Here is a 288,358-nt window from a genome sequence, read left to right as displayed (position 1 = left end):
CCAGAGGAACCAAAGGTTATCAGTGTGCAAATCAAAAGAATCATTAGTTGGGAAACTATAGTGGTGGTGACGCTAGCATATTAGGTGATTTTAATTTGAAATTTTATCCAAGAATTCCCAATAAATTTGTTCCTGAATAGATGTCTGTTCTCTGTGGTCGTATTTCTCAGTTGCAATCGAGATATACAAACCAAATGGTTTACTGGGAGCTATCATCCGTAGCCACCTCTGCCATTTTTCGTACACTAACTCAGCAACTTTCTCATCCCACTCAATTTCTTCTCGCCACAAGTTCTGAATTAACACCTTGCCATGGATAATAAATGGCGAGAGAAGACCCAATGGATCGAATAGGGTCATGACACATCGCAGTACTTGTCTCTTCGTCGGTCGCGTGTCAGTCCGAGTCAGCGTCTGTACTTCTTCGCTCATTTGTGTTGTGATGCTCAATTCATCAGTCGACGGACTCCATAGCATTTCGAGTACCCGTTAGGTTTTCCCGCCTTCCACCAACTTCAACTGTTTATCTGTTACGGGTTGTGTCTCACCTAAACGTTCCAGCACCGCGTTGCTATTGGACCGCCAGTTGTGTAGCCTAAATCCTCCGTTCCCGTGAACAAACCGGACGTCAACTGCTACCTTCGCTGCTTCTTCCTCGGTGCCGAAACTGGCCAAGCAATTGTCGACATAATGGTCGTGGGTGATCGCCCTCGCCGCCTCCGGGTAGAGCTGTGCATGTTGTTCTGCATTTCGATTTTTAACGAATTGCGCAGGCTGGGGAGCATGTGCTCCCAAACGTGGCAACATCCATCACATATGTGAAAGGTTGTTCAGAGGCATCGAATCGCCATAAGAAGCGTTGGGAATGTTTGTCCTCTTCTCTTATTCGGATTTGGTGAAACATCTCTTGAATGTCGGATGTCACCGCCACTCCATATTGACGGAAGCGATACAGCACACCAGGAAGAGATGTCAGTTGATCTGGGCCTTTCACCAGTGCACTGTTAAGAGATACGCCATCGACCTTGGCCGCGGCGTCCCAGATGACGCGGACCTTTCCCGGTTTCTTGGGATTCATCACTACACCGATCGGGAGATACCACACCTTCATTAGATTCGCCGTTTCCAATTCCCTCTTGGTAGGTTTGTGTGCGTAGCCCTTAGCCTCATGTTCGCACATTTGTCTATGCAGATTCTCCTTTAGAACTCGCGATTCATTCGGCGCTCGAGACACTCCAGACGACGTACAGCCATGGCATAACTATTCGGGAATTCCACTTACTCTCCCTTCCACAGTAATCCCGTTTCAAACCGGTTCGCCACACGCCGGGTTGTGGTTTCCAATATGTCTAAGGCACGTTGATCCTCTTTTGACAGCGGAGTATCCCTCGGACTCACTCCGGTTGCCTCAATGTCAAAAAACTGCTTCATCGATGTATTCAATTCGTCATCGCAAGTGCATCTGCATATGTGAAAGCTGTACCACAGAGAACATACATCCAAGCAAAAGGTCCCCACTTGGATAAAACTTATGTCAAATTAGTTGGGAAACTATAGTGATGATGTCGCTAAAATTCTACACTAAACTCACAACAGCTAGCATCTGACGCTAGCATAACGCTTATAGTCCATATATACTAGCGCCAGAGGAACCAAAGGTTGTCAGTGTGCAAATCAAAAGAATCATTAGTTGGGAAACTATAGTGGTGGTGACGCTAGCATATTAGGTGATTTTAATTTGAAATTTTATCCAAGAATTCCCAATAAATTTGTTCCTGAATGGATGTCTGTTCTCTGTGGCTGTACGATTCATTACTACTGCCTTGACGCGGTCCATAAACAAACCAACCCAGCCTGGTTTTCACCACTACTAGGCCGGTTCCACTACCTTCTCTAATTTGTAAGGGTAGCGCCAGATGCAGGTTATCGATCCCGATCAAAATCCGAGGTTTAACCACTGACGAACTGATATGACACATAGAAGAAAATCCTTTAAAAACCATCGTCCTCAAGATCGTCCTACACATTTTGCTTGCACACTAGCACCCTCTGTTATGCATGTCGCGGAGTAGCTTGCATTTGCTCGGTTTTATGCTGTGGGGTTTTTACATTTGTATGGTTTTATACTCAAATCTTGAAGCAACACTCGCGCGCCGCAATGTGGTCATGTTGCGAAACATACTCGAAATACATATGAAATGAGTGGTTTTTAATTGCACGATGGAATTTACGCGAGTGTCTCGTCTGTTTGTCTGTGGTGTTAATTTGCGTAGTTCGGCAAAATTACAACCAAAACAGGCCGGTAAAAAGATGATTTTTGATGTGAGAACGATAAGCGTTGTGTTCCCTATCACCGTGTTCAGCGAGCGTATAGTTCGGGATTTATAAATACATAATGCATAGTGTGTACTATAAACAACCGTATAAAAAGTAGTGAAATTCATAAGAAAATCCTTCCGTTATTTATATCTCTTTCGTATGAAAATTATTTGTCTTTTTATGAAAATTATACGAGGCCGCTATAATTTCCATACGACATATAAATATTAACATTTCATATCGTAATCCCATGGTTTGCATTTGAGAAAACGTTAATTTTCATTAGAAATCGGTATGTTTATCGATACACCATGTATGAAAATCATAAGTGTGGTTCGATTGATTTTCATTATAAAGTCGTATGATTAACATAGTAGGGTAACCACCGTATTTTGGACCCCTTCAGCAGCTGTACATAATTTGGTCACTTACAGTGATTTTAATTTGAAATTTTATCCAAGAATTCCCAATAAATTTGTTCCTGAATGGATGTCTGTTCTCTGTGGTAGTTCTTTGCTTGGTTCTACATTAGTTTTGTTTGTACACGAATTTTATTTTCAAAATGAAATGCAAAACATGATTTTGGTCGCATGAACTGTGGCGTATTCGGGGGCTGTTGTTCGGCAAACGAAGTTATTCTTAAAATAATATGTGCAGGCAACAGTGGTGCAGAGTGTAACAAAGAATATTCAATCGGGATGGCGGTAATAATAATAAGAAGAATAGGAAGCCAGTTGGCACGTCCTGTCCTAGGTATTTCCCCCTATGAAAATCTTATGTGAATTTCGCTGAGTGTAGATTGGAACTCTTGACTACACTGAAACAAGAATCATGGTAATTGTTACCATATTAGAGGGTAAAATTAAGAGGACGCACCAGTGAATTTTTGCAGAAAAGATTTCTGTTTAGCTTAAGCAGTGTTCTGGCTAAATTTACTATACGTTACTTTCGGCGCATACATAACAAAAATAACAGAATCGTAGTCAAAATTACTAGACATGACCATGAAAGGTGGTAAAATTATCTGAGTACATATTACTTGTACAAGTATCATGGTAAATTTGAATAGCTTTTTCATGGTACTTACAAAAAGCATGCGTTTTCTGCAAAATTGTAGGAGATACCATGGTTTTTGTTTCAGAGTAGAAATACTCAGAGGTGAGGGATACGTAGAAATACTCACCTCTTACGCGGAAATTAAAGCCAACGATTTGGCATCAGTGTACAAAAACTGCCAGCACTTGCTGCGGAGCAAATAGTGATGTCCGATTTTTTCAGTTAATCGATTAGTTAACAATCGATTACTTTTTAGGCGGCTAATAATCGACATCGATTAATCGGCGCTGCATAATCGATTAATCGAAATAATCGATTGGTTATAACCTTTACGTCCTGTAACGGGGCGGGATGGGTTTTGGGGCAGGGAGCAGTGACAACCTTCACTTAAGCGCCAGGCAAGGATTAACTTGCCGTGAAGGAGCGTGTTTAGCGATACAATCCCGGACCGGCTAGAATACCTCAGAGCAGGTCCATCAAACGCTCTAATCTAATCTAATCTAATCTCACACTAACGCAGCCAATTCTTGAAGGCATCCTGGAAAATGACGATTACTTGAATCAATCATTTTTCTTTTTAACGGCCAGGCCAACTGCGCAGCATGTACCGCAGAGAGAATTCCAAGGAATCAAGTGGAACCAGAAAAAATATCTAATTTTATTTAACTCCTTGAAATCAAGGGGAAGGAAGAAAGCGTGGACCTCCCGTACCAAACGCTTCCCGTACACATAGATAATGATTTATTTACAATCGTTGGGAGTATCTTTGCTAATAACGGTTAAGTGATACTCCGGACCCTCAGGGATGAACTAATGGTATTTAGACCAGAAGCCAGGCTGCAATTGGCCAAGGATATAGCGCCTTATTTCGCTCTCTGAAAATAGATTAGTTTGCCAAAAATATTAGTTTAAATCATATAATACTTGAAAATAAAGTCGTGTGGTTTAATGGTTGCCTAAAACTACATTTGTAAGGTTAGGGACTGAAAACCGCACCTCCTAGCTTGGCTACTCAATTATACAAATTGAAGTATTTCCAGGTATGGCCACGTGGAGGCGCTAGGTAGGGGCTTGGGATGGCTAGAGCTATGTTGGGCGCTTCTTCCTAGTTGCCTTCCCCATTTCATACCCTCAGAGCAGGTCCATCAAACGCTCAACTATAAACTTACGAACGAAATTCCGACTAACCTAACATCGGTTGAATCCGTTCGGCCGACTCAACAGGGGGACAAGAGCAACCATCGGCTAGTGCAGTGTCCCCTAGGCATCCTACACTAACCTACCGGAGGCTAACTCGTGAACCGATCTGGGGGTGGCACATTCGGGGACTCACACTTTCAGAGGACACATATCGTAGCAAACACCATTTCGAGGGTTAACAGATCTTCATTTACACGTTTCGCTTAATCTAGTGGTTAGTTTTCTTCAGTTTTTCTTACGGCCTACTGCTTCTTGTCGACGAAGGGTCTCTGATGTTCCGATGAAAAAACTACTGTACTGACTGTGCTAGACTAGCGGTTTCGTAGACCGCTTACAGATAGCCTGTACCAAATACGTGGTGCTGGGTCCGACATCCGGTAGCCGGTACGAACGGTGATGCATCCACGGACAGTAACAATTGGTTATGTGGTGGGTATAGCATACGGTTGGCTCTTCGGCGATCGGTTCCTACGATCGATGGTGTATAGGGCCACGGATGGTAGCGACTGCCTGCTCGCTCGGTGTGTTGCTCGGAGAATCGGATCACGCATTCATGGTCGACACGTGTGGAGGCCGACTGACGACGCACAGTGGGACCATTCTGGAAAAAGGCGGTCAAAAGTCTTTTCTCGCTTTTCCTGACGTTTTCGAGCTTAGGTGTCTTAGGAGAAGTTTCATAAAAAAGTATTCTGCATCTAATGACATTTTCATATAATTGGATATTAAAGTGATAACAAATTTGAAAAAATTAATTTTTTATAGAAACTAGATAGCATGGTCATGTGTTCGGCAAAGTTGTAGAACTTTGAATTTCATTAAACTTGGCCGAAGATACTAAGTATCTGTATCATATGGTTTGCGAGATATAATTGACTTTCTGTCGTGACCCCCTTAAAATCAGTTTGTTAAACTTCTTGTACACAAAACCTCATCTAACAGGTTCGACATGTTCTACAAACTTTTGGATACTATCAAAATACGTAACTTTCTAGAAGGTGTATATATCATATGTTGCTTTATTTGTTTTAAAAATGGATTTGAAGCATAAATTTTACCGTTTTTACAAGTAATTTTTTCCGTAAATAGGCACCTACTGGCAGCTAAAGCACAGACAAACAGACATAACTCTTGGAAGAAAAATCAACAAAAATTATCGTTCCTCACATTTAGCCTGAACACTAGCACCATCTATGATTGACATTCCCAAATATCAAATAGCAATATGGGTGTCCCTCGAAGTGGCAAGTATTTTTTATGGGGAATTCCCCTTCTTTCGTCAAAAAGCGCCACTTTGACCAAAACGGAGACATTCCCAACTAAGCCCAAATTTGAAATGACGGTTTTATCGGTACGATGAATGGAAAACGAGTGTTTCGTCTGTTTGTCTGTGGCTAAAGTTAGCCACAGAGAACAGACATCCAAGCGAAAGGTCCCCACTTGGATAAAACTTATGTCACATTAGTTGGGAAACTATAGTGATGGTGTCGCTAAAGGCGCATAAAATTCTACAGTAAACTCACAACAGCTAGCTTCTGGCGCTAGCATAACGCATATAGTCCATATATACTAGCGCCAGAAGAGCCAAAGGTTGTCAGTGTGCAAATCAAAAAAATCATTTAGTTGGGAAACTATAGTGGTGGTGTCGCTAGCATATTAGGTGATTTTAATTTGAAATTTTATCCAAGAATTCGCGAAAAATTTGTTCCTGAATGGATGTCTGTTCTCTGTGAGTTAGCATCGCTTGAACCACCATAGAATGTAGTATAAGTGTGCCAAATAATTTTGGCCGGGTCTGGCCGGGCATTTTGGTTGTTTCAATTATGAATTACATACATACCATAAGGTCGCCATTCACCGCTCAGCTCCATTTACCGCTCATTTCAAACAAAAAAATGCTTATATCTTTTTAAAATGGTTCATTATTGCAAAAACTATTGACAAATAATAATTTTGTATATTTAATGATACGAATTAAACATAAATTTCCACTATATTCATAAAAGCTCATTTCCAAAATAAATAATCTTTATAGCGAGGGACGAAGAACGACATTTTGATCGCGTCTTTATTAAGACCGAGTGCAAATGGCTAAGTTCATTATCAGCTCAAGCGAACTTGTTGCTTTGGTTATTTAGAAACTATTCTACTAAAAACGTGAAATAAGTCAACAATATTTATATTAACGTTCTATTCTGCTATAAATGCCGCACCCAAAACAAAGGTCAAAACGCGGGTTTTATTTATTTGGTAACAGTAAAAAATATGAGCGGTAAATGGCACCCATATGGGCGGTGAATGGATCATTATATTTCAAGTGAGCGGTAAAAGGGGTTATGAGATTGCATTACTTAAAAAAAAAGTCACTATTAATAAATATTTAGAAACCCAGTAAATTTTTCTTGTAAACACAATTGTTTTCTCTATCTTATGACGTAAATTGGGTTTCGATGGACCTGAATTTAGATTTGCTATGGACAAACTAACTTAGGATCGTTTTTAAATGAGCGGTGGATGGCGACCATACGGTATATGCTGGTTTTAGTAAGTTATCAGGGTTTTATTATTCGTACATGTTCATAATAGTTTCACAGGACCTCGTCCACGTCTGTTTCGCTATCTGTTGCAGAATTATTTTCGTTCTGGGATTTTTGTAAAAGTTTGTATACTGCTGGTAACAACTGCATTGATTTTTTTACTGTTGGTCTTCTTAAAGTTGAAATTAATGGATCCGACGTCATTAACAATCTTCTGAAAACAGCTTCGTTTGTCGATATTGTCGTTAATTCACGGTAATAGAAAAAATAATAGATGCAGCTGTTCTACCAGTCGGTCGTCTTTCGGAAGAACCGCAAGAGTGCCGTATCAAAGACATAAAACGTTTTAGAGAAAAACGTGCACGTAAATGTTCAAGCTATGTTAACAGTAATGAATCATGATTGTATGTAATTATTGAAATAATCTGATTTCTGAACAGAATATCGACAAACGAAAATGTTTTCAAAAAATTGTTAATGACGTCAGGTCCATTGATTTCAACTTTAAGAAGACCAACAGTAAAAAAATCAAGGCAGTTGTTACCAGCCGCATACAAACTTTTACAAAAATCCCAGAACGAAAATAATTCTGCAACAGATAGCGAAACAGACGTGGACGAGGTCCTGTGAAACTATTATGAACTTGTACGAATAATAAAACCCTGATAACTTACTAAAACCAGCATATATGTATGTAATTCATAATTGAAATAACCAAAATGCCCGGCCAGACCCGGCCAAAATTTTTTGGCACACTTATACTACATTCTATGGCGGTTCAAGCGATGCTAACTTTAGCTGCCAGTAGGTGCCTATTTGCGGAAAAAATTACTTGTAAAAACGGTAGAATTTATGCTTCAAATCCATTTTTAAAGCAAATAAAGCAACATATGATATATACACCTTCTAGAAAGTTACGTATTTTGATAGTACCCAAAAGTTTGTAGAACATGTCGAACCTGTTAGATGAGGTTTTATGTACAAGAAGTTTAAGAAACTGATTTTAAGGGGGTCACAACAGAAAGTCAATTATATCTCACAAACCATATGATGCAGATACTTAGTATCTTCGGCAAAGTTTAATGAAATTCAATGTTCTACAACTTTGCCGAACACATGACCATGCTATCTAGTTTCCATAAAAAATTAATATTTTCAAATTTGTTATCCCCTTAATATATAATTATATGAAAATGTCATTAGATGTAAAATACTTTTTTATGAAACTTCTCCTCAGACACCTAAGCACGAAAACGTCAGGAAAAGCGAGAAAAGACTTTTGACCGCCTTTTTACAGAATGGTCCCACTGTGCGACGGTCGCGCTCTCAAGATCTAAGGGAAGACCTCCGTTTGAAGGAGGGTGCTGGTGGTCTTTTGCTTCGTTCGACTAGGTAATCTAACCTTGCTTTAGCGCCTATATTTTCTACCCATGTTTTTCCACTTTACTTCTACTTATTGTATCTTTTCCGAATACTAGTTTACTTTGCTTTTCGTCTTCTCATGTATCACTTCGCGTCTTCTAACTTCTAGCCCTTTCCAATCTTGCGTGTCGTCTCTTAGGTGGTTATCTTTAAAATCGCTCATTCCCCAGACTGATTTGCCTGTCCTGTCAAGCACAGGACTGTACGACGGGACCGACGATTCAGCTTCGGCTAGTTTCGCCAGGTTTCATCCGGTGGGCATTAGCAGGGTTTGTTTATTGTCGCGGTACCCTAACCACCTTTTTTCGGGGATAACGGCAGGTAACGCGAACAGGCTTTTAGTGACGGTTGTGTGTGGGATTGGACAATAGGGTTTGTTACCTTATTTATTTTGTAACCTCGTTACAATCCCCGACACCAAAAAATAGTTTTGCGTCCCGTAGTACTGTCCACGAGTGTTTTGGAATGTGCAGTCAGACTTAGGCTAGTTACATAGAAATCGAGGAGACCGCATTTTTTGGTTTTTGTATAGAAAAAGACGAAGGGTATTACCCAGTTTTCTAAAAATTCACACTTAATTTTGATTTTTGCTCTCGGTAAAATTTCATGCCGAATTCAACGGTAAAAATTATTTTTAACGATATCTCGTTAAAAAATAACATTTTACATCATCTCGGCAATTTGGTTTCACGTACTTCAGTAATTATTTTCAAAATGCCGATAATCGTTAATAAAATGTGACGAATATTGCGGTTTACTTTATTTTACCGGATACAGCAATATCAAATACCATTTCTCGGTAAAACAGCATCTTGCTTTGCCATAAATCGGCAAATGCATGGGATATTTTTTTGTTCCACCAGTTTTTTTGGCGGCAACATGACAACGAGAAATGTCAAACATTTTTTTCGTTCGTCACTTCGTCAGCCAGCGCATTTCAATATTTTTGTTTGGCATTTCGCTAGCGATTTCGTTTTCGTCGTGTGAAGGTGCGTAAGAAATTTGGAAGTATATTAAGTTTTTTGTACTTATTGTAATAGACTTTTTCAGAATATTTGAAAACCAGCACCGTGTGAATCTGATCTATTTCCATTACCGTGCGAATCTGATCTTTCCTGTCTGCGGGAGGCCGCTCACAATATGGTTGTCTTAACACCGCCCGAAATTGTGATCAACTATAAGATTTCACCCCACCCTAATATGTACCTGTTCCGGCACACATTCGAATCGGGCGCAACGCAGCACGAACTGTACTCGACGGTGGCTCAACAGTTGATTGAAGCGCTGATCCGTATGAAGTCTTCACCTATGGAGTAACAGGCAATGGGAAAACGTATACCATGACCGGGGTTATTCAGTACATCCTGTCGGAAACGGATGCCATGCGGCAGGCCGAGCTGCACTCGCAAATGAATCGAATGAAGCGAGAGGACACCGATCCGGAGCTGGCGTCGAAGACATCGGTCGCATCGTTCGAGGTTAGCGGCTAAGCGATAATATTTATTCCGTTATTATTACATGCGTTGAGGTTTTTTGCTATTTTCAAAAAAGTGGTTTTAGTTTTTTCCGAATATCGGCAGTAAATAATACTGATCATTCAGCAAAATTAACTGACAAAATCGGCAAAGTCAATTTAAAAATACAACGGATCTCGGTAAAAAGCTACCGAGTGTGTCGGCATGTTTTACCAGATCTCGTCAAAAAACTACCGAACGCGTAGGTAAAGTTTGCCAGATCTCGTTGAAAAACTGCCGAATGAGTCAGCATATTTTGCCGAAGTTCTCAGTATATTTTGACAATTCGATATCATTTGCGTTTACCGAGTGATCAGTAAACGTAACTTTTGCCGAGAAGGTTACCGAGAGCTCAGCTGTTGAATTCTCGGCATTTTTTTTGCCGATTTCGGCGAAAAAAATTAAGTGTGTTCCTTACAAAATTCCGTGTCTGACAGACTGACAAATTTTCGAATTATGTTTTGACGGTGGCACGGTTAGTACACAGACAAACAGACATAACTCTTGGAAGAAAAATCAACAAAAATTATCGTTCCTCACATTTAGCCTGAACACTAGCACCATCTATGATTGACATTCCCAAATATCAAATAGCAATATGGGTGTCCCTCGAAGTGGCAAGTATTTTTTATGGGGAATTCCCCTTCTTTCGTCAAAAAGCGCCACTTTGACCAAAACGGAGACATTCCCAACTAAGCCCAAATTTGAAATGACGGTTTTATCGGTACGATGAATGGAAAACGAGTGTTTCGTCTGTTTGTCTGTGGTTAGTATCTAGATAAAGTTTAGTTTGGTTTTTAGGCTTCAGCGTGGTATTTAAACTGGCCTACTGCGTGCAAACTGGACGATTAAAAGCAAAGCCTTGGGGTTAAACATCCTTTCTAAGATTTGACCCATCTTTATCGACAGACTTCACAGCCAGATATTAAAGTACAAGACAGTTACGGGGCTATTGCAACAATCTTACTGACTCTATCTAGGAGTACTGCCTAGCTGAGATTTGAACATACGACTTCTGGTTTCTTAGATCAGCCACAGAGAACAGACATCCCAGCGAAAGGTCCCCACTTGGATAAAACTTATGTCAAATTAGTTGGGAAACTATAGTGATGGTGTCGCTAAAGGCGCATAAAATTCTACACTAAACTCACAACAGCTAGCTTCTGGCGCTAGCATAACGCATATAGTCCATATATACTAGCGCCAGAGGAGCCAAATGTTGCCAGTGTGCAAATCAAAAGAATCATTTAGTTGGGAAACTATAGTGGTAGTGTCGCTAGCATATTAGGTGATTTTAATTTGAAATTTTATCCAAGAATTCCCGAAAAATTTGTTCTTGAATGGATGTCTGTTCTCTGTAGATCAGCATCGTATCTCGAAACCAACGAACTGGCTGATTGCGTGTGGTTAATTTAGAAGGTAAGCGCCTGCCACTGTAATAATTAAATTTGTTAGAAATTGTCAAAGCATAAAATTTTAAATAATCCGGCATAATCGATCGGCCAGTTAATCGATTATCTAATAATCGGAACATAAAGCAATCGATTTAAAATTAATCGATTATTTTAGCGGATAATCGATTAGTTCGATTAATCGAGAAGTAATCGGACATCACTAGGAGCAAAATGCTATCCAGCTTTTTACGCGCTATAATGGCGGACGCTATAAATTGTGTTCGTAATATGCGAACAATCTTTTTGACAACTCTGCATACATCAAATCTGTCACTCTTCTCTTGCAACACTACCGTGCTCTTTCTTTCGTTTACACCAAAAAAGGAGAGCAAAAATGTGCGAAATGTAAACAGAACTATTGCTCTCCTTCTTGTGCGTCAACGAAAGAAAGAGACACTGCCGTATAGGATAAGAGTGCCCAGTTTTGATGTATGCAGAGTTGTCAAAAAGATTGTTCGCATATTACGAACACAATTTATAGCGTCCGCCATTATAGCGCGTAAAAAGCTGGAGTGTGACTTGATTGTTTTCAACATGATTCGCTTCTGTTTTTGTTTACATCAATTTTGCACAATAGAGCGATATATCAGTATAATCAATATATATAGAATGCCAGTGTCGCTGCAGTGCGCGTGGTAAACATCACACATGTTCAGATAATGTATTTACATTATATATGCAAATGTGTGTGTGTCTGAGATTAATCAAAAGGGGAATCTCATTGTCAAACTTTGACAACCAGTTTAAAATTTCAACTATGGCTGCCAAGTAATGTGATTGGAAACTTCGCTTGCTTCAAATTTCTGAAAAAATCGGTGCAAAACGGCGCAGTTTTGGGATTCTATTCCTCCGGACGAAAAGAAAAAGAACGTTTAAAAACATTTCACTGGCATAAAAACACAGCGGAGAGCGCACTGATGACAGCACCAACCAGCGCACAGATAAAGAACAGATAAATAACAATGAGCAACTTTGACAATGAAGTTCCCGATGCACAGACTTGATACAGATTGTTAGCATCATGTTTACCACAATGAGTCCTGTAGAAAAACAGCGACACTGGCATTCTATATATATTGATTCTACTGATATATCTTTCAATTTAATCAGTGTAAAATGCATTGCAAAGCTTTATACACACTGTGTCCGAGTATAATATTCAAGGTGCGTGACAATAACTTAAGTAGAGTTCATAACTATTTCAATACTTGTTAATCAAATATTTAAGCAAACAGTCTGCGTGTTCGATTGGCTCCCTTTTGACATTTCTCGCTGTTCGATTGGCTCCCAAGATGGCTGCTTCCGCGTATCTCTCACCTCTGAGTATTTCTAGGGATACGCGGAAACAGCCATCTTGGGAGCCAATCGAGCAGCGAGAATTGTCAAAAGGAAGCCAATCGAACACGCACACTGTTTGCTTAAATGTTTGATTGACAAGTATTGAAATAGTTATGAAATCTACTTAAGCTATTGTCACGCACCTTGAATATTATACTCAGACACAGCGTGTATAAAGCTTTGCAATGCATTTTACACTGATTAAGTTGAAAGATATATCGCTCTATTGTGCAAAATTGATGTAAACAAAACAGAAGCGGATAATGTTGAAAACAATCAAGTCACACTGCTACTGCATTTTGCTCCGCAGCAAGTGCTGGCAGTTTTTGTACACTGATGCCAAATCGATTAGAAATACTGTGAGTATTTCTAATAGCAGATAGCACCCCGCTGGTTGCCGTTGATGTTCGGTGATTGATGGTCAGCAGAGATGCCATATTTTCTAAAAAAATGTCTGCAACTGCTCGAAAACCGGAAAAATCGAGCAGTTTTCCGGCTACTCGAATTTTCTGGTTTGAAAATAATCTGCGAAAATCTGCACACTTTTTTAGGAAGTCTGTGAAAGTTTAAAGAGCTTCGAACAAAAATCTGCAACAAAACAATAAAAGTCATAAAAACTGCAAATATCTGCAAATTTATAATGATCTGCAAGACCGTTCCAAAAATCTGCAATTTGCAGACAAATCTGCAAATCTGGTATCCCTGATGGTCAGTGTGATTCTAGAAATACTCACAGTAAGAGATACGCGGAAACTAAAGCCAACGATTTGGCATCAGTGTACAAAAACTGATGTCAGCACTTGCTACGGAGCAAAATGCTGTAAGCAGTGTAACCACAGAGAACAGACATCCATTCAGGAACAAATTTTTCGCGAATTCTTGGATAAAATTTCAAATTAAAATCATCTAATATGCTAGCGACACCACCACTATAGTTTCCCAACTAAATGATTTTTTTGATTTGCACACTGACAACCTTTGGCTCTTCTGGCGCTAGTATATATGGACTATATGCGTTATGCTAGCGCCAGAAGCTAGCTGTTGTGAGTTTAGTGTAGAATTTTATGCGCCTTTAGCGACACCATCACTATAGTTTCCCAACTAATGTGACATAAGTTTTATCCAAGTGGGGACCTTTCGCTTGGATGTCTGTTCTCTGTGGTGTAACTTGATTGTTTTCAACATGATCCGCTTCAGTTTTATTTACATCAATTTTGCACAATAGAGCGATATATCTTTCAACTTATCAGTGTAAAATGCATTGCAAAGCTTTATACACACTGTGTCCGAGTATAATATTCAAGGTGCGTGACAATAGCTTAAGTAGATTTTATAACTATTTCAATACTTGTTAATCAAACACTTAAGCAAACAGTGTGCGTGTTCGATTGGCTCCCTTTTGACAATTCTCGCTGCTCGATTGGCTCCCAAGATGGCTGCTTCCGCGTATCTCTCACCTCTTTGAGTATTTCTATGTGATTCCAGCTTATCTCTTACTGGTTAGTATTTCTAATCTTGGCCATCTTGACTTGACAACAGTCGTCCAGACTTTACATTTATAGGGCTTTAGTCCGGGGTGGTTTTGTATATGTTGATTTTGATTCATTTTTTGTGGGGGGCATTCATAAAGTACGTCACGCTCATAGGGGGAGGGGGGGTTGAACTAATCGTGACGATTTGTGACGTAGGGGTGAGGGGGGTATGAGGTTATGTGACGTCACAAGAAAAAAAATCAAATAAAAAATTTATTCGGGAAATTTTAATTTAGCCTTCATTTTAAGATACAACTATTGAAGGCTTCTATAAAATGAACACTCTGATGGAATTTAAAACAAATAGTTAAATTTTTTGAATAAAAACCTTTTTTTAACATATATGTGTGAACAGGACTCATTTATTCTTCTATGTAGTATGAACTCTCAGGTACGGCTTTACATAATATGCAGTACACCGCTGGAGCAGCTTGAGTACCGTCCTGCCTAAAAGATTTTTGCAACCGCAAATAGCAGTCGCACAAACCTACCCCCTATTATAATGACAGTTCAGAGCTTGTTTCCCGTAACTGCTACCAGTGTTGTGAGCGGCGCTGCAATCGCATTTTCGGGCCATCCATAATAAGTGACGCATTATTTCTATAGGAAAACGTTCACTTTTGTAGCATCAATTATGGAAGCAAAAGCTCATCTTGCGTTACATTTGAAATGCGCGTATTACAAAATTGCACATTTATCTTGCTGATTGTAAATCGATAGCTTTTATTCTTTGTTGTATAATAATGTTTATAATTATGTAATTAAGATGAGTCGTAAGCAAATAAGATTTACTTAATCCATCACACGGCAAATATACAAACGTAAACAAACCGAGTGGAAATTTTTTGCCAGCATGTGTAGAAAAACAATCTTTCACCTGTTTTGGTTTTCGTTTGCACAAATGCTTGGCACAAATGCCTTTTTGTATAGGTTCATGCTTCAAACGTTAAGGCCCAGACACAATGCATACGGATTTTACTACGTTGCGGCAATTTGACAGTTTTTCCATGGATTTTATGTCAAATATCCGCAACGTAGTAAAATCCGTACGCATTGTGTCTGGGCTTTTATGTATCTGTTTATGCAGATTTCAACGAAAAAAGTAAAATGAAAAGGTAGATCAACTTTGTTGCAATTAGTATTTACGACGATGATTTTGGAATTGTCGGTCCATGCCATCAGTTTTTCACGGTCTTGAGTGAAACAATAGTTTCTAAATAGTACACTGAAAGACAAAATTTTCACGCGTATTGCATGAAAATTCATGCAATGTTATCATTTCGTCAACTAGATCAGACGAATTTGAGTGGATGGATGTAAAGGACGTTGATATGCGCGAAATATTAATCGGCGACACATCAGCGACTTCTGAAGCGTATCCAATCGCAGCAATTGGAGATCATCTTCAAAATCCGTGAATCGCTGACTTATAAGCTCGAAAATTTTCCTTTTTTTATTTGCTGAAATTCATTTGATAGTCACTAGACACAATCGCGGACAAGACACTTCTAATTCTTACAAAATGTTAAATTAAAACAAATTACTTTTAACTTACACCACAGAGAACAGACATCCATTCAGGAACAAATTTTCCGGGTATTCTTGGATAAAATTTCAAATTAAAATCATCTAATATGCTAGCGTCACCACCACTATAGTTTCCCTACTAAATGATTCTTTTGATTTGCACACTGAAAATCTTTGGCTCTTCTGGCGCCAGTACATATAGACTATAAGCGTTATGCTAACGCCAGAAGCTAGCTGTTGTGAGTTTAGTGTAGAATTTTATACGCCTTTAGCGACATCATCACTATAGTTTCCCAACTAATTTGACATAAGTTTTATTCAAGTGGGGACTTTTCGCTTGGATGTCTGTTCTCTGTGCTTACACCACAGAGAACAGACTACCAGGTAATTGACAAAAAGTGTGTAAAAGGTTTTTATGTAATCTACGAGTAATCCTTCAATAGAGCACCCCTCGAGCAGTAAGTGGCAAACTAAATCTTGATGTCGCTGCCATCGCTGCTATGTAACTCCAGCACAAAGAAATATTGATAAAGGTACATGAATATTCTTTGATGCGTTTGGCAAACTATTTCTGGAGGGCGCTGCCGACAGATTTTACACACAAAAAATCGATTACTTCCTTCGAGCCTGTTAATCTGTTCTCTGTGCTTACACGTCGACCGGTATCAGGCATCATATGCCGAGCTTTAAATAAAAAGGTTGAAATGAATATTAAATTTTTTTGTCGTGAAGGGGGGGGGGGGGTTGCCGTGACTTGACGTACTTTCTCAGGGGGGGGGGGGGGGGTCACGAGTATGCGATGAAATGTGACAAGGGGGAGAGGGGGGGGGGGGTAGATTTTGGTCAAAATTTGCGTGACGTACTAAATGGATGTCGCCTTGCATCTTTGTGAAGACTTTTCAAAAAATCACCTGGCATCCCTGGTTGCATGCAGCGTGCTTTATAAATATTGTATTGCGCTCTTCACACTCAATTGGACTGCACACTTATAAAGTGCAACCTTCAAAACTGTGATGAAAAGTGTGCTACTGATAATATCGCTAGTAATCTTATATCGATAATACCATCAAACTTTATCGTCACGGAAGAGTATCGAAAATTAGACGGTTTAAAGTGAAATCTTCTTCTTGGCTTGTTATTATTTTAACATTTTTGTTCTATTTCTTACGTATTTTCGCTTATACTTTCATATTATCGTTATTAATTATTAACGATAAGAAAATTTTATCAATAATCGTTATAGATTTTGATCGACATTTCCCATCATTACAACTCTCCCATCTGAGCTGACATTTGATTTAGCAGTGGCGCCAGTACCAGTTGTAGGAAAAGCAAATAGTATTTAATTTTTCATTTATTTCATACATGCTGCATATTTGTTCAAATTATGAATTATGCGCGGAATTATGTATTTAGAAACTATTTTTATATTATTCGTAGCGTCGATAACAACTCTACGTGAGCATTAGAATTGAAATAGGAATCAACCAAGATTCTTGGGTTTTTACCACGAAATTTTGGCAACTTTTCTCACCTACAAAATGTGTGACTGAACAAGTGTGCTCAAAATCCAACTTTCAATGCAAAGGGCAATATATATTGCCCTTTGCATTGAAAGTTGGATTTTGAGCACACTTGTTCAGTCACACATTTTGTAGGTGAGAAAAGTTGCCAAAATTTCGTGGTAAAAACCCAAGAATCTTGGTTGATTCCTATTTCAATTCTAATGCTCACGTAGAGTTGTTATCGACGCTACGAATAATATAAAAATAGTTTCTAAATACATAATTCCGCGCATAATTCATAATTTGAACAAATATGCAGCATGTATGAAATAAATGAAAAATTAAATACTATTTGCTTTTCCTACAACTGGTACTGGCGCCACTGCTAAATCAAATGTCAGCTCAGATGGGAGAGTTGTAATGATGGGAAATGTCGATCAAAATCTATAACGATTATTGATAAAATTTTCTTATCGTTAATAATTAATAACGATAATATGAAAGTATAAGCGAAAATACGTAAGAAATAGAACAAAAATGTTAAAATAATAACAAGCCAAGAAGAAGATTTCACTTTAAACCGTCTAATTTTCGATACTCTTCCGTGACGATAAAGTTTGATGGTATTATCGATATAAGATTACTAGCGATATTATCAGTAGCACACTTTTCATCACAGTTTTGAAGGTTGCACTTTATAAGTGTGCAGTCCAATTGAGTGTGAAGAGCGCAATAGTGTTTATCGAAAATTTCATCGTCTGAATTACTCTTTTATTATTTACGTGTGAGAGTTTAACAAACAAATTAAAACATTAAAGTTTATTTGCTTTTAAGTTGCGCAAAATAATTATGGATCAAATTCTATTACATGTTAATAAATATTTTCATTCGACAGGTAGGGTATAAATAAATAATTTAATGACTGACAGGTAGTAGCTTCACAGTATATATTGTAATTTGCAATAAATTGATGCAACTGTTTTACTGAAAAGCACTATCAATTTTTAAAAGCATATCTGGTTAAAACCGCGTTAGTAAAAGTAAAACTCGTCAATTGCAAAATATTTCTTCTTTTGTATTTTAGCGTATTACATCACTCGTCGATTGAGCATCAGTGCTACTGTATGCGCTAACAATAGTCAGAAACGTCAAGAAATCTTGTTTCCTAAAAATCCTAACAAGTCAAGCTCATTGACGCTTTTACCGGATTACACTTTTCTAGATGGAAGGATAACTCCTTTGGGTGTAAGCATTTATAATGATATAAAATATAATTGAATATTGCAACCATTGCATTGTAGGCAAATCAGAAGAAGCGTCTGCTGAAGCATCGCGAGCTGGCAAATAAAATTGTAATGCTTTCAAAAGAGATGGATTTTGCTTTGGATCGTTACAATCGAATACAAGAAGAGCAAAAGCAGGAAAAAGCCGTTTTACTGAATAGTAAACTTAAACCCAAGGGACATTTATTGCTGTCAATGAATAAACAGAGTTAAAAATTATGTTTTATGTTGAATGCTTTCGAAATTTATTTATTTCTTTCATTAACAAACGGACTCTTTCTTCATTCAATTCATTTCTCCAATTCCCATCTATTTTAAAATAAGATCCAACGATTGCAGCGTCAGCGATGTTCCAATATCTGCTGATGTTATCCAACGTTATACCAGAGCCGACGATGAGTGGTAAATTCACTTTGCCCTTTATTGATTGAATATCTTCAATAGCGGTTTCACGTCCAGTCGTACTGCCTGTTATAATGAGCCCATCAGACAAAAATAATTCTGCTGACTTAGCAGTATCACACAAAGAAACATCACTTGTAATTGCGTGGGAACTAAACGATAAAAGAGTAAGGCACTGTTTACCTTAAGCATTTTGGAAATTGATCTTTTTACCTATGCTTTTTCTTTATATCTGTGATTATACTGATATGCTGAGCATCTATGCGTTTTCTGTATCGTAAAATATGCCCCGCATTTGCATTGGTAAAGCCTTCGTCAGCCACATGCGAGAAAACAAATCCTTCTGCACGTATAAAATCTAGGTCACAGGCTTTTGCTGTAGCTAGCGCTTCCTTATTACCGCATGCTAAAATCTGCAATAAGTATTCATCTATATCATATACCTACAGTAATCCTATAATAAAAATGATCCATATATTGTAATACGATCACTAGTAAGGGTGATAAACACGATTGTATAACAATTCCCGGAAAACTATTCCCCAGAAAATAAAACGCCGAAGCTTTTTTCCTAGAAAACCAAACCCCGGAAAGCACCAATAACCAGAAAACCATTTACCGGAAAGTATTAATCCCCAGAAAATTAATATCCAGAAAGTACTAATTTCCAGAATACTATTCTCCAGAAGGAACTAATCGCCAGAATACTATTTTCCAGAAACAATTATATATTCCTGAAGATGAAATAACAGTTACCGTATGTGCGCCTAATTCTGCGCACCCCGCATTTCAGTTAAAATTTTCCAATTTCCGATGAATTTTATCTTATTGTCAATTACAAGAAAAATTGTCCAATCAATAAGTGCTATTTTAGCTTAAATCGTTTCGGTCTCTTCGGCGCACTTATTGCTTGGAAGATAACGAAAAAGTGCGCCGAAGATACAGAAACGATTTAATGCAAAATAGCACTTTTATGAGCGATATCGCACTTTGCGTGGTACAATTTTCCTTGCAATTGACAATATTTAACGCAAAATATGTATAGCTTTAGTTCTTAATTAGAGAATATTTCAATTTTTATTTAAAATATGCGATGGGCACAATTGGGAGCAAGGTGAAAGACTTCAACGTTCTTAGTTTTTATGAAACTCTGTTTTTCGAAAACAATTTCTTTATAAATGACTATTAATGACTATTACCAAATTCCCAAGAATTAGGTAAGTCGTAAAGTAGTATCTTATGAGTTATGGAATACAGTATCACCCCGCTAATCCGACAAATTCATGGCTGGATTATCGAATTTTGACTCGACTAATTGACTAATGTCAGGGTATTGAAATGTCGTGTTGTTTACATCCAGACTGGAAATTTCCGAAAAATTTTCTCAAATACGTAATAAAGTTGTGTTGTACTGAGAAATGCTCAGTTTATTCTATAAAATGCTTTTAAATTCTTGTTTAGCTTAGAATTGCGCAAGAACATTAATCCTTTGAGAAGAGAGATGAAAAATGGAGCTCCAGGCAAACGCAAAATTGAACGCAGTTATAAGGAGCACCATTTACCCTTTCCATTTAGTTGGAATAAGTAACATCTTGACTCAAATGAAAATCCCCAATGAAGGCAGTGTTCGGTTGAATGAAGCTAAGTACAATGCTTTTTAATTCGTCATCCGGATTAGCGAATCGTAGGATTGTTGGGTGTCAGATTAGAGGTATACTGTAGAGTAATACGGGTTATTGCATTTAACTATTACAGTTGGAAAATTTAAACAGTACCGTCATCCGGGGCGAGATTGTTTCAAAAAAGCATATGTTTTTGTTTTTTAGATCAGTATACACACAATTTAGGAACTAAGTTGATTTCAAACCTGTCAATATATACTAAATTGTTCAATTAACAACTACCGTAGAGATGGTTTAGTTACCATGAAACCTAATTTTACTGGAAGTGCATGAACTTTGGCACAATCTCACCCTTTCTAGGGGGCGACATTCTGCCAAAAACATAAAGTTAAAGTAAATACCTAAATAGTGAACATTAGCATGTTTATAAACAATACACGTAAATATCAGAATAAAGTACCGTGGACCCCCGTTCGTTTGACCATTTTTAATCTCAACACTTTAATTTGAACCCCCCTAGTTTGCACGACGTACAAATTAAAAATGGTTCAAATGTCATTCTCAACATGACATCATTTGTTTATGCAGACAATGCACATAAACACGATTTGTTTGTACTGACCTAGCGTGTTTAATCGGTTTCACATTTCGTTTTTCCAACGATTAAGATAGAAATCCGATCGGAGAATGCAATATTCGCGCTTGCAACTGCCAACTAAAACAAACCACCAAAACAATAACAAAAAGCAGGGCGGCCAGTTCACAGGTTTCAGCATATTTCGGGTTACCAGTTGTTCAAATTAAAAAGTAACCCCGTTAGTTTGCATGATGAATCGTTCAAACGAACGAGGGTCCACTGTAGTTCATATGGGGCCGTCCATGAACTAAGTGGACCATCCCATCGGCAGACAACCATGTTTTCGCCGCCAACATCTCGTGTGTGCAAAAATGAGATAGCATGTCAGCACTACGTTTCACTCAACTGCCAGCAGTCTGATTTGGGCCCGCTGTCAAATTTTGAGCCCCGGACATGATGTCGCTGACGTTTACTGCAGTTCGATATAGAGATGTCGATGGGGTGAAGTGGACTATTAGGGGCAGGGGGTCGGCCAAAAACAACGCATCATACAAAAAGTGTGAACGAAAATAACCCGGGGAGATCTGAAATAACTAAAAATGAGTTCGTAGTCAATGGACAGCTTTTAAATAGCCAGTAGCGTTTCTAGGGTTAACAAGGGGGAGATATATGGAGGGCGTGTATCCTAAGGGGGCATACCTATTCGTTCATTTAACAAAAGTAACTATTACTTCGTTCGAGAACCCGCGGTTGCAGAACGACCCATCCCACCCCGCTTCCCCTACCTAAAACTGACAGTCAGGCTTGGCATACACTTTTCGCTTTGATTTTGCTCTTTTGATTACTGCTCCTCAGCCAAGCAGAATTTGAAACAGTGGTGTATGGGGCATTTGTAGAGCTAGTAATTATCTATAATATTGCTGAAGAAAGTGAAGTTTTATCTTTAGTATTTACGGCGCTGTAGGGCAGCAATGCCGTTGGTAGCAAAAAGAGCGCTCTTTTTAGCGTAGTAAAGTAATAAAAGTAAAATAGTAAAGAATGTGAGTGTACTGGTGTATACTGACGTATTTTAGTTGTGTATGTAAAATCAACAAATTGGATCAAACATTATGGCTTGGCACAATCTCACCCCCGTGAAGCTCGAAAAGTACAAAATTTCGAATAATATTATTTTCATAATCAAAACTTATCCAACGCGTAATAACCTTTCAATACATTATAAATGATTAGTTTATTTACCTTCAAAATAGCAAGTTGATGCGATTTCTTGAGTTGGTTTAGCGGGACATTTTTTACAAGCGTTATTTCCGAGTATTTTTGATCGCAAACTTTGAAACCCTGTTTAGGCTAAATAGTTTGCTAATATTATCTGTGTTCCATTCTAAGTTCTGAATAAATATGTTATGTTCATGATCATTTTGAATTTAGATCCCCAGTTTCTAGATATAATAAATTTTCACAAATAAACATTTTTGGTTTTTGGCACAATCTCACCCCGGATGGCGGTATGTCATACACACTTAAAAAACTCAGCAAAATTTGCCGAGATTTGGACAGCCGAGTATTCGGTAAAAATTTCAGTTTTGCAAATCGACGTTTACGGATCTTTACTATCGTTTGGCATCATAAAAAATTTTACCGAACGCTCGGCTGTCCAAATCTCGGCAAAATTTTGCTGACTTCGGCACTTTTTTTTAAGTGTGTAGAAACCTCCCAGTTGGCTTCGAGGTATGATGCTGGCCTAATAAGCCAGTCATCGTAACAACTGGCCCTGCAATTGTCCTGCACTCTAATAGCTGGCTGCGAAGTCTGTCGTATAAAAAAACCGGCCGTCTCGCCCTGAATCATCTAGGAAACGTTTGCTACTAACACGATAAAATGGGTGCCACATCTTGTATAAGCGTAACTCATTTGCGAAAAAAAATATTTCTGGATATTGGTTCTTTCTTGTCAACCCAGAAGCAACCAGAAGTTCGAATATTACTTGACACGCGAACTCAAAAGTTCACAATTAGATCAAATTCAGTTCCGTGGAACTTTCTTGCTGATTAGTAGTGTATATTAAGTATACATGGAACTAAATGCTGTGTTGAATAAGTGCTGTGAGTACTTCATAGATACTTCAAAGCTATTAGGATGCTACATGGAGTTCTGAAGTAACTTTAGTTGCTAACAAGTTCTGCGTGCATGCTTCTGGCCACTTTTTTGTTTAAATTTCTGGTCATCAAAGCAGCAGAACCTAAAACTATTTGAGATTAATTATTTGTATTTCACTCGAATAAATTTAATCCTCGCACATTTTTAATCTTATATATAAAAATGGATTTCTGTCTGTCTGTCGGGATGTTCCTTATAGAATCAAAAACTACTGAACCAATCGGCGTGAAAATTTGCATGTAGAGGTTTTTGGGGCCAGGAAAGGTTTTAGTGATGGTTAGAGAACCCTCCCCCCACTAAGAGGGGGGGCTGTCATACAAATGAAATACAAATTTCCTCATAACTCGAGAACTAATCAAGCAAATGGAATCAAATTTGGCATGTGAAGGTTTTCGAGGACAAAAATATTTTCTATGGCGAATTAGGACCCCTCCTCACTTTAAGAGGGGGGGGGGGACTCCTGTACAAATGAAAAACAAATTTCCTCATAACTCGAGAACTAATCAAGCAAATAGAACCAAATTTGGCATGTGGAGGTTTCATTAGTCTATAACAAGACCATCCAAAACTATCTATAGTAACACTAGATCATTCAGGACGAGACGGCCGCGAGTGTTGCCGGCGACCCGCCGTCGGAAGCGTCGCCCACTGGGGGGAGGCAACTCCCGCAGAAATCACTACTGTCTAGGTTTGTTTTCCTAGGTCTACCTGGGTTTCCTGGAACGAGCGATAGCGAGTAAGGAGAGGATTGCGTAATGGTACTTTCCACAAAAAAGTTTTCCGTGAAATGGTACATTCCGCTTAAGGTTTTTCGCAAAATATTGTACAATCATGGCTAATCCGCTTTCTGGCTATGCAATGAGGGGACAGGGGAGTTTGTTTTCTACTTTACTGTGAGGAAAAATTGCAAATTTGTATATTAAACTACCCATTCATGGTAACTAATAAGCATTAACATAAGCAGCAAATCAGCGTATCTGGCATTTTATACTGCACGTTGTTGTATATTAGCTTTTTGACTGCATAGGTGTTGTAAATTGGCATCCAAAATTGTATTCAAATTCTTTGTGTCGGTAATTAGCTGTAAATTAGCATTGTCAGTACTATAAAAAGGTTATCAGTAAAGTAGCTGTATGTTTTGCCAAAATAGCATTTAAGGCGACTTAAATGCTTATTGGCCTGTATTTGAATAGCATTGGTGATGCTTATTGGTTACCTGGGATGCTTTCATAGTTACGTGACTGCCAAAATGAATCATCTAAGGTTGAACTCCTCAGAAACTTGCAAAACTCGAGATTGTGACAAAGATCATCCGAGATTCATGATTTATGTACAACAGAGGTTAATTTGTGGCAATACGAAGTTTGTCGGGTCAGCTAGTTACAAATATAAATTAGAATGCAATGCTCTGCATTATTGTGTTGCATATGCTGTCGGTATCTCACTACTAGTCAATTGCCTAGCTCCAAACTTTATGTTCTATAATTAACTCGCGCTGCATAAACCTGCTGCAAGTTCTAAAACGAACTTTCACTTTAGAACAGCTCATTGGCAAAATTCACATCGTTTGTATACGACAAAGGTGACGCAGTGGATCGGGATAGGTTTACAACGCGGAATACCTGGGATCAAACTCAATAGCAGCCAAATGCAACGCATATATAACTTAGGTAGAAGTATAAAAATAGAACATAAAAGTGCTGCTAAATTTTAGTTTTTTCTTAGTTTTGACGGTTTATTTCGAAGCTGCTTAGCGTTCTATGCAGCGAACCCAAGACAGCTTGAAAGTTCAGTTAATTACTTAAAAGTGACGCTGCTTAGCAAGTTATAGGTTAATATACATAAAGCTCTTTGACCCTCGTTAGACACCATTATTCGAACTCTTGGTTACTTGGGAATAGCTTTCTGGCAAATAGTACTTTCTGGGAATCGGTTTTCTGGAATTCAATACTTTCTGGGAATTGGTTTTCTGGAATTTGGTACTTTCTGGGTATTAGTTTTCTGGAGAAGGATTCTTTCTGGGGAAAATCCTTCGGTATTTTATTTTCTGGTGTTTAGTTTTCTAGAGAAAGTCGGACAACCATAAACACATTGCATATATCCTAGGTCCTCTGTCACAGAAATTAAGTTACCTGAATACCACATGGTAAAACATCTCTAATGATTTCCTTTACGGCCAGTGCAAGTCGACTCATGCATGCAACAGTTTCAGGTTCAAAATATTCATTTTGGATGTACGGTAAATCGTGCATATTTTCAATAAGTAACGCATCCTGAAAAATGTTTATATTATTGCTTAAAATTCTTGCATTTTTATTTCTGGTCATACCATTCCACTCCTTAAATATACTTCTGCTTCATGCTTAGCTTTTTTTATTATATCTTCAAATCGATTAGAATAGAGAGGTGTACCTGAAATAAAGAAATTTATATCAACTACAGTCAACTTTCGTTCATTGGGCTATCTTTAAGTGGGCTACGTTTTGATCGGGCTCCCGTTAATTGGGCTATAGCCCATCTAAAACGAAGTCAAACCACAGAGAACAGACTACCAGGTAATTTATAAAAAGTGTGTAAAAGGTTTTTATGTAATCTACGAGTAATCCTTTAATAGAGCACCCCTCGAGCAGTAAGTGGCAAACTAAATCTTGATGTCGCTGCCATCGCTGCTATGTAACTCCAGCACAAAGAAATATTGATAAAGGTACATGGATATTTTTTGATGCGTTTGGCAAACTATTTCTGGAGGGCGCCACCGACAGATTTTACCCACAAAAAAATCAGAGGGGTTGTGCACAAGACACTACCGCATATATAGGTGACGCAGGACTACGTTAGCCTCTTGGTAGTGATAGTAGCATGTATCCATGCTTGTTTGTAATCATTCATTTCTTCATGTATACATGCTGTATGCAACATATATACATGCTACACGCGTTGTATGTAACATTTATCAAAGTAGTAATATTGCATACGTTCAATCCCCAAAAGATTTCAGAGTTATTTCAATGTGCATGTGAAAACAATTTAACAAAATCAAGATCACAAACTATTGCTTTCTTGCTACCTTACAGAAATTGAAGATTGTTTTTATTACCCATGGTTACCCACGTTGAAGGGATTTTACCAATTCAATCCTATTTTATCAACAGCACATCTTTTCACTACACTTCTAATGAAACGGCAAGCATGCGTATTCATACAGAGTCATATTATTACCGAACACTACAGCTGTAGCACGTTTTTCCAACACAGATATCAAATTCGCCTAGGTTTAATCGTCTCGCAGTAAAGAATTTGCGATCTGTTGTGGCAACGAACTTGTATCGTTTTTTCTGGCACACTTCCCTAACACAGACATCAAATTGGACTAGGTTTAATCGCATTCGTAAGAAATCTGTTGGCACGAGGGGGTTTTGTCACTCTTTCTGGCGTACTTCCCAAGCAAGGACATCAAAATGGTCTAGGTTTAATAGCGGTGTTAAGAAATCTTGTTGAAATGAGTAAACTTTGTCACTTGTTTTGGCTTACTTCCCAAGCACAGATATCAAATTGGTATAGGTTTAGATCATCATAAAGAATCTTCCAACCAATCACGAAGCGTGAATTCTGGTAAAACATAGGTTCATCATTTTCAATTTTTCAATAGTTCAACATCAAGAATCCATACTTTTTTTCATTTGGGTCAATTCTTAGAAGATTTTCCAATCGATTGGTGTAAGAATATTGAAAATCGATCGGAAAACCGCTGAGCTATTGGCGCTCAAAACCTTTCATTTTTCGTGACGCTCGCATTTTTCGATTTTTTGGAATGACACCCTATATTAAAACTTGCCGTAAGACGTAGTCCTACGTCAAAATCGATTACTTCCTTCGAGCCTGTTAATCTGTTTTCTATGGTCAAACGTCATTTCTGACAGTGTATTTTTTCTTCCGTGGGGCTCTTGAATGCATTATTGCTGGTGCAGTTGAAAACCGTAATAATCGACGTGCGATATTCGGTTTTATTCTTGTTCTGTGTGTCGCAACTACGACGCACGTGGTGCGCTGTAATCGCACATTGATGCGCTATACAGCGCACCACGTGCGACGTAGTTGCAACACACAGAACATGAATAAAACTGAATGTCGCGAGTTGATTATTACGGTTTTCAACTGCTACAGCAATATTTCAAATGCAGATAATTATTTATTTAGAAAATATTAAAATTAATTAAATGGAACACAGTTGCATTATCACAGAGAACAGATTAACAGGCTCGAAGGAAGTAATCGATTTTTTGTGTGTAAAATCTGTCGGTAGCGCCCTCCAGAAATAGTTTGCCAAACGCATAAAATATATCCATGTACCTTTATCAATATTTCTTTGTGCTGGAGTTACATAGCAGCGATGGCAGCGACATCAAGATTTAGTTTGCCACTTGCTGCTCGAGGGGTGCTCTATTGAAGGATTGCTCGTAGATTACACGAAAACCTTTTACACACTTTTTGTCAATTACCTGTTAGTCTGTTCTCTGTGGTACAACCACAGAGAACAGACATCCATTCAGGAACAAATTTATCGGGAATTCTTGGATAAAATTTCAAATTAAAATCACAGAAAACAGATTAACAGGCTCGAAGGAAGTAATCGATTTTTTGTGTGTAAAGTCTGTCGGTGGCGCCCTCCAGAAATAGTTTGCCAAACGCATCAAAGATATCCATGTACCTTTATCAATATTTCTTTGTGCTGGAGTTACATAGCAGCGATGGCAGCGACATCAAGATTTAGTTTGCCACTTACTGCTCGAGGGGTGCTCTATTAAAGGATTACTCGTAGATTACATAAAAACCTTTTACACACTTTTTATAAATTACCTGGTAGTCTGTTCTCTGTGTTAAAATCACCTAATATGCTAGCGTCACCACCACTATAGTTTCCCAACTAAATGATTCTTTTGATTTGCACACTGACAACCTTTGGCTCTTCTGGCGCTGGTATATATGGACTATAAGCGTTATGCTAGCGCCAGAAGCCAGCTGTTGTGAGTTTAGTGTAGAATTTTAGCGACATCATCACTATAGTTTCCCAACTAATTTGACATAAGTTTTATCCAAGTGGGGACCTTTCGCTTGGATGTCTGTTCTCTGTGGTAGAATCACGGTAGCAAAGTGGCTCAACGGTGGTTTCTGTACCTACCTCTTTCACCGTTGTACGAAGCTACAACTGCTCGATTTTTACTGCGCGCAGCGCCAATGACTGGTAGTTGTGATAACAAAAACTAAGCAGAATTTTAAATTAATTATTATTTTGCAAGATTTTGGCAAAGATTTAACGCTAAACGCTCGGCATCTTGAAATTTGTGTTTACATTTCGTGAATAGGAATAAAAACGAACGCTTAGACCATGCAATTAGAGATTATCGGTGATGAGCACAACCACGTACAACGTACAGTAGTATGTCTGTCACCTTTCCGTTGTACATGTACAACGCTGGTACAATTGTATGTCTGTCTAGGGTATAAGGCTGATTTAGACTAACCGTGTAAACAGGTGGCTTAAGCGCCACTATTCGAGAAACGACCACCCACTAGGGATGGGCGATACTAAGCAAAGTATCGAATACCTTGGTATCGGCGATCTTACCAATATTCGATACCAAGTATCGAAGTATCGGCGATAAAGTATCGATACTATCGATACCACCGGTATCGAACCTTTTTTTTTAAAATGCAAGAAAAAAGATGAAAATGTTATTGTAAATTTTACACCTTATTGAACGCGATAAATTGTAACTGTCGCGAACGAAACTGTTGCCAAATTCGTTGCGAGCTGATCTCAGGTCGCGAGTGCAAAATTCATTTATTTAGCCAAGCGTTTTTGACGTAGGACTACGTCTTACGGCAAGTTTTGAGATAGGGTGTCATTCCAAAAAATCGAAAAATGCAAGCGTCACGAAAAATGAAAGGTTTTGAGCGCTAATAGCTCAGCGGGTTTCCGAACGATATTCAATATTCTTACACCAATCGATTGGAAAATCTTCTAAGAATTGACCCAAATGAAGAAAAGTATGGATTCTTGATGTTGAACTATTGAAAAATTGAAAATAATGAACCTATGTTTTACCAGAATTCACGCTTCGTGATTGGTTGGAAGATTCTTTACGATGATCTAAACCTATACCAATTTGATATCTGTGCTTGGGAAATAAGCCAAAACAAGTGGCAGAGCTCCCTCGTTTCAACAAGATTTCTTAACACAACGGTTCAACCTAGACCATTTTGATGTCCTTGCTTGGGAAGTACGCCAGAGAGAGTAACAAAGCCCCTCGTGGCAACAGATTTCTTACGAACGCTATTAAACCTAGTCCAATTTGATGTCTGTGTTAGGGAAGTGTGCCAGAAAAAATGACACAAGTTCGTTGTCGCAACAGATCGCAAATTCTTTACTGCGAGACGATTAAACCTCGGCGAACTTGATATCTGTGTTGGAAAAATGTGCTACAGCTGTACTGTTCGATTATAATACGACTCTGTATGAATACGCATGTTTGCCGTTTCATTAGAAGTGTAGTGAAAAGATGTACTGTTGATAAAATAGGATTGAATAGGTAAAATCCCTTCAACGTGGGAAACCATGGATAATAAAAACAATCTTTAATTTCAGTAAGGTAGCAGGAAAGCAATAGTTTGTGTTCTTGATTTTGTTAAATTGTTTTCAAATGCAATATCTTTTGAGAATTGAACGTATGCAATGTTACTACTTTGATAAATGTTATATACAACGCATGTAGCATGTATATAAGTTGCATATAGCATGTATACATGATGAATCGAATGATTACAAGCGTGAATACATGCCACTATCACTACAAAGAGACTTACGTAGTCCTGCGTCACCTATATATGCGGTCGTGTCTTGTACACAACCCCTCTGATATTTGCCTGCGACGATTTCAAGCTGCTAAAACATTGTGCAGCGCGTTGTACTGGAAATATTTTCTCCAAAACGACAATTGCCATTATGTCAGGTAAATTTGGATTTTGAGTTTTCCAATTGCGCGATAGACAAACAAACGAATAGATAACATCACATCACAACGAACCAGTGTGGATGCCGGTATTAAAATACTTGTGGAAGGATATTGATGGTAATTGCGTGAGTAAAGCTTTAGAATTAATTCAATATTTGTCGCGATTTCATTATTATTACAGTGGACCCCCGTTCGTTTGAACGATTCCTCACGCAAACTAACGGGGTTACTTTTTAATTTGAACAACTGGTAACCCGAAATATGCTGAATCCTGTGTGAACTGGCCGCCCTGCTCTTTGTTATTGTTTTGGTGGTTTGTTTTAGTTGGCAGTTGCAAGTGCGAATATTGCATTTTCCGATCGGATTTCTATCTTAATCGTTAGCAAAACGAAATGTGAAACCGATTAAACACGCCTGGCCAGTACAAACAAATCGTGTTTATGTGCATTGTCTGCATACATAAATGTTGTCATGTTAAGAATGACATTTGAACCATTTTTAATTTGCACGTCGTGCAAACCAACGGGGTTCAAATTAAAAAGTTTTCAGATTAAAAACGGTCAAACGAACGGGGGTCCAAGGTATTCGTAAATATAGATATTAGTTCATGCTTCATTTCTTTACCTAACCTTCCTACTGCATTGGGGTAATTTTTAACCAATACTTACAAAGTTTCTATTCAATAACGGAACGAGCTAGAGACTTGAATGTTTTCAACTTTTCCCAACTTTGTAAAACTAGCATTGTCAGGAAGTTTCAGCTTTCAGCGATATTTAGAAGAAGCGCAGCAAAAAAAGTTACACATTTGCATTGGGGTCCAAAAACGACCAATTTTGAGCTTAGGGCGTCTCGTGCTGAATGATCTAATGTTGCTATTGATAGTTTTTGGTGGTCTTGTTATTGATTAATGTTCTATGAAAGAGTCTAAAATTTCTCGAGTTCGATTAGTTTTTGAGTTAAGCAAAAATTTCTGTTATATTTGTATGATAAACCTTATCCCCCTATACCACAGGGGGGCTCCCTCCTAAAAAGGGAGAGGGGTCCTAATTCATCATAGAAAAAATTCATGCCTCCAAAAACACCCACATCATGCCAAATATGGTTCCATTTGATTAATTAGTTCTCGAGTTGAGGAAATTTGTATTTCATGTGCATAGGAAGTATAATCAATATATATAGAATGCCAGTGTCGCTGGTGTTTCATGGATATTTTGGTGGCAAACATGTTGCTGGTTCGTGTCTTGGATACGGGAACTACATTGTCAAATTGCCCAATAGAAAATTTTCCTGCCGACGAAATACCCCAAAACGACCAAATCGGGTGATTTATCCTACGTGATTTACGGAAAAGCAGGATTTTTTATTGAGTTGCCTTTTTAGTTTGACAATCAGATTCCCGTTTCGAATCGATCACTCACACATATGCGCATACAGTGTAAATACGTAATTTTCAAATGTGTGATGTTTACCACGAGCACTGCAGCGACACTGGCATTCTAAATATATTGATTCTACTGTATAGGAGCCCCCCTCCTAAAGTTAGGAGAGGTTTTAATGCACCATAGAAAAAATTCTTGTCTCCAAAAACACCAACATGTCAAATTTTGTTCCATTTGCTTGATTAATTCTCGAGTTATGCAGAAATTTGTGTTTCATTTGTATGGGAGGCCCCCCTCTTAGTGGGAGGAAGGGTCTCTAACCATCATAAAAACCTTCCCTGACCCCAAAAACCCCTATATGCAAATTTCACGCCGATCGGTTCAGTAGTTTTCGTTTCCATAAGAAACATTCGAGCAGGCAGACAGGAATCCATTTTTATAGGCATAGATTTGTATGGGAGCCCCCCTCTTAGTGGGGGGGGGGGATCTCTAACCATCATAAAAACCTTCCCTGGCAGACAGACATCCATTTTTATAGGCATAGATTTGTATGGGAGCCCCCCTTCTTAGTGGGGGGGGGGGTCTTTTGCCATCGAGAGAACCTTCCGTAGCCCCAAAAACCCCTACATGCAAATTTTCACGCCGATCGGTTCAGTTTTCGATTCTAAAAGAAACATAGGGACAGACAGACAGAAATCTTTTTTCGTAGGTATAGATAAGCGTTATGCTAGCGCCAGAAGCTAGCTGTTTCACCTGACTCACTGCGAATATACGTGATATTGAAATAAAACGTAACCATACCGTTTTATTCGTTTATAACGCATATGCAGCTAATATCGATAATGAACGATTTTTTTAAGTTGTGCTTTTGTTATTGCATTTAACTTGTAAAAAGTTGCATAAATAACAATTCAGTTTCACAATACAATTATTGCGTACTACTGGTACTTGAAATATAACGTTTAAGTGCGTTATTTTTAGTGATCAAAATTAACGATATTTTCCATACAAGGGCGATATTTTTCGAAACCTTTCGAACCAACACGATCCCGCGAACACAACGCATATTCGCAGTGAGTCAGGTAACACAGTAGCATAACGCATATACAGTCAACTTTCGTTCGTTGGGCTATCTTTAAGTGGGCTACGTTTTAATCGGGCTCCCGTTAATTGGGCTATAGCCCATCTAAAACGAAGTCAAACGTCATTTCTGACAGCGTATTTGTTGTTCTGAGGGGCCCTTGAATATAGTTCATTCAAGTGTGGAAAATATTTTATATAGAAAATATTAAAATTAATTAAATAGAATACAATTGCATCACATCGTTTTCCGATCAATTATGAACTTGACATTCCCATTTTTAGAATCACGGTGAAACAGTTAATAATACCAATATATATTAACATTGTCGCTTGAAATTCTACTATTTACTTGTTAAATAACCTAGAAATAAATTTCAACAACGAAAAGAATAGTTTCCACTTTGATTTAATATAAGTGCATATTTGTATAAACCTTTCTGCGACGATTTCGACAAAAACAACCGATACATCCCTCGGTTTTGACGTCTCAGCCCAATTAACGAAAGTCTTTCACAAGTGCAATTAGCGAAAGTTGACTGTAGTCCATATATACTAGCGCCAGAGGAGCCAAAGGTTGTCACTGTGCAAATCAAAAGAATCATTTAGTTGGGAAACTATAGTGATGGTGTCGCTGGCATATTAGGTGATTTAAATTTAAAATTTTGTCCAAGAATTCTCGAAAATTTTGTTCCTGAATGGATGTCTGTTCTCTGTGGTTTAAGCACAGACAAACAGACATAACACTTGGAAGAAAAATCAACAAAAATTATCGTACCTCACATTTTGCCTGAACACTAGCACCATCTATGATCGACATTCCCAAATATCAAATAGCAACAAGAGTATCCCTCGAAGTAGCAAGTATTTGAGGAATGCCCCTGCTTTCGTCAAAAAGGGCCACTTTGACCAAAACAGAGACATTCCCAATTACCCAAGTAACATTTTTGTTGTTAAATAGCTTATCAAAAACATGTTTTACGGGGTTTAGCTGTACAATAGTTTAATAAGCTATTATACAACAAAAATGTTAATGGGTAAGCCCAAATTTGAAATGACAGTTTAATCGGTACGAAGAATGGCAAACGAGTGTTAAGTCTGTTTGTCTGTGGTTTAAGTTTTAACATTTCGGGTATTTAGATTACAAAACTTAGTCCTCCCTGTCTATACGAAACACAAGTTTGTTTACTTTGCTCATTTGGAGCCTCGATTTCACGGTTCGATTGGTGTTTTATAACAGAGAACAGACATCCAAGCGAAAGGTCCCCACTTGGATAAAACTTATGTCACATTAGTTGGGAAACTATAGTGATGGTGTCGCTAAAGGCGCATAAAATTCTACAGTAAACTCACAACAGCTAGCTTCTGGCGCTAGCATAACGCATATAGTCCATATATACTAGCGCCAGAAGAGCCAAAGGTTGTCAGTGTGCAAATCAAAAAAATCATTTAGTTGGGAAACTATAGTGGTGGTGTCGCTAGCATATTAGGTGATTTTAATTTGAAATTTTATCCAAGAATTCGCGAAAAATTTGTTCCTGAATGGATGTCTGTTCTCTGTGGTGGTAGTGACGCTAGCATATTAGGTGATTTTAATTTGAAATTTTATCCAAGAATTGGGTCCTAAAGCCCTGTATCGTTTTTGGCTTGAATCGATCAGATTGGCATTAGGAACACCCTATTCGATACTCATTTTTATATTTTTGGCCTATTGCCGGTGAAAACGATTTTTTTTTTGTTTTCTAAAATTTTGAACAAAAATAAATTATTTGGACAACTTTATATAGGCACACTATATGCTATAACTATGCATGGTTGAGTCAAGACAACATTCATTCTGAAAAGAAACTATAGTCTGTCTTCAAATGTCACGGAAAACTTTCTATTTACCTATGCATTACTTGGTCACAGAGTGTATGTAATATATGCCATCGAGATGCAACGTCTTCAGTTAGAAGCCGTTCGCACTGCTGCTGATCATACCAATAAAGCAGAATGCAGAACATATCAACATGATTGGTAATATCCTACTAGTTTCGAGACGACCTGCGTTTTTAGATTATTCGGCTGGGTCGATCGTACCGTGATAATACCGTCAGTCATAAGTTTGACATCCTTTGGTCATTCCTGGCGCTAATTGAAGTTCGACAGCATTTCTGCAACCAGTCGATGAATCGGCGGATTTAAGTACAACGGACGAATCAGAATATTTATCTAAGATATAGCACAGAGATCTCTGTGGATATAGTACAATCGACTTTATCTGAGCTGATCAACGAAAATGCTCCAGTATGTTTACCGTTTACCTATATATTTTGCAAAATTCTGGGTCAAGACAATTTGATACCCGTCCTCAAAAATGCAGGCACAGCAAATAAATCTTCAGTGGTAAATCTCTGATAGGCCATCACGAAAAATGGAAGTTTTCGCTTTTCCACCATCGCGGATATCTTTACCCATTGTTCCGGGCGCAAATTAATTATCGTTAAATTATACGCGCATGCGTGCAGCAATACTATATGGAATGCTCAGGAATTTCTAAAACAAAACAAAATAAATACACTTGACCTTGTTTCAAACAAGCACCTAATGGGAATCGTCACTATTAAAACACCGCTTACCAATCTCTTTCAATGCTCGCTTGAAATCAAATTCCCAAGTTGTAGAATCGTAGTTCCGATAAGCCTTAACATTTAGTTCCAAACATTTAGTGCCGAAACATAGGACCATGGTTTCCTCAGAATGATTTCGGCAAATAGATATCCTTCGAACTGGGAAAGAAATTTGCCAAAAAAGCACCACCCACTTGCAGTGCACAGGTTTCACTAATACCTTGCACCGTTGCATTTTGTCTGTTTGCTACGTACGCGCTATCTCATCAGAGGGACAGCAAAATGCTCTGTTTGAAGAGTTCTGCTGTTGCGCTGATTGGCGAAAGCTTTGTCCTTGCGTTCCGGTAGCACTCTGGTTTTGAAGTTATACATACCATTTTCAATTTTGTATTGAACTTTGCTGATAGCTGACTTGAGGTGATCAGGATTACTGGATCAAAATGTTGAAAATTATTAGCTCAATTTAAAAAAATTGGTTAGATGTAAGAGCTGGTTTACCTTTTAATTTTCCACCTCACTAGTAAAAGTAAACAAGACAAGGCAAACTGTCAACACAATCAGCTGCTACACTGCTAACGTCAAACCAGGGTTGCCAGTAAAAAAAAAGTTATCAGTGTTCCCAGAAACATATTTTTTCGCTTACGTCAAGATAGCTCTCTAAAGGCCCAAACAGAATGCTGCGTCAACGAGTCCGTCAGCGTCAATTTGACAGTAAACCCAAGGGAAAACTGTCAGAATAACGCTGACGGACGCGTTGACGCAGCATTCTGTTTGGCCCTTAATGCCATGGTAGAAATTCTAAACAATTTTTGTTTTTAAGTTTTCAAATGAAATGCGTCTCTTTAAAAAAGAAAAAACTATGCCCTCGTGGTCATAACGTGAAGCTTTACCGTTCCCTCTAAAAAAATCGTTTTTTTATTACGTCTGTAGATTATCTACTTGAAGATAGAATTAACAAAAGGGCGAATGTCGCCAGCGTAAACAAACCGAGTGAGGGTTGATTTTCCTATGCTGGCCCAGCAAAAAATAACTCTCACCCGTTTTGTTTACATTTGCGACATTCGCCCTTTTGTTAATTCTATCTAGACTTGATTATCTATCGTCTGTAAGATAGTTACTATATATATTGACCTGTTCGACAGAAACTTATGCGCTGACGGTGGTGGTCTTTGGAACTAGCCGAACGATGAGAAAGTTGACAGTTTGCTTGAAGAATCGGAAAAAAGTTCACTTTTTTAATTTTCTTAATGTAGTGAAACAATGTACAAGTAAAATTTTTATTGCAAAATGTAAGAAAATTGAGTACTTTATTTTTGGTATATACTTTGTCAGTGGTTTATTTACAGTATATTCGAGAAAATAATGTTTTTGTATATTTATGCGACAACCAACAGGTTACATATCACGCTAAATTATAAAAATCCACGTGCTTGAGTGGTAAAAAACTTTGTTTTATATTATTTTTTTTGTGAAATTAATATAAACCAGGCTATTGCGAGCAAGATACAGGATAACTAAAGAGAACATTCATATTTTCATGTAGTGCCGGAGCAACATGGTTCGATAAGACTGAAAGCTATTAGAATCTCCAGAACTTTGACTTGAACCGATACAAAACAAGCATAAGGATCTTGTAAAGTAGAAAAACATTCCAATAATATGCAAAAACCGTTTTAGGATCACTGCTGTGTTCGATTAGTTAAGTCGCCACACTAACTTTTACAGTATTCTTCAAATTTATGCTCTTTCAATTCACTATTTTAAAAGTGTTTTTAAAGTAACTTGTAAAACAGCAAATTTCTTACAAAACCTGATAAAAATGTAGTAAAGTTTTCAATCGAAAACCAATTAAAAATTAAATTTACTTAAATTTTTTTATGAGATATACCGCATCTGACATTTGTTTTCGTTTTTCTCACCATCGCAGCAGGTAGCGACACGCCGGCAGTTTTTTTTTTTTTTTGATTTTTGAAATTTAATTTGAAATTATGGAGAAATGTGCAGGTTTTTACGGAAAATAATCGCTAGTGGGTGTTGGAAATGACTACTTCTATGAAAATAAAGATTGTTTATTAACATTAGTCCCACAATCCGAATTTTGAAAAACGTTTGGCTCCGCTTTTGACGTTTATTTGGCTCCCGATTTTTGTATCCGCCGAACTATATACACTCAACCCCCGCTAATATGAAAAACAGCTCTTTCAGATTGGGTGGGTTCATTTTTAATCTGAATATTTGGTAACTCTATTCATTTTCACATACGCACACGCTATGAACTTGTTTTGATTTGGCGAAAACAAACGTTTTGAAAACATTTCAAACATGCGCGAATTCTAAACGTTCGGTTTGTAGAAGACGAAAATGGCTCGGCAGTTTCGACTAAAATGATCTATTTTGAGTGCTGGAGAGAGGTAAGTTACATATGAGCTATATTGCCAAAGTTCCTGAGCAAGAGGAAATGCATTAAGATTTTTTGCTTTTTTTTAATTTACCGGTCAACTTTAACGTCAATTGTGTGTGACGCTTGATCGGTTTTTAATGTGAATGCATTCCACCGGGGTACAGATTAAAAGTCATACCAACGGGGGTACACGGTATATAGTAATTATAGTCTGTAGTGTGCACCAAAAGCCATATTTCATTACTTACCTGGCAACGGATCCACATGTATCATACCAATAATTGGAAACTTACGGTTTAACAGGGATCTAAATCGGGACATATTTGCCTAAACTAATTTGAGGTTCTAGAACTATTTCGCGAAATGCGATTACAAAACTGATGATATTTGTTTATATGCTTTTGTTTAAACCTAATACGTAAGTTTTTGACAGTTTGTAAAACCGGTAAAACCCCATAAAACCCCTCCTTCATTAAAGCCCTATAAAGGTATAACGTACCCACCTTTTCGCGTGCTAAATAGGTAAACAAAAGCTTCATTCGACAAGTAGTTGGCGCCGCGGTAAAAATGATGATATTTTTATTTCAAGCTGTCAAAACACATAGAAAACTAAAATCTTCAGAAGCGAATTTGAATTTTTTTTAAAATACGCGCTTTGGAATCAATCAAATGTTATGGTTGGGTTAGAAAATAACATATATACTTACTATAATTTTTATTTGTCCGCATTTTATATAAAACTATTAAAATTTTATTACACAATAAATACTATTTAAACAATAAGGACATTGATTCAGCAAGCCTTGGATGAAATATTGTTATAATTTTGCTGAAAACCATTAAAATTACCTTAAACAATTAAGTAGAACACTTTCATGAATATACCTGGATCTAAATTTTTCGGTCCCGTATCTATAGGCGAATTCGAGCAAAACTAATAGCAACCGTTCGCTACCTGGTTGTGATTATTGGAACTACAAAAAAAGTGCAATTCCCAAAATGCTTGCTGGTACTTATATGGAGCTCAACTTTAAAAGTAATATTTTACCGAATTAACAACAGTGGGAATGATGAAAATGAATAATAAAGGTAAGAAAATGCATTTCCGTTCATTTGATGTATATTGTTTCTGATTCCGGAGATTATTAGAGCTTCGCAAGTGTGTTTATGACTACGAACTGATAGGTTATATGTTTGGCTCTTGGCGCAGGTGGTGCTAATCACGAAAATAAATCCGTTAGCATTTGAAAACACATTGGAATGCACTGAAGACTGAAAATAATTGGTGATTCTCTATCCAGGATATGTAAACTTTGCAGCTGACTCTATGTACTTTTGTTTCATGCGGTACAAAATCAAATATTAACATTTTTCGGCCGTAAAGTTAATTAATTCGAATATTTTCACTTACTTTAACGTAGATAAACAAATTTCTTCCAATATTTCGCTATCTAAAATCCTGGACAATTGAAAGGGTTAATAAAAAAATGCATTTTATTTCAGCATTTTTCAAAAATGTATGGAGTTTGACAGCGATTTTACTTTTCATCACTTTTTTTATGCAGCGCCTCCAAGCGGGCGATAGCTTGTCAAAAACGCCTATAAACATAACCATACACACCTAAACTAAATCCGGATCTCAATTTACTTGTCCTAAGTACACATTTCATTTGCAACCACCAGTGCTCTAGCTAGTAAATAAGATTTCTAACCCGCTGCAGAAAATTTAATGTTCGCAATATTCATTTTACTGAGATTTAAATAAAAAATGTTTTTTGGATGTTTGGATATACAAATCCATCCAGCGAAAAATTGTAACTGATCATCATTTTCCTAGTTCGGACAGCTAAATGTAGGGGTCGCATATGCTTCATTAGTTTTGCGTTTATTCGCCTATGGCGGATAGTGGGCGCAACTTTTGGAAAATAGACCAAATCATTATACCGTCAATTGACAGATAGTGGCGCCCTTGTTTACATTTTGGAAAATTTTCCTTTTCGTTTATAGCGAATATAGCGTGTGTTTTAACATTTTACAGGCATAATGGCGTTTTAAATTCAGTCATAATGCTGTTTAAACAACAAACTTGCCGTTTAACAGCTGAAACTTTTTTATTCTCTGCGGTCTGTTTGTAAACAAGGGCGCCAGTATCTGCCAGATGACGTCACCTTGATTTGGTCTATACTTCAATGCTTTTGGCAACTTTGCTCTTTCTTTCGTTTACGTCAAAGGAGGAAAGCAAAACTGTGCGAAATGTAAACAAAACTATTGCCTTCCTTCTTTTGCGTAAACGAAAGAAAGAGCACGGTAGTGTTGCAAGAGAAGAGTGTCAGATTTGATGTATGCAGAGTTGTCAAAAAGATTGTCCGCATATTACGAACACAATTTATGGCGGCCACCATTATAGCGCGTAAAAAGCTGGATATTATTCCAGAGAAATATTTGAACATTTACAATGAAATGTAAGGAATATATTTTAAAGTCATTTGCACTTGTAGCTTTCTTTATTATGCGTAAAAAATTTGAGAACATGGGTGACTAACTATTTCGATGTGCAATTGAAAAATGAATTAATGTTTCTAATACTTCACGATCAATGCGTTATACGGTTGCTTAAATTAAAACACGTTCCATTCCATTTTGCTTGCATGATGCTCTTGAATATCTGCCTTTGATGCCTTCTTTTAAAAAATAGTTTTATTCGGATAGATGCTTGTGCTACTGCTTGAAAATCCTTAAGTTGAAGTCACTGTTCCAAGATGATGATTTTATCATAAATTTACCCGTCTCAACACTACGTAGAAAACCATAAAAAGTAATCTTAGATTGCTACAAAACGGTCTTAGAAGATAATTAACACTTTAAAAGCTTACCAGAAATCAGACGAAAAATATCGCGGGTGGATAACAATGTTGTTCATGCTGCTTATTGAACAATCATGTCCGAGCATTTTAAAAAAATTCTTTTTTGTTTTACTACTTGTAGGAAAGCGATATAACGACATTTCTTTGAGACTTCTTGATACCGTTTTGACGAAAAAATTTTCGCTTGCAATTTGGAATGTTGCACTTCATTGTATTCATGAAAATACATACTAGAAACACAGAGAACAGATTAACAGGCTCGAAGGAAGTAATCGATTTTTTGTGTGTAATATCTGTCGGTAGCGCCCTCCAGAAATAGTTTGCCAAACGCATCAAAAATATCCAAGTACCTTTATCAATATTTCTTTGTGCTGGAGTTACATAGCAGCGATGGCAGCGACATCAAGATTTAGTTTGCCACTTACTGCTCGAGGGGTGCGCTGTTGAAGGATTACTCGTAGATTACATAAAAACCTTTTACACACTTTTTGTCAATTACCTGGTAGTCTGTTCTCTGTGCTAGAAACACAGAGAACAGATTAACAGGCTCGAAGGAAGTAATCGATTTTTTGTGTGTAAAATCTGTCGGTAGCGCCCTCCAGAAATAGTTTGCCAAACGCATCAAAAAATATTCATGTACCTTTATCAATATTTCTTTGTGCTGGAGTTACATAGCAGCGACGGCAGCGACATCAAGATTTAGTTTGCCACTTACTGCTCGAGGGGTGCTCTATTGAAGGATTACTCGTAGATTACATCAAAACCTTTTACACACTTTTTGTCAATTACCTGGTAGTATGTTCTCTGTGCTAGAAATAATGTTCTAAGCATAAACATAAAAACTGTGAGAAAAAAATAGACAAATCTTGCGTAACCAACGATTTTTTTAAAAAATTAACTAATTTTCCATACAAAATGCTCGAAATCTCAGAACTACTGTTTTACCTGACTCACTGCGAATATGCGTATTATTGAAATAAAACGTAACCATACGTTTTATTCGTTTATAACGCATATGCAGTTAATATCGATAACAAAACGATTTTTTGTAAGTTGTGCTTTTGTCATCGCCCTTGTATCGAAAATATCGTTAATTTTGATCACTAAAAATAACGTACTTAAACATTATATTTCATGTGCCAGTAGTACGCAATAATTGTATTGTGAAACTGAATTGTTATTTATGCAACTTTTTACAAATTAAATGCAATAACAAAAGCACAACTTATTAAAAATCGTTTGTTATCGATATTAACTGAATATGCGTTATAAACGAATAAAACGTATGGTTACGTTTTATTTCAATAATACGCATATTCGCAGTGAGTCAGGTAAAACAGTAGTATTGATTGCTAAATGATTGAATAATTCCTTTTTAACCCTTTCCACAAACTGTTTCTGTGAATAAACAGTTTTCCGCATTTTTGGAAAATGAACATATAGATGGAGGAAGCGGAATAGCGTGCACACGATTCTCGCCAATGAATCGAATTTAAAACTTGTTGTTAGGCAAAAGGACAACGATAAATTACATACCCGTTCGTCTGCGCCAAGGGTGATTGCGGTTACGAACTTGGTGTTAAGTCATTTTGTATAGACTGACAAAATGCCGTGAATAAAGCGATTGCAGATCCGAGATATAAATGAATGGCATCGAAGAGGCAATACTGGATCTTTTCTGGCAGGTGCTCAGAGAAAGCTACAAGTTCTGCTGCGGTGGCGTTAGACGGTGTTAACGAAAAAATTATACGATCCAATGCGAAAAAACAGAATTATCACGTTATCACGTTCAAGTTATCAGATTCAGAATAGAGCACAAAAATAAAAACTTGAAATGCTATTCGCTATGACGGCACCGCACGACCTCTTTTCCACCTACAGAACTGCCCGTAGCTGAATGCGTGAAAATTATTTACGACTTATTCTGTCTTTTGCACTCTTTAACCAATCGCTATTCTGCTTCACGCAAACTCGAAACTAATTTAGGTGTCTCCACTGCGGCGCCGTCATAGCGAATCTGGCTTCTTTTAACAATGTTTAAGCGGGGTACGCTGCTGAAAAGAAAACAGCTCAAGAAAAAATCTTGCTATTTACCGAAGAAATTTTGACAACTCCAATGCAAGCAACCACCTGTCATTTTTTCTTGTGGTAATATTGCGCTCTTCGCACTCAATTGGACTGCACAGTTATAAAGTGCAACCTTCAAAACTGTGATGAAAAGTGTGCTACTGATAATGTCGCTAGTAATCTTATATCGATAATACCATCAAACTTTATCGTCACGGAAAAGTATCGAAAATTGGAGGGTTTAAAATGAAATCTTCTTCTTGGCTTGTTATTATTTTAACATTTATGTTCTATTTCTTACGTATTTTTGGTTATACTGTCATATAATCGTTATTAATTATTAACGATAAGAAAACTTTATTAATAATCGTTAGATTTTGATCGGCATTTCCCATCATTACAACTCTCCCATCTGAGCTGACATTTGATTTAGCAGTGGCGCCAGTACCAGTTGTAGGAAAAGCAAATAGTATTTAATTTTTCATTTATTTCATACATGCTGCATATTTGTTCAAATTATGAATTATGCGCGGAATTATGTATTTAGAAACTATTTTTATATTATTCGAAGCGTCGATAACAACTCTACGTAAGCATTAGAATTCAAATAGGCATCAACCAAGATTCATGGGTTTTTACCACGAAATTTTGGCAACTTTTCTCACCTACAAAATGTGTGACTGAACAAGTGTGCTCAAAATCCAACTTTCAATGCAAAGGGCAATAATTGCGCCGGTTATTATTCCGTATACGGAAAAGTGACGTTTTAATTCACCTGCATGTAAAACTGCGCCATCTGAACGTGAAATAATATTTCTTATGCAGTGCGTACTGCTTAAGAAATCGTAAACGAAATCGATTTCTTGAGCATTTCTTGTCCTTAGAGTGACTATATACAGAGTGGCGACAATGTCAAAATTGGAATGATAATTATTTGTCAGTGTCATTCCAATCGAGCAGACAACCTATCCAACGCGTATGCAGGAACGAGAAAGAAAAACCTAGGATAAACCGCATTGCATACATTTGGGATGACTTGGCGCCACTCTGTATATCCAGCTTTCCACGAGCGATAATGGCGGATATTGAGCACAAGTGGGCACAATCTTTTGACATTCATTGGAGGAGCTTCGAGTTCGCCCTGACGGAGTTACTATGGATACATTCATGATTGTTTGTTGTTCGAGTGTAAAAATGTAAACATTGTTTAATTTTGCAAATCAGCTGAAGTGGAACATAACTAAACGAATTCAAACTTTTATAGTGGTTTGCGGCCATAATTTTCTGAAGGCACTGGCTCAGAATACTTTTTCACAATCGTGCGAATTAAACATTCGAAACATTACACATTAACGCAAACTTCATGTTGGTCGAGCCGTTGTCAAGTTTGCTCTCGAACAGCGTCTCGACTTGATAAGAAAATTTCCGTTGCGTATTTGGACATTCTCCCTGAACTTTGCGAAAACTGCAAAGCCAAAATCCACAAAACTTGTTGTCCGTTCAATTATGTTCCTCTTTAGCTGATCTGCAAAATTGAACAATGTTTACATTTTTACATTCGAACAACAAACAATCATGAATGTATCCATAGCAACTCCGTCAGGGCGAACTCGAAGCTCCTCCAATGAATGTCAAAAGATTGTGCCCACTTGTGCTCAATATCCGCCATTATCGCTCGTGGAAAGCTGGATAGTCACTCTACTTGTCCTATCTTTTTACCCATTACTTTTCAGCAGCGTACCCCGCTTTAGACGAGTTCAACAAATAACATACACTCAAAAAAATCGACACGTCGCATCCACGTGAAAAATCATGTAAACTTCTGTACAGCAACTTACGTGAATTTCATGTACTAGTTAATGGGAAAATTAATAAAACTTACCGGGATCGCACGTAAACTGGTTAGTATGAGTGCGAGTTACTAACAATTCACGTAAATGTTACATGAAAAGTGTGATGGATGAGAATTACCTATGTTTTCACGTAAACTTGACGTGCCGATTTTTTTGAGTGTAAACAAAGTCGAGCAACGCAACAACCGTTACTACACACAGAAAAATTTCATGGTAAATTTTACCATTTTAAGCGGGGTACGCTGCTGAAAAGTAATGGGTAAAAAGATAGGACAAGAAATGCTCAAGAAATCGATTTCTTTAATGATTTCTTAAGCAGTACGCACCTCACAAGAAATGAAACATTGGTTCTCCGATTTGCGTTCAGATGGCGCACCTTTTTTATGTACTCGAGTTAAACGTCAGTTTTACTTTGGGAATATTACTCGGCTCAATTATTCCGCAAGAAAAAGTGACAAATGGGCAAGACGGACCGTCATCGGCAGCAGTCAGCAGAAGGCAAAACAAAAAAAAAGTGACAAGTGTACATGTAAAATACTGCAATGTACCATCGTGGTGCGGTAGCCGGTAGGATTGACTATTTATATTAAACGGTGTACACTTCTAGTTCTGGATGCCGGATTGTTTTAGGCAGATACCATAGAACTTACCCGTCTCGCCAGTCTAAATTGGTTATTCTAGCTCTCCTTGCGTTTTGCAGCCTCGCTGATGGCCAAGTGTATCCTGTTCCATCTGTTTTCGAAGCACAGAGGAAGGCGCATAGTACGCGCGTGTAGTTCGCGGCAACTCGCGGGTTGTTGATTGGCTAATATTACCCGAGGACGACTATCGCGAGGTAATGTTAGGAGATGGGATAGTTTTGAGCGCACATGTACTGCTACTAGGTAATGATCTGAGTCGATATCCGCACCCCGTAGGGAGCGTACGTTCTAAGCTTAATTAGAAGCGCTTTCCCGACCGTTTCTGAATGGAAAATAAGGGAATAGTTACATACTTTCGTCTGACAAAGCAGATGCAAGTTTTTGTGCACCGGATGCACCATAGTGTCAACTTTATTCCTGGCAAAACGGTTTGCAACTTCGATTGATTCTATTCTGAATAATTGTATACAATTTATGTTTCAGATTTCGATACGCCGGTGATGTCGATATATAAAATATAAACCCAACCCAAACTGTTGAGGCTCTCCCACATTTTCAAAGACAATTGGAGCACGCAGAGTTGAGCAACAAACGTCTGAAACAGCAGAATTTTTTATTAAAAACGAAAATGGCCACAACGATTGATCTAAGCGAGCTGAAAAAGTGTAAAATCGGTAAAATCATCTCTGGAAAAGGAGAATTATTTTACACGTGAAACAACTTTTTCTATGTGCTGTGAAAAACTGTGTTCTTAAAGATTTCAATATTTCTAAAATAGTAGTTACTACATTAGTATTATAGTTAGGATGTCTAATATATCTTATATATAAAAATGGATTTCTGTGTTTGTCTGTCTGTCGGGATGTTCCTTATAGAACATTGGCGGAACTAGCACTAATTCCTTGGGGGCCCCCGGAATTTTTTTCAACCGTTTTATTTTATCGGCATATTGAAATTTAATTAACAATAATGCCTGGAATCTTATAACAGTGTTGCAAATAAACTTTACTCTGAAGTTTTTCTTACCTATAGTTATCTAACTATTGGTTTTTTCAAACATTAAACAACTTAGTCAGTTTTTCTATGGGGGCTAAATTTTTTCTAGGGAGGGCTTTCCCCCCCCCCCGCTAGTTCCACCAATGTTATAGAATCGAAAACTACTGAACCGATCGGCGTGAAAATTTGCATGTAAGGGTTTTTGGGGCCGAGGAAGGTCTTATGATGGTTAGAGACCCCTCTCCCCAGTAGGAGAGCGGGCTCCCATACAAATGATACACAAATTTCTGCATAACTCGCGAACTAATCAAGCAAATGGAACAAAATTTGGCATGTGGGTGTTTATGTAGACAAGAATTTTTTCTATGGTGCATTGAGACCCCTCCTCCCTTTAGGAGGGGAAATATGAGCCTTCCCCCGTTGAGAGGGGAGGGGGTTCCTACACAAATAAAATACAAATTTCCCCATAACTTGAGAACTAAACAAGCAAATGGAACCAAAATTGGCATATGGGGGTTTTGGAGAGCAGAAATTTTTTCTATGGTGAATTATGACCCGTCCACCTTTTAGGATGGGGGACTCTCATACAAATGAAACACAAATTTCTGCATAACTAGAGAACTAATCAAGCAAATAGAACCAAATTTGGCATGTAGGTGTTTTAGGAGGCAAGAAATTTTTCTATGGTGAATTAAGACTCTTCCCCACTTTAGAAGAGAGGGCTCCTGTACAAATGAAATACTGTATGAATGCTGTATGAAGAGCTTTTCTCCATTGTACTCGTCCTGGGCTATTCGTCGCCAATTCCTTGAGCATCTCGACAGCCGCAAGTCGGCTGCAATCTGGCCTCTCTTTTTCTAGTGCCGCTGGTGTATTCTTGTGACATGGCTGGCCCACCGTAGCCTTCCGATTTTCAACACGTGCGATAGAAATCTCTTCAGTGCACGCAGATTATGATTCCTAGGCCTGCGCCAATCTCTGCTTTTTTGTACTCCGCCAAAAATAGTCCGCAACACCTTTTTTTCAAGTGCACATCTATCTTCCAAGGCTCACAAGCAGCGATGAAAAAAAAACGCTTCTAGCGATAAAAATCATATGAGGGATCAGATGCATTGACATCACTACTTGTAAGCGACGCGATCTGCACAGATTATGATCAACCTCGTGTCAGATCATGTTCATTCCTGGAAATTAAATAAAAATGAAAACTTATCCAATTTAATTCTACTGTGTAAATTTTATTTTTGACACAGTGACGTAGCCAGGACCTCGCGCTCGTTTTCGACTGGATCCCCTCCCTCGTCCCTACACTACTTACTTACTTACTTAGGTGGCTTGCCGTCCTAACACAGAGCCTGTTGAACAAAATTTCTCCATGTAACTCGGTTGAGGGCTACCGCCCAGATAACACAAAATCGTAATAGAAAGTTCACATTAAATCGTTTTCATGTCAATTTCACATTGGAATTGCATAATGATTAGAGTATGTCGAATCGAAGTGAACAATAAGTTGTTTTGCAGTCGTGCGTGCCTTCATATACAATTCATGACTGTGAATTATAAAGCAGTATAGACGATTGAAATATTTGATTATATCTTAATCATATATTCAGCAGTATTTAGTTGCGTGTTATAAAAACTACGCAAAATAGAATTACAAATAATTGTCAAAGCTTTCGCACGTATATCGCCTCCACTTTGGTACATATATGTTCTTATATGGCGTGAAATATAACTTTTTCGTTCTGATATGATTTCGTATATCTCAGTTGCAATCGAGATATACAAACCAAATGGTTTACTGGGCGCTCTCCAATTCCTCGGACACCGAGTACTCTCCGCCAGATCTCGCTCCACCTGGTCTAACCATCTTGCTCGCTGCGCTCCTGGTCGTCTGGTTCCTACCGAATTTGAGGCGAACACCATCTTTGCAGGGCAGTTGTCCGGCATTCTTGCAACATGCCCTGCCCATCGCATCCGTCCAGCTTTAGCCACCTTCTGGATACTGGGTTCGCCATAGAGCTGTGCGAGTTCATGATTCATCCTCCGCCTCCATACTCCGTTCTCCTGTACGCCGCCGAAGATCGTTCTTAGCACTCGTCGTTCAAAAACTCCGAGCACTCGCAGGTCCTCCTCGAGCATTGTCCATGTTTCATGCCCGTAGAGAACAACCGGTCTAATAAGCGTCTTGTACAGGGTGCACTTTGTACGGGGACTTAGTCTGCTCGACCGCAATTGCTTGTGGAGCCCATAGTAAGCACGACTTCCGCTGATAATACGCCTCCGAATCTCACGGCTGGTATCATTGTCCGCCGTTACCAGTGAGCCAAGGTAGATAAATTCATCGACTACCTCAAACTCATCGCCGTCGATCAATATACTACTGCCCAAGCGGTGTCGTTCGGCCTCGGTTCCGCTGGCCAGCATGTACTTTGTTTTAGACGTATTTACCTTTAACTCAATCTTTTCTGCTTCGCGCTTTAGTCTGGTGTACTGTTCAGCCACCGCCACAGATGTTCTGCCGATAATATCCATGTCATCGGCAAAGCAGACGAATTGACTAGATTTGTTGAATATCGTGCCCCGCGTGTTGATATCCGCTCGGTTCATAACACCTTGTAGCGCTATGTTGAACAGCAGGTATGAAAGACCATCACCTTGACGAAGCCCTCTGTGTGATTCGAATGAACTTGACAATCCACCCGAAATCCGAACACAGCACTGCGTACCATCCATCGTAGATTTAATCAGTTTGATGAGCTTCCTGGGGAAGCTGTTCTCGTCCATGATTTTCCATAGCTCTTTCCGGTCGATGGTATCATATGCGGCTTTGAAGTCAACGAATAAATGATGCGTGGGAACTCTGTATTCACGGCCCTTTTGGAGGATTTGCCGCAGTGTAAATATTTGATCCGTTGTAGACCGACCTTCGACGAAGCCGGCTTGATAAGTTCCCACAAATCTATTCGCAATTGGTGATAGACGGCGGAAAATGATTTGGGACAGCACTTTATAGGCGGCATTGAGAACGGTGATCGCTCGATAGTTCTCACAGTCCAACTTGTCGCCCTTTTTGTAGATCGGACAGATAACCCCATCTTTCCACTCCTCCGGTAGCTGTTCCGTATCCCAAATTCTAACAATTAGTCGGTGCAGACAAACGGCCAGCTTTTCTGGTCCCATTTTAATAAGCTCCGCTCCGATGCCATCTTTTCCAGCTGACTTGTTGTTCTTTAGCTGCATGATGGCCTCCTTAACTTCGCCTATCGTTGGGGCTGGCACCTCTTCCCCGTTTGCTGCACCGTCGAAATCGCTTTCCCCGCCGCCATGGTTTTCCGCCTGGGCGCCATTCAGGTGTTCGTCGAAGTGCTGCTTCCACCTATCCGTCACCTCACGATCGTCCGTCAGAATACTGCCAGTCTTATCCCGACACATTTCGGCTCGCGGCACAAAGCCTTTGCGGGATCCGTTCAGTTTCTGGTAGAACTTCCGCGTTTCCTGTGAACGATGCAGCCGCTCCAACTCCGCATATTCCTGCTCTTCCAGGTTGCGCTTTTTCTCCCGAAAGATTTGGTTTCGCTGCACCTTCTTCTGTTTGTGTCTTTCCACGTTCTGACGTGTGGCACTGCGCATCTTGGCCGCCCGCGCAGCGTTCTCCTCATCCATCACCCTCCTACATTCATCGTTAAACCAATCGTTCCGCTGATTCCGGGCCACATGCCCGATGGAGCTCTCCGCTACACTGCTGATGGCTGTTTTGATAGTGTTCCAACAGTTTTCGAGAGGGGCTTCGTCCAGCTCGTCCTCTTCCGGCAGTGCAGCTTCGAGTGAATGCGCGTAGTTTGCGGCGACGTCTGGCTGCTTCAGCCGCGCCAGATCTAACCGAGGCTGGCGTCGGTACCGAATGTTGTTCACAACGGAGAGTCTTGGGCGCATCTTAACCATCACTAGGTGGTCCGAGTCAACGTTAGCGCTTCGATAGGATCTGACGTCGATAATGTCTGAGAAGTGCCGACTGTCGATCAAAACGTGGTCGATCTGTGATTCTGTCTGATTTGGTGACCTCCAGGTGTACTTATGGTGGATTCTGTGCTGGAAAAAGGTACTACGTACGGCCATATTCTTGGAGGCGGCAAAGTCGATAAGTCTTAGGCCCATTTCATTGGTTCGCTGGTGTGCACTGAACCTTCCAATCACCGGTTTGTATTCCTCCTCCTGGCCGACCTGAGCATTGAAATCCCCGATGACGATCTTGATATCATGTTTTGGGCAGCGGTCGTATTCACTCTCCACCTGCGCGTAGAATTCATCCTTGTCGTCATCGGTACTTCTGAAGTGAGGGCTGTGCACGTTGATGATGCTTATGTTGAAGAATCGGCCCTTGATTCTCAACCTGCACATTCGAGGATTGATTGGCCACCACCCAATCACCCGTTTCCGCATCTCGCCCATCACTATGAAAGCTGTACCCAGCTCGTGTATGTTGCCGCAGCTCTGGTAGATGGTATGTCCATCTCTGAACGTACGTACCGTTAAGCTCTTCCAGCACACCTCCTGCAGCGCTACGACGTCGAACTTGCGGCTCTTCAATACGTCGGAGAGCACTCGAGTGCTCCCTTGGAAGTTGAGAGATCGGCAGTTCCACGTCCCGAGTTTCCAATCCATAGTCCTTTTTCGTCGCGTGGGTCTATTTCGATTGTTCCAGTAAGAATATATTTGTTCTTCGTTCCATGCTTTAATATTTTTCGTGGTGACGGCTTGCAAAGCCTGCTACACCAACCCCCTGTTTCGCCGGAGGGCCAACGAAGCTCGAAAGAGCCCACATTTCCTGTCAGCATACGACCTTGGCTTCCACCGGGGTTGGTTACCCGATCTCCACCAAAGTTGCTCGTAACCCGGCTGGTACCACGAGGCGGTAGGAATAGGAGTTGCTGAATAAGAGGCTACCGCTCTCCAATTCCTCGGACACCGAGTACTCTCCGCCAGATCTCGCTCCACCTGGTCTAACCATCTTGCTCGCTGCGCTCCTGGTCGTCTTGTTCCTACCGGATTTGAGGCGAACACCATCTTTGCAGGGTAGTTGTCCGGCATTCTTGCAACATGCCCTGCCCATCGCATCCGTCCAGCTTTAGCTACCTTCTGAATACTGGGTTCACCATAGAGCTGTGCGAGTTCATGGTTCATCCTCCGCCTCCATACTCCGTTCTCCTGTACGCCGCCGAAGATCGTTCTTAGCACTCGTCGTTCGAAAACTCCGAGCACCCGCAGGTCCTCCTCGAGCATTGTCCATGTTTCATGCCCGTAGAGAACAACCGGTCTAATAAGCGTCTTGTACAGGGTGCACTTTGTACGGGGACTTAATCTGCTCGACCGCAATTGCTTGTGGAGCCCATAGTAAGCACGACTTCCGCTGATAATACGCCTCCGAATCTCACGGCTGGTATCATTGTCCGCCGTTACCCAGTAAACCATTTGGTTTGTATATCTCGATTGCAACTGAGATATACGAAATCATATCTGAACGAAAAAGTTATATTTCACGCCATATAAGAACATATATGTACCAAAGTGGAGGCGATATACGTGCGAAAGCTTTGACAATTATTTGTAATTCTTTTTTGCGTAGTTTTTATAACACGCAACTAAATACTCCTGAATATATGATTAAGATATAATCAAATATTGCAATCGTCTATACTGCTTTATAATTGACAGTCATGAATTGTATATGAAGGCACGCACGACTGCAAAACAACTTATTGTTCACTTCGATTTGACATACTCTAATTATTATACAATTCCAATGTGAAATTGACATGAAAACGATTTATTATGAACTTTCTATTACGATTTTGTGTTATCTGGGTACCAGTGAGCCAAGGTAGACAAATTCATCGACTACCTCAAACTCATCGCCGTCGATCAATATACTACTGCCCAAGCGGTGTCGTTCGGCCTCGGTTCCGCTGGCCAGCATGTACTTTGTTTTAGACGTATTTACCTTTAACCCAATTCCTAAAGTGGGTAGGGGTCCCAATTCATCATAAAAAAAAATTTTGTCTCCAAAAACACCCACGCGCCAAATTTGGTTCCATTTGCTTGATTAGTTCTCGAGTTATGAGGAAATTTGTATTTCGTTTGTATAGGAGCCCCCCCTCTTAAAGTGGGGAGGGGTCCTTATTCACCATAGAAAATATTCTTGCCCTCGAAAACTTTCACATGCCAAATTTTGTTCCATTTGCTTGATTAGTTCTTCAGTTATGAGGAAATTTGTATTTCAAATGTATAGGATCCCCCCCTCCTAAAACGTGGAGGGGTCCCAATTCATCATAGAAAAAATTTTTGTCTCCAAAAACACCCACATGCCAAATTTGGTTCCATTTGCTTAATTACTTCTCGAGTTATGAGGAAAATTGTGTTTCTTTGGTACAGGAGCCCCCCTCTTAATGTGGGGAGGGGTCGTTATTTACTATAGAAAATATTCTTGCCCTCGAAAACCTTCACATGCCAAATTTGGTTCCATTTGCTTGATTAGTTCTCGAGTTATGAGGAAATTTGTATAGAAGCCCCCCCTTTTAAAGAGGAGAGGAGTTATAATTCCCTTTATAAAGAGGGGAGGGGTCTCAATTTACCATAGAATAAATTCTTGTCACCGAAAACACCCACATGCCAAATTTTGTTCTATTTGCTTGATTAGTTGTCGAGTTATGCAGAAATTTGTGTTTCATTTGTATAGGAGCCCCCCCTCTTAGTGGGGGGAGGGGTTTCTAACCATCACTAAAACCTTTCCTGGCCCCAAAGAACCTCCACATGCATATTTTCATGCCGATTGGTTCAGTAGTTTTCGATTCTATAAGGAACATACGGACAGACAGACAGACAGACAGACAGACAGACAGACAGACAGACAGACAGACAGACAGACAGACAGACAGACAGACAGACAGACAGACAGACAGACAGACAGACAGACAGACAGACAGACAGACAGACAGACAGACAGACAGACAGACAGACAGACAGACAGACAGACAGACAGACAGACAGACAGACAGACAGACAGACAGACAGACAGACAGACAGACAGACAGACAGACAGACAGACAGACAGACAGACAGACAGACAGACAGACAGACAGACAGACAGACAGACAGACAGACAGACAGACAGACAGACAGACAGACAGACAGACAGACAGACAGACAGACAGACAGACAGACAGACAGACAGACAGACAGACAGACAGACAGACAGACAGACAGACAGACAGACAGACAGACAGACAGACAGACAGACAGACAGACAGACAGACAGACAGACAGACAGACAGACAGACAGACAGACAGACAGACAGACAGACAGACAGACAGACAGACAGACAGACAGACAGACAGACAGACAGACAGACAGACAGACAGACAGACAGACAGACAGACAGACAGACAGACAGACAGACAGACAGACAGACAGACAGACAGACAGACAGACAGACAGACAGACAGACAGACAGACAGACAGACAGACAGACAGACAGACAGACAGACAGACAGACAGACAGACAGACAGACAGACAGACAGACAGACAGACAGACAGACAGACAGACAGACAGACAGACAGACAGACAGACAGACAGACAGACAGACAGACAGACAGACAGACAGACAGACAGACAGACAGACAGACAGACAGACAGACAGACAGACAGACAGACAGACAGACAGACAGACAGACAGACAGACAGACAGACAGACAGACAGACAGACAGACAGACAGACAGACAGACAGACAGACAGACAGACAGACAGACAGACAGACAGACAGACAGACAGACAGACAGACAGACAGACAGACAGACAGACAGACAGACAGACAGACAGACAGACAGACAGACAGACAGACAGACAGACAGACAGACAGACAGACAGACAGACAGACAGACAGACAGACAGACAGACAGACAGACAGACAGACAGACAGACAGACAGACAGACAGACAGACAGACAGACAGACAGACAGACAGACAGACAGACAGACAGACAGACAGACAGACAGACAGACAGACAGACAGACAGACAGACAGACAGACAGACAGACAGACAGACAGACAGACAGACAGACAGACAGACAGACAGACAGACAGACAGACAGACAGACAGACAGACAGACAGACAGACAGACAGACAGACAGACAGACAGACAGACAGACAGACAGACAGACAGACAGACAGACAGACAGACAGACAGACAGACAGACAGACAGACAGACAGACAGACAGACAGACAGACAGACAGACAGACAGACAGACAGACAGACAGACAGACAGACAGACAGACAGACAGACAGACAGACAGACAGACAGACAGACAGACAGACAGACAGACAGACAGACAGACAGACAGACAGACAGACAGACAGACAGACAGACAGACAGACAGACAGACAGACAGACAGACAGACAGACAGACAGACAGACAGACAGACAGACAGACAGACAGACAGACAGACAGACAGACAGACAGACAGACAGACAGACAGACAGACAGACAGACAGACAGACAGACAGACAGACAGACAGACAGACAGACAGACAGACAGACAGACAGACAGACAGACAGACAGACAGACAGACAGACAGACAGACAGACAGACAGACAGACAGACAGACAGACAGACAGACAGACAGACAGACAGACAGACAGACAGACAGACAGACAGACAGACAGACAGACAGACAGACAGACAGACAGACAGACAGACAGACAGACAGACAGACAGACAGACAGACAGACAGACAGACAGACAGACAGACAGACAGACAGACAGACAGACAGACAGACAGACAGACAGACAGACAGACAGACAGACAGACAGACAGACAGACAGACAGACAGACAGACAGACAGACAGACAGACAGACAGACAGACAGACAGACAGACAGACAGACAGACAGACAGACAGACAGACAGACAGACAGACAGACAGACAGACAGACAGACAGACAGACAGACAGACAGACAGACAGACAGACAGACAGACAGACAGACAGACAGACAGACAGACAGACAGACAGACAGACAGACAGACAGACAGACAGACAGACAGACAGACAGACAGACAGACAGACAGACAGACAGACAGACAGACAGACAGACAGACAGACAGACAGACAGACAGACAGACAGACAGACAGACAGACAGACAGACAGACAGACAGACAGACAGACAGACAGACAGACAGACAGACAGACAGACAGACAGACAGACAGACAGACAGACAGACAGACAGACAGACAGACAGACAGACAGACAGACAGACAGACAGACAGACAGACAGACAGACAGACAGACAGACAGACAGACAGACAGACAGACAGACAGACAGACAGACAGACAGACAGACAGACAGACAGACAGACAGACAGACAGACAGACAGACAGACAGACAGACAGACAGACAGACAGACAGACAGACAGACAGACAGACAGACAGACAGACAGACAGACAGACAGACAGACAGACAGACAGACAGACAGACAGACAGACAGACAGACAGACAGACAGACAGACAGACAGACAGACAGACAGACAGACAGACAGACAGACAGACAGACAGACAGACAGACAGACAGACAGACAGACAGACAGACAGACAGACAGACAGACAGACAGACAGACAGACAGACAGACAGACAGACAGACAGACAGACAGACAGACAGACAGACAGACAGACAGACAGACAGACAGACAGACAGACAGACAGACAGACAGACAGACAGACAGACAGACAGACAGACAGACAGACAGACAGACAGACAGACAGACAGACAGACAGACAGACAGACAGACAGACAGACAGACAGACAGACAGACAGACAGACAGACAGACAGACAGACAGACAGACAGACAGACAGACAGACAGACAGACAGACAGACAGACAGACAGACAGACAGACAGACAGACAGACAGACAGACAGACAGACAGACAGACAGACAGACAGACAGACAGACAGACAGACAGACAGACAGACAGACAGACAGACAGACAGACAGACAGACAGACAGACAGACAGACAGACAGACAGACAGACAGACAGACAGACAGACAGACAGACAGACAGACAGACAGACAGACAGACAGACAGACAGACAGACAGACAGACAGACAGACAGACAGACAGACAGACAGACAGACAGACAGACAGACAGACAGACAGACAGACAGACAGACAGACAGACAGACAGACAGACAGACAGACAGACAGACAGACAGACAGACAGACAGACAGACAGACAGACAGACAGACAGACAGACAGACAGACAGACAGACAGACAGACAGACAGACAGACAGACAGACAGACAGACAGACAGACAGACAGACAGACAGACAGACAGACAGACAGACAGACAGACAGACAGACAGACAGACAGACAGACAGACAGACAGACAGACAGACAGACAGACAGACAGACAGACAGACAGACAGACAGACAGACAGACAGACAGACAGACAGACAGACAGACAGACAGACAGACAGACAGACAGACAGACAGACAGACAGACAGACAGACAGACAGACAGACAGACAGACAGACAGACAGACAGACAGACAGACAGACAGACAGACAGACAGACAGACAGACAGACAGACAGACAGACAGACAGACAGACAGACAGACAGACAGACAGACAGACAGACAGACAGACAGACAGACAGACAGACAGACAGACAGACAGACAGACAGACAGACAGACAGACAGACAGACAGACAGACAGACAGACAGACAGACAGACAGACAGACAGACAGACAGACAGACAGACAGACAGACAGACAGACAGACAGACAGACAGACAGACAGACAGACAGACAGACAGACAGACAGACAGACAGACAGACAGACAGACAGACAGACAGACAGACAGACAGACAGACAGACAGACAGACAGACAGACAGACAGACAGACAGACAGACAGACAGACAGACAGACAGACAGACAGACAGACAGACAGACAGACAGACAGACAGACAGACAGACAGACAGACAGACAGACAGACAGACAGACAGACAGACAGACAGACAGACAGACAGACAGACAGACAGACAGACAGACAGACAGACAGACAGACAGACAGACAGACAGACAGACAGACAGACAGACAGACAGACAGACAGACAGACAGACAGACAGACAGACAGACAGACAGACAGACAGACAGACAGACAGACAGACAGACAGACAGACAGACAGACAGACAGACAGACAGACAGACAGACAGACAGACAGACAGACAGACAGACAGACAGACAGACAGACAGACAGACAGACAGACAGACAGACAGACAGACAGACAGACAGACAGACAGACAGACAGACAGACAGACAGACAGACAGACAGACAGACAGACAGACAGACAGACAGACAGACAGACAGACAGACAGACAGACAGACAGACAGACAGACAGACAGACAGACAGACAGACAGACAGACAGACAGACAGACAGACAGACAGACAGACAGACAGACAGACAGACAGACAGACAGACAGACAGACAGACAGACAGACAGACAGACAGACAGACAGACAGACAGACAGACAGACAGACAGACAGACAGACAGACAGACAGACAGACAGACAGACAGACAGACAGACAGACAGACAGACAGACAGACAGACAGACAGACAGACAGACAGACAGACAGACAGACAGACAGACAGACAGACAGACAGACAGACAGACAGACAGACAGACAGACAGACAGACAGACAGACAGACAGACAGACAGACAGACAGACAGACAGACAGACAGACAGACAGACAGACAGACAGACAGACAGACAGACAGACAGACAGACAGACAGACAGACAGACAGACAGACAGACAGACAGACAGACAGACAGACAGACAGACAGACAGACAGACAGACAGACAGACAGACAGACAGACAGACAGACAGACAGACAGACAGACAGACAGACAGACAGACAGACAGACAGACAGACAGACAGACAGACAGACAGACAGACAGACAGACAGACAGACAGACAGACAGACAGACAGACAGACAGACAGACAGACAGACAGACAGACAGACAGACAGACAGACAGACAGACAGACAGACAGACAGACAGACAGACAGACAGACAGACAGACAGACAGACAGACAGACAGACAGACAGACAGACAGACAGACAGACAGACAGACAGACAGACAGACAGACAGACAGACAGACAGACAGACAGACAGACAGACAGACAGACAGACAGACAGACAGACAGACAGACAGACAGACAGACAGACAGACAGACAGACAGACAGACAGACAGACAGACAGACAGACAGACAGACAGACAGACAGACAGACAGACAGACAGACAGACAGACAGACAGACAGACAGACAGACAGACAGACAGACAGACAGACAGACAGACAGACAGACAGACAGACAGACAGACAGACAGACAGACAGACAGACAGACAGACAGACAGACAGACAGACAGACAGACAGACAGACAGACAGACAGACAGACAGACAGACAGACAGACAGACAGACAGACAGACAGACAGACAGACAGACAGACAGACAGACAGACAGACAGACAGACAGACAGACAGACAGACAGACAGACAGACAGACAGACAGACAGACAGACAGACAGACAGACAGACAGACAGACAGACAGACAGACAGACAGACAGACAGACAGACAGACAGACAGACAGACAGACAGACAGACAGACAGACAGACAGACAGACAGACAGACAGACAGACAGACAGACAGACAGACAGACAGACAGACAGACAGACAGACAGACAGACAGACAGACAGACAGACAGACAGACAGACAGACAGACAGACAGACAGACAGACAGACAGACAGACAGACAGACAGACAGACAGACAGACAGACAGACAGACAGACAGACAGACAGACAGACAGACAGACAGACAGACAGACAGACAGACAGACAGACAGACAGACAGACAGACAGACAGACAGACAGACAGACAGACAGACAGACAGACAGACAGACAGACAGACAGACAGACAGACAGACAGACAGACAGACAGACAGACAGACAGACAGACAGACAGACAGACAGACAGACAGACAGACAGACAGACAGACAGACAGACAGACAGACAGACAGACAGACAGACAGACAGACAGACAGACAGACAGACAGACAGACAGACAGACAGACAGACAGACAGACAGACAGACAGACAGACAGACAGACAGACAGACAGACAGACAGACAGACAGACAGACCCTTCTTTATAGGTATAGATTTTATTCAACCTATGGCTGATCTATGGTTTTGGTTTAGAAATAAAAACCTTTTTTCAGCTCTTAAACATCTAAATCTGGTGATTTTATCAAGCTTCAGGCTGATTGATAGCTGCTTTCGAAGCTGCAATGAAGCTTAATAGAAACTGTTTTGCGCTTTTTAATAGCCAATTTGCACAATGCTGTCAATTCTATTTTTAGAACGAGAAATAGTTTTGCAATCTGCTTTGCCAGTCGCTTAATCAACGCTTCATCAACCTTTATGCAGCCAAAAAAAATCTATTTTTTAATTTAAAAAAAATGGAACGCGGTCTTTTTTTATTTTGCTGTAACATGTTTCGAACGCGATATTTTTACTTTCGAATAACTTTAATTCGTATAATTAGCTAGCTAATTAAAAATGCATGTCTTCTTTTTCCGGGAATTTGCATTTGCATCTGCAGAACAGTGAGAATGTCTTTACACCTGAAGCCTAGCCCGCCTAGCGTGAAGCAGTCGAAAATGTCGATAACTGCCAAACTTTTGCTGTCAGCCGAATTGCGAGATTATACGCTCTGACAGTATGTGTGCTGTGAGCCGAAAGAAAACTTGGAACAAGTTTGTAAAGCCACTTTAACACCTTTAAGCAACCTTAAAGTAGTTTGAAAGCTGTGAGCCTAATGAAAACTTCCACTCTACACTTTAACACCTTTAAGCAGCCGTAAAACGGTTTGATGTTTATGGCTGTTTAGAAGCAGATGTTTTAGGAGAAAAATCCGCTATTAAGCTTGTTTATCAACTTTTGGGAGAGAACTGGTTTGAAAAACTTAAAGTAGCTTAAACATCGCTTATTTAAACACCATTTAAGTGCTTATTTTATACAGCTTTGATCGCCTTAAACCAACCCGTAAACAGTCATTGCTCTTGCAATTCAGCTACCGTTGTTACTTGGGTTACTCTGAATGAATTAAACGAATCTTTTGCAATAAATGAATGTGGTGCACCTGCAGGTATACTTGCAGAAAAACTTTCAAGTATACTTGCAGATGCACCACATTCAATTATTGCAAAAGATTCATTTGATTCATTCGGAGTGAATGGTCATATATAAATAAATTGGGTCCTAAAGCCCTATGTCGTTTTTAGCTTGAATCGATGAGGTTAGGGTTAGAAACACATATTTTGATATTCAATTTTATATTTTTTGGCTATTGCCGTTAAAAACCTTTTTTTTAATTTTGTGAAATTTTGAACAAAAAATAAACATTTGGGCAACCTTATATAGACAAACTATAGTTGTGCATGGATGTGTCAAGCGGTGTCTAGACAACACGAATTATAAAAAGAAGCCATAGTATGTCTTGAAATGTCATATGTCACGGAAAACTTTTTGTTTACCTTCACGCTCATGTGATAGTGTGTCAAAAAGTCAAAAGCTGCAAAGTCAGGAAATGGCTTGGCAATCGCGACCTAAAACATTTTCTGAGTTTACAGCACATTTCCCGGTTCCGGTCATCTCAGTTTAATTAAGGCCTTTGTCAAAATCAGCAATAAGCGTAGTGACTGCACTTGGTCACAGCGTGGATGGCTTCAGTTTTTGGATGCAACACCCGCCATCGAGATGCGACCGTGTTTGGTTAGAAACGCAAAGAAATTTTTGGTCTGCCGTTCGCCCTACTGCTGATTCACATCGGAGTAGCAGAACATACCAATCTGATTGATAATACGGTGCCAGTTTCGGTTGGCGTTTTTTTTTCATACTGTTCTGCGGGGTCGATTGTACCGAGATTATACTGTTGGCCATCAGTTTGACATCGCTTATAGCGAATTCATAAATTAACCTGGGTTCGTGCTAACTCGAACCCGAAATTTATGAACGATACGGGCAGTTTGACAGATCGACCCGTAAACCGTAATGCTAGACAGTTTTAACCTGCGCTTCAAACTGAATGCTGTCAGTTTAACCGAAATGCAATCTCGGTTAATTTATGAACGCTTTGACAGCACTTCGATTAAAACTGAGTGCTAATCGACCTGAGCCAGGTTAATTTATGAATTCGCTATTAGTCATTCTTAGCGCAAACTAGATTTGGACAAAGTCTAGCACCGTGAATCGATGGATTGGAATACATTGCCCGAATCAAAACTTTTATCCGATAACTAGTACAAATTTGATGTTCCACTTCCTCACGACCAGCAAAACGCAGACAAGCACAAGAGACAACTGCGAAGCTGTAACTGTCAAAACAATCAGCTGCTCTAATGTCAAACCAGAGTTGCCAGTGAGAAAAAGTTATCATTGTTGCCAGAAACGTGTTATTTTCGTTATGTCAAGGAAGATCTCTAATGTCAAGGGAGAATAAATTACAATATTTTTGTTTTTTAATTTTTTAGTGCTCTGCATCTTTTTAAAAAAGAAAAAACTATACTCTGGTAGTCATAATGGGAAGCTTTATCGTTCCTTCTAAAAAAATCATCTTTTTATCACAAATTTTAGGACCCAATTAAGACGGATTTCTCATTATCTCACAATCCAAATAACAATCAATGTTTAAGTCAATATATATATTGTAGATTACCTATAATTTTAACATGAACTTTACTTACTTACTTAGGTGGCTTGCCGTCCTAAGACAAAGCCTGTTGAACAAAATTTCTCCATGTAACTCGGTTAAGGGCTACCACTCTCCAATTCCTCGGACACCGAGTACTCTCCGCCAGACCTCGCTCCACCTGGTCTAACCATCTTGCTCGCTGCGCTCCTGGTCGTCTTGTTCCTACCGGATTTGAGGCGAACACCATCTTTGCAGGGTAGTTGTCCGGCATTCTTGCAACATACCCTGCCCATCGCATCCGTCCAGCTTTAGCTACCTTCTGAATACTGGGTTCGCCATAGAGCTGTGCGAGTTCATGGTTCATCCTCCGCCTCCATACTCCGTTCTCCTGTACGCCGCCGAAGATCGTTCTTAGCACTCGTCGTTCGAAAACTCCGAGCACCCGCAGATCCTCCTCGAGCATTGTCCATGTTTCATGCCCGTAGAGAACAACCGGTCTAATAAGCGTCTTGTACAGGGTGCACTTTGTACGGGGACTTAATCTGCTCGACCGCAATTGCTTGTGGAGCCCATAGCAAGCACGACTTCCGTTGATAATACGCCTCCGAATCTCACGGCTGGTATCATTGTCCGCCGTTACCAGTGAGCCAAGGTAGACAAATTCATCGACTACCTCAAACTCATCGCCGTCGATCAATATACTACTGCCCAAGCGGTGTCGTTCGGCCTCGGTTCCGCTGGCCAGCATGTACTTTGTTTTAGACGTATTTACCTTTAACTCAATCTTTTCTGCTTCGCGCTTTAGTCTGGTGTACTGTTCAGCCACCGCCACAGATGTTCTGCCGATAATATCCATGTCATCGGCAAAGCAGACGAATTGACTAGATTTGTTGAATATCGTGCCCCGCGTGTTGATATCCGCTCGGTTCATAACACCTTGTAGCGCTATGTCGAACAGCAGGCATAAAAGACCATCACCTTGACGAATCCCTCTGTGTGATTCGAATGAACTTGACAATCCACCCGAAATCCGAACACAGCACTGTGTACCATCCAACGTAGATTTAATCAGTTTGATGAGCTTCCTGGGGAAGCTGTTCTCGTCCATGATTTTCCATAGCTCTTTCCGGTCGATGGTACCATATGCGGCTTTGAAGTCAACGAATAAATGATGCGTGGGAACTCTGTATTCACGGCCCTTTTGGAGGATTTGCCGCAGTGTAAATATTTGATTCGTTGTAGACCTAACTTCGACGAAGCCGGCTTGATAAGTTTCCACAAATCTATTCGCAATTGGTGATAGACGGCGGAAAATGATTTGGGACAGCACTTTATAAGCGGCATTGAGAACGGTGATCGCTCGATAGTTCTCACAGTCCAACTTGTCGCCCTTTTTGTAGATCGGGCAGATAACCCCATCTTTCCACTCCTCCGGTAGCTGTTCCGTATCCCAAATTCTAACAATTAGTCGGTGAAGACAAACGGCCAGCTTTTCTGGTCCCATTTTAATAAGCTCCGCTCCGATGCCATCTTTTCCAGCAGACTTGTTGCTCTTTAGCTGCATGATGGCCTCCTTAACTTCGCCTATCGTTGGGGCTGGCACCTCTTCCCCGTTTGCTGCACCGTCGAAATCGCTTTCCCCGCCGCCATGGTTTTCCGCCTGGGCGCCATTCAGGTGTTCGTCGAAGTGCTGCTTCCACCTATCCGTCACCTCACGATCGTCCGTCAGAATACTTGCCAGTCTTATCCCGACACATTTCGGCTCGCGGCACAAAGCCTTTGCGGGATCCGTTCAGTTTCTGGTAGAACTTTCGCGTTTCCTGAGAACGATGCAGCCGCTCCAACTCTGCATATTCCTGCTCTTCCAGGGTGCGCTTTTTCTCCCGAAAGATTTGGTTTCGCTGCATCTTCTTCTGTTTGTGTCTTTCCACGTTCTGACGTGTGGCACTGCGCATCTTGGCCGCCCGCGCAGCGTTCTCCTTATCCATCACCCTCCTACATTCATCGTCAAACCAATCGTTCCGCTGATTCCGGGCCACATGCCCGATGGAGCTCTCCGCTACACTGCTGATGGCTGTTTTGATAGTGTTCCAACAGTCCTCGAGAGGGGCTTCGTCCAGCTCGTCCTCTTCCGGCAGCGCAGCTTCGAGTGAATGCGCGTAGTTTGCGGCGACGTCTGGCTGCTTCAGCCGCGCGAGATCTAACCGAGGCTGGCGTCGGTACCGAATGTTGTTCACAACGGAGAGTCTTGGGCGCATCTTAACCATCACTAGGTAGTGGTCCGAGTCAACGTTAGCGCTTCGATAGGATCTGACGTCGATAATGTCTGAGAAGTGCCGACTGTCGATCAAAACGTGGTCGATCTGTGATTCTGTCCGATTTGGTGACCTCCAGGTGTACTTATGGTGGATTCTGTGCTGGAAAAAGGTACTACGTACGGCCATATTTTTGGAGGCGGCAAAGTCGATAAGTCTTAGGCCCATTTCATTGGTTCGCTGGTGTGCACTGAACCTTCCAATCACCGGTTTGTATTCCTCCTCCTGGCCGACCTAAGCATTGAAATCCCCGATGACGATCTTGATATCATGTTTTGGGCAGCGGTCGTATTCACTCTCCAACTGCGCGTAGAATTCATCCTTGTCCCCATCGGTACTTCTGAGGTGAGGGCTGTGCACGTTGATAATGCTTATGTTGAAGAATCGGCCCTTAATTCTCAACCTACACATTCGAGGATTGATTGGCCACCAGCCAATCACCCGTTTCCGCATCTCGCCCATCACTATGAAAGCTGTACCCAGCTCGTGTGTGTTGCCGCAGCTCTGGTAGATGGTATGTCCATCTCTGAACGTACGTACATGAACTTTACGTACGTTTTTGTTGTGACTCTGCAGTGTAGATTTGCAGACTGTGGTTACCTGCATTCCGAGTATAGGTTCATCCGCGGGTAAAACCACAATTTGCTATGTTCCGCCTGTAGCAGAGCCGGCCAGATCTGGCATATTCAGCAGCAACTTGGACACTAACAATATGACAGACTTCATAATACCCACTTCCTTCTTTCATTGGATATACCATAGTTTCTAAGAGAAAGTCTGCTATACGGCAACCTAATCATGCCGACTGTCTTTCGTTGTCTAATGCAGATAAAGAGTGCAATAGCTAGGCAATAGGTCTGAAGCCAGCAACAGCAACTCAAACTGCAGCGAATCGTAAATTCCCAGCTGAAGTACCGTTGTGGTCAAATCAATACGATTTCTGGAACCAGCATCGGAAGCCTTTTACGTACCATTCTAGTTCTTGAGTTATAGACTTTTTGCATAACAAATCCCGGATCAACCACATAATAAATACCATCGATCGTGAGCCTTGTTTTCGCTATGTCCGTTCGTATTGTGTCCGCAACTTGAACAATAGCACTGAAATGAATAAAATTGAATAAACACTGAAATACGACAAAAACTAAATACTCACTTCGTTCATTCATTGGATACCGTTGTTTCAGGGTAGTCTAAAGGCCGGCCAAAATCTTTCGATCGAGTAGGACGTCATTACTGCTGGTAGAAGTAGATTTTACGTTTGAAATATTTCAAAGTCTCGGACTTGCTAATTGTGACTGTGATCGGTTTTGGAACTCTATTTATTGTGGTCCAATGTCTGCTGATGGAAATAATTTGACGATGACCTAGCTGGTACATGAGGATGTCATTTTGAATTATTCGACTAGAAGTACCGAAAGTGTAATCTTCAATTCCCGACTCGAATGAGCCATTGTTGGCAGGTCCAGAACCTGCTTTTTGTTCATACGTGTGGCAGGATGATTGAACTGGCTTGTCTGATAATCACAACGCTACGCTTCTTCTGCTCCTGCCACTCTACCGGTCAGGAAAAACATGTACTAACAAATGGTGCTTCGTGTAGTCCGTACGACATGGAGTTACGATGGTTGCGGTTAAAGCTTTGGTTTCATTCTTTTTTTCATTGACACACTTAGACCGCCTAATAAAAAGCCACACCTGTACGTCACTGGCCTGTGGATTCAGATATAAAACATTTGTTGGTGAGCAAACCGTAAGTACTCAGTAGAGCATTCGGGATCTCTGGCATTATAAGCTGATTGTATTGTATTCACGACGAATCAAGGAGATCTAAGACGTAGATCTTGGACCTGGCAACAATAGCGTTCGCACAATGGAGGCTAAATGTTGTGATTGCTGGATGGAGTTGGCTCATTCCTAGTTTTTGTAAAGAGCTGAAGTCCGGTTATGTTCGATATTTCGGGAGCAAGTAACAGATGCCAACTTTCTTAAAAAATATGTTTCTGAAAATATAAAGAAAAAGAAAATATCTTACATATAAAAATGAGTGTCTGTTTGTCTGCATGTGCCTCATAGACTAGTAAATTGTTGAACCAATCGGCGTGAAAATTTGTATGCTGAGGTTTTTGGGACCGGGGAAAGTTCATAGGATGGTTTCAGACCCCTCTTTAGACGGGGGAAGGGGTGGGGCTCCTATACAATTGAAACAAATGGAACCAAATTTGGCATGTGGGGATTTTTGGAAGCAGGATTTTTTTCTATGGTGAATTGAGACCTCTCTAAGACGGGGGGGGGGGGGCTCTTATACAAATGAAATACAAATCCCTCCTATGATTACAAGCATGACTCTCCGAGAGCTGCTGTCTTGGTCAACGCAAACATTAATTGTTTTCCCATTACAGAGTTCATCAAACGAGACATCGTGGAGATCAGAGTTGAGGTACCAACCGCCAGAGAAAAATTCGATATTATCGTAGCATCGGCCTATTTTCCTGGTGACGTTCATGAGGGTTCCATTCAAGAGGTTGCGGTGTCTTAGAATTTCTCTAGTCAAACAACATCGACATTGCTAATAAAGGCAATGAACCTACGTTCATAAATGCTATGAGGCAGGAAGTCTTGGACCTGACTCTGTGAGAAGCTTAGAGGCAAAAGGCTTCGAAGTTGTTTGTTTTGTTGATGATTTTGTTGATATACGATAAGCTGTGCTTTAGAGTGTAACAACGGTGTACTTTAATCTATTATTATATTTCTCTGCTTTAGCGTGTAACGCTTGACATTTAACTCTGCTATTATTGATATTGATTATATATGTATCCTCTTCAGAGATGCCAGAAGTGAAGACATGTCTTCATTTTGAAGACATTTTGGTTACAAAAAAGTGAAATGTCTTCGCTTGAAGACATGTCTTCACCATGCAATTTAAATGAGCGGAAAGCCGAAAGAAGACAAATGAAGACATTTTTCCTTGATTCGTGAAGACTTTTCAAAAAATCACCTGGCATCCCTGATCCTCTTCTCGAATAAACGTTAAACTGTACGGACGTACTTTCAATCACTGCGCGCGTTTTCTCTGCAACCTCTTTCAGGTTATGTGCCCAGAGATAAAAATTAGTTTTTTCGTCATAAAAACGTGATTTTCTATCGGTACGCGAGTGACAAAATGCTTCGAGGTGAAAACTCTATCAGTAGGAGGAACCAGCGCGGTAGTCCATAATATTTCCAGTCTTCCGGCGATTGAAAGGCTCACTGGTCGCGACAACTGGCCCACTTGGAAGTTTGCGGTGCAAACGTATCTGGAGCTAGAGGACCTTTGGAATGCTGTTAAACCGGAGAGGAATGCGGACGGAACCGAGAAAGCTGTTGACACCGTTTCGAATCGTCGAGCGAGAGCAAAAATAATTTTGCTTCTTGATCCCGTAAACTACGTTCATGTGAAGGAGGCAACATCGGCAAAAGATGTTTGGGCGAATTTGGAAAGTGCATTCGAGGATAGAGGTTTGACCAGAAGGGTCGGATTACTGCATAAGCTGATAAAAACTGAACTGATTGCCTGCTCGTCGATGGATGATTACGTCAACCGAATCATCACTACCGCACACCAGCTAAACGGAATAAACTTTTCGATTTCTGAAGAATGGGTAGGAACGTTGCTACTGGCCGGTCTTCCTGACGATTATCGCCCGATGATAATGACCCTAGAGAACTCGGGAACACCGATTACCGGGGATGCAATAAAGACGAAACTGCTGCAGGAGGTAATTTTGTCGGTAGAGGATGCTGCACTACTTGCAAGTCGCCGGACGACACCAATAGGACGCAGTTCCGAAGGAAGTTTCAGGGCAAGAAACGAACCAAGGAGTAATCCCCCGAAAGGACCAAAGTGTCGAAAGTGCCATAAGTTCGGACACATCGCTCGAGAATGTAGGAGTAAAGGAAAAGAAAATGCTTTTTGTGCCGTGTTATCCACTTTTTCATCCACTAAGACATCTGACTGGCTCATCGATTCGGGTGCAAGCATGCATATGACGAACAACCCGGACAATCTAGTAAATCTACAACCGGTGATTGGATCTGTGCTTGCTGCGAATGGTAACGGGATGAAGGTAACGGCAACTGGTTTGGCAACATTGAACCCGGTATGTCAGCAAAATAGCATACCCGTTCACGATGTTCAACTGATTCCGGATCTTTCGGTGAATCTACTTTCCGTCAACCAGATCGTCAAAAAGGGATACACTGTCGTGTTTACAAATGCTGGATGTAAAATATTGAACAGCAACGGTAAAACAGTAGCAACAGGTAGGCATGATAACGAGCTGTTTTCTTTCGAACAGCGACCGGAAGGTGTGCAAAATGGTTTGGCTTGCTCAATTTCAACCAGCGCAAAGGTTTGGCACCAACGTTTAGGACATCTGAATCCGAAGAGTGTCCGTAAATTAGCTGAAGGATTAGCGGATGGAATCGCAATCAACAACGTTGATACCGGAGACTGTAAGGTGTGTTCAATGGGGAAACATTGTCGGCACCCCTTTAGTAAGGAAGGTTCTCGTGCAGCGGATATACTCGATGTGGTGCATACCGACATTTGCGGGCCTATGGAGGCAAAATCTATCGGAGGAAGCCGATATTATATTGTGTTCGTAGATGATAAGTCTCGCAAAATGTGGACTTACTTTCTAAAAACCAAGTCGGAAGCTGAGGTACTGAAAACGTTCCGTGAATTTCATGTGATGGTCGAAAGACAGTCCGAGCGGAAGATTAAGGTACTGCGCAGCGATAATGGAAAGGAATATGTGAACAGCGGATTCGAAAGCTACTTAAAGCGGCACGGCATCCAACATCAGAAGACTACAGCGTATACTCCGGAGCAAAACGGGATGGCAGAGCGCGCAAACCGTTCCATAGTTGAACGCGCTCGATGCTTACTGTTTGAAGCAGGACTACCGAAGAGATTCTGGGCTGAGGCCGTGCACACATCCGTTTATTTGCTTAACCGATCACCAATACAAGGTCATGATTCTACTCCTGAGGAAGTTTGGTCCAGAAAGAAACCTAACCTTTCGCATCTACGAATCTTCGGCACCAAGGCGATGGTGCAAATCCCCAAACAGCGTCGTCGGAAATGGGATCCCAAATCCCATGAATGTATTTTTGTTGGCTACGATAACTATACGAAAGGATATCGGCTCTACGATCCGCAGTCGTGTAAGGTGTTCGCCAGTCGTGAGGTCTGTTTCATCTACGAAGGAACTTCAAGCCCACCAGTCGACAAACGAAATAAAGTCTTGGTCCCGCTCGACTTTGAATTCGTTTCCGTTCCAACTACAAGTACATCGGACAATCGCTTGGTCGCAACATCCAACAACGACGAAGATATCTTCACAGATTGCGACAGTGGAGATGAGGAAGAGCTCGACAGTTTCGACGTGACTTCCGTGCTCCCTCCGCGCAAAACTTCAAATCCACCTCAGTCACAGGTGTTGAGGCGTAGCGGTCGGGAGCAAAAATTCCAGGCAAGTACAACGATTTCGAAATTTCGCACAAAGGTCTGCCGCAGGTAGCTGATACGAATGAGCTGGATACTCCGGTGCCGCTCACGTCCCAGGAGCAATTTTGTGGAATCGCAACCGCGATCGACATGGATTTTGCTAGGGATCCACTGGCAAATGGTGACCCGGTTACACATCAGGAGGCGCTATCGCGGGAAGACGCAAAACTCTGGGAGCATGCGATGCGTGAGGAGTATGAAGCGCTGATGGCAAATAACACCTGGACCTTGACCGAACTACCTGGAGGCAGGAAACCGATTAAATGCAAATGGGTCTTCAAAACCAAACACGACGCAAACGGCAACGTTGATAGACACAAAGCGCGTCTAGTCGTAAAAGGCTTCTCGCAGCGAGAGGGGGTGGACTATGATGAAACCTATTCACCTGTGGTGCGTCATAGCTCCCTGCGGTACCTTTTCGCCCTGTCTGCCCGGCATGGCCTGTCTATTGAGCAGATGGACGCAACAACGGCTTTTCTCCAAGGAGAATTATCGGAGGAGATCTATATGGAACAGCCACCATGTTTCCAAAGATCGGATAAACCAAAAATGGTCTGCCGTTTAAATAAGGCTCTCTACGGACTCAAGCAGTCCAGTCGCGTATGGAACGCTAAACTCGATGCGGCTCTACGCAGATTTGGGATGACCCCATCGAAGTTTGATCCATGCCTCTACTATCGCATTGAAGGCCATCGAATGATATTCGTTGCAATCTACGTTGATGACGTCATGATCTTTGCCAATGATGAAAGATTGACCAACGATATCAAGATTAAGCTGAGCAACGCTTTTCGTATGAAGGACTTAGGACCTGCTAGTTCGTGCCTCGGAATGAGAATCACTAAGAACACTGATAGTGTAGCACTCGACCAAGAGGCGTACATCGAGTCGATGCTTTCCCGATTCAACATGCAACATGCAAAGGCAGTGTCGACCCCGATGAATACCAGTTTGAAATTGACTAAGGAAATGGCCCCGCAAACCGCGGACGAAATTGCGAAGCTGAAAGGGATTCCGTACCAGGAAGCTGTAGGCAGTATAATGTATCTAGCACAGTGCACTAGACCCGACGTTCTCTTCGCAGTCAACCAACTAAGTCGCTTCAACACAAATCCCGGACCCAAGCATTGGGAAGCAGTGAAACATCTATTTCGATACCTGCGAGGTACTTCGAAACTGAAGCTGCGGTACACCAAGGGAAGTGATACCAATTTGACTGGATACTCGGACGCTAACTGGGCGTCTGACCTGGACGATCGGAAATCGATCAGCGGCTACATCTTCATGCTGCAAGGTGGTGCAGTCTCATGGTGTTGCAAGAGACAACCTACCGTCGCATTATCGACATGCGAGGCCGAGTACATGGCCCTATCTGCCGCTGTACAGGAAGCCATGTGGTGGCGTGGTTTAATAAAACAACTTGGACAGGAACAGACTATCCAACTTTGCTGTGACAACCAAAGCACTATATGCATTGCCAAAAATGGAGGCTATACGCCACGGACAAAGCATATAGATATACGTCATCACTTTATCCGCGAAGCGCTTGACCAGAACATCGTAAGGCTGAGCTATGTAGACACCAATCAACAGATTGCTGATGGCCTGACGAAGACTCTTGAACGGATCAAGCTAGAACGCAACCGTGCTGCTATGGGAGTTGACGCATCAGCTTAAGTGGGGGTGTTGATATACGATAAGCTGTGCTTTAGAGTGTAACAACGGTGTACTTTAATCTATTATTATATTTCTCTGTTTTAGCGTGTAACGCTTGACATTTAACTCTGCTATTATTGATATTGATTATATATGTATCCTCTTCTCGAATAAACGTTAAACTGTACGGACGTACTTTCAATCACTGCGCGCGTTTTCTCTGCAACCTCTTTCAGATTTGGTTATCGTGGTTCGTGGAAAATTCGACGACGAGGTATCGGATAGAATGCAGAGGCCTTAAATCTTACACTGTCTTGGTGATAGTAAAGAAGGCCTAGGCATCAATCCCTCAAAAACAATAACTGTTCCTGTCACTATGAAGAAAAAACTGAAGTTATAGTCTCTACACCTTGGGGAAGAAGAAATTAAATGTAGCGTCTCAGTTAAATATCTGGGAGTAATGTTATACACTAAACTATCTTGGAACGCACACTTAGATTCAATAATTAGCAAGGCAAGCACTGCCCTATGGGTATGTTCCAAAAATGGTGATGTGGGTCTAAACCGCCGTTGTGAGACCTAGGATAGCTTATGCCTCATTGGTATGGTGGCTCTGTAGTTATGGGAGACTGGCCAACAGTCGTCCAGGCAGAGATAACAGCTGTAATAGAATGTACAAACGTCGGTCTTAAAACATAATACAGACATGCTAATATCTGGATTTTCTCTGACAGCCAAGCGGACTAAAAGCCCTTAAAGCTTTTAGTGCTCCTTAAAAATTATCTGGGATTGCATTTACCGGTAACTAAACCAAGTGAAGTCGGTAAATTTGAACTGGATTCCTGGTCATTACGGTATAAAGGGGAATGAACTAGCCAGATGTGGCTCTAACTCTCCATTCACGGTTCCAGGTCCATTCTGCTGAATCCCTGACTGTGCCCTGAAAAATGAGCTGAAACAATGGCCGTACAATCGCTTGAACAATAAAAAAAATATAACGCCGAGTATTACTCAAAAGTTGCTGAGTCTCAATAAGAGATATCTCAGCACGCTTACCGCTTTTGTGACAGGACATTGTCCGAGTAAATATCATCATCAATCCATCTGTGTAATACCGAGTGCGAAGTATCGAAAAAGTAGTATTAGATACTATCGAAAAGAAGACATATTGAGCAGATGCAGTATAATGAGGGCAATCGTTAGGGTTGCCAAGTCTGAAAATTACAAAAACCGGCCGCCTTCAAAAAATGCAGGGGGCGGGGTTGTGGCAGCATATTAGAGAATTTTGCTTTCCCGTGTAAATGGGATGAGCAGTCAATTATGGACATAGCGAACGGCAGGACATCACAGTCATAACCACAACGGACATTGAACAGATTATTGAAGATAGCTAGTTTTAGAGAGACAACTATTTCCTTTGGCGCTAGTGGATAATTTAACGTATTTAAATTATAGCTAAAAGCAAGGTATTGTCACGGCAAAACTGGCTTTCTTCAATAATCCACTTTCTGCAATTTTACAAATCAAGCAAAAAGTACAAATCCGGCTTTATATGTCGGAAAACCGGCCTTTTTGCCGGATTGACGGGCCAGTAGCTTTGTAAGTGAAAAACCGGTCGGGCCGGCCAAAAACCGGCCCCTTGGCAAACCTAGCAATCATTCGAATTACCCCGATTATTCCCGGTGACGGTAATTGCCGCTTTTAAAAGTGGATAGTGGAGGAGGACGGATAAAATACAACGGACATACTTTATGAAGTGGGAACAGAAGTACACAAAAGGTAAATCATGCAATACTATATTTTACACATATAACTAAATTGGGCTATTAGTTTAGATGACATGCTATACACGAAACGAAAACTTAGGTGGTTGTCGAAGGAATCGACAAACCACCTACTCATGGAAAGGAAATTAATGTATCTATAGTTGCTCAGATAAAGCAGTGGTGCCCAGGCATAGGCATGGTGCGGGCCAAATCAGATCGCCCATGAATGCCGCGGGCCGCAATAATCTCTGGCCTTTTCTGTGCATAACAAAATGTAAAATATGCGACAACAAAAACCATTTTCTAGGAAACACCACAAAATCTAAACCGGAAAGCATTCAAATTCACATCATGTACGAGGCATTACAACTAAGCTGATTGACTACTATGTCATCAAAAAATTTTCTCATAAATCCACCATCTTTCAAATCAATCCGCGGGCCGCACGAATCATCTTGAAGGGCCACATGCGGCCCGCGGGCCGCAGTTTGGCCATCACTGAGATAAAGTAATGTTTATAAGAGAATTTGAAATCAAAACATATCAATAGCTGAAACAATAAAAACATTAAATGCATACCTGTTTGCAAGATTCTTGTGTTTCGCAACTTTTGATTCAATTTGCAATATATGTTTAATAATGATTCTCTGCTCAATCGCTTGCGATAAAGTGCTGCGCATTTCCACCCGCGCCTCACCACCTGTTGCGATCGCTCTAAGGCCTACCTCAATTGCATGTTTGTCGTTTAATGGTTACTCGATCTGCATAAAAAATTTCAATTAAACTATGGCTATTAAATTTTCAACCATTACTCACCAGGTCATTATTTTCACAAGGATATCGAGCTACTTGACTAATTCACAAGGGTATACTCCACCTTGTTTGTCAGCTTGGCGGTCATCACCAAGCAACCGATTCAAAATATTTACAAAACTACTGTGGCTCCAAGATTATCGATGTTAGACAGGAAACAATACTCTCGATCTTCCTCAATAAACTTTTTAAGTACCTAATACAGAATTTTGGAAAACTTGATAAAAGTCACCCGGTGGATACCACGCTCTCTATGTTGGAATCTCTTGCTACTGGCAGTTATGAATCACGACAGTATAATCAATATATACACGGTAAAAAAAGATCACGTTGAAGAAAAGTGATTTACCTTTGAATTCGCACTACTTGCCAAAGAGTTCAATCCGAAATGCAGATCTCTTGAATTGAATTAATACAAAACATGATGAAATCAACAGAAAAGCACTTCAATTGGAATGTTTTTATACATTTTTGTTCATCTGCTGTGGTTTGAAACTGAACAGTCAATAATGTCAATGATAGTTGTACTATTTATTATAATTTTTTTATTTACAATGCTTGCAAATTACAATTTTAACAATTTAAATGCCTTACATAAATACCATGTAATGTATAATGAAGAAGCGTCAGTTGCACTACACCCTCCGCAAAAACGTTTCCGAACGGTGAATACCGGTTGCATGTGACAATCTTCATTGTGTTTGGCCTGCCCGGTACTTGGAATCAGCTCCGTGACCTTAAAACCAAATGGTTATTAATAAATTTAAATCACAGTTATCATTCCTTTTATACTCACCCTGAAGAGCACATAAATGATTCTATTGGATAATATTCTTCTCACTTAAAATGCAGAATTTCACTGCTGCCGCGAGTTTGTGACTGTTTCTTACTGACATGCACATTTTTGACATTTGAGAAATGCAAACAATTTCGAATTCAATGGATAAAGACAGTGGTGATAATTACAAATTGAGAATCACCTGAAAATGAAAGGTAAATCACTTCAATTTATAGTGCAAAGTGTCAGACTGAATCAAGTGCAAACGCACTTGAAATAGACGTGACGATTTTTTACCGTGTATATATATATTGATTCAACTATCACGACTAATGCGAGGGTAGCAACTTTGATTGAAGGTATGAATTCGAACTTGAAAGCCTTTGTACTTGCGGATCACCTTTTCAGTATCCTCATTAGTGTTGAATTTATTAAAACAGGTAGAACATTAGCGTTGTACGTTTTGTTTAAATGTTAGATTTGCTGCACCGTTAAATCTAAAAACGTCAGATCACTGCGTACAGGAATAACGCTTTTTGGTCCGTGACAGCCCATGGACGTTTCAACACCACCATTCAGTTTAACAACCACTAACTTGTCCAGCATACCACTGTGAATACTCAATGGCATAACAGGTTTCATGCCAGACGCAATTATAAATCGCACTGTAGAAATCACTCGACGTGGAGAAGCGCTGTGTGAACAAAGTACGTCTTACCTGTCCAAGAGTCTGCTGGAAAAGAGGCCGATACGCGAGCAATGTTGCCAATGATAATCGCGCACTGTGACAGTTTCACATGACAGCGTTGCCAACACTTTCGTCGTTAAGGGGGAAGTAGAGTGATTATATATAGAGTCCTGCATGCACCTCACATACATGTATCTCACATCCTCCTCCTTCTCTAAAAAAAAGAATCCCGCTCTAATAAACCAATGTTCCTTTCAGTTCCTCTAAATATTGAGAAATTTGCAATTTCATATATTTGATCAAATTATTTGGCATATGAAAACTATTATCTCACATAAGTGGAAACTGCAAACAGATAGACGAAACACTAGCGTTAATTCCATCGTCTATACAAAATCCGTTCAAAAAAACTTGCTTCATAATTTCGCAGTTCATTGCTTCGACTCTTCGAGTATTGACTATTTAGTACGTTTAGTACTAAAAAACCCTACAGCACGAAAACCTACGAATATTAACTACTTCGCAGCATGCATAACAGAGGGTAGCAGCGTGCAAGCAAAATGTGTAGTATTTTGGAACATGAAAAGAAAACACCACTCTTTGCTATCGTTAATATGAAAGAGATTATATTCAAAATACTTCTAATATGAATAAATGATACCAAGCAGAGGAAGCGCAGACCTCTTGAATAAGGAACATTCGAACTGGATACCTATAATATACATCTGTGCACCCTACTAGTTGCCTTCAACTTATTAAACTTATTCAATTCAATTTAATTTTAAATTTGACAATCCGCTCGTAAATGAAGGGCAGCTTCTTAACCCTCTTGAGTGAATACACAATTCAGTGGATATTATAATATAAATACAGAACTTTTGCTAAAGTCGCCACCAATAAATTCTAATTTATAAATTAAGTCGACTCTGTCTTGATTTTAAAACGCTTTTACGGCATGCCCGCACATGAGAACTCACACAAGTGATTAGGAATTGAACAATATCGAAATAAAATATCGGCCAATTGGTACATCTGGAAGCATTTAAAGTGTCCGATAAACATTGTTTTTCTCTACATAACCGGAACTTTACTGTCAGTGTATACGCAAACAACATTATTTGCCATGTAAACTATAAAAAAAATTCTTTTGCACCCCTAACAGACACAAATTCTGAAATATTCGGAATAAATGGCAGTCAAACACATTCTGCATACAAATATGCCCGGCTTACAGATTTTGTGTGCCCCCCAGATCACTAACACACTTGCATTTAAGAAAAAAAAACCCAATAGTTTTTTTAACAGTTTAGGCGCCTATATATAGCGATTATTATCTAAAATTTTTCTTTCGTCGGTTTAGTTGTGCGCCTAACAGTTGCGCGCAGCTCTGTTCTGGTTGCTCGCAGTCAAAGTATCTCTTTTACACTCTTACGAAATCTCGTAAGAAACTGTCAACGCAAGAGTGATGAGAAAAACAACAATATTTCTCTCTCGCTCATCAGCTGAATGCTAGGGTAGCTTGCTTCGTGTTTACCCGTTCAAACATGGACAAATTTTTCACAAACGCAATCAGCATTTAAATTTTATCATTTTCGGTTAACGTAAGACATTGTAACTGTGTTGTTTGTAAGTCTGTACGTAATAGACCAAATCATCATACCGTCAATTGACAGATACTGGCGCCCTTGTTTACGTTTTGGAAAATTTTCCTTTTCGTTTATAGCGAATGTAGCGTGTGTTTTAACAGTTTACAGGCATATTGGCTTTTAAATTTAGTCCTAATGCTGGTTAAACTCGGTTTAAACAACAAACTTGCCGTTTAAACAGGTGAAACTTTTTGGGATTCTGCGGTCTGTTTGTAAACAAGGGCGCCAGTATCTGCCAGATGACGTCACCTTGATTTGGTCTATAGGACAAAACAAATGTTATCTAAGCAAAGAATAAGAGCATAAACATAAAAAACTTACACGTGCTTACACTGTCAATAATATATGATTTACCTTTGCGCACAACTATATTAAACTGGAAAACGAAATATTTTCTCGGGAAGCACAATAGTAGAATCAATATATATATCCAGCTTTTTACGCGCTATAATGATGGCCGCTATAAATTGTGTTCGTAATATGCGAACAATCTTTTTGACAACTCTGCATACATCAAATCTGGCACTTTTCTCTTGCGACACTACCGTGCTCTTTCTTTCGTTTACGCCAAAGGAGAGCAAAAATGTGCGAAATGTAAACAAAACTATTGCTCTCCTTCTTTTGCGTAAACGAAAGAAAGAGCAACACTGCCGTACATGAGAAGAGTGCCCAGTTTTGATGGATGCAGAGTTGTCAAAAAGATTGTTCGAATATTACGAACACAATTTATAGCGTCCGCCATTATAGCGCGTAAAAAGCCTGATAGAATGCCAGTGTCGCTGTTTTTCTACAGGACTCATTGTGGTAAACATGATGCTAACAATCTGTATCAAGTCTGTGAATCGGGAACTTCATTGTCAAACTTGCTCATTGTTATTTATCTGTTCATCATCTGTGCGCTGGTTGGTGCTGTCATCAGTGCGCTCACCGCTGTGTTTTCATGGCAATGAAATGTTTTTAAACGTTCTTTTTCTTTTCGTCCAGATGAATTGAATCCTACAACTGCGTCCTTTTGCAACGATTTTTCTCAGAAATTTGAAGCAAGCGAAGTTTCCAATCATATTACTTGGCAGCCATATTTGAAATTTAAAACTGGTTGTCAAAGTTTGACAATGAGATTCCTCTTTTGATGAATCTCAGGCACACACATATGCATATATAACGTAAATATATTAGCTGAGCATGTGTTATGTTTACCACGCGCACTGCAGCGACACTGGCATTCTATATATAATTATTAATTATACTGCCTATATTAGCGAACACGAAATACGCGTGTAATGCATGATTTTTGCTTAATTTTTGGAAACAACTGGAGCTGCACGATTGAATATGTACATAAACCAAAAAATATCAACTAATCATGTTGCTCCGTTTATTCCATTACTGTAGAATATATATCTCGGTCATATTGTCATCCTGTTCAAAATTCAAGCGAATAGTTTGATAATTTGCTGGCACTTGAGCTAGCGTAAAGATAAAATTTATTTCGTACCTTAGTGACAAAGGAATGCATCTCTTTTATTTACTGCATTGTTTGCCTCATTTTCAAGCACCAACATAATCATCACTGGAAAACTCTAACTATAGCGTAATGATAAAAAATGTGACGTCATATCTCCGCAATATTTCACCTTATATTTCGTTTGCATTGGAAGTCGTCACAACCAGGGATGCCAGGTGATTTTTTGAAAAGTCTTCACAAATCAAGGAAAAATGTCTTCATTTGTCTTCTTTCGGCTTTCCGCTCATTTAAATTGCATGGTGAAGACATGTCTTCACATGTCTTCAAGCGAAGACATTTCACTTTTTTGTAACTAAAATGTCTTCAAAATGAAGACATGTCTTCACTTGTGGCATCTCTGGTCACAACTGTTACTATCCCGTTACCGCTCGCACTGCTCGATTTTTTTTGACAACTCAATTATTTCGTTGGCTCGATAAGAATTTGGCAACTCTGTAAATTTCGACTGACAGCAACTCACTACTCACATATTGCTAGCCGTAATCATTACGACATACTAAACAGAAAACCAACATCTTTGATTGCTGATTTTTTGTTTGTTTTCAATCGTGGTGATATGTTTAGAAGTAACAATACTGACGTATAACTGGCGCTTATGACAACACATGTATTTTTTAGCGGCCGTCCCCAACACGCCATTTAATTAAGCCAGCCGGTTTATCTTACGCACCTGTTTTTTTGTGTTTTTTTTACTCACGCAATTGCTATTTTAGGTGGTTTGCCTCACACACCAGCGGCTGTCTCAGCTTGCCGATTTTCTTTCCGGGAGGGTTTTCCTTACCCACCAGCGGTTGTATCAACTCGTCGGTTTTTTTTTCAGGAGGGGTTTCCTTACCCGCCAGCGGTTGTCCCAACTCGCCGAGTTTTTCCAGGAGAGTTTTCCTTACCCACCCAGCGGTTATCTCAACTCGCCTTTTTTTTAGGTGGTTTTCATTACACACCTTCAAGTCTTGACGGTTTTCTTTACTCGTCATATTTCATGTGGTTTTCATTACACACACGGCGGTCGTCTCGGCACGCCATTTTATCTTTGGTCGTTTTCCTTACAGACCATATTTTAGACGGTTTTCGTTAGGGGCCATCCATATACCACGTGGACAGCTTAGAGGGGGGAGGGGGGTACGTGAATGTCCACGCTTGTCCAAGGATGGGGGGGAGGGGTATAGAAAATGTCCACGTGGACAAGCGACATTTTTTGCAATAAATAGAAGAATAGAATTTCATTTGTGCCTTTCACTTATTAAAATTAGGTCACGACGTGTATTGTATTTTGCCTTACAATCAAATGCAGCTCGCCACGTAAAAGAAAGTCCTTTGGCAACGTATTGGAAAACTAACTCGTCGTCCTAAAATTTCACGAACCACAACGGAGAGGTCTTGTGATGTGTTAAAGTCAGCGACCAAGTTAAGGTACTCTGGTTGAACAGGCGTTGAAGCAGATGAATTTTCAAGCGAAGATTAAGCTGGAACAGGCTTTCCTGGAGTCCATCATTTATTTGCAGTGGACAAGATCAGCATGGATAGAAGAACTAGATCTAGATAACATGCCTAGTTTAGCATGCTTTTACGTAAGCTTTTTTCTTAATTTTTTTATATTACAAAATAACGCTATTGAAAACAGAATTGAGCACAGAATTTCACATAAGAAAAAAAATGTCCACGTGGGCAAACAATCGAGGGGGGTGGGGGTCGAGTCGATGTCCACGCTTGTCCACGGAGGGGGAGGGGGTGTTGGAAATTGGCATTTTTGTGTCCACGTGGTATCTGAATGGCCCCTTACACGTCACTTGGATAATTATAACAGACCTCCACGTCGAGTGATTCTACGAGTAAAAAAAAACTATCAACTGTTCGAAATAGTAGGCAGGAATCGCCAATGTGAATACTCAATGGCATAACAGGTTTCATGCCAGACGCCATTATAAATCGCACTGTAGAAATCACTCGACGTGGAGAAGCGCTGTGTGAACAAAGTACGTCTTACCTGTCCAAGAGTCTGCTGGAAAAGAGGCCGATACGCGAGCAATGTTGCCAATGATAATCGCGCACTGTGACAGTTTCACATGACAGCGTTGCCAACACTTTCGTCGTTAAGGGGGAAGTAGAGTGACTATATATAGAGTCCTGCATGCACCTCACATACATGTATCTCACAACCACGAACTTGAATTTCCGATTCTTGTGGTGTTCGTAAGCTGGAATAATCGTTTACCGCTTCTTGGGGCAACTTCTGAATTAGATCCCGCTGTATGGATGGTCCATCTTCCAGTAGAAAACGACGATACAACGCTTCAAAGCCACACGTTTCCTTATGCAGGCTCTGCTTTCTGGAATCATCGGCTGTTGCCAACAGATTATCCAGATCTTTGCGCAACCGTATCAAGGCATCATGTAAAAAACAAAAGCGAGATGAGCTGTTATCGACATCAGCCAAAGCCTAACAGAAACAAAAGCAAAAAAAAACAAATAGATAAGATATTGAGTAAACAGTGCAAAATACAAATAAAAATATACGAACCGTAAATTTATCCTCACTTACTCCCGCCTCTACAGCTGCCTTCTGGAGTTCCGCGGTCGACTCCGCAAGGAACGAAGCAACGAAAATATCAATGAGCGATTCCATTGCATTGATTCTTGATTGCACAAAAATGCTGGTTCAATTCTTTACACTTTACTTGTAAACAAAACATAAAACTGGCAAAGCCGTGCGAATGCTGGCTTACCGATTAATCGACTAATCACTTTAACTAGTCGATTAATATAGCCACTGAAAGATATTTATAGTGGCGAATAAACGGAATAAACGCAAAACCAATTATAATTAGCAAAAGTAAACAAAACGAGTGAGGGTTATTTTTTGTTGAAGCAGCATAGGAAAATAAATAAATTAATGGATTTTAGTTTTGGGCTTACCAAGTCCAAGTTCACGTAAATATGTCCAAATTTGTTTTACTACCGCTACACGATCGAGCTCGGCAAATCCGAAAACAATTATACTATTGCGCCGTATGACTAAGACCCGATTGCAACTTCCAAGGACAGATAAGGACAATCGTCTTCGCCATCCTTTGAGCGCAACCGTAGTCATCTTTTACGCATAGTCTACCATTTAGAATTATTTCTGATGAAAGAAAACATCCAGTAGGTGATCCTCGGATAGATCCAACTCCTTCCTACAACGGAATAAAAGAATATTTTCGGCATGAAATTCTGAAGTTCTGGGTTGATTTGCTAATATTTTTTCACGTTCTTTGATGCTAAATAACACGAGCCAACATAACGTTTTTTCTTGATTAATGTACAAAAACTTACCTAGTTGTAAAAGAATATTTGGGAAAACTGAAATCTGTAAACACAACACGCGTATTCTATATTTTTTAAAATGGCGACTTCAATTGACAGAAAAAAGGGTAAGATAAATATAATATTGTCATCAAGAAACGCGTTTCCATAGTCGGTTGAAAACCACCAAACTTATACGGTAACGGTAACCCCTAAAAATGTTGAAACTACCATGATATTCTCACAGTTAGTAAATTTACCAATTTTATGGTCCTGTTGACAATTCAATATTGTTATATCAAGCTGCAGAAATATTGTTGTTAGAAGTATGAGAAAAAAGTCGATTTAACCACGGAAATAGTCAGCGATTTGCTTGTTGTCATAGTAGTTTTAACCACGAAACTTGTCAAGTTGACAAAAATCACGGTAGGCACAACAATATTGCAATATAGTTAAGATAACCATGGGTACATGTTTCGCGTTACCATGGTTTTTGACGTAGGACTACGTCTTACGGCAAGTTTTGGGATAGGGTGACATTCCAAAAAATCGAAAAATGCGAGCGTCACGAAAAATGAAAGGTTTTGAGCGCTAATAGCTCAGCGGTTTTCCGATCGATTTTCAATATTCTTACACCAATCGATTGGAAAATCTTCTAAGAATTGACCCAAATAAAGAAAAGTGTGGATTCTTGATGTTGAACTATTGAAAAATTGAAAATAATGAACCTATGTTTTACCAGAATTCGCGCTTCGTGATTGGGTGGAAGATTCTTTACGATGATCTAAACTTACTTACTTACTTACTTAATTGGCCTAACGTCTTATGACAAGGCCTGCGCAGTATAATTTCTCCATCTGTTTCGGTCCATGGCAACTGATCTCCAGTTCCGCGGGCACCCGGTGCTCGCCAGATCTCGCTCCACCTGGTCTTGCCACCTCACTCGCTGTGCCCCTCTTCGTCTTGTTCCTACCGGATTTGATGCGAAAACCATTTTTGCAGGATAGTTGTCCGGCATTCTAGCAACATGTCCTGCCCAACGTATCCGTCCAGCTTTAACCACTTTCTGAATACTTGGTTCGCCGTAGAGACGCGCGAGCTCGTGGTTCATTCTTCGCCTCCATACACCGTTCTCTTGCACTCCGCCAAAGATGGTTCTTAGCACCCGCCGTTCGAAAACTCCGAGTGCTCGTAGGTCCTTTTCTAGCAATGTCCACGTTTCGTGCCCGTAGAGGACAACCGGTCTAATTAGCGTTTTGTACAGTGTGCACTTTGTACGGGGGCTCAGATTGTTCGACCGCAAGTGTTTGTGGAGTCCGTAGTAGGCCCGACTTCCGCTGATAATACGTCTTTTAATCTCACGGCTGGTATTGTTGTCCTCTGTTGCCAGCGAGCCAAGGTATACGAACTCGTCGACTACCTCGAACTCATCCCCGTCGATTACCACGGTGCTGCCCAAGCGAGCCCTGTCGCGCTCGGTCCCGCCCGCCAGCATATACTTCGTTTTAGACGTATTTATCTGCAATCCAATCTTCTCTGCTTCGCGTTTCAGTCTGGTGTACTGATCTTCCACCGCCTCAAATGTTCTGCCGACAGCATCCACGTCGTCAGCAAAGCAGATAAATTGACTGGATTTGTTGAAAATCGTGCCCCGCATTTCGATCGCCGCTCGCCTTATAACACCTTCAAGCGCAATGTTGAATAGCAGGCAGGAAAGACCATCTCCTTGTCGAAGTCCCCTGCGAGATTCGAATGGGTCCGACAATCCACCCGAGATTCTCACACAGCACTGGATCCCGTCCATCGTAGCCATGATAAGTCTAGTAAGCTTACCCGGAAAGCCGTTTTCGTCCAAAATTTTCCATAGCTCTTGTCGGTTTACGCTATCATATGCGGCTTTGAAATCGATGAACAGGTGGTGCGTGGGGACTCGGAATTCGCGGCACTTCTGGAGGATTTGCCGCAGGGTGAAGATTTGGTCTGTTGTAGACCGACCCTCCATGAAGCCGGCCTGGTAACTTCCCACAAATCTATTGGCTATTGGCGATAGTCGATGAAAGAGGACTTGGGACAGCACTTTGTAGGCGGCATTCAGGATAGTGATGGCTCGGTAGTTCTCACAATCCAGCTTATCACCTTTCTTGTAGATAGGGCAGATAACCCCGTCTTTCCACTCCTCCGGTAGTCGTTCCGTATCCCAAATCTTGACAATCAATTGATGCAGACAGCCGGCCAACTTGTCCGGGCCCATTTTAATAAGTTCCGCTCCAATGCCATCCTTTCCCGCTGCTTTGTTGTTCTTCAGCCGCTGGATGGCTTCTTTAACTTCCCTTATCGATGGGGGTGGCACATCTTCGTCGCTTGCTGCACCGATGTGGTCACTTCCTCCGCTATCATGGTCTTCCGCCTGCACGCCATTCAGGTGTTCATCGTAGTGCTGCTTCCACCTTTCGATCACCGCACGGTCATCAGTCAAGATACCTCCATCTTTATCTCTGCACATTTCGGCCCGCGGCACGAAGCCTTTGCGAGATCCGTTGAGTTTCTGATAGAACTTCCGTGTGTCGTGAAAGCGGTACAGCTGTTCGAGTTCTTCGCACTCCTTCTCCTCTTGGTGGCGCTTCTTTTCCTTGAAGAGTCGGGTTTGCTGCCTCCGCTTCTGTTTGTATCGCTCCACATTCTGACGGGTGGCTCTACGCAGCATTTGTACCCGCGCTGCGTTCTTCTCATCCAATATCTGCTGGCATTCCTCGTCAAACCATTCGTTACGTCGATTCGGTGCCACACTGCCTAGGACGTTCTCCGCTACGCTGTTAATGGCTGTTTTCACGGCATTCCAACAGTCTTCAAGAGGGGCTTCATCCAGCTCTCCCTCTTCCGGCAGCGCGGTTTCGAGAGATAACGCGTAGTTTTCGGCGACCTCTGGTTGCTTCAGTCGCGCTAGATTATACCGTGGCGGGCGGCGGTATCGTATGTTGTTCACAACCGATAGTTTTTGACGTATCCTTACCATCACTAGGTAGTGGTCCGAATCAATGTTAGCGCCCGGATAGGTTCTGACGTCGATAATGTCTGAAAAGTGCCGACCATCTATCAGAACGTGGTCGATTTGTGATTCTGTTTGGTTGGGTGATCTCCAGGTGTACCGATGGTAGAGGTTATGCTGGAAGAAGGTACTACGTATGGCCATGTTCTTGGAGGCGGCGAAGTCGACAAGTCTTAGGCCGTTTTCGTTCGTTTGCGGGTGAGCGCTGAACCGTCCAATCACCGGTTTGAATTCCTCCTCCTGACCAACCTGAGCATTACAGTCCCCGATGATAATTTTGACATCATGTCTTGGGCAGCGGTCGTATTCACGCTCCAACTGCGCGTAGAATTCGTCTTTGTCATCATCGGTACTTCCGAGGTGAGGGCTGTGCACGTTAATTATGCTTATATTGAAGAATCGGCCCTTGATTCTTAATCTGCACATTCGGGGGTTGATCGGCCACCACCCGATCACCCGCTTCTGCATCTCGCCCATCACTATAAAAGCTGTGCCCAGCTCGTGTGTATTGCCGCAGCTCTGGTAGATGGTATGACCATCTCTATACGTACGTACCATCGTTCCTTTCCAGCATACCTCCTGCAGCGCTACGATGTCGAACTTGCGGCTCTTCACTTCTTTAGAAAGCACGTGGGTACTTCCGAGGAAATTTAGAGACCGACAGTTCCATGTTCCTAATTTCCAATCGTTAGTCCGTTTTCGTCGCCTGGGTCTTTGCCGATTGTTCCGATTAGAGTTATTATTATTACTTACGGAGTCCATTGCTTTGGTTTTTTTAGTGGTTCAGGCTTGCAAAGCCCGCAACCAACCCCACAGTATCGCCGGAGGGCCAACGTAGCTCGAAGGAGCCCTCCCCCCCTGTCAGCATACGACCTTGGTTTCCACCGGGGTTGGTTACCCGATCTCCACCCGAGGTTGCTCGTATCCCGGCTGGTACCACGAGGAGGTTGGGGTAGGAGTTGCTAGGTAAGAGGCTATGAACCACTGTGGGGTCTATTTTATGCCCAGTGCACAAGGCACCGATGGTACGCATTACCAAGCCATTTACCATGATCTAAACGTATACCAATTTGATAACTGTGCTTGGGAAGTAAGCCAAAACAAGTGACAAAGCTTCCTCATTTCAACAAGATTTCTTAACATTGTGGTTCAACCTAGACCATTTTGATGTCCTTGCTTGGGAAAGTATAATCAATATATATAGAATGCCAGTGTCGCTGGTGCTTCATGGATATTTTGGTGGCAAACATGTTGCTGGTTCGTGTCTTGGATACGGGAACTACATTGTCAAATTGCCCAATAGAAAATTTTCCTGCCGACGAAATACCCCAAAATTTTTTATTGGGTTACCTTTTTAGTTTGACAATCAGATTCCCGTTTCGAATCGATCACTCACACATATGCGCATACAGTGTAAATACGTATAATTTTCAAATGTGTGAAGTTTACCACGAGCACTGCAGCGACACTGGCATTCTATATATATTGATTCAACTCTTGGGAAGTACGCCAGAGAGAGTGACAAAGCCCCTTGTGCCAACAGATTTCTTACGAACGCGATTGAACCTAGTCCAATTTGATGTCTGTGTTAGGGAAGTGTGCCAGAAAAATGACACAAGTCCGTTGTCTCAACAGATCGCCAATTTTTTACTGCGAGACGATTAAACCTCGGCGAATTTGATATCTGTGTTGGAAAAATGTGTTACAGCTGTGGTGTTTGGTTATAATACGGCTCTGTATGATTACGCATGCTTGCATGCATGCCGTTTCATTAGAAGTGTAGTGAAAAGATGTGCTGTTGATAAAATAGGATTGAATTGGTAAAATCCCTTCAACGTGGGGAACCATGGGTAATAAAAACAATCTTTAATTTCAGTAAGGTAGCAGGAAAGGAATAGTTTGTGTTCTTGATTTTGTTAAATTGTTTTCAAATGCACAATCTTTTGAGAATTGAACGTATGCAATGTTACTAGTTTGATAAATGTTACATACAACGCATGTAGCATGTATGTATGTTGCATATAGCATGTATACATGAAGAATCGAATGATTACAAGCATGAATACATGCTACTATCACTACAAAATGACTTACGTAGTCCTGCGTCACCTATATATGCGGTCGTGTCTTGTACACAACCCCTCTGATTTTTGTGTTCAGTTGCTCCTATCTGACAGATAAAATTCATCCAGTTTCAACCCGGATTGAATATACAAATTCGACATTAGTTAAATTATTGCTAAGAGGCTGTGTTTAATTGCTTTCTAACTAGTTTCATTTGTTTTAAAATGAATCAACCTTTAAGTAGGCACCAGAACCAAGGGGTTTCTAACAGCAATGATTACTACGCACCTTCTAAACAAGTTACTTTTGATTACTTTACTGATTACCTCTGATTACCAGTAATCAATCTCTTGTGATTACTATAAATTAATCATGATTACCAATGATTATACTTAAGATTATCATTGATTACTCTACTGATTACCATTGATTACCTAATTAATTCGTGAATGATTACAAAAGTAATTTCTGATTACTACACACTTATACGCCTTACTGGAAACCCCTAGACCAGAACCAAGAGTACCAAAACCTAGAGTGACTATATATTTAGAGTGGCGACAATGTCAAAATTGGAATGATAATTATCTGTCAGTGTCATTCCAATCGAGCAGCGACCAATCCAGCGCGTAAGCAGGAAAGAGAAAAATAATAGGCATTGCTATAGAGCATTGCATACTTTTGTGATGACATGTCGCCACTATGTATATAGTCACTCTACCAAAACCAATGAGTGGGACATCTATAATGTATGTAGTTTGACAGCCACCACCACCCCGCTGGCCAAACCTTGCCGCTCGAATAAACAATCATGGATGTTTCCATAGTAACTCCGTCAGGGCGAACTCGACGCTCCCGCAATAAATGTCAAAAGATTGTGACCACTTGTCGACCAACATTTGAAAGGGGCGGAAGAGCCAACTGTCAAACAGACCGAGCGGAGAGTTATTTTTTGCTGGAGCAGCATAGAAAAAATGAACTCTCACTCGTTCTGTTTGACAGTTGGCTTATCCGCCCTTTTCAAATGTTGGTCGACACTTGTGCTCAATAGCCGCTTTTATCGCTCGTGGAAAGCTGATGGATTATCCAAGGGGTCGGTCACTCGGCACAGCTGTTTTTATGTTAGGCGACTTGAAACGAACCGAACTGTGCCGATGCTGTACCGAAAGTGCCGAACTGCAAGATTTGTTAAATTCGTTAAAATCTGATAGATCTGGCAACCGTGCGAGATGATTTTGACAACTGGCAGTGCTCCCATTTCATATGTATGTGCTGAGTGTCCGACCCCTTGGGATTATCTACAGACGGTAGATAATCTACAGACGCGCAAAGAGAAAAATTACCAATTCGGCAACACTTTTTTTGTTTATTTTATTTAAACAGTTTTGGCAACCAGTAAGAATTGGATCAATCTTCCTATAATCAGCAGTAAGTTGCGTGAATCGCGAGATACGTTTCGTGGAACGTGCGAGTTGCCATGCATATTTTGCAAATTGAACAAGCCAATCGAATTTTTTATAGCATTATATGATATATTAAGGGTGACTAATCCATATGTTGTTAGTAAATCAATAGTTTAAGTTTGAACATTTCAGGTAGATTACAAAACTTAGTCTTCCCTGCCTATACGAAACACAAGTTTGTTTACTTTGCTCATTTGGTGCCTCGATTTGACGGTTCGATTGGTGTTTTATGCCACGCTCTTTGCGCGTCTTTAGATTATCTACCGTCTGTAGGATTATCCATATATATAAAATATCCCTTTACTTGCTGATCGTATCGTTCAGACTTTACATTTATAGGGCTTTACTGTTCGACGGACGTCTTTTGGTGATAACGCCTTGAATAACGCGATTTGACAGATTTGACAAGCGAAATAAGATACACGCTCAACCTCGGCTACTCAAAATTGAGTAAAAAACTACTCAGTTTCGGAAAAACCGTGGGTACGCAAAAATGAGTAAAGGTGCAGTCACTCAAAAATGTGTAGGCATACATTTTCTCCAAAATGAGTAGTTTTTGCTCAGTTTTATTTACTTGGATAAATGGGTGGAAACTACTCATTTTTGAGTAACCGGGCATTTTGTCAAAACAGAGTAGTTTCTACTCAGTTTAATTAACTAGAATAATGGGTGGAAACTACTCATTTTATTGAAGGAAATGGTTAGAAAATACTCATTTCGAATATGTTATTTCAATTAAAATATCTAATTTAGTATGATGTATTATTATGAATATTTATTTGTAATTAACCTTCGTAATGCATCGGAAAAAGTTTCACATTATTTGAACTTAAGTTTTGAGTTTGCCCTCATTCTACCGTTTTCAATCCGAATTTCGTTTTCTTTATCTCGTTTCAAAGATATGACCCAAAACTGGCACCTAAAGTAAGTTGAGGAATATTTTGTTGACTAATGGCCACTTCAGCGTCGGTTTCGGAACATCCGGTAACTGTTTCGGGTGACATTTCTGACGTAGGACTACGTCTTTGTTTACATATACTGGGTAGCAATTTGTGAAAACGAAAATAGAAGTGTAACGTTTTAATGAATCTTTCAAATGATATTGTCAATTGCAAGGAAAATTGTCCAATCAATCAGTGCGCTATCGCTCATAAAAGTGCTATTTTAGCTTAAATCGTTTCAGTCTCTTAGGCGCACTTATTGCTTGGAAGATAACGAAAAAGTGCGCCGAAGACACCGAAACGATTTAAGCTAAAATAGCACTTTTATGAGCAATATCGCACTTTGGATGGTACAATTTTCCTTGCAATTGACAATAATAACTACTAAACTACTAGATGAAACCGAACCGGGATTTCTGTCTATCTGTCTGTCTGTTCGTATGTTCCTTATATACTCGGAAACTACTAAGCCGTCCGGCGTGAAAATTTGCATTTAGGGGTTCTTGGGGCCAAGAAAGGTTCTTATGATAATTAGAGAACCGTATCTCTCCTAATACGGGGTGCTCTCATACAAATGAAACACAAATTTTTGCATAACTAGAGAACTTATCAAGCAAATGGATCCAACTATGACATGTGCGGGGTTTTGGAGGCAAGAAATTTTTCTATGGTGAATTGAGACCCCTCATCTTTTTAAGAGGGGGCTCCCATACTAATAAAATACAAATTTCTTCTTAACACAGACATAACTCTTATAAGAAAAATCAACAAAAATTATCGTACCTAACATTTAGCCTGAACACTAGCACCATCTATGATCGACATTCCCAAATATCAAATAACAACATGGGTATCCATCGAAGTAGCAAGTATTTTTTATGGGGAATTCCACTTCTTTCGTCAAAAAGCACCAATTTGACCAAAACGGAGACATTCCCAATTAACCTAAATTTGAAATGACGGTTTAATCGGTACGAAGAATGGAAAACGAGTGTTATGTCTGTTTGTCTGTGCTCTTAACTTGAGGACTAATCAAGCAAATGGAAACAAATTTGTCCTGTGGGGGGTTTAGGAGGCAATACTTTTTGACGTAGGACTACGTCTTTGTTTACTATACTGGTAGCACTGGTAGTCAGATGCTATACATTAGTTGAATAAGCTACTTGTAAACAAAAATGTTTCTCGTGACGTGATTTTGCGGCTGCCGTGCGGGAATGGGATAAGCAATTGCAACAAAATATGTTGGAATGATAGCGTAAACCGAAGATATCAGATGGCTCTGCAACATGTAGGCTGACTGCCTTTTCCCTGAGAGGGCCAGGCTAAAATACTCAGCAGGTTGCTATAGGCATTTCCTTGCAGCATGAAGGATTTCGTCACTTCACAACTTAACTTATCAATTTAATAATTTTTGCAACAAGTATGAGTATGAGTTGCTATTAAAAAATGTGATGTGATTTCATTATTTTTTCGTGCATGAAAATCTTACGTAAGAAATGATTAAACTCCCTCCCCCCATCATGCCTGGAAACAAGCAGTTGTTTTACGATTCATTAATAAATTAAATAACTTATGTAGCCTAAAATCATCCCAAACTCGGGAACCGTATATTATACGACTCCAAAATGTTCCTATTGTACATCAGTCTCATTTCATCATTTGTTCCGGGATCGACGCTGAAGTCGCCATTAGTCAACATCAACAAAATATTCCCCAACTTACTTTAGGCGCCAGTTTTGGGTCATATATTTTAAACGAGGCAAAGAAAACAAAATTCGGATTGAAAATGGATGAATGAGAGCCAGCTCAAAACTTGGGTCGTTTTCACCCCAATGAATAATGCTCATGAACATGAGGACCACCACGGTAGTGTCGTATAAACATGGAGAAACGCTGGCAATGGCTATAGATTGGATAAATTCCAAGATTTGTGAGAAGGAGAAGCTACCAGAGGACTGGATGGAAGGAATGGTTTGTTCCATCTACAAAAAGGGCGATCGGTTCGACTGCTGCTGACCCTAGAAATGAGCGCAAATTCCGCCAATGATCAATTCCAAACAATTCCGGGGCAAAATTTGTGGCATTAACCAAGGTCAGGCTGCAATAGGCCAAGGATACAACATCTTATTCTGCTCCCTGAAAATAGAAAGACGTACCAACTACTAAAGATGTGTAAGAATAAAAAAACAAAAGTAGTAAAGTAGTTGCTTAATAAACCAATACATACATAAAGAAATGATGAGAGTGCATTCATTGCAAAGCTTGGTTAATAAATAATGCATATAAATTATTATTGATATTCGTGTGCAATAATTGATGTATTCGAAATTGATGCAAGATTACAGAGGTGGGCACTGCTAATCAGCTAACCGCGAACTAGCTAGCGCATAGTGCGTTCGTCAGGTTTCAAATGGGTTAGTAGTTTTGTTAGCTTGGTATAATAGGTTTTTATAATCTTATGAACGCATAAAGTAAATGGTAAAAGATGGTAAATGGTTGGATAAAGCGCAAAACAGATCCCATAGTTGTGCTAAGCCTCCTATCCCTACGTCCACGTGATACCAGCCGAAATACGAGCTACCTCAGCAGAGATCCGGTAACCAACCCCGGTAGAAACAGAGGTCGTATACCAACAGGGAAGGAGGCACAGTGTTGTCTCGACACTTTAAGATGGCAACCCCATCACGAGACTTGGTAGCGTAGGCCTTAGTACCGTCTAGTAGTGTCTAAATCTAAAAAACTAAGAGTCAAGAAAATTGTACTCAGAACATTCGGCATAGACAAAGGCGACGAAATAAGGACATGCAATGGAATCTTGGTACTGCAACTGCAACTGGAACTGCAGATCGCTAAATTTCGTTCGGTGGCGACAGAGTGCTACTCGATCAGTTAGAACCCCGAAATTTTAGCATCGTGGCACTGCAGGACTGTCGCAAAGGCGAAAAGGTATGCAGGGTCCGTGGCGGCAACGTGCAATTTTACCGGAGCGTCGGAGCGACCAACGAGCTGGGAACGGGCTTCGTAGTGATGGGCAAAATGGAGGATCATAAACATGTATTGTCCACACGAAGGTAGACCCGACGACGAGAAGGAAGCGCTCTATGCGCACCTCTAGGCAACGTACGAGAGCTGCTCACCATGGGACATCAAGATCGTCATCGGGGATATGAACGCCCAGGTCGGCAAGGAAGCAATGTTTAGACACAGAGAATAGACATTCAAGCAAAAGATCCCCACTAGGATAAAACTTATGTCAAATTAGTTGAGAAACTATAGAGATTTTGTCGCTAAAGAGGCATAAAATTCTACAATAAACTCACAACAACTAGCTTCTGGCGCTATTGTCACGCTTATATATACTAGCGCCTGAGGAGCCAAAGGTTATCAGTGTGCAAATCAAAAGAGTCATTTAGTTGGGAAACTATAGTCTCTGTGCTATAGTGGTGGTGACGCTAGCACACGCTATGTCCGAAGGTACTTATTATTTAATTTACATACACTTCAGATTTCTCTTCACAGGATTCACAATCCCCCTTGCAGTGACATGCAGTGAAAAATGAGTATTTTCGAAAATCTGAGAAAAATGGAGAAGCGCCACTGCAAGGGGGATTGATCAATCCGTACAAAACTTTGAGAAAATGAATGTGGGGTCGAAATGAGCAATTATCCCAAATTTGGTTGAAATCGGAGGTGGTGGAATACAACGAATATGATCACTAGAGAGGGGGTGACCCCTAAATGACCTTAAAAATTGAATTTTGCAAAAAACCTAAGATAAAATATTTTAAGACCTTCATTGAATTAATTGTTTTGACTAATACTAACATCCTGTGAAGAGAAATCTGTGGTGCATGCCGGTTAAATAATAAGTACCTTCGGACATAGCGTGTAGCATATTAGGTGTTTTATTTGAAATTTTGTCCGAGAATTCCCGAAAAATTTGAAAGAGTCTAAAATTACTCGAGTTCGATTAGTTGTTGAGTTACGCAAAAATTTCTGTTTTATTTGTATGAGAGTCCTTATCTCCCTACCACAGGGGTAAGGGGTCTCAAACTATCATAAAAAAATCCTGCCTCCAAAACCCCCCAAATGCCAAATTTGGTTCCATTTGCTTGATTAGTTCTTGAGTTATGAGGAAATTTGTATTTCATTTATATAGGAGCCCCACCCCTCCTCAAGTTGGGAGGGGTCCCAATTCACCATAGGAAAAATTCTTGCCTCCAAAAACCTTCACATGCCAAATTTGGTTCCATTTGCTTGATTAGCTCTCGAGTTATGAGCAAATTTGTATTTCATTTGTATGGAAGCCCCCCCTCTTAAAGGGGAGAGAGGTCATAATTCCCCTTCTAAAGAGGGGAGGGGTCTCAATTCACCATAGAAAATATTCTTGTCTCCAAAAACACCCACATGTCAAATTTTGTTCCATTTGCTTGATTAGTTCTCGAGTTATGCAGAAATTTGTGTTTCATTTGTCTGGGAGCAGATACCCCTCTTAATGGGGGGAGGGATCTCTAACCATCATAAGAATCTTCCCCGGCCCCAAAAAACCCTATATGCAAATTTTCACGTCGATCGATTCAGTAGTTTTCGATTCTATAAGGAACATACGGCCAGACAGACAGAAATCCATTTTTATAGGTATAGATTTGTATGGGAGCCAACCCCCCCTCTTAGTGGGGTAAGAGATCTCTAACCATCATAAGAACCTTCCCTGGCACCAAAAACCTTTACATGCAAATTTTCACTCCGATCGGTTCAGTAGTTTCCGATTTTATAAGGAACATACGGGCAGACAGAAACCCATTTTTATAGGTATAGATTACCAACAAATGCATATTTAATTTTTATCGTAGAAGCCACTCAAAAATCAAAGCGCAGCCTTCAGGGTTTAATTGGCTTTGTAAGCGAAAATCGTTTGCCAGACACCCAAATAAGTAAAACTGTTTTTAGTAATCATTATAAAATAGATACGATAATAAGAAAACCGCTTAAATAAACAAGAGATAATTTGACAAAACAGATCTTAAAACATTTAAATCAATCAAAAACTGAATTGCTTTCCATCTGGTTCCTCTCTGACGTCACTGTTCTGGGGCAAATTAAGCAGTGTCGTTTGGCCGACTGGCATATAGGCAACACCTCGCGATATCCTTTGCGGCCTCAATTCGTCGCATTTCTACAAAACCGTCATCGCCAATTTAGCCAAAAAAATTCGCTGCTTCAGCATTCCCCTCCGCCGATACGACAGCGGCTTTCTTCTTCTGTTCGGCCTTCTCGATTATGAAACGATCTTGTCAGTTTCCCGTTAGGCAACTTGTTACATTTATATCGCTTGGGTAAATTCATTGCCGAAAGTCAAATGAGTAACGGAAATGTGAATTGACCAGGCTGAAGCCGACTTGCGTGTGTCGAGACGCACAATTAATTGGCTACGAGTAGCGCAGGATTAAGTACAATGGAGAGGAATTCTTGATGCGGCAAGAGCCACCGCGGCTCTCGGCTGGTAAAGAAAGAAGAAAGTTCTGGAAGCCTCCGATAAATTAAATATTTTCAAAATAATAACAAAAATAAGCATGAGATGGAAAAAATGATAAAATTGACCATTGGCGGTCGCGATGCGAGTAAATATAATTGATATAAATAGATAGTTGCATTATTTCCAAAAAAATCCTATACTTATTTAACTAAAGTTTATTTAGTGGAAGCTAATTGGAAGCGTTAACCCATTTAAAACCTAGTGAACACACTATTCGTTAGCTAATTCGCGGTTAGCTGATTAGCGGTGCACACCTCTGCAAAATTAAATTAGTAAAACATAAAAAGTCAAATTTAAAACTATACAATTTACGATTCTGCGTTTAGCACGCAGAACATCGTAGTTATGTGAAATAATTAAGTTCAAAACAATCTCACCGGCACTTACAATATGTTCTCTTGTCCGTTTCATCAGCAGCAGCACATCTATGAATTTGCTGCAGTCCAAAGCAGGTCAAGGTCATCTCCAACAGTAATTAAACAGTCAGCTCTAACCGCTCCAACTCGCGATTTGCACCGAACATCCACCAGCAGTATTTAAAAAGTTTGATGACTCGTGCATCTTGCGTTCACTTTTTTTCACAAAAATAAACCAGTAACTACTTTAAAAAACTTAAAAAAAAAAACAAACGAGAGCGAACAAGCGTTAAATCAACAACAAATTTTCGCGAAAAAATCTGATTGCGGCAACACTCAATTTTGAGTAGTTTTTACACAGTGACAATATGCAATTCTACTCATTTTTTGACAGCCCCATACAACGATTAAAAAATGAGTAGTTTCAACTCAGTCACTGAGTAGCCCTGGCTAAGCGTGTATACCTTTAGTCTGACTTTCAATGATATTTTGACATTAATAAATATGCAAAATGGCCTTCAGACAAAAAAAGTTGAAAACAGATTTTGCATTTGCAGTTTAGATGCATTGTATTATGTTTCTAGTCTAAAAATTTGTGCCCGAATTTGCTGCTTGTTTAAAATTATAGAAAATGTGAAATAATTTTACAATAGGCATATTTCAAACGAGCAGTGATGTCGACCCGGTCTCAATTAACTAAAGATTTGAATGGTGAGTTTTTGGACAAAGTTGACCAGTGAACGTTCCAAGTTTTCAAATAATCGTGACAAATTAAGACAATGATTAAAATTTGGTTTTATGTGAGCTTGGTATTTAAATGCCATTGGCAGTTACAGTAGCAATTATTGATTTTTGCATTTGCTAGAAAATCTTACAGCGAGATTGCGATACAAGGCAGGCATAGTAACTTTGGCATAGTGGGTTAAGGGTGTTTTCTACACATAAACGGATTTTCTTATTCGTTGCATTTTTTTTCAAAATTTTTCTATCTGAATAAAAAGTTTACTAGCGGCAGCAATATCTACCAGCAGCTACAGTGATACAAACTCGAATTTGTGGACTAACATGCAGATTTCGTCTTTCTACATTTGAAAGTTTAATAAAAGTTTTGGGGACATCTTATTTATTAAGTCAATATTGTGGTATGATATCTGGTTTTGGAAAAATGATTTTTATGTATCAGAAAAAATATAAATTATCGCAAGAAAATATTCGCTCAAATTCATATTCGTACAGGATTCGTATTAACAGTTTAGATTTCGCGGATGTGGCTTAATTTCAAGGATTAGTATTTAATATGGTATCCCTTGGTCATTGCAACTACCTGCAGCCGTTTAGGCATGCTGTCTATAAGGTTTTTCGCGTATTCGGTTGGTATTTTGTCCCATTCGTTCATCAAGTGCTTTCTAAGAGATCGTTTCTGTTAGAAATTTGATAGTTCAAAACTTTTTTGTCGAGATATTCCCAAAGGTTTCCAATGGAATTGATGTCTGGAGATGGAGTATGGTTAATCATTGTTTATTGTTTATTTGAGAAGGGAAAAGCCCGCTGGAGTGGAACAGTTATAACGTTCCTTCTCCAGTAGGCACAAAACCTCCTATCTTTTAGTACCAACAGATTTACACCAAATGATACATTTTTTAACTTAAAACAAGGAGCACATAGCTTTCTTAACAAATAACTTACAAGAACTAGATGTATACAAGGAAGAAATAGGAGCTTGGGACTAACACGTTACTATTGATATTATAAAGGATAAACTACATTTGTTTTAGAGCCCAACGAAAACGAGTTTTTAGAACGGTCCGAGATACCGTGAAAGCACCAGTCGCCGCGGACTTAGTACGTTGGCTGGTACATAAACGCATGTATCAAAATATTTCTTTTATTATTATGCAATATACATTTTAGTATTTTTATTACGCTTTCAGACAAAACAATTAAAAACGTCGTTTTGTTCCCACTAACCAGCAAAACACGACTTCGAGTGCATCATGTACATGTACCAAACCCCGCGCACATAATTTTGCTCCGTTTCCATTGCAGTGCACCAATGGTTCAATCGCCGCGGACTTTTCGTACTCATTTATTTCAATAAACATTTATATTATATACAACTGGTAATATGTTATAAATTTTACTATCATAAACATGTTTTTCAATACTGCCCATAAATGAAGAATTGGCTAATATGCCACGAACATGAAGTTGAGAAAAACGTAATTCTATTACTTTTGTCTGTCAAAGAGGTTTTACGCAGTAATGGCAACCTGTTTAATGTGCATATTACGCGTCATACATGCCGGAATCATGCCGTGGAATTGAAACAGCGATACCTGTGGCCAAAAGTCTTCCGGGGCACGTTTTTAACGTAGTAGCCATTTGTTCATTTATTAACCCAAGGAGTGTTAACAATCCAGGGAAAAATTTGGCTTATGCTGACTTATGCTGACGGGTCTTCAAAATGGTTTTAAACTATTTCAAACAGTACGAAAGCATAAGTTACGACGAAATGGGTAATGAAACATCTAATCCGTGCACCCGAAGAAGTTGCCAACGAAGGTTCAAGCGCTTGAAACTAGAAGGTAGAAGCAGCTTCATCAGAGCATCGTTAATGGGAGCTGCGAATCCTGCAGTGTAGGCTGTCGTGGCAATGAAAAAAAAAAAAAAAATAACGAGATTCGACCCAAAAACTTAGCGATTGCTAGCCTTACGCACGAAACCACCACACCATATGATCGGCTTGAATGTGTGATGGAAAAATGCGAAATAAGAACACATCGGTTGCTGCGCATGCAGTTTGAAATCGTCACGGATATTAGCCAACTTCTCATTTATTTTGGATACTAGCTGACCCGATAAACTTCGTATTGCCACAAATTAACCTGTGTTGTACATAAATCATGAATCTCGGATGATCTTTGTCACAATCTCGAGTTTTGCAGGTTTCTGAGGAGTTCAACCTTAGATGATTCATTTTGGCAGTTACGTGACTATGAAAGCATCCCAGGTAACCAATAAGCCTCACCAATGTTATTCAAATATAGGCCAATAAGCATTTAAGTCGCCTTAAATGCTACTTAAATGCTATTTTGGCAAAATATACAGCTACTTTACTGATAACCTTCTTATAGTGCTGACAATGCTAATTTACAGCTCATTACCGACACGAAGAATTTGAATACAATTTTGGATGCCAATTTACAACCCCTGTGCAGTCAAAAAGCTAATATACAACAACGTGCAGTATAAAATACCAGATACGCTGATTTCCTGTTTATGTTATGCTCCCTTCATTGCATAGCCAGAAATCGGATAGTAATATTCGCCATGATTGTACAACATTTCGCCGAATATCATTTTGCGAAAAACCTTAAGCGGAATGGACCATTTCACGGAAAACTTTTTTGTGGAAAGTACCATTTCGCGATCCTCTCCTTACTCGCTGTCGCTCGTTCCAGAAAACCCAGGTAGACCTAGGAAAATAAATAAACCTAGACAGTAGTGATTTCTGCGGGAAGTTGCCTCCCCACAGTGGGCGGCGCTTCCGACGGCGGGTCGCCGGCAACACTCGCGGCCGTCTCGTCCTGAATGATCTAGTGTTACTACATATAGATAGTTTTTGTGGTCTTGTTATTGATTAATGTTTTATGGAAGAGACTCGAATTTCTCGAGTTCGATTAGTTTTTGAGTTTCGCAAAAATCTCAAAAATCTCCTACATGCTAAATTTGGTTCCATTGGCTTGATTAGTACTCAAATTATAAGGAAATCTGTATTTCATTTGTATGGGAGCTCCCCCTCTTAAAAGGGGAAGGGGTCGTAATACACCAGAGAAAAAAATTCTGCCATCTAAAACTCCCACATGCCAAATTTGGTTCCATTAGCTTGATTAGTACTCAAATTATAAGGAAATTAGTATTTCATTTGTATGGGAGCCCCCCCCTCTTCAAAGGGGAAGAGGTCGTAGTTCACCATAGAAAAAATTTTTGTCATCTAAAACTCCCATATGTCAAATTTGGTTCCATTTTCTTGATTAGTTCTCGAGATAAGAGGAAATTTGCATTTCATTTGTATGGAAGCCCACCCTCTTAAAGGGGAGATGGGTCATAACTCACTTTCTAAAGAGGAGAGGGGTCTCAATTCACCATAGTAAAAAACTTGCCTCCAAAACCACTTACATGTCAAATTTGGTTCCATTTGCTTGTTTAGTTCTCGAGTTATGAGGAAATTTGTTTTTTCATTTGTATAGGAGCCCCCCCCCCTCCTAAACTGGGGAGGGGTCCTAATTCACCATAGAAAATATTCTTGCCTACAAAAACACCCACATGCTAAATTTGGGTACATTTGCTTGATTAGTTCTAGAGTTATGCGGAAATTTGTATTTCGTTTGTATGGAAGCCCCCTCCTCCTAAAAAGGTAAGAAGTCCTAATTCATCATGGAAAAAATGGTTGCCTGCAAAAACATCCACATGCCAAATATGGTTCCATTTGCTTGATTAGTTCTCGAATTATGTGGAAATTTGTATTTCGTTTGTGTCGAAACCCTCCCTCTTAAAATGGAGAGAGGTCCTAATTCACCATAGAAAATATTTCTGCCTTTAAAAAACCTCCACATGCCAAATTTGGTTCTATTTGCTTGATTAGTTCTCGAGTTATGAGGAAATTTGTATATCATTTGTATAGGAGCGCCCCCCTCCTAAAGTGGGGAGAGGTCCTAATTCATCATAGAAAAAAATCTTGCCTCCTGTTGCCACCGGCAAATAGGAAAAGTCACCGTTCTGTCAGCTAAATGGTTTATTCCATAACGAGCTTTAAGGCTGTAAATTTATGTCTTTTAGTTTTAATGCGGAACACGTGTTATCAAAAAGGGCTTACAATTTTAGTGACTTTATTTGTCCTACGGTGCTCCTAACCTCACTTGCTAGGTCTGCCTACTCCGTGCAGCCGCGTATTAATAATGTTGGAACCTGGTCCGAATAACAAAATAAGTAATAATAGATACAAAATACCCTAAGCTACTCACGAAATTCGTTACTCTATTTTAATAATGTTGAAATTATAAGAAAATTAATTAGCACTTATCCAGAGATGACAATCTATTAACGGACTGAATGCAAATGATCTTGTCATTATGACTGTGTGCTGATCCCGGTCCCAGTTCTCATTTTACCAGCGTGCCCTTCGGTAACATACGACGCTAGCGTATTGGTCGTAACGCCTGCCGTAACATTCCCGGGCCCGTAAAGCTGCTCCGGGTTCGCAGCTTTACCAGTATCAGCAACGTCTAGAACCGCTATCTTAGCTACCGGCCTGCGCATAACTCCTAGAGCAGTTTTAACCTCTGCTTGCCTGATGCGCCCATCCTTTCCAGGTATCACCTTCTGTATTCTTCCTCGCATCCATCGGTTTCGTACTCCTTCGTCCAGTATCAATACAACATCACCTTCTTGCACCGATCGCACCTCAGCGAACCATTTTGTTCTACGCGTTATTGTCGGCAAATATTCACGCACCCACCTTACCCAAAGCCGGTCTAACATGTATTGGCATTGCTTCCATCCCTTTCGTAGACTATCTTGCATTACTGTTGGTGGCTGTTCAGGTTGTTTCACTCCGCTAGAACTGAGTAGAATAAAATGATTAGGCGTAAGAGCTTCATACTGCGGCGGTTCCAATGGCATATATGTCAACGGTCGCGAATTCACCATCGACTCAGCTTCACAAAGAATTGTCTGGAAAACTTCTTCAGAAGGCGTTCGCGACTGATTTAATGATCTCATTGCTGACTTAACAGATCTCACCATTCTCTCCCACGCTCCGCCCATGTGCGGAGAGGCTGGTGGAATGAATTTCCACTGCGTATCGGCATTTGTAAAAGTTGTCGCGAGCCCATTATTAATCCCTCTGATCTGATCTGCAAGCTCTCGACTAGCACCTACAAAGTTGGTCCCGTTATCCGTGAAGATCTGTAGAGGCGCACCTCGTCGTGTGACAAATCTTCTTATGGCCAGCTTGCAGGATTCCGTTGTCATAGAACTTACAGCCTCTAGATGTATTGCTCTGATCGTTAGGCACGTAAACAATGCCACCCAACGTTTGATCTGCTTACGGCCTATTTTAATCATAAATGGACCAAAGTAGTCAATCCCAACGTGGGTAAACGGTCGCACATTTGGAGTTACACGTTCCTCAGGGAGAGCTGCCATTCGTGGTACTAGTGGCTTAGCCTTTTGTATTGCACACCATTTGCATTGTTTCACGACGTTCTTAACCGCTAAGCGAAGTCCAGAAATGTGAAATTTTTGCCGCATTTCATTCACAACTGTTTCTGAGTTTTGATGGCCATACTTCCGATGATTCCAGTCGATGATCAACTTCGTAATGGTGTGATTCTTTGGAAGAATGATCGGATATTTCGCATCATACGTCGCGTACGGTGAATTTTCAATTCTTCCTGCCATTCGAACAATTTTATTATTGTCCAAAAAGGGTGAAAGCTTTCTTAAGGGACTGTTCGGGTCCAATTTAATTACAGTGCAATCGGTTGCATGCTGCAGTTTCTCCAGTACAACAATTTCATCCGCGTATTCCTCAGCTTGAGCATCTCGCCAAAGCATTCGCTCCGCACGTTCAAAATCTTCGCTCACCAACAAGGCTTTGTCAGGAAATGCTTGGTTATTCCTATCCCTTCTACACATATCGATAAAATGATACACGTAGGCCACTGAACGCAACAGTCGCTCCCACTTGGAAAATCTGGTACAATCAATTGTCCCTGACCGTATTACTTCCCGATGAACGTGAACTGGTCGAAGTTCTTCTGCAATCTCGATAGGATCTTGCGACTCTTCCGTGGGCCAGAACTCCTCCGATTGGTAGAGAAATGTTGGTGCCACGAACCATTGAGAAGTCGACTTTAACTCTGGGCCTTTATTCCATTTTGTGGCTTCATCTGCTACATTCTGTTTTCCTGGAACAAATTTCCATTCTCCTACGCTGGTTTCTTCTAATATTTCTCCAACTCTAACAGCAACATACTGACGATATTTCCTAGTATCCGAGCGAATCCATGACAGAACGGTACTGGAATCGCTCCATATGAATCGACGAGTTGCACGAAGCGTATGATTTTCTTCAATGGACTTTAGTAAGCGTACTCCCATTACTGCGGCTCGAAGTTCAAGACGGGGTACTGATAATGGTTTCACAGGAGCAACCTTAGCCTTTGAAGCCACCAGAATACAGCGGACTTGACCACGATCCACTATTCGAAAATATCCGGCACACGCAAACGCAGCCAAACTAGCATCGACAAACACATGTATTTCCAATGACTTGTAGCTGGCTGGGTCATATCCAGGAAAATAACAGCGAGGGATTCGAAGTTCATTTAAATGCTGTTGCTTGTCAATCCATTTTTCCCAGAGTTTCAGAATGGTTTCTGGTACCTCGTCATCCCAATCCGCACCAGATCGCCAGAGTTCTTGGATTATGATTTTACCGTGTATTAACAGATGGGAAATCAGACCGAGTGGATCAAATAGGGACATGACCAGGCGCAGTATGGTCCTCTTCGTGGGTGGAGCTTCTCCCAACAATAAACGCTGTAGTTCAGCCGGTAACACGAATGAAAACATGAATATGTCCTCGTCGGGTCTCCACGTCATACCTAAGACACGCTCTGTTTTGTTTTGTTTGTCCACCGATAAATCTTTCTGCGATTCCAAACTTTCTGCTCCAATCCTTTTAAGCACTTCCTTGGAATTCGACATCCAGTTTCGAATTTCGAACTTTGCTTTAGCGTGCACGGTTTTCACCTCGGTGGCTAACTGGATTATTTCTTCCTCCGTATCACGACTATCCAGATAATCGTCCACGTAGTGATTTTCGACGATAGCTACTGCTGCGTCGGGAAACTGCTTACTCCATTCTTCTGCATTTTTATTTTTCACATACTGTGCGGCGCATGGTGAACAAGTGGAACCGAAAATCGCCACGTCCATGATGTAGACCTCTGGAGGCATAGACCTATCCTTACGAAAGAGAAACATCTGAGCGAAACGGTCATCCCGACGCATGCTGAGCTGCATAAACATTTCCGTAATATCTCCGGCGACGGCCACACGGCGCTGTCGGAAGCGACATAGAACGGCATTTATAGCTGTCAGAAGATCTGGGCCCTTCAGCAGCATAGAGTTGAAGGAGATTCCATTTACTTCCGCTGCTGCATCCCAGATTATCCGCACTTTATCGGGCTTACGAGGATTGATAACGATGCCGATCGGTAAAAACCACGTTCGCTTTGGATCAGCCTCTTCTATTTCACAAGGGGTTGCTTTGTGGGCGTATCCTTTGATCTGGAACTCGTCTATAAGTTTCTCCACTTTAGCGCGTAATTCCGGTTGGCAATCCAAACGGCGTTCTAAACATCTTAATCTCCGCTCTGCCATAAAATAACTGCTCGGGAATTCTACTTTATCTGTCCTCCAGAGCAGGCCAGTTTCGAATCGACCATCGTCCAGTCGCACTGTTGTGTTTCGAAGAATATCCTTTGCGCGTTTCACTTCCTCACTTTCTGGCATCGGTGCAGCCGAAATTCCCAAATTATCGACTGCAAAAAAAGTTTTCACCAAGTCGTGAAGACGAAGTCCTTCGTTACACGCACATATATGAAACGAAGGTGAAGTAGTAGTATCTGCTGACTCGTTCATATTACCAAACACCGTCCAGCCAAGCCTAGTTTTTGCTGCCATAGGCTCATTAAATCGTCCCTCGCGCCTTTTGAGCGGTATCGCTAATTTTAGATTGTCCAAGCCAATTAGTAACTGAGGTACTGCGTCTTGATAACTTCTAACTGGTAGTCCCTGTAAATGAGGGAATCTCATAGAGAGATCGTCGTAACACATTGTTTGCACTGGCAAATTTAAACTTCCCACGGTTCGAACGTTATTCAGTGGAAAGACCTTTGTGCTTCCAAGTCCCGACACCTTCAGGTTAACTCTACGTGAATCGGTTTCCTGGCGAGTAACATTTGCTGTCCACGTCAGGCACAGAGGTTGGACTTTCCCTTCTGCCCCTAGCTGATCTGCAAGATTCTTGTCCATAAGAGTGATCGATGAACCCTCATCAAGGAACGCAAACGTTTTTATCTGACCCGTCTTCCCATACAACATTATCGGCACAATACGGAAAAGTGTATTACTTTGTATTTGCTGGTGTACAGAAACGACTGAAGGAAAATTATAATTTGTGTCTACTCTCTCACCTACTCTAGGTCGGCCTGGATGCAAAAGTGGATTATGATTCTGTCTACAACCGTTCACTTCACACAGTCGTGCAGACTTGCACGGCCATCTGCCGTGGGTAACCAAGCACCTACTACACATTTGATTCGCTTCTACTACTTTCCAACGATCTGCTAATGATTGAGACTTAAACCTAGTACAATCTCTAACCCTGTGGCTAGTACTCTGACACACAAAACATGGTTTTTCTTGATTTTTTGTTCGCTTACCAGTATCAACCTTCTTACTTGCGTCGTACTGCGAGTGAGTATTCATGAACACTTTCTCCCGAGGAATTGATTTATCATTTCGACCCGGTCTGGAGGGATCTGGACAGAACGTAGTGACCTCACAAGCTGCTGATATAAGCGACGTCATGTACTCGCAGAAAGTACCAAGATCGACTATAGTTTGGCGCCTCTTGAACATTGCCCATTCCAGACGAATGTTTGCTGGTAACTTTTCCACTAGCTCGTGTAATAACGTTGGATTAGTTAGATGTGCTTGTTGATTAGCCGCTCTCAAATGCCCGACGAGATTCTGAACCACTAAGCCGAAATTAATAAGAGTCTCCAGTTTATCAGACTTCGGTGGTGGTGCCTTTCGAACTTTGTTGAGTAATGACTGGACCAGTCGTTCAGGACCCCCGAACAATGTTTCTAATGTGTCCATCACCTGAGGAACGGAAGATGGCAATAATAAATTGCTCCGTACTGCTTCCATGGCTGCACCTTTCAGACATCTTTGTAGTCTCATTAAATTTTCCGCATTAGTATAACCGCACATGCTTGTCGAGTTTCGGTAGCTGCTCACAAACAATGGCCATTCTTCTGGATTTCCCGTGAACACCGGCAACTCCTTAGGGACCACCTGCCTGGCAGCTAATTGTTGTTGAAACTGTACGTTGGAATCAGATTGATTAATTGTATGATGTGGTACAAATGGTCTATCGACTGGCCTAGGGTGCGGTGCTACACTTTCGCGATTTAGATTTTCTGTTTGATATTTTTGCTGTTGGATTTGTTCTGGTTCAACATTTGAGCGTAACACTACTTGCGGTGCATCTGACCGATGCACTTGCACTGATCTTGCTGCTGGTTCTATCGCTTTCTTAATAACCGGCGTTGACGTGACCTTTGCTGGTGGAATTGGTACCTTCTTTATCGTCCCAGTATACTTCGGAATTTCCTCTGCCGAAGGTTTACTCTGCGTCAGCGCGTCAGCATGCTGTAATTGTTTCCCTTCATTTGCACCCTTCTGTTCGTTAGGCCCATTGGAGGGGATTGGATAGGTCACTGGAACTGGTTCGGCGTCGAATTTGGCCCCAGCCAACTGCTTTCTATGAGTGTCTATCCAGAGTCTCACTTTACTCGAACCGCTGATTTGGCTAAAACGACATTCACTTCCATTTTCTTCTGCTGCGGCTTTGATGAGTGCAGCATATTTTTCGTTCAAGTACTTTTTTCGAAGCTCATTTTTCTCCTTCAAGGCCGTCTCCTGCAGAATACGTTCCTGTTCCAGCTTCTCGGCTAGCAGCTTCTCCTTTTCCTTAAATGCTTGTTCGATACGAATACGTTCCTGTTCTTGACGAAGACGTTCGTGCTCTTGCTTTTCCTGCTCTTGCAAGGCGTTTTGCTGACGAACGCGTTCGCGTTCTTGTTTCTCCGCCAATAGTTCTTCTTGTACCTTTTTTTCCTCTTCAATATGCAGCAACTGTAGCTGAACCCGCGCAGATCGAGAGCTATTACCAGATTTTCCCGACACCGATATGACCTCGCTAATAGTAGTCGACAACACACATTCCTTGCATTGCCACTTACGGTGCTTGATTGTTGCATCAACCTTTGCACATGAGTAATGGTACCAACGATTACATCTATCGCAAGCTACCATATCCTCCTCATGATCCGCAGCCGTGCATCCTGCACAATTGTACTGGGTTTGATCAACTTCGTCCGTGTTTGTAGCCATCGCAGATCGGTTTGCCTGTCACCGTCTCCTACAGCGTTTAGCAAGTCCGGATAAAATTCTTTAAAGAATGTTGCCACCGGCAAATAGGAAAAGTCACCGTTCTGTCAGCTAAATGGTTTATTCCATAACGAGCTTTAAGGCTGTAAATTTATGTCTTTTAGTTTTAATGCGGAACACGTGTTATCAAAAAGGGCTTACAATTTTAGTGACTTTATTTGTCCTACGGTGCTCCTAACCTCACTTACTAGGTCTGCCTACTCCGTGCAGCCGCGTATTAATAATGTTGGAACCTGGTCCGAATAACAAAATAAGTAATAATAGATACAAAATACCCTAAGCTACTCACGAAATTCGTTACTCTATTTTAATAATGTTGAAATTATAAGAAAATTAATTAGCACTTATCCAGAGATGACAATCTATTAACGGACTGAATGCAAATGATCTTGTCATTATGACTGTGTGCTGATCCCGGTCCCAGTTCTCATTTTACCAGCGTGCCCTTCGGTAACATACGACGCTAGCGTATTGGTCGTAACGCCTGCCGTAACACCTCCAAAAACACCCGCATGCCAAATTTGGTTCCATTTGCTTCATTAGTTCTCGAGTTATGAGGAAATTTGTATTTCATTTGTATGAGAGCCCCCCCTCTTACGCCCTCCTTAAAATTGCTCTCTTACCCCTTCATAAAACTGCTGGTCATTTTATCTATCCAACGACATATAAATTGTTCAGTTTCATTTAGTAGTTTAGTAGTTATTAGCATTTGGCATTTGGCATGAGGGGATTTCAGAAGGCAAGAATTTTTTCTATCGTGAATTGAGACCCTTCTCTCTTCAGGAGGGGGCGGGGATCTCATACAAATAATATACAAATTTCTTCATAACTCGAGAACTAATCAAGTAAAAGGAACCAAATTTGGCATGTGGGTGTTTTTGGAGGTAAGAATTTTTTCTATGGTGTACTGAGACCCCTTCACCTTCTAAGAGGGGGGCTCCCATACAAATGAAATACATGATCTAATCAAGCAAAGGGAACCAAAATTTGGCATTAGGGCCTCTGCCTTCTTTAAGAAGGGGGGATCCCATACAAATGAAATACAAATCTCCTCATAACTAATCACTAAACAAGAAAATGGAACCAAATTTAGTATGTAGGTGTTTTTCGAGGCATGAAAGGCGCCGCTAACTTATGTTCCTGTTCCCATTCATGTCAAAAGAGAAGAACTTTCGAGTGGCACGTCATATTTGCGATGAACGTGCTTTAGCTCGAGTTTATTATTTGTAACGAATGGCCCTTTTAAAGGCCACAAGCGAGTTAAAGTAAAATTATTGAAACATGTCAAACTACGCATAATCATATTTAATACAATAAGCTGTGGGCTGGTCATTCATTACTATTTCAACCTTTAGGATGCACACAATTGATTTTAAAACAAATCTCTATGTCTTAAACTGCCGGTGGAAGTATAACTGTCCCATGTTACATATTGTCATTTTCGACATTTTGTTGTCTAACGTTATAATTATATATGTATTTTTATAATATGAATCGAAAACATGGTGTTTATACTAGAAAAACTCGAAAAAATTTGAGGCCAATTTGTCCCACTGGAAAAATGGACGCATATTTGTCTCGCTGCATACACCTTTTCATATAAAATGTTTTCAAGTTGTATACAAAATTTAGTGAAGTTTTTCAACATTATCTCGAAGAGGGACAAATAATTACATCAAAACTAAGTAATTTTAGAAAAATCAGTTTTTCAACTTTGGGTGCGATTTTCTCGTTTTCGTGTTTTGTAACATGGGACAGATATGCTTCCAGCGGCAGTAAAGATTGTAGGCGTTTCGAAGTGTCATTGCATTCAATGAAGAATTGAATGTGAATATTTCGCTAAAACAATGGCACTCAAAGATTCTTATAAACATACATTTGCCAGAAATGCAGGTTTACGTTAGTCTGTGATCTAATAACCAGACATAGTCCTACGTCACCCTTTCGTACAACCATTAGGGCTGTATACCTTGCAGTTTTTATCTTAATTTTATGTAATTAATGAAAATATTGCCGGGTGCGCGGCCACTGGAACTCCGCAGCGACTGGTGCTTTCACGGTACATTAAAATCAAAAACAACATTTAGGCTTATACAAATTTGAAAAAAAGTTTATGTCACCCCTCCCTTCAAAAATTTTCGAAATTTGAAGGAGCAAAAAAATAAAGTGCAATATGTAATGTTGCATTCTTTAATGGTAAGCAGATTTTTACAATTCAACGAGTTTACATTTCTAAATTACCCAATTCGTGCAAAGTTGAAGTAATATCCTACACCATCTAAGCTTTCTGATTCATGCTACAGGTCACAGGCGACTATTGTGCTTAACCTTTAAGCACTTCATCCGAAGTGCAGCACCGGACTGAACAAATGCTATTAGTCAAACAATGACAATCGTTGCTGATAGTGATGCGTTTGCATCCTTAATATATCAAAGATAAACACGTTATTGTTGAGAACCATCATCAGTTGAGGATTTATATTTATATTTATATGACTAAAAGGTTGACCAAGAAACAAGTGGTTTCAAACGTGAATGGTGTCAGAGATTTTTTAAAGAAATGTCGGCAGCAAAGCACATGCGTTCCATGTAAAAAAGTTGTAGGGACCTAAATTGCCATTTTAACGAGAAGATTAGATTCCGATACTATTTTGTGGCTACTGAACTAGTAAGTGACACAGATTTGGATTATTCTAAAATTCAAGGTAACTAACCGAGTGACATGCAAGTAAAAAGCAAAATTCAAATGAAGGTCAAGTTACACGTTTATGCCTCTCTAAAGAGATCCTGTAGCACTCCACTATTTTCAAGTTGATTCATCTCTGCCAGAATACTAACTTTATGTGCTTGAATGAAAAAATTTTGAAAGTTGTTTTGATTTGAACTAAAATTTAAGTACTGTACAACTATTTTGTATTAAACTTTTATTAATCTGGAAAAATAAACACTGGTTTCTTCTCCTTTGTCTAGTTATTGAAGGTTTGATTATTATTTTTTCTTGCCCCCCCCCCCCCCCCCCCCCTTGAATAATATTTCGAGACCAGGACATAAACTTTTTTCCAAATTTGTATAAGCCTTATTAAAAACGCGACACATGCTACTGAGTGGCTCATTACTACCATAATTAGTACGTGAGACGGGAAGGTAAAAAAGACATGGCATTGAAGATTTCTACGGCGAATGTTTATGTTTAGGAGTTGTAGAATATCGGAACAATCAACAAACGACGTTAAGATGTCGGAGATAAAGGTAGCTTTGGTAACTTCGCGCCGAAGTGCCAACGTATCAAGCCCGATCAGATTGCATCGATTTTGGTAACTTGGGAGGTTTAATGGATCATTCCAAGGTAGGAGTAGTAAAGCGAAACGCACAAATTTGCGTTGAATTGCCTCAATCCGTTGAATACTGTTCTGATAGTACGGTGCCAACACATTCGAGGCATATTCTAATACAGAGCGCACTAAGGAACAGTACAGAGTTTTCAAACATGGAATGCTAGTAAACTGCTTTGTGGCCCTGAATAAGAAGCCAAGATTTCTCGAGACTTTAGAACAGATGAACGCTATGTGATCCTTGAATGTCAGTTTGGAGTCCAGCAAAATTCCTTAGCCTTTTACAACTGTTTCCCGCTTTAGAACAACGTTAGATATTTTATAATCAAATGTTACAATTGATTTCTTACGTGTAAAGGGGATGCAGGAGCATTTGGAAGTATTTAATAGCATCCTGTTGGTATTACACCAGTCAGCAAGACTAGGGTAGCACGGGGCAAGATGCCCACCTTAACCCTTTAAGCCCGAGCCCTCACAATTGTGTAGGTGAGACATGACTATTTCGTATTTCGAAATTGCTTGGATAAAAAATTATTGGTAATAAGTATTTCTAGTTGATGTAATTAAAAATTTACGCGAAATAACTTTTACAACTTACTTATGCGCATTGTTTTTCATACCTACACAATTGTGTAGGTTCGGCCTTATTGCATACCTACTTTAACCTTTACGTTCCCGCCGGGACTTCAAAAATTAGTGTACTTGCCGTTACACTTTTGGCTCTATCTTTACTATTTTTTGATCGATTTTTATACAACTTGTCTTCAAAGAACCACCTTAGATTGACCTTCAATGAAAAAATATATTAGCAAATTTTGGATCCATTTTCCCAGAGATTCCATATCGCAGTGGGATTATTTTTTCACGTCATAAGTAATAGATGAAATAAAACGAAATTTGCTGCTGCCATCTCATTTTGAGTCAGTAAGAATGAATACAATATACTGTTAGAGCATTCGTTCATGCTCCACACTACGGAACTTCCGTTTAGAGTACTACCAGAACCTAAAACTGGTCATATATAAATTGTAAAATAATAAAGAAGTGTGGCAAATGATGTATTCAACTACGGGATTTTCTAAGACAAATTCTTGGATCAACATTTGAATGATTTTAAACCAATCTGGACGTTCCGGTATATCTGTTGTATTAAGGTTAGTAAAAACTTAACTTGCAAAAAGTTGCGCGTATTTCCATAGTTACGTATAGCGACCGTTCTGCTGCTTCAGAAGCTGAAGTCTATGAGCCTCGAAGCGATAATCTCGCTCTAAACTAAACGGGGTCAACCCTATTCAATTCTGTGGACTTCTTTACATAAAATAATTAGGTTTTTCATGTTTTATTTTTTCAAAGCCTGGCTTGATATAGTCCAAAAAGGGTAAAAAATATTAAAAATAGGGGAAAATGAGCAAAATGGGGCACTTCCCGATGACAAACAGGAAAGCGGTGGGCACCATGCGATTCTCCGGAAAATTTTACATAAGATCACCTACATTTCATAAGCCTGCAGGCTATATCTTAATTGCATCCGTTTTTTCGGTTCGTTTATGCCCATAGTGCAATGGTATAAGATAAGGCCGAACCCACACAAAGGCACCAAAGATATATATTTTTGGATAGAACTAAATGTAAACTCAACTATCTGAATAATTTTAGGTGAAATTAAAGCAAAATTGTAATTGTGTGGTACATACATATTGTACCGGGATGTTGAATCTAAACATACTGTCGATAATTGTAAGCGGTAGGCACCATATAATTGTCCTAGAGCTACCGAAACATCAGCATTCAGTCTAGATTTGAACCCTTTTGAACATCTTTTTAGATAATCTCATTTCTAAATGAGAAATCATTCGATTTCTTATTACAATGACTTAAACCGAGCTCTTGTAAAAAAATTGTCAGCAATTTACAGAGGGATATTTGAAAAATTGTTAATTTTATCCCAAACAGATAACAGGTCATCAAGAATGTAAATGGTCCTACAAGGTAGTAGTTGAGCGAGAAAAGACATTGGTTTCAACTAATAGTTAACTGTCCGAATACTTTTTTGGCTGCATTTTTAAGGAATTCAAACTGTATGTACCCTATCTTCAAAACGGAAAGCTTTTCCCCGAATTTTTGTTGTGCATATAAATATGCTTTAGTTAAACATTGTTTTAAAAAATATGTGTTACCATTCTTTGCAAAAATACTGTGCAAAATTTCTAAAAGAAAATTTTATGCGCTGCTGTCCGAATACTTTTTTGGTTGACTGTAGATGCGATTGCAGAAATTGGCAGTCAGACATATTATTAATTACGGAAAAGAGTTTGAAATCGTCGGCATACGATAATTTCATGCATTTAAGAGTAGGATGGATATGATTGAGGCACATCAGAAAAATATATGCGCCTAGATGGCTGCCATTTATGTTGTTTAAAAGATTGGATCGAGAAACTAAAATACTCCGAAAAAAAACGATAGGGTCCCAAATTTATGCATGCACAAATATCTGTATTTATGGCAGCTCTGCCTATACCACAGGTTTTGGCGCCATTTTGATTCAAGACAAATTTTTAAAAAGGGCGTATTTATTTTCATGTGTATTAAGGGCATCTTCTACGGTGGTCTATATTTAGATCAAAGGTATACCAAATTTGGACCAGCGAAATTGAAAATAGAACTGGCGAAATGGTTCAATTCAGATCAATCCGCAGCGGTGATGTAAATATTTCCTGTAGCAAATCGACAAAAGGGTGCATGATGTAAATGAACCAAAGTGTTCCGTAAGTAAATATAGTTGTTAATTTTATGAATTTATTCCACGTACGTATATATCTTATCTTATCTTATCTTATCTTACACTAACGCAGCCAATACTTGAAGGCATCCTGGAAAATGCCGATTGCTTAAATCGGTCATTTTTCTTGTCAACGGCCAGGCCAACTGCGCAGCATGTACCGCAGAGAGAATTCCAAAGAATTAAGTGGAATTAAAAATGATACTTAATTCCATTCAACTCATTGAAATCAAGGGGAAGGAAGAAAGCGTGGACCTCCCGTACCAAACGCTTCCCTTGAAGATATTGATTAATTTACAGATTACAAATTGTAGTCGTTGGGAGTATCTTTGCTAATAAAGGTTAAGTGATACTCCGGACCCTCGGGGATGAACTTATGGCATTAACCATAGTCTGGCTGCAATAGGCCAAGGTTATAGCGCCTTTTTTTCGCTCTCTGAAAATTGAAAAGTTCCGTCTACCTGGCATCATTTTAATTACTTAATAAAAGAATAAAATTTAGAAATAATAAAATATATGAATGCAGGAAAATCAAATAGATAAACGAGTGAAGTTATGAAACGACCTCACCGGCATTTGTTTCTTCGTCCATTCCATTAAATCCCGCCACTGAACAGCATTTTCGATTAAACTTGAAACAGTTTAAGGTCCTATTCGAAAGGTTTTGGGTGCCTCCGGGGCAGAACTTCATAAACCGCAAAAGTCACTACCGTATGCACAAGCGTAAATTCGGACCGCTTCCAATAACAGTTACCTCCATTAATTCCGACTGCATCCAAACATGTAACTTGTTTGTCACTATCTTCAAGGCACATGCTAATTCTATATCTGCTGCCGCTGGCCGAAAAACTAATCTGTTTGATTATTTTAACAACTAATCTGCTTGATTATTTCCAACTTCCCAATTCGTACGGAACCGATAATTCGTTTTATTAAATTTTGTTTTACAAACTGTAAGAAAAATTTTGACAGCGCAAAATTTTGCTGCCGTCCACACGCGCTGTTTACTCTTATTCCACGTACGTATATAAATTATAAAATTCCTGTAGCCGAGTAAATTGCATAAGAATGATAACAGAATAGTGATTATAGAGAAACTTTATGTTAAACGTACATTTAGTAATTTTAATTTAGGAACATTAATTTAAATCCGTGAACCTAATGCACTTTCTGCTTCTCGCTAGGTAGTTTTATGCTTCCTAAAACTATATTAAATGCTGTAAGCTGGCTTGATTTTTTATTATTCTCACCTTCTATCCTCGCTCAAGCTACTTTTAGTAAATATAAGTGCACTTTCCATAATTATTTAACTAGCTTTAAGTTTAAACTTTTGAATACATTTTAAGTAAATTTAAGAACAGAAATTTCTTAGTAGTAAGTTTTACAGCACTTTTTCGTTTCTATAGTTTCTTTGTTCTGGTTTGTTTACAGTCGAGCTGCCCTTTATTTACCCGTCACTTTCGAAACGATCCCTCGCATGGTCATGGGTGTAGTTACGTTGCTGGATCAATGTGTTGGACGATGGTTGATCGATACGTACATCTCGACAGGGCACACTCAACACAAAGGCTGGTTCGATTTCGCCTTTTCCATTGTTTATGCCAGATATGATAAAAGCAAGTCCATGCGATCGTTTCAAAAAAAAAAAATTAATTTATGAAAGTCATAAGTTACGTGTATAGAATGCGTATATCTTGTACATTAAATTTATAAAACAACCTATGAACTTTATACGCGTTTATATTTATTACATAAGAGCCTAATGAAATCAAAATTATGTGAGTTCATAAGTCGTAACTTATGAAATTCTCAAGTATTTTTGCCTCGGTGACTCCAGTTGCTCTACTTTTTCTATACAATATTTAAGCTGAAATTAGTCGTCATCGATTCTGCCAATTTCAAAAGCAGTTTTTTCGTTTGAAACAAAAATTCTGTTCAAGAAAATATATTCGCTGTGTTCAGATTGGCAAGAAAAATGCAGTATTTATATTTTTATAAACAGTATCCCGCTTTTGGACCCAAAAACGGCTTCCGAGACTGAGCTCTTCGACGAAAAGTTAAGGCGACATAAACGACTAAAAATTTAACTTGAAACTTTATGAAACTTTACTACTATTAAAAACTATTACTTTACTATTAAAAATGTTCACGATTCCAGAGCAATCAAACCACTGTGCACCGGCTTTTTCAACTAACACGACGCTTTTGGAACTAATGTTTAGTAATTAAGGCTTTACTAAAAACTAGGAACGTAACTTTAAGCAAAAAAAAATCATTTATTAAACAGGTGCCCATCTTGCCCCGTGGCCCGTGGGGGTGCTCGTCTTGCCCCAGTATGCTTCAGGCGGGTGACAAAAACAACTATTTTCTTATTACATTTTTTTCAATTTAGTTTCAAATATATCAAATCAGAATTGGATAGGAAAGTTAGACGGACAATAGAACAACTGTTTAGCAATGGTTAGCTGAAGAAAAATCGTGCTTTTTATAACCAAAACTGAAGCTGAGCTTAGGGTGCTCATCTTGTCCCGGGTCCCCCTAAATGAAGAATCGGCATAATTTAAAGATATGGTTGGTTTGTGTTTTCTACCGTTTCTACCGCCTGATTCAATTCGTCGAGTATCGATAATTACGATTTGGTTATTGAATTAATTTTAGAAAAATATGGGTTGTTTTGAGCCATATCTTTTCATGATTAAAAAAACATAATTGGAGTAACACGCATGTTAAATTATAGCTAACAATATCATGTACGTTATACCAGGCGGTATATAAAAACAAACTTCTACGCGAAAATTGTTTACATACATCTTTGATAAAACAAGTTGAGATCCAAAATTAGAAATAAACAGTATATAAACCTCGATACATACCTTGCTTCGTCATACATATACACATCTTATCAGCAAATTACAACTGATAACATTACTAGTGTAATTTTTTTTCATACGGATATTTTCACTGCATATTGCCAATGAATAAGCTGTATCTAATTTCATTCGATGAAATATCAAATTATGTATCCAAATAAAAGTAATCAAACTGAATTCAGTCTCGAGGTTGTCGAAAATTATTTATCTAAAGTGCTGACAATGGTGCATTTAGGAAATAATAAAAATATTACCGGTACTCAACTACTTTTTGTGATTACAACTTGTCAATTTCTACTGCTTTTTGTATTCTTTTATAGAAAGCGTGAGGGCTCTGCTGGGACGACACACCAAAATTCTGGTCAAGTATATGGTAAAATTGGAAACGAAAAGTGATAAAACTGAGAATAGAGTATTGGTACGTTTGTAACACACTTTTTGCAAGACTAGATCATATACCATTTTTAACTTTTCAGGTGTTTACTCCTGTTCGTATTTATTTGCTGACAGCGAAAGTACCTACACGGGTAAGAAAGTTTACAATGAGTCATTAATAGGATGTAAAATGTTTTATGAAAGATGTTTATATTTTCTAATCTTGCTTACAGATTGATGGAAATTTTCATTACCTCGATATACAATCAATCGACAGTAGAAAGCCAACACATTTTTCAATAACAACTAATGACAAGACTTACTCTTTTTCTACAATTGGGGATGCTGGCAATTTCAGTTCTGTATGTTACAAATATATATACGGTTATTTTTTTAATATTATAGATAATTTTCATCGAACATTTCAGAATGCGGACGTCATTCTCACAGATTTATCATCAGCCATCAAACAAATATTTCCCACAGTGCCATTGAAATACATTATTAGAAAGGTAAGTAAACATTTTGTGAACATAAAGAAAATAAATTATTCCATTTTGATTAGATCGATGTAAACCCTATCGAACGTGCGTCAATATTTTCCGATGAGTTTCATCCGTCTGATCCACGGAATGTAGGACCATGCGGCGGCTTCAGTATGCAATATGCATGTATGTGTGATTTCCATGCAGTGCAATATAGAGAAGAAGTTTCTTGGGATATTGACACAATCTATCTGTCGCACGACAATCGTATACTTAATTTACGAGATTTTGATCATCTTGAACAAAAAGACTTGATGGCTATTATTTCGGCATTGGAGTATAATACATTTTTTCGTGGGCTTAAGATTAGTAATACACGTTTGACGACCGAAACATTAGAACGGATTCTACATGTATTGAAACGGTCTATGTGGCTGGAAGAGCTGCATCTTGAAGGACTTGGATTAAGGTAAGTTTTTGCATTTGATTTAACAAGATTAAATGTAATAATTCCTTAATAATTTGCAGATCTGATTTTGTTCACAAACTTGCAGTGGCTGTGATATCCAATTCAAATCCAGCACTTCGATCAATCGATCTTAGTCATAACTTAATAGAAGATAAAGGTAAGCGCTGACGATTTTCAATACCGTGAGGTTCTCTAATTTTGTGCACCTGGCATTAAATCAGCAATCTCCCAACACAACATGCACATTTCAGTCAACAATGTTTGAAAACTTGAAAAAGTATTTTTTCTAACCCAGCTTTAGGCCTAGTACGGAGTATTAGCGTACCTCACGGTAACTAATATCTGAACATAATTCTGTATCAGAACTTAATTCTTGTTGATTTCCCATGTTTCCAATTTCCTCTTTTACTTTTCACATTCAAATGTAAATTTCAGTGTTGCTGTTAACTTATTGCCCCTTTTATGACTATATAGACTACTGTGATAATCATTTAATGCAACCTACCGCATTTTGCACTGTTAATCTGATACTAGAGCGGCTTTTAGTTTAATCAACTTACAAGTTTGACATCTTTTTCCTTCTTACCCTTCTTTTTCACTTCAATTCAATCAATCTTGAGCGAAATCGTGTGCGAGATTCGACTGTGATGTTGGCAAATGTTGCAATAAAATGACTATTCTTTAATTAAGTTTTTTGGGTTTTAATCTTGACTATAGAATAGGGTATAGGATTATTGCATTATTCTACAGGCTGTTAAGTTCGAATAGACCTTGTTCGCCTCTGAACGATCTTCTGTATGGTAGCGGCAGCAAAAGCAAAAGCAAAGGTCTCGGGTTATTTTCGGCTGGAGGTTGGTGTGGTCATGAAGCAGGACGATGTGGTTGGTTGGTTGGTGGTTGGTTTCGGTCATGAAGCAGGACGATCATGCCCTCGCGAACATTTGGCATCTCTCGTTGGTTCTTCTTTCGGGGTTACAGGGTGTTCAGATAATCTCTGCTCCAAGCACTCCAAAAATGTTCACGAAGGAGTTGAAGATGTTGCCAGCGCGCCAAACGGGAAACCTTGACGTCTTCTAAGGAGGGCTCAGCTGGAGCGGTGAGTGGTCGTCCGATGAGGTAGTCAGCCGGGGTGATAACTCGTAGATCCGCCGGGTCATTCGAGATGGCGAATAAAGGGCGGGAATTCAAGACGGCCTCGATTTGAGCCATGCCAGTTGAAAGCTCCTCAAATGTCAGCTTCACGTTGCCGACGACACGCTTCAGATGTGTTTTGCAGGATTTTACGGCCGCCTCCCAGAGGCCGCCGAACTCCGGTGCGTCTGGCGGAATGAAGTGCCACTCGATTTCACGGCTGCGACAAAAGGATTCGATGGCGTTCACAGCCTGCTGATTCTGGAACTGTTGATATAGGCTGTTCAATTCATGTTTCGCACCAGTTGGTGGCGTTGTCCGAGTGCAATTCATGAATCATTCCACGGCGAGCAATTAATCTTCTTAGGGATGCCAGGAAAGCATCGGTGCTCAAATCGGAGACGACTTCCAAGTGCACAGCCTTAGTTGCTATGCAGACGAAGACTGCTACGTACGCCTTGGTCAGCGTTGGACGACGTGACCCTTGTTTAATCCAGAAGGGGCCGGCGTAATCCACACCGGTTATGGCGAATGGGGGCGATGGCATCACTCTCGACGCTGGCAAGTTTCCCATTAGTTGATTGGGTGTCGTAGGATTGGTTCGGAAGCATTTAACGCATCGACGGGTGATGAAACGGATGATGGATCGACCTTTCGGGAGCCAGTACCTTTGGCGAAGAGCATTCAGCAAACCTGTTTGCCCAACGTGAAGAAGTTCGACGTGTATCTGCTGGATGAAACGATGAATCGCCGGATCCTTATCCGGTAAGATAATTTGATGGCGACTTTCAAATGGTAGTTGCGATCGGTCAAGTCGGCCACCAACACGGAGCAAACCATTGGACGAAGATTTCCTAACCTCTTACAGGGTTCGTTGTCGAGGACTCGTTTGATTTCGTCAGCAAAGTGTGCATGTTGTATGACGTGGATGATGGATTCTGTTGCACGGCGAAGTTCATGGACGGTCAGATGGGGTCTCAGTTCTCGGTCGGTTGGATTCTGCTTACGGCAATTATTAGCAAACCGACGAATGTACCCAACAATTCGATGTAGCTTGCAGAAATTGCTGTAATTGGAGAAGAATAAAGGCATATCCATTCTTACATCGGAGATGGCGACGGCAGCTTTCAGTTCCGGTAGCGCTTCCTCAGGTATCTCGTCCGGAACAACCACTTCGTAGCACACCATTTCAAGGTAACTCGGACCATGCCACCAGAGAGTGTTGGTAGCTAAATCTTCTGGAAGCTGTCCGTGGGAGATGACATCGGCTGGATTCTGATGGGATCGTACATGTTCCCAGCGGAACTTGTCTGTGTGCTGCTGGATCACAGCGACTCGATTTCGGACGAATAGCTGCAACTGGTTGAGGGGTTTCTTTAGCCAGGCTACGACAATCGTACTGTCGCTCCACAGCACAACTTCCTGAACCGGCATATCCAGGGCTGGCAGTACCTTCGCCAGTAAACGGGTCAACAGGAGGGCGGCACACAATTCTTTCCGTGGAATGGTGAGCTCACTCAAAGGCGCCAGTTTGGATTTACTGGTGAGAAGACGAAGCTTTGCCGAACCATCAGCAAAAGGGGACTGTAGGTAGATGCATGCTCCGTATGCCGTTGTGGAGGCATCCGAAAAACCATGCAACTCGTAGGCGACTGCATTGTCCAAAATAACACCCCGAGGGATCTCGATGTCGTGCAGATGCATTAGGGAAAGTTGAAGATTTTGCCACTGCTTGGCAATATTTTCATCCACCGGATCGTCCCAGTTGATTTTAAGCTGCCACAGCTTCTGCGCGAGGAGTTTCGCCAAGACGATCACCGGCGAAACCAGTCCAAGGGGGTCGAAGAATTTGGCGATCTCGGAGTACACCGTACGTTTCGTTGGTGGTTGTTTCACAGGTGGATTCGGATGATAGCGATCTTCAGCGTATCGGCGGTTGGGCTCCAACGCAAGCCTAACACCTTTATGGTTTCGTTCACTCCTTGCTCCCCCGGAGTCATCGTCTCACGTTCATCTATAGGAATGTTCTCCATCAGCTGCTGGGAGTTAGAACACCATTTTCGAATAGGAAAACCTCCTCGACTTAGGAGTTCCTTTAACTGCTGTTTAGCCACGATAGCATCTTCCACCGAGTCAGCTCCTGACAGTACGTCGTCCATGTAGGTCTCCTCCTTCACTATACGAGCGGCGATGGGAAAGTTCTCGCCATCTTCTTTGACGAGCTGTACCAAGCACCTGGTTGCTTGATAGGGGGCCGATGCGGTACTGTAGGTGACAGTGCACAACTCCAAGACACGCAAAGGCAACGACGGCTGCTCTCGCCAGAAAATGCGCAAGAATCGACGATTCGATGGGGCTTCGACTACTTGACGGTACATTTTACAGATATCTCCGGTAAATGCTACCTTGAATTTACGGAATCGTAGCATGATGTGATGTAGATCGTTTTGCACTACTGGACCGACGTGGAGTACCTCGTTCAGCGAAAGATGCGACGGCAAAGATTTGGCACTTGCGTCGAACACGACACGGCATTTCGTGCTCGAGCTGGAAGGTCGAAGTACGGCATGGTGAGGAAGGTAGTAGCTCTGCTGGTTGGGCGGGTCTTCAGATTCCATGATTTCCCGGCAGTGACCGAGAGCCTCGTACTCCCGAATGAAATCCACATACTGAATTCGAAGTTCTAGATTGCGGACGAGTCGTTTCTCCAACATCAGAAAACGCTTTAGGGCCAGAGCACGACAGTTGTCCAGGAGGGGAAGACCACTATTGAACGGGAGCTGAACCATGAATCTTCCAGATTCATCACGCTGGTAGGTAGACAGGAAGTGGGCTTCGCATGCTATCTCTTCGGTTGACAGGTTGGGGACGTCTGGTACTTCCTCGATTTGCCAAAACTGTTGCATGTTCCGCTCGATGTCTGCAACCGATGCGTGGACGTACATGGGAGAAACGTTGGATGCATGTGGTGGTTCGATGATGACGCCAGCTATTATCCACCCAAGCTGTGTGTCACGTAGCTGTGGTAATCCATCTGCTAGGCTGAGGTGACCTGGCTTCAGCAAGTCGAAGAATAATTCCCCACCAATCAGCAAGTCCACTTTGTCGGGAATGTGGAACTTGGGATCGGCAAGGACCAGTCCTTCTGGGATCATCCAATGGGCGATGTCGATCTTGGAAGTTGGAATTGTCCCAGTCACTCTTGGAGTTACCAGACACTCCAGGCTGGCGTGGAACGTTGATACACGGGATCGAAACTTGATGGTCACCTTATCACGAGCGTGGGTTCGTAGGGCGTTAATGCCAACAATCGGGATGTTGGCTGGCTTCTTTGGGATGCCAAGACGGTTGGCCATCTCTTCCGTGATAAAGTTGACCTGGGAGCCGCTATCCAACAGCACACGGCATGGATGTGCTTGATTTCTCCTGTCGTAGACCTGAACCACCGCAGTCAACAGCAGTACAGTCTTGGTGGATTGGGCGAAGTTTGCGAAACACGTTGTTGAAACCGGTTGGTTCACTGGTGCTGGCATCTGCGATGATGTTGCAGCTGGTATCGGTGGCGGGATCGCCATCGTCTCGGTGGGAAGTGATACGTTGGGCTTCGTATCTCGGCTGGATTCTTCATTTTCATGGAGCAACGTGTGATGTCGGCGTTGACACTTGTGGCATGTCTTATCGGAAGGGCAATCTTTGGAGCGATGGCCTTTGCGCAGGCAGTTGAAACAGACTCGAGCTGTTCGGATCTTCTCGTTCTTCTGGGCTGGGGTTAGGCTGGATAGGGCCGAACACTGGACGTTTCGATGGTGACCGCCACAAATTTCACAAGAGACTGGTGGTTGGGATGGGCCGGTCGATGCAGCATGGCTTCTTTGTGGTGGATGGGGCTTTGGATTCGACGGGGCTGGCTGGCCTGCTGCTTCACAATTCTCCAGAACTTGGCATCTGGATTTCAGGAAGTCTATGGTCTGCTGGTAATTCGGTAACTCACCCTTCTTCTGCGTTGCTTCCCAAGCCTGGCGTGCACTCTTGTCGAGAGCTGACACGATCAAGAAAACGAAGAAATGCTCTGCCGTTCCATTGATCTCCTGCTGGAGGTAGCGCAGGCTTTCGATGTGGTTGACTGCTTCATCAACAAGGGCACGAAGTTCTTTATTGGCGGTGGAAGACATCTTTTGAAGTAGGACTACTTCTTTGATTTCTATATTGGGGTGCACTTTAGAAAAACGAAAAGGGAACATGTAACGAAAAGTGGTTATGGTTTGCACGCCTATAACTCAGTCATCCGTCAACAGATTCTAGAGATATTGGTATCAATCGATTGGAAATTTTTCAAAAAATCCATAACAATACAATAGATTCCATGTTTCCCAAACAGACGTTTAATAATTGAGAAAATATTAGACTATATTCATTATTTCATTAATTTCATGTTTTTGCCTTCCCACGCCAATGCTTCCCTAGCACAGATGACAGAAATATATACGAGATGAGCTATGGGTTTTGATTGTATTTAATTTACGCTCTATAGCAGCGGTTCCCAAATGGGGGTTCGCGAACCCCCAGGGGTACGCCAAAACTTTAGTTCGCTTCAGAATAGTATAGGGAAATGCGTCAGGGGGTACGCGAACGGAAGAAAGGTTGGGAACCGCTGCTCTATAGAATCCGCCCGAAAATTGTTGAGCTTCAGTGGGTGTTGCTTGCTCGGAATAAGGCATCGAAGACATTCAAATTCACCAAGCAAGACGCCAACAATCCGAAGAAGCCACCGACTCGCCCGCCAGCGAACGATATGGTTTTTGCTGCTATCAATACCCAGTAAAATCAATGGATCCTCGCCGAAGCCGTTAGAAGTAAATCGCCGCTAGCCACAATTGTGACGTTCCAAGGTTGGACACATTCGTGAAAAAGGTTTTGAAATTAGCTGTCGAAAAGCTGGTCCAATGTTGCTATTCATCGATAAAAGTACTGATTCGGTTCGAAACACACTCAAAAGTGATTCCATAACGTCAAATTCTCTGGCAATGCTTTTCTAGCTGAGCATTATTTAATGAGAGTGAGAGAAAAACGAATTATCACTCACTCTTTTTCATTCATGATTTGATCGCTAGTGATCCCAATCAAACACGAATAGCTTACATTTTGACTCATCGCGATGAGTAGCGATGATTTATCAATTTTTGAAAACAGGCAAAAGCGCTATCAGATATTGAATTACACCGTCAAAAAACTTGTACCTAACACTTATGTTGACTTTTCAGTTTGACTATTAGCACCTGAGATACTTGGAATATACATTTTTGCGACATAATACATAAATGCACTTCAAAACATCAACGTTCTTCTACACCCAGAAGACTTTTAATCTCATTAAATTATTTTAACATGTTATTCATAATTTTTCAACATTCACGTTAAATCCAGCATAAATCTTTTTTCCGTGACAATGACAAGCACCAGCAACGTTTGCAATTGTTTAGAAGATACTAGCGATTTTTCAGACATGTTGGCAGGATTAAATTTTGAACAGTGACCGACGATATTTTTATTATCAGCCTTCATCGTTAGTCACACAAGAAGATGTATTATTTTTCATAGCTTCGAACCTTCGAGGCACCAATTAATAATAATAATAGTGCACCAGGTTTGCATTTCATTGAAACTAAATCTTGAAACCATTCTATTTGTCCGAGTGCCGCTTGAAGTTACTGGTTGTGTATGGCGTCGCAAGTATATGTGGACGTTTGACAAGTTCATAATTATATGTGATACGAATAACGTTTTATATTTGAACGAGCAATATTTTTTCTTTGTAATTTGCCAAAAAATATGCTTGTTTACGTTTCATCGCAAAGTACATTCTTGGTTGGATGACAGCGACTAACGATGATTAGCGATGAGTGTGAGACAGAGATACCGAGCGAGTATTTGCCAGCGTAATCAATTCATACTTTGCTCACCAGTTTTTGCGTCGGCGATTCATCGCGAGCAATCAGGATACGATAGAGTTGCCAGTTGATGAAATTCAAATCGCTGACGAGCAGATGATGAGCTTTCATCGTGATGAAAATTAGCAACATTGAGCTGGTCCAAACAAAAAGAACAGGCGCTTCCGATTTGTTCAAGGTTGATAAAACGGACGAAAACAATATCTTTGCTAGCTGCTGCAAAGGCGGCTCCGATTAAAGCTGTACTACTGGAGTAAATATGCGGGTGCCCCCGAACAAAAATCTACTAAGCCAATGAAAACCGTAGCAAAGGCACCAAAAGCCCCAGTCAAAGGAAGTCGTTTCAGCGGAGAAGGTGCCCGAAAAAAACTGTTGCCTAGATGTAAATTTCCTTGATTTGCATTACTAATATCTGGTAGAAAACAATCAGTTCTTTTAAGAACTACTGAATAAAAAGTATACGAAGCAGTTAAATTGATTTTTCTCACATTTTAAAGTGATGTTAGCAGTTTAGTATGAGCGTTCGAAGCATGAGCCCGTCAGAAATTACATGTTTAAACTGTATTAAGACAAACACAACTGTGAGCAGGGATGCCACATATAATTCTGTGTTTTTTTTTGAAAAAATCTGACAATCTGTACGACGAGGAAAAATATCTGTGCAAAAATCTGTCCAATGCAAAACAATGAGAGTGAAAGAGATAGAGAGTCATTTTGCTGACTATTTCCGTCTCTTTCACTCTCATGTAAAAGCTCAAAAATCTGTTTAATCTGCGTAATTTGGCGAAAATCTGTATTCTGTGCATACAGATTCTGTACAGGCGATTTCTTTCAAATATCTGTTAAACACAGAATAATCTGTGCATGTGGCAACCCTGACTGTGAGTGCACGTCTGCCATGCTCGTTGCCGTGCCATCCCTGTGTTCAAACAATGTACGGAGTACGGTTTCGTTGTACCGCCTTTCTTTCGTGTCTATGATTCTCTGCCCTACGTTGATCCGCCTTTGTTACAACTTGCTGCCATTTGCTTTGGTATATAATCAGAAGTAAGTCGGCGAACGGCATCATTTTTGCATTGGCATTGGTATGGTGCAGAAGCAGAACAGACAGCAGAGAGTTGCGATTTCCCTCACTGGACTCGGCAAACTGGTAAAACGCAGCGCAGCGGCAGCAGCAGTAGCGGATCATTGTTTGGTGTAGAGTGCGCTGAACGTGTTGGTACCGGAGCATCGATCTATTATCAGCTATATTAGAATATTTGGTTGCGGGAGCGGAAGAGCTTGAATCAATGGAAAATGCTCTGTCCGGTAACCATTGTCGCCATTGCCCTGGGAGGTGCTGTTTCAAACATTCAAGCCATTCTGCTGGCCGGATTTTCAACCACATAATTTACCACAACACGTCCTTTTTAGGACGAACGAATTTGTTTATGAAGAGATGAAAATTTTCTGCATACTAAATTTCTTTACTTAAATTTCCAAATGTCGCTGATTCTTTAAATCACGAAGAATTTCTTCTGATTTGATCTATAGAACGATAAATATGTGGTGACTCACCATGCGGTCTTCTAACTCATGACGTTGCTTTAATCTTATTTTTGCCTTCCCACGCCAATGCTTCCCTAACACGGGTGACAGAAATATATATAGGAGAAGAGCTGTGGATTAAATTCCCTTTGAATCAAGGTTTGATTGTATTTAATTTACGCTCTATAGAATCCGCTCGAAAATCGTTGAGCTTCAGCTGTTGCTACTTCCCCGGAATAAGGCAACGAAGACATCCAAATTCACTAAGCGAGACGCCAATAAACCGAAGAGTCAACGGATCTTCGTTGCAAGCCGTCTAGAAGTATATCGCCGCCAGCTACAATTGTGACGTTTCAAAGGCTTTGAAGTTAGTTTTCAACAAGAGAAAGCTGGTCCAAACAAAGAACTGGCGCTTCCGGTTCGTTCGCCTACCAAACTTGCTAGCGAGAAGCAAGATTACTAAGTCAATAAAGACCATAGCAACGGCTTCGAAAACTCCAAAGCCAAAAGAAGTTCTAACGGAGAATGCGGTCCGAAAAAAGCTGCTGCCAAGCAGTAAATTTCTTCGATTTGTTTTATTAACAGCTGGTAGAAAACAATCAGTTCTTTTAAGAACTACTGAATAAGTATAGAAGCAGTTGAATTGATTTTGCGAACGGCATCATTTTCGCGTTGTTTGGGTTACAAATAATAATGAGAGTTACGACTTTATCTTCCGGATCCGGACAGGGGATCCGGACGCGGCAAAGGTGGTAAAACTCGGCAGCAGCCGATTATTGTTTGGTGTGGAATGGAAATTACGCCGACCGTGTTGGATTCGAAACATCGATCGATTATTGTCAATTGCAAGGAAAATTGTCCAATCAATAAGTGCGCAATCGCTCATAAAAGTACTATTTTAGCTTAAATCGTTTCGGTCTCTTCGGCGCACTTATTGCTTGGAAGATAACGAAAAAGTGCGCCGAAGATCGAAACGATTTAATGCAAAATAGCACTTTATGAGCGATATCGCACTTTGGATGGTACAATTTTACTTGCAATTGACAATAAGCTGCTATAATAGAATATTCTATATACTAGAAAACCCAAAGTTTGGTCGCGGAAGCAAAGGGTTTAAACTGGTGGGAATAGTGATGTCCGAAATTTTCAATTATTCGATTACCGATTAATCGGTGAGCCTTGTCTGCACTAATCGATTAATGCAACTATTCGTGCTAGACAGCTTTCTGACAGCTCAAGCACCCACACTAGCGAACACGAAATACGCGTGTATATACATGATGTTTACCTCATTTTGGGGAATAGCTGATGCTGGAGGAACAAACCGAAAAATAGCGATTACTAGTTGTGTTTCTCCGTTTGCCACACTGCAGAGCACATATTTCGGTCAAATTTTTCATCCTGTTCCAAATTCAAGCACATATTTTGAAAATTTGCTGGTATTTAAGCCAGCGGAAGACGAAACTCATTCTGTACCTTGGTGACAAAGGAATGCATCTCTTTTGTTTACTGTTGTTTGCCTCATTTTCAAGCACCAATACACACATAACTGGAAAGGTCTAGTGGTCTTCGATTAGAAATATTCGCATATTTCTTTGCATAATTCGATTAATCGAACGATTATGAACGATTACCGAGCATTATTCGGGGATTATACGTACTGATTGAACTATTCGATTAATTCAACTACTCGTGCTGGCATTATTCGATTAAAAATTATTCGAATATTCCTTGTGTTATTCAATTAGTTGAATAAATCGAACGATTAACGGACATCACTAAGCCCATCTGAAGGACGAAAGTTGACAATGGACACTACGAGTCAGAAATTTGAGAATTAGAGATTAATGAACGGACCTTTTCAGGTCCACCATATAAATTAGCTGAAGAGTTGAAATTATGAATTTCTCACATGTAAGAACACAATTCTTTAATGCGCAACTTGAGCATCTATATATGAAATTCATACAAAAATCACCGGCTTTAGCATTGGGAGACGAATTGCGCTACATTCGTAGTCCTACTTCAAGCCTGCGCCCGTGCCACTAGGCATGGACCCTTATACTTTTTTTAATGTTAGCAGTCCTCGGAAATGGCTCTCCACTATGGCTCGTTTGTTGTCGTAGCGGTCCATTAAGACGTTCCAGGCCTGTTGGTAGTTCCCTTCACTCAGGATTTTGGGATCTAGTACACCTGCGGCATTTCCGATAAGCGCTTCGTCCAGATGATACAGTTTTATGGCGTCTTTATCACCGGAATTGGCCATCAGATCGGTAAAAATGGCCTTAAATTTCGGCCATTCAGTATAGCTTCCACTGAATGTTGGAATTGGCATCTTGAGGGCCTGTTGCTGGATAATCACTTGTTGAGATGACGGGTTAGGTGCAGATGTTGGTACTGCACGGTTCTTTGCTTCCAGCAGCAGCTCTTCCACGGCGTTGCTCACATTGTTGTAGATATCTTCGAAGGCATCATATTCATTTTCTTCATGGACCAGGTCTGCATCCGATACTAACGATAGCACCTTGCTATGGAATCCACTGTACTCCGTGTATACAGCAGAAAGCGTTTTGGATAGCACATTTAATTGTGCTAAACCAATTGTTGCACTGGTGATGAGCGTTCGTTGAATACGCACTAATTTCTGCTTTACTTGAGAGCGCTGGCGGCAGACCACATGGTATTCCTTTTCGGTAACAGGATCCATAGCAACAGCAACAGCACCAGCTTCTTCAAATCCGTGAAATGATGCTGAGTCCTCTTTTTCACCGTTTTCCGAACGCGACGGCGAATGCATTACGGGCATCGCTTAATCAAAAATATTTTTGACGAATTACGAATTACGACGGTTCGAACACGTCCAGCAGGAACGAACACGTTCAAAAAGTTCACTTTTCAATAATGGTGGAAGGTTTCGAACGCGAGTGCAAACGAACACAATTCGGTATGAACAAACACGTTCAAACAAGTTCACTTCAATAACGGTAGCGGTGTGGCACGTTTTGAACGCGAACACGATCGAACACGTTCAAACAAACTCTTGCGTGCACGCCGCAGCGGTAGCAATTCGGTTCGGTAACAAGTTGTTAGCACAGAGCCGAATGCTGCTTTTTCCACCAGGTTAAATCCTTTCCGGCACGCCTAGGTGCGGCGTCGGGATGGCTTCTAATCCGGTTCGGGTTGGACCAAGAAGATGTTCGTCTCTGAACGATTTTCTGGCAGTGGACTGTATGGTAGCGGCAGCGAAAGCAAAAGCAAAGGTCTCGGTGAGAAAATTAACTCTTCATATTATAGCGCTTATAAGGGCTGGGGGTTGACTTTGCTCGCTCTCCTTTCAGTGAAAAAATCCAGTGGGGAAGTGGACGGTGGACTAAACAAACACCGGCTGCTATGCTAACAAAACTTTATTCTACTCTTCTTCGACTTATTGCTACTGCTGCGAAGTGAACGGCTGGATGGTTGAAAATGGAATGGGGTGATTTTCTCTGGGTGGGCTGCTTTTATAGCTGCGGGATGATGACAGTGTGTGTTGCGCGATGCTAACAGTGTATGCTGCTGGGTGCGGGTTATTTTCGGCTGGAGACGGAACAGACCTAAAAAAAATTAAAAATGAAAACACAAGATATTCTTTTTTAAGTCAATTTTTATTGAGCAGTGTTTATTGAGAACCTTTACGACATATTTGGTGGAAGCACCCCCCCCCCCCCTTTTGTGCTTTATGACGAACTTGAGATGTTTCTCAAAACAGTGACTCGCGGTACGCACCTGGTCCATGGGCATATCGTCGCATATCTTGGAATGAGCTTCTTAAATTGCTCCATAGTGCTCATTTTATGTTCGCTTTGCTTGTTGGCCAGTATGTACGACCATACATAAAAGTCCAAGGGATTAGGATCCGGGGAGCTGGAAGGCCACAAAGTCTTATCGAAAAAATCAGTCAAATTCTCTCGACACCACGCTTGGATGATATTCGCCGTGTGGGTATATGTATGAATTCTTTGATTTTAAATCACCGCAAAGTCACTATCTTCTATATATGTATGAATGTCTTTCAAAAGAAGTGAACCATTATAACATTATTAATTTACTAGCTGAGCCCGAATCTTACGATCCCGTTCAGAATTCAGAAAACTGCGGATATATTCCATTGGCCAGTGTTTGCGAAAATGTTTAATCTTTGTATTAGTTCTTTGAGTTCAGTTCTTTGAATTGCTCATATATAGCTCTTATATCATAGTATATCTCTAAGATGTACATAAAAGATAGCCGGAAACTGAAACAAATGGGTTTTATGGTCGTATTGGATTTTATTTAACTGAAACAGAAGTCAAGCAGTTGAGTCGAGCAGTCAAATCGAGCAGTCTAGTCGAGTAGTTAAATCAAGCTGTTCAGTCAAGCAGTCCAGCCGAGCAGTGGAGTCGAGCAGCGAGTTGGGCAGTTGAACCGAGCAGCCGAGGCGAGCAGTTTAATCGAGCAGTCCAGTCGAGCAGTTTAATCGAGCAGTTAAGTCGAATAGCCCAGACGAGCAGTTGAATCGAGTAGTCTAGTTGAGCAGTTGAATCGAGCAATTGGGTTGAGCAGTTGAGTCGAGCAGCCGATTCGAATAGTCCAATCGAGTAGTTGAGTCAAGCAGTTCATTCGAGCAGTCGAATCGAGCAGTGGAATCAAGCAGTTGAATCGAGCAGTTGAGTCGAGCGTCGAATCGAACAGTTGAATCGAGCAGTTGAGTCGAGCAGCTAAGTCGAGCAGTTGAGTCGAACATCGAATCGAACAGTTGAATCGAGCAGTTGAGTCGAGCATCGAATCGAACAGTCCTGTCGAGCAGTTAAATCGTGCAGTTAAGTCGAGCAGTCGGGTCGAGTAGTAAGTCAAGCAAATGTGTCAAGCAGTCGAATCGAGTAGTCCACTCGAGCAGTTAAATCGATCTGTCCAATCAAGCAGTTGAATCGGACAGTCGAATCGAACAGTTCAGTCGAGCAGTTCACTTAAGCAGTCCAGACGAGCAATTCAATCGAGCAGTCTAATCGACCAGTCCAGTCGAGCGGTCTAGTCAACCAGTTGAGCAATCGAGCAGTCCAGCAGTCGACCAGTGAGGTGACTGAGAATACAGCCCATTGCTACGAAAGCATGACGTCCTGTCAGGAACCTGTTTTTAGTTACCGATAAGTTTCTTATGACGTCCTATCAGAGACCTGGTTTTCGGTACAGACGAGCCTCTTATATAAATAGATTGTTAATTTACTTCTTATTAGAATCCTTATAAAATTATGATTTTGCCTTAAATTGTGGAATTGTTGACGCATGAAAAACCAAAGGAATAAAGAAGACAACAATTATTAGGGAAATGTCGTCATGGTTGCGCCACCTTTTGGCATTCGCCCATAACTTCCGTTTCAAAAGAAATTTCGGAAATTTAAATACTTCGTTGCAAAGGTCAGGGCATCATCCTATGGTGATCCAAATCCTCGTTTTGGTCCAAATTTTTAAACTAAACAGAAAAACGTTTCCGCACCGGTGTCGTAAGTCTAATTTTATATCAGAGCGAAGTTGTAAATTTTTTACAACTCGTATATCTTTTGGTCTATTTCTGACTGGATTTGGAACAGCGCGAAGGTTGTTTTAAATCTTACAGGTACGGGGGAGTGGCATATGACACGAAAAAAAACAATGAATGTGGTGTAGTTTATAAAGCCAACGCCATTTCTTCAGTAGACTGATTGTGAAATACATTAATCAATTTATCTAAATTAAAATTGCTTTGATTTTATCGGTTGGAGTTGCATTTCTCATATCTGGCAACGAAAAGACGAAATCGAACCATCCTTTGGTTTATTTACATCATGCACCCCTTTTGTCGATTCGCAACAGGAAATATTTGCATCGCCGCTGTGGATTGATCTGAATTGAACCATTGCGTCAGTTATATTTTCAATTTCGTTGGTCCAAATTTGGTATAACTCTGATCTAAATATAGACCACCGTAGAAGATGCCCTAAGAATAAGTTATATTTCTGCAGTTACGTAAAGACAAATAATGTTGTAACAGTCGGGTTATATTATACAGTATATACACCTATCCCAGGTAATCAATAAGCATTTTCAATGCAATTTAAATGCAAGCCAATAAGCATTTAGGTTGCCCTAAATGCTATTTTGGCAAAATATGCGGCTAGTTTACTGCTAGCACTCTTATAGTGTTGACAATGCTTATTTGCAGCTAGTTACCGACAAGAAGAATTTAAATAGAATTGTGGATTCCAATTTACAACAGCTATGCAGTCAAAAGGCTGATAAAACGCCAGGGATGCTAATAAACGATTGATTTACTGCTTATACTAATGCTTATTGGTTACCTGGGATGTATTCGAACAAAAACAAAGTGATATATTTTTGTAAATAAAGGCTTTATTTCGAATTTTAGTTTTAAAAATTGTTTACCCATAGATACAGAACGCAACAAACAATCATTACTCTGTTGAATAGCCTGTTGCCTGGATAACATGCTTCAAATGCGTTTGCAGTGTGGGCTGCAGCTCCATCCTGTTGAAAGCAGTAGTATTCTTCATCATACATGCCCCGAACGTATGGCATCGAATTTTGTTCTAATACCATTTCTAGATAGTATTTTGCAGCAACTTTCACACCCTTCTCGATAAATTCAAGAGGAAGTTTCCCTTTCTTTGAAATGCCTCCCCATACCATGACCGCTGATAAATTTTGGTATCGTGGTACATTCCGTTTGTGTTTTGGAACGTCCATGATCCACCGACCACAACGGATCGTTTTGAGCATGATGCGGGGTTTGATGAACAAATAACTTCGGATGGAGCAGTAGTTTGCATGTTTCCTACCGTTTTAGTTTTAATGCTTCCGTTAATCAATGAATTTTACGTTTTACCTTTGTTATACTATAACAAAGGTTTAGAAATTGGTCGAAAAACATGAAAATGATGCAAGGCCCGGAGGGTGTGTGTGTGTGTGTGTGTGTGTGTGTGTGTGTGTGTGTGTGTGTGTGTGTGTGTGTGTGTGTGTGTGTGTGTGTGTGTGTGTGTGTGTGTGTGTGTGTGTGTGTGTGTGTGTGTGTGTGTGTGTGTGTGTGTGTGTGTGTGTGTGTGTGTGTGTGTGTGTGTGTGTGTGTGTGTGTGTGTGTGTGTGTGTGTGTGTGTGTGTGTGTGTGTGTGTGTGTGTGTGTGTGTGTGTGTGTGTGTGTGTGTGTGTGTGTGTGTGTGTGTGTGTGTGTGTGTGTGTGTGTGTGTGTGTGTGTGTGTGTGTGTGTGTGTGTGTGTGTGTGTGTGTGTGTGTGTGTTTTAGTCGCCTGTTTCTCGAAGATGGCCGAACCAATCAATACACTGTTACTCTCGTTTGAAAGGTGTCACTTCCTAGTAGATCACTATTGAATTTTTTTCGATCTGACGTTCCGTTTAAAAGTTATAAGCAAAAATGTGAAAACTACAAAACTCGATTATCTCTAGAACCGCTTGACCAATTTCAATAATCAAATGAAAGGTCTTTTCACTACTACATCTTGCGCAAGGTGTCGATAGAAAAGTATAAGTAGTTCAAAAGTTATGCTTAAAAATATGTTTTGATTAGGTCTCAATTAGTCGAACGTTTCTCAGAGATGACTAAACCGATTAAGGGGGGACCCTTCTCTGGAAGACCGAAAAATAATAGATTTTCGTAAATTTTTTTCAGATACTAGAATTATAGTTAAGAGGTGGGGTATTTTGGTTATTGATTAAGGTATATTTGAAGATATATTTTGTATTTTTTGGATACCAGAATAGTAATTATTATGCCGATGGCAAGTAGGCGCGTGAATGCCCTCTAGAAAATAGTTCCTTGCTGGCGGTACGTGCCGGGAACCAACGGAGTATCGTAGAACGGATTTCAAGGATGATTTTGAAGCTTTAGGTCAATACCGTGGACCCCCGTTCGTTTGACCGTTTTTAATCTGAACACTTTTTAATTTGCACCCCGTTGGTTTGCACGACGTGCAAATTAAAAATGGTTCAAATGTCATTCTCAACATGACATCATTTGCTTTGCAGACAATGCGCATAAACGCGATTTGTTTGTACTGATCTAGCGTGTTTAATCTGTTTCACATTGCCTTTTCCAAACGATTATGATAGAAATCCGATCGGAGAATGAAATATTCGCTGCTTCCAACTTCCAACTGAATCAAACCATCAAAACAATAACAAAGAGTAGGGCGACCAGTTCACACAAGTTCCAGCATGTTTAGGGTTGCCAGTTGTTCAAATTAAAAACTAACCCCGTTAGTTTGCATGAGGAATCGTTCAAACGAACGGGGGTCCACTGTACCTAAATTGTTACGTAGCGGTTTTTGAAAATTCGAAAAAATACCAAAATGGCGGCAATTTTTCCAAAAAAAAGTGTTTTTTTTATCAAAAATCGCCAATTAGGCGCTCATAAAAAATTGAAAAATTGAGATATCAAAAAACGTGTACGTAACAATTTAGATAATTTATTTTTACATGTTAAAAAAAATTTCAGTCAAATCGGTCCACTAGATTCTGAGATACACGTACCGCCAGCTAAAGAAACATGGTTTCGGGGAAAACGCGTAGGGTCCCCCCTTAATGCGCTATTAGTCGCATTTGGTAGGTAATATAGCCGGATGGATCACTATTCATTTGTTTTTTGATTGGATGTTTAATTTGAAAGTTATGAGCAACCGTGTACAACATAATAAAATTTACAATTATTTGTAACGATTTCAACCAGATAATTAATCAGATTTCAATTATTTTATTATCAAAGGCCTTATGGCTCTGAATATATCTGCTAAGTTTGATCAGTATTGGCCTTACGGGTCAAAAGTTACTTAATAAAACATTGATAAAATTATTTAAGAAAACTAAGAAGAGTACTAAGAAAATTCATAGCAGAATCAAAAACCCGAATTAATCCACCTAGCGGTGTGACCTAGCCTTTCTACTGCCGCAATAATTATTTTTTAATTTCCTAGGAACATCTATAATTAACTTGACTAGATTTTAAAATATCCGTTCCAGCCGTTCCTTATTATTCAAAATTCTTATATCTGAAAAAAAGGTAATATCTGAATTTGAAAAAATAACTGAGTAGAGCATTAGATATGAAAAACGAAAAAGTGAAATTGGACTTTTTCTTAGTTGGCGCTCTTTCAGTTAATTATTTTTGCATGAAAATCGAAACTAGAGCTTCTTTTGAATAAACTTTAATGAAAAAATAGTCATTAGTTTGATCGTATCGTTTATACGATATTGTCCTGTTTTAGGAAACGATGAGATCAAAGAAACAAAAGCAGCGCCATAAACATGCTTGAGGATGGCCATATGATCGACATAATTTTCGGCGCTTGTTATTTTTCCTGATATGAGTGGACCCATATTAATTTATGTATTAAAACAAGATACATGACATATGATATTATCTTTTAAAGTGTCACTAGCGAAAACAAATTGTACAAAATATTAGTATTTCTTCCTCTTTTTCATATAAAATTTCTAAGCTCTAGCATCTATTGATTATAAAAGCATCTATTGTTGCTCAAAATTTGTTTGAATTTGGTATAAATTTATTTGGGAAAATCAACTCATTAGTATTTTAAATACTGTACACCACTATACCTATATGATTAAATCAAATACTTTTCTTCGCTTTTTACTTTGCTCGTCCGATTGCGAGTAACAGCAAGTAAAGAAAATGACAATTGAAATGTTTCTCAATCTTCTTGTATTTCTATGCAAATTTTAAAATTGCAAATCGCATATACATACATACACACATACACGCATACATGCATACATACATACATACATACATACATACATACATACATACACACATACACGCATACATGCATACATACATACATACATACATACATACATACATACATACATACATACATACATACATACATACATACATACATACATACATACATACATACATACATACATACATACATACATACATACATACATACATACATACACGCATGCATACATACATACATATATACATACATACACGCATGCATACATACATAACACATACATTGAATACAATCGACCCTTGATTAATTTATTTCGATTTTATACATTACTAGCTGACCCAACAAACTTCGTATTGCCACAAATTAACCTGTGTTGTACATAAATCATGAATCTCGCATGATCTTTGTCACAATCTCGAGTTTTGCAAGCCCCCCAGTGGGCGGCGCTTCCGACGGCGGGTCACCGGCAACACTCGCGACCGTCTCGTCCTGAATGATCTAGTGTTACTATAGATAGTTTTTGTGGTCTTGTATTGACTAATGTTTTATGGAAGAGTCTCGAATTTCTCGAGTTCGATTAGTTTTTGAGTTTCGCAAAAATTTCTGTTTTATTTGTATGAGAGTCCATATTCTCCTACCACAGGGGTGAGAGGTCTCTAACTATCGTAAAATGAATTCAAGACTCCAAAATCTCCCACATGCCAAATTTGGTTCCATTTGCTTGATTAGTTCTCGAGTTATGAGGAAATTTGTTTTTCATTTGTATAGGAGCCCCCCCCCCTCTTAAAGTGGGGAAATCCATAGAAAATATTCTTGCCTACAAAAACACCCACATGATAAATTTGGTTCCATTTGCTTGATTAGTTCTAGAGTTATGAGGAAATTTGTATTTCGTTTGTATGAGAGCCCCCCCTCTTAAAAAGGTAAGGGGTCCTAATTCATCATAGAAAAAATGGTTGCCTCCAAAAACACCCACATGCCAAATATGGTTCCATTTGCTTGATTAGTTCTCGAATTATGAGGAAATTTGTATTTTATTTGTGTAGAAGCACCCCCTCTTAAAGTTGGGAGGGGTCCTAATTCACAATAGAAAATATTTTTGCCTCCAGAAACCTCCACATGCCAAATTTGGTTCTATTTGCTTGATTAGTTCTAGAGTTATGAGGAAATTTAAATTTCATTTGTATAGGAGCCTCCCCTCCTAAAGTGGGTAGGGGTCCCAATTCATCATAGAAAAAATGTTTGTCTCCAAAAACACCCACGTGCCAAATTTGGTTCCATTTGCTTGATTAGTTCTCGAGTTATGAGGAAATTTGTATTTCGTTTGTATAGGAGCCCCCCCTCCTAAAGTGGGTAGGGGTCTTAATTCATCATAGACAAAATTTTTGTCTCCAAAAACACCCACGTGCCAAATTTGGTTCCATTTGCTTGATTAGTTCTCGAGTTATGAGGAAATTTGTTTTTCATTTGTATAGGAGCCCCCCCCCCCCTCTTAAAGTGGGGAAATCCATAGAAAATATTCTTGCCTACAAAAACACCCACATGATAAATTTGGTTCCATTTGCTTGATTAGTTCTAGAGTTATGAGGAAATTTGTATTTCGTTTGTATGAGAGCCCCCCCTCTTAAAAAGGTAAGGGGTCCTAATTCATCATAGAAAAAATGGTTGCCTCCAAAAACACCCACATGCCAAATATGGTTCCATTTGCTTGATTAGTTCTCGAATTATGAGGAAATTTGTATTTTATTTGTGTAGAAGCACCCCCTCTTAAAGTTGGGAGGGGTCCTAATTCACAAAAGAAAATATTTTTGCCTCCAGAAACCTCCACATGCCAAATTTGGTTCTATTTGCTTGATTAGTTCTCGAGTTATGAGGAAATTTGAATTTCATTTGTATAGGAGCCTCCTCTCCTAAAGTGGATAGGGGTCCCAATTCATCATAGAAAAAATTTTTGTCTCCAAAAACACCCACGTGCCAAATTTGGTTCCATTTGCTTGATTAGTTCTCGAGTTATGAGGAAATTTGTATTTTGTTTGTATAGGAGCCCCCCCTCTTAAAGTTGGGAGGGGTCCTAATTCACCATAGAAAATATTCTTGCCCTCGAAAACTTTCACATGCCAAATTTGGTTTCCATGCCAAATTTGGTTTCATTTGCTTGATTAGCTCTCGAGTTATGAGGAAATTTGCATTTCATTTGTATAGGAGCCCCCCCTCCTAAAGTGGGTAGGGGTCTTAATTCATCATAGACAAAATTTTTGTCTCCAAAAACACCCACGTGCCAAATTTGGTTCCATTTGCTTGATTAGTTCTCGAGTTATGAGGAAATTTGTATTTCGTTTGTATAGGAGCCCCCCCTCTTAAAGTTGGGAGGGGTCCTAGTTCACCATAGAAAATATTCTTGCCCTCGAAAACTTTCACATGCCAAATTTGGTTTCATTTGCTTGATTAGCTCTCGAGTTATGAGGAAATTTGTATTTCATTTGTATAGGAGCCCCCCCTCCTAAAGTGGGTAGGGGTCTTAATTCATCATAGACAAAATTTTTGTCTCCAAAAACACCCACGTGCCAAATTTGGTTCCATTTGCTTGATTAGTTCTCGAGTTATGAGGAAATTTGTATTTCGTTTGTATAGGAGCCCCCCCTCTTAAAGTTGGGAGGGGTCCTAATTCACCATAGAAAATATTCTTGCCCTCGAAAACTTTCACATGCCAAATTTGGTTTCATTTGCTTGATTAGCTCTCGAGTTATGAGGAAATTTGTATTTCATTTGTATAGGAGCCCCCCCCCCCTCCTAAAGTGAGGAGGGGTCTCAGTTCATCATAGAAAAAATTTTTGTCTCCAAAAACACCCACGTGTCAAATTTGGTTCCATTTGCTTGATTAGTTCTCGAGTTATGAGGAAAATTGTGTTTCTTTGGTACAGGAGCCCCCCCTCTTAAAGTGGGGAGGGGTCCTAATTTACTATAGAAAATATTCTTGCCCTCGAAAACCTTCACATGCCAAATTTGGTTCCATTTGCTTGATTAGTTCTCGAGTTATGAGGAAATTTGTATGGAAGCCCCCCCTTTTAAAGAGGAGAGGAGTTATAATTCCCTTTATAAAGAGGGGAGGGATCTTAATTTACCATAGAATAAATTCTTGTCACCGGAAACACCCACATGCCAAATTTTGTTCTATTTGCTTGATTAGTTGTCGAGTTATGCAGAAATTTGTGTTTCATTTGTATGGTAGCCCCCCCTCTTAGTGGGGGGAGGGGTTTCTAACCATCACTAAAACCTTTCCAGGCCCCAAAAAACCTCTACATGCATATTTTCATGCCGATTGGTTCAGTAGTTTTCGATTCTATAAGGAACATACGGACAGACAGACAGACAGACAGACAGACAGAAATCCTTCTTTATAGGTATAGATAACGGTTTAATATACGGCGCTGAAGTGTTAAAGTTTGAATAACTTTTGAATCAATCGTCCGATTTTCAGTAACTTGGTTTCGTTTTATAGATCTCAACAGTAACTTTCAAATGAGAATAAATTGTAGGATGTTTCCTATTGAATTAATGCTTATATGCAACAAAAAGCAGTTTTAAATACATTTTTTTCACATTTCTTTATGTAACTTTCAAACCACAAGCCCATTCGTCATGAAATCTTGAAGTTAAGGTTTTAAAAGACTCCCCTTTCATATGCAATCAATTTTATTCAAATCGGTTAAGGTACCTATGAGATAATGAAGTCCCATATTTTTCATATTTTTATACATAACTTTTGAACTAAAAGTCCGATCAGTATGAAATTAAATAGCGAACAATGGGACACCTAGACCTTTCATTTGACACTAAGATCATAAAAATCGGTCCAGCCATCTCCGAGAAATGTTGGCTCAAACAAAAGCGTTCCACACACACACACACACACACACACACACACACACACACACACACACACACACACACACACACACACACACACACACACACACACACACACACACACACACACACACACACACACACACACACACACACACACACACACACACACACACACACACACACACACACACACACACACACACACACACACACACACACACACACACACACACACACACACACACACACACACACACACACATACACACACAGAAAATGCTCAGTTTTTGAAACTGAGTCGAATGGTATATGACATTCGTCCCACTAGGATTTCTTTCGATTTTCGGTTTTTCGAGTGATTCCTATACCTTTATACTATATTTTCATATAGTAGAAAGGCAAAACGCGATTATTTGCTCTAGTGTAAAAATGCGTAGTTTTCCAAATGGTGTGTCTTTGGAAAAGTTTATTTAAAAAAATATAGCGCAACTTTTTACGCTATTAGGGTGACCGAAGGTCCATCTATTAAGATGATACAAATTTTTGGATTGAACCGGGTTTTTTGAATGCTTTCAAAAAACTTGAATGCTGAATCAGGCCATTCGATGGCAAAGTGACTTTAGCATGGGTTTATTCCCAGGCCCCTCACCAGCACCACCCTTCCTTCGTGCTAAATTCTATGTTATCCCGTTATGGCCTATTGACAGTGCAAAAATGAGACCCTTATAGTCCAATGCACTGGTTAGCTGTTCCAGGGATGGCTATAATTGGGGACAGCGCTGTCATGTGGAACGAGGTGGGTAAAGTAGAGAAAAAGCATTGAAGGAAGGGTACTCAAATTACACACAAGCACGCATAAAATTCAATAAGCATATCGCTCACTCAATAGCGACTATAGCCAAAATAAATGCAGTGCGGGTTATACAACAAACACCCGGGCGATATCACAATAGATCTAACCATACTGGTCGCAGTGATGAGTCCATACAGGAAAAAAAAATCCAGATCCATTTTCAAAATTCTACGAAAAGATTCCCTGTTGATATTCAGCTCAACTGGCAATTTCCGTGTGGACCGGTCGCAACTGCGACGAATTCGTTCTCGAGCAACCTTTTTGACCTCTGCAGTTCTAACGCTTCATTTTCTTTCAGTTTTTTACGGTTTTCAACAGATCTCGTGTCGACAAATCTTTTTACTATATAGTGCACAGTCAGTCCAAAATCATGAGTCACACAGAATTGTGGGTCCATTTTAGCTTTAGCTCCCTTTAAATATCAACTAATGACTGATCAAATTGTTAGTGCTACTTATGAGTAACAATTTTATCAAACAATTAGTTGCTTTTCACGCTGTTTTTGACGTAGGACTACGTCTTTGTTTACTATACTGGGACTGGGTAGCACTTTGTAAAAACGAGAAATAGAAGTGTAACGTTTGAATGAAATATTTCAAACGCTAATAGCTACTATACTACTGAACGAAACATAACAGTTAATATGTCGTTGGATAGATAAAATGTCCAGTAATTTTATAGTAACATACTAATAATAATTTTTCATACCGTCATCCGGGGATACTTGCAACACTTTTGAACTTTGACTTAGTATAACTTTCGAAGTATACCGTTTAGGTCCAAGTGTAAATAGCCAAAACTTGTATAGTGGTGAGTACTTTTGATTTATGATTATGAGAAAAAATATAAACTAAATGAATCTGTAGAATGAATCGAAAATATGGGTGTTGCAAGTTACCCAGTAAACGGGGTTACTTGCAACACTTTTCTGATTTTGCATTTCTTATGATTTTATATCTGATTTCAAACCGCGAATGACTATTTTGAGATATTTTGAATGTATTTGTAGTAAAACAAGAGATACTGGAGGCGTTTTTTGTTTCCCAATTTCGTCTATCGCTTTTTTTAAAATATTCGGTGAAAATGCAGCATGTCGGCGAACTCCAAATTGCCGTTTCAAGGCACGTGGAATTTTTCACAATTTTAATTTTTCTGGAGATGGTGGTAGACAAAATAACATCGTACAGATTCAAACTAACTTTGTACATACTGTCTATTACGATAATTTTCATTTCTACAAGTGCTGCAAGCCGCGCCATATTGGAAGTAACAACACGAATTCATCGTTTCTTCTTCAAGTTCAAAATATAAACAAAACTCAAAGTTGCTATTTGTTAGCTTATATGATGCACTTATTGTGTACAGGAACCAAATAATAAAAATTAATTCCATGTCAATGAACTGACGCAACTTTGCACATCCATTTTTCCTACTCTGAAAGTGAAATTGCTTTCCAATCGTATAAAAACAAGCAAAACAATGATGTAATGGATTAAACTTAACTAAACAATAGGTAAACATCCCTTCTTTAAAATGGCATTGGGTACAAATGGTTATGTGAACAAACAAATGCGTTAGAGCTGTCAGAAGCGCGATGCGCCAAAGTGTTGCAAGTATCCCCGGATGACGGTACGCTAAATAGTGAAAATGTGTGTAAAGATTCAAGGTCGAATTTTTCCATACATTTCCCTTGTTATCGCCTAGCTTCACAGGCTCGGATGACAATTAGATACACCAAAGGATTTGGATCCAAATGATAACCTTGAGACCACTTTGTAAGCCACATCCCTTTTCCAATCCAATCGGCAACATCGATGGCTATTGACGGCAACACCGACCCCGAAGCCAAGCGGAATCAGGAGGGGCTCTGTAGCCGCAAGGTTACCGAGTCTGCTTTGGCAAGCGAATGGTCGTGGGTTCGAATCTTAGTAGAATCAAGCCATTCGATGTTCAAAGTGACTTTTAGCATGGGTTTATTCTCAGGCCCCTCATTTGCCCTTCCTTAATGCTGCATTCTATCCCGATAAGGCCTATTGACAGTGCAAAATGAGACCCTTATAGTTAAATGCACTGGTGTGCAGTGCCAGGGATGGCTATAATTGGGGCCAGCGCTATCATGTGGAACAAGGTGGGTAAAGTAGAGAAAGCATTGAAAGAAGGGTAAAACCCAATTACACACAAGCACGCATGAAATTCAATAAGCATATCGCTCACTCAATAGCGATTATAGCAAATAAATGCAGTGCAGGTCATACAGCAAACACCCGGGCGATATCACAATAGATCTAACTATACTGGTCGCAGTGATGAGTCCATACAAAAAAAAAAAAGCGGAATCAGAGGGCAATGGCCAACGTGAATCCCACACGATGCACTTAACATTACATTTTGCATTATCCCCATCGCAGACATGCGAAGTTGTTCGATAGCTTGCTCAATCAGTGTCGAACAATCATTTAAGCAGCAGCAGCAGCCGATATGGTTTCCTCCACCACCTACACTAGCTTACAAGCAGCAGCGGCAGTGCCAGTGACTATAAAATGGTGCTCTTGGTTCACCGTCTGCTCATTCATCGCACAATCGCACTGACGGACGGTCAGTATTTACCATTGACCCGACCATCGAAACCCAATGGCATTTTGGCGGTAATTTTCGCAAACCAACACTGAAGGCAAATGGAAATGGATCGACTGACGGGAAGCAAATTAAGCAGTAGGCCGTTGTGGTCTTAAACAGTTCTTATAAGAACTACAGTAATTGAAGAATGGAAAGATTTTTCTACACTTTCTAAATGATTAACGTTCCATTCGGATAATTATTTGAGCAGCAGCAGCAGCCGATCTGGTTTCTCCCATACCTACACTAGCTTACAAGTAGCAACGGCAGTGCCAGTGACTATAAAATCGCACACTAGGTTCGCCGTCTGCTCATTTACCGCACGATCGCACTGACGGACGATCAGTATTTTGATAAAACTAATCCATTTCTACTTTACAGTGATTTGGTATTTCCTATCACTCCTTAATTAGCGGGCAACCATCATCCTAGAGTCTAAAGGACCGAATAGCGACATCCATCTATATATTGGCAACAGTAGTAATAAGTACTGATTTTTAAGAAACCACCATTGATTTAATGAAGAATTAAATCAGAATATTTCGCTCTTCTTTTACAAATAAACACTCAAACAATGATACTCACAAATACTCAAATATGCATATGCCAGAAATGCAGTTTACATTAGTCTTTGATTTAATTATCAGACATAAAGTTATACTTCAACGATTAAAACATGTTATCAATATAATGAGTATTATATGACACAGTCCTACGTCACCCTTTCGTACAACCCTTAGGGCTGTATACCTTGTAGTTTTCAACGACGTCACCTTCCAGCTGGCTACCGGATGCAGACTTGTGTATGCTGATGACCTTAAACTGTTTCTCCCTTTAAATATCACGTAATGACTGATCAAATTGTTAGTGCTACTTATGAGTAACAATTTTTTCAAACAATTAGTTGCTTTTCTCGCTGTTTTCAACGATGTCACCTTCCAGTTGGCTACCGGATGCAGACTTGTGTATGCTGATGACCTTAAACTGTTTCTGGCAGTTGAAAAAGTTGATGATTGTCGCCGCCTAAAGCTCTACTCGATATTTTTGTAGTTTGGTGCAAACGAAACTGGCTCACAAAAAGTGTTGCGAAATGCGAGGTGATGAGATTTTATCGCTTAAAAGAGCCGATCTTCTTACCGAATTGAAGTGATAGAGTTACGCAGAGTCGACCGTGTTACTGACCTTGGTATTTTGCTAGATACTAAACTCACATTCAACGCGCATCGCGAAGCAATAATTTCAAATTTCATTGCGTCAGCTCGGATTTATCTCGAAATTTGGACGGGACTTCAAGGACCCCTACTGCCTCAAATCATTATATTGTGCCCTTGTTCGACCGCTGCTTGAGAATTGTAGCTCGGTATGGTGTCCTCAACAACTAACGTGGACTTTGCGTATTGAACGAGTACAGAGGAAGTTTATCCGGCTTGCCTTACGGCACCTACCATGGAATAATCCTCAGGACTTACCACCATACTCTGACCGTTGTCGCCTGCTCGACTTCGAGTCACTAGAATACCGGCGTAAAACCCACCAGGCTGTTTTTGTAGCAAAAATCTTTAATAGTGAAATTGATTCTCCCTGCCTTTTGTCACTCTTGAATTTCCGCGCTTCGCAACGTAACCTAAGGTTTGCTGCATACACTCGAGTCTTTTTTTACACGGTTTGTTTTTTTCGATTACTCAAGAGCGGTGCAATTTAGGGACCATTTACAAAATACGTGACGAATGTCGGGCCTCTCCCAAACGTATTGAGAAATAAATGAATGGTCCCTGAATAGCCCCGTTCTCAATATTCGAAAAAACAAACCGTGTAAAAAAAGTACTTGAGTGTACATCGTTTCACCGCACCGCTTTTGGATATAACGAGCTAGTTACGGCATGCATTAAAACATTTACGAGAGTGGAAGAATTATTTGATTTCGGACAACCGTCACATTGATTTGTGCAGAAACTAAGAAATAGCAATCTGTTATAACTAATTGTATTCATGTAGACTAGTATCAGATGAATTAATAAAATAAATATTAAATAAATAATAATAATATTCTCGCATTGTTCGCTAGATAAAGCTAAAATGACTCATAATTGTGTGTAACCCATGATTGTGGACTGACTGTACAAAACCTCTTTTTATACAGAGATGTCTGAGGACACGAGAAATAATGCCGCATGTAGCACCGTTTCGGAATTTATATATTATCAACGACCGTAACTCAAACATGGTACGTGCACACCGAACGAGACACAATACAATAATGAAACTACGTCTAGTAAGACTTAAGTCATGACGACACACACATGGCGTTAGTTTGATTGTATTGATTGTATATGCCGTTGCAAGCATAAATGATTTTTGTTCGAATATATATCTGTCACACTGGCAGTTTGGGCCACCGCTGAAGATCCAAGAAATACGTATGAAATTCTATATAGAGACATGAAAAGAATGAACTCCGTGAAAAACAGGCCATATAAGTACAAATATTCTATTTTCAATTATATTTTTACGAAATTTTGGCGATCTTGTAAAATCAATATTGCTACAATCGCCTTTTCCGAAGTGTATTAGGCCATTGCAAATCATATTTAAAATTTTTGTCACCACCCCCCCCCCCGCCCCTTGGAAATTGGCTTGAAAAATCGGGGGGCAAAAAAATAATTTGTAGGATATGAGTCAAATTTCTTTTTATAAAATCCATTTGTCAGTGGGCTCTACAGTCTGAAAAACTCGAAAAATGAGTCTCCGAGTTGAATTAACTCTTCTAGCACGAAACAAAAATGGAAATTCGAACAATGGAATTTCCGAAAATCGTCCAAAAAAATTTTCCTTCGTTTTTGTCTTTTTTCGTATATTTTTGCATAGAAAATAATAACGTATATATTATAAGCAAGAATAGATTCGGGTTTCACGTTTAAACCTTAAAAAATTCTTAAAATCCATTTTTTTTAAACTCGTTTATTTGATTTGGCTCTTTGTAGCAAAACTTAGCGGAGCCGTAAGGCTTTTTTATAAAAATAGTATAATAGTGAGCACTGCTTATAATCTATGTTAGAAGGTATGATCGATACACCCGATTTACTGGGGTTAGTAGATTTTTTACATTTTGTATACATATAGGAAGGCTTGGAAGGGTGGTAGGGGTTTCGTTATATTGTCATTTGCGAGGGTGCAGGTACATTATATAGTGTGTGGTATCCTTTAGTAGTCGTATTGTATATGGCGTACTTTAGTGCTGCGTAGTGTTTTACTGTTTTCGGGCCATATCTGCCACCTCCAGTACAACATGTACGTATCACAGTGGGGTGTGGGACGAATGATCTGAGAATTAAACAGAGCTTTTTAAATGGTTATGTCAGCATTTTTCAGGTACTCGTATATGAGGCTCATATATTGGAGATCTCGGCTACCCAGAATATCTCGTACAGGGACGTTAGGTTGTCTTCCTCGGGCCCGAAGGGAATCAGTTAGCTTAGACCTAGCATCACAGAATTCGGAACACGACCAGACAACATGCTCGATGTCATGGAAGCCATCGCCACAAACACAGTGGTTACTATCTGCAAGCCCAATACGAAAAAGATGCGTGTTTAACGTGTAGTGATTGGACATAAGTCTAGACATCACGCGAATGAAATCTCTACTCACATTCATCCCTTGAACCATGCTTTCGTCGATACCTTAGGAATGATGGAATGTAGCCATCGTCCCAACTCATCTATATTCCATGATGTTTGCCAACTAGTGAGCGACCTCTGACGCAACGTACTATAAAATTCGTTATAAGCAATTGGTCTATCGTAAATAATGCCATCAATTGCACCCACCTTAGCTAAAGAATCAGCCTTCTCATTACCCGGTATGGAGCAATGAGAAGGGACCCAGGCTAAGGTAACCTTAAAATTTTTATCAGTTAAAGCACTCAATAGCTCCCGTATTTTCCCCAGGAAATACGGGGAGTGCTTTATCATCTTCATCGATCGCAGAGCCTCAATGGCACTGAGACTATCTGTGAAGATGAAGTAGTGGTCTGTGGGCATGGTTTCGATGATCCCAAGGGAGTATTGAATTGCAGCAAGTTCTGCGACATACACGGAAGCAGGAGCATCGAGTTTGTAGGAGGCAGTAAAATTTTCATTGAAGACACCGAAGCCAGTGGACTCGTCGAGGTAGGATCCGTCAGTGTAGAACATCTTATCGCAACTAACACTTTTAAATTTATTGGAAAAAATTTTGGGGATCTCTTGCGATCGCAGTTGATCCGGGATACCGAAAGTTTCTTCTTTCATGGTGGTGTCGAAGAATATAGCAGATTTAGAAGTATCTAGTGATGCGACACCTATGAGGACATACTGAGAAGGGTTGATATCTTGAGCCATGTAGTCAAAATATAATATCATAAATCTAGACTGAAATTGAACTGCGACCAGCCTTTCAAAATTATCAATTACTAATGGGTTCATAATCTCACATCGAATGAGTAAACGATAGGACAATTCCCAAAAGCGATTCTTCAATGGTAGAATCCCCGCCAACACTTCAAGACTCATCGTATGGGTCGACTGCTGCAGCCTAAGGCAATACGTAGACAACGATATTGTATTCTTTCTAATTTGATGATATGCGTGTTAGCGGCGGACCGGAAGCAAAAACATCCATATTCAAGAACAGACAATATCGTTGTTTGGTATAACCTTGTAAGGTCTCCTGGGTGAGCTCCCCACAAAGTTCCGGTAATTGTACGAAGAAAGTTTATCCTCTGTTGGCATTTTTGAATCAGATACCTAAAGTGGCATGCCCAAGTGCATTTGGAATCGAACCAGATACCGAGATATTTGTAAACCAGTACCTGAGCGATCGTTTTACCCATAAGTAGGAGCTGAAGTTGTGATGGATCATGCTTCCTAGAAAAAACGACCAACTCTGATTTTTCCGGAGAGAATTCGATACCCAGCTTTAACGCCCAACTGGACAATTTGTCCAAAGTATCTTGCAAAGGTCCCTGCAAATCGTTAGTCGTGGATCCTGTAATGGAAACAACGCTATCATCTGCAAGTTGCTTCAACGTGCATGACTCTTCGAGACAACTATCTATGTCGTTAACATAAAAGTTATACAGAAGTGGACGTAGACATGAGCCCTGGGGGAGACCCATGTAGCTAATTCGAGATGTTGTCAAATCATCATGTGTAAAACTCATGCGTTTTTCCGACAACAAATTGAGCAAAAAATTATTCAAAATTGGCGAAAGTCCCTGCAAGGGAAGTTTTTCCGTCAAAACTTCTACAGAGATAGAATCAAAAGCCCCTTTAATGTCCAAAAATACGGATGCCATTTGCTTCTTCTGAGCGTAGGCAAGTTGAATCTCAGTAGACAGCAACGCTAAGCAATCGTTTGTTCCTTTGCCCCTGCGGAAACCAAATTGGGTATCTGAAAGTAAGCCATTCTCTTCGACCCATTTATCTAGGCGAAGAAGGATCATTTTCTCCATTAATTTTCGGATACAGGAAAGCATCGCAATCGGCCTATAAAAATTATGATCGGAGGCTGGTTTCCCGGGTTTCTGAATGGCGATGACTTTCACCTGTCTCCAGTCCTGCGGAACAATATTCAGCTCAAGGAACTTGTTGAATAGGTTCAACAAGCGTCTTTTGGCAGGGTCAGGCAAATTCTTCAACAAGTTGAATTTGATTCTGTCTAATCCTGGAGCAGTATTGTTGCCAGAGAGGAGAGCTGTAGAAAATTCTACCATTGTAAACGGGGGTTCATTTGCAGTCGAGGGGGACGCGTCGCGAAAGGATTTCTGAACCGGGACAGAGTCCGGACAGACCTTCTTGGCAAAGTCGAGAATCCATCGGTTGGAGTACTCCGCATTTTCATTCACAACGTTACGGTTCCGCATGCGTCTAACGGTGCTCCAAAGAGTGCTCATCGCTGTTTCTCTCGACAATCCGTTCACGAACCGGCGCCAATATCCGCGTTTTTTCGCTTTCATCAAGCTCCTCATCTGTCTCTCAAGTACCTCGTACTTCCTGAGTAGATCTATCGAACCGTGTTTTCGAAAGTCCTTATACGCCAAGGACTTTTGCGCGTACAGTTCCGAGCACTCTTTGTCCCACCAAATGGTGGAAGACCGCCGATTGAACGTTTTCCCGGGTATCGGTCTCGTCTGAGCTTGAGTCGCGGCGGCGAGGATCAAGCCAGTCGTATTCTTCCTCCGGAGGAAGTTCGTCGCGGGATTCGATGTTTTCTGAGATTACAGTCGCGTAGCGTTTCCAATCGATATTGCGTGTGAGGTCATATGTAACATTGATTGAATTCACGGGCGGGTAGCCATTAGTAATTGATATAAGGATTGGCAGATGATCACTACCGTGGGGATCATTGATTACCTTCCACTTGCAATCTAACGCTAGTGATGTCGAACAGAGAGATAGATCCAGTACGCTTGCGCGGGCTGGAGGATTAGGTATACGTGTCGTTTCCCCGGTGTTTAGAAGTGCCATATCGAAGTCGTCAATCAGGTTATTAATCAGGGAGGATCGATTGTCGTCGTATAGCGACCCCCATTGAGTGCAATGGGAATTAAAATTTCCCAAAATTAGCAAAGGTGCGGGAAGCAATTCTGCAATATCAGAAAGTTGCTTCTGCTCAATCCGTACCGATGGAGGGATATATATATCGAAGCGATGCAAAGGTCTTTTGCTTTTATTCTAGCATGAACGGCGACGACTTCAATATTCGAGAACGAGGGGAGGTCTATTCGAAAGAAAGAATAGCACTTCTTGATCCCTAGTAGTACTCCTCCACCATGTGATCCTCGATCTCGTCGGATGACGTTAAAATCGTGGAAGTTGAGATCAATGCTTGAGTTGAGAAAAGTTTCACAGAGTGCGAATACGTCACAGCTAAAAATATTTATTAGTTGCTTGAAAAGGTCGAATTTGGGGATGATACTTCTGCAGTTCCACTGTAAAACAGCGACAAAGTTATCAGCATTGTTCGATGTATTAATCATCGAAGGATACGATAGCTGAAAAGAGGGGCCATTGTGCTGTTAGTTGCTTTAAAAATGTTTTAACTGTGGGAAGAAAGGCAAGTAGAAAGCTTTTGAGTGGATCCGAGATGTTAAAAGTTTCAAATATCCAGTCCACAATGTCAGAGAACTTCAAAAATCCCTTTCCCGATTTGATCTCTGAATGTACATTGGATGCGCCAGAAAGCGGTGGGTACTCCTGATTTGATTTCAATTTTTGTAACCCTGGAGGTACCTGCTTCGGATTTTTTTCACCGCTTTTCTTAGAGTTTGATGAATTTTCCGTTCCGTTCGAGGATATCTTAAGTCCTTTGCGAGTAAGTCGAGGAGAATAAATCGTTTTTCTCTTCCTAGAGCTTTCTTGCATAGCATAAGAACATCCTTCGAGCGGTTCGTCAGAAGTACCCTCATCGGTTGGCAAAAAGGTATAGATATTTTCGTTGGTCAATGGCTCGGCGCTCTTGAGTATTTCTGCAAACGAGCGCTTGGAGCGTTCCCTAAGGGAGCGCTTAATTTTTTCCTCGCGCTGTTTGTACGTGGGACATGCCGCCAGATCATGCGGGGTTCCCTCGCAGTAAAGACACTTCTCAGTGTTATCACTGCAAGCGTTCTCCGCATGATTGCCGCCACATTTGCTACAGCGTGCCTTGTTGCAACAATAGGTGGCTGTATGACCCAACTGCTTGCAGTTCAGGCAGTTCATGACCCGCGGTACGAACAGGCGTACAGGCAGACGAACCCTATCCAGAAGGATGTAGTTTGGCAATGCAGATCCGGCGAAAGTTACCCGAAAGGATTCCGAAGGGTAGAATATTTTCTTCCCATTTTCGATCGATGGTGAATGCAATTGCTTGCAGTCCAGCACCTTGACCTTTTGCAGCATGGGGTTCTTGAAACAGCCAACGCCATGCTCCAAAATGTATTCGACGGTGAGGTTCCCATCGGTAATTACACCGTCAATCTCCACATCCTTGGCAGGGATGTACACGCGATACTCTCTCGTAAAAAGCTCACAGCTAGCAATTGCGTTTGCTTGCTTCAAGCTTTTCATGGCAACGCGCAGTTTGTTCGGTCTCACCTTTGTAATCTCGGTTACGTCCGAGAACTGTTGTGCCAGGTCTTTACCAATTTGTATAATATTCAAAGGTTTCATTTTGGGCCGGAAGAAGACAATAAACGGCCCCTTCGAGTCATCCGGATAAGCCTTAATCCGTTGAGTAACCTGTTGGTCCGGGGCTGGCGGGCCGGACGGGGGTGGGGGACCAGACGAGACTGAAGGGCTAGGGGGAAAATCCAAAAGAGGTGAACTAGGCGGGGTGATATCTAGCTCATCTATTTCCTCCTCATTCGACGTCGACAAACATCGCAACATTAGGGTTTTCCATTTTAGCGGGAGCAATAAGCTCAGCCGCTCAACAACTTTATAAACTCGAATGTGGGTGAGTTATTAATTGGACGGTTTAGAATCAAGAGCCAAATTACTAATTAAAAAAAAATAATAATAAAAAAAATTAAATAAATACGAAGATCACAATACTTCACCGTACGCAATCCAAACCGGCTGGTAGGTAAATAGATGATCCAGTCTAAGCGCCGCACGAACAATACCACTGCCAGCTGATGTCGTCCGATGTCTGCTGGAGCACGTGTACGGGGCACAATAGATACCGGTATCGGTAGAAGAAAAACCCGATTTAATCCACCTAGTGGTGAAAGGAACCTTTGTTATACGGTCTTACTTGGTATTTGAGATAGAAATCGACACGTTTTCGGAACATAATTCATCTATTGGTTAACGTTGCGTAATGCGTTAGTTTACATAAAATTTTTGAAAATTGAATAAGTTTACAAATTTTGAACAAAATAGGAACACTTTTAAATTTTGATAGATCCTTTTTTCATGTAATTGCTGAGTAAGGATAAGTAAGTTGTTATTAATTTGAGTAAGTGCAAATAAAAGTAAGTTGTAAGAGGAAATCTTATTCTTTAACATATACATTGCCTAGTAAAGGTCTAGTTTATAGGTTTTTGAACTATGCATAATTTCCTGTAATGCCATTCTATTTGATTCACATCAATAGAGTTTTCTTCAATAATTTTAATCAATTTTTATTAACCTTCGGTTACTCACGCTGTTGTATTTTGTACAACACGTGTAGGTTTTTCAACGCCATATTGTTATAAAGTTACAAATCGTTGTTTAACTAACGAATATTCTTCAATAAACTTATTCTGAGCAAAATGTCATAATTATTCAATGCATTAATAATTTAAATTGTTTGAAAAATAGATCAGCATAAACCGCCATCACAGAAACGAAACAATCAGCATGCGAGGTGTACCGCAATTGACCCCAAGTGGAATTTTTTCTCGTTTCTTCATATGGAAAAATGGTGTCTGTATGCAGCAAAACTAGCCAATGTAAAATGTTTAAAATGTATCCGTCTGCTGGAAGTCGAGTAATTCGTAGTCAAAATTAAGGTATTTTTTATAATCAAAGTTCTACAGTTCCTAAACAAGCAAACATAGAGGTACACTATATTCAGCAAAGTTGTGTATTTTTATCATTTGTACAATTTTGTAATATAAGAAAAAGTCATACAACAATTACAAAAAGAGCAAAAATATAAAAACTGAGTTTACAAATTCATATACAATAAATAAGATTTTTCTATCTGAGCTGTAGAGATGGAAGGTTACTGTCTCTAGCAAAATTTCTTGTAATAATACGCTCTATAACTTTGCAGAGCACATTAATATGTTATATTGACACTGAAGAAAAATAATTTTTTTTATTTCACTTTTAAAGGGATTAGTCAAAATTTAGATTCCACCAGACGATAGAGCTTTTAATTTCAAGAAACTATTCTAAAGGTTTGATAAACCTAAAACCAAGTTTTTCCAGTCAAACCTCTAGTGCGCACGTTTTCTTTGGTTTGGGGTTATAGTGCGCGCGAGTAACTGTGTTGCAAAAGTTGGCGCGAGTGTTCGAGGGTTAATATCTTTTGACCGGTTCAACCAATTCTTATGAAATTTTGCATATATATTCATAGTGTCAAAACCTCTCGTTTGATATTAAAATAATTGAAATTAGGTAAATTATCTTGGTTAAAATCATTATAAATTATTGTTAATTTTGGTGTGGTGTGTACGGTTGCTCATAACTTTCAAATTAAACGTCCAATCAAAAAACCATTCAACAGTGATCTATTAGCATATATTATCTTTCAAATGAGACTAATAGCGCATAAATCGGTCTGGCCATCTCTAAGAAACAGGCGATAATTATTACCTTGTCAAAACAGGTTTTTTAAGCATAACTTTTAAGCTACTTGTTTGTTTTCAATTAAAAATTTCTGAATAATTTAGCTGTAATAAGGGCTTTCATTTGATACTAAGATCGTTGAAATCGGTCATGTAGTTCTAGAGAAACCCGTGTCACGTATTTTTCACATTTTTGTTTATAACTTTTAAACGAAACGTCGTGTCACGAAGCAACTCAATAGTGATCTACTAGACAATAATACCTTTCAAACAAAAGTAATAGCGAACGATTCGGTTCAGCCATCTCTGAGAAACAGGCGATAGAAAAAATCATTACATACATACACACACACAGACATTGCTCAAATCGTCGAACCCTATCGATTGGTATATGTGACTTGGCCCTCCGGGCCTCGGATCGATTTCGTGTTTTTCGACCAATTTTTAAACCTTTGTTATAGTATAACAAAGGTAAAAACAATGCCGCTTGCTGTGATGCATGCAGCACACATACGGCTGGTAACACAAAAGTTCGGGAATCTAGACAATGGTGCTTCACTTTGTCGCGACCACTTGTATTGTGTCGAAGCGAATGAAATCCATTTTTTTGCTCGATTAAAAAATTCATTTTTTTTTTTTCGAGACCTCCCCCCCCCCTTCAGAGGCCGAACACCGGAAGGACAAAAACTTTATAAAATATTTGTAATGGCCTTACTACATTAAAAAAACAACAACAATCTAGGTTTTTATCGTATTAATTTTGCTTTATTTGATCACATTTCACGTGACTGACATTCTCTACAATAAGCAAACACCTTACTGGAGGGGATTTTTCTATAGTCTTCGTATGGAGCACAACACACTTAATACATTTTCAATATTTATATCGATAATTGCATTTTATGAATCATTTCTTGAAGAAAAGTTCACTGCGCCTGAAAAACTTTTCCAATCACTTAATTCAGTGCGCGTGTTTTGAGTACACGATTAAAACTCACACTATTGTGAAAAGTAGGCAGTCCCTTAAACTTAAAGTTATTTAAACTTAAAAATTCATGGTGGCCCGACCCTCATAGTGTCCCGACGCTAACGACATTGCCCTATACAGTAGGATTTCGAATTTGGCAACAAATGTGTGTCGCCTTATTGTTATTGATACCCCGCGGTAAGGTGTAGCCATATACGACAACAAAAATATTCTTGTTCGAAACATTCTATAACAACAAAAATTTTTCATGAACATACTGAGGACATCATTTTTTTGTCATTTAAAGCATATATGCGGAAACTGATTGATATTTAAGCATATTTTTGGAAGTGAAATATGCTGTATTGCCAAAAACGAATACTTTGGTTGCCAAAATCGAACCATGTCAAAATCGAACCATGCAAAATTCGAAATCCAACTGTACGTTATTATTTTCCATGCAAAAATCTAGCAAAAGAAAGACAAAAACGAAATTTTTTTTTGCAGATTTTCGGAAACTTTATTGCTTGAATTTTCACTTCTGTTTCGCGTTAGAAGCGTCAACGCATACTAATTTTGACGTAGGACTACGTCTTTGTTTACTATACTGGGACTGGGTAGCACTTTGTAAAAACGAAAAATAGAAGTGTAACGTTTGAATGAAATATTTCAAACGCTAATAGCTACTATACTACTGAACGAAACATAACAGTTAATATGTCGTGATGTCCGATTTTCTCAGTTAATCGATTAACGAGTAATCGAATAGTTTTCTATCAATTGTTATTCGACACGATTAATCGTCTGTGATTACTGTGTTATACTACTCGTTGTATATACTCGTTGTGTATACTGCCGCTACTTGCATGACAGTCCCATTTATATAGGAAACTCCATAGAAAATGGGACTGTTATGTGAGTAGCGGCAGTATAGGTGGTGGATAAAGCGTAATAAAAATCGAACACCGTTGCATTGTAACTCTCTTGCTGTTGATAGATTTGGGATTGCTGACGGCAGATGGTTTCCAGTATTTTTAGATAAAAATTCATTGAAATCCTGGTTTTTATTTGTAAAATTATTTTCAATGATAATAACTTTTTATCTGTATGTTGGATAACTCATCCAACAAAGCTGGTACGACCAACTTGGGGGTGTATTATTTGGAACTCTAAATCAACAAAGTCCGTTGTGGGTGAATTTCACTGACCTACTTATGTCTTGTATTACGTGCGCTATTGCTTCATTGGATAGCAACAGCTTATAAGTATCGTTCAAGCTTGAAAATGGTATCCTCGCTTTAGTTATTACTGACCTGTCCTGTAAAAACAAGTTGTATCTGTAAACTGAGAAGCAGTTTAGTATGCGGTAGTTGTCGAAATGAATTTTCAAAAAAGCTTTGGCTCAAATCAAATACAGCAATGATTCGCTTGCTTAAGGATTCGTTAATTGGACGGTTCGTTAGTCGAAAAATCAACTATGGGCTATCTCCAACCAAAAAGCAAAACACATCCACATGTACGCGTACCCCTGAGAATGAAAAATAAGTTATTTCAAATAATAGCACAGAAACCGGAAACCAGCGGGACCAACCAACAGAACTAATATTTTAAAAATGATTCACGATGACAAATGTAAAAAGAGATATTTGAACCTTTTCGTTCTCATGCGAAATCCCACGCATGCGAATTCGATTAGTCTCAGTTTGCCTTGCCAAAGAGAGTTTTAAGTTTGTTCGCACTTCACTTAAGGGCCAAACCACCCCATCGGCAGGCAACCATGTTTTCGCTGCCAACATCTCGTGTGTACGAAAATGAGATAGCATGTCAGCACTGTGTTTCACTCAACTGCCCGCTGTCAAATTTTGAGCCCAGGACATGCTGTCGCTGACGTTCACTGCATCTCGTTATAGAGAAGGGGGGGTTAAACAGAATGCTGCGTCAGCGCATCCGCCTGCGTTATTCTGACAGTTTTCCAATGGGTTTACTGTCAAATTGACACTGACGGGTGCGTTGATGCAGCATTCTGTTTGGGCCTTTACACGGAATCTCTATGCCGAGTTGTCAAGATCGTCAAAAGTTGCTTGAAAACGGTGAAAACACAAACAGAAATATTTCTTTCTCTTTTTTTCTCGCACATAAAAGATATCATGAATAAACCTTTGCACGGTGCCTAACCTCAACTCTGGTTTGACGTTTTTGTGTGTTTTGTTTTGATTCCCTTTGTAACCTAATTTTATTGCTAGTGGGTTTATTACTTGTAATTGGTACCACTTGTTTGCGGAAACCGGAAATACCCGACTTTTCCGAAGCAGGAAAATGATAACAGTTCTGTACAACATACGAAGGTAAGGTGCTGCCACTTGGATAAGTTTAGTCTATGAATGAAGCAAAAGCAAGATAGGAATTTCTTAAAGAGTGCGAGAAACAGAAAGATCTTAAAGCATTCTTCTCTCACACTCACAAGCATGCACCAAAATCTGAAGATCTGACATCGCTGATGGCCAGTTCCATGAGGGTAAAAGAGAACGTGTATAGCTTCGAAGTCGCGACAAGTTTAATTTAAGCTTTCCGTTAAAATTATCATGTGGGCTTCACGTCATTTTGAGTTCAGCAAGCATAAACCTCAAAAAGCAGTATTCGTGTCAGTAATCGATGCGACTGTAATCGATTAGTTCGATTATGTTTTAGGCGTTATTCGATTAGAAATTATTCGATTATTCCATGCTGTAATCGATTACTCGATTAATCGAGCGATTACCGGACATCACTAGATCCAAATGATAACCTTTGAGACCACTTTGTAAGCCACACCCCTTTTCCAAGCCAATTGGCAACATCGATGGCTATTGACGGCAACACCGACCCCGAAGACAAGCGGAATCAGCGGGCAATGGCCAACGTGAATCCCACACGATGCACTTTGCGTTACATTTTGCATTATCCCCATCGCAGACATGCGAAAGTGTTCGATAGCTTGCTCAATCAGTGTCGGACAATCATTTAAGCAGCAGCAGCCGATATGTTTTCCTCCACCACCTACACTAGCTTACAAGTAGCAGCGGCAGCGCCAGTGACTATAAAATGGTGCACTTGGTTCGCCGCCTGCTCATTTATCGCACTATCGCACTGACGGACGGTCAGTATTTTATTTATCATCGACGGCTATCGGACACTGAAGGCAAATGGAAACGGATCGACTGACGAGCAGCAAATTCAGCAGCAGGCCGTTGTGGTCTTAACCAGTTCTTAAAAAAACTATAGTAATTGAAGAATGGAAAGATTTTTCTACACTTTCTAAAATGGTTAACGCTCCATTTTGCGTTATACCATGGTAACATGGGAAATGCTTGCTCATTCAGCGTCGGATAATCATTTGAGCAGCAGCAGCAGCAGTCGATCTGGTTTCCCCCACCACCTACACTAGCTTACAAGTAGCAGCGGCAGTGTCAGTGACTATAAAATGGTGCACTTGGTTCGCCGCCTGCTCATTTATCGCACGATCGCACTGACGGACGGTCAGTATTTTGATAAAACTAATCCATTTCTACTTTACAGTGATTTGGTATTTCCTATCACTCCTGTATTAGCGGACAACCATCATCCTAGAGTCTAAAGGACCGAATAGCGACATCCATCTATATATTGGCAACAGTAATTATAGTACTGATTTTTAAGAAGTGCTATCAGCTCAAACATAGTTCTTTTCAGGGCCACCAAACAATTTCAAACGGTTTTTTTCAAAACCACCATTGATTCAATGAAGAATTAAATCAGAATATTTCGCTCTTTTACAAATAAACACTCAAACAATGATACTCACAAATACTCAAATATGCATATGCCAGAAATGCAGTTTACATTAGTCTTTGATTTAATGATCAGACACAAAGTTATACTTCATCGATTAAAACATGTTATCAATATAATGAGTATTATATGACACAGTCCTACGTCACCCTTTCGTACAACCCTTAGGGCTGTATACCTTGTAGTTTTTTCGAGTTCTTTAGGCCGTCGAGCTCACAGACAATTGGTTTTATATGAAAAATTTTGACATATATTCCATAATTTTTTTTGCTCACCGTTTTTTCAAACCAATTTTAATGGGGGGATGTGACACAAACATTAAAAATAATTCGCAATAGCTTTATTTGAGAATAACAGTTATTGAAACTCGGCAATGCTATTCTTACCAATCGATAAATCAAATAAATCGAAGCTTTGATTGTGATTTTAACAGATAATGGGTATCGAAGCCACGCGGTCGATCTTACCCGACGTAAGCCAACGACAACGAGGGGGATGGAAGAATGGTCTTTAGTCAGAGGCGTGTTGCATAACAACCCACGACTGAACTAACCCTTGACGAAGAATACAACACTGTACCGCATGCGGAACAAGCAACGCAATATTGTATACACTCAAAAAATCATCACGTCAAGTTTACGTGAAAACATAGGTAATTTTCATCCATCACACTTTTCATGTAACATTCACGTGAATTGTTGGTAACTCGCACGCATACTAACCAGTCTACGTGCGATCCCGGTAAATTTTACCAATTTTCCCATTAACTAGTACAGGAATTCACGTAAGTTGCTGTACAGAAGTTTACATGATTTTTCACGTGGATGTGACGTGTCGATTTTTTTTAGTGTACCCTTACCTCTCTGGGATATCGATCGAATAGAGGTCGTTCCGCGTAACGGATTAGCTGCTATTCGATCACGCTATTAAAAGACTTTGTCTTGCGTAACTAGGAGTTCTCAAATCCCGTTTAGAGACACGAAGTGGACTTACCAACGGTGAACGTATTCGACAGACACAAAATAATAACTAGTCGCACTTGTTGTTACGATGAATATTCATTTCGAACTGATCTTACATCTATTGTTTTAAGCATTAAATATATTGGAGTAGCCTATTTTAATAATTTTTAGTTAAGTGTACATTTTGAGTGATTTAGATGTAGTCAACTATTTCATATTTGGTTATTCATCAATCATATTGTGATTAGTTTTGAGTTAGCCTTTTTATCGGCGAGATCAAATTTTTGTTGTAATTTTACAAGTAGTTTTACAATAAAATCCTCAATCCAATCTTAATCCTAATGACTGACCTAAAATTTATGCAAATAGTGCGTTAATTAAATCGTTCTCTGAGGTACGGTATTTTTGACGGAAGTCTGCTAGCATTTTCTCAAATTTTACATCTAATTTGTCAATCTGTGCAAGTCTGTGCACCTCTATCGTTCGTGTGAGATAGAGTAAGTTTAAAATCATTTTCAGTGCCTTATTTTGTATGATTTGTAATTTGTTTTTATGGCTTTTTGCACAATGCTCTCATACTAGAGCGTCTTAGAACAGGGAATATTTTACTTTTGGTTACAACTAATTTGTTGTTTTTGCATAGCTTGTGTTTTCTACTGTTAAGTGGGTACAATTTTTTAATGAGTAGTGAACATTTCATTTTGATTTTCTCTACGTTCTCTATGAAGTTTCACTGGACCATTCTACCGTATGGTCGCCATCTACCGCTCATTTAAAAACGATTCTAGCTTAGTCTGTCCAAAGCAAATCTAAATTGAGGTCCATCGAAACCCAATTTGCGTCATAAGATACAGAAAACAATTGTGGTTACTAGAAAAATTTACTTAATTTCTAAATATTTCATAATAGTGACTTTTTTTTAAAAAAAGTAATGATGAAAAGGGGTCATGAGATTGACCCCTTTTACCGCTCACTTGAATTATGATGATTCTTTCACCGCCCATATGGGTGCCATTTATCGCTCATATTTTTTACTGTTGCCAAATAAATAAAACCCTCGTCTTGACCCTTGTTTTGGGTTTGGCATTTATAGCAGAATAGAACGCTGATATAAATACTGTTGACTTATTTCATGTTATTTAGAAGAATAGTTTCTAAATAACCAAAGCAACAAGTTCGCTTGAGCTAATAATTAATTTAGTCGTTTGCACTCGGTCTTAATAAAAACGCGATCAAAATGACATTTTTCGCTCCTGACTATAAAGATTGTTTATTTTGGAAATGAGTTTTTATGAAAATAGTGGAAATTTATATTAATTTCGTATCATTAAACATACAAAATTATTGTTGGTCAATAGTTTTTACAATAATGAACCATTTAAAAAGATATAAGCAGTTTTTGTTTGAAATGAGCGTTAAATGGAGCTGAGCGGTGAATGGCGACCTTATGGTATTTTGTTTATGCCCATTGTGATCGAGCAGTCGGTGCCAGCTGCCAGGGTTTAAGCGTGTTGACTTCTTGTAAGGAAAAATGATAGCTTGTGTTTTTGATTTATTGACCTTGATTGATGAAAATATTCAAGTACGAGGGCAGTGTTGCTAGATAGAGCCAGTAGGACCTTTGCATTAACCCCGTAATTTTAATTTTTTTTCAATTAATTAACGTCAATTAATGGTTAACCAAAGGCTAAACTTGTCAAAAAAGGTGCAAAACCTAGCTTATAGAATGCATTCATTCGGAAGTTACGATTATTTTGTTAAAAAAACCACAAGTTAGCGTTGGGGTACGACACGAGCCTAACAAGCCAGTCGTCGCATGTTCGAATCTTGAATAAGAGAGACTATATTACAATAGATCAATAATGTTGTGGTCAAAGTGATAAGCCCATACAAAAAAAAGAGACTATAAAAGTTAATAGGGACGCAGTACTAGCACCGCAGATTATCAGTTTTTGCCTTCAGAGAGAAATGTAAATAACTCAATTTTTGAAAAATTGACGTTTGGTTCGTTTGATAAGGCTGAGAACCATTATTAGTTAAAATTTGAAAGTTCGATAATTATTTCCCATCGAGTAGGTAGTTAAAATCCGTTCTGAATGCGAACCATTTCATATTTTGACAGACGAGCAGTTATTTTACCTTCAACAAGTGTAAATACCAACGTGCAGAAGAAAAAATAATTTCTGTAGCATAGAGTTTTGATGTTTCCCTTTTTTGTTTAGTTCCAACCTGGATTCGCCCTAATTTTAAACGAACGGTTGTCAAAACCTTTTTTTGCCTTTCTACTATATAAATATATAGTATGAAGGTATAGAAATCACTCGGAAATAAATGGAAAGAAGGCCCTGCGGGCCGAATTTCATATGCCATTCGACTCAGTTTCGAAAACTGATCTTTCTCTGTGTGTGTGTGTGTTTTTTTTTTTTTTTACAAGGTTTCGGAAAACTAATGTTCTTATCCGGAGCCAACCCGGACGTTGTGTGGGACTCTCACCCACCAAAACCTCATCCTTGCCCTCTGCCTACATCCCCCCGGTACCACAATGAAGTATTACATCAGGGGGAGGCTGTGCACTTTTCAAATTATCACGCTTTCTAGCGATTCTCCTACAGGCATATCAAGGGGATGCCATGCTCATGCACTTTGCAGTTATCAAGGCAGGCTAACGTTGCTGGTCATTTGCGTAGCTAGCTCGCAGTACCCATCGAGACATGTACCGATTAGAAGGTGCCGACAGTCATAACGTGCACCCCGTCACAGCCACCCTCGCGGGATTTCTTGACCTGACGAGACGTGTACCGATTAGAAAGTGCCCTCCAACATGACGCGCACTCCGTCACAGCCACCCTCGCAGGGTTTCTTTGCTATGCCTATTTCAACAAGCACCGATCTGAGTATTGGGACTATTTCGGGATAAATCCCATCCCCACACATATGAATCCAGTCTAGGGTTTTACCGCGCCCCGAATCGCGTTACTTTGGGGCGTCATATGCGGCTCAGAGAGGTTTGTTCCCTAGGCCACCTTTCATCCAAAATAACTTAACTGACGATGCTAGCTCGCTGTTCCGCTCTCCACTTACGCTGCAGATCAGACATGATGCATGCGATTGCGCTATTGACAGCATTCCAAATGCTCTCGTTGCGACACATTTCCTCCACCATATTTTTGACGTTGAGACCGGAAGGCAATTCCTCCCTCTATGCTGCGAATCTGAGACAGTCAAAAACCACGTGCTCTGCTGTTTCTTCCACGTTCCCACATTCCGGGCATAAGGGCGACCTAGCGTGCCCGAACCGGTAAAGGTATTGCCTGAAGCAACCATGACCATACAGGAACTGCGTTAGGTAAAAGTTCACCTCCCCGTGCTTCCTATTCTCCCAAATCGAGAGAGTCGATATGAGCCTGTGGGTCCATCTACCTTTCTGTGTCGTATTCCACTCCTGTTGCCACTTAGCCAATGATTCTGCTCTCATCAGCTTTCTGATTCCTCTGACCTCCTTTTGCCTATAGCACTCGTAGTCCTCCACCAGGGTGATGTCGATGGGAATCATCCCAGCGATTACGCACGCAGCTTCTGATGAGATAGTCCTGTACGCGCTCACAACTCGAATGGCCATTAGTCGGGCCGTACTTCTCAGCTTCGCTCTGTTGCGCTGGGTTAGTGCGCTGTAATCCAGGCTGGTCCGCCACACCGCAGTATCGACGATGATACACTGGCTAAGAGGCGCCTCTTGCTACTGCTTGGTCCAAAGTTATTCGGCATGATCCTAGACAGTGCACTGATGGCTTTCGCTGCCTTTTCGCATGCGTAGTCAACATGACTGTTGAATTTTAACCGATTGTCGATCATCACGCCCAGGTGCTTCACCTCGCGTTTTGAGGTTATGGTATGTTCGCCTACGGTAATCCCCACGTGTTGAACTGCTCTTCGATTACTCACCAGTAGTATCTCCGTTTTATGGTGCGCTATTTGCAGTTTCGCGTTCTGCATCCAACTCCCCACCCTGCAGATTGACTCAGCTGCCAACGCCTCCACTTCCTCTAGTGATTCGCATGTAACCGTCATCACGATGTCGTCCGCGAAGCCGACGATTTCCACTCCCGTTGGTAGCTCTAGTGTTAGCACGCCGTCGTACATACTGTTCCAGAGAGATGGGCCGAGTATTGACCCTTGTGGAACGCCCGCCGTGAACACGGTCCTTTCCTTTCCGAGGTTCGTCCGGTATACTAGCACTCGATTCGTGAAGTAGCTCTTCAAAACGCGACACAGATAGTCGGGGACTCTCATTCTATGGAGCGCTGCTGCGATGGCTTCCCAGCTGGCGCTGTTTAATGCATTCTTAACGTCGATAGTGACCACTGCGCAGTAGCGGTTTCCTCTACGTTTCTGCTTGGACGCCTTCTGTGCTGTCTCGACGACAGTCCGGATCGCATCTAGTGTGGACCTTCCCTTCCGGAACCCAAACTGCCTTTGTGTCAGTCCGTAATCGCCCTCCGTATATATGGATAGCCTGTTCAGGATAATCCTTTCTAGCAGCTTTCCCAGTGTGTCCAGCAGGCAAATTGGTCGATATGATGCTGGATCCCCCGGCGGTTTTCCTGGTTTTGGCAACAGTACCAACTTCTGGATTTTCCACTTGTCTGGAAAGTGTCCCTCGTTTAGGCAGTTTTGCATCACCGTGCGGAACATGTCTGGAAATGCATGGATTGCCTCCTTAAGAGCTGCATTGGGGATCCCATCCGGGCCCGGCGCCTTCTTCATCTTCAGGTCTTTCGCGATTGAAACAAGTTCGTCATTGGCGACTCTTCTCTCGTCAGCGTTCTCATCCTCTAGCACCCGGTAAGGGGTAGGGGGCCAGGACGTTGGCTCGTGTTCCGGGAAGTGTCCTTTAACTATTATTTTTAGCTTATCTGGGCATCCTTCGGCTGGCATTGCTGGGCCCCTGATCCTTGCCATCACTATTCGGTATGCATCGCCCCAGGGGTTGGAATCGACTGCTCTACAAAGCTCCTTAAAGGCGTTGTTTTGCTCTGCTTAATCGCGTATTTCAGTGCGGCCTTGGCAACGCGGAGGTCACTTCTTCTTTCCTCTCTAGTCTCGGTACTTCTTGCTCTCTGGAAGCACCTTCTAGCTCTGTTGCAGTTAGCTCGTAATGCATTGAGTGACTCGTTCCACAAGTAGACGGGACGCCGTCGGTTTCTAGGCTCCACCTTCCTTGGCATGGTTGTGTCGCATGCTCTGGTTAGCGCCTCGGTCAGCTCGTCAGCATCACAATTCTGGGTTTCGCTGTGTGGTCGTAGTGCCTCAACAAAGAGGTCCTTGTCGAATGCCTCCATTTTCCACTGCCGCTCTCGAATTCTTCCTGTTTGTGCTGCCACGGGTTCCGTTGGCCAGTAGTGTACCGTATAGCTTGGTGATCACTGTACGTGAACTCTTCGCACACTCTCCAGTTAATGTCGGTTCTCAGTGACGGGCTGCAGAAGGTGACGTCGATGATAGATTCTCGGCCATCTCTGCGGAAAGTGCTGGTGGTTCCAACGTTGCTCAGCTCTACTTCGAGCGTTGCCAGTGCTTCAAGTAGGCTGGCTCCTCTGGCGTTCGTACATCTACTTCCCCATTCGGTTGCCCAGGCGTTGAAGTCCCCTCCTATGACGATCGGTCTCCGTCCAATGAGCTCACCAGTTAGTTCGTCCAGCATGCGGCAGAACTGTTCCAGCGTCCACGTTGGGGGAGCATAGCAGCTGCATACGAAGACTCCGTTAGTTTTGGCGACCACGAAACCCTCGTATCGGTTTGTAACCACCTCCTGGATGGGATATCTGCCCGTCACCAATATCGCGGCCATTCCTGCTCTGTCTGCTATCCAGTTACCGTTATCGGAGGAAATTCGATACGGCTCCGCTATGATTGCAACGTCGCACTTCGTTTCTGTTGTCGACTGCCACAACAGTTGCTGTGCAGTGTCGCAATGATTGAGGTTGATTTGAATCACCTCCATTATTGTAGGGCTGCCTTTGCCTTCTGGTACACCGGACATTTAAAGCCTCCCGTCACGTGGTCGTCGTCTTCCTTGCACAACATACACCTCGGTTGCTTATTGCAGTCCTTCGGAACGTGCCCCTCATTGCCGCATTTCCGACACAGCTTCGATCTGTCAGGTCCCGGACAATTCCTCGCCTGGTGACCAAAGTCCATGCATTTAAAGCATCTCGCCATTTCTTTGGGTTCACGTGGGATGGCTCTAAAGCTAACCACCGCCCATCCAATTTTGACTCTGTCCACCTTCAGAAGCCGGTTTGCCGCCTCGATAGATAGACGAATCGACGCCGTCTGCGTACTGCCGTATGCCTTCCGCAGCCGAATAGACATTGGAACGTCGCCCAGGTATTCCGCTCTTGTTAGCACGGCTTTCACCTCACTCTCTGTTGTGACCTCGTCCAGGTTTTTCGCTTCAACGATCGTCTCCTGAGACAAAGCTTTTACTTGAGCTTCGCTACCGAGCGCTGTCTCGACTAGCGCATTAAAAGCCGCGCTCTTCACCTCCGGGTCTCTCTTGAGCTCGAAGAGCAACTCGCCGCTCTGGGTTCTCCGGGTTTTCACGACCTTTTCCCCTAACTCTTTCAGCTTCGGGTCGTCCCTCATTCTCTTGAGGAGATCGGCATGCGTCGTCTTCTTGCCCTTCACTCCAACAATCAGAGCATCGCCTCTGCTCCGGATCCGGCGAGGTTGGGGTCTCGCCCTATTCTTCGCCTTTTTTCCGCTTCTTCGCGTTCTGCCGGCATGTCCCTCTGCAACTGCTTCTGCCGATCTTCTTTCATTTTTTCTTGTTCTCACTCTCCTCCTTCTGCTTAGGAATGGTTCGCCAGCCGCTAGCCTCACCCTGCTCCATGTCGCACTGCTCCTCCGCTCTGTTTTCATTTTGCTCTTCGTGGTCGCCGGTCAGCTCATCCTTCCGCTTTTTTTAGCTTACCTTATCTCCTGGCGATTCCCGATCCCGTTTTTCTGTGCGCGGGGCTCTCGGCACCGCCTGATCCAGGGTCGTCGCTGCCAGGGCCTCCTCCGCAATTACAGCCCTCCTTATTAACGCCGCATGCCCCGCTTCCTTCTCTGCTCAGCTTCAGGAGCTTTTCTTTGGTAGCTCGCAGCTTGTTCGTCTGTTGGCTGTCCTCCTTTGACTTCGGAATGGGCGTAGTGAAGTGTAGCATCGAGCCTTGCCCTTTTGGGGTTATCTGCTGCTGTGTGTTGCCGCTAAACATTTGTGCGACTACCTCCTTCAATATTGGCGATCTACACAGCTTCTCCTTCCTATCGAACACGTTGGCATCGCTGATCTGCGTATCCATCGCGCAATCGCTATCTTCTCCTGTATTTGATTTTGTATTTAATTCTTGAAAACTCATTTTGGATCCCACGAGTAGCTAGGGAAATATGTAGTCCGCTGCGCCAGTGCCCTGCCTTAACGCAGTAAGGGCTTCGACTTGGTCGGATGCGCCCCGGTGTCCGCCAGGCTCCGTTCGCGGTGAGGTAATGTGTGGGTAATGCGCTTGTGTGTGTGTGTGTGTGTGTGTGTGTGTGTGTGTGTGTGTGTGTGTGTGTGTGTGTGTGTGTGTGTGTGTGTGTGTGTGTGTGTGTGTGTGTGTGTGTGTGTGTGTGTGTGTGTGTGTGTGTGTGTGTGTGTGTGTGTGTGTGTGTGTGTGTGTGTGTGTGTGTGTGTGTGTGTGTGTGTGTGTGTGTGTGTGTGTGTGTGTGTGTGTGTGTGTGTGTGTGTGTGTGTGTGTGTGTGTGTGTGTGTGTGTGTGTGTGTGTGTGTGTGTGTGTGTGTGTGTGTGTGTGTGTGTGTGTGTGTGTGTGTGTGTGTGTGTGTGTGTGTGTGTGTGTGTGTGTGTGTATGTGTGTGTGTGTGTGTGTGTATGTATGTATGTGTGTGTGTGTGCTGTTATTTTTATTTATTTATTTATTTACTATTATTATTACTTCATCTGACCAGAGTCTACATGAATAGTTTCTATAAAACATTGGTGCTTCTTAACCTTTGTACAAATTTATGCGATGGCTTCTCAAAATTAAACAATTCATCCACTTTAGAAAATGTTCTAACACATGCAGTAACGGATACATTACATCCAAAGATGGTACAGTGGAATGGAGTTTGCAGTAAGCCGGTGGAACGTAGAGTCCGTTGCGAAGCACGAAAGTCCAATAGAGATAAAAGTCTGGGAGAATCGATTTAACCGTCGATGACTTTGGCCACAAATACTGCCTGGTGCGTTTTTCGTCGATAATCTAGCGAGTCTAAATCAAGTAGCCGGCAGCGATCAGAATACGGTGGGAGAATCTCGGGATGACGCCATGGTAGATGTCGCAGGGCAAGCCGAACGAATTTCCTTTGTACTCGTTCGATGCGCAGGTTCCATGTTAACTGCTGAGGACACCATACAATACTACAGTTTTCAAGCAGTGGCCGAACCAGAGCACAATTCAAAGATTTGAGGCAACGCGGATCATTGAAATTTCGACCAATTTTAAAAATGAATCCGAGTTGACGCGTTGCCTTCGAAATAATCGATTCGCTTAGTATCAAGTAACACACCAAGGTCGCTAACGTGGTCTACTCTGGGCAGCTCAGACCCCTCAATCTGATAGTTGAATAGAATCGTACTTTTTATACGGTAAAAACTTTTGCGTGAGGAAACGCTCTATACCAGGCACACTAATGTGGCACAAAGTAGGACTCTAACCCACTAAAAACCTCACGGGCGTGTGAACTTAACCCCCCTGGAACTACCGTTAAGTATTACTTCGGGGGGAGGCTGTGTTTGTATACTGCTCCGTACACCTGTCGAGAGGTGCACCGATGCTGGGACGGCGACCAACTTAACGTCCATCCCTTCACGGCCACCCTCGCAGGATTTCTTTCCGTGAGTGTTGTTATTTTGTCAACTTTCAGTCTGCTATCGTCGACTCGAGTAGTCCCCGGCGCTCCTCCATACAAAGCTTGGCCAAAAGTCAAAAGTTATTTCAAATCGGCTGAATATAACATCTTAAACTAATTTTGGGTCACTGATTTCAAATTTGGGATCAGAAATCGAAAAAACTGATCGCTCATTAGGGTGGTTCATAAATTTAGAAAACATAGTTTCGTTGTTTTACTTGTTTCATTGTGGTTTTTGTTTTTGAGATGGTAAATTTTGTATTTGCCGTTGAAAGCATAAAAAACTTGTATCATAATACATTAGGGTGGTTCACAAGCCATAAAAAAATAGTTACAAAAAAAAACTTTAGTAAATTGCGATATGCACTAAGCTCGTTCAAACGATAGAATTAGCTCTTCGAAGCGCCATCGTAAGGTATCTTCACTATATAAAGATAAATTCAAATCGGTTCAGTAATTCAACAGTTACGAATTTTTGAAGAATGAAAATTGGTCAAAAATGATGATTTTTGGCATCACCCTAACTCAGGAAAAGACACCCTAAGCGCCAGGTAAAAAGTCAGGGGTCTAAAATTTTCCGAAAAGAAACAACTATACAAAATTTGAACAAACCCGAGCATTTTTAATTGGGACTTCCGTGGAATTCTCCTATGAAAGAGGGAAATCATTCCTTCATGTAAGAAGAAGAAATCACTTCTAATATACCCGCCAAAAAGTCGATATTACTTCCTTAGCGCAGCAAAGCGTAGAAGGCCACCTAGATTTCCAAAAGGTAGAGAAAATTTTCTATAAGATGCATTTAACGTGATCGTTTTCTGACGTTTCCCGCCATACTTTCTTGATCGCTGAATATTGGTGTTGAGTTTCCCATACATTTTGTATGGAAGAACAAAATGATATTTTGTTCAACATGTTCAACTTCAGACATTTGTCAAAAATTCATTTTAACTTCAAACTGGCTAGAATTTTCAAGTTAACCTCCCAAAGTATTCCAGAAAATGATAAAAATATAATAATGGAAAAAGCTTGAAATTGGATTTTTGTCTTTTGGCCAGCTTTGCGCCATAGTGCGGCGGTGAAGCTACCCTACTCCGACAAGAAGTTCCCCGGCGATGAAACATTCCCAGAGACCGATTTCACGAGACTCTATTTAAGGATTCGACTGTTGATCCTCGCGCCATTTCCGCTGCAGCGCCGACATGATTTGTGATATGGTTCGGCTGATTACATTCCAAGTGTGAATGGCACTGTAGGGAACGAGCCGAGTTAGATGAATCAGCGTAAAATAAATCTAATGAAACTGAATTATTTACTTGAGTGTAACTGAAATCCCTTGCATAGACAGAATACCGTCATACGAACGATAAGAGCCAAGGAGAGAAATGTATCGTTCAATAGGAGAGTTACGCATACTGTGGCAAGATATAGCATACTCTAAACAAGAGTCAGTTTTTGGACGAACGTAGACTTTGACGAACGTAGACTTTGACTTTGACGGACGTTGTTCCGTATTCCGGAGGGCTCGGTTGGAAATAACCGACGGACACGACAAACTTTTGGAGTATTCATTGAATCCATCCAAGAAATAATGGAAATTAGAATGGCTTTACCTACTACGACGGGAAATAAATCCTAGTAAACAAAATTCGGCAATTCTCTCCACTAACCTTGCGCACGCTCCGAGACGTCGATCTCGCGAGCAGCAATCCTTTAGCGCCGATGCAACAGGGCCGTGGCGCTGCGGAAAAATTAATATGTTTATTTCATTCTCCAGACCACAAAGCGCACGGAAAAAGCAGTTCTGTTGAGGTTTTGTTCAATTTCAATGAGCGCTCCCCTGAAGAAACTGGACCTCGCGTTCCAAGATATGTATTATTATTCGCTCTATTTCCTAATGAACGCGGCTACTTTTGACTTGCCCTGAGTTGACAGGAATTTAATCGGTCCGGAATTTTTGGACGAACGTAGACTTTGACGGACGTTGTTCTGTATTCCGGAGGGCTCGGTTGGAAATAACTGACGGACACGACATTGGCGTAGTGCTCCCAAATTGTGAGTATGTTAAGTTGAATATAATAGTGGCGTCTGGCAAACACCTGTTCGAGAAAATTAAAAAAGATGCTTGTGCGCATCTGGCTGTTTTCTGAACTGCCTCTGTGAAGGCTGTTTTTTGAACATATGTATTTTTTGTGTGTGTGATTTGCGTGCCTCCGGGAAGGCAGAATGGTTTACTGAAATACGCTGGTATGCGTAGTTTGAACGCCTCTGGGAAGGCTGTGCAAAATCGTTTGTGTACGATAGCTCCCCTGAGAGGGACTTTTAGTAACTCGCTTGTGTGCGTCTTACTTTATTGGAATACGCTGGTGTGCGCGGATTAGTGGCGTCTGGAAAAGGTCTATTTGAGAAGATTGGAAAGATGCTTGTGCGCATCTGGTTGTCTTCTGAACTGCCTCTGTGAGGGCTATTTTTGCACATGCTTGCGTGTGTGATTTGCGAGTATGATTCGCGTGCCTCCGGGAAGGCAGAATGGTTTACTGAAACACGCTGGTATGCGTAGTTTGATCGCCTCTGGGAAGGCTGTGCGAAATCGTTTGTGTACGATAGCTGCCCTGAGAGGGACTTTTAGTAACTCGCTTGTGTGCGTCTTACTTTATTGGAATACGCTGGTGTGCGCGGATTAGTGGCGTCTGGCAAAGGTCTATTTCAGAAAATTGAAAAGATACTTGTGCGCATCTGGTTGTCTTCTGAACTACCTCTGTGAGTGAGGGCTGTTTTTTGCACATGCTTGCGTGTTTGATTCGCGTGCCTCCGGGAAGGCGAATGGTTTACTGAAACACGCTGGTATGCGTAGTTTGATCGCCTCTGGGAAGGCTGTGCGAAATCGTTTGTGTACGATAGCTCCCCTGAGAGGGACTTTTAGTAACTCGCTTGTGTGCGTCTTACTTTATTGGAATACGCTGGTGTGCGCGAATTAGTGGCGTCTGGCAAAGGTCTATTCCAAAAAATTGAAAAGATGCTTGTGCGCATCTGGTTGTCTTCTGAACTGCCTCTGTGAGGGCTGTTTTTTGCACATGCTTGCGTATGTGATTTGCGAGTATGATTCGCGTGCCTCCGGGAAGGCAGAATGGTTTACTGAAACACGCTGGTATGCGTAGTTTGATCGCTTCTGGAAAGGCTGTGCGAAATCGTTTGTGTACGATAGCTCCCCTGAGAGGGACTTTTAGTAACTCGCTTGTATGCGTCTTATTTTGTTGGAATACGCTGGTGTGCGCGGATTAGTGGTGTCTGGCAAAGGTCTATTTGAGAAAATTGAAAGATGCTTGTGCGTATCTGGTTGTCTCCTGAACCGCCTTTGTGAGGGCTGTTTTTGCCCATGCTTGCGTGTGTAATTTGCGAGTATGATTCGCGTACCTCTGGGAAGGCAGAATGGTTAACGCGCTGGTATGCGTAGTTTGATCGCCTCTGGGAAGGCTTTAGAACAGTGGTGCCCAGGCATAAGCGTGGTACGGGCCAAATCAGGTCGCCCCATGAGTCCGCGGGCCGCAATGACCTCTGGCCATTCTTTCGCATACCAAAATGTAAAATAGGCGGAAGCAAAAACCGATTTTTAGCAATCACCACAAGATTTAAACCGCAGAGCAATCAGATCTACAATATGCACGAGGTACTACGACTGAACTGAGTGACCCCTTAATAAATAATAACCCCTTAATAAAAAAATTATTCATAAGTCTACCATCCCTCAAATAAGCCCGCGGGCCGCACGAATTATCACGAAGGGCCGCATGCTTTGGCCATCACTGCTGTAGAAGATCGCTTGTGTGCGATGGTCCTCCGCAGATGGGGTAAAACTGATGATTGTAATGACGGAAATATTGATGGTAATAACGAAACTGATTATGGTGTTGGTGATGTTGAAATTGAGGATTGCAATGAGGAAAATGACTATAGTAATGACGAAAATGATGATGAAAATGAAGAAAATGATTATGTTGACGAATCTGACGTATATGATGATTGCAATGATGAAAATAATAATAATAATGACAAAAATGACGATGGCAATGACGAATCTGATGAAAGTGATGATTGTAAAGTCGAAACTGATGAAGGTGATGATAAAGCGATGATGCTAATAACGAAAATGAAGATGGTAATGTCAATAGCAATGGTAATGATGGAAATGACAACGGCAATGATGAAAATTATAGTTATGATGCAAATGATAACGATAATGACGAATATGATAACGGTAATATTAAAAATTATGTAGATGACTTTGACGATTTGGTCGTTTTAATGTTAGTTTTAGTGACATGGATAATGACAATTTTGATCATTCTAATGACTTTGGTGTCGTGGATGGTGTTGACTATTTGATTATTTTGATGGCGTAGATGATGATGATTTTGAACATTTTGATGATGTTGATAATTGTAATTATGTTGACGATTTGGATTATGATGATTTTGACGATTGAAGCCAAAATGATGATGGTAATGAAGAAAAAAATAGTAAACATGCAAATAATGATGGTAATGACGAAAGTGATGATGGTACTGTCCAAAATCATGATGGTAATAATGAAAATGACAATGGTAATGACGAAATTGATAGTGGTAATGACGTAAATGTTGATGATGTCAAAAATGATAATGGCCATGTGTTTTTTTGATAATTTATCAGAAGAGTAGAAGAGGGGTGAATGTAGGGAACGAGCCGAGTTAGATGAATCAGCGTAAAACAAATCTAATGAAACTGAATTATTTACTTGAGTGTAACTGAAATCCCTTGCATAGACAGAATACCGTCATACGAACGATAAGAGCCAAGGAGAGAAATGTATCGTTCAATAGGAGAGTTACGCATACTGTGGCAAGATATAGCATACTCTAAACATCGGACGAACGTAGACTTTGACGGACGTTGTTCCGTATTCCGGAGGGCTCGGTTGGAAATATCCGACGGATACGACAGTCACGACACATTTTTTGGGCTGGAGTCCTCACCGCTGGTGGCAAACATTGCGCTTTGCATTGCCCCGAATCGTGAACAGTCATACACCACGTGCTCCGGTGTTTCTTCTACTTCAGCGCACTCCGGACAGAGGGGTGACTCTGCGTGACCGTATCTATGCAGGTATTTCCGCAAGCAACCGTTGCCTGAAAGGAATTGAGTCAGGAAGTTGACTTCCCCGTGTTTCCTGTTCATGAACGTGGACCCGTGTTCGTTTTCGAGCTCCGCGGAGGCCTCGATTTCTGTAGCATTCTAGATCCTCTTCCAATACCAATTACCAATCCAATGGGGATCATGCCGGCAATGACGCACACCAGTGATCTGGTGCGGTAGGCGCTCACTACTCTCATGCTCATCAGTCTGTACGTGCTATCCAAATGAGATAGATTTCTTTTCGTTCTTAATGCTTAGATCCATGCAGAGCTGCAATACTTAAGTATTGACGAGGTTACACTAGCCAGGAGCCTCCTCCTGCTACTATTTATTGCCGAGTTGTTCGGCAGGTTAGCGCTGTGATCGGTTTTGCTACCTTTTGACAGGTATAATCTACGTAACTATTTAAATTTAGTCGATCGTCGATGATCACGCCCAGCTGCTTCACGTCTCGCTTAGAGTCGATGATGCATTCCCCGACTATGATCTTTGCCTGCTGCACTGCCTTTCGGTTGCTAATCACTACCACCTCTGTTGTATGATGAGCTGTTGCCAGCCTATTCTCTCCCATCCAATCTTCCACCGTATGTATGGATTCCATGGCGAGTACCTCCACCTCTTCCCTTGATTCGTCAGTTACTATCAACGCCACATCATCAGCGAAGCCGACAATCTCCACACCCCTGGGGTTCAGCTACAATACTCCATCGTACATCGCGTTCCATAGCGTCGGGCCAAGGATGGAGCCCTAAGAAGCTTGCCTTGATTATAATCCTTTTCTCCCCTCTGTCTGTCTCGTATATCAGTGTACGATTATGAAAGTAACTTCAAAATCCTGTAGAGATACACAGGAACCGTCATGCAAACCAGCGAACATATCTGGATTCTCCATGATTGCTACTTTCAAAGTCATGTTCGGAATTCCGTCTGGACCTGTGGCTTTCTTTCCCTTTATGGCCTTCGCCAGGTCAATTAACTCCTCGCCATACGGTGGGCTTGGCCAGGGTGTTATTTCATGTTGCGGAAACAACTCGTCGATAATGGCTTTCTACTCCGGACACCTTTCAGGTGGTACGGGAGAACCTTTAATTTTTGACATGTCAACTCTGTAAGCATCTCCCCAAAGATTCGCGTTGGCGCTACGACAAAGTTCCTAGAAGCAAGATTTCTTGCTGAGCTTAATTGCGGTTCTTGCTATCCTGTGCACTAGTATTCTTTCTTCTCTATCGGCATCATTGCGATCCCGCTGACCAGGGATGGTTCGATCAGTTTCACTCAATTTTGATTCATTTGACAGTACCGTCTTAACAGGGCCAAATATGATAAAGTTATGTATGGGACATATGTAGAACAGGTTATTATCTATAATTTTACTGAAAAAGTTTTGCTGTATCTTTTGTAATTATGGCGCTACAATCCTAGTATCTCATTAGTGACTAAATGAACGTTCATTTAGTCACTGATGAGTTACTAGCGTTGTAGCACTGTAACTACAAACGATACAGCAAAACATTGTTCAGAAAAATTGTAGACTATAGCTAGTTCTATAAATGTCCCATACACAATATTGTCATATTTGGCTCGGCTGAGATGGTACTGTCAAATGAATCAAAATTGAGCCAAAGTGATCGAACCATCCCTGCCGCTGACTTCTCCTTCTGGCACGAAGGCAATTTTCCCGTAATTCAGCCATCGTCGTGTTCCACCAGTAGACTGGGTGGCGACCGTTCTTCGGTCTCTTTATCCTCGGCATAGTGGCATCGCACGCTCGTGTTAATACTGCTGTCAACCCTTCCGTACTTAAGTTCGAAGGAATGCTTTGAAACCTGAGCGCTTCAACAAATACACCCTTGTTAAAGCACGCCGTTTTCCACCTCCGCTCGCTTATCTGTCCCCCATATGATTCTATCTGCGTCCCGTTTCCAATGTGGTACCGAATCGCTTGGTGGTCACTGTGGGTATATTCCTCCAGCTCGTAATCTTTGCCGCACCAGGGCTGCAGAAGGTGATATCGATGATGGACTCCCGGTTCTCCTTGCGGTATGTGCTAGTACTGCCTTCGTTTGCTATAACTACATTTAGCTTTAATAGGGCCTCTAGCAGACTACGACCCCTTGGATTGGTTAGGCGGCTTCCCCACTCAACTGCCCAGGCGTTGAAGTCACCGACGATAATAGTTGGTCTCCGATCGACCAGCACATCCGTCAGCTGATCCAGCATCTGGTTAAACCGCTCTATCGTTCATCGTGGAGGCGCGTAGCAATTGCAGATGAAAACACCGTCAATTTTAACGATCACGAGGCCTTCTTCTGTAGAAAAGACTACTTCTTGTAGAGGATATCTTCCCACCGTCCAAATTGCTGCCGTTTCCGCCTTGTCCGCTGACCGCTGCCCAATTCCCATCACCAGATGGGATTCGATATGGCTCCGAGATAATAACTATATCACTCAGTGCTTCCACCATGGACTGCAAAAGCAGTTGTTGTACTGTATCGCATTCAGGTTTATTTGCGTCACCTGCACTGTGATCTAGCAGCCACCGCCTGTTTAGAGGCCTGACATGTCGGGCCTCCTGTCACGTGGTTATTGCCATCTTCATTTGGACAGATCAGGCATTTCGGTGGCTTCCTACAGTGATGAGCTTTATGACCATCTTCACCGCACCTTCTGCATAATTTGCTCCTATCAGGTCCTTTGCAATTTCTTGCAATGTGGCCGAACTCTTGGCACCTAAAGCATATATCCGGTTGCTTTAAGATACTCAACGGACATACCGACCAGCCCACTTTGATTTTTCCAGTCTTCAGTGCCTTGTTGGCTGCTTTAATAGGAAGTTTTATTAAAGCTACTTGCGTTCCATGAGGTCCCTTTCTCATGCGGATGGTCATTTGGACATCCTCCAACTCGCATTGCTCCTTCATGGCTAGTATGGTTTCTTCCTCCGAAGTAACCTCATCCAAATCCTTGCACTGAAGAGTCGGGCACAGAGCTCTCACTTCCACCGCAGCACCCATGGGTTTCTCAGTTAGCTCTTTGTAAGAAGAGCTACTAACTTGCGGGTCCTTTTTCAGATCGAGGATCATCTCGCCATTACGGCTGCGTCTAATTTTCTGCACATTTGCACCTAGCTCCTTGAGTTCCGGCTTTGTCCGCATGGCACGCAGAACCTCTTCGTACGAGTCACAGTTTGCTTTGACTATTAGCGCTTCGCCTTCATTTCTCCCCTTAATGAACTTACGTTTACCGGGTCTACTTTTGTTAGTCTTTTCGTTTCCTTTGTTCCCGACGACTTGCCTCGCAGCGTGACTGTCTTCTTCGGTGACCTCTTCAGTAGTCAGCTGTGTGCTAGTGCCTGGCGTATCCTTCCACTCTCGTTCATAGGCTCTGCTATTCCTTATCGACAGCGTGAATAGCGGACTTTAATCTTATCGCCAGCTGCTTGATCTCCTTGTTCACGTAGTGTTTGTCATTAACAAAACCGTTGGGTTCTTCGGCTACTTTCTTGGCCTCCTCCAGTTTCGATCTGCCGTACGGCAGTCCTTGTTGCACAGCCTGCAGATTGCTTTTACCAGTGGCCAGTACATGCTGTTCTTCTTGGGGATTCTTGCTCCTTTGGGCGTTGGCCATAGCAGCCTCGGTCCGAGTTGGCGAACGCTGCAATTTCGCACTTCGGGCGAACGGGTCTTCCTCTCCTTTTTCTCCTACTTGTTGTGGTGTTTGTGGATCTATCTCCTTGTTGTTGGTCCCAACTCTAGGCCGCTATCTCTGCTCGTACTTGTGTAGTCGTTTTTACGATCCCATGGTGATCTATGCACGCAGGGAAACCATGGCTAGGGAGACTCCCCCCTATCCTTCATGGGGATAGGGATGTCAGCATCCGATCAGCGTTAGTCAGGAATATATCATCTGAGCCTACAGCACCGCACTTGGACGTGAGTGACGAGCTTTGAATGTACCTAGAGACCAGCCACGGTTTTAATGGGACGGATAGTAGCTGTACCATTAGCCTACTCACCATTTCGGGAAGGTGTCACTTTTCCTAATACCTAGGGTAGTAGAATAGCACAGCCGTCAGCCCTATAGCGTCTAATCCGATCGTTTTCCTACCTTTCCAGTATACCATAATTAGGATCTTCCTGGAACCGATCCTAATGTGCCCTCGGCACTCCTGATCTGGCTTTTAGGTTTAAGGTTCTGAGCTCTAACAGGACACTACGACGTCTGCAGGTGGTTTATGGGACTTGCTATGCTTGCATCTTTACACCACTGCACTACGCCACCCGTAGGCACTACGTGCCCCCCTCTCCCTATTAGCACACAACCGAGGGTGCAACCAAAGACTGGTATTTGGTCAACCCTAGGCCCGGTTGCGTCCTATCCGGCACCGCGTGGAGGTAGGGATAAGAGATCCCGCTCCAATTTAATGGCTATATAGGGTCGTACAAAGCCAAACTGGCTTTGATCGACACCATAACCGCTGGGTTAGGGCGATCACCGGCCGTGTGTGGGTGTGTTTTTTTTTGCAAGGTTTCGGAAAACTAATGTTCTTATCCGGAGCCAACCCGGACGTTGTGTGGGACTCTCGCCCACCAAAACATCATCCTTGCCCTCTGCCTGGATCCCTCCGGTACCACAATGAAGTATTACACCAGGGGGAGGCTGTGCTGTTGCACTTTTCCAATCATCACGCTTTCTAGCGTTACTCCTTCAGGCATATCGAGGGGATGCCGTGCTCATGCACTTTGCAGTTATCAACGCAGGCTAACGTTGCTGGTCATTTGCGCAGCTAGCTCGCAGTACCCATCGAGACGTGTACCGATTAGAAGGTGCCGACAGCCATAACGTGCACCCCGTCACAGCCACCCTCGTGGGATTTCTTGACCTGACGAGACATGTACCGATTAGAAAGTGCCCTCCAACATGACGCGCACTCCTTCACAGCCCTCGCAGGGTTTCTTTGCTATGCCTTTTTCAACAAGGACCGATCTGAGTATTGGGACTATTTCGGGATAAATCCCATCCCCACACATATGAATCCAGTCTAGTTTTTCACCGCGCCCCGGGTCGCGTTGCTTTGGGGCGTCATATGCGGCTCAGAGGTTTGTTCCCTAGGCCACCTTTCATCCAAAATAACTTAACTGTCGATGCTAGCTCGCTGTTCCGCTCTCCACTTACGCTGCAGATCAGACATGATGCATGCGATTGCGCATTAACGGCATTTCAAATGTTCTCGTTGCGACACATTTCCTCCACCATATTTTTGACGTTGAGACCGGAAGGCAATTCCTCCCTCCATGCTGCGAATCTGAGACAGTCAAAAACCACGTGCTCTGCTGTTTCTTCCACGTTCCCACATTCCGGGCATAAGGGCGACCTAGCGTGCCCGAACCGGTAAAGGTATTGCCTGAAGCAACCATGACCATACAGGAACTGCGTTAGGTAAAAGTTCACCTCCCCGTGCTTCCTATTCTCCCAAATCGAGAGAGTCGATATGAGCCTGTGGGTCCATCTACCTTTCTGTGTCGTATTCCACTCCTGTTGCCACTTAGCCAATGATTCTCTCATCAGCTTTCTGATTCCTCTGACCTCCTTTTGCCTATAGCACTCGTAGTCCTCCATCAGGGTGATGTCGATGGGAATCATCCCAGCGATTACGCACGCAGTTTCTGATGAGATAGTCCTGTACGCGCTCACAACTCGAATGGCCATTAGTCGGGCCGTACTTCTCAGCTTCGCTCTGTTGCGCTGGGTTTGGTGCGCTGTAATCCAGGCTGGTCCGCCACACCGCAGTATCGACGATGATACACTGGCTAAGAGGCGCCTCTTGCTACTGCTTGGTCCAAAGTTATTCGGCATAATCCTAGACAGTGCACTGATGGCTTTCGCTGCCTTTTCGCATGCGTAGTCAACATGACTGTTGAATTTTAACCGATTGTCGATCATCACACCCAGGTGCTTCACCTCGCGTTTTGAGGTTATGGTATGTTCTCCGACGGTAATCCCCACGTGTTGGACTGCTCTCCGATTACTCACCAGTAGAATCTCCGTTTTATGGTGCGCTATTTGCAGTTTCGCGTTCACGGTGATCACGGTCGTTTCCTTTCCGAGGTTCGTCCGGTATACTAGCACCCGATTCGTGAAGTAGCTCTTCAGAACGCGACACAGATAATCGGGTACTCTCATTCTATGATTCTATGGAGCGCTGCTGCGATGGCTTCCCAGCTGGCGCTGTTGAATGCATTCTTAACAGCGATAGTGACCACTGCGCAGTTCCTCTACGTTTCTGCTTGGACGCCTTCTGTGCTGTCTCGACGAGCCATTTTTGTTACGAATATATTTAATTGAAATGAAATTTTGCTGACAGTGTTGGATACCACGTAAGGATTTATTTTCTATGAAACTTAATTTTTTTTTCAAGCGTAACTGTTCAAAAAAGCGTATTTAGAAATGAGGTCAATATTTAATCTATAGCTTAAATTATGCTGGTGAAGTGTTATCGATACGGACACTCCTTTGAATTTAAAAAAAAACTTTAAAATTTAACTAATTTTTCGAAAATGCCCAAAATTTACTTTCTTTCAATAAAACTCAAACAAAATCAAATTCTACGTATAATTTTGAACCAAGTATGTCATATAAACTTCTTCCTTAGGCCCAGCCGTTCTCAAGTTATTGTTAATTCAAGTTAATGTTAAAATCTAAAAATTATGTCCTAGGGTAATTCTACGCGAGTTATCCGAGAACCATGTAATCGACTTTTACAGATTTAAAGCAAATTTTGTCAGACTATTCGTTTTAAGTCAAAAAACAAAAACCCAAAATTGGCACCGGTTGGTCCTCTCCACGTCTAATGGGAGCACCTCCTTTTCACAGAAAAGAAATTTTTGTGAAACCCTCTTATTTTCGTTTGCTTATATCTCCGGAAATATTTGGTTTAAGAAAAAATCATCTTCACATTTCCAAAGAAAAGTGACCAAGAAATCCTAAGAAATATTATGTTTTTAACAACAGTGCTACCAAATAATTTTTAATTCGATTTGAAAACAAAATTTCTTTTCGATAGCTCTTCCCCAGATTCTAGAGTATTTTTAATCTTTAAAAAATATGAGACAAATCGGAGGGAACATGTTTTGAGATAATTCTCATTTTATGATTTTTATCATGGTTTTTCATGAAATTTTGAAGTTTTTTCTTTCAGTGTATTTTTTTATTGAAAATACACTTAATTTTCGACAACTTTTCCTTTGACGTAATTTTGAACAAATAAGTAGATTTTGAGATATGAATTTTTAAAAACATAATAAGGCCGTTACAAATATTTTTTTAAAATTTTTGTCGTTCGGATTCTGGGCAACGGAAGGGGGGGGGCGAGAAAAAAAACAAAGAGATTTTTTTAATCACGCAAAAAAAATTAAGATTTTTAGGAATTTTTACTTGAATTTAATCGTGAAACCCGCATCTATTCTTGCTTTTCATATATACGTTATTATTTTTCATGCAAAAACCTTCCAGAATAGAGTTAAAATCGAAAAAAAATTTTATTCGATTTTCGGAATATACATTATTTGAACTTCCACTTTTGTTTCGTGCTAGAAGCGTTAACACACCGTAAACTCTTTTTACGAGTTCTTTAGGCTGTAAAACCCACAAATAAATGATTTTATACAAAAAAAATTCTACTCAAGTTTAACAATTTTTTCCAACCGATTTTTAGAGCCAATTTTGAAGGGCGGGGGGATAAAACTTTAAAAATAATTTGCAATGGCCTAACCTCATTTCTAAATACGCCCGTTTGAAAAATTACGCTTGACGAAAAAAAAAGTTTCATGGAAAATGAATCCTTGCGTGGTATCCAACATATCAGCAAGATTTCATTTCAATGAAAAATAGTCCAATCAAACCGTTTTGTTAGTTGAGCTAGAATTGCTCTTCATCACTTTTCCTGTATTTCAATGCAAATTACAAAACTGCAAATTGTACACACATACATCATACATACATACATACACGCATGCATACATACATACATTATATACAATTGACCCTTAATTGATATATTTTGGCTTTGCACGTTGTGAAAGTTTTAATATACAGTGCTTAAGTGTTAAAGTTGGAGTAACTTTTGAAGGAATCATCCGATTTGCAATAACTCGGTTTCATTTGATAGATCCCAAGAGTAATTTTCAAATAACAATAAATTGTAAAGTATTTCCCATTGAGTTAATGCTTATATGTAACAAAAATATGTTTTCAATACTTTTGTATCACATTTCTTTATGTAACCTTCAAACCACAAGCCCATTTATTATGTAATTTGGAAGTTGAGGTTTTGAAAGGCTCCCCTTTAATATGCAATCAATTTTTTTTCATATCAGTCAAGGAACCTATGAGATAATGAAGTCCCATATTTTTCGTGTTTTTATACATAACTTTTGATCAGTATGAAATTCAATAGAGATCTATAGGACACCTAGGCCTTTCCTTTGACACTAAAATCATTAAAATCATAAAACATTAAAATCGGTCCAGCCATCTCCGGAAGAGTGAGTGAGATTGAAAGCGTCACACACACACACACACACACACACACACACACACACACACACACACACACACACACACACACACACACACACACACACACACACACACACACACACACACACACACACACACACACACACACACACACACACACACACATACACACACACACATACACACACACACACACACATACACACACACACATACACACACACACACACACACACACACACACACACACACACACACACACACACACACACACACACACACACACACACACACACACACATACACACACAAAGTTTCATTGAATTCTGAGAGGGTCATGCCAACCTCTCGTCGAGTTGACGTGAAATCCGTCTATATTCCTAATTTCATGTGATTATCTGCAAAATTATTAGAATTTGTCGTTTCACTTTCAATACTCTTTCTAGGTGCTGGGCACTTGGCGGGTCCAATAGCTAAAATTTCCAAAGGCGTATCCCGATTGGTGCTTTCTCACTGCGGTCTAACATCGAAAGGTATCAATCAAATTACCCATTCATTGTCGTTGAATCAAAATATTTTCAACTCTTTAACATACCTTGATTTGAGCGAAAATAATTTGAAGGATGATGTTAATGTAAGCTTGAATTCTATTTAGTTCGTAATCTATTTCTAGTTATAAAATACTTTCAGAATCTGTACAACTTTTTGGCTCAACCAAACGCCATAGAATATTTGGATATTTCTAAAACAGATACGACTTTGGAAAGCGTAAGTGATCATTAAGCATATGAAATTGAACTGGATATCTCATTTCATAATGAAATTAAGTCAAATACCTCTTCCTAATGTAACGATATTTTCAGTTATTTGGTGCTTTACTGCGAGGATGCTCGACGCATCTTTTCCATTTAAACGTGGCCCATAATCTGTTTGGTACCAAAAAAGGTAAAGAAATTCCTCCTTCCTTTAAGCAATTTTTCACGAGTAGCTTAAGTTTGAAGCATTTAAACATTGCCGGTTGCAAATTACCATTAGAAGCGCTCAAACACTTATTGCTGGGACTCGCCTGCAACGAATCGACCGCTAGTATTTCCTTGGACCTTAGCGGCAATTTACTCAGCTCTCAAGGTGCACACGTACTAGAATCATGCATTCATGGCGTTCGAGTACTATCTAGTTTAGATATCAGTGACAACAATCTAGATTCAGAGATGGCCTCCGTGCTTACTGCCATAGGAAAAAATCCTTCTATCAGAGTACTGCATTTAAGCAGATGCTTTGCTGGGATGAAACTAAAGCACATTGCAACTGTGATGGACGCGTTAGTAAATTTGATACAGAAGGACGATTTCCAGCTGCAAGAATTAGTATTATCAGAAAATAAACTTAAGAATGACCTCCATAATTTTATAAATGCACTCGGTAGTAACCAAAGTCTGCAAGTTCTTGATATCAGTGGAAATTTAATGGGAGATATAGGTGCGAGATTATTGGCAAAAGCGCTGCAAATTAACAATCGCTTGAAAACTATTTCAATGGATCGCAACAATATAACATTACAAGGTTATGCTGATATAGTGTATGCTATGGAGCATAACTTTTCGTTGAGAAATATACCCTTTCCGGTGTTTGATATGGCACCGTGTTTAAAACAGCACCCTGATCGAACAGACATGCTAATGAGGAAACTTCAAGAATTTCTATTTCGCAATGGGAGTGGCTTACGACGCGGAAATGGTCAAGGATTAAGGTATCTTATATGATATATTTTTCAATATAAATATATGTCATTTTTTGTAAAGATTGCAGCATGGTTTTTTACTATCATCTACGCACCAAATATTAGACAAACTAGTAGCGGAGACACAAGAAACGATGTCAATACGACAAGGGTCTCTAGAAGGTAGTCTAATAAGACTATTAGAGGACGCGGAGAATTGCAAACAATTACTGCCTAAACTACAAGAATCCGTACGATGTGAGCCGCATCCCATTGAAATGCGACTGGGAAAGATGAAATCTGAGTTGAATGTGACTATTAAGAATTATCTTGAGGTACAACTGAAATTTATAATAATGACAATTTGGTTCACATTTATTTTTTGTATCGCAGGAAACAATGGAAACAATGCTCCGTACAGGAATGGAACAATGTCCCAAAACGCTTGGTAGCCCAGTAGTGATTACGGAACTACGCAGAGGCTGTGAAGAAAGGTTGGTGATATCAGAAGAATTTTTGCAAAACTGTTTGGTTCACAGTGCAGGCAGCGAAATAATAAATCAAATTAGGTACAATTTATTTTTCTTATTTACCGATATAATAAATTATACTGAATTATATATTACAGTGAAGTGGAACAATCTATGGCCAGCTTAATCTCTGACCGAGCGACAGATGAAGTACTTGAAGCGCTTACTCGCTATAAAAGAGGGTTAGGCATAGCCGACTCAGCACACAATTTTGCAGAAGATGCACAAACGCCAGATACAACTAGGAGTGGATCAAGTCAGGTACGATGTTTTGCATAATGAGGCTCAGACCTTTACCTCACTTTCTCGAAGCAGTTCAACCAAAGGGACGTAATGTTAATGATAGCCGTATAATATTTTGTTTCTCATTTCGTTTCCCTTTTCTGCCGGTGGAAGCATAACTGTCCCATGTTACATTTAGTCATTTTCGACATTTTGTTGTCAAACGTTATAATTTTATATGTATTTTAATCAGTGTTGGGCACCGCTAATTCGCTAATTCGCTAACCGACCAATCGAGAAACGCTAGTTATACTTTATAATTTATACTCAGACTAGCCGAAATGTTACTGGGCCATGATTCCAAATAAATTGCCGCTGTCTATTTTAAAATTAATAAACTGTAAAGCATTTTATCCATTATAATAGGTTTTGATCTTAGGTAAATTAAGAAAAGCCATGTAATAAATGTAAATTACAAATAATTTGTACAGCGATAGATTACAATGCAAGTTATTGCGATATGTTCAAAAATAAAGAGTAACTGTTAATTTGCAGTTTGCGATTAGTGATTAGCGAAATTTCCACGATTATCGAGCAAATTGTATCGGTTAGCGAATTAGCGGTGCCCAACACTGATTTTAATAATATGAATCGAAAGCATGGTGTTTATACTAGAAAAACTATAAAAAATTTCAAGACGATTTGTCCCACTGGAAAAATGGACGCATATTTGTCTCGCTGCATATACCTTTTCATACAAAATGTTTTCAAGTTGTATACAAAATTAAGTAAAGTTTTTCAACATTATCTCAAAGAGGGACAAATAATACCATCAAAACTGAATAATTTTAGAAAAATCAGTTTTTCAACTTTGGGTGCGATTTTTTCATTTTCGTGTTTTGTAACATGGGACAGATATGCTTTCAGCGGCAGTTTTGTCGTGAAATAATGATAGTGTACGACGGGGTACCCTGGTTCCGGGTACCTTTTCAGTTTTAAAAGTGATACAACTTATTCAATTTGGAAGATAGGTCTGAAATCTTGTGATACCGCCATTCGGAGTGACATTGTGCCACGGAGGAGAGATTTTTCCAAAAACCAACAATCATTATTTTTTTATTTTTAGTCATCGTAACAATTTTTATAGCATGTTTCGTTGATGTTTCTCGGTGAAAGAGAAATCGAGAAACATCAACAAAACATCCCAGTAAACCATTTGGTTTGTATATCTCGATTGCAACTGAGATATACGAAATCATATCAGAACGGAAAAGTTATATTTCCCGCCATATAAGAACATATATGTACCAAAGTGGAGGCGATATACGTGCGAGAGCTTTGACAATTATTTGTAATTCTATTTTGCGTAGTTTTTATAACACGCAACTAAATACTGCTGATTATATGATTAAGATATAATCAAATATTGCAATCGTCTATACTGCTTTATAATTCACAGTCATGAATTGTATATGAAGGCACGCACGACTGCAAAACAACTTATTGTACACTTCGATTCGACATACTCTAATCATTATACAATTCCAATGTGAAATTGACATGAAAACGATTTAATGTGAACTTTCTATTACGATTTTGTGTTATCTGGGATACTATTCCAACAATCTTTGTTCATAAAAATGTATTAGATTCATGCAAACTAATGGTTCAAATTCACGATGATTTGAAACATAACATATTTATTCATAAATTGAAATGGAACACAAATTTTAGAGTCGCGCATAATAGTTCGACTGATCGCATCACTTAGCAGAATGAATCTAGATCTGATCATACCCTATCATACTGACATAATTGTTCTTTCATTAGCTCAGATCCAATAACGGAGATGCAACTACGATGTGTGTGGCTGCTCATGTTCATGTTCAAGCTCAACTTGAAATGGAACACAAATAATATTAGCGAACAGTTTAGCTTAAAAAGGGTTGAACTTTAAGCTCAAAATACTGGTAAAAAAACGTTGACAATAAATGTCCCATATAAACAAACTCAAAAAAAATATCGCATCAACTTAATATTATTCCGAAGGACAGGTAGATAAAGTATTTATGCTTAATTTGTAAGATGTGTTGTTTTTGGCCGTCCCCCGACTTCCATTAACTCACGTGGTTCACGGTCGGCCCCGTACGAACTAGTTCATACTACAGACAGTAGATAAACTGTCTAATTAGGCAACACTTTTTTGTTTATTTTATTTAAACAGTTTTGGCAACAAGTTAGAATTGGGGTGACGTCATCTGGCAGATACTGGCGCCCTTGTTTACAAACAGACCGCAGAGTCGCTGCGTGAATCGCGAAGTTTGTTCCGTGAAACTTCGCGAATTACGACGCATATTTTGCCAATAGACCAAATCAAGGTGACGTCATCTGGCAGATACTGGCGCCCTTGTTTACAAACAGACCGCAGAGTCCAACAAAGTTTCAGCTGTTTAAATGGCAAGTTTATTGCTAAACAGCAATGTAACTAAATTAGAAAAGCCATTATGCCTGTAAAATGTTAAATACACACCACAGAACAGAAGTAGAAATCCAAACACGTACATGCTACTGTACATAGATACTAGCGAACCTGGCGGTAGCGAGTCACTTTTTTCCACGAAAACACACGAACGCATACGAATGCACACGAAAGCATGTGAAAGCTGCTATGCGATTGGCAGCGAGCGTTCTGCTTATATTGCTGTTATTCGCTTCTATGCGAAAATCTTCCCAAAGAAAAAATAAAAACAAAAAAGACTCTGTTACCAGTTTTGATCGCCGAATCGTTCGGACTTCCACTTCTGTTCTGTGTACACACGCTACATTCGATATAAATGAAAAGGAAAATTTTCCAAAATGTAAACAAGGGCGCCAGTATCTGTCAATTGACGGTATGATGATTTGGTCTATTTGGAACCAGCTGATTGAATTTTTTAATGCATTATATCGTATATTGAGGGTAACTAACCCTTAAACAGCGGAGTGCCGATTGGTGTAGACAGAATTGGCTCATTGTGAGCATTCCAAAATATGAAGTTACAGGGCTGTGAACCGTTTCGCGAATTTTTTAACTTTTTGGTTAAAATTTGACAGTTTGATGGTTATTTCTCCTCGAGTAGTTAAAATCAGTTCAGAATGCGAACCATTTTATATTTGACGGATTGATAGTTGATAGTAAAACCATCGAACTGTCAAATTTTAACCAAAAAGTTAAAAATTTCGCGAAATGGTTCACAGCCTTAGAGTCCACCGCATCAAAAACCCTATCTGCTTTAATTACACTATTGACCATATTGAATTACGCTGAGTGGATCGGGTTAGTGACCTGGGTGTCTTGCTGGATGTTAAATTAACATTTAATTTATACCTTAATCAATTCAATATTTCAAAAAAGCATCTCGGCAGCTTGGGTTCATTTCTAAGATTGGACGAGACTTTAAGGATGTTCATTGTTTAAAATCCTTGTATTGCGCGCTAGTACGCCCATTGCTGAAGAACTGTAATTTAGTTTGGTTTCCCAAGCAGATCACTTGGAATCTACGCATCGAACGTGTGCAAAGGAGATTTGATAGAATTAGAATGGCTTTGTGACATCTCCCTTGGCGTCATCCCGATAACTTGCCACCGTATGCTAACCGGTGCCGTTTAATCGACCTAGATACGGTTGACCACAGACGCAAAATGCATCAGGCGATATTTGGGGCTAAACTAATCAATGGTGAAATTGATTCTCCAAAACTGTTGTCCTCGCTGAATTTCCGGGCATCACAACGACCATTACGATCGACGGGCCTACTACAAACTCCATTTCATCGAACGGTATTTGGATATAACGAACCAATCACGGAATGCATGCGGACTTTTTCAAAGGTGGAGGAACTATTTGAGTTCGGCGAACCATCGCACTTGTTTGTACAGAAATTGAAGAGGTGTAATTTTTTATTCATTAAGACAATTTTTATATGAGATGAAATACCCCATTAAATGTAAATGTAAATATATATATTGATTTTATGTGCAACGTAAGAACACTAAATAACTCGAATACGAGACACAACACTTATGGTTCTTACTTTTTGTAAGAACCATAAGTGTTGTGTCTTGTGTTCGCGTTAAATGTAAATGTTGTTAGTAAATCAATAGTTTATGTTTTACACTTCAGGTAGATTACAAAACTTAGTCTTCCCTGCCTATACGAAACACAAATTTGTTTACTTTGCTCATTTGGACCCTCGATTTGACGGTTCGATTGGTGTTTTATGCCACGCTTTTTGCGCGTCTGTACTTTATATACCGTCTGTAGTTCATTTCACACTATTACAGCAAAGATTCGCTAATTGGTGGCTCGGTAATTGGGCGGTTCGTTAATTGGTCGTTCGCTAGTTGGACGGAAATGTCAAAATTCACTGTCAAAATGAATCATTTGAGGGGTCTAGAAATGCGATTCAAGATCATATTTATTGTTGCATATGGGATGATATGCTGGATTCAACGTCACGGATTACGTCTAACTTTTTAGCTAGAGGTAATGTGGCATATTTGCGTTTTGTCGTTGTTCTTCCCGACGATACAGTCATTGTCTGTTTAAAAACAGCTTAAAACTAGTCATATCAACAGTCGATTATTAAGCATCATACATGAATGCAAAGACAGCAAACCGAAATGTTTACTTACTCCAATTTTAAACTTAACCAGGTTTTCAATATGTATTGCGAGTCCGAAAATTTTTAAAATCAGAAACAAAAATAATTTGCGTACCCCTCAGGAAACTGTCAGTCAGCCCAATTAACGAACACGACTCGATAGTCGTCTGGGTTAATTTGCAGCGCTTTTGCCAATAATCTCGCATCTATATCTCCCATTAAATTTCCACTGATATCAAGAACTTGCAGACTTTGGTTACTACCGAGTGCATTTATAAAAATATGGAGTATCTGTATCAAATTGACTAACGCTCCCATCACAGTTGCAATGTGCTTTAGTTTCATCCCAGCAAAGCATCTGCTTAAATCCAGTACTCTGATAAAAGGATTTTTTCCTATGGCAGTAAGCACGGAGGCCATCTCTGAATCTAGATTGTTGTCACTGATATCTAAACTAGATAGTACTCGAACGCCATGAATGCATGATTCTAGTACGTGTGCACTAGAGATGGTCGGGTATGAAAATTTGAATACCCGAACCCGACCCGTACCCGATTAAGAAAAAAATTAAAAATCCGTACCCGACCCGAACCCGCAAGTTTCTTATTTTTGATACCCGAACCCGACCGCAACCCGTCGGGTACGGGACGGGCCCGGGCCCGACCCGACCCGTACTCGGTTTCAAAAACAAAAATTAAGAACCCGTACCCGACCCGAACCCGCAAATTATTTTTTTTTTTCAATACCCGAACCCGACCCGAACCCGGCTGGTACGGGTACGGGTGCGGGTTTCGGGCAAATTTTCCGCTACTCGACCATCTCTAGTGTGCACCTTGAGAGCTGAGTAAATTGCCGGTAAGGTCCAAGGAAATACTAGCGGTCGATTCGTTACAGGCGAGTCCCAGCAATAAGTGTTTGAGCGCTTCTAATGGTAATTTGCGACCGGCAATGTTTAAATGCTTCAAACTTAAGCTACTCGTGAAAAATTGCTTAAAGGAAGGAGGAATTTCTTTTCCTTTTTTGGTACCAAACAGATTATGGGCGACGATTAATCGGAAAAGATGCGTCGAGCATCCTCGCAGTAAAGCACCAAATAACTGAAAATATCGTTACATTAGGAAGAGGTATTTGACTTAATTTCATTATGAAATGAGATATCCAGTTCAATTTCACATGCTTAATGATCACTTACGCTTTCCAAAGTCGTATCTGTTTTAGAAATATCCAAATATTCTATGGCGTTTGGTTGAGCCAAAAAGTTGTACAGATTCTGAAAGTATTTTATAACTAGAAATAGATTACGAACTAAATAGAATTCAAGCTTACATTAACATCATCCTTCAAAATATTTTCGCTCAAATCAAGGTATGTTAAAGAGTTGAAAATATTTTGATTCAACGACAATGAATGGGTAATTTGATTGATACCTTTCGATGTTAGACCGCAATGAGAAAGCACCAATCAGGATACGCCTTTGGAAATTTTAGCTATTGGACCCACCAAGTGCCCAGCACCTAGAAAGAGTATTGAAAGTGAAACGACAAATTCTAATAATTTTGCAGATAATCATGAAATTAGGAATATAGACGGACTTCACATCAACTCGACGAGAGGTTGGCATGACCCTCTAAGAATTCAATGAAACTTTGTATGTGTGTGTGTTTTTTTTTAACGAGTAGTGAAATCTGCTATCAGAGATGGTATAAACCGCAGCGCAGACCAAAAGACACACATTCTTAAACAACACAACACTCGCCATGCGGTGTGTGTTCGCCCAAAAATTCCCTTCAGTGTCTCTTTTGCTAAACACGCTCTTTCGTGTTTTACGCGCACCAAGAAAAGGCAGACGCAAACGCAGTGTGATAAATTTGCTGCGTGCTTTACCGCACCAAGAGCCGCACTCTGCGCGGATGGGTTGTACACCCTGCGCTGGGTCAGTTGAAGCGATGTGATTGAAAAAACCTTTTTACTGTTGCGTCGCCTGATCCATACTAATTTAACATACACCATATTAGTTGTTCAGTGCAGCGTGTATTTTCTCTTTAAAGGGCAGAAAATTTGTAAATACAAAACAATTTTTTTGCGTTAATTCCGCACGGAGTGTGGCAAACGGCAGCACCAAGTGCTGTTTGGATGATCACTCACTGGGCGATTTTTACCGAGTGCTGTCGTTCGCTCCCACTCAGGTTTCGCTCGTACGCTGTGTGCATATTAGCTGTAGAGGTGTGTTGCCGAATCGCTCTATGCGACAAGGCATAATATTGGAAGATTGGGCGCATAGTGTGAGCGAATGACAGCCCTGTCTGCTATCAGACACCTGAGAAGACAACTCAGGGAGTGGGGTTTGGTATCCCGATCCCACTGACCCCACTGAAACCCTACTCGAGTCTCCAGCCTCAATCCCCCTTGGCACCACCTTATCGGTATTACTTCAGGGAGGGGCTATTGTGCTTGACGCACGCTCTTAGATAACTACTGGACTATGGTAGTTAGGCTGTTTATTCGCCGTAGATCGGCTTTCCAACGGTTTTGTAGCTCAAGTACGATCTGGGTAGCAGCCGCATTGACCGCTCCCCAGACGTCCGAGCTAGAACACATCCTTTGGACTAAGTCATCTGGAGTAGTGTCCTGTACGCTCACTGCCATCATGTTGCTTCTCACGCCCGCGAAACGAGTGCATATGAAGAAAGCATGTTCTGCAGTTTCCTCATCGTCCACGCATTCGGAACACGCGGGGGACTCCGCATGCCCAAACTTGTGCAGATACTGTCTAAAACAACCATGCCCTGACAGAATCTGTGTCAGGTGGAAGTTGACTTCGCCGTGGCGCCTGTTGACCCACCCGGATAGTTCCGGGCTAAGTCGATGTGTCCACCGACCTTTTGTGGAATTACACCATGCCCGCTGCCATGTGGTCATCGAGGCCGATCTTGTGGTACTCCGTATGCCTCTAGTTCCACGTTGGATGAAGCACTCTACGTCCTCGCTGATGATGATACCAATAGGCATCATACCCGCTAAGACGCAGATTGCGTCATGTGAAACTGTGCGATACGCACTCGCCACTCTTAAGCACATCAGACGATAGGTGCTTTCCAGCTTGGCTAGATAGCTTTTGGTACCTAACACCGATGACCACACCGGCCCGCCATACCTGAGTATGGACTGGACTACGTTGGCTAATAGCCTTCGCTTACTGCCATATACCGCAGAGCTATTAGACATCATACGAGACATGAAGGTTTTCCCGGCTTCGGCAATAGGACCAGCTTCTGTCGCTCCCATCTGTCCGAGAAGTGGCCATCTTCCAGGCATCTACTCATTACTGCTCCGAATAATTCGGGAGCTTCTAGAATAGCTGCTTTAATGGCCATATTCGGGATACCGTCTGGCCCCGGTGCCTTGCTCACCTTTAGGGATTTAGCGATCTCAATGAGTTACTCGTTCGTAACCGTCACTTCCTCCCCGATCTTCAAACCGCCGTCGCCCACGTTACTTTGGATGTTCGGCTGGGAGGCCGACCATGCTACGCCTACCGATACTGGAACGTCGGCCGTGGGACGACTCAGCGGCCTGGGGTCAGGGCCTTGGCTCGTGGCGCGGAAAGAGGCCCTCGATGATCCGCTCCAGCATCTCTGGCGATTGCTCTGCGGGCGCCATCACGCCCTTGGTCTTTGCCATTACGACCCTGTAGGCATCACCCCACGGGTTCGCATTGGCACTAGCACAAAACCTTTCAAAGCAGGCTCGTTTACTAGCTTTTATCCCACTATTAAGCGCTGCGCGTACAGCAACAAGTGCTACTCGACATTCAGCCCTGCCTTCGTCCGAACGAGCTCTTTGCATAATTCTCCTCGCACGAAAGCACGCTCCGCGGAGTTCCGCAATTTCATCTGTCCACCAGTAAGCCGGTGACCTGCCATACCTAGGTCGACCTTTCCTAGGCATGGTAGCGTCACACGATTGCGACAGTACCTCAACCAAACGATCAGCGTTCGGATCGGGTATACCGCGATCACCGCACTCTCTCCGGATCGCTTCCACAAATACTTCGGGATCGAAGTATGATGTCTTCTATCCACGGGTGGTTGGAGTGTTGGCTATACTCGCCACCTGCCGCCTCGTTATCTGACCGTCACCATAGCGGACCGCCTGATGGTCACTGTGAGTGTAGCCATTGTCTACCCTCCAGTCTCCTATCAGACCAAGACTGCCGAATGTCACGTCGATGATAGACTCCGCACCGTTCCTACTGAAGGTACTTGTGGTGCCGACGTTGGCCAAATCTACGTTGAGCTTTGCCAGAGCCTCAAGCAGAATCCGTCCCCTATGGTTCGTGCGACGACTTCCAGACTCTACCGGCCAAGCGTTAAAGTCTCCCGCCACAACCACCGTCAGACCAGTCAGCACAACTGATACTCGGTCTACCATGCGCGTAAACTGCTCGATAGACCATCTCGGCGGAGCATAACAGCTGCAGTAGAACCCTCCACCCACTTTGGCAACCGCAAACCCCTCGTCTGTGGTTGACACAACCTCTTGAACCGGGAACCTGCTTGTCGTCCATATAGCCGCCGTCCTGGACCCAGTTGCGTTTCCGGCAGGGACGCGATATGAGTCCGAGATGATGGCAATGTCCGTTGCCGACTCGGAAACTGCTTGGTGTAAGGCACGGTTGCTGAGCCGTGCTGCAGTTCAGGTTCAGGTTGAGTTGTGTCACTTGCACTATGATCGTGGCTTGGTCGCCGGCGCACCAGCCGGGCACCTTGGACCTCCCGTTACGTGCTTCGCGTCCCGTTTACCGGTACATATCAAGCACTTGGGCGGCTCCGCGCAGTCCCTTGATTTATGGCCAGCACTGCCACATCTCCTGCACAATTGACTCCTATCTGGCCCTTGCAGTTCCAGGCCTTATGCCCGTGCTCGAAGCACCGGAAGCAAGCCTTCAACTGCTTGAGCACGCTCAGTGGGTATACCGACCACCCCACTTTTAGCCGCGAGAGTCGAATGGTGGCTACCTGGGTCCCGACAGGACCCCTACGCAGGCGAACCGCCTCGGTTGCCACCACCACTCCACTTTGCTCTTTGAAAGCCTGTACGACCTCACACACATCGGTGATCTCATCCAGGTTTTTAAGCTGGAGGGTCATTTCTGGTGTGAGAGCACGTACCTGCACTCCCTCCCCGAGCACTCCTTCCGCAACCGACTTGTATGCGGAACTTTTCTTGGTGGCGTCCTTCTTTAACTCGAGGATCATTTCGCCAGTGCGTGAGCGGCGGATGCTCCGCACGTCTTCGCCCAGATCCCTCATGGCCTTCAAAACCTCTGAGTATTTCGACTCGTCGGTTTTCAGGATTAGAGCGTCGCCCTTCTTCGCTCGCTTCCTTGGCGGCTTAGGTGGAGCTTCCTCTTTCTTTCTTTTTCTCTTCTTGGCCTTTACTTCGATCCACGGGGCACCCGTCTTGGTGCTTCCCGCTGGTTGATCGATTGGCTCCACCAACCCGCTCGCTTGAGGGCTTTTACCGATCAGGCGTTTTTTTGGTCCACTAGGGGTGCCATCCCCCGGTGACTGTCTCATACGCTTGGCGGACGCCTTACCGCTGTTGGTAGCGCTCTCCGTAGCTTTTTCAGCCGCGTTGCGACACCCTGTCAACGGGCAGTCATTCGTCTGCACTGACTTCGACGCCTTCACGGTCCCCACGGTGTTTTGGTCGCTGCACACAAGGTTCTCCGAAGCATGAGCAAGCTCTGCTTCAGGTCCTTGGAGAAATTGCCGCGACCTGATGTGAACTCGATAATTATATCGAGCTACTGTGACGCTGCTACCACTTTAGGTAGTGCGTCCCTATTCTTTCCCATCGCCCTGATTAGCGCTGGGACGTTCATCGCTGTGTCCGGCGTGGTAGGCATACTGCTGCCTTTCCCACCCACACTAGCGCTTCTAGGTGCATCTTTCTCCACCCTTGGTGGAGAACGCTGGATGCCTCCTCCCGCGAACGGGTTTGCTGGTTTTATTAGCGACAGGCTGGTCGTCGCTGCGTCCGGCGTAGATGCAGTTGGAACGACAGGTGTGCCGCTTCCTCTTCCGCTTACGCTGGCGCTTCCACTTGTATTCATCGGCGGAGATCTATGGATTCCGCCTCTCGCGAACGGATTATCTAATCCGTCCACGCTCACTGAAGTTAAATTTATTATGTTTACATCCATATAAAGTCCCACGAGTTGAGGGGAAAGAAGAGTCCGCCGCATCAGAGCCCCTCATGATGCGGTCAGGACAGATTACTGTGGGGGGCGCCCTGGTACTCCACAGGCTCCGTTTGCGGCTGAGTATTTATAGAACTCCCCCCCCCCACCATTCATCCCTCGGCACGGGTCGCATGACACCTTGGATTAGGGGTTTATCCATTCACGTTTTTACATTTAGCCATGGATAACAGCTGTTAAAACCATCCTCCTTTCCAGGGGCTTTGGACGCTCTGTTCTGGTTCTCAGTATTTTCAGGTTCATGAACATGCTTCTACTGAGATCCGTCATTTGCAGGCGGAGAGTTTACACTCAGCATTCGCATGAGTGCCTCCTTCTCTATCCGCATACGACGCTAGTTTCCACCGGTTGTCCGATTTCCACTAAGGAACGTATCCCGGATGGTACCACGAGGAGGTAGAGATAGGAGTTGCTAAATAAGAGGGTGTGGAACTTCGTGGTAGTTCTAGAGCGCATTATTCAACCATTTACCATCCGTGTGTGTGTGTGTGTTTTTTTTTTTTTTTTTTTTTTTAACGAGTAGGGAAATCTGCTATCAGACACCTGAGAAGACAGCTCAGGGAGTGGGGTTTGGTATCTCGTGAAGATCGTGAAGATCCAGACCCACTAAAACCCTACTCGAGTCTCCAGCCTCAATCCCCCCTGGAACCACCTTATCGGTATTACTTCAGGGAGGGGCTATTGTGCTTCACGCACGCTCTTAGATAACTACTGGACTATGGTAGTTAGGCTGTTTATTCGCCGTTGATCGGCTTTCCAGCGGTTTTGTAGCTCAAGTACGATCTGAGTAGCAGCCGCATTGACCGCACCCCAGACGTCCGAGCTAGAACACATCCTTTGGACTAAGTTATCCGGAGTAGTGTCCTGTCCGCTAACTGCCATCATGTTGCTTCTCACGCCCGCGAAACGAGGGCACATGAAGAAAGCATGTTCTGCAGTTTCCTCGACGTCCGCGCATTCCGGACACTCGGGGGACTCCGCATGCCCAAACTTGTGCAGATACTGTCTAAAACAACCATGCCCTGACAGAATCTGTGTCAGGTGGAAGTTGACTTCGCCATGGCGCCTGTTGACCCATCCGGATAGTTCCGGGATAAGTCGATGTGTCCACCGGCCTTTTGTGGAATCAGACCATGCCCGCTGCCATGTGATCATCGAGGCCGATCTCGTGGTACTCCGTATGCCTCTAGTTCCACGTTGGTTGAAGCACTCTACGTCCTCGCTGATGATGATACCAATAGGCATCATACCCGCTAAGACGCAGATTGCGTCATGTGAAACTGTGCGATACGCACTCGCCACTCTTAAGCACATGAGACGATAGGTGCTTTCCAGCTTGGCTAGATAGCTTTTGGTACCTAACGCCGATGACCACACCGGCCCGCCATACCTGAGTATGGACTGGACCACGTTGGCTAAAAGCCTTCGCTTGCTGCCATATACCGCAGAGCTATTAGACATCATACGAGACAATGCCGAAATAGCTGTGGAAGCCTTCTTGCAGGCATAGTCGACGTGGCTCCCGAACTTGAGCTTGTCGTCGACCATGACTCCAAGGAGTTTTAAGGACCGCGTTGACGAAATAGTGCAGTCCCCGACGCTGATATTTGCTTGCTGCACCGACTTGCGGTTGTTCACCACAATAACCTCCGTTTTATGATGCGCTAGGTCCAGTTTCCTGGATCGCATCCAATCTTCAACAATGCTTATAGAGTGGGCAGCCGTCAACTCAACCTCTCTGATAGATTCGCCGTAGACTTCCAAGGTGATATCGTCCGCAAAGCCGACAATCACCACCCCTACCGGGAGCTTTAGCCTCAACACCTCGTCATACATGACGTTCCACAACACCGGGCCCAGTATGGAACCTTGCGGAACCCCTGAGGTGATTGGAACGCATTTCTGACCCTCCTCCGTGTTGTAGCATAGCACACGATTCTGGAAATAATTTTCCAGAATTCTGTACAGCGACACCGGCACTTGGACGCTCCGAAGCGAGCTGGCTATGGAGTCCCAGCTAGCGCTATTAAACGCATTTCTCACGTCGAGCGTGACAACTGCGCAATAACGAATACCTGTCCTCTTGGGCTGGATTGCCACCTCAGCTGTCTTAGTGACAGACAAGATGGCATCCACCGTAGATTTGCCTTTTCGGAAGCCGAATTGGTTCCTTGACAGCCCGTTTGTACCCTCCGTGTACTGTACGAGTCTGTTAAGGATAACCCTCTCCAGCACCTTGCCGGCAGTATCGAGTAGACAGATCGGCCTATATGACGAGGGGACACCCGGAGGTTTTCCCGGCTTCGGCAATAGGACCAGGTTCTGTCGCTTCCATCTGTCCGGGAAGTGGCCAGCTTCCAGGCATCTATTCATTACTGCCCCGAATAATTCGGGAGCCTCCAGAATAGCCGCTTTAATGGCCATATTCGGGATACCGTCTGGCCCCGGTGCCTTGCTCACCTTTAGGGATTTAGCGATATCGATGAGTTCCTCGTTCGTAACCGTCACTTCCTCCCCGACTTCCAAACCGCCGTCGCCCACGTTACTTTGGATGTTCGGCTGGGAGGCCGACCATCCTACGCTATGGTCTGAGATACTGGAACGTCGGCCGTGGGACGACTCAGCGGCCTGGGGCCAGGGCCTTGGCTCGTGGCGCGGAAAGAGGCCCTCGATGATTCGCTCCAGCATCTCTGGTGATTGCTCAGCGGGCGCCATCACGCCCTTGGTCTTTGCCATTACGACCCTGTAGGCATCACCCCACGGGTTCGCATTGGCACTAGCACATAACCTTTCAAAGCAGTCTCGTTTACTAGCTTTTATCCCACTCTTAAGCGCTGCGCGTACAGCAACAAGTGCTACTCGACATTCAACCCTGCCTTCGTCCGAACGAGCTCTTTGCATAATTCTCCTCGCACGAAAGCAGGCTCCGCGGAGATCCGCAATTTCATCTGTCCACCAGTAAGCCGGTGACCTGCCATACCTAGGTCGACCTTTCCTAGGCATGGTAGCGTCACACGATCGCGACAGTACCTCAACCAAATGATCAGCGTTCGGATCGGGCATACCGCGATCACCGCACTCTCTCCGGATCGCTTCCACAAATACTTCGGGATCGAAGTATGATGTCTTCCATCCACGGGTGGTTGGAGTGTTGGCTCTACTCGCCACCTGCCGCCTCGTTATCTGACCGACACCATAGCGGACCGCCTGATGGTCGCTGTGAGTGTAGCCATTATCTACCCTCCAGTCTCCTATCAGACCAGGACTGCCAAATGTCACGTCGATGATAGACTCCGCACCGTTCCTACTGAAGGTACTTGTGGTGCCGACGTTGGCCAAATCTACGTTGAGCTTTGCCAGAGCCTCAAGCAGAATCCGACCCCTATGGTTCGTGCGACGACTTCCCCACTCTACCGCCCAAGCGTTAAAGTCTCCCGCCACAACCACCGGCCTTAGACCAGTCAGCACAACTGATACTCGGTCTACCATCCGCGTAAACTGCTCGATAGACCATCTCGGCGGAGCATAACAGCTGCAGTAGAACACTCCACCCACTTTGGCAACCGCAAATCCCTCGTCTGCGGTTGACACAACCTCTTGAACCGGAAACCTGCTTGGCGTCCATATAGCCGCCGTCCCGGACCCATCCGACACCCAGTTGCCGTTTCCGGCAGGGACGCGATGTGTGTGTGTGTGTGTGTGTGTGTGTGTGTGTGTGTGTGTGTGTGTGTGTGTGTGTGTGTGTGTGTGTGTGTGTGTGTGCGTGTGTGTGCGTGTGTGTGTGTGTGTGTGTGTGCGTGTGTGTGTGTGTGCGTGTGTGTGTGCGTGTGTGCATGTGTGTGTGTGTGCGTGTGTGTGTGTGTGTGTGCGTGTGTGTGTGCGTATGTGTGTGTGTGTATGTGTGTGTGTATGTGTGTATGTGTGTGCGTAATGCTTAATTTTTATCACTTGCTTGCCTTGTTTGAGGCATGTGCTGCGGACAATATTTGGTGGAGTACAAAGTGAAAGCGGAGAGTGACGGATGCGTATAAATCATGAGGTATTGCTTAAGGGATAAGGATTGCTCGTACATTTGACGAAAGTCGGTAGGCTACGATGAGCCGGACACGTCGTCTACGAGGATGCCATACGTGGGGACATCGACAGGGGTGCCAGATGGCTCGACCAGGTCGAAAGCGGTTTGAGACTTCTAAGACGACTGGGAAACTATTAACGAGAGGCTCAAGATCAAATTGTATGGCGATGATTGTTTAAAACACCACGAACCATCCCGACGTTATGCTGACGACGACGACCGACGTCAGGACATATTGAATGACTTAGGGTCGTTTGGGGTGATTTGGACACCTGGGGTAAAATGGACAGGTGGTTTATCTCGGAAAGTAGCAGTTTCTCTTCATTCACATTATTCTCAAATTCTTCCTTATCTTCTTACACCATTATTAACGTAAAAAATTGGGCTCAACTTTGACAGGTGTTGCCAAATGTAAATGTAAACAAAACAACTGCCTAAAACGACACCAAATGTAATTTTGATGCTCTAGGTTTTAAGATTTTTCCAGTGATTTAACAAAATTTTCAAATTATTGTGCAGTGCAGTTCTATTTGGCTACATAAGAGAAACTGTTTGATAGAAAATAATAGCTAGATTGTATAAAAATAAATCCATTTTTTTAAACTCATATTGTTGTATGCTGTGTGGGGTAAAATGGACAGTTTTTTTTGGGTGAAATGGTCCAGTTGATTTTAAACCATTTCTTCGGTCTCATCAATTCTAGATAACGTAAAAGTACAAAAAAGATGTGCATGTGATGTTAAAACAAGAATCCACCGAAAAGATCATTATAGACAATCAAGAATGGGTTTTGAGTATTTGGGAGTATTTGCAATTCTGCCAATCGCCAAAGGGAACATTCGCAACAAAAGTCAGGGATTTTAATAATCGGGTTTCGATGTGTTTGAGAACTAACTGAACGAAATATTTCTCTGGTCATTTTCCCTCATACTCAGATTCATATTGAAATTTGTGATTTTTGAGGCACTCGGGGCTAATCCCTGAATGTCTATGGTTGTGCAAAATGCAATGTCACATTCATTTTGTTATCGTAACTATTTTATCCCAATCTATATGTCGAACTGTCATTATATCTTCAGCTTTAGGTTTGACCACCCTCTCTGAGCCACCAGGAACTAATCCGAAGCACTTGCATGTGACAAATGTCGAATAAGACTTTAAATAAGATCTAGATTCTTCGAAGTAAGGTTTCGTTTACTTGCGAAAAAACTAAAGTGATTTTGCTATAACTTAAGAACTGGCTCTTCCACTCAGATAGACGGAATTGAGCTCGAAACACTATTACAAGTTAATATGTGTTCCTAAGTTATCTGCTATGAGCTTCAGTATGTTATTTCGTTAAAAACAACCGTTTTTTACACATTGTCCATTTCACCCCAGTGGGTGTCCATATCACCCAAAACAAAATTTTGATGCCAAAAAATCATTATTTTTATTTTAACATATTTTAGCAAAACTAAGCTAGATACAATTGTTAAACTCCGCTGGTAAACAGAAAACAAGTAAATGTCAGTATTCGATTCAATTTTTTTGAGTTTTGATGCATAGATTTTGGGATACTAGATGATTTGCTTAGGATGTCCAAATTCCCCTAAATTACCCTATCAAATCGAATCAAATCAAATAACCTGGTCCAGACAGTCTGCCACCATCGTTCATTAAACAATTTGCCACATCCCTCGCTACACCCGTGTCAATCATCTTCAATCGTTCACTAGATTGTGGTATTTTTCCAACGATGTGGAAAGTCGCGTCCATCACTCCTATACACACGACTGGAAATGTCCTCGACATTGAGAACTATCGCGGAATTTCAATTCTGAGCTGTCTCCCCAAGGTTCTTGAAAAGATGGTCTATGATGTTGTGTATCATGCAGTACACGCAATAATTTCGGAACACCAACACGGTTTTATGAGAAAACGGTCTACAGCCACGAATTTGATGGTATTCGTCAACTCACTGATCACGAGCATTGAAAAAAGAAGACAGGTCGATGTGCGATATACATCGACTTCAGCAAGGCATTCGACAAAGTTCCACATGCACTGGCAGTAGAAAAAATGCGATGTATGGGGTTACCAACCTGGGTAACACAGTGGATCCAATCATACCTTACTGAACGCTCAGCTTTTGTCAGCATTAATGGTACTAATTCGGCTTGTTTCGAGGTGCCATCCGGTGTGCCTCAAGGCAGTCATCTTAATCATCTGAGCTGTTCTAAACTTATGTTCGCAGACGACTTAAAGATATTCCGTGAAATTAAGTCCGCGCTTGATGGGTGCGCTCTTCAAGGCGATATTAATTCTCTCTCACGATGGTGCACTCTGAACGGCATGGAAGTTAACCTCACGAAATGTTGCGTCATATCTTTTAGCCGCCTACGTGACCCCCTGCAAAACGATTACACTATCGGGCAAAACCATTTACGTCGAGTACAGACTATTAAGGATTTGGGCGTTACTATTGATTGTAAAACCAGGTTCAATGATCACATCTCTACAATAACAGCTAAGGCTTTCGCAATTCTAAGTTTCGTGAAAAGAAACACTAAAGCATTCCAGGATATATACGCACTTAAATCGTTGTACTGTGCACTTGTCCGCAGCATTCTGGAATACGCTGTTGTTATATGGGCTCCATACCATGCTGTGCATATCAATAGATTAGAGGCTATCCAAAAAAATTTCCTGAGATACGCTCTGCGTTTTCTGCCCTGGAATGATCCTATAAATCTACCAGCCTATGGGGAACGCTGTAAACTGATCGACCTGCATTCGTTAGCTGCGAGACGGAAATTATTGCAAAGACTTTTTGTTTTCGGACTACTAAACGGAGATGTTTATTGCAGCTCTCTTTTAAACCAAATGAACATCCGTGTCCCCCGAAGGCAACTCCGGAATCATTCCCTTTTGTGGTAGCCTTCTCATCGTACAAACTACGGGTACAACGAACATTGGGCCATGTCTGTAATGATACTAGTGCCGTGTACGATTTCGACATTAGCAAAACTATTTATAAGCGTAGGATACAACTATTAGACTAAAACAAATTGTCTGTACAACTCTAAGTTGAAGATAATAATATAAATAAATAAATAACAGGGCCAATTCATACAAGTGCAGCATATTTAAGATCGCCAGTTGTTCAAACTAAAAACAAACCCCGTTAGTTTGCTGAGCAATCGTTCAAATGAACGGCGGTCCACGGTATAACAAGGTAATTTTCAGTTGAATTTACTTGTTTCAACAACAATTCATAAATAGGAAACTTCTTGAAAACCTCTTAGAACTCATCTGTAGCATTCCTCTGAGCGTTTCAACTGGTGCGATTAAAAATAATCAATGCGGGACACTTTCCGGGACGCTTGGTAATCCGGGACACGCCATCCAAATCCGGGACAGTCCCGCACAATCCGGAACGTCTGGTCAGCCTACTCATAGATCACTATTAAGATTAAGTCCTATATTTAAGTAATTTAAGTCTTACCGACTAGAACCACTAAGAGAGAATAGTATTTAAGCACAAATTCAGTTCAGCAAATTTAGTAATAAATTAGCAAGTAACAAATTAATTTTAAGAATAGCTTCAGGTAGTGTTTTAGCTCTAACCACTTTAGATTTTAACAAACAAATTATTCTGTCAGTAGAGGTATGCTGACTAGGGCCCGGCATCGTCGAAACAAATAAATGAAACTGACTTTCTCTTACCTTCACTTCATACATGAAGTGACTTGCTTCGTTTGTTGAACTGAACGTTTCAAGCAAGCTTCAGTTGAAGTTGGTGGCGGTTTCAATTGACGACGGCAGAAAGTCAGGCACGATTTGTCGCCATTGACAAGGTTAACTTTAATATGCGTTGCATTGTAGGAATTGTTACTCAAATTCAATTCATTTGCATTCCAAGTTGCTGGTCTTCTTCTGAATATTTGATAAAAAAGTACTAAAGAAAAGTTGAAACTGATCGTCATGACGAAGTGAAACCCGTTTTGCTGTCGCTGACTGAAGCTAGTTTGAAACTAAAGCGGTGCTGCTTCTGTAGAAACCGAAGATTCACTGCTTCATTTATGAGTGACGCTATGCAATTGAAGGTGACGTTGTAGGGCCCTGATGCTGACTCACCGGTTGACGGCTGCTGTCAACATTCCTGCTTGTTGAAAGGTGCAGAAAGACCAGTGTGGTCAATAGGTTGATGGAAGGTGCGGAAAGGTCAGTGTGGCCAACAATAACATTTGTATTAGGTGCCGTTCAAATATTACATAACGCAGCAGGGGGTGAGGGTATGTTGAGTTTCTGTTACAAATTGCTACACAATTTTTTGGGTTAGGGGGCTTTGAGCGATAATGTTACGCGTAACTTCATAAATAGAAATATCGAAAAAATAAACTATTTAGGGAAAATATATACAATTACCTAAAAATTAATTACCCGTCATTCGTGAGCTAAATTGCAATAAGGTACTGTGTCGCAATCGTCGGCAGAGCGATCGAGCGTACATACAGCTGTAAAAGTTATGCGTTACGGGTATGGGCGGGGGTGCAAGAAACGATTGTTACAAATTGTTACAAGGGGGTGGGGGGCTCGTGAAAATGGCGTTTTTGGCGTTACGTAATATTTGAACGGCTCCTAACTGACTCGATTTTCATGATTTTGAAACCAACTGAAAGAACAGTTGAATTCTGTTTGAAGCGTGTCGGTTTCTTTCTCAAATAACAAGAAAGATGATATAACAAACTTTTTTTCATCACTAGGTGGATTAAATCGGAGTTTTTGACGTAGGACTACGTCTTTCAGGAAGGTAGCTGGTATAGGGGGTAATTCCAAAAAATCTTTTTCGAAAAGTGGTCAGGTTTTGAACGCTAATAGCTTAGTGGTTTCCTGAACGATTTTCTTACACCAATGGATTGGAAAATCTTCTAAGAATTGGCCCAAATGAAAAAAAGTATGGATTCTTGATGTTGAACTATTGAAAAATTAAAAATAATGAACCTATGTATTACCAGAATTCTCGCTTCGTGATTGGTTGGAAGATTCTTTACGATGATCTAAACCTATACCAATTTGATATCTGTGCTTGGGAAGTAAGCCAACACAAGTGACCAACTTTCCTCATTTCAACAAGATATCTTAACACCGCGATTAAACCTAGACCATTTTGATATCCTTGCTTGGGAAGTACGCCAGAAAGAGTGACAAAGTCCCCTCGTGCCAACAGATTTCTTACAAATGAAATTAAACCTAGTCCAATTTGATGTCTGTGTTAGGGAAGTGTGCCAGAAAAAAATGACAAGTTCGTTGTCCTAACAGATCGCAAATTCTTTACTGCGAGACGATTAAACCTAGGCGAATTTGATATCTGTGTTGGAAAAATGTGCTACAGCTGTAGTGTTCGGTTATAATAGGACTCTGTTTGGACCATGGGTAATAAAAACAATCTTTAATTTCTGTAAGGTAGCAGGAAAGCAATAGTTTGTGTTCTTGATTTTGTTAAATTGTTTCCCATGCACATAGAAATAACTCTGAAATCTTCTGAGGACTGAACGTATGCAATGTTACTACTTTGATAAATGTTACATACAAGGCTTCGTGCACAAATTACGTAACACTCAGAGGGGAGGAGGGAAGGTCAAGCTAGCGTTACTTTTTGTTACGTAGGGGGGAGGGGGAGTCTTGAGAAGAATTACGCAACAAATTTATCAAATTGAAAAAATACGGTATTATTTTTTGCTGAATAAATCTGAGCAGCTGAAAACTGTTTGGCCGGACATGCAACATGGGGTGAAGCTTAATTGCTGTTTCAGCTGTGTAACTCTATGATTTTAGCCTCGATTCTACTTGATCAAATCCATTTTGATCAAAATTTTTGTTCTGAACTCAGACTTGGTTGTGTTAAATCATACAGTTTGATCAGAATTCAGAATTGACATTCTGATCATAGTAGTTTTGATAGGAATAGAGAATCGATGGTTTCTTGAGTTTGCAAAACTAAAAAAAATTAAACGGATTGTGCGATTTTCATTCAATAATAAAGGGGGGGGGGGAGGTTTAGTTAACGTAATTACGTAATTTAAAGGGGGGGCTATGCCAAGCGTTACTTATTGTTACATAGGGGAGGGAGGGGGTCAAAAAACTACAATTTTTGCGTTACGTAATTAGTGTACCACGTCCACACCCAACGCATGTAGCATGTATATATGTTGCATATAGCATGTATACATGAAGAATCGAATGATTACAAGCATGGATACATGCTACTATCACTACAAAGAGACTTACGTGATCCTACGTCACCTATATATGCGGTCGTGTCTTGTACACAACCGCTCTGATTTTTTTCTATACAATGCAGTGCCTCAAACTGTTGACGGTAAACTCGCATTCGGAAGCTTCTGTTACTGAAGCTCGTCCCCTCAAACGACCTGATGCTGAGGATTTTCGATTCTTCCTTCATCGCGCACTACCGACAGACTTTCGCGATTCCTAAGAAATGCGCTATATATTTTAACGTGTTGTAACTGGGCTCTTAAACTTTTAATATTTTGGTCAACGACCTAAAATGCGTGCACGTTTCGCATCAAAGACAAAATAGAAAAAAAAATTAATCTATACCTATAAAAAAGGATTTCTGTCTGTCCCTAGGTTCCTTATAGAATCGAAAACTACTGAACCGATCGGCGTGAAAATTTGCATGTAGAGGTTTTTGGGGCTAGGGAAGGTTCTCTCGATGGCCAAAGACCCCTCCCCCCACTAAGAGGGGGGGCTCCCATACAAATCTATGCCTATAAAAATGGATTTCTGTTTGCTCTATTTTCCTTATAGAATCGAAAACTACTGAACCGATCGGAGTGAAAAGTTGCATGTAGAGGTTTTTGGTGCCAGGGAAGGTTCTTATGATGGTTAGAGATCCCCCCCACTAAGAAGGGGGGCTCCCATACAAATGAAACACAAATTTCTGCATAACGCGAGAACTAATCAAGCAAATGGAACCATATTTGGCATGTGGGTGTTTTTGGAGGCATGAATTTTTTCTATAATGAATTAGGACCCCCCCATTCGAGTGACAACCGTTGTCAAGTTAACACTTGTTGTACGATCGCTCCGTAAAGTATAAAAATTTTGCTTTTTAATCCGCGTTCAAGGCCAATGAATTGTGTGCTTGGTGTGCTGTGCCGTTCGTTTCGACACAACACAAGTGAAGTTGCAGTTTTTTGCCTCCCGAATCTTTGTGCTACAGTGCCGTATATCGTATGCAATCGAAATAGCACAGCCCGACAAGCGGCATTGTAATTTTCATTGTGTGCTGCCCCGAACACGTGCTAACCAGGACGCAACAGAAGCATCGATCGACATCAGTCGGTCCTGCTGTATTGTTTGCGCACAGCGTCACTTAGCCAGGAAGAGATCAACTCACCTACCAGGTGGTTTGGATTGCGTTTGGTGAAGTATTGAATTCCTTATATATTTATAATTTTTTTTTTGATTATTTGATAAATTGCTTTTCCGTTAAATTAATCCCCCCCTAAATCCCAGTTTTTAAAGTACATGAGCGGTAGAGCTTATTGCTCCCGCTAAAATGGAAAACCTCAACGTCGCGATGTTCATCGACGTTGGAACGGACGAGGAGGAAATAGATGAGCTAGATATCTCACCGCCTAGTTCACCTCTTTTGAACTTACCGCTCAGTCCTCCAGTCTCGTCTGGTCCCCCAGCCCCGTCCGGCCTCCCAGCCTCGGACCTACAGGTTGCACAACGGATTAAGGCTTACCCGGATGACTCGAAGGGGCCGTTTATTGTTTTCTTCCGGCCCAAAACGAAACCTTTGAACATTTTACAAATTGGCAAAGACCTGGCAAAACAGTTTTCGGACGTAACCGAGATAACAAAGGTGAGACCGAATAAACTGCGAGTTGCCGTGAAAAGCTTGAAGCAAGCAAACGCAATTGCTAGCTGCGAGCTTTTTACGAGAGAGTATCGCGTGTACATCCCTGCCAAGGATGTAGAGATTGACGGTGTAGTTACCGATGGGAACCTCACCGTCGAATACATTTTGGAGCATGGCGTTGGCTGTTTCAAGAACTCCATGCTGCAAAAGGTAAAGGTACTGGACTGCAAGCAATTGCATTCAGCATCGAACGAAAACGGGAAGAAAATATTCTGCCCTTCGGAATCCTTTCGGGTAACTTTCGCCGGATCTGCATTGCCAAACTACATCCTTCTGGATAGGGTTCGTCTGCCTGTACGCCTGTTCGTACCGCGGGTCATGAACTGCCAGAACTGCAAGCAGTTGGGTCATACAGCCTCCTACTGTTGCAATAAGGCACGCTGTAGCAAATGTGGCGGCAATCATGTGGAGAACGCTTGTAATGAGGACACTGAGAAGTGTCCTTACTGCGAGGGAACCCCACATGATCTCGCGGCATGTCCCACGTACAAACAGCGCGAGGAAAAAATTAAACGCTCCCTTAGGGAACGTTCCAAGCGCTCTTTTGCAGAAATGCTCAAGAAAGCCGAGCCATTGACCAACGAAAATATTTATTCCTTTTTGCCAACCGACGAGGGTACTTCTGACGAACCCCTCGAAGGATGTTCTTATGCCATGCAAGAAAGCTCTAGGAAGAGGAAAACAATTAACTCTCCTCGACTTACTCGCAAAGGACTTAAGATTTCCCCGAGCGGAATGGAAAATACATCAAACTCGAAGAAAAGCGGTGAAAAAAATCCGAAGCAGGTACCTCCAGGGTTGCAAAATTTGAGATCATACCAGGAGTACCCACCGCTTTCTGGTGCACCAAAAACCCCTGACACATCCAACTTACACTCAGAGATCAAATCGGGAAAGGGATTTTTGAAGTTCTCTGACATTGTGGACTGGATATTTCAAACCTTCAACATCTCGGATCCACTCAAAAGCTTTCTACTTGCCTTTCTTCCCACAGTTAAGACATTTTTGAAGTAACTAACTGCACAATGCCCCTCCTCTCAGCTATCGTATCCTTCGATGACTACCCAGCTAGCATTTTCATGTGTATAAAAAAGGTAAAAATCAGCATTACGTACAGATACATGCTAAATAAATCGTATTACATGCGCAAAATTGGCATATCCGTACTATTTTGGAGGCGATATACGTTATTATGAGTAATTTTGAGCGTTACGACTATATAAGTATTTATATACGATAATATCCGATTAAGCGCGAGTCGCTCCGTACTACTCTACGATTTTGTGCTGAAAATCGTATGTATGGCAGTCATTATCATTATATACGACAAAAAATCAACTTGATCCCACTTTGTCCAGGTTTAGTTACGATTTCGAGTTTGTTAGGGGATATTTACGATAGTTTTCGTACATTGATATACGAGTTGGTGCTAGCTGGGTAATGCGTCGAACAATGCTGAGAACTCTATCGCTGTGTTACAGTGGAATTGCAGAAGTATCATCCCCAAATTCGACCTTCTCAAACAATTATTAAATATTTCTAACTGTGACGTATTCGCGCTCTGTGAAACTTTTCTCAATTCAAGTAATGATCTCAACTTCCACGATTTTAACGTCATCCGACGAGACCGAGGATCACATGGTGGAGGAGTACTTCTAGGGATCAAGAAGTGCTATTCGTTCTTCCGAATAGATCTCCCCTCGTTCTCGAATATAGAAGTCGTTGCCATTCATGCTAGAATAAAAGGAAAAGACCTTTGTATCGCTTCGATATATATCCCTCCATCGGTGCGGATTGAGCAGAAGCAACTTTCTGATATTGCAGAATTGCTTCCCGCACCCTTGCTAATTCTGGGAGATTTCAATTCCCATTGCACTCAATGGGGGTCGTTATACGACGACAACCGATCCTCCCTAAATAATAACCTGATTGACGACTTCGATATGGCACTTCTAAACACTGGGGAAGCGACACGTATACCTAATCCTCCAGCCCGCGCCAGCGTACTGGATCTATCTCTCTGTTCAACATCACTAGCGTTAGATTGCAAGTGGAAGGTAATCAATGATCCCCACGGTAGTGATCATCTGCCAATCCTTATATCAATTACTAATGGCTACACGCCCGTGCATTCAATCAATGTTACATATGATCTCACACGCAATATCGATTGGAAACGCTACGCGGCCGTAATCTCAGAAAACATCGAATCGCGCGATGAACTTCCTCCGGAGGAAGATTACGGCTTTATTACTGGCTTGATCCTCGACGCCGCGACTCAAGCTCAGACGAAACCGACACCCGGGAAAACGTTCAACCGGCGGTCTTCCACCATTTGGTGGGACAAAGAGTGCTCTGAACTGTACGCGCAAAAGTCCTTGGCGTATAAGGACTTTCGAAAACACGGTTCGATAGATTTGCTTAGGAAGTACGAGGTACTTGAGAGACAGATGAAGAGTTTGATGAAAGCGAAAAAACGCGGATATTGGCGTCGGTTCGTGAGCGGTTGTCGAGAGAAACAGCGATGAGCACTCTTTGGAGCACCGCTCGACGCATGCGGAACCGTAACGTTATAAACGAAAGTGCGGAGTACTCTAACCGATGGATTCTCGACTTTGCCAAGAAGGTCTGTCCCGGCTCAGAGATCTTTTCGCGACGCGTCCCCTTCGATTGCAAATGAACCTCCGTTTACAATGGTAGAATTTTCTATAGCTCTCCTTTCTTGCAACAATACTGCTCCAGTGAAAGTGAAAGTAATCGCCATTCAAAAACCCGGGAAATCAGCCTCCGATCATAATTCTTATAGGCCGATTGCGATGCTTTCCTGTATCCGAAAGTTAATGGAGAAAATGATCCTCCTTCGCCTGGATAAATGGGTCGAAGAGAATGGCTTACTTTCAAATACCCAATTTGGCTTCCGCAGGGGCAAAGGAACAAACGATTGCTTAGCGTTGATGTCTACTGAGATTCAACTCGCCTACGCTCAGAAGGAGCAAATGGCATCCGTCTTTTTGGACATTAAAGGGGCCTTTGACTCTGTCTCCGTAGAAGTTTTGACCGAGAAACTTCACTTGCAGGGTCTCTCACCGGTTATGAATAATTTTTTGCTCAATCTGTTGTCGGAAAAACGCATGAGTTTTACACATGATGATTTGACAACATCTCGAATTAGCTACATGGGTCTTCTCCAGGGCTCATGTCTAAGTCCTCTTCTGTATAACTTTTATGTTAACGATATTGATAGTTGTCTCGAAGAGTCATGCACGTTAAAGCAACTTGCAGATGATAGCGTTGTTTCCATTACAGGATCCACGGCTAACGATTTGCAAGGACCCTTGCAAGATACTTTGGACAATTTGTCCGATTGGGCGTTAAAGCTGGGTATCGAATTCTCCCCGGAAAAATCAGAGTTGGTCGTTTTTTCTAGGAAGCATGATCCAGCACAACTTCAGCTCCTACTTATGGGTAAAACGATCGCTCAGGTACTAGTTTACAAATATCTCGGTATCTGGTTCGATTCCAAATGCACTTGGGCATACCATTTTAGGTATCTGATTCAAAAATGTAAACAGAGGATAAATTTTCTTCATACAATTACCGGAACTTGGTGGGGAGCTCACCCAGGAGATCTTACAAGGCTATACCAAACAACGATATTATATGTTCTTGAATATGGGTGTTTTTGCTTTCGATCCGCCGCTAATACGCATATTATCAAGTTAGAAAGAATACAATACCGTTGTCTGCGTATTGCCTTAGGCTGCATGCAATCGACCCATACGATGAGTCTCAAAGTTTACTCATTCGATGTGAGATTATGAACCCATTAGTAATTGATAATTTTGAAAAGCTGGTTGAATTTCAATTTCAATCTAGATTTATGATTATATATTTTGACTACATGGCTCAAGATATCAACCCTTCTCAGTATACTCCCATGAGTGTCGCATCACTAGATACATCGAACTCTGCTATATTCTTCGACACCACCATGAAAGAAGAAACTTTCGGTATCCCGGATCAACTGCGATCGCAAGAGATCCCCAAAATTTTCTTCAACAAATTTAAAAATGTTAGTTGCGATAAGATGTTCTACACTGACGGATCCTTCCTCGACGAGTCCACTGGCTTCGGTGTCTTCAACGAAAATTTTACTGCCTCCTACAAACTCGATGCTCCTGCTTCCGTGTATGTCGCAAAACTTGCTGCAATTCAATACTCCCTTGGAATCATCGAAACTATGCCCACAGACCACTACTTCATCTTCACAGATAGTCTCAGTGCCATTGAGGCTCTGCGATCGATGAAGATGGTAAAGCACTCCCCGTATTTCCTGGGGAAAATACGGGAGCTATTTAGTGCTTTAACTGATAAAAATTTTAAGGTTACCTTAGCCTGGGTCCCTTCTCATTGCTCCATTCCGGGTAATGAGAAGGCTGATTCTTTAGCTAAGGTGGGTGCAATTGATGGCATTATTTTCGATAGACCAATTGCTTATAACGAATTTTATAGTACCTTGCGTCAGAGGTCGCTCATTAGTTGGCAAACATCATGGAATATAGATGAATTGGGACGATGGCTACATTCCATCATTCCTAAGGTATCGACGAAAGCATGGTTCAAGGGATTGAATGTGAGTAGAGATTTCATTCGCGTGATGTCTAGACTTATGTCCAATCACTACACGTTAAACACGCATCTCTTTCGTATTGGGCTTGCAGAGAGTAACCACTGTGTTTGTGGCGATGGCTTCCACGACATCGAGCATGTTGTTTGGTTTGGTTTTGGAGGCAGGATTTTTTTTAATGATGGTTTGAGACCCCTCACCCCTGTGGTAGGGGAATAGGGACTCTCATACAAATAAAACAGAACCTTTTACGTAACTCAAAAACTAATCAAACTCGAGAAATTTTAGACTCATAAAACATTAACCAATAACAAGACCACCAAAAACTATCAATAGTAACGTTAGATAATTCAGCGCGAGACGACCATGGGCCGCGAGTGTTGCCGGTGACCTGCCGTCGGAAGCGCCGGCCACTGCGGGGGGCAGCCCCCCGTAGAGATCACCTCTATCTAGGTTTATTTATTTTCCTAGATCTACTGACTGACCTCTATTACTTTCCTTCAGTTGGGTCACCCCTGCGAAATGGTACTTTCTACGAAATGATTTTCCATGAAATGGTACATCCCGCGTAAGGTTTTTTGCAAAATAGTAGTCTGCGAAACTCTATATTCCGCGTTATGGTCAACCGAGAATTGGTGTTCCGCAAAATGGTATTCGGCGAAATGGTTCGTAATGATGGCGAATATTGAAATGCTATCCGCTTTATTTTATCAGGCTGAGCGATGGGGAGTTGTTTTCTACTTTACTGTAAGGAAAATTTGTATATCAAAACACCCATGAACTCCTCAGAAATTTTCAAAACTCGAGATTGTGACCGATTCACGATTTATGTACAAGGTACAACACAGTTTAATTTGTGGCAATACGAAGTTTGTCGGGTCAGCTAGTGTAATATAAACGTGTTCATATAAATGTGAAAGTTCAATTGCGTTACACTATAAATTTATTTTAACACTTTAGACAATATTAGAATTGGTTTAGCAGCTCTTTTGTCATTTCGAGATGCTACAGGTAGTTTTGATTGATCATTTCGGAACTGGTTTCCAACATATAACGGATGGTTTTATTGCTAAGCATTATCTAGAATCCTAAACTATAATCTGTGATCCTGTAAAAACCAGTTCCGAAATGATAATTCCAAGAACTTTGATGCTTCTATTACTAGGTTTTACGTTAAATCCTTCACTGATCCCGCCCACTGATAGTGGTTAGCATTCACGCCTCTCACGCCGGGGTTCAAATCCCAACCCTGCAGAAGTCACGAATGACCTAAGCTGTTAAAGTGATTATAATCAATACAAACAAAAAATTCTATAGTAAGTTTTAAGCACATGACTGATGATGATTCTTGAATACCATCAGTTCTCTACCTCATAGCAGATACTCCATTAAAATGCCGGATTTCTGGGAACAGTATGTCTTTTGATGGCCAAATAATTCAGTGTTTAAAACTAGGTATGTTCACGAATTGAATGACATTTGTTCCATAAAAATTGACTCAAAATTGTGAATAGTATAACAATAATTTTGGGGTATCTGGGTACTCTTATTCCTTTACTCAAGGTGTTTTTCTTGTCGTACATATAACAGTTAAAAGAGTATATTTAAAAACGCCAGTGTGTTATATTTGTAGGGTTCTGATGGCATGGTACAGTTTGAAACTCGATGCTTAGATCTTCCAAAGTTGGGGTTGGATTCACCTACAGTAAGTATATAAGTTAACGTTGCATTTTTCTAGTCCGTTATATCATTTTCCACACTTACACTCTGTAGATTTAACAGATTTTGTACCAAGTCGATTAGTGGTTGATAGCACTCTCTCTGATGAAACTTAGTTTCTAAAGTACATGTCAACAAACATCCCCCCCCCCCCTTCAAAAATTTGCAAAGGTGCAATGCAATTTTATCACTTTTTTGCATGTTTAGTGCATAAGCAGATTTATTACAGTTTAACGAGTTTAACTTTCTAAAGCACCCAATATGTGCACAATTAAAGGGAGTGCTTTGGTAACATATTCGCATTTTTTAGAAATTCAGTAGTAATTGTCAAAGTATTTGCGATCATAAAGGCAAAATTATTTGATTTCTTTTTTTCATCACACGAAAAACTTCTAAACGTCATAAACTTGCAATATTCTTCAACATACAAGCTTTAGTGTCGATCAACCTTGTTCTATCATCGTCTAAGTTTTCTACAGGAAACAGCCGACTATTGTAGTTATCCCTTTTTTCCATGTGTGGACTCATCAGTGCGACCAATATAGTTGATCTATTGTGATATCACCAGGGTGTTTGCTGTATGACCTGGAGCCTGGACTGCATTTCTTTTTGCTACAATCGCTATTGAGGGAGCGATATGCTTATTAAATTTTATGCGTGCTTGTGTGTATTGGGGTTAACCCTTTCTTCAAAGCTTGATCTACTTTACCCACTTATTCTTCATTATCCCGCACTATCCCATATTATAGGCGTCCATAGCGAGGACGCATTCGTTCCTCTGACCAGTACACTTAACTATAGGAGGGACATATGCACTGTCAAGAGACTTCAGAAGGTAAATATAGAATTTAGCATGAAGGGAAGGGTAAATGAGGGGCCTGAGAATAAACCCATGCTAAAATCACTTGACATCGAATGGCTTGATTCTACTAAGATTCGTACCCACGACCACTCGCTTGTCAAAGCAGACTCGGTAATCTTGCGGCTACAGAGCCCCTTACGTTCTCCCGAAAACCGTAATAATTGACGTGCGACATTTTGTTTTATTCTTGTATAGCGCATCAATACGCGATCACAGCGCACCACGTGCGACGTAGCTGCGACTCACAGAACAAGAATAAAACCGAATGTCGCACGTCGATTATTATGGTTTTCAACTACAACAGCAATATTCAGTGTTTATTTTAACACCAGATTCAATGAACAGCAATGAAAGCTTCAAATTTTTTGTAGAAAAATCCCCATACTATCACACTGGCAATATTTTCGAATCTTTGAACAGCCAGTTTCTTCGAGGAATGTCAGAAAAATGTGCTGCATATATCCAATCATTTTGTTAGTTGTGATCCAGAAACATTTTTTTCGTCCGAAAATAGAATTTCATAATTACCGTACCACTTGAGCGGCTGCCGATGTCTTTCGACTCTTGCAACTTGTTGCTTTTCAGTCAAACCGTGCAACCGTTGTTTTTTTATTAAGTCAAACCTGAATAGATGAGACAATCAATGACATCCGTACCACCTATCCGAATGGAAATTTTCGAGTCCTAGTTCGTCGGTGGTATAATGCCAAGATACATCGCGCACGTTCTTATTAAATTACACCGAATTCACGCGTAGCTTCCATCGACCGATCACACCATCTGTTAATATGAATCCTGATCTATTTTCTTTTCTACTAACAACAATTCCTTTCTGGAAATGTTTGTGAAGATGCAGCGGATTCCTTGGTCTATAGTAGCAACAAGTGTTGGACAAACATTCCTGCCCATCCCATCAGGACTCGCATTCGGACGTGGCCGGCGTCGGTATTGATCAGCATGTAGGGAGCTGGTGAGGTTGCACAATGAGGAATATCGTTCTGTCCCAATCAGGGGTTTTCCGGCCATCATTTTGCAATTTTCATAGATCCTGGCCAATAACGGAGTAGCAGCACACGGGCGGTATCCTATGCTTATGCTTATGCTTAAATGGTTCACTCTGACATTCCCAGTTCCTTGCCCATCTTACGTCGCGTCCAGACTGATGTGGGTTCAGTCGAATTCATTCTCTTACTCGTTTGATGGCTTCCGGTGCCCTTATAGTGCGTTTACAACCAGGTTTGGGGAGTATTTTCCCTAAAGTCATTTATTAAGTCAACATCAACAGACCACAGTTGTCCTAATGATGGTAAATTTTCTTGATGAAGTAATTAAAATTACGTCGAAAAAAAAATAAAAATATACTCAAATTTGACTTCATGAGAGATGACGTTTAACATTTGTACAGATGAACACAGAAAGGCACGACGGATTGTCTATCGTGACAGATTAAGATCAAAGGCAGTGGCAACTTGATCTCGGTCATAGCACTGTTTCGTCCGCAGTTGGTGTGTTGAAATAGTATTAGCAGCATTGCGTCATTCCGGTTTCCTTGCATCGCTTGATGGTACCGAGTGGCTGCAGGTTCTTTGAAATATCCCAAATTTTTCACAAATTCCTTCTCTGTGTCCACGATTACAACGACTCTTAAACGAATGAAAATTCAAAACAAACTTGCAAATTTGTCGTAACATGGTGTGGTCATCGCTCGAGTGTTCAATATAAAGCTGCATAAATGTAAAAATTCTACAATACAAAACCCTACAAATATTAGTTACTCAGCAACATTGCAAAATTCAGTATTGCGATTCAGTCTAAGCTGAGGGCGTTGTTTATTCCCTAAACGATTTGGTGCTCAATCGGCAATATAAATTTGTATATATTTACACTATTTCCATTTCATACCTATGCATATTGATATTTGTTTTTCACATGTAACCTCACATCATCCTTCAGAAACTGGAATATCTGAACCTAGTAAGTTACTTTTCTTGCTGAAACTAAAAAAAATAAGATAAATTTAAAAAGATTATCTTTTCTTATCAGGCAACACCACATCTACAAACAAAGCGTCGCTCTATTGCACGTAAAGTACGCCCTCAATCTGTTGTTGGACTAGGTATTGAAAATTTAAGTCTCACTAATCTTCCTGAAATGATGGAGTCGTCTTCCCCCGAGCGCCATACCAGTATTACCCGGCAACTGTCAACTCACCAGTGGAAAGAAGACGAGTGTTGCGATTCTATCACTGAACTTCCTAGTCAATCTTTAACATTGCAACATTTAGTAAAAAGTAAGTAACAATGACTGTTGCACGTAGAATATGCAGCGTTAAAGTGAAATGAGTCGTCATTGATTTTGTACATTTCAAAAGCAGTTTTTTGTTTGAAACAAAGAAGAATTCAGTGAATACATTTTCAAATACAGAACCTCTGTTTTGTGCCCAAAAACTGCTTCCGAAATTGGGCTTATGTTTACGACGAAAAGTTAATGACTGCTCATTTCCCGTTAATATTTTTGTGTACATTATTGTTGTATTGTTTTGCAACTCATCTGACTTAAAGACTAAATGAACTAATACTAATTATCTACGATAATCTTTTTGTCACAAAACGCTTATTCAACGGTTCGTCGAGTTCAAAATATTCCTCACCTTGGTTAAAAGTTCCTATTCACGATGCAAATGGTTAATTGCGGCCAAATATAGTGCGGTGAAACTGGTTAGTCAGCAGCGACGACGGTATGAGTCCTTTGAGATGCACGGAAATTTAAAAACGACAGTAAATTTGGCAGTTAATCTTGCTATCAACCAGTTTTGCCACAAATAACGTCTTACGTCTTCACCTTTCGCCGTCACTCAATTAACGACGGATTGCTGGCGGGTTGCTTTTGAAATTATCATTACACTATGTCGATCAAACGCCATTTTCGGGTCCAGTGTGACACCAATATCGTTGACGAAATCGACCCTTTTTAATATCTGACCATCAATTCTATAGTCAAATACGATCGGCGATTTATTATGGTGAAATGCCATTACCTCACATTTAGGAATGCTGATAGTCAAGTAGTTTGATTTACACCAATTTATAAATGTGTCCAAAAGTGTCGGAAAACGATGACAATCCTTGATGCAACGAATCGTCAAGTAAATTTTCATCAGCATATCATGGTAATCATATCCGGAGAAATCCCGAAGATATCGAAGTCGACGTAATGGGCTGGGACATAGCATAGTCAGTAGGTCTTGTTGGTCCGGAATCATGAGCAAAATCAGACGAGAAAAACTGCAAAAGTTTATAGGAATCAGATGATACCTACTTGCTATCATAAACCATTTTGCTATGTTTGAAATATATCTAAACAAAAAATTTTCTATGCAACCCCCAAATTCAACCTCGATGAGTCAAAAGCCTTGGGTTATAAATATCTTGAACGGGTTATAAAGACTTGATTCCTTTTTATCGAAAGACTCCACAACCGGTTATTAGAGTACAGGAAAATTACGGGGCTAGTGCAATGATCCTGCTGACTCTAGCAGCACCGCTCAGCCGACATTCGAATATACGATGACTGACTTGTTATGCCAGCATCGTACCTCGAAGCTAACTAGGCTAGGCTGACCAGACGTCCCGGATTGTGCGGGACTGTCCCGGATTTGGATGGCTTGTCCCGGATTACCAAGCGTCCCGGAAAGTGTCCCGCATTGATTATTTTTTAATCGTACCAGTTGAATATTGAAACGCTCAGAGGAATGCTACAGATGAGTTCTAAGAGGTTTTCAAGAAGTTTCCTATTTATGAATTATTGTTGAAACAAGTGCATTCAACTGAAAAATTTATGTATATTTTGTATTAATTTTCCTCTAAATAACTTTGTTGTACCGTGGACCGCCGTTCATTAGAACGATTGCTCAGCAAACTAACGGGGTTTGTTTTTAATTTGAATAACTGGCGACCTTAAATATACTGCACTTGTATCAATTGACGGCCCTGTTTTTTGATTGACTGTCATTTCATTTGATTTGATAAGTCATTCAATATGTCCCACCGTCGGTCATCGTCATCAGCATAACGTCGAGGCGGTTCGTGCTGTTTTAAACAATTATCGCCATACAATTTGATCTTGAGTCTCTCGTCGCCAGTTTCCCAGGCGTCTTAGAAGTCTCAAACTGCTTTCGACCTGGTCGAGTCATCTGGCACGTATGTCCCCTGTCGATGTCCCCACTTTCGTCAAATGTACGAGCAATCCTTATCCTTAAGAAATAACTCATGATTTATACGCATCCGCCACTCTCCGCTTTCACTTTGTACTCCACCAAATATTATCCGCAGGACATACCTCAAACACGGCAAGGGTGCGTATGTCCTCCCTGAGCAGCATCACTGTTTTAAGTTCATGAAGAACTACTGGTCTAATAAAGGTTTTGTACATTGTCAGCTTCGTACGGCGGCATATGCTTCTTGATGGTAGCATTTTGCAAAGAGCAAAATAAGCCGGCTTTCCCGCGTGCATGCGGTGCTGGATCTTTTGACTAGTGTTGTTGTTCGCGGTCACAAGTTATCCCAACTATGCGAACTCACTACCACTTCTAGTTCGACGCCATACCGGGCTACCGTCCATGGGAGTCGCGAACTTGTCAGTTTGAGTATTATCTTTTCATGTATTTGACCTTCGATGCATTTATTTTTAACCTAAAATCCTTGTTTTCAGTCCAGGGTAGATTGCCTTCGCCGTCCCGCATTCGTCCAAAAAAAATCTGGTCACTTTAAACTTGGCGGTATACGATGAGTCAGTTTCAAGCATTTATCGCATTGGGAATATAGTTACTATTTCGGCGACCCGAAAATTCGAGAGCCCATTTAAACATCAAAAGCAGAGCCAACCGTTTTTCACAATCCGAAATATAGAAGCAATCTTCAGAAATTCAGAAAACATTGGCTAGCGGATGTTGAAAAAGAATAGTTTTGTGAAAATAAAATGTATTTCTAAAGATTTATTCTACATTTCGACGATCCACTATGAAGCGCAAACGGGCTCGCGCTCACCGAAAATTTACCAGCTGTTTGTCAACATTGTATCCAGCGAGACATTAGGCCGTGGGAGCAAATGCTCCCATACGATTTAAACCGGAAAAGTAAAGTAAACTGTTTTATTCATACGGCCTATTAGCCCGTTTGAATAGAACGGTTTGCTTTGCTTTGCTTGCGGCACGTAACGTTCCTACATCAAGTCAGTCGCTGGATTGCATAATACAATCAGCCATCAGCCGAATCAAAACGTCGTCCTCTGCGGGTTCGGATGGCATACCAGCAGTCCTTCTCAAACAATGCTGTGCTGTCTTAGTAGCTCCTTTGAAATGTAAACAAACTAGGTGATGGCTGTTTTTTGCTGGACTAGCATAGGAAAAGAAACCCTCATACGGTTTGTTTACATTTTGCAGATGGCCCTTTTAAAAAGTTTGTGCCGATATGTCCTTTATCTTTAAAGCTTTGTAAGAGTCATACGAGCAATTCCAGCACAAAACGCTGAAAAAAGGCAATTTTTGACTCGACTATTTTTGATTGGATTGAAATTTTTCTGATATGATGGATACCACGCAAGAATTCATTTTCCACTAAACGTGATTTTTTCGTCAAAGTAACTTTTCAAAAGGGCGTATTTTGTTTCAAAATATCATATCTTGAAAACTACTTATTTGATCAAAATGACGTCAAAGAAAAAGTTGTAAGAAATTAAGTGTATTTTCAGGAAAATAATACACTGAAGGAAAAAACTTTTCAAATCCACGTTAAAAATCATAAAATATCAATTATCTCAAAACCCTTCCATCCGTTTTGCTTAGTTTTTTTTTAAAAGATAGTTTAAGCTATGCCCCAGCATTTGGTGAAGAGCTATCGATGGACACTCTTTCGGATTTTTTTTACATCTGAAATTTGAAAGTTTTTCAAAAATATTTAAATTCTACAGGATTTGTTAAACTCAAACAAACTCAAATTCTACGCATTATTTTGAACAAATTATGTCATATAAACTTTTTTCTTAGGCCCAGCCGTTTTCAAATTATTGCAATTTTAAAATCTAAAAAGAAAAAAGAAAACCATGATAAAAATCATAAAATGTCCATTATCTCAAAACCTTCCTCTGCAATCTGCCTTAATTTTTTTAAAGATACCTTAAGTTATGCCCTAAAATCAGGTGAAGAGCTATCGATGGACACTCCTTCGGATTTTTTTTTAAATTTTGAAGTTAGACAAATTTTTCAAAAATATCCTCAATTTTTTTTGTAAAACTCAAACAAAATCAGATTCTACGCGTAATTTTGAACAAATTTTCGCATATAAACTTTTTCTCAAACCTAGCCGTTCTCAAGTTATTGCAGATTTAAGGGCATAATTTAAGTTATCTTTAAAAAAAAAATAGGCAAAGCGGAATTCAACAAAATTCAATTTTATTTGCAATTGAATCGTTTGTTTGAGAAACACCACAAGTCCACGTGACACAATTGTTGGAGAACAACAAAAAACTGATTTTCTCCAAATTTTGAACCAAGCCTTATATTTTTTGGTATGAGATTCTTTGACAATATGTATAATAAATTATGTAGACTCATCTTTCGATCAAAATATTGATTCCAGTTCAAATTGCAATGCTTTAAAGTTGATGGATATTTGGGGTTTCTCAAACAAACGAGAAATCGTTGGTTCACTTAAGTAGTTTTTGGCCATTTTTATTCAAATTTGTGATCTTTTCATGTTCATAGTGTATAATTTTCTACGTTTTCTGCAATACATCACTGCGAATGTTAATTTATTACGTGCTGACTGAGAAGCAGAAGCGGTTTTTGAATTCATGAAATAGACTAGAGTAGCACTAATTTACATCAAATAAAATACCTCGATGCTTTTCTAGTAGTAATTAAAAATAATATAACTAGAAATTTAATATATTGAATGTTGAATAATAACCGTACTATGATTATGGACGTGAACAGCACCTTTAGGCCATATGGCCACTTCCAGGCCTCGGAAAGATTTTCTTCCCTGATCCATGCAGGCACGGATTTCTAAGGAACTTGTCCAGAACTGGAAATCGGCCTTTTGGAGACATGAAATGGTCACTAATCGCTATTTTGTCGAGAGCTGATGTTTTTTGATATGCGACATGACATATTTTACTGATGCTGTAATGCCCGTCTATGGGAACCGGTTTCGGATTCATAGTGTCCCCCCTGATCCGGATGTCGCGCACCATGGCTTGTAACTGCAGCAATGTAACAAATTCGACCACAGTCGATGATCTGTTACGGAAAAGCAACATGCTTCAAACAAATTTCAAATATTTAGCAACATTATCTAGAAAAGGGATGTCGCGGTCTCCCAAGGAACACCGGAATAACTCCGGAACCATTTCACATGTGGCCATGATACGTAGATATTATGAAAATAGAAAAGATTTTCGGGAAAATTGCTTAATTTGATGAAAAAATATTGAAAGATAAAAAAGTTACGGTTACGGTTTTTTGTTAATTTTCGGGTGCTAAAAATGATGTAGACCTTAGAGGGGTTAATAGCGATAAATACTTCGAACTAATAAACAATTGATTTTATAGACAATCGGGAGCGCTCGATGGATTACTCATATTAAGAAAAAATAAATAAAAGATCAAACTTTTTATTCTATATTGTGCTATTAACGTTGTGTTGTCGATTTTCGGAATGAGATTGAAACAGGTTTTAGCGGACTAGATTACAAGAATGGTTTATTTACGTTTATCATTGTCGACCTAATCGACTAATCCAACCTTCTTTGCATTTACAATCAGCTCTTACTTTTTCAGCTGGAGTATCCTTTTCTTTCCGATTTTTATACGTTTGGAACTCTATGTTTCCTCTTTTTGACTGCCCAGCTCGCAATTTTCCGAATTTGAAGAAATTTTTATACGATTGAATTGTGTTGCGAATGCTACTTACAGCATCACACGTAAATATTGAATGATAGTTTTGTACCTACCCTCGAGCTAGTTTTGTAGAGCCGCTCTGGGTGATTATCGCAAAACATGGATATTTGGGGTTTCTCAAACAAGCGGATATTTGCAACCCCAATTAAAAGGGGTTCGTGGAACGAACTTTGCCTAGAATTTTAAGGGAAGGTGTAGATCCTCAAGGATTCAAAAACTTTTAAAAACTTAATTTTCATAAAATTGGCGTGTGTGGGGTTTCTTAAACAAACGATTCAATTATTACCTGGTGACCGATTGATGGATAATATTTAGATTTGGCCTGAAACATTACTTGGAACCACAATGCCATGATAATTATGAAAATACAAGATATTCTTTTCTGAGTCAATTTTTATTGAAGCAGTGTTTATTGAGAACCTTTACAACATATTTGATGCAAGCGCCCCCCCCCCCCCCCCCCCCTTTGTGCTTTATGACGAGCTCGAGATGTTTCTCAAAAGAATCACACGCGGCACGCACTTGATTCATGGGCATCTCGTCCCAGATCTTGGAAATGAGCTTCTTAAATTGGTCCATAGTGCTCATTTTATGTTCGCTCTGCTTGGCCAGCATATACGACCATACATAAAAGTCCAGGGATTTAAGATCCGGGGAGCTGGGAGGTCACAAAGTCTTATCGAGAAAATCAGTCAAATTCTCCCGACACCACGCTTGGACGTTATTCGCCGTGTGGATCGGTACGCCGTCCTGTTGAAAGACGTAATGATCTTTCTCGTAGTGGTCACGAAGTGCCGGGGCCACAATCTTCTCCAGAACCTCGGCCTTAGAGTACGCGGCGTTGATTTTCACGTTTTTCTCGATAAACACCAGTGGAAGCTTCCCACGCTTGGATACGGCCGCCTAAACCATCACCGACGCGCACTCTAGAACCACGGGATGTTTATGTTGGACGGGGGAATGCTGGCCAACGTCGGCGCCCACAGCCGATCATTTTGGTCATTGTGCGGCTTTGCAAGATGAAGAGTTTCTCATCAGAAAACACGAACTCCTGACCAGCGTGCCGCGAAAGTATCAGTTTTGCTCTGTCCAGCCTCTTCTTCGTTGTAGCTTCCGTCACCCTGTGAACCTTGCGTTTCTTTACGGCTTGCATCCCAGGTCCTTCGCCATGATGATGTCCCAAGTAACAATTTGGGTTTTATTACACTCTTATGATGGCATTTTGGTCTAAAACTCGTCACGAAAACCGTCATAAGAGTACACCCAAGTAACACTTGCAACATGTTTTTTAGAAAAATATTCAGAAAACAGTTGCATTTAAATCATAAATAAGTTTCATGGAAAACAAGATGTTATAAAAATGTTTTATTTCTAACGCCGATGTTTTCAGCCAGAATGACAGGTTAAAGTTGTATTTCGGTTGTACAGCTAAGCTTTTATCGATCATTTAAAACTGAGTAATCACGACTAAGAAAGTAAAAGAGATTTTTAAGCCTGTTCGCACTCACACGAAAACCCATGCCGAATTGTCAAAACTTGCGTGAAAACAAAAGCAATAATACTTCCTTCTCTTTTTGTGTCACACAAAAATCAAACAAATATCAGCAACTTCGTAGATGCGAACTGCCGGCATTGAACAGCGGGCGAAGTGATGACGATGAGTACAGCGCAGATCAAGAACTTTGACACATTTTCGCAAGATTGCAATATTTTATTGAGCTTAAATGCTCCAATTTATGAGTTTTCCGAGTATTTTTTGAGCGCAATTTAAGTTCTTTCACAAATAAAAATTAACTGTGAATCAGTTGAAAGTTAACGCAAAACAAAATTCATACAGTACAACTTTTCATTGGTTTCGAATTTTTCGGCTATCGGTGTGCTCATTTGTACCCAATCTTGTATAAACATGGCCGATGACTGCGCCAAAATATAATGAAATAGATCAATATTTTAGTGTCATAGAATGATTTTATGTATAAAAGGGACATATAACATAATTAATGTGAAATATCCCACAAGTTTTCAACGAGATTAGCATGTTTTGTGCGATTGTCATAAAATGATATTTATTTTGATTCCACTCAACTTTTGCTTATAAAACTAAATCTTGAGCGCATCAATTTTTCGGAAGTAGAATGGCAAAGTTCACGATAAATTTAAAATCGTACTTTAGTTTGGATTATGTGAAGGCTACAATGTTGCTTTGAGTGATTGATGAATTACCGAAATATGCTTTAGTCATTTTATCTTGCGAAAAATGTCTGACATTATTTTGCTTGTAAATACTTAACTTCAGGGAAATGTCAGAAAAAAAATCCCTTCAACAGTTATTTGCGCTTTTCTGTTGGTAGTACAAAAGTCATGCAACGCATAGGCATCACTTTGAAATATTTCACAAACATGTTACATTTTAGCTCGTTTCTTGCGCTTTTTCAGTCGTAAATTGGTTTTAAATGAGTATGCGAAAACGAAAGGTCAGCAATTAGCTTTGTTTTAAATCTGTTATCAATTCTTATTTAAAACCAATTGTGTTACTTGGGCAATAAAAGTCACATTGTTACTTGGGGTGGGCAGTCCCGATCGACACATCCAGGTCGACGGCGGTCTTCCGGATCGAGCCATTCATTTTTCGACGAACCCGTTCCCTCACCACCTTGATGGCTGCTGACGTCCTTGCCGAACGCGGCCGCCCGCATCTAGCACGGTCCTTGGCCGAGCCCGTCTACCGGTATCGACGGATGGTGTTATAGATGAAATTCCGCTTCACCCCGTGGGACTTTACTACGACGTTGCGGTACTCCTTCATCGCACGCGGTAAACAAATAACAAATGACATAATGTCGACCAGGGCCCGGCATCGTCGAAACAAATAAATGAAACTGACTTTCTCTTTCTCTGCCTATTTAGAAGCACACTAGATAGCGCGTCGCGCATACATAGATACTGTAGAGTTTTTTTTTTGGGATAGAGAGCTCTATCGTAGTTTGCTGTAGAGCTCTACCAGCTACCTGAAATTAAAGAAAAGCAAACTTTCCGATTAAATCCAACTTGTAATTTTATTCACGACAGATGCGTATTTCGCCTACTACTTGCAGCCATCATCTATCGTGAATAAAATTAATAGTGGAATTTAATCGGAAGAAGTTTTTTTTCCTTTAATTTCAGGTTTTGTATTCCACTAAGACGTAGACGCTCCATCAAAACTTCAGTCACTGCATCAGTTAGCTGTGTGTATACACTCCTATACATATTACGACGCGTGATTGTTCTTTAGCTCTACCTTTTCACATGATGCCACCGATACAAACTCACACCTCTACGAACATTCCCGGTGCGGTATTGAACGCCGCGCTCCTTCATGGCAAGTTGAACGTATGTCATGGGAACGCCCAGAGTTTATGTGCCAGAAAGTGTGCAAAGTTGGACGAAGTCAAGGATCTCCTACGTGATTCCAAGGTCTCGGTTGCCTGTTTTTCTGAATCCTGGCTTTCGGCGAGAAATAGCGATCGTAGCATCGCCATCCTTGGATTTAACGTTGTTCGAAACGACCGCGTTTATCGTCGTGGTGGTTGGTTGGTTGGTGGTTGGCGGTTGAATTTCGACTTGCTAACGAAAAGATCCTCGTCGTAGTCGTGTATAATCCCCCGGAGAACGATTGTTCTGGTCTCCTTGGCGAAAAATTAGCCGATTTTGCTGCGCGTTACGAAAACATTTTGCTTATTGGGGACTTTAACATCGATTTGTCCTAGCCAAGTCGGAGACAGGCGCAATTCCAATCAACGCTAGAGAGCTTTGCAATGTCTTCTATCGGTGAAGAGCCAACGTTTTTTCATAGAGATGGTTGCTCGCAGCTGGATTTGTTTGTTACAAGTTGTAGTGATAGAGTTTTGCGTTTCAACCAAGTAGGTTTCCCTGGGCTATCGCAGCATGACCTCATCTTTGGTTCTCTGGAGTTTGACGCAAGACCAGTTCGAAGGATCGACACGTATCGTGACTACGTCAATTTCAACGCACAAATACTGCAGAACGCTATTCTTTCCGTCCCTTGGAATGTTTTCTATGCGATCCACGATACAAACGAGCTGGTTAGTTTCTTCAATTCTCATGTAAAACAGATTCATGATGATTGTATTCCGCTTCGCATGTGCAAGACCCGCAAGTCATCCAATTTGTGGTACAACAGTGACATTCGGAAGGCCATGTTGGAACGTGATTTGGCGTACGCAGACTGGATCAGGGCACCGAGAATAACCAAGGATGAAGCGCGTCGACGATATACTGTTCTGAGAAACCGAGCAAATACGATGGTAGCGATGGCAAAAACGCGCCATTTAAACCAACTGTTAGACGACCGGATCCCGTCTGTTTTTCTCTGGAAACGGCTTAAAAGTGTTGGAGTGGGTAAAAATAAATCGGCAGCTGTGTGCGAGTACCATCCCGATGAAGTGAATCGTACGTTCTTGTCGAGCTACATTCAAAACGACGAAAACAGGGAACGAAGAAGACCGATGCCAGACGTGCCCTACAGCTTTTCCTTCCGTCCAATAATTCTGTCTTTGGTAGTCCAGCATATTACGTACATGTTCAACCGCATCATCGAAACATCCTACTTTCCCACATGCTGGAAACACGCCAAGATATTGCCACTACGAAAAAAGCCGCATTTAAATGCTCTGTCTAACCTAAGACCTATCAGTATTCTATGTGCCCTGTCAAAGGTGTTTGAAAAACTTCTGGAGCAACAAATGTCTACGTTTATCAGGGAGAACAACTTGCTATCTGAGTATCAGGCTGGTTTTCGTAAAGGGCAAAGCATTCAAGCGGCAGCGGTTCGCGTTTTCGATGATATAGCAAAAACGATTGACAGGAAAGGTTCAGCCATATTGCTACTACTGGATTTTTCTAAAGCCTTCGACACCATCCATCGTCTTAAACTTTGTTCGAAGCTGGAAACTCAGTTTAACTTTGCCGTTTCTGCTGTTAACCTAGTAGAGTCGTATCTGAAGGAACGAGCCCAAACCGTGTTCTGTGGAGATCAGCAATCCGAAGTGGGGTTTTCAACATCTGGAGTTCCCCAAGGCTCAGTACTCGGACCTCTGCTTTTTTGTTGTTATGTCAACGATTTACCCTCCGTATTAAGATGTTGCTCAATACAGATGTATGCGGATGACGTTCAGCTGTATATCCGCCGCCTTGGTCCCTGTTCTCATGAATTGATGAGGATGGTGAAGAGTCGCCGTAGAAACACAGATCAGACCAACTTTTTGCCTTCTGTCACTATGGACGGGCAAACTATTGAGTGGACAGAGTGTGCGAAGAATCGTGGATTCATTTTCCAGGCGGATCTAAAATGGGACAGGCTAGTAAATCAGCAATGCGGGAAAATCTACGCAAGCCTTCGAACGTTCTACGGTTCTGCTTCTGCTGCTCCAACCAGCACACGCCTGAAATTGTTCAAAGCGTTGATTTTACCCCACTTCACATTTGGCGAACTACTGCACGTTAAACCAAGTGCGGGCTCCATAGACAGGCTAACGGGTTGAACCGCTTCGCGCATGTAACTCAACTGCAAGAAAACCTGATCGGATGCCCACTTGAGAATTTCTACGCGCACCGCTCATGTGTGTTCCTACGCAAGCTGATCAGAACGCAATCTCCGCCAGTACTCTTTGAGAAATTGTTGCCATCCCAAGGGCGTCGGCTACAGAACCTGATAGTTCCTCCCAACAACTCGACTAGCTACTCAAGCTCACTGTTCGTTAGAGGTGTGATAAACTACAACGCAATACCCCCGATTGTTAAACGATCAACTTCTGAAACAGTTTTTAAGAGGGGCAGCCTCGATTATTGGAATCGCAATTAATGTTAGTAGTTATGTTTTTTATTAGAGTTAAGTTTTCCATGTACAATACTAAGACATCCGCAGGTAGCAAATTTGAAAAAGGTTTACCTTTACGCTACTGGGTAATAAATAAATACTAAATACTAAAAAAATACCTGAAAAACAAGTCAGTAACAAGGGCTGGGCTGAGCTGAAGCAATTTGGTAGGACTGAGAAGAAGTGAAGAATGAAGGAGAGGATGCGGGGGATCCGGTTGTTTTCAGATTGATATTATTGATATTATTCCTGCTGCAAACAGCTTCAACACTGCCCCAGTTTATTGTATCATTGTGTGTATGGTTTGGTTTTCAGTATACATAAGTAGACTTTTAGAACGTTGCCAAGGTTAAGCATTAAGGCTGTGAACCATTTCGCGAAATTTTTAACTTTTTGGTTAAAATTTGACAGTTCGATGGTTTGTCGAAAATAACCCTGCTCGGGAGCATGGTTAGTTTTGACCAAGGTTTTGACAGTTCGATGGTTCGCTTCAGAGCCAATGAGATATGCACAGGTGAGGAAGAGAGCTTCGACGTGTTTCACTGATTTTTCGTTGGATTTTTTTTACATTGGTATATGGATGCTTATCGCATAATAAATTTGTTCAAACAATTTGGGTTGAAATGAGATGAATTGTAGCTATCAAATAAAAGCAAATGAACATCAAAAATTCATCCAATTCTAACTCGGACAGAATAAACAATATTTTCATCCTCACCTTATATGCTCTCATTGAGCAAAAATAACTATCAATCCGTCAAATATGAAATGGTTCGCATTCTGAACTGATTTTAACCACTCAAGGAGAAATAACCATCGAACTGTCAAATTTTAACCAAAAAGTTAAAAATTTCGCGAAATGGTTCACAGCCTAATTACATCAGGCGACTTTGCTGGCTGCTAGTTAACGAGTTCGCAAGCTGATGCTAAAATCGTCCAGTGTCTAACGATGTAGCTAGTGGGAATGATGACATTGGGAGAGTTTACAATCAACTCGCTGACTCGCTATCTAGCAGCTAGCAAATTCGTCTAATATAATTGAAGCTTTAGACGTGCTTTTTAGTTGAGCTATACTAAAGGCCCGATAAGTTTTTATACGGCGTATCTAATAGTTATGCCAAAAGTTTGCTATATTTCAATGTAGGGTACGGCAGGGTATTTTCAGCAGGTTTCTAAATTCAGCCTCTTTGTCTCTTGTTTCGCAAATGAAAATATTTTGCCGACATACAATTTTAATATGTTGATACTATTTTCTCAAGACTGTAAGTAATCTACTATTTTTATTCAAAGAACGTCAAAATCACCTGTTCTTCCACTAGAACTAGGCCATAGGCCGAAAAAATAGATGCCATCGCTTAATGGGCTGAAAATACCCTCCCGTACCCTATGTATTTGAAAGCTCGATACTTCTGACCTAAATTTTATTTTCTGTATATTTCCAGGCCGGCCGAAACGTGCCAAAACACGTGCACCCAAGAAGCCTGTCATAACTACAGATGCGATTATTCCAATCGCTAATGATGCAATAGAAGCATTTTTCCGACCGGGCTCAGCTACGCCTTCAACTCTCACCCCGCTAGTATCACCTACTTCAGAGGAATGCAGCTCGCTTTCTTTTGTAGATAGCCCAACTCTAAGCCGTGACGAAGGTGGAAGATTTAGCAACGTAACTTCAGGAGAAACCACTCCTATATTAGAGGAAAGACGGCCTATCAAATTGGAACGATCGTCACCACTTTTCAAAGGTGTCAATTGGACTTCACGATCTAGATCATCGGACAATTTGGAAAAGATTTCACCATCGGTAATTAAAAAATCGTCGTTGGTAAAAGGTAATAACGAAACCACCCTAATCGGTAAGGACCGATGTTGTGCGACTGTTCCGGTTTCAGAGAACATGCCCAAAACGGAGAAATGTCCCAGCAACGAATCAGTTCTAAGTCAGCATTGCGAACAGCAAACGGCAAACGGATCAATGAAAACTCCTGGAATTACGTCTAAACCTAGACCTTGGTCAGTACTCGGACATGAGTCTAAGAACGAGTTCAATGTCAACGATTCTATAAAAACTACTCCAGACAATATAGATGATGCAGTAGATTTAGTCTTGATATCCGGGCAAACGCCAGGTGGATCGATAGTAGGCATTACTCCTGGAGTCATTAGTGGTGGTAGCATTGTGGGTATTACCCCTGGTAAGATAAACTCGTTGTGGTCGAGTTAAAAATAATTAATTATAAGAGATCATTATTGTAGGTGCAGCCCTGGAGAAAAAAACTGTTAGAGATATGGCTGCCAGTTTAAATAAATTGGGAGGTAAGTATTATAGAAAGAACACTCGTTAGCATGATTTTTTGTTCACGTTTTTTAACTAAATTACTTCGTTTTTCATGCATGTGTTATGTTTTGTGTGCGGATGATCGTAATTAAAAGTAGATAAAAATAGAAGTATCATTGATAAACCTCCGATGCCAGCACCCAGATTTATTCGAAAGAGCGGACATAGTAGCATATTTCAAGAGGAGGTCTCAAATTTGCACGATGAAAGTGAATTTATGCACACTAGCGCAGCCACCGAGAGTAAAAGCAATGAAACCATGAGTGAAGAACCTAATTCCGCGAAATCTATTCTAGAAGACGACACGCAGAATGCGATCGAACCTGTTAAGCGCATTGTGGCTGGCAAAAAAATTACAACGTTGTTTGAGGTTAGAACCTTTATCTGTTGAAGTAATGTTAAAAATCAAGCATTTCCTATGTCCTGTAATGTTTATATGCTTAAAATCTATACTCTATTATATTTTTATAATATAGTTACTATATATATAGTTCGGCGGATAGAAAAACAGGCAAATTAGCATCCCGGATTTTTAGAATTAAATTTAGCACCATGAAGAAATGTACAGGTTTTTACGGACAATAAGCGCTAGCGAGTGTTGAAAACGAATAGTTTTATAAAAATAAAATGTTTTTTCAAAGATTTCTCTGAAATTTAATTTAAAAGTTTAAATTTGCTCCGATTGTATATCCGCCAGACTATATATAGTGATTATATTTTACAACTGCTGCTTCATAACCATTTCAGAGGTGCTGGCTATAGCGTTTAATGTAGCATAAGGTCGCCATTCATCGCGCAGCTCCATTTACTGCTCATTTTAAACAAAAAATGCTTAGGAATATCTTTTTAAAATGGCTAATTATTGTAAAAAAATAGACAAACAGTAATTTTGTATGTTTAATGATACGAATTAAACATAAATTTCCACTATGTTCATAAAAGCTCGTTGCCAAGATATATAATCTTTATAGTGAGGAGCGAAACATGGCATTTTGATCGCGTTTTTATTAAAACCGAGTGCAAATGACTAAATTAATTTTTAGCTCAAGCAAACTTAATGCTTTGGTTATTTTGAAACTATTCTAAATAACGTGAAATATGTCAACAGTATTTATATTAGCGTTCTATTCTGCTATAAATGTCAAACCCAAAACATGAGTCAAAACGTTTTGATGGAACTCAATTTAGATTTGCTATGGACAAACTAATTTAGAATCGTTTTTAAATGAGCGGTACATGGCGACCATACGGTAGTTATGTTAGTGATTTATGTATAGATTATATTACCTCCATGTTACTAACATATATCAATATCCCTTTTTCTTTTTAACACCGTCACGGCCATAATAAATTAAATAGGTAATTTTAAATATGGGTCATTTAATCTCATCCTTCGTTATGCACACCGGTTGCAACCGACTATCAGCGATCTTTACCAAAGTTACCATAATTGTTCCAACCCCACAACTAATTTTCCATAATTTAATGCCGATTCATCAATTTTAGAAAAAATGATAATTTTATGCAGCACGTTTTTGCTGCATCGAATAGGAAAATATGCAATGTGTGCCCAACAGATGTCTTGCATGTGTGTGTAGCAAAAGCCCTATTATTCCACACCGAAACCGCGCGTAGCTTTCGACAAATTACATTTCAATTAAATTGGATCCTTAGCTCCCCCTTCAACAGCCCGGACTCGATTATTCGGGTGTTCACTTTTATTTTCAGCCCGGATAATCGAATCATATTTTTGGTACTAAATTTCTTTTTGTGTGTTATGTTCTTTGACTTGTAGATGTCATAAATCTATTTCTAGTGTTGAAAATCTAATAGGAAAGGAATTTTATACCTTTAGGGAGGTGAATCAGTATTTGTCATGCTAGAATCATTATCTAACGTGAAAAATATGACATTTCTGGCTTTAGTTTTCAAAAGGTCGCATAATCAACCCTTTTACATGCATTATGTGACCTTCTGAAAACTAAAGCCAGATTTATGTTTAAAATAAATTACTTATTTAAAAAAAATATTTTTTTTTTACCCGGATAATCGAGTCTAAAAACCCGGATAATCCCCGGATAATGGAATCCCCGGTTAATCGAATCCCCGGATAATCGAGTCCGAACTGTACTAACAACAATTCCTTTCCCGAAATGCTTGTGAAGATGCAGAGGATTCCCTTCTACTAAAGCAACAAGTATTGGACTAACATTCCTTCCCACCAAGATCCGCAGTCGGACGTGGCCGGCGTCGGTATTGATCAGCATGCAGAGATCTGATAAGGTTACACAATGAGGAGATCTGATAAGGTTACACAACGGAGTAGCAGCACACGGGCGGTATCCTATGCTTATGCGTATACCGCGCGAACGAATCATGTTATCAGCACAGACAAACAGACGAGACACTCGCGTTAATTCCATCGTCCATTCAAAAACCACTTATTTGGCAACATGGCCTCACCGTGGCGCTCGAGTGTTGTTTCGAGTTTCCAGTATAAAAGTCATTTCGTCATTGTTATCAGTTTTTATCTAATTTGTCACCATCATACAATTTTTTTGTAGTTTAAAATGAAAAATGCGAATATCTCCAGCCAATTTTCCTTAAGGGGGAATAGTACTTTTTGGATTCCACGAAATTTTTTTTATTAAGTAATTCGAAAGATTAACATTTTGCCGTTTGGATGAATTCCGAAAATTGACAAAGTTATAGCTATTTATACCACGCATGGCTGAACGATTGCACAGCGATTAAAAACTTCAATGCCGTTTTTCTCAGAACCAGGTTTTCAAAGCCGGTACCATAAATGTCTCAAGAACGGCTCAAACAATTCTCTTGCTTCTTTTTTTGTTTCAAAGCTAATAAAATTATCTAGTGTTTGGTCCATCTTTTTTATGATATTTTAATTTTCGTATTTTTTAGTAAAGTTTAAAGTCAATTTTTTCGATTAAAAACCTGACTTTTATGTTTGAATATCCGCCATTTTTTTAAATTTATATTCAGGTGTCGTATTCTACTAAGACGCTCCAAAAACTTAAATCTACCATTTTGTTATGCGTTCGAATTATAAAAAAACACGAGATAATTCAATATACTTTCATCTCGTTTTAGATTTTTTCATTTCGGATAAGCCCCTAAGCTCTAATCCATGGTACCGCAATTCATGTTTTTGCTGAATGATCATCTTCAAAGAGCCGTAGGGGAGGGAAGAAGAGGTTTCCATATGAAAACAAAAGTTGATATTCTGTACGAAAATAATTTTGAAAAAGTAATAAAACTACCCCTCCTATGCGATCGTTTACATTCGATTATACCGTTTAAACATTTAACCTAGAGGAACTTGATGTCCTGAATATAAAATGTATTCGTAATAAAGAGCAACCATTCCTTCGTTACAACCAATCATTTCGAAATACTGAAATAATTTATTCGAAGCTGAAGTCTTATATAAAAACAAGGTACCTACACGGAATATTCGTGCAAATGACATGATGCAGCAATTCTCAGAGTGTAGAATCAATCGCACTCAAAGAATAGGGACGGATATATCCAACAATAGGTTACGGACGTTTGATTTGCTGCTTTGCGTTAGTAAGTGAAAAGCGAAAAGCTAAGAAAATTTGATGGTACAGAGAGCGTTAACTATTACCGTTTTTGTTTTTGCTTAGGTCCAATCTAGGTTCGCTCTAGTTCCAATCGAACGGCTGTCAAAACGTTTGTTTTTTCACTCAGGTTGAACTTAGTTTCGCTCTGGGTTGCACTTTTTAGACGACGGGTTCGCACTGAGATTTTTCACAGTTCGAACCTCGCAATAAGCAATACACTGACAACCCGAAAACGTTTGTTTATGCTCGTGAATATGTTTGTTTATTCAGTGGTCGGTTGGAATAAACCCATGTTAAAAAACAAAAACGCTATATGTAATTAACTTTTACCCGCCATTATTGAAAGACAAATACACCTCAAATCAATTTGTTCCAATGAAGAGTTGAAAGCACTAACTATTTTCTAAAGCGAATCAATTTTGTAAAAGATAACCCAGCTTAATTCTTTATTTTCTGTTAAATCGAAAGTTGTGCGTCCAATGACAAATATTTTTAGGGTTTGAGAAAGCTCCTTGACGAAGCTAAAGTATGCGTCCATCAACCGGTAAACAGTTTTATGCAAATTATCTAAAGATGCTACAAATCACGCTAAAATCTTCAAAATATGATATCACCATCAATCTTCAGAGGGTGTGCCAATGTGGTCTGGTGATTAAACTTTTAGTGGAACTACAAACTCTGAGACACTGGTAAAAATGATATCCAGCTTTTTACGAGCCATAACGCAATATTTGAATAGCATTTTTGATATTTCAGCAATACATCGCACGTTTTGTTTCCGCATGTTCACGGTAAAACTAAAGGAACATGCGGAAAGAAAACATACGATGTATTACTCAAAAAGCTGTTCAAATATTACGAACACGGCCGCCATTATGGCTCGTAAAAAGCTGGAAACAAATTGATTTTTTGACGTAGGACTACGTCTTTGTTTACTATAGTGGCTACCTAAACATGCAGTTCGGCGCCGGTTTTTCACAGGGCGCGGCTGCGGGGTGTGGACACATCACCCCATCGGCAGGCAACCATGTTTTCGCCGCCAACATCTCGTGTGTGCGAAAATGAGATAGCATGTCAGCACTGCGTTTCATTCAAATGCCAGCAGTCTGATTTGGGCCCGCGGTTAAATTTTGAGCCCCGGACATGCTGTTGCTGACGTTCACTGCAGCTCGATATAGAGATGTCGATGGGGTGGGGCACACCGAGGGAGAGTTATTTTCTCTGCTGGATTAGCATAGAAAAAGAGACCCTCAATCGTTCTGTTTACACTTTTGTGTCCTTTGGCGGTTGGTGCCGGATTGTACATTTAGGCAAAAATTGAGCAACGGGACTTGACCCTGCCTGAGAGTCGGCAAATCAGGAGCCTCTAAGTCAAGGTGTAACTCCGCGCCGATGACTAGATGGCTGGAGGGGTGAAAACATGCCAGTCGCGAACGGAGTGCTTTGGGCATCTTGCCTCTACTTTACCATGCGGGGCTCTGGTACGGCCGATCTTTGTTGTCCCTTACGTCTCGTGAAGTCCTATCCCATAGACCATAGAAGTCCTATCCCATTTCTCTTATGGATATTACGCCAAGTGCGTTCTGGCCAACGTAATTGGCTTCGCTTACAATTTTCTGTCTGATCTATGTTGGAGATTGTTTGTGCATATACTCCGCTAGTCAAATAGTTAGTGTTACACAAATAAATCTTCAACACAAACGGGCAGCAAATTTGTATTTATGCGAAAACTTTTTAATGGCTCTGGCACCATCGCATTGGTTCAGGAGCCAAATTTTCGCAAAAGGTACTTTCATTCGACGGATATTGGAAACCAGAACTTTGCTGTTTTCAGCAGAACTGGTATGACAAATCCTCAAAATCCTGCCCAGGGCATGCATATTGTTGCATATGTCAATAAGTGCATGCCTTATCTCTGAGTTGACTACTCGAGATATTTGTGCAGTCACAGTAGAACTCGTCGTGGATGATTTCCATAGGCGCTATGTCTTCTACATACTTACCACATGACGAACCGTCTCCCAGTGACGATTTCAGAAATGTGGTGAGATACTGCCAATGTAATGGGCTTCCGCTCATTGTAGGCAGTGATGCCAATGCCCATCACATCATTAGGGGTAGCTCGGATATCAATCTGATAGGCTCTGATTTTTTTTGTATTGTTTATGCAGGGAGAAAATCTTCGTAGACAGCACCTCCACGGTGCCGAATAGGATTCACAAGGTGCCAACATGCGCCTACCTACTAATAACTCTCCTGCTGCTCATTCCTGAACCCCTCTCGGATCTACCGTTAGGTTTTACTTCAGGGGGGGAGGACGTGCCTAAGCACTCCGACTTATCCGTTGCATGTGTGGGTCCACACAACCCCCTAGTCACTTCGTACCACCACTACCCTTCACCTAGGGCCTGGGCTGCCCAATCAGCCCATTACTGACCCTAGCCGAGCTATGTCAGGTCCTGTCGTTGCGAACGTTCTAGCCGTTGCAACTCCGTTATCACATCCGTTGCCGCCATATCGACGGCACCCCATGCGCGCTACTCAGCGCACATTCTCTGCACGATGTTGCCGGCGTTGGTGTCTTCCCAACGACCGCAAACATCACCCGCCGAGAAACATCACATGCTCCGCCGTTTCCTCGGCTACCATGCAAACGGGGCAAAAGGGTGAGCCTACCCGGCCACGCGTATGTAGATACTTCTTAAAGCATCCATGTCTCGACAGAAACTGGGTGCGATCCTATTCCGCCTGCCAACGCCTAATAGAGTCCAGCCTAACTCTGTCCCTAGCGCCCCTGAGGTTCCTCTGCCTATGGCACTCGATGTCCTCACCTAGTAGTATGCATATGGGAATCATGGCTGCAATAATCGCATCCAATCGCATCCAACGATATGGTACGGTAGCCGCATGCAACGCGCAATGCCAGCAGTCTGAACACCTTGTTCAGACATGCCTGATTGCGCTTACTCTCCAAAGCCGGGGCCTATGCCGGTGCACCGTACCGTAGCACCGACATGGCAACGCTGGTCATCAGGCGTCTCTTACTGCTGCTGGGACCGTTGCCGTTCTGCATGATCTTGGACAGCGCAGTAACCGCCGTCGATGCTTTGCCACAAGCAGGGCCTTTAATTATCACCGAATTTCAAGCAAAACAGAAAACCTTTTTTCTCAGCATACATTGTTTTTTATGCCTCTGAGTTTCGTATGTACAACTGCACAGTGATTTTCATCATAGTATACAAGTTCAATATATCGTGAAAATATAACAGGAGAAAGTGATTTTCAAATCCAGAAGGTGATATTCACTTCAGGTAAAAAACAATTTTAAATGCAGTTAATGAAAAGAAAAATCTTATGTCCAACAGCTGAACTCAATAGATGCTAAACCACAACATAAATTTTTTTTATTGATTTTAACTGCTCAAACGTGAATATCAGTTTGTTATAATATCACAGGGCGCTGATATTCTATATTCTCGTGCATGAAGTTGATGCTTGCTGTATTTAGTTATTATGCACGTTTGATCAAAGCAAGCAGATTTTCAATGTAAGGTAGACTGATAATCCAGAAGTTTAAACGTTATGCTGATGAATATTAACAGCACTGACCACAAGCATAATCCACATGGCTGGTAAAGTTCAGCCTGTTGTCTGCCATAACACCCAGGTACTTCACACTTTGTTTGGAGACAATCACTTGTCATCCAATGATTATTTTGGCCTCTAAGGCCGACTTACGGTTACTGATCATCACCGCTTCCGTCTTGTGGTGGGTCAATCGTAGATTGACGCCCGCCATCCAACCCTCTATTATGCTGATGGCGTCTGATGCCACCATTTCCACCTTCTCTAGAAACTCGCCTACCACTGTAAGGACGATATCATCGGCGAAGCCAGTGATCTCGACCCCAGTGGGTAGTTCGAGCCTCAGCACCCCATCGTACATGGCATTCCAGAGCGTGGGGCCAAGAATCGAGTCCTGCGGAATACCCGCCGTCACTTTGTACTTCTTCGCCCCATCCGCCGTGTCGTACACTAGCGTCCGGTTCTCGAAATAACGCTTTAGCAACCTGCATAGATGATCCGGTACCCTCATCCTATGCAGCGCTAACGCGATTCCACCCCAGTTAGCGCTGTTAAAGGCATTTTTGACATCGATTGTGACTATGGCATAATATCTGTCGCCTCGCCTTTTCCGTTTCATAGGCTTCTCGGCCCTCTCCACCACGGACTTTATGGCGTCTACAGTGGACTTCCCCTTACGGAAGCCAAACTGCGAGCTTGCCAGTCCGACATCACTTTTCACCACAGGCGTCAGCCTGTTTAGGATTACCCGCTCTATTGACCAAACTCGTGACTTTAGTCATGACCTTGAAATGCGGTCAGGCATATATTAATATTTTTTTGAAACGATGATTCTACAATTGATGAAGGGACGGTAAGGGAAAGTAATGAAGAAGGATTTTTTTTCGGGAATGAAGGGGAAGGATGGAAAGGAAGGGGAGGGGGTAATTGGTAGCTATGCTTAACAAGTTGTCGTTGTGACTCCTATCTTTTGTCCAATGCTGAAAGGGGCATGGGTCGAACCAAGCTGTAATCAGAGATTATAACCGGATTTGAACCCACAACACCTGCCAGGGCGTGTCGCTCACTGGTACCCGTGTACCTTTGAACCACAGAGGCGCTGGACAAAAGAAGTCTGCACAACCCCCCTTATTAACCATAGCGACATGGGTTGGTCTATTTTTAGACACAAATTGTGCCTCTTCCTCCACCTACTGTAGAAACCACCGACCGAGAAGTTTTTAATCTATCGTGTTTTTACTTTCAGGACGATATAATCTCCGGTTATAATCTCTGATTACAGCTTGGTTCGACCCATGCTCCTTCCAGCATTGGACAAAAGATAGGAGTCACAACGACAACTTGTTAAGCATAGCTACCAATTACCCCCCCCCCCCCCCACCTCTTCCTTTCCACCCTTCCCCTTCATTCCCGGAAAAAATCCTTCTTCATTACTTTCCCTTACCGTCCCTTCATCAATTGTAGAATCATCGTTTCAAAAAAATATTACCCGCTCTAGCAATTTGCCTAACCTGCCTGTATTGGCAGCAGTACCAATCTTTGGACTTTCCATTTGTCTGGAAATTCGCATACCTCTAGGAAGCGTCTCTCTAAACATATAGGGATATGTTTGGATCGCCACTTTAAGTGCCTCGTTCGGAATCCCGTCAGGACCGGGCGCTTTCCTCGTTTTTAAACCCCTGGCAATTACGATGAGTTCCTCATTCGTGATCGGAATGAGAACATCATTCGATTGACCGTACGGGGTCGGAGACCACCAAACTGGATCGCGTTGCGGAAAGAGCCCTTCCACAATGACTTTCAGCTTTTGGAGGCAGGTTTCCTGCGGCGCGGATGTAACCTTCATCTTTTTCATCACCACCTGGTATGCAGCCCCAGGGGTTTGAATCCGCATCGTGGCATAGCTCCTGAAAACAGGATTTCTTGCTACGCCTAACCTCCTTCTTGAACACCAACCTGGCTGCTCTAAGTTCGACCAACTGAGCTTCAGCATCTGCGTCGGTCCGGGCCCTCTGCGCTAGCCTTCACGCTCTGTGGCACCTGGAGCGGAGCTGGGCAATGGTATCACTCCACCAGTATACCGAGCGACGACCGTTCGTTGGCTGTCCCATCCTGGGCATAGTGGTATCACATACCCGTACTAGGACATTGGTCAGCTCACGGGTACTCAGGTTCGAGCGATTGCTCTCTGCGCTGAGTGCTTCAACGAACAGGTCTTTGTCGAAGGACTTCACTTTCCACCTCCTCCCTGTCAACTAGTGATGTCCGAAATATTCAATTATTCGATTACCGATTAATCGGCGAGCGTTGTCTGCACTAATCGATTAATTCAACTATTCGTGCTAGTGGTATTCGATTAGAAATATTCGAATATTTTTTTAATTAATTCGATTAATCGAACGATTATGAACGATTAGCGGCCATTATTCGGGGATTATTCGCATTCATATTATTTCCTTTGAACTATTCGATTAATTCAACTACTCGTGCTGGCAGTATTCGATTAAAAATTATTCGAATATTTTTATAATTATTCGATTAGTTGAATTAATGGAACGATTAACGGACATCACTACTGTCAACTTCAACCCGGGTGGCCGTAGCATTCGTCGTTCAGTCGTGTACCGTATAGCTTGGTGATCGATATGCGTGTACTCATCTGACACCTTCCAGCCCATGTTGGCGAGCAACGTTGGGCTGCAGAAGGTGATATCGATGATCGATTGTTGTACCCCCCTACAAAAGTTACTGACGGATCCCACGTTAGCTAGACTTACAGGGACTTAGCCAGCTTGGACAGAGCTTCCAATAAGCTTTGTCCCCTAGGGGTAGTGCACCTGCTACCCCATTCGACAGCCCAAGCATTGAAGTCTCTTCCAATGACAACTGGCTTGCGGCCCGTGAGCTCGTCGATGAGCACGTCTAGCATCCGGTCAAACTGTTCTGGCGACCACCTGGGTGGAGCGTAGCAGCTACAGATGCAGACGCCATCGACCACAGCAATCACGAACCCTTCTTGGTTGGACGACACCACCTCCTGGATCGGGTATCTACCCATCACAGCAATCGCTGCCATCCGACCCTTGTCGATTACCCAGATTACCCAGCCCCGGGGGACCCGGCAGGGATCCGCGATAATGGCAATATCGCACCCCGTTTCGGCTGCCGTTTGCCAAAGCAACTGCTGTGCCGTTTCACAGTGGTTCAGGTTAATCTGTATAACCTGCACCATTATCGTTGCATAGGAGGGCTCCTATAAACCGCACACAGTGGGCCACCTGTGGCATGCTTATTTCCCACTTCGGCTGTGCAGAGCAAGCACCTGGGGGGATTACTACATCCCCTGGCGAAGTGGCCATCTTCGCCGCACCGCCTGCACAGCTTAGACCGATCGGGGCCTTACACTTGCCTGCCCGATGGCCAAAGCCCATACACCTGAAACAGCGTTCGATACGGCGTTTCGACGCAAATGTACAGACTGTCCAACCCACCCTAATGTCGTCAGACGCCAACATTTTGTTAGCGATTGCCTCTGGCACGTTTAAGGTTGCGGTTTGCATATCTACATATGCCTTCCGCAACCGGATGTCTGCGGGTGCCACATCAACCTTAAGCTGATCCCGCAGAGCATCCTTCAGGTCAACTGCCGTCGTAACCTCGTCGAGGTTTTCACACTCGACGAGAACAAGCTGAGACAGCGCCTTGACCTGGCCCGCTTCGCCCAGGACTGCTAAACCAGTTGCCTGTAATTCGAGCTCTGGACCGTTGGGTCCTTTTTGAGCTCGAAGAGCATATCCCCGGCCTGGGTTCGGCGGGTCTTCACTACGTTGGCCCCAAGCTCCTGCAACTTGGGGTCCACCCGAACCTTACGCAGTAGGTCAGCGTACGACAGATTACCTGGCAGCTTCACTACTAAGGCGTCGCCCTTATGGACACGCCTTGGCTTTGGTTTTGCAGCCGCAGCCTCGCTCGGTTTCGGCCTAGGCGGTTTAGGTGCCTAACCACCCGCCAGTCATCATCCCCGGTCCCGGCAGCACCGTACGGGACCGCCTTCGCGTGGCGCGATCCGAGATCCGCTGCCTCTTGGCCACCAGCGTTGGTCCATGGTCGGGCATGGCCGCCTTGCGCTTGACAAGCGGCGTACGCGCCTGACTAGGCATGGCCACAGCCTTAGCGGTTATTACCCGAGTTTCGGCGATTTCGCATCGCTGCAGAAGCTCCTACCTCTCCACCTCGGCAGCTATGCCGGTAGAGCGGAGGCTCACTGCCAGCTTTTTAATGTCGAGGTGGACATTTGACCTTGAGTTGATGAAAGCTTGCTACTGGCTGGAGGAAGCCCAACTCCCGCCTCAAGAGGATGCACCATGTCCTCCGTTGACATTTTCCTGCCGCTGTCGCCCGCCCTCTTGGCTGAGCTAGCAGCGGTAGCCACCGGCGTTCTAACTGGGTTATTAGACTTTGGTGGAGTCAACTTCCTTTTAGGTATCGCCCCCGTTTTCGGGGGGCTTCCCTGTGTGGTACTTTTAGGGATGTGGTATTTTTAGGGATATATATAAATTATGCTATAAAGTTTCACGTTAGCATAAAAAAAATTTATTCACTATACTTTTAACACTTGATCGTTCCTAACTACACACAAGACTGAATTGAAAATTAATTCTATAAGGCTTATATCTACTGAATCTGCTGATGCGTCGTTTCCTCGGGTGGTTCGATTCTGATTCAACCTTTGTCCGCGTGGTTCGATCGGGTCTTGCAGTCGTCATCGGTTGTTGATCGATGGTTGCGTTGATGGTTTGGTTCCTCGGTTTGTTGCTATGGGTCCCGGCTGGGTTTTTGCTGACGTCTTGACTTCGGGTGCGCTTTGGTCGGGTAGTTGTGGTGTAACGCCTCCCCTCTTAGATTGTCGTCCGTCCTCGGGCGATTTACCGAAAAGGATGAGACTTGGTAATGGTGTCGGTTTAATTTGCTTGATAGGGTCTTTAGGTTCCGTGGTGGTTCCAGCATGGTTATGGATTTCTAGAAAGGATTCTTCCTTTGATTTGATTTTTCTGTTGATAATATAAATAGTAAGAGAGCAGATAATGATTAGTATGAGGAGGATTCCTCCTCCAATGGTTGTTCTTCTTTTAGAACGATGCAATCCTCCTTTACGTCCTGGAGGCTGTTCAAATTTTCCAATTTGAGGTGAGAGAACTCGTTTTGTTCTTCCGTGTAGTTTAGTTGTATCATCTTGCTTCCAAACACTGGAAGGAGGTATTCTTCGTTATTTTCCAGAGAGACTTGGCTATTGTATGTAATGTTCATCACTTTTATTGTGCAATTGTTTGCTTCTATGATTGTCGGAGTGTTGATCAATCTAGAGCTGTTGCATGAATCGGAAATCAGTACTTTTTCGTTTGTGTCAATAAGTATGATTCCTTTCTTGATTTCTTCTACACGGGTAGTTTGTCTTACGGGTTTTATGTCGCATTTTGGTGTGCGGTGATTTAAGAGGTTATAGATGCATTCGTCCTCGAGAAGAGTTGTCTTTCCACATATGTCGCAATGTTCAGTCTGTTTGTAAATGGAGTCTCCATGCTTTGCCACCAGCTTTATGTTTGTGTGGATTCGTGTGTTATTTATGTTGAGCGGTTGAATGTTGATCAGATCGAACTCGTTGTCGTCCAGAATGGGTATTTTCACCAGTATTAGAATTTCGCCTCGGCCTACAATTACGCTTCCTGAGCTATACTGAAATATTTGGTCTAAGTAATCTAATTTTAGTTGCTGTTGTTCATATTCGTTTTTTCGCCTATTTAGTTCGATTTTTACCGCTGACTGTAATTTTTTTGCTGTTTCCGATATCTCTTCCATATTTGTTGTTCCTGAGTTATTGAATATTAAGTTTCGCGGTTGGTTTTTGATGGCTGAATGGAAGCTATTGTTGTAGATGTCTATTACGATGTTTATTTGTTCGTTTATCGTCAGATTGTTAAACTTCGCCTTATTCGTGCGGAAAATTTCTATTAGTGTCGAGTGGAACCGTTCCACTATACCGTTCGAGTTCGATCCACTCGCGAAGTGTATTTCGATTCCGAGATCGTTAAGGAATCCTACGAAGTCTATAGACCTAAAAGATGGCTCTTGGTCACATACTATAGTCTTTGGTATTCCGAACTGTCGAATGTGCTCGGTAATCGCGGTTTTTATGTCAATGATAGTTCTAGTGGTTAATGGGATGATGTTTGCGAATTTGGAAAAGGAGTCGACTATAGTGAGCCATTTTTGCCCTTTTAAAAAGAAAATGTCTATATGAACTCGATCGAAAGGTTTTTCTCCAAATATACTCTTTCTTATTAGTTTCGGTGGTTTTCTGTCATATTTAGCTTTTTTGCAAATATCACATGAATTGATAAAAATTTTGAGTTTTCGGTCGAGTTGTGGGAAAAAATGGGTTTGCATTATTTGGTTCTTATTTTCCTTTATGCCACGATGCCCATAGTGGTGTATGTTTCTTATGGTTTCATCCTGCTCTTCTTCCATTCTTATGTCGTCCAGTAAGGTTTCTGAAATGAAAACTTTGTATATATTATTACCTGAGAAGTGTTTTTTGTAAGTTTCTTGGACCAATTGCGCTAGTGACACGGGGACTTTTAAGCAATTTACACCCTTCGGGTTGAGGGTTCGTTTTAATATTTCTACCACGTTTTCTTCGGTGTATTCTTTTCTGACAATTGTGTGTCTATGGAATTTTGGAAGACTTGCTCGTACGCTGATAACTCTATATTACCAATTTTAAATAAAACTTGCGTTCTGAAAACATTGATTGGCCTTTCGGTATATCTGATAAAATAATCGTCGCTTGTGTCTGCCGAGTTTACCGTCATTATGTCGCTTTCATCATCCGAATCTTCTGCTGCTCGCTCAGACGGTTCAACGTTTAAAGATAGCGATGATTGCGAATGCATGTTTAAATGGTTTTTCAAATTTACGCGTGACAATGCGTCGGCGACTACGTTTTGTTTGCCTGGTTTATAGATAAGTTCATAATCAAACTCTTCTAAAGCCAATTTTCCTCTAATAATTCTATGGTTTGCGTTACTAAGTGAGAAAGTTAGTGGTTGGTGGTCTGTGAACATTTTAAACTTCCTTCCATAAAGATAAGGTCTGAAGTGTTTCACTGCCCATACAATTGCCAGGAATTCTTTCTCTGTCGTTGAGTAGCGCTCTTCTGTTTGGTTTAATGTCCTTGAAGCATATGCGATAGGTCTGTCACGCCCTATCGGACCTTGTGACAACACAGCGCCTATGGCATAGTCGCTTGCGTCTGTTGTCAGTAAAAATTCTTTATTGAAATCTGGGTAAACTAATACCGGGTCAAGCATTAAAAGTTCTTTACATTTTTCAAAACACCTTTTTATTTCGGGTGTAATTTCAAATTCAGTTTCTTTCCTGAGGAGTGCTGTTAGTGGTTTAACGATTTTTGCGAAATCCTTGATAAATCGCCTGTAGTAACCGAGCATTCCTAAAAATTGCCTTATTTCTTTTTCACTTGAAGGTAGTGGCCATTGTTTAATAGCTTCTATTTTGTCGCTATTTGGTCGTACTCCGTCTTCAGAGACTGTATGACCTAAAAACTGAGTTTCTTTTCTAAAAAACTCGCATTTGTCAAGTTGAATTTTTAATCTCGCGTCCTTTAATTTTTCAAGCACTTGAGATAGATTTTTTGCGTGTTCTTGAAGGGAGCTGGAGAAGACAATTATATCGTCCATGTAGACGAAGCAGCATACTCCGATTAAGTCTCTTAGAATGCAGTCCATGACTCTTTGAAACGTCGCTGGGGCGTTCTTTAATCCGAATGGCATACGAGTGAATTCGTATTTGCCACCGTTTACCGAAAAAGCGGTTTTTTCTGTATCTTCCTTTGCCAACTGAATTTGGTGGAAGCCAGAAACCAAATCGATCGTTGAGAAGTATTTTGCTTTACCTAATTTATCCAGAATATCCGTGATTTCTGGTATGGGATATTTATCATTGATTGTTTTTTCATTAAGTTTTCTATAATCAATGACTAAACGAAATTTCTTTTTGCCAGACGCATCAGGTTTCTTTGGGACTACCCATACAGGAGAGGTGTATGGTGATATAGATTCCTTGATTATTCCGTCCGCAAGCATTTTCTTTATTTGGTCTTGTACCTCACTTTCGTATACGTAAGGATATTTGTACGATTTGGAGTGTACTGGCACATTGTCGACCGTTCTGACGTTGTGCTTTATTTTGTGGGTGAACGACAGTTTATCTGTCTCCACGTAAAGAACGTCTCTATAGTTGTTGATCACTTTCTTGAGGGCATGCTTCTCTTCATCATTCATGTGATCGTCTCTAAATGTGTATTTCGCAGGGTCGACCGTTTTTGGTAAATCCATCAGGTCGAACGGGTCATTTTCAATTTCTTTATCTAAGTCATTAGAAAGTTTGAGTTCGTTTGCGTTAATTTCGATCGATGTTTCTGAGTGATTTTGCACTGCTATAAAAGCTACGTTGTTTGTGCTTCTGTAGAGGCCTGGTAATATTGAAAAATTGTCGAAAGGTTTTTCTTCTTTTACGAGAAAATCTCCATCATTTTTGATTTTTACAAATTGAAATTTTTGTTCTGTTAAGTTTATTTTATGTTTTTCGGGGAATCTCTTTTTCATATGGAAGGTCTTTCTACCGATTTTCAAAATGTTTTTGCTAACATCGATTTTCGCATTAAGATCTCGTAGTGACTCGTATCCAATGAGTCCATCAAAAAATTTATGAAATTCGAAAATGAAAAATTTTAATTTTTTGTTAATTTGAAATGGGTCAAATGATGCCGATTTATCTATGATGTGTGTGCCTTTTATATTGGTCACTTTTGATGTTGGCTCTATCTTACAGTTTTCAATATTTACGTGTGCTGGCGATATGTAATTTTTGTTCGCTCCTGTGTCGATCAAAAATTTCATTTCACCTTTTGAAGTTTGGATAGTTATGTACGGAACGAAATTGTTGTCATTTTTTATTTTTTTCTTTGTGGTGCTTCTTCCACGTGAAAATTTAATTCCTCGTCGACAAAGTAATCGTCGTCGTCCGAGTTAAGCACGTTTTCGTCTTGTTGCTGTGAGGTGTCAAATTCGTCCTCGCAGTTTTTGTGTTCGGTTTCATGGTTGTTAACCTCTGTATGAGACCTTGCCGTTCTCATCGAAACGTCGTCGTCCGGTGGGGCGGCTCTTGTTTTAAATTTTCCGGACCCATAAGATTTTGTATGTGGGTTATTGAAATTTGAGGTGGACGGTTTTGCGATGAATTGGTTACTATTGTTATTAAAATTTGTAGGCGGTTTTGAAATATTAACGAGAGGTACATTTGGATTATTAAAGTTAGAATTTGTTTGTCTAACGTTTTTGTTGATATGGTCGGATGGCGGTCTTTTATTAAATTTTTGTCTGTATGCAGCATTCGCGTATTGGGTTGTGATGGCATAAGCCTCCTCCAGGCTTTTTGGCCTGTAGCTTCTGACATGCATTGGTAAATCATCCGTCAGTCCGTCTATAAATCTGGTGAGCGTTATTAAGCTCACTAGGCTATTTATTGCTTTTGTTGAGTTAACGTAGTCCTCCATCATTGCTGCTGTTGATTTGATAGCAGTATCGATGGTCTTGATTTTGTTATAATATTCAGTTAACGTCTTTTTTCCTTGGGTAATGTAGAACAAGGATTGAATATGCGACGTTAGATCGCGTCTGTCTCCGTAGGAGTTTAAAATTACTTCCTTGATTTCTGCCCAACCGTTCGGGTTACCGGCAGCAATCAAAATTTCTTTTGCTTCTCCCGTAATTTTATTTTTCACTGCCCTGACCAGTTGACTATACACCGGTTCGTCTTAATAGCTTTTAAAAAGATCAAGAGTATTTTCGGCGTCCTCTAGCCAAGCGTGGGTCTCTTTTTTATTACCCGCAAATGTTGCTAAGTTTTTAATGGGGTCTGGGGTCCTAAATTGTAAGAAGGGATCCTCAGCTTTTGCTTTCAAGTGTCTAATTTGACCGATTAGTTCGTTTTGGTTGTTGGTTAGACTCTTAATGTGCTGGAGCAAACTTTCAACTGTAATTTGTGGAATCGGAACTGGTTGAACATCGTCCAGTTCCGTATCCGAAAGGTCTGATTTAAATTCAGCCATGCTTGAGTACGAGTACGATATTCACTTACACTGCGCTTTCGCGATTAGTGGTTAGTTAGTTTTATTTTTTCTTTTGTGATATTTCAGGTGTCTGCTTACCGCTGGTGGGGGCTCGCACCTCTGAATTAGTATGGTTTTTGATTAAAAGTCGTGGATTACTTACAGGTAGATTGTTATTTTCATCTCCTGGAGCCTGGGTAGATAGTGTCGGATTCCAAGTGGCGGGATTAATCCTCCTTTGTAGACTTGGTGACTGTGATACTAGATGTTCGCTCTGTTAACACTGTTCACTTCGTTTAACCACTTGGCCTTAAGACTGCGCCAATTATGCTATAAAGTTTCACGTTAGCATAAAAAAAATTTATTCACTATACTTTTAACACTTGATCGTTCCTAACTACACACAAGACTGAATTGAAAATTAATTCTATAAGGCTTATATCTACTGAATCTGCTGATGCGTCGTTTCCTCGGGTGGTTCGATTCTGATTCAACCTTTGTCCGCGTGGTTCGATCGGGTCTTGCAGTCGTCATCGGTTGTTGATCGATGGTTGCGTTGATGGTTTGGTTCCTCGGTTTGTTGCTATGGGTCCCGGCTGGGTTTTTGCTGACGTCTTGACTTCGGGTGCGCTTTGGTCGGGTAGTTGTGGTGTAACGTATATATATATAGAATGAATTTTTGATACTCGTCGCTTCTGCGACCAAATTAGGAATGTTTATTCAAAACCAAATCCCTAATGGAGAAGGCTTTACTTTTCAATTATTACATCATAAGTGGGGGAAGCCTGAATGTTCTAAAATCCATTATCCAATCATATCGCTTTAGTACGATCGGCGAACAGCCAATCAAAACAAACAAAGAAATATTGACCCCAACACCAATGCGCCGAACGCATCGACTTGGGTGACATAAGAATTTAATGACGTCGCTACTTGCTCGTGGCGTTGTCACTTGCTCGCAGCGCATTCATGCTCGCATATGGAAATGCTGTCGACGCACATTGATTGTATCGAACGGGCGCCGATCATGCATCGAACAATCGTTCACATTGAAAATACTTATTGCTGTTAATGCAATTTCGGGTATGGGAAAGTTTATGAGTTTGAAGTGTGGGAAAGGTATTTGGACCCGCATTCGGGTCCTCGGTAGAAATTAAAAATTTATCCATGCTTATGGATCCCAACTCTAAGCCGCTATCTCCATTCGTAATTGTGTAGTCGCCTTAACGATCCCATGGTGATCTATGCAAGCAGGGAGGCCATGGCTAGGGACACTCCCCCCTACCCTTCATGGGGGCAGGGATATCAGCATCCGATTAGCGTTAGTCACGAATGTATCATCTGAGCCTACACCACCGCACTTTGACGTGAGTGACGAGCTTTGAACATACCTAGAGACCAGCCACGGTTTTGACGGGACGGAAGGCAGCTGTACCATTAGCCTACTCGCCGTTTCGGGAAGGTACCACCCTTCCTTACCTAAGGTAGTAGAATAGCACCGCCGTCAGCCCTATAGCGCCGAATCCAAACGTTTTTCCCGCCCGTCCAGTACACCATAATTAGGATCTTCCTGGAACCGATCCTAATGTGCCCATGGCACTCCTGACCCGGCTTTTTTTGCTTAAAGTCCTGAGCTCTAACAGGACACTACGACGTCCGCAGCTGGCTTATAGGAGTTGAACCCCGCTCGCCTCTTTACACCACTGCGCCACGCTACCCGCAAGCACAACGTGCCTTCCTTTCCCTGTTAGCACACAAATGAGGGTGTAACCAAAGACTGGTATTTGGTCGACCCTAGGCCCAGTTGCGTCCCGGCCGGCACCGCGTGGAGGTAGGGATAAGAGTTCCCGCTTTCATCGTATTGGCTATATGAGGTCGCGCAAAGTCGAATGCGGCTTTGTTCGGCACCATAACCTCGCTGGGTTAGGTCCTTAACTGGCCTCTGATTTGAGGTAATATTTGAGTAGTACCAACCGTGAACAGCTTTTCTCCATACAAATCTCCTGGAAGAGATGGAATATACCCTATTCTACTGCAGAAAGGTTTCAAATACTTCAAACACTTTCTGAAAAGGATGTTTGTGTGTAGTATTGCTATTGGGTACATCCCAACTCAATGGCGTGAAATAACCATTAAGTTTATTCCTAAAGGTGGACGCGCGGCATATGAGCAAGCAAAAAGTTTTAGACCAATCAGTCTAACGTCTTTCTTGCTTAAATCACTTGAGCGGATTGTTGACCACCACAGCCGCGAAACAAGCTTAGTATAAGTACCTCTTCATTCAGCACAACATGTTTACCAAAGTGGCAAATCTACAACCGCTTTATTACATGTTGTGGTGAATAAAATTGAGGTTGCTTTTTCACGAAAGGAATCTTGCTTAGGAACTTTTTTGGATATTGAAGGCGCGTTTGATGACGTATCTTTCGCTTCCATTTTGGAGGCTGCTCGTTATCATATTGTGCCTTCAATAATCATAAAATGGATAGAACAAATGCTTAGTAACCGATTGCTTTTTTCGTCGTTACGGCTAGCAAGCATTTGGAAGCAAAGTGTTTGTGGATGTCCACAAGGTGGCGTTCTCTCGCCTCTTTCATAGAACCTTGTGGCGGATGGTCTACTGAGGAAACTCAATGGTCTAGGCTATCCGTCATATGGTTTTGCGGATGACTATCTCATCCTAATAGTTGGAAAGTGCATTAGCACATTATTTGGCTTTATGAAGCAGGCACTACGCGTCGTGGAAACGTGATGCCGAGAAACTGCACTTTCGGTAAATCCGAGCAAAACATCTATCGTCTTATTTTCAAGACGTAGAAATACCAATGGAGCTCGCGCTCTGCGCTTTAACGATACGGTTGTTGATGTTGTGAACGAGATGAAGCACGTGGGGTTGATTCTCAACTCCAAGCTTGACTGGTCCACAAATATTGATTTCCGAATTAAAAAAGCATGCATGGCCTTTGGGCAATGTTGACGAGCAATTGGCAACTCTTGGGGGCTAAAACCCAAATGCATACACTGGTTTTATACGGTCGTTGTCAGACCAATACTGGCGTATGGTTGTCTTGTATGGTGGCAGAGAGGGGAAGTTGTGACTGTCCAAACAAACCTAAACCATCTTCAAAGGATGTGTTTAATGGCAATCTCTGGTGCGTTTACTACAATTCCTACTGCCGCCCTAGAAGCTATTTTCAATATTAAACCTCTACACTTCCACCTGAAGCCAGAGGCACTAATATGTGCTTATCGACTACACGCGATTGGCCTTTGGCAGTCTGTCGACGGTTCCACTGGTCATACTCGATTGTGGTCGCAAATTGTTGCTGAGGACAAGTTTGCCCTTGCTTCTAGCGATGTAACGCTCATGCGTACTTTTCCGTATAGGACTTTCTCAAGTGACTTTCCTCCTAGAGAGGAGTGGATGTCAGGCTACATGGAAAGGAAAATTTCCAACTATGTGGTATGTTATACCGATGGTTTCTTGTACAAAAGTCGTGCGGGTGCTGGTGTTTACTGCCGTGAGCTGAAATTAGAGGAATCCTATTCGTTGGGTAGTTACTGTACCGTTTTTCAAGCTGGAATCTTTGCAATTATGTGCGGAGCTCAGTTTGCATTTCAGAAAGAACTGATAGGTAAGATTGGTTACTTCTGTTCTGATCAGTGCTTAAAATTATCAGTTGATACTCATAACATTGAATATCAACTCGCTCCCTATGTAGCTGATATTTATCAGCATGAAAATCAATTTCATTATCCAGTCACGATATTATTGGAACAGATAATCATTATTCCATCTCTAAAACTGAATATCAAATGTCAGTATCAACGAATTCGAAAAGAAAAATGATACTCAGTTTCAAAAATGTCAGTTACATCTCGAGGTGTTGATATTTTCACTGAGCGTTGTTTTCACCATATACGTTTGATTTCAACGCAAACCGCACAAACAGTTTTCTCAACTTTAAAGTAAATTGTCATCACAAAGCCTACTGCAATCTGTTGCGTCCCAATCCACTAGAATATAAATATTCAGTGCAAGGCGCTGAAACTGATCTTCATATTCACTGCCATGGAACTGCCGTGAGCTGAAATTAGAGGAATCCTATTCGTTGGGTAGTTACTGTACCGTTTTTCAAGCTGGAATCTTTGCAATTATGTGCGGAGCTCAGTTTGCATTTCAGAAAGAACTGATAGGTAAGATTGGTTACTTCTGTTCTGATCAGTGCTTAAAATTATCAGTTGATACTCATAACATTGAATATCAACTCGCTCCCTATGTAGCTGATATTTATCAGCATGAAAATCAATTTCATTATCCAGTCACGATATTATTGGAACAGATAATCATTATTCCATCTCTAAAACTGAATATCAAATGTCAGTATCAACGAATTCGAAAAGAAAAATGATACTCAGTTTCAAAAATGTCAGTTACATCTCGAGGTGTTGATATTTTCACTGAGCGTTGTTTTCACCATATACGTTTGATTTCAACGCAAACCGCACAAACAGTTTTCTCAACTTTAAAGTAAATTGTCATCACAAAGCCTACTGCAATCTGTTGCGTCCCAATCCACTAGAATATAAATATTCAGTGCAAGGCGCTGAAACTGATCTTCATATTCACTGCCATGGAACTGAAAATGATATTCAGCTCTGACTTTATTGTAACGCATTATGAATTTTTCGAAACGAATAACCTGCAAATCGAAACTCAGCGGATTGGTTTATCAATGAAGTTTTATTCCAATGATATTCATATTCCTTCTGGAAAAAAGAGTTTTGATATTGCATTGACTCAAAATCAATCATTCTAAGTTTCGATAAAGTGATTTTTTCCAGCACTGGTTCTGATAGTTAAGCCGCTATAAAAGCGCTTTGTGCGGCTAATTCTAAATCTAAAACAGTCATCGCCTGCCACACTCCATTAAAAGAACTATGCATTCTAAATGCCGTTCGTCTGATTTGAATCCCTGGCCATTCTGATATAACCGAAAATGAATGGACTGATGAACTAGCAAGACCTGGAGCAGAAAAGCCGTTTTTCGGACCGGAACCTGCTTTACCAATTGCGGCATGTTGGATAAAACAAAAGATTCGATCTTGATTTTCATCTGAACATGAACATTATTGGAAAATTTTGAAACATTCGTCAAATGAAAAGTTTCATTGTAAAGGCTTGTGAGAAGGTTGCGAAATTTCTTTTGCAACACTCTAAGGTAAATTGCAGTATTCTGGTCACTACAGACTTATTTATCATATGGCTACGATTCAGCGAGCTGAATCGTTTCATTGTAATTTATGTGAATCCGACTACGGAACACCATATCACGTAATTTGCAACTGTCCTGCAGTAGCACAATTGCATCATAGGATCTTTGGATCCTACGTCTTGAATGAATCGGATTTTAGGAAACTAAAATTACGACACATTTTGATGTTTCTTACCGAAAGTGGTATTGAGCTATAAGCTCTTATTTATCTCATGAGTATGCCCTCCAGGGGGTGTACTATTGATAAGTTAACTACCAAGGATTGCAGTATCCCCTCGGGGGTACAAAAATCTCTCGGTATGTATGTGTTTGTGTTTGTCCAAATTCTTCATCCACCCCTTCCTATTCCTCCTGTTTTCTTTCCCGTCCTCATCAGGTAAATGATGAGACAGGCAAGGCATAAATCATCCACATGATTGTGAGGAACGTGATGTTCGAGCCAAAAATGCTGATACCTGATCCCCTATATATCATTATAATCGTTGGGAGTATCTATGCTAATAAAAGTTAAGTGATGCTCCGGACCCTCTGGAATGAACTTATGGCATTAACTACAAGTCAAGCTGCAATAGGCCAAGGTAATAGCGCCAAACTAACCAACTGCCAAAATTATTGTAGTACATAATACTCGTAAAAATAAATTGACACAACTTGAGAAATAATCAAATGAATAAATAAAAGAGAAAGCAGATACTTAAATTGTCAATGCGACTCCAAATGCAGCCATACTCGGAGCTGAAATTACTTATTTAGAATAAAATCTTGATTCGTCCTCAAATCTATTCTTCACTCATTTCATGTTTCCTGATCGTGCCAGATGATTAGTTTGTACAATGTTAATCCTTTTAATACTTCCATTCCGCTGATTATTTTGACCGTGGTTTTGAAGTTCTTCCCACACTACACGTATCAGCATTCGATTGGTTATCCGGTACCGTTAGTATATCAAGCATCAGAAAAAGTAGCTTTTTGCACTCGTTTCGTTTGCATGTGTCGCCGAATCCACTATCAAAACCGGCCAGCAGGACGCGATTTCGACGGTGCAACAAATGGGGAAGAGGTGCCATCCCCAATGATAGGCGAAGTTAAGGAGGCCATCATGCAGCTAAAGAACAACAAGTCAGCTTGGAAAGGTGGCATCGGAGCGGACCTTATTAAAATGGGACCAGAAAAGCTGGCCGTTTGAATTTGGGATACGGAACAGCTACCGAAGGAGTGGATCTATAAAAAGAGCGACAAGTTGCACTGTGAGAACTATCGGGCGATCGCTGTTCTCAATGCCGCCTATAAAGTGCTGTCCCAAATCATTTTCCGCCGACTATCACCAGTTGCGAACAGATTTGTGGAAATTTACCAAGCCGGCATCGTCGAAGGTCAGTCTACGACGGATCAAATAATTACACTGCGGCAGATACTCCAAAAGGACCATGAATACAGAGTTCCCACGCACCATTTGTTTGTTGATTTCAAAGCCGCATATGATACCATCGACCGGAAAGAGCTATGGAAAATCATGGACGAGAACAGCTTCCCCAAGAAGCTCATCAAACTGATTCAATCTACGATGGATGGTTCACAGGGCTGTGTTCGGATTTCGGGTGGATTGTCAAGTTCATTTGATTCATACAGAGGGATTGGTCAAGGTGATGGCCTCTCATGCGTGCTGTTCAACATAACGCTACAAGGTGTTATGAACCGAGCGGATATTAACACGCGGGGTCAATCTTCAACAAATCTAGTCAATTTGTCTGTTTTACAATGACTTGGATATTATCGGCAGAACATCTGTGGCGGTGGTAAAACAGTACACTAAACTAAAGCACGAAGTAGAAAAGATTGTTTTAACCCAAATATGCATGTAAATATGCAAAAATGCATGTAAATATGTAAATATGCATGTAAATATGTCTAAAACAAAGCACATGCTGGTCAGCGGAACCGAAACCGGCCGTCGCCACTTGGGCAGTAGTATATTGATCGACGGCGATGAGTTTGAGGTAGTAGACGAATTTGTCTACCTTGGCTCTCTGTTGACGGCGGACAATGATACCAGCCGCGAGATTCGGAGGCGTATTAGCAGCGGAAATCGTGCCTACTATGGACTTCACAAGCAATTGCGGTCGAGTAATTGCCCCGTACAAAGTGCACACTGTACAAGACGCTTATTAGACCGGTTTTTCTCTACGGGCATGAAACGGACAATGCTCAAGTAGGACCTGCGAGCGCTGGGAGTTTTCGAACGACGAGTGCTTAGAACGATCTTCGGTTGGGGCGAACCAACCACCGGTTGAAATAAAAATAAATGGGGGCCCTGTGGCCGCAAGTTTGCCGGGCAAGCGAGTGGTCGTTGGTTCGATTACATCCTTCCTACTAAATTCTGCATTTACTAATAATGAAGCCTCTTGCCAGGGCAAGTTATAAGAATGGTACTTGCTTGGGGTGCGAATAAAACGTCTTATTCAAGGGCAAATTATAATTTGTTCCACCACCTGGTTCTAGGAATGAAATTGGTAATGCAAAAAGTAGTAAGAAAGACAAACACACACACACACGTACACGCACGCACGCGCACACACATACACAAACACACACACACAGACACACACACACAGACACACACACACACACAGACACACACACACAGACACACACACAGACACACACACACAGGCACACACACACAGACACACACACACACAGACACACACACACACACAGACACACACACACACACAGACACACACACACACAGACACACACGCACACAGACACACACACACACACACACAGACACACACACACACACACACAGACACACACACACACACACACACACACACACACACACACACATACACACACACACACACACACACACACACACACACACACACACATTGTACTGAACTCTGCATTACCGACCATGATTGAACCTCTTGCCGGGGCTGGTTATAAGAATGATACTTGCTCGAGGTACGAAGGAAGCCTCTTGTCCAAGGACGAATTATAACTAGTCCTCGCACTTCCTGGCTCAAGAGCTAGACTGGTTGAATAGTAGTAAGAAGCGTAGAAAGAAACAAGGGGTGCAAACACCTTAAGCACGGATAATAAGCAGTTCGCTCACTCTATAGCGATACTGCATAAATAAGGAAGTGCGGAATAACACCTGGATAAGATCACAATAGATCAAAATTCTGGTCGTTGTGATAATATCCATATAAAAAAATGGAAGCGGAGGATGAACCATGAACTCGCAAAGCTCCATGGTGAACCCGGTATCCAAAAGATGACTCAAGCTGGACGGATACGATGGGCAGGGCATGTTGCAAGAACGCTGGACAACTACCCTGCAAACATGGCGTTTGCCTCAAATCCGGTAGGAACAATACGACCAGGAGCGCAGCGAGCTTGATGGTTAGACCAGGAGGAGCGAGATCTGGCGGAGAGTAATTTGGTGTCCAAGGAATTGGACAGCGGTAGTCCACAACCGAGTTAATTGTAGAAACTTTTTTCAACAGGCTTTGTTTTAGGACGACAAGCCACTTAAGTAGACGAAGCTAAATTTGCTTTATCAACAGTTTAATTATGGTTTTATAACTAGTAATAAGTATATTTTCATATCATTTTGATATTGCGTAATACCATAATGAAGCCAAAGGTAATGATGAATACGGCAATATAACCTTTATAAAATTCAAATAAAATAAAGTGGTTTTAAAATTGTTATTTGGGGCACTTGTAGTAAATTTATAAGAGATATGGTACAACTAACTAATTTTAGTGGTAATATCAACCACAATAAATTTACTTCAGTAACAATTTCATTATGGCTTATAGCTAATTGAAAGTGCATTTTGTCTCTTATCATCTTGGTATTGTGTAATACCATAATAAGACCAGAGGGAATGATTTTTATCGCTATAAAACCTTTACAAAATTCAAATAAAGCTAAGCGGCTTCGGAATTGTTACTTGAGTTATAACAATTTCCTCTGATCATTGTTTGACGCGATTGCATGATATGATATGGCTAAACTATTTTATCATTTTTGAATACTAGTACTAACATTGTTTTTCTCTTTTTTTATTTTCAGGAGACATTAGTTGAAGGCCTCCAAAAGTCGAGAAACAAAGCGTTCATTAACCGAGAATCGAATTTCTATAAAGATGACTCAGTAGATGTGTAACGTAGTGTACACTGCTACTGGTAAAATATGGATTTCACAATCAGCAAAACTTAGTTTGAATGTTTTATGTTTTTCGCTGATAGCAATGAAGTTCTATTAAGATTTAACTAGTTTTACGTTTGATTAAACGAGTTACACGACCTGATTGATGCACATGTCTAAGGTTGCAATTGTCGTACAGAACTAAGACAAAATAGGCTGAACAAAGGGTGTTGCAGTAGTGTTTTTATACTGTTAGACCTTCAATTACAAAACCGTGACAAGTCTGAATTTTTTTTATAATATAGTTTCTATTAACATGCATGTAAATTCAAATGGCTACAAGTATTGCTAAAGTCTGCATTAATTAATAAAAATGATCTGTATTTTGTTCCAACCCTTTGGTACTGGCAGACGTTAGAACAACGTATTGTTGAGATGTAATAATACCAAAAATCAAAAAATTGCTGCTGTCACGATATTGACTACACCACATTGTTTTTATAGTTTCGTCCTATTTGCAAAACAGTGCCAAATGCGTGATTAGTTATATATTTTTTCAAATATTTCTATATCTCTGCGTAATATAAAAGTACAGTACATGTTTAATCGAGCAAAACTGTAAGGTATTTTAGAATTATAATACAGCATGTTTTAAAACAAGAAAAAATACTGCGTATAATGCATTTTATTACTTTTATATGCTGTAGAATTACCTTAGTCATACACTTATTCGAAAAGATCAGTGAGGGTAGCAGAAAAAATATTACCTGTAACATACAAAATTTCCGTTAAAATATAATACATTTGGATGGCACATAAAATGACACACAAATTATGTAAACCGGTCATGTTCATTTAGATGTTAAACACAGGTGCTGAACGTATATTTTAATCTATTTTATTTGTTTTAATTTTACCATCATGAAATACATTCCAAAATAGTCAACAAAAACGTTCATAGATATTCACTGTACACAATTTTTTTTGAAGCTCTAGATATTTTATCTAGAACTGAAATAAGGATTTATTATTGCCAATAAAGTTTGTAAATGAATTTTAGTAGTTGTAAAATATTATTTATTCTCTGTCGTCGGAAAGCTCTCATCCAAGACACGTTTTTCAATGCCAAACGAATAAACCATTTCTGTTTTTGTTTACTTTTGAGGCACCATTTGCCTTAATAAGGATGCTATACTATAGAGTAAGGAGGGGTAAAAGTGCGATGCAGGTAAAAGTGCGATTCAATAATTTATCGGTGCAGATTCCGAGTAAAATAACTACATTGGCATGGATTGGTGACTACTATGACAACTTGAATCTAACGTAAACTTTGGTTGCTTACGAAGCATAGTTGCTGAGTTATGTGCAAATATTATTTTGGGGCGGTTTTGATATAATTTTTCGTTATACGGCAAATGCGATATCAACAGGAGGATATTACTTGTTGAAAATTTGTAGCAGAATTTTACATCACTCACATATCTGTTTTGAAAACACGGTGAAAAGAATTTACAAAATATATTTCGCTTTTCCGTAATTTAATCTAACCCCGTCAAGCGTTTAGCGGGGTAAAAGTTCGATTCACGGACGGGGCAAAAGTTCGATTCATGAACGAGGCAAAAATGTATAGCTAATTATATAAAGCTTTAGTCACTTTATTACAGATACTGGAAATGGAAGATCTGCAGAAAACTGTGTGCTCTACAGATGTTGGCCGAAGGAAAACAATGTTTTTCCGCTGATGAAACAAAAAACAAAGGTTTGGAAAAGTTTCGATCTAACGGAGGCTGCAATTCACCAGCGCAAAATAGGAAAGGTGCCAATTGTAAATACAGGCCGGACTCGATTATCCGGGGATTCGATTAACCGGGGATTCGATTATCCGGGTTTTTAGAATCGATTATCCGGGTGAAAAAAAAAAATTTTTTTTATCGCTGATTTATTTTAAACCCAAATCACAGACAAACAGACGTAACTCTTGGAAGAAAAATCAACAAAAATTATCGTACCTCACATTTAGCCTGAACACTAGCACCATCTATGATCGACATTCCCAAATATCAAATAGCAATATGGGTGTCCCTCGAAGTAGCAAGTATTTTTTATGGGGAATTCTCCTTCTTTCGTCAAAAAGCGCCACTTTGACCAAAACGGAGACGTTCCCAACTAAGCCCAAATTTGAAATGACGGTTTTATCGGTACGATGAAAGGAAAACCAGTGTTATGTCTGTTTGTCTGTGCCCAAATGTTATAATTTTCATGCTACATGATGATTCCAACTAGGCAAGCATTGATTAACCTCCCTAAAGCTACAAAATTCCTTTCTTATATCCCTTTTATCGGCGAAAAAACAAAAATAAATGCTGCGATGATGAAATCAGTTTTTTTTACTTAAAAATCGTCATCACTATCATCATTATCATCATCATCATCATCATTGTAATCATCAGTACAAAAATGGCAAAAAAGGAATTTTATGACTTTAGGGGAGATTGATCAATAATAAAAATACATTTATAATACCTAAATATTGAAAAACATAACATACAAAACTTAATATTGACCAAAAAAAATCATCAGTGGAAAAAATCGTAAGAAAGGATTTTTCTGACTTTTGGGAAGATAGATCGATAATAAATAAAACATTTCTGATGCCTAAAAGTCAAAAAACTTGACATACCAAAAAAAATTTTGTACCAAAAATGATGATTCGATTATCCGGGCTGAAAATAAAAATGAGCACCCGGATAATCGAGTCCGGGCTGTATTCCTTACCAAAACATAACGCAGATTGGAGATAATATGGTTTTGTTAGCTGCTGTTGTGCTAATTTCATGGATTCGAGCTTCGAACTTTTGCCCCGCAGTATTCGAACTTTTGCCCCGCTAGTGGGGTAATTTGTTTTTTCACTCAGGTTGAACTTCCCTCGCCCCACTAAGAGGGGGGGGGGGGGGGCTCCCATACAGATCTATACATATAAAAATGGATTTCTGTCTGTCTGCCCGAATGTTCCTTATAGAATCGAAAACTACTGAACCGATCGGCGTGAAAATTTGCATCTAGGGGTTTTTGGGACCAGGGAAGGTTCTTATGATGGTTAGGGATCCCTCCACCCACTAAAAGGGGGGGCTGCCATACAAATGAAACACAAATTTCTGCATAACTCGGGAACCAATCGAATAAATGGAACAAAATTTTAAATGTGGGTGTTTTTGGAGACAAGAATTTTTTCTATGGTCTCAATTCACCCCTCCCCACTTTAGGAGGGGGGGCTCCCATACAAATGAAATACAAATTTCCTCATAACTCCAGAACTAATCAAGCAAATGGAACAAAATTCAGCATGCGGGTGTTTTTGCAGGTAAATTATTTTTCTATGGTGAATTGATCCCTTACCTTTTTAGGAGGGGGGGGGGTCCCATACAAATGACATACAAATTTCCTCATAACTCGAGAACTAATCAAGCAAATGGAACAATATTTTACATTACTTACTTACTTAGGTGGCTTGCCGTCCTAAGACAAAGCCTGTTGAACAAAGTTTCTCCATGTAACTCGGTTGAGGGCTACTGCTCTCCAATTCCTCGGACACCGGGTATTCTCCGCCAGATCTCGCTCCACCTGGTCTAACCATCTTGCTCGCTGCGCTCCTGGTCGTCTTGTTCCTACCGGATTTGATACTGGATACTGGGTTCGCCATAGAGCTGTGCGAATTCATGGTTCATCCTCCGCCTCCATACTCCTGTACGCCGCCGAAGATCGTTCTTAGCACTCGTCGTTCGAAAACTCCGAGCACTCGCAGGTCCTCCTCGAGCATTGTCCATGTTTCATGCCCGTAGAGAACAACCGGTCTAATAAGCGTCTTGTACAAGGTGCACTTTGTACGAGAACTTAGTCTGCTCGACCGCAATTGCTTGTGGAGCCCATAGTAAGCACGACTTCCGCTGATAATACGCCTCTAAATCTCACGGCTGGTATCATTGTCCGTCGTTACCAGTGAGCCAAGGTAGACAAATTCACCGACTACCTCAAACTCATCGCCGTCGATCAATATACTACTGCCCAAGTGGTGTCGTTCGGCCTCGGTTCCGCTGGCCAGCATGTACTTTGTTTTAGACGTATTTACCTTTAACCCAATCTTTTCTGCTTCGCGCTTTAGTCTAGTGTACTATTCAGTCACCGCCATAGATGTTTTGCCGATAATATCCATGTCATCGGCAAAGCAGACGAATTGACTAGATTTGTTGAATATCGTGCCCCGCGTGTTGATATCCGCTCGGTTCATAACACCTCGTAGCGCTATGTTGAACAGCAGGCATGAAAGACGCATCACCTTGACGAAGCCCTCTGTGTGATTCGAATGAACTTGACAATCCACCCGAAATCCGAACACAGCACTGTGTACCTTCCATCGTAGATTTAATCAGTTTGATGAGCTTCCTGGGGAAGCTGTTCTCGTCCACCATTTTCCATAGCTCTTTCCGGTCGATGGTATCATAGGCGGCTTTGAAGTCAACGAATAAATGATGCGTGGGAACTCTGTATTCACGGCCCTTTTGGAAGATTTGCCGCAGTGTAAATATTTGATCCGTTGTAGACCGACCTTCGACGAAGCCGGTTTGATAAGTTCCCACAAATCTATTCGCAATTGGTGATAGACGGTGGAAAATGATTTGGGACAGCACTTTATAAGCGGCATTGAGAACGGTGATCGCTCGATAGTTCTCACAGTCCAACTTGTCGCCCTTTTTGTAGATCGGGCAGATAACCTCATCTTTCCACTCCTCCGGTAGCTGTTCCGTATCCCAAATTCTAACAATTAGTCGGTGCAGACAAACGGCCAGCTTTTCTGGTCCCATTTTAATAAGCTCCGCTTCGATGCCATCTTTTCCAGCTGACTTGTTGTTCTTTAGCTGCAAGATGGCCTCCTTAACTTCGCCTATCGTTGGGGCTGGCACCTCTTCCCCGTTTGCTGCACCGTCGAAATCGCTTTCCCCGCCGCCATGGTTTTCCGCCTGGGCGCCATTCAGGTGTTCGTCGAAGTGCTGCTTCCACCTATCGGTCACCTCACGATCGTCCGTCAGAATACTACCAGTCTTATCACGACACATTTCGGCTCGCGGCACAAAGCCTTTGCGGGATCCGTTCAGTTTCTGGTAGAACTTCAGCGTTTCCTGAGAACGATGCAGCCGCTCCAACTCTGCATATTCCTGTTCTTCCAGGTTGCGCTTTTTCTCCCGAAAGATTTGGTTTCGCTGCATCTTCTTCTGTTTGTGTCTTTCCACGTTCTGACGTTTGGCACTGCGCATCTTGGCCGCCCGCGCAGCGTTCTCCTCATCCATCACCCTCCTACATTCATCGTCAAACCAATCGTTCCGCTGATTCCGGACCACATGCCCAATGGAGCTCTCCGCTACACTGCTGATGGCTGTTTTGATAGTGTTTCAACAGTCCTCGAGAGGGGCTTCGTCCAGCTCGTCCCCTTCCGGCAGCGCAGCTTCGAGTGAATGCGCGTAGTTTGCGGCGACGTCTGGCTGCTTCAGCCGCGCGAGATCTAACCGAGGCTGGCGTCGGTACCGAATGTTGTTCACAATGGAGAGTCTTGGGCGCATCTTAACCATCACTAGGTAGTGGTCCGAGTCAACGTTAGCGCTTCGATAGGATCTGACGTCGATAATGTCTGAGAAGTGCCGACTGTCGATCAAAACGTGGTCGATCTGTGATTTTGTCTGATTTGGTGACCTCCAGGTGTACTTGGGATGGATTTTGTGCTGGAAAAAGGTACTACGTACGGCCATATTCTTGGAGGCGGCAAAGTCGATAAGTCTTAGGCCCATTTCATTGGTTCGCTGGTGTGCACTGAACCTTCCAATCACCGGTTTGTATTCCTCCTCCTGGCCGACCTAAGAATTGAAATCCCCGATGACGATCTTGATATTATGTTTTGGGCAGCGGTCGTATTCACTCCAACTGCGCGTAGAATTCATCCTTGTCATCATCGGTACTTCTGAGGTGAGGGCTGTGCACGTTGATGATGCTTGTGTTGAAGAATCGGCCCTTGATTCTCAACCTGCACATTCGAGGATTGATTGGCCACCACCCAATCACCCGTTTCCGCATCTCGCCCATCACTATGAAAGCTGTACCCAGCTCGTGTGTGTTGCCGCAGCTCTGGTAGATGGTATGTCCATCTCTGAACGTACGTACTGTTGAGCTCTTCCAGCATACCTCCTGCAGCGCTACGACGTCGAATTTGTGGCTCTTCAATACGTCGGAGAGCACTTGAGTGCTCCCTTGGAAGTTGAGAGATCGGCAGTTCCACGTCCAATTTCCAATCCATAGTCCTTTTTCGTCGCGTGAGTCTATTCCGATTGTTCCAGTAAGAATTTATTTGTTCTTCGTTCCGTGCTTTAGTATTTTTGGTGGTGAGGGCTTGCAAAGCCTGCTACACCAAACCCCTGTTTCGCCGGAGGGCCAACGAAGCTCGAAAGAGCCTTCCTTTCCTGTGAGCATACGACCTTGGCTTCCACCGGGGTTGGTTACCCGATCTCCACCAAAGTTGCTCGTATCCCGGCTGGCACCACGAGGAGGTAGGAATAGGAGTTGCTGAATAAGAAGCTATGACCCACTGTAGGGTCTCTTTTATGCCTACACGTGCACAAGGCACCGACGGTACGCGTTATTCAGCCGTTTACCAGCCATCATTTTACATGTGGGTGTTTTTGGAGACAAGAATGTTTTCTATGGTGCATTGAAACCTTTCCCCGCTTTAGGAGGGGGGGGGGGGGGGCTCCTATACAAATGAAATACAAATTTCCTCATAACTCGAGAACTAATTAATCAAATGGAACCATATTTGGCATGTGGGTGTTTTTGGAGGCATGAATTTTTTATAGTCCATGAATCGAACTTTTGCCCCGTCCGTGAATCGAACTTTTACCCCGCTAAACGCTTGACGGGGTTAGATTAAATTACGGAAAAGCGAAATATATTTTGTAAATTCTTTTCGCCGTGTTTTCAAAACAGATATGTGAGTGATGTAAAATTCTGCTACAAATTTTCAACAAGTAATATCCTCCTGTTGATATCGCATTTGCCGTATAACGAAAAATTATATCAAAACCGCCCCAAAATAATATTTGCACATAACTCAGCAACTATGCTTCGTAAGCAACCAAAGTTTACGTTAGATTCAAGTTGTCATAGTAGTCACCAATCCATGCCAATGTAGTTATTTTACTCGGAATCTGCACCGATAAATCATTGAATCGCACTTTTACCCGCATCGCACTTTTACCCCTCCTTACTCTATATATCATCATCATATATCATATCATCAAATTTGGCGATTTCACACCCCTGATGGCAACAGGCATGAAGATTAGCATCATCGATTTACTGTATCCTGCACTGAAAAGCTTTTACTTTCAGCTATCATTACAGACTACCCCCGCTTGCCTTCCGTGTTAACGAAATTTGACCTTGAAGCTTTACAAACATTTTCACTATTAAGCGTATAAAAGATTATTGTAAGTATCTTATTATAAAATTTCTGGACATTTTATCTATCCAACGACATATTAATAGTTGTGTTTCGTTCAGTAGTTTAGAATTTATAAGAATTGGAAATCTTTCATTTAAACGTTACACTTCTATTTTCGTTTTCACAAAGCGCTACCCAGTATAGTAAACAAAGACGTAGTCCTACGTCAAAAAATTTCAAAGTAGGTAAAACAAGGCTTCTAACTGTTTTTTCCACAACCATTGGGATCTGCTGCCCAGCTAACTTTGAGGTATTATGCTGGCCCTGAGCCGTGACATGTCAACTAGTAGCAGATTATTAGACCATTTTAGACCAGCCGCTGATTGGCCGAATTGGATTGTTTTGCACGTATGAAAAAACACAAAAAGAAACCTCAGCAGTGTTGTCAAGAACAACATAACTTTGCTAAAACTGTGTTTCGGGCAGCGTTTAAAAATATCGAAAGTTTGCTGAAAACAAGACAAAGAAGCCAGTTGTCATATCTTATCTCAGTGCTAGTCAAGGGGCAAGACACTTTATAATATTATCATATATATTAATATATTAGGCCCTGTTAAAGCTCTATAAATGTATAAATAGATGTAACTTTATAGGGTTTTAGGTTATATTATGGGTGGGAAAGGTCAATATATTAAGGTTGAAAAAATATTTCCATTGAGAAAAGTAATATATTTTCAACAGTGTCTTGCCCCTCGGTGCTAGTCTAACAAACCAGTCGTCGTGTGTCCGAATGTTGGCTGACCTGTGCTGCTAAATAAAGTCAATAGAATCGTTGCACTAGCCGCGTAGTTTTCCTATACTCTAACTGCCGGCTGCGTTGTCCATCGATAAGCAAGGATCAAGTCTGCCAATGAGCGCCTCTTTACAGGGCAAGTTCGCTACCCTACAATTGTGTATCCCTAACCTCGAATCAGTAATTGTTATTGCAAAAAATCTGTTTTCATTTCAAAGGTTGGTTCTTCAATTATGGTTCGAACATACAAGCGTGCGGGGTTTATATGCGACATTTGTAGAATTAGTTATCTAGAATTTTGCTGAATAAAGTTTTGCTGTATCTTTTGTAGTTACGGCGCTACAATGCTAGTAACTCTGTAATGACTAAATGAACGTTCACTTAGTCACTAAAGAGGTGCTAGCATTGTAGCACAGGAGCGGACTGGGAGTCAAAGGGCCCACCGGGCCTTTGAGATTAGGGGCCCCAGTCAGCAATATTCTCATGACAATATATTAACACAAAAAACGGCATCTACTCAAGAGACATTAGCGTTATAAGGACAGTACATCGAATAATTATGGGCTCTATGTCGTGCAACTTGACTCGACCCAGTCATTGTCGAGTGTCGAGTACGGGGAGAACGGGTAGCATTGCGGTTCGATGCACGATCGAAACAAAACAAACTCACTCGTCATTAGGACCGAGTCACCATCTTTTAGCGTTTGCGTCATATTAGGGGTTCTCGGTACTTTAGTTTGGACGAATTTTAGTTTATTCAGTCACAGATGTTGCTCCATCGACAATATTCATTTCATCGGCAATGCAGACGAACTAACTAGATTTGCTGAAGATTGTGCCTGTGTGTTGCTGCGTTCATAACATCCTGTAGCGGCATGTTGAACAGCCCACATGAGGGAGCATCACGTTGACAAAGTCCCCTGCGAGGTTAGAATAGCCATGATTTTACGGTCGATGGTATTATACGCAACTTTGAAATCAATGAAATAATTGTGCGTTGAATTCTATATTCATGGACTTTTTGGAGGATCTGGCGCAGCGTGAATATTTGATTTTTTACTGACCATCCTTCAGCGAACCCGGAAGAGTACTTTCCACATTCTGATGAGTGCCACTGTGCATCTTTATCGCCAATGCAGCGGTTTCATCGTCTGCCACCCATTTATATTTCTGCAGATAGTTATTTCTGCAGTATAGGGTTAATTACAAACAAAATTGCAAGTGTCAAATAAGCTGATATAAATGATAGGATCTCAACAGTTCAATATATATGAGTAGCTTACTGCGCCTACACGTCAGAACAGAGAAAAGAATCGAGAGACTAGGATTCCTGCTTTTAGAATCCAGTGGATTCTTTTTTCATGGTGCAGGCGATTCCCGTACCGAGTTATAGCTATCCCTCAACTCTTGAATTCTCCTATAAGAATCCTGCTTCTATAAGCAAGGTATTCTGTACGAATCCTCTGCAGAATTCTTTCACACGATTCCAATGCGAGGAATCCCAGAGACTCTGTGCGAATATTTTTGATTCGTCCTGGTAGAGCTGCGGGAAAAAGAACCCACCGTCTAAAAAACGCCAGTACGAAGAGCACGTGCTTGCCGGTCCAGGGGAGAGGTCCACCACAGCAACGACACACGGAGTTTCTACAAAACAGTCAGGTGCACGAATTTTCCATGCCTGTGATGTGCAATGATAATGCTGGCAACCTGCTTACTGACAAAATGACGGTAACAGCCAGGTGGAAGAGTATTTCCAGACGCTGTTGAATAGATAAGTAAACACGAAGATCAGCTGCTACAGGATAAGAATTGTGAGTGATGGCCAAGCTGTGAAACCACCAACACAGGAGGAGGTTATGAAGGCAATCAGCGAGCTGAAAAACAGTAAGGTTGCTGAAAAGGATGGTATCCTGGCTGACTTCTAAAAGTGGGGAGCGAGAAGCTGTATGAAACAATTCGCCGCATCATTATCAGGATATGGGTGGTGTTAGGGGCACTACGCCTCTGCCTAACAGATCAATGCAGTGACAGACACTCCTGCTCAGTTCACGTCGGTGATAGCCGAACATCACAATTATACCATGATACATTATACCCAATTTTGTTCACTCAATCCATTCTTATACACAAGGCAAAGAAGGAAGAGGCTACGAATCTCAGTTTCTAATAAGGGTTATACCTTCTTAAAAGTTTACTTGTTGGCAGACAGGATAGTAGTTAAACAGAAGAGACCAACATTGTAAGGTATTTAATACATTTATATAAAATCTAATACTAATTGAATTTAATAAATTGTAGCTTTAAAGCTCCCTCAAACATATCTGCGACGCTGCTAAAAGGTGGTCCGAAACTGTCTCCAACAAATCTTTAAAGAATTTTGCCATTGTTCGGAGTACAATGCCTGAGTCAAACCGGTTCGATTGCCGCAATAGCAGTCTGGCCAATAATATCGACGATATGGTCCAGTGCAAAGGTGAATGTGGTGGATGGTACCACTATGGATGTGTGGGGATCGACGACAGGATGAAAGAGGAACATTGGAAGTGTACCAATTGTACCGGGATTGATGCATCTAAGAATCCTACGGTAACGAGTTCCGCAACCATTCTAACCTCAACCAGTGAACCAGCACCAACCGCACGCAAGGAAACGGTTGTATCTGACCCGTCTGACGAAATTTAACCTCGAGCTACTGAAAGAACAACAGGCATTTGTTCTACGTGAGATGGAATTAGAGCGCAAAATGGAGTACGAAAAAAGGAAGCTGCAAATGGAGAAGGAGGCATGGCGAATGCGACGTGACCTGTTGGCGGGCCAGTGCAAAGGAGTCGGCAACCAGGCAATCGATATGGCTTCGAGTTCGACAAGAAGCCCGCTACCATCGCAGTTTATCGCCGTGTCCGCCCAACGTACCCCGTTGCCCGGCAATTTGGTTAGTGACGCAATGACTGCTCCAGTACCGTCAACGATCGCTACCTCCGCGGCACCTTACCGAGGAATTGGCTCCTTGGGGATGCTGCCAGCGATATCAACTGCACCAGCAAGGAGTGTTCATCCGACCAATGCATTATCGTACCCGTATGCAGTTGCACCGATGCATAACTACAAGCACGATTTTCTACTCGGAGATGGCAGAGGTCATCTGGGGTCATCGACACCTGTGACATCAGTGACGTCTGTGCCGTGGGCTGATCCATCGACAAGCTATACTGTTTCTACTCAAGCGTTGCCAGCTACCATAAGTACTATAGGTTTGTTTGGAACAAATGTAAGTCAAAATAACAATTAATTTCCTAGGCTTAACCAATCAAATACCTGTAGGGTTAGGAGAGACACAGTTCAATCAACACTCATTGTTTGGTCCAGGGACAGGGTTCGTTAATGCTCATGCTACGGCAATGGTGGAGCCAGTGAAAGTGAAGTCGGAATCATCAAAAGCGAATCAGATACGGTGTTTAATTTGCAATGATCCCGAACACAAAGTGAAAGAGTGTGAAACTTTCAAGAAGATGATTACTGACGACAGGTAGAAGGCTGTACAAACCCACCAGCTGTGCCGAATTTGTCTTGGCAAGCATGGGAGGAAGCCGTGCCGTTCCCAGATGCGGTGCGATATACAGGGGTGCCAAATAGGTCGTCACCCGCTATTGCATCGTGGTTCTTCAACATCGAGAACAACGAGTGCATCGTCCAGCCATAGAGAAAATGCTGCAGCCCGGAATCAATCTGAGGGAGTGAATGCGCATCGCCACAACCAGAGTGAGACGATGTTCCGTATTCTACCGGTGACTCTTCACGGTAACGGAAGGAGTGTTGATACATTTGCCTTTATTGATGAGGGATCATCCGTCACGCTGATGGAGAAGTGGATTGCAGATACGCTTGATATTAAAGGCGTTCAAAAGCGTCTTTGTTTGTCATGGACAGGCAATGTTACTAGAGATGAGGAGGATTCGCATCAAGTTACGTTGGCAATATCAGGATGTGGAGCAGATCGCCGATACAATCTCGAAGGTGTTCGCACTGTTAGTGCACTGGGACTTCCAACGCAGTCGCTTCGATATGGTGAATTGGCTAAGCAGTATCACCATCTCCGGCAGCTGCCAGTTGTTGACTACGAGTCTGTGACACCAGGAATATTAATTGGCGCGGGACATACAGTATTGACTGCTACTAAGCAGCTCCGAGAAGGTCGGTCGGGTGAGCCTATTGCTGCAAAAACCCGGCTAGGTTGGGATGTATATGGGCCAGCGAAAAGAGAGATGTAAAGTCGCTGTTACCATCTCCATGTTTGCGAATGTACGGGGGATGCCAACCTGCACGAAATGGTTAAACAATACTTTAGTGTGGAGACTGTGGGTGTCTCAGCTGATAGCGGACCGGAATCTGAAGACGAAAAGCGGGCTAGGTTAATTCTCGAACGTACGACCAGGAGAGTCGATGGAGCTTTCCAGACTGAGCTATTGTGGCGACATGATCAGGTGGAATTTCCTGATAGCTACGGAATGGCAGTTCACAGGTTGCAATGCTTTGAGAGACGACTGAAAGCGAACCCTGCTATTGACCAAAACGTCCGACGTCAAGTTGTGGAGTATCAGCAGAAAGGGTACATCCACGAAGCGACACGAGAGGAGCTAAAATCAGCGGATCCACGTCGTGTTTGGCATCTATCCTTGAGTGTTGTGCAAAATCCGAAGAAGCCGAAAAAGATTCGGCTTGTGTGGGATGCAGCAGCTAAGGTCGACGGGATTTCGCTGAATAGTATGGTGCTGAAGGGACCAGATCTTGTTGTACCGCTTCCGACAGTGCTGTGTGGATTTCGAGAACGAAGGATAGCAGTGGGTGGCGATCTGCAAGAAATGTTCCACCAGGTGAAGACACGATCAGCGTTTCCTCATGTGAGATAATCCGAACCAGATGCCTCGGATCTTCATCATGGACGTAGCAACGTTTGGTTCAACGTCCTCGCCGTGCTCAGCGCAATACATAAAAAACCTGAACGCTCAGGATTTCAAGTTGAAGCAATCCAGCGACGACACTACGTCGATGACTATTTGGACAGCTTTGACAGTGAGGAAGAGGCGTGTCGAGTGGCAGAAGAAGTGAGGATAGTGCACAAGAAAGGCGGTTTCACCATGCGAAATTGGTTGTCCAATTCTAACGAAGTTCTTCGACGGGTCGGGGCAACGGACGGTTGTCGTGAGAAAGCTGTTGAAGCAGACAAGTGCGGACGAGCTGAAAGAGTTCTGGGAATGCTATGGGCATCCGAGTTAGACGTTTTTACCTTTGTTATACTATAACAAAGGTTTAAAAATTGGTCGAAAAACACAAAGTTGATCTGAGCCCCGGAGGGCCGAGTCACATATACCAATCGATAAGGTTCGACGAGTTGAGCAATGTCTGTGTGTGTGTGTGTGTGTGTGTGTGTGTGTGTGTGTGTGTGTGTGTGTGTGTGTGTGTGTGTGTGTGTGTGTGTGTGTGTGTGTGTGTGTGTGTGTGTGTGTGTGTGTGTGTGTGTGTGTGTGTGTGTGTGTGTGTGTGTGTGTGTGTGTGTGTGTGTGTGTGTGTGTGTGTGTGTGTGTGTGTGTGTGTGTGTGTGTGTGTGTGTGTGTGTGTGTGTGTGTGTGTGTGTGTGTGTGTGTGTGTGTGTGTGTGTGTGTGTGTGTGTGTGTGTGTGTGTGTGTGTGTGTGTGTGTGTGTGTGTGTGTGTGTGTGTGTGTGTGTGTGTGTGTGTGTGTGTGTGTGTGTGTGTGTGTGTGTGTGTGTGTGTGTGTGTGTGTGTGTGTGTGTGTGTGTGTGTGTGTGTGTGTGTGTGTGTGTGTGTGTGTGTGTGTGTGTGTGTGTGTGTGTGTATGTATGTGTATGTATGTATGTGTGTGTGCGCGCTTCATTTTCTATCGGCTGTTTCTCGGAGATGGCTGAACCGATTCGTTCGATTTTACTTTTGTTTGAAAGGTACTATTGCCTAGTGTATCACTATTGTGTTGTTTCATGGTCTTTTTGTTTAAAAGTTATGAGTAAAAATGTGAAAACTACCAGACACGATTTTCGCCGGAACTAGACAACCGATTTCAATGATCTTAGTACCAAATGAAAGCTCTTGCTATAATATAAAAATTGTCAAGAAGTTTTATTGAGAACAGACAAGTAGTTTAAAGTTAACCTGAAAAAACCTGTTTTGACAAGGTAATAATTATCGCCTGTTTCTCAGAGATGGCTAAACCGATTTTTGTGCTATTAGTCTCATTTGAGAGGCAATATAGACTAATAGATCACTATTGATTTGTTTTTTGATTGGACGTTTAATTTGAAAGTTATGGACAATCATCAAAATTAACAATAATTTATAATAATTTTGACTAAGATAATGTATCAAGTTTCAATTATTTTAGTATCAAACGAAAGGTTTTGACTCTGCGATTGTATGTGCGAAATTTCATAAGAATTGGTTTTGCCGGTCAAAAGATATTAACCCTCGAACACTCGCGCCAACTTTTGTAACACGGTTTACTCACGCGCACAATAGCCCAAAACCAAAAAAACGTGCGCACTATAGTTTTGTCTGAGAAAACTTGGTCTTAGGTTTATCGAACCTTTGGAAGAGTTTCTTGAAATTGAAAGCTCTATCGTCTGGTAGAATTTAAATTTTGATTAATCCCCCTAAAAGTGAAATAAAAAAATTATTTGTCTTCAGTTTCAATATTACGCATTGATGTGTTCTGCAAAGTTTTAGAGCATTTTATTACAAGAAATTTTGGTGAAGACTGCAACCTTCTATCTCTTCAGCGAAGATGGAAAAATTTTATTGAATGAATTTGTAAAATCAGATGTAAATGTAAAGATTTGTAAATGAATTTGTAAAATCAGTGTTTCTACTTTAGCTCTTTTTGTAATTGTTGTATGACTGGTTCATGTATTACAAAGTTGTACAAATAGTAAAAATACACAACTTTGCTGAATATAGTATAGCTCTATGTTTGCTTGTTTAGGAACTGTAGAACTTTAATTATAAAAAATACCCCAATTTTGACCTCGAATTACTTGACTACCAACAGACGGATACATTTTAAATCTTTTACATTTGCTGATAATTCCGCTGCATACAGACCCATTTTTCCATATGAAGAAACGAGAAAAAGTTCCAGCTGAGATCAATTGCGGACTTCACATGCTGCTTGCTTCGTTTCTGTGATGTCGGCTTATGCTGATCTATTTTCCTAACAAATTAAAGTATTAATGCATTGAATAATTCTAACATTTTGCTCATAACAAGTTTATTGAAGAATATACGTTAGTTAAACCATGATTTGTAACTTAATAACAATATGGCATTTAAAAGACCTTTACTACGCAATGTATATGTTAAAGAATATTATTTCCTTTTACAACTTACTTTTAATTGCACTTACTAGGGTTGCCAAGTGGCCGGTTTTTGGTCGGCTCGACCGGTTTTTCACCTGCAAAGCCGGTGGCCGGTCAATCCTGCAAAAAGGCCGGTTTTCCGACATAGGAAGCCGGATTGGTACTTTTTTCCTGGTTTGTAAAATTTTCTGATAAATTGATTAGCCATCCTGAGCAGTGGATCATTGAAGATAGCCAGTTTTGCAGTGACAATACTTTGCTTCTGGCGGTATTATACATTAAATTGTCTACCAGCACCAGAAGCAGCTGGTTGTCTTCTAGTATCTTTGATAATCCGTGCAATGATCGTTGGGGTTTCGATTAAGATGACTACCTAAATAATAATTAACGCACAGTACACATTCCAGGCAAATCCTCTAGTAACATTCTGCCACAACCCCCCCCACGGTAGTTTTTTGAAAGTTTGGGACTTGGCAACCCTAGCACTTACTCATATTAGGAACAACTTACTCAGCAATTTCTTGAAAAAAGAATCTATCAAAATTTATAAGTGCTCCTATTTTATTCAAATTTCGTGAACTTATTCAATTTCCAAAAATTTTATGTAAACCAACGCACCATGCATCGTTAACCAATAGATGAATTGTGTTCCGAAGACGTATCAATTTCTATCTCAAATAGCAAGTACGACCGTATAACAAAGGTTCCTTTCACCACTAGGTGGATTAAAACAGGTTTTGCCTTTCTACTATATAAATATATAGTATAAAGGTATAGAAATCACAATCACAATCATATTTTTGTAACATATAAGCATTAATTCAATGAAAAACATCACGCATTTTATTATTATTTAAAAATTACTGCTGAGATCTATCAAACGAAACCGAGTTATTTAAAATCGGACGGTTCATTCAAAAGTTATTCAATCTTTAACACTTAAGCACCGTATATTAAATCGTTAAAACGTTTGAAATCAAAACATATCAATCAAATGTTGATTGTATTCAATGTGTGTGATGTATGAGTGTATATATGTATGTATGTATGTGTGTATGTGATGACAATTTGCAATTTTTAAATTTGCATTGAAATTCAAGTGAAGTGAGAAACATGCAAATTGTCTGAAGTTCTTGAAGCCTCTTAGTGGAATACGAACTCTGAATTCAAGGAAAAGATACAACTTTTACCGACTAAATTCCACTATTTAATATTTATTCGCGACAGATACGTATACGCTTTGAAATAAGACACTGATGAAGCCTGCACGTCGTAGGCGAACTACGTGTCTGTTGCAAATAAATATTAAATAGTGGAATTTAGTCGGTAAAAGTTTTATCTTTTCTTTGATTTCAGATTTCAATTGTCATTTTCTTCACTTGTTGTTACTCACAATTGTACAAGAAAAGCAAAAAGCGAAAAAAAAGCAGTTAATTTAAGCATGTAGGTATAGTGGTGTATAGGATTAAAAATACTAGTGGGTTGATTTTTCCAAATAAATTTATAAAATTTCAAACAAATTTTGCACATCAATGAATGCTCTTTTCAATCAATAGATACTAGAGCTTAGAAATGTTATATGAAAAATAAACGAAGTAAGTAAACGTAGTAAACGCGGTAGTAATTTTGTAAGATTTGTTTTCATTAGTGACTGTAGGGAATACGGCAGATGAGTAAATTGAAAATTTAAAGTATAAAATTCTGATGATTTGCTTTCGATATTTATTTCAGTGTAGATGCAAAGTATGAAGTAACGTGTGCACCCTTATGCGTAGACTGCTTTGAGTGGACTGCTTCGTGTTAGATCCGCAGAAGAATAATCCTGAATGTGTTTGTGTGTTTTCTGTTACGGTCAGTTGAAAACCAGTGGAAAGAAGAGAGAAAAGGAAATAGGTTGCGTTGAATTGCTTGGATCAAAAGAGTTCGATCAGACAAAGTTGTTATGAATGTGTGTGTGTGGTTGAATGCTTGGTCTGCATCTGACGGTCCTAAAAAAAGAAGCTTTCAGTTTATGTTATGGACGAACGCGTTGATGAACAGTCGTGTGGTAGACGGTGTAGGAGAGCGCAAAGGACGGTTACTACATTGGCGCAAACCGCTCCCAGAAAGTAAGTATTCGTGGAAAAAGAAAGGAATGTTGCTAAATATGGCACTTTCGCAATTTCGAAAACAACGGTGATTGAATACGCTTGCGTGCCTGTTTGATTTGAATACGCTTGCGTGCGTGTCGCGCTCCTCTGGGAAGGACGCAAAGAACGCTTGTGAGCGTCAATTATTAGAATTCGCTTGTGTGCGTAAGGACATAACGCCCCTGGGAGGGAATATAACAACGCTTGCGTGCGTGTTTGGTATGGACACGCTTACGTGCGTGTTGCGCTCCTCTGGGAAGGACGCAAAGAACGCTTGGGAGCGTTAAATATTTGGATTCGCTTGTGTGCGTAAGAACATAGCGCCCCTGGAAGGAATTTAATAGAACGCTTGTGTGCTCGTATCGATTCTGATACATTGATCTGATTGTTTATATAGAGCATCATTTAATCGATCCACTTGTGTGTGTGCTCGTTCCTTTGGGAAGAACACCAAAAAAACACTTGTGAGCGTGAGAAAAAGTGGATCCGCTGATGGGCATGCTCGCGTGGCGTTCGTAAAAGAGCGGCCGAAGAATTATTTCGTTTTCCTCCCCTGGGAAGAATATCGACATGTAGAGAGCGTCGATTAGTTGATCCGTTTTATGCAGGCTGTTCAAAAATGAGCTTCAAATAGTTGATTACTTGTATATGTGTGTGCTTGTTACTCCGGGAAGAACACCAAAAAAAGCGCTTTTCAGCATCAAATAATTTAATTCGCTTGGATGCGTGACGATAGCCGCCATAGTATGGATGTCAACAAATGAAATAGAGCACTGCTTTGGAAGGAATGATTTTTAGTACACTTGTGTGTATATAGATTATAAAGCAAAATAAACGGAAAACCGAACTGAGTTTTGGGCTCTTCGATGAGTTTTGGGTATAGTCATTTGTGTGAGACTGAACGGTGGGAAACTTTTAGCGATAGTCTGGTTTTGCAAGTATGGGTACACCGGAATGGTAAGAGTGGAAACAACTGAAGTGACAGAGTATGCAAATAATGGCGGGTTCTTCTAAGCTGGATATACAGGCATGACAAGCTCTTACAGACGATCGGAATAAAGATAAATTGAAGTTACGAATTATCGGTATGGTTGCAAGAGGTCAAGATGCTTCCCATTTGTATCAGTTGCTGCAAAGAAAAAAAAACATTTCGAGTAATGTTGAAATAATAGGGCTTTTTTTTTGTGAATATGAACACTGTTAGAATAGAATACAATATGACGCTGTTATCTGTGTCAATGTTTCGTTTCGCTTGAAGAATACGAATTGGGTGATTAGCGCTGGCATTCGCGTGTTGCAAGCCGATTATTGTGATGACTGTACGAGATTCTACGTCAGATACGAGTTCTTAAGTGCAAGAACCGCTGCTTATGATAATATTGAATTTTTGTTATTTGGATCCGGATTAGAGGGACGAACTAGTTACGGTGAACAAAGGATTGTCGGTTTATGGAACTTCTCGTGTTGTGGACTCGGTTATGGTAGCAATTGAAGTGATTCGCACTGAATGTAGCTTATTTCATAGAAGCACCGAGGGTTCTGTAATCTATTGGTATGGACGAATTGGAACTTCTAGAGTTTAAGTGATGATTATTGCATAGGTTTGATTGGACTTTTGGGAACCACAATTCATTGTTTACACTAGCAGTTATCAGGAATAGTCGTAATTCGATTCGTAATATGGAATGCTTTTAGAATATGGACAATTGATTCATTCTTCTCAAGTCGACATGTATTTTGTTAGATAGGACACAACAATCAATCGATGATTTTTATAGGAAGGGACACGCCAGAGCGAAATGTATGAGCAATGTCTCGATGCCATCTGAGGACGCTGTGAATCGAGGAGGACACGATGTGGTTGAACCTAACCATTAAGGACTTTCTGGTATACAAAAAAAAGGGTTTTAAGGAGGAATGCAATTTAATGAGTTACTTCCCATTCAGTCAAGAACTTATGTTTTAGAGTTCGATTTTAATTAATCAACATTTAACACAGCCGACGAACTTTGAAATTATAACTACCCCACAATTTGAAATTATTACTACGCTTTGTGACTAAGGGCTCGAGCTGGTCAACGTATCCAGACAGTAATAATTACAGAATTTTTTTGACAGAGAATACATCAAGGGACAAATCAGAACACTGCCGTTTGCTTTTAATCCGACTGCGCTTCAGTTTCAATGGTGGAGAACTGTTTCACCTTGTGAGATAATTCCAACGAGATATGTCAAAAATTTTCGAAAAGGGGGAGTGAAGAATACAAAAAAGAACTTTCGGAAGACCTGAAAGATACAAAAACATGCTTCATGGTAGTTTGTTGCTATCGTATGCTTAGAGAGTAGGAGAGGAGGTGAATGTAGGGAATACGGCAGATGAGTAAATTGAAAATTTCAAGTATAAAATACTGATGATTTGCTTTCGATATTTATTTCAGTGTAGATGCAAAGTATGAAGTAACGTGTGCACCCTTATGCGTAGACTGCTTTGAGTGGACTGCTTCGTGTTAGATCCGCAGAAGAATAATCCTGAATGTGTTTGTGTGTTTTCTGTTACGGTCAGTTGAAAACCAGTGGAAAGAAGAGAGAAAAGGAAATAGGTTGCGTTGAATTGCTTGGATCAAAAGAGTTCGATCAGACAAAGTTGTTATGAATGTGTGTGTGTGGTTGAATGCTTGGTCTGCATCTGACGGTCCTAAAAAAAGAAGCTTTCAGTTTATGGACGAACGCGTTGATGAACAGTCGTGTGGTAGACGGTGTAGGAGAGCGCAAAGGACGGTTACTACAGTGACATTTTAAAGGACAGATGTCTTATGTCATGTATTATGTTTTAATAAATAAATCAAAAATGACAAGCACTGGAAATCATATCGATTATATTTCCCATTCTCAAGCATGTTTGTGGCGCAGCTTTTGCACTATTTTTCGACCTCGTCTTGTTTTCCTAACCCACTAACATTGTAAAAACGATGCGATCAAGCTAATGACTATCTTTTCATGAAATACATTCAAAAGCAGCTTAAGTTTTGATTTCCACGCAAAAATAATTATCTTTTTCATATCTAATGCTCTATTCAGTTATTTTTTTCTGATTCAGATATATTGCACAATTGAAGCCAAGCAAACTAATAGTAAAATTTTGAGATTAATCATTTTGTTGTCGATATCCTTTTTCTTCAAAAGTGAAGTATATAATAATTTTTCTGAACTCTTGTTTTTCAAAGATGCTAACTTTGGTATTAATATCAAAATATCAAAAAATCTGCTATAAACACATTTTCATATTGTCAATTCAAAACAAATTTCGCATGTGGCTCTGAAGTCCGAAAGTTAAGGCCGACCGATTATAAAACTAAATAATCAAGTAACATAAATGACGCTTACAAGTATTTACGCACCCAAGGAAAGAAAATATAATTATTCTACGCAATACGTTGTGAATTTTACCGGTAAACAAGGATTTTGTGGAATACGGAACGGATATTTAAAAATATAGTCAAGTTAATTATAGACGTTCCTGAGCAATTAAATAATGATGATTGTGGCACTAGAAAGGGTAGGTCACGCCGCTAGGTGGATTAATTCGGGTTTTTATATGTGAATGGACTGGATTTCGCAGGCATAGCTCCGACCAAGAGGGGTATTCTACGATGCGTGATGAGTCAGTACGATCCACTTGGCTTACTCTCGCATTTCTTCATCCATGGTCAGGTGATAATACAAGATATCTGGCGGACAAAAGCAGGTTGGGACGACATCGTCAGCGGGGAGATTCTTGAACGTTGGCAAAAATGGACAAGCTTGTTCGATATGCTACATAACGTGAGCATTTCCCGCGCTTATTTCCCAAAGATAGCATCCGATGTAATTGAGGAGTTGCAGCTGCATATTTTCGTCGATGCCAGTGAAACGGCTTACGCCTGCGTAGGTTAATTTCGCACCAAGATCCGTGGCGAGTTCCGCACTGTTCCGCACTGCACTGGTGGAAGCGAAGTCGAAGGTTTCATCGTTAAAATCACTTTCTATTCCTTGGCTAGAGCTTCAGGCTGCCGTCATCGGTTGCAGACTTCCCAGATAACACAAAATCGTAATAGAAAGTTCATAATAAATCGTTTTCATGTCAATTTCACATTGGAATTGTATAATAATTAGAGTATGTCAAATCGAAGTGAACAATAAGTTGTTTTGCAGTCGTGCGTGCCTTCATATACAATTCATGACTGTGAATTATAAAGCAGTATAGACGATTGCAATATTTGATTATATCTTAATCATATATTCAGGAGTATTTAGTTGCGTGTTATAAAAACTACGCAAAAAAGAATTACAAATAATTGTCAAAGCTTTCGCACGTATATCGCCTCCACTTTGGTACATATATGTTCTTATATGGCGTGAAATATAACTTTTTCGTTCAGATATGATCTCGTATATCTCAGTTGCAATCGAGATATACAAACCAAATGGTTTACTGGGTTATGAAAACGTTGATGTTGAGCCACAGTTTGCCGATCAGACGGAGAGGTTTCTGGACCGACATGAAAACAGTACTTGCATGGATCATGTCCGACCATCGACGCTACCGACAATTCGTTGCTTGCAGAATTGGGGAGATCCTGTCCAAATCCAACGCTGAGGAGTGGAGATGGGTACCCACTAAGGAAAATGTGGCAGACGAGGCCACGAAATGAGGCAAGGGGCCAAACCTGCTCCCAGATAGCCGCTGGTTTACCGGTCCTATGTTTTTGCGAGAGCCCGAAGCGTCGTGGCCACAACAATACGCAACCGAGGAAAGTACAGAAGAACTGAAACCATGTATGGTGCAGCACATCGTATCGCAGGACTAGTTGATCGAGTGGAGTCGTTTTCCTAAATTCCAGCGAGCTTGGCGTGTACTAGCATATGTGCATCGAGTAATAGGAAACCTGCTACGAAGGCGATAGAGAGAGAGAGAGAGAGAGAGCAATTGCAACGCGGCAAAGCCGAATATGCCCGAATATGCGAATATGAATAGCTGAATAAAGCCCAGGATACGGTTTGGAGTCTCGTACAAGAATATGCTTTTCCAGAAGAAGTTAAACTGTTGAAAACAGTCGCTGGGCGAGGGTTGTCTGCAAAGATCGAAAAATCAAGCCGAATCTACAAGTTATCCCCCTTTATGGATGATCGTGGAGTGATTCGTATGGATTCTCGACTATGTGCTGCTAGTTTCATGCCTTTTTAAAACAAAGTTCCCAATCATTCTGCCAAAAACACATCCGCTAACGATCCTACTGCTAGACTGGTATCACAGGGCATATTTTCACGGAAATACAGAAACAGTGGTCAACGAGATAAGGCAGCGGTTCCATATACCGTCTCTGCGTACCCAGCTTCATAAGGTGGTGAGATTGTGTGTGTATTGCAAGGTGAAGAAGGCGAAGCCATGTATTCCGCGGATGGCACCACTTCCGGAAGCGAGATTAAGCCCGTTCGTCAGACCGTTTTCGTTCGTCGGCCTTGGTTACTTCGGCCCTATGCAAGCCAAGGTGGGACGTTCACTCGTGAAGCGATGGGTCGCATTGTTCACGTGTCTCACCATACGGGTAGTGCACCTAGAAATAGTGTACTCACTGTCCACGGACTCCTGCAAAAAGGCTATTCGACGCTTCCTAGTAAGAAGGGGATCCCCACTGGAAATCTGGAGCGACAACGGTATGAATTTCGTCGGCACCAGCCGAGAACCCAGGAACTCAGCGTCACATACGGGCGGGTCATGGGAGCGGTTAGTCCGTTCCATAAAAACTGCTTTCGCTAGCCTATCGATCACCAGAAATCCCGACGAGGATACCCTCATGACGCTTTTGATTGAGGCGGAAGGAGTAGTCAACTCGCAACTACTCACAGTGGTTCCATTGGATAATGAGGCGCAAGAATCGCTGACTCCCAACCATTTTCTCCAACTAAGCTCACAGGGAGTAACACAGCAACCACAGCCATTGATGGAACGCGCAGAACCGACGAGGAGCAATTGGAGGCAAATGAGGTGTCTGGTGGATGAATTCTGGTACAGCTGGATAAAGGAGTATCTTCCTACAATAGCCAATCGCAGTAAATGGATACAAATTCCGGAGCAGCTGAAAGAAGGTAACTTGGTTTTCGTCGTTGACGAGTCGACCCGGAATGGGTGGCTACGAGGAAAAATATTGTCTGCTACGAAGGGACTCGACGGACGAGTCCGACAAGCCTTCGTCAAAACTCGTAACGGAATGCTACGAAGACCTGCCACGAAGATTGCTGTGTTGTGCATCGAGGATACCAACTCAGGCGAGGAGAAGTTAGATAACGCTGGACGGGGATGTAAGGGGCACTACGCCTCTGCCTAACAGACCAATGCAGTGACAGACACTCCTGCTCATTTCACGTCGGTGACAACTGAACGTCACAATTATACCACGATACATTATACCCAATTTTGTTCACTCAATCCATTCTTATACACGAGGCAAAGAAGGAAGAGGTTACGAATCTCAGTTTCTAATAAGAGTTATACCTACTTAAAAGTTTACTTGTTGGCAGACAGGATAGTAGTTAAACCACAGAGAACAGACATCCAAGCTGGCATACCCAACCTGTGTAAATTTTTGTAACGGCCATTTCGAAATAACCCCTCGTTCACGTTAAAGTTACCCGAAGTTATCCCTCGCATTTGTTAGTTTGGCGATTCGTTTGATGGTGGCGCCACCCGCAAGCATCTGTCAAAACTGAAATCCAATATATTTCTTTCCCTTTTTTACTTATGCAAAAACCAAAAAAACATCAAAAGCTCATCAGTAACCACCATGGGAATGGTACAAAGGTTTGTTGATACTATCGAAACTAGTGTGGTATCGATAGTATCGTCAAACTTCATTGTTAGAAATGATTTGCGATTTGTGACACACACGTGGCAAAATTCGGTCTTCTTTTGATGTTATCGTGTTGTTAGGCTAATTATTATTAATATTACTGTTGATGTTTGACTAGTTTTGTTCGAAATAGTATCCGTCAAATCATCGATAAATAGCCTCGTAATATCGATAGTTATTTCAAGTGTTATCTCTCATCGTTAATTGACGGAAATACTTGACGGTGATTGATAGTCAATTTAGTTTGGCGATTCGTAAGCTAGGCGGCGTTTGATAACTGTTGTAATTTTAACGGTTTTTCGTTTGAATTTTTATACAAAAAATTACGAAAAATTTGTTCTAGCTTGGAAGTCTGTTCTCTGTGGTTAAACAGAAGAGACCAAAATTGTAGGGCATTTAATACATTTATATAAAAACTAATTATAATTGAATATAATAAATTGTAGCTTTAAAGCTCCGTCAAACATATCTGCGACGCTGCTAAAAGGTGGTCCGAAACTGTCCCCAGCAGGTGTAAAATAAATATCGGAAGAGTGGTTGATTGGCCTCATTTCCCATAATTTTAAAAATAGACATCGACTCGAGAGTAAAACCTATCGAGGCATTACGTTGCTCAATTTTGCCTATATGGTTGGTGCTCTCCCTATCCTGTGTTGTAGACTGAGACCGTTAGCGGAGTTCTTCGTCGGCGAGTACAAAACTGGTTTTCATAAAGGTCGCTCCACGATGGATCAGATATTTACCCTGCGTCTGCGTCTAGTAACTGACGAGTTTTGGGAGTACAACTAGCAGACTCATCATCTTTTTGTGGATCTTAAAGCGTCATACGATTAAGTCAAACGAAATGAGCTGTGGCAGTTAACGCTAGGACATGGTATTCCTACAGAACTAGTTACGTTGATTCGTGTGACGCTGGATGAGTAAAATTATGTGTCAGAATAGCGGATGAGACCTCACATGCTTCTTGATTTTGCGGATGACGTCGATATCACCGAAATCAGCAGTAGAGCAGGGAAAAAAACCTTTAGGCCATTTAATTGGGAAATTGAGACTTACCATTAACACCGCTAAAACGAAGTATATGGCTAGCAGGGAACGTGGAAGTGCAAATGGTGTTGGTGCCGAAGAGGAACTGAATGGGGAACGATATGAAGTAGTAGATGAATTCATATATTTTGGTACGCTCGTGACAGGTGACAACGATATAAGTCGCAAAATAGAACGACTAATTGCAGTTGCGAATTGGGTTTTCTACGTATTTCGTTTTGTAAATTAAGTCCCGCAGCTTGCAAAATCGCATAAAACTGGCGTTATAGAGAACACTAATACTCTCGGTGGCCCTTTACGGACATGAATCATGAACGTTAAAGAAAGCTAATCGACAAGTGCTTAGGGTTTTTAGCGTTAAAATTTTGCAAAATAGAAAATGGAGTGTAGCGCAGACACATGAACCACGACCACGAGCTGTACCAAGTATGCAAATATGCTGTTATAATGAAGGTAGTACAGTAGTACAGACTGCCACAGTCTGCGATGGGCTGGTCACGTGGCTAGAATGCCCGACTAAAGAGTAGCTAAAATTATTTTAAGAAGAAAAACAAGAAGAGGCCGTTGACCTCGGAGCAGACCCCGCAACTGATAAATGTGCGCTATCGATGATGATACACGTTCAGCTGGTGTTCGAGAGGTTTGGAGAATGGCAGCCCAGGATTGAGTACTGGAGGACCATAATCCATTCGACGCAGGATCGATAACGGGCCGTCGGCACTGAAGTAATCTAAGTATGAGGCTTAAGCCGACAGTTCAATGTTTATGAGTAGTGAAATGACTGCGGATGAAATACAAATTCTACTTTCAAATTCTCAGAATTGAAGCTGCTTATATAAGTATTTTCGGAGCGTGGACCCCAACAGTTCAACTTTAATGATTTCTTGAATCACGGGGTCCCAACAATTGAATGTTTATAAGCAGTAGAAAGACTCGACTGAAATACCGCCATCCGGGGTGAGATTGTGCCAAAAACCAAAAATGTTTATTTGTGAAAATTTATTATATCTATAGAAACTGGTAACCTAAATTCAAAATGATGATGAACATAACATATTTATTCATAAATTAGAATGGAACACAGATAATTTTAGCAAACCATTTAGCCTAAACAGGGTTTCAAAGTTCGCGATCAAAAATACGCGAAGGACACGCTTGTAAAAAATGTCCCGCATAAACCAACCTAAACAAGAAATCGCATCAACTTGCTATCTTGAAGGTATATAAACTAATCATTTACAATGTATTGAAAGGTTATTATCCGTTAGATAACTTTTGATTACGAAAATAATATTTTTCGAAACTTTGTACTTTTCGAGCTTCACGGGGGTGAGATTGTGCCAAGCCATAATGATCGATCCAATTTGTGGATTTCACATACACAACAAAAATACGTCAGTATACACCAGTACACTCACATTCTTTACTATTGAGCACAATATTTTGACAGATTAGATTGCATCATCCATTTTGGACCAAACAGCATCATAGGTCTGCTAAATAATTTCAACTAATTTTTACTTTTTTTCTGGAAATTTCAGATGCTTTGAATAACACTCTATAAGCACTTCAACCTGCTCATATAATATTCTATAAAGCCCAAAAAGTTAATATAATTTTTTTTTGTATAATCAGGTATAAGATTGCAGATTGAGATCTTCTATTCGTGGCATTAAGGCAATTTGGGCAATTCTATTGGTAGGCATTTCAAGCTATATGACATTAGTTTATCATTAACTTAGAAACTTTGGTTTTAAATTTGGAGACTCTTACAGGTATTTTTCGGAGTTTGGGATCACAAGTTCAAATTAAAGCTGCAAAGAGAATTGAATTCATAAATGAGAAATTACATTTGAATTTTTAATCATCAAATCGTATGATTTCATGAATCATGGGGCCCCAGCAATTGAACATTCGTGAGTCGTAGAAAAAGTTTAATGTAAATAGAAATTTTGGCTTAAAGTTCGGGGCCCCAACAGCCCCATTTAAAGCTGAATTTTCCTGAATTCCCCATTTAAAGCTTTTGCTTTGGAAGTACGCTAGAAAAGTAAGAGTCTCCTAGGCCTTTGCTTGGAAAGTACGCCAGAAAGAGTAACAAACTCTTCTCGTTTCAACAAAATTTCTTACTACTGTGATTAAACCTGGACCAATTTGAGGTCTGTGTTAGGGAAGTGAGCCAGAAAAAATGACCGAAGTTCCTTATCCCAAGAAATCGCAAATTCTGTACGGCGAGACGATTAAACCTATGCGAATTTGATATCCGTGTTGGAAAAGTGCACTACAGCTGTACCTGTGGCTGTACTGTTCGGTTGTAGTATGATTCTATATGTATGCTCACGTTTGCGGTTTCATTGGAAGGGTAGTGAAAAGAGAATGTATTATGTTGTGGTAAGGATGTGCTACCAATAAAAATGGATCGAATTGGTAAAATGTCTTCAACGTGGAAGAAGATTGTCTATTAATGTCTAAGTCTATTAATAGCGAATTCATAAATTAACCTGGGTTCATGCTAACTCGAACCCGAAATTTATGAACGATACGGGCAGTTTGACAGATCGATCCGTAAAGCGTAATGCTAGACAGTTTTAGCCTGCGCTTCAAACTGAATGCTGTCAGTTTAACCGACATGCAATCTCGGTTAATTTATGAACGCTTTGACAGCACTTCGATTAAAACTGAGTGCTAATCGACCTGAGGCAGGTTAATTTATGAATTCGCTATAAGTAACAGGACTGCGGTAGTTTTGTTGTTGATTTTGTTAAATTGTTTCCAAATGCACATTTTTGCCAGGGCAACTACACACCTAAAAACTCAGCAAAATTTGTCGAGATTTGGACAGCCGAGCGTTCGGTGAAAATTTCAGTTTTGCAAATCGACGTTTACGGATCTTTACTAACGTTTGGCGTTATAAAAATTTTACCGGCAAACGAAATCAGACGGCAATGGCCAGCTTGATCCCCAAACGATGTCGGATAATCATTTTAGCAGCAGCAACCGATTTGACTTCCGCCACCAGCCACCACCAACATCAGCTTATGAGTAGCAGCGGCAGTGCCAGTGACTATTAAATAACACACTTGACTCGCAGTCGGTTCATTTGTCGAATGATCGCACTGACGGACGGTCAGGGTCAGTATTTAGCACCTATCGATGGCAATTGGCAGCAAACCGATGGTGGGGGCAACACAAATGGCATTTTGGCAGCAACATAGTAAACATCCATCCATTTTCTGCTTCACAGTGATTTGGTATTTCGTATCACTTCTGTAACGGGTGGCAACTAAAATTTTGGAATTCATTTCTCAAGCTGCCAAAAAAGACATTTGAAAAGAAGATCTCATTTACTGACATTTAGGCATGGTCAAAAATCGCATAAAACTGTTATCATCGATACTCAATCACCGCTTCAACTCACACAACCATCACCTTTTATATACTCACTTTGAGAGACCAAGCCTGCTATCATGAAGTAATTTGCGGTTTCGTCACTAACCAGAATGACATTAGCTGCGGATCGGTTATGTAGGAGTGAGAGGGGAGCGAAGAGTGGAGGAGAGGATCCGGGAGTTTGATATTTGATGTTTTTGATATTATTCCTACTGCAAACAGCTTCAGCGAGGGCCTCAGCTAATGTCAAAAAATCTTTATATGTGTGCGTGATGGAATACTTCATAGCAGTTTGAATCATTTGTTGCAAACGAACCAAATTGAATGAAGTATTCCACCACGCACACATATAAAGATTTTTTGACATTAGCTAGGGCCCTCGCTAAGGCTGTTTGCAGTAGGAATAATATCAACTACATCAAATTTCAAACTCGCGGATCCTCCGCTCCACTCTTTGCTCTCCTCTCACTCCTACATAAACGAGCCTCAGCTAATATCATTCTCGTTAGTCACGAAACCCCAAATTACTTCATATGAGCTAAAATGATTGCGATCATGCGATCATGCAGTATAAATAAACAATATATATAGAATGTCAGTGTCGCTGCAGTGCGCGTGGTAAACATCACACATGTTCAGATATTGTATTTACATTATATATGCATATGTGTGTGTGCCTGAGATTCATCAAAAGGGGAATCTCATTGTCAAACTTTGACCAGTTTAAAATTTTAAATATGGCTGCCAAGTAGGGTAACCAATGTATTTTGGACCCCTTCAGCAGCTGTACATTATTTGGACACTTACAGCAGAATCAAATGGAAGTGTCCAAATTATGTACAGCTGCTGATGGGGTCCAAAATAGGTTGGTTACCCTAATGTGATTGGAAACTTCGCTTGCTTCAAATTTCTGAAAAAGTCGGTGCATAAGGGCGCAGTTGTGAGATTCAATTCATCCAGACGAAAAGAAAAAGAACGTTTAAAACATTTCACTGGCATAAAAACACAGTGGTGAGCGCACTGTTAACAGCACCAATTAGCGCACAGATAAAGAACAGATAAAAAACAATTAGCAACTTTGACAATGAAGTTCCCGATTCACAGAGTTGATACAGATTGTTAGCATCATGGTTACCACAATGAGTCCTGTAGAAAAACAGCGACACCGGCATTCTATTTATATTGATTCTACTGATCATGCCTACTCTGTTTTTTTCACTCTGACCCTAACGAAACTAATGGCTCCGGCAATCAATGCATGTAAAGCATATGTATTAAAATGCATTAGTATCGCCGTAAATAACGGAAGAGAGGAGACACGAAGAGAATCTCTCATTGTCACTTATGGCCTATATATTGGTCTATTTGAAAAATTACTCAAGAATTGTCTTTTGAGTTCTCTCACATGAGTAGCTCTCAAACCAATTATATGCAGTACTCGTTATACCGAAGCGCGTTATAGTTTGAACAACAAGGGTCTAGGAATCACTTCAAAGGTGTGTTTCAAATTCAAAACCACTGTAACAATAGTACAGTAATATCTCGATATAAAGCAACCTCGATTCAAAGCAACTTCGATATAGCGTTACTTGATATATCATAACTTTTACCTCGATATAACGTAATTTTTTAAAATCAATGAAACCAACTGAGTTAACTGTTATTGTGGTGTGACCTCGCACTGTGCGAAAATCATTTTTACTTTTAAAATTTAGGGGGACCCCGTAGCCGCAAGGTTACTGAGTCTGCTTTGACAAGCGAGTGGTCGTGGGTTCGAATCTTAGTAGAATCAAGTCATTCGATGTCAAATGACTTTAGCATGGGTTTATTCTCAGGCCCCTCATTTACCCTTCCTACATGCTGAATTCTATATATTTACCCACTGAACACTGAAGCTTCTCGACAGTGCAAAAGTCCCTCCTATAGTTAAGTGTACTGGTCAGAGGAACGAAGGAGACCTCACATAGCGCATAGCGCTCACTCAATAGCGATTATAGCAAAAAGCTAGA

The 288,358-nt window shown here is 41.2% G+C and overlaps 3 protein-coding genes across 6 annotated transcripts; 2 read left to right on the top strand and 1 right to left on the bottom strand.

The window, feature by feature from the left end:
• Positions 1-18,152: 18,152 nt before the first annotated feature.
• On the top strand, positions 18,153-18,897 carry LOC128736002 (39S ribosomal protein L52, mitochondrial). Its single transcript, XM_053830486.1, has 3 exons — positions 18,153-18,296; positions 18,486-18,646; positions 18,703-18,897. The coding sequence occupies exons 1-3, from the start codon at positions 18,251-18,253 to the stop codon at positions 18,895-18,897; spliced, it is 402 nt and encodes a 133-aa protein (XP_053686461.1). The 5' UTR covers positions 18,153-18,250.
• A 258-nt stretch (positions 18,898-19,155) lies between these two features.
• On the bottom strand, positions 19,156-38,294 carry LOC128736000 (uncharacterized protein F13E9.13, mitochondrial). The gene is made up of 6 exons (XM_053830485.1): positions 38,176-38,294; positions 28,622-28,703; positions 25,772-25,854; positions 25,575-25,715; positions 19,300-19,499; positions 19,156-19,261 (listed from the first exon to the last, which is right to left on the bottom strand). Exons 1-6 carry the CDS (start codon positions 38,191-38,193, stop codon positions 19,156-19,158), a joined length of 630 nt encoding a protein of 209 aa, XP_053686460.1. The 5' UTR covers positions 38,194-38,294.
• Positions 38,295-96,190: 57,896 nt separating this feature from the next.
• Positions 96,191-258,291, top strand: LOC128737158 (F-actin-uncapping protein LRRC16A). Of its 4 annotated transcripts, none has more exons than XM_053831731.1 (20): positions 96,191-96,338; positions 116,245-116,342; positions 116,401-116,451; positions 116,533-116,661; positions 116,728-116,811; positions 116,865-117,253; positions 117,313-117,410; positions 182,113-182,300; positions 182,357-182,434; positions 182,530-183,416; positions 183,469-183,721; positions 183,780-183,955; positions 184,015-184,177; positions 213,321-213,392; positions 216,222-216,242; positions 216,312-216,558; positions 229,546-230,298; positions 230,360-230,419; positions 230,537-230,811; positions 257,187-258,291. In XM_053831731.1, the coding sequence occupies exons 1-20, from the start codon at positions 96,302-96,304 to the stop codon at positions 257,277-257,279; spliced, it is 4,152 nt and encodes a 1,383-aa protein (XP_053687706.1). In that variant the 5' UTR covers positions 96,191-96,301; the 3' UTR covers positions 257,280-258,291. The 4 variants fall into 4 exon arrangements, with proteins under 4 accessions (XP_053687706.1, XP_053687705.1, XP_053687704.1 ...); XM_053831730.1 differs by having other exon boundaries at positions 216,294-216,558; positions 230,540-230,811; XM_053831729.1 differs by having other exon boundaries at positions 216,294-216,558.
• The last annotated feature ends 30,067 nt before the right edge of the window (positions 258,292-288,358 follow it).

The sequence above is a fragment of the Sabethes cyaneus genome, chromosome 2 (assembly GCF_943734655.1).
Source record: "Sabethes cyaneus chromosome 2, idSabCyanKW18_F2, whole genome shotgun sequence".
In the NCBI taxonomy this organism is placed as follows: Eukaryota; Metazoa; Arthropoda; class Insecta; order Diptera; family Culicidae; genus Sabethes; species Sabethes cyaneus.
Note: the sequence above shows the minus strand (reverse complement) of the source record. Positions and strands in the feature narration are given on the sequence as shown.

Bases quoted from the DNA above. Each gene is read 5' to 3' on its own strand.
- LOC128736000 (XM_053830485.1), bottom strand. The intron at 25,716-25,771 runs GTATGACCAGAA...AACATTTTTCAG, and splicing joins TATATTTAAGGAGTGGAATG to GATGCGTTACTTATTGAAAA. The intron at 19,500-25,574 runs GTAACTTAATTT...TACTTATTGCAG, and splicing joins TTTTACCATGTGGTATTCAG to ATTTTAGCATGCGGTAATAA.
- LOC128737158 (XM_053831729.1), top strand. From the start codon at position 96,302: ATGTCGACCCGGTCTCAATTAACTAAAGATTTGAATG. The intron at 230,299-230,359 runs GTAAGATAAACT...TCATTATTGTAG, and splicing joins CATTGTGGGTATTACCCCTG to GTGCAGCCCTGGAGAAAAAA. The intron at 230,420-230,536 runs GTAAGTATTATA...CGTAATTAAAAG, and splicing joins CAGTTTAAATAAATTGGGAG to TAGATAAAAATAGAAGTATC.
- LOC128736002 (XM_053830486.1), top strand. From the start codon at position 18,251: ATGGATCAAATTCTATTACATGTTAATAAATATTTTCATTCGACAG. The intron at 18,297-18,485 runs GTAGGGTATAAA...TTTGTATTTTAG, and splicing joins TAAATATTTTCATTCGACAG to CGTATTACATCACTCGTCGA. The intron at 18,647-18,702 runs GTAAGCATTTAT...ATTGCATTGTAG, and splicing joins GAAGGATAACTCCTTTGGGT to GCAAATCAGAAGAAGCGTCT.